Source organism: Delphinus delphis, chromosome 15, assembly GCF_949987515.2.
Source record: "Delphinus delphis chromosome 15, mDelDel1.2, whole genome shotgun sequence".
NCBI classification, from domain to species: domain Eukaryota; kingdom Metazoa; phylum Chordata; class Mammalia; order Artiodactyla; family Delphinidae; genus Delphinus; species Delphinus delphis.
Genome location: NC_082697.1, coordinates 11,369,602 through 11,576,839, shown reverse-complemented (window position 1 = coordinate 11,576,839; position 207,238 = coordinate 11,369,602). Strand labels below are relative to the sequence as shown.

At 46.2% G+C, this 207,238-nt stretch overlaps 5 protein-coding genes, 2 long non-coding RNA genes and 1 other non-coding gene across 10 annotated transcripts; 6 read left to right on the top strand and 2 right to left on the bottom strand.

Annotated features, from left to right (window-relative positions):
- Nucleotides 1–1,003: 1,003 nt before the first annotated feature.
- On the bottom strand, nucleotides 1,004–50,403 carry LOC132439017 (uncharacterized). Of its 2 annotated transcripts, XR_009522261.1 has the most exons (5): nucleotides 50,312–50,403; nucleotides 47,255–47,348; nucleotides 47,003–47,154; nucleotides 31,788–31,860; nucleotides 1,004–1,516 (listed from the first exon to the last, which is right to left on the bottom strand). It is a non-coding gene; the product is annotated as an uncharacterized lncRNA (long non-coding RNA). The 2 variants fall into 2 exon arrangements; XR_009522260.1 differs by lacking the exon at nucleotides 47,003–47,154.
- On the top strand, nucleotides 6,857–34,267 carry LOC132439018 (uncharacterized). Its single transcript, XR_009522262.1, has 3 exons — nucleotides 6,857–7,078; nucleotides 32,943–33,131; nucleotides 34,194–34,267. It is a non-coding gene; the product is annotated as an uncharacterized lncRNA (long non-coding RNA).
- A 120-nt stretch (nucleotides 50,404–50,523) lies between the features above and the next one.
- SLC9A8 (solute carrier family 9 member A8) lies at nucleotides 50,524–122,457 on the top strand. Of its 2 annotated transcripts, XM_060033423.1 has the most exons (16): nucleotides 50,524–50,575; nucleotides 52,474–52,652; nucleotides 58,906–58,986; nucleotides 74,084–74,142; nucleotides 79,698–79,781; nucleotides 84,507–84,608; nucleotides 85,724–85,758; nucleotides 91,380–91,523; nucleotides 96,828–96,966; nucleotides 98,480–98,585; nucleotides 105,365–105,481; nucleotides 107,723–107,805; nucleotides 110,672–110,783; nucleotides 113,819–114,039; nucleotides 116,121–116,267; nucleotides 117,596–122,457. In XM_060033423.1, exons 1-16 carry the CDS (start codon nucleotides 50,562–50,564, stop codon nucleotides 117,701–117,703), a joined length of 1,731 nt encoding a protein of 576 aa, XP_059889406.1. In that variant the 5' UTR covers nucleotides 50,524–50,561; the 3' UTR covers nucleotides 117,704–122,457. The 2 variants fall into 2 exon arrangements, with proteins under 2 accessions (XP_059889406.1, XP_059889407.1); XM_060033424.1 differs by lacking the exon at nucleotides 79,698–79,781.
- Nucleotides 122,458–134,995: 12,538 nt separating this feature from the next.
- On the top strand, nucleotides 134,996–135,658 carry LOC132438457 (interferon lambda-1-like). Its single transcript, XM_060032673.1, is given in 2 exon segments — nucleotides 134,996–135,419; nucleotides 135,422–135,658. Coding segments are annotated over 2 exon segments (573 nt in total). The 3' UTR covers nucleotides 135,571–135,658.
- Nucleotides 135,659–138,296: 2,638 nt separating this feature from the next.
- Nucleotides 138,297–149,332, bottom strand: SPATA2 (spermatogenesis associated 2). Its single transcript, XM_060033422.1, has 3 exons — nucleotides 149,203–149,332; nucleotides 142,602–143,049; nucleotides 138,297–141,673 (listed from the first exon to the last, which is right to left on the bottom strand). Exons 2-3 carry the CDS (start codon nucleotides 142,935–142,937, stop codon nucleotides 140,447–140,449), a joined length of 1,563 nt encoding a protein of 520 aa, XP_059889405.1. The 5' UTR covers nucleotides 142,938–143,049; nucleotides 149,203–149,332; the 3' UTR covers nucleotides 138,297–140,446.
- Nucleotides 149,333–160,224: 10,892 nt separating this feature from the next.
- RNF114 (ring finger protein 114) lies at nucleotides 160,225–175,673 on the top strand. Its single transcript, XM_060033421.1, has 6 exons — nucleotides 160,225–160,384; nucleotides 164,459–164,609; nucleotides 166,700–166,806; nucleotides 167,126–167,240; nucleotides 173,009–173,116; nucleotides 173,849–175,673. Exons 1-6 carry the CDS (start codon nucleotides 160,245–160,247, stop codon nucleotides 173,912–173,914), a joined length of 687 nt encoding a protein of 228 aa, XP_059889404.1. The 5' UTR covers nucleotides 160,225–160,244; the 3' UTR covers nucleotides 173,915–175,673.
- On the top strand, nucleotides 171,242–171,376 carry LOC132439095 (small nucleolar RNA SNORA70). The gene has a single exon (XR_009522320.1). It is a non-coding gene; the product is annotated as a small nucleolar RNA SNORA70 (small nucleolar RNA).
- An 11,871-nt stretch (nucleotides 175,674–187,544) lies between the features above and the next one.
- Nucleotides 187,545–193,998, top strand: SNAI1 (snail family transcriptional repressor 1). Its single transcript, XM_060032672.1, has 3 exons — nucleotides 187,545–187,647; nucleotides 188,392–188,919; nucleotides 192,998–193,998. Exons 1-3 carry the CDS (start codon nucleotides 187,566–187,568, stop codon nucleotides 193,180–193,182), a joined length of 795 nt encoding a protein of 264 aa, XP_059888655.1. The 5' UTR covers nucleotides 187,545–187,565; the 3' UTR covers nucleotides 193,183–193,998.
- The last annotated feature ends 13,240 nt before the right edge of the window (nucleotides 193,999–207,238 follow it).

The following is a 207,238-nucleotide window of genomic DNA, read 5'->3' as shown; positions in this document are numbered from 1 at the left end:
TCCTCAGCTCACTTCTGGCTGATTACAATCCCTTCTTCAGAGTTACCATTAAAATTGTAATCATTTGATGAATGGGCGTTCCCACTTCTCTTTTTCCCAGGCAGGTTCTCAAAAGAGAAAGGAAAAAGAACCAACAGTCACTGGGAAAGGAGTAGAAGCATGGTCATCAGAATAGAAACTCAATCCTAATCTTAGTCCAACATCTTTAGATCGTATGTAACAGAACCCACTCAAACTAGCTCAAGTGAAAAGGAGGAGCTTACTGTGTGGAGTATTAGAGAGGAGCATTTCCTTTGTAAGTGACAGAAGAAACCAACTAAAATTGGGTTAAGCAAAAAGAGAAGTCATTTGGCTCACTTAATTTAAAAGACCAGGATGAGTGCCAGCTTCAGGCACAGCTGGATCTAAGGCTTAAATGATGGTCCAGGTACATTCTCTCCACCTCAGCAGTGAGCCTCTCCTCCTGCGAACAATATGGCACCAGTGGCTCCAGCCCTCTCAGCAACCACAGGACCAATAGAGTCTGTCTTCTCACTGTCTTCTCACTCCCAGAATGGAGTCCTCATCGGTTCTAACTGGGTCATGTGTCCATTTATGAACCACTTATCACCCTCAGGGGATAAAATGCTATGACGGGGCCAGCTTAGAGTCAGGTGAAGATGGAATCAGCTTTGCTGAACACCATGGACAGGAAGTAAAAGGGGGGTAGTTCCCCTGGGAAAATCAAGGTGCTATTTCTGGAAGAAGGGGGAATATCAAGACCTGAAAAGCTAAGACAATAGGTGTCCACTACATCACCCAGCTATCCTTATGTTAGAACCACTGTTATCATATCGAACACAAGGGCAGGAAGAGCAGTAGCTTCAGACATTTCTGGAAATAGCATCTGAAAAACCACCAGGAATTGTGGGAGCAATATTCTGCATCCCTTTATCACCCTGCCCACAGATTCCTTGACCTCTGTTTCCCTTTTCCCCCTCTCTCTCTCCTCCTCTTCCCCAAGCCCATGACCAAACATGGCTGCCTCACAGCAACTGAGTGCACAACCCCTTCCTTTAAACAACTACCCACAAAAGTCACTAGGTCATAATCCCAGATTCACAGGAGAAAGGATCTGATTGGCTCATGTAATCAGGCACCCATCTTTATCCAGTCAACTCTGGCTGGAGGACAGCGTCGTGTAGTTGTAAGCATGGCTTCCTGGGGTGCCCACACCTGTTTCAAAGAGAGAGGTCACCAATGGACTGGGCAGGTACCACATGATGTGTCCATGATGCTCTGTATCCCGATGAGGTGATGTACAAAGAGATTGAAGCCAAGTTGCAGAAGCAGTGTGGAAACCAAGACTGTGTTTCCTTAGGACAGGACAAATTCTTGCCTCTGGGGAATGGATGAAGCTGCCTGGATGGACAAGTGGACCCAGCTGTTGCGGTGGAGCTCCACAGGGTCCCCAGAGGAGCATCCAATCAGAACAGGGCCAAGAGAGCCTGATCCCACCAGGAAGTCACAAGAACACCTGCAGGAAATAATAATCATGACAACAATACAAAACAGTGCTACTAGTAATCCTTCTTCGGCACCACTACCAGGCATCACTCTAGGTACTTTAAATGCCTAACTATTTTTTTTAAGATTTTCTTGATGTGGACCATTTTTAAAGTCTTTATTGAATTTGTTACAATATTGCTTCTATTTTATGTTTTGGTTTTTTGGCCACAAGGCATGTGGGATCTTAGCTCCCTGACCAGGGATCGAGCCCGCACCCCCTGCATTAGAAGGCGAAGTCTTACCCACTGAACCAGTAGGGAAGTCCCATGCAAAATGTTGTTAATCCTCACAGTGATACAATGAGGTAGGTACCTATTTTCCCCATTTACCGAACATTTGTTGACTGAATTAGCATTAACAGATCATTTGCCTCATTTATTCGTTTAGTCATTTACTCACTCTCTGAACAAATATTTAAGAATGCTGACTATATGCCAAATACGTGTGTCCTGAGTGTTGGGACCACAGTGGAGGGCAAAAATGATCCTGCCCTCAAGAAGGTTATGGTCAAATGTTGGAGGATCTGAAGGACAAATAGCCATTAATTAGGCAAAGAGGAAAGGGAAAAGCATTGCAGGCAGAGGGAACAGCATGTGCTAAGGCCCTGTAGGGGAAGGGAGTAGGTGAGGCAGGAGAGATGTAGGTGGACTAATGGTGACCCAGGTAGGCGGAGAACCATGCAATTTATAATACATCTGCTGACTCAGTGAACCCTTACAACAATCCTATGAGGTAGCTACTATTTTCAGTGTCATTTTGCAGATGAGGAAACTGAGGCACAGAGAAGATAAGTAACTTGCCCAAGGACATACAGCTCCACCAGCAGTGGTAGAACTGATGTTAGACCTCTCCAACCAGAATCCCAAGCAGCTCTAATCCTTAAGTAAAGGAAGGCAGGAGAAATTCATCCATTTGGGGAAGGTGTGTAGTCTGGGGGCCTTCCAGGATTATTTTCACTTGCATCTGTAGCCACAGGCTTTGTGGTTTCCATAAAAGAGGGGAGAAGAGAGCACAAAGCCTTTCCTGGTCACAGACAGGAATCCTCTCAGGCAGTCAGTTACTGATGTTCAACCGCAGGAGGTGCCAGAGTGAGACATACGAAGGAGCCAGCCCTGGGAGAGGCAGGTGAGAAGACCAGCATGTGTCCTGAAGCCACTCACTTCCGTTTCCATTAAGAGTGAGTCTGGACTTCCCTGGCGGTCCAGTGGTTAAGACTCCGTGCTTCCACTGCAGGGACGCAGGTTCGATCCCCGGCAGTGGAACTAAGATCCCACATGCCACGAGGCATGGCCAAAAAAACAGAGTGAGTCTGTCAGCATAGAAAGAGCTTGGACTCCAGGGACAGGCCAAGCTCATTTCAAACGGCAGCTCTGTCACCCACTTGCTGTGAGACCTCAGGCAAGTTACATCTGAGCCTCCATTACCTTGCTCAAGCAGGAGAAGTAAGTCTCTCAGCTCTCTCCCGTGTCCATCCTGCTGCCCCCAGCTTCCCCATCCCCAGAATGCATGCACTGTTCCTAGGTTCATATAACACCTTCCAGGTAAATTTGAGAGAGAGAAAGAAATAGATTGATGTATATATATTTAGATGTATATATGTATACCTATACCTAATATACATATACACACACATATATATATGCATATATTGTATCTGCTGGGATGTTTTTGGCTGCAAGTACAAAATAATAACCTACAAATGTATGATTTACTTATCAAGAAGTCTGGAGACAATAAAGGCCTGTCACATGTGTGCAACTGTTACTTATTGATGTCTAATAGAAATTTCAAACATTATACGGTCAGAATTGAACTTTTGATTTCTGACCCTCTAAAACCTACTTCTCCCTTACTGAACATCTGGTTGCTCAAGCTAAGAAGCTCATTAGAATCACTCTCAACTTTTGCCTTTCATTCACTTTTTACATCCAATCCATCACTCAGTCCTGTCTGGCTTTCCTATAAATCTAGAGGTAGCTCTACCATGAAGAGAATGAAGGAAAAGTTCAGGGTCCCTCAGCCGCACAGCCCTTTCAATGTGTCCACAGGGTCCTGTGGTTCTGTAAAATCTGCAAAGTAGGGAATTTTAACTGTAATCATCAAGACCGCTGTCTCTCCACCTCCTCCCATTTCCTGCCCTGGCATCAGGTGGCACTGGGGAAGCACAGGCACTGGGGGGGACCAGCTAAAGAGAAGCTGAACTGGGGATACATTCAGTCTGGGTTCAGTGGATGTGATCACGGAACTCACAAGCTCTTCCATGCATAGTGAAAATACTGCCTGCTGTCCTGGCATAGGAGTGGCTTCCAGAATATTCTGGCTGCCCACACTCTGACTCACCCAGTATCAAGACTCAAAGGTGCAGGGCCAGAGGTCATACTGCCAAGGCCTAAGCAGTAAGAAGGAAAGAACCTGGACCCTTGATGATATCATTGGTCCCTTAAATGAACCAACTTTAAAATGTTTCTACATCCAGACGTCTTATAAGTAAATCATATGTTTGTAGGTTGGGTGTTTTGCAGCCCAAAGCATCTCAATAGATAAAACAATATATGCTTGTGTATGTCTCAAGTTTACATGGAAGGAGATACGTAAAAGTGGTGGCAATGAATGGCTCTTGGGAAGGGGGCAGGAGGCAGTAGGAAGAGGATGAGAGGAAGACTTACTTTTTCTGGATATTTTCATTCTGCTTAAATTTTGTTTATCTCAGGTCAGCTTTTTACCATTTCAAAAACTAGAAAATAAAACTTCAAAAGCCAGTGGAACAATTGAGTTTTACATTTCTTTTAAAGGCATGAAATAAATAAATTTAATCTGGCAAGCCTGGTCCTTACCGATATAATCTGAGAGAGGCTGGTAGGACAGCCAAAACAGAAATGTTGACAAATTCAGTTGTTAAGGGGTTGGAAGGTGATCTGGGACTCAGCACTGCAGAGCTCGAGGGACGCTCGGAATTTCTCCTGCCTGCTTTCCTGCCACTGAGCAGTTCAACCAGCCCCGCCTAGTGTTTCAAAGGATTTCCAGGAGGCTGGAATGAGCTGCACCTCCTTGAAGTTCTTTTTGAATGTATACTTCAGATGCATTAGTCTGCCTCCTCTCCTTCAAAGACTGGACAAAACCCTCATCTGTTTTACAAGTCAGGAAGTAGGATTTTTTTTCAAGGTCACACACAGTCAATTGGTGACAGGGTGGGAGTAGCCGAGGATTCCCTGCTTGCCCATGTTCACTTGCTTTGGCCCCTTGATGATCCTGGTCAGCCCAGGTTCCTTATCTGCTCCGAGGGGACTCCCTCAGTGTTCTCAGTGTTAGCACTGGGAAATCCCCTGTGAAAAAGTGACCTTGACGTCTATAAGTTTGGGGATTGCCACTTTCTGTAGGCCCCTCCTGGAGATTTATAGAGCATGTTAGCAGATTAAAGCCTCTGGAAAGTCTTGCAGTAAAGGAAACTATAAAAAAAAAAAATTTCCCCCAAACAGAAGTTCTGGAGTCAGTCTGTCTGTGTTCAAATCTCACTGTTTCACCTACTAGCCAGGAGGGTTGGGCAATGCACATAATGACCCTGACCCTCAGCTTCCTCATCTGTATAATGAGGATATTGGGACTTCCCTGGTGGTTCAGCGGTTAGGACTCCGCGCTTCCACTGCAGGGGGCACGGGTTCGATCCCTGGTCAGGGAACTAAGATCCTGTAAGCCACGCTGCGCACACCACCCCCCCCAAAAATAAATAAATAAAAATAAAATAAAATAAAACAAGGATATTACTAGTACCCACCTCACAGAGTTGTCACGAGGATTGAAAGCACAAGTCTACAATCCATTATCAGAAATCAGTGTTTCAAAATTTAGAAATTTTTACATTTCAGAAAAGTAATCAAACTCATTGATATGAAACACATGAAAACTCACACTAAGTGGGTTCAACAAGCCTACACATAACCTCAGATCATCAGGGTTTGTTCCCAGATGAGCTTTGGCACCAGACTTTTGGGAAACTGTTGGTTTTCATAATTTAAAAAAATTCAGAATTGTGGATAAAAGAATGAGGATTTGTAATGAAAATAACAGCTAATATTTATTGAGCATTTTTTGAGCCAGGTCATGTTCCAAGCACTTCACATGGATTAACTTCGTTGAATCCACAGAACAACCCCATGTGGTTGATATTATCATATATCCCCATTAGGCAGATGAGCACACTGAGGCACAGAGTGGCTAAGCAACTCACTCAAGCAGCAGAGTTGGGATTAAATGAAGTGATGAATATGAATTGTTTATCACGGCGCCTGGCACATAATCCTTACTCCAAAAATGTTAGCTGTTATTATCTTGTTAATATCATCCTCATCAATGGTACGAGAATTACAACTGACTTTTGTCTTCTTTGTGCATATGTGCAATTTCTAATTTTACTATAATGAAAATAGCCTATGTGTGGGAAAAAATGTTTGTCTGAAAATGAAACTCAATTTCTGAATTGAGCCTAATCTCTCAATTGTTCTCACTTCTTCTGTAAAGGCTGACGCCGATCTGGGCAGAAATAGATTTGTCACCTCAAAGTTGACTTCCTTGGACACAGCCAGGCCAGATGCTGGGCGCCCTACCACAGTCCTGGAGGGGCACCGCTTCAAGAAAGAACTTGCTATTCTCCTGTGAAGAGTGCAGTTAGCTGACAGCCTCCAGCTGCAGCATCTTTGGGATCTGTCTAAACTTCAAGCCAAGGCCAGCCTCTTCCTGAGTAGCCCCCAGGCAATGACTGAGTATAGTGGGGAACTTGGGCCAGCCATTTCCGCCCAACATGGGGCTCCTCTAACCAACGGCCTTTGCTCTGGAGCTCCCCACATTGTTGATGAAGACTTTGTCAGATCTGTATTGAAGTCTGAAGCTCCCTTGATCAATTCTGCTTTCTCCCATGTTTTATCTTTCATAAGTATAACACTCCTCCCACCCACTATAAACCTCTTGCATTCCTAACTCCACTTTAGCATCTGCTTCACAGAGCACCCGAACGGACACACCATGCTTTGCTACCCCACAGGCATTCCCATTCCACTTCTACATCTTCCCTCACCAAAGAACCTTGATTTGGGGCTCAGCTAAGAGGCAGAAATCCCTTGATCTCTGAAAGATAGGTTGTTCTCCAACCCAGCTGATAAATCGTGATTCATCTTAAGTAAGAGCAGTAATCCTATTCCCCTTCAGCAATGATTGGTCCAGGATGGGCACATGATCCAGCTCTTCACCCCAATGGAAGGTCAGGGGAAATCTGGGGATTAACTTCATTAATAACATAGAACTTCAGGAGGTGAGAGCCTTTTGCCCCTGCCCCTTCCTTCCTGCTTTGATCAGTGTCTTGTGATCACATGATGTGGGGCACTGGAAGCAGCTGTCATGGGTGATGTGGCTGAGAACTAAAGCCAACTGCTGGAGATGACAGAGAAGAAAGATGAGAAGAGCCTGGGTCCCTGAGAACACCATCAAGCCACTGCAACATCTTTGGAGCTGCCAACCTCCAGACATTTTGTTATAAAAGGTAACAACATTTTTTCTTTGCTTAAGCCACTATGAGTCAGGCATGCTGTCACTTACAGTTGAAAATATCATAACCAATGCAGTCACCTTCCCAATGCCCTATTGCAGCGGTCCTCAACATTTCTGGTGTCAGGGACCGGTTTGGTGGAAGACAATTGTTCCACGGACCAGGGAGGGGCGGGGTGGGGAGATGGTTTCGGGATGATTCAAGCTCATTACATTTAATGTGCACTTACATTTAAATGCACATTACATTTATTGTGCATTTCTATTATTATTACATTGTAATATACAGTAAATAATTATACAACTCACCATTATGCAGAATCAGTGGGAGCCCTGAGCTTGTTTTCCTTGCCACTCACTGACAGGTTTTTTTTTTTTTTTAATTTTATTTATTTATTTTTGGCTGTGTTGGGTCTTCGTTGCTGCGCGTGGGCTTTCTCTAGTTGTGGCGAGCAGGGGCTACTGTTTGTTGCGGTGCGCGGGCTTCTCATTGCGGTGGCTTCTCTCGTTGTGGAGCACGGGCTCTAGGCACACGGGCTTTAGTAGTTGTGGCGCACAGGCTCAGTAGTTGTGGCTCACGGACTCTAGAGCACAGGCTCAGTAGTTGTGGCGCACGGGCTTAGTTGCTCCGCGGCATGTGGGATCTTCCCAGACCAGGGACTGAACCCGTGTCCCCTGCATTAGCAGGCAGATTCTCAACCGCTGCACCACCAGGGAAGTCCCGCTGATAGGGTTTAGATGAGTCTGCAAGCAGTTGATTTATTATGGTCTCGGTGCAGTCAAACCTCTCTGCTAATGATAATCTGTATTTGCATCCACTCCCCAGCACTAGCATCACCACCTCAGCTCCACCTCAGATCATCAGGCATTAGATTCTCATAAAGAGCACGTAACCTAGATCCCTTGCACGGCATGGGCAGTTCACAGTAGGGTTCGTGCTCCTATGAGAATCTAATGCCGCCACTGATCTGACTGCAGGCAGAGCTCAGGCGGTAATGCGAGCGATGGGGAGCAGCTGTAAATACAGATGAAGCTTCACTCGCCTGCCGCTCACCTCCTGCTGTGCGGCCCTGTTCCTAACAGGCCACCAACCGGTACTGGTCTACGGCCTGCTGGTTGGGGACCCCTGCCCTATTGCCCAAATTGCAAGGAAGGAAACCAAACCTAGCAAACCCTTGAAGGTACAGAGCTCAGAGTTCCAGCTGAGGTATTTGGACATTTCCTGGAACGATGTTTAGAAAATCCACCCGTCTCCAAACTGCCAACGCCTAAATATGGCACTTACTTCTCTCTTGCTTCAAATCCTCCCATGACTCACCATTGCTCTTAGGAGTTCAAAATTCTCATTGTAAGGACCTGCAATCTGGCCCCTGCTGTCCTCCTGGCATCACCCCTGACCCTCCTCACTTCATATTTAGGCCCCAGCCAGACTAAGTTACTTTTAGTTCTTTAATATCCTATCTTGGCTCTAGCCTTTTGCATGTGCTAATTCTTCTACTTTCCCCCATTTCATCTGGCCCTCTCTTTATTCTTCATGTCGCAGCTCAAATGCTGTCTCTTCCAGGAAGACTTCCTTGATTTCTAGACAGGATTCAGTAAACCCTTAGGGTACCATTGCACCTTATGCTTTCCTCTGTTAAAACACTTATCAAACTAGATTGTAATTGTCTGTTTTCATGACTGGTGGACTTGTTCTTGCTCTCCACTATGCCACTTCCAGCTCTTTTTCCTAACTGCTGGCCCTGCTGACCAAAAGCTGCCTTAGCCTCTCAATTTGATTGATGACTGTTATTTGATCCGCTGAGTTCTCTTCCAAGCCTTCACTTCCCCACTCCTCCCACAATTGTAGGGGACCTACTTCCTATAATAAATCCCTTATCCTATGGGATAGTCACTGACAGTGACTCTGCTCTGCTCCGCTGATTGATACACAGTCCAGGGCAGACACCATCTTCTGGCTTTTGGGTGGAGACATGATCCAGGCCCCCGTCCAGATAATTCTACTTTCCCATCCACAGTGATTGGTTCAGGCATGGGCACCTGACCCAGTCCTCGCCAATGACAGCCCGCCCCAGGATTTATGCTAGAACAACGGGAAAGCAGAAGCAACGTTTCCACTACTGCTACTGAGCTGGTTGTTTGCAAGCCTGGAGCTGCTGGTGATCAGCTCCCCACAATGAGGAGAGGGCCTGCCAGAGAATGAAGTCAACAGAAAAGAAAGCAGGATGAAGAAAGGGAGAGGCACAGACGCCATGTGACATCACTTGATCACCTGTACCCACCTTTATCTGAAGCTAAACCTTCCTCTGGGCTTCTTCTGTTTGTAGTTCAAGCCAGTATGAGTTAAGTTTCTGTACCTTCCAGTTGAAAGAGTCCTGGTCAATATGGGTGAACAATAACTATCTATTGAGTGAATGAATCCCAAATTGTCAGTGGCTATATACTTCTCTTATCAATTCCTTTTATTCATTTTTTCCTTTTAGAAGAAAAGAAGGAAAGAATTTACAGGGTTGGTGTCATATGAAAAATGATAGTAGAATCCTAGGAGGGGGTTCTAGTCAACCCTTTTTTATTACATTTAGGGGAACTGAGGCTCAAAGAGGAGGTATAACTTGCTTAGGATCATATGGCCAGATTTTATTAGAATCAAAATTAAAGGCCAGGTTGAGAATGCATAATCTGAGTCTGATCATGAGGAAGTATTGGACAAATCCAAAATGAGAAACATTGTTTTAAAAAAAAAAGACCAAAGTATTACTGAAAAATGTCAATGTCACAAAAGACAAAGGCTGTGAAGTGTTCCAGATTAAAGGAGACTAAATAGACATGACAACTAAATGCAATATGTCACCCTAAACTGGACCCTCCCTATACTGGAAGAGAAAAAAAACTTAAGGACATTATTGGATCAATTAATTAACAAAATTGGAACACAAATTAAAACGTTATCAATGTTAAAGGTACTGAGGTTGATAACTGCACTGGGTTTATGTAAGGTAATATTCCTATTCTTAGGAAATACTTAGTGGTGAGGGGCCATGATATATGTGACTTACAATCAAAAGGTTCAAAAAATTATGTAAACACAGAGACGGAAAGAGAGAGAACACAAATGATAAAGAAATTATAGAAATATTAACAATAAGTGCATTGGGGTAAAGGGTATCTAGATATACTTTGTTCTATTTTTATTCAACTAACTTTCCTGTAGGTTTGATATTATTAACAAATTCAAAAATTAGAAACAAAAATTAAAATGTTAGAGACCAGACTCCCAGGCCAGCCCACTCTTACTCTCTGTGTTGTGAATGCTTGTAAAGAGCTTCAGGCAACTTTGAGACTTACAAGGAAGGTACAATACTCAGTCCATGGTGGGAGAGTCCCGATGAATTAGTAATGTTTTTTTTTAAAAAAAAATTTATTTATTCATTTACTTCTGGCTGCATTGGGTCTTTGTTGCTGCGCGCGGGCTTTCTCTAGTTGCAGCGAGCGGGGGCTACTCTTCACTGTGGTATGCAGGCTTCTCATTGCGGTGTCTTCTCTTGTTGTGGAGCACGGGCTCTAGGCCCGTGGGCTTCAGTAGTTGTGGCACGCGGGCTCAGTAGTTGTGGCTCACAGGCTGTAGAGCGCAGGCTCAGTAGTTGTGGCGCGTGGGCTTTGTTGCTCTGCAGCATGTGGGATCTTCCTGGACCAGGGATCGAACCCGTGTCCCCTGCATTGGCAGGCGGATTCTTAACCACTGAGCCACGAGGGAAGCCTGAATTATTAATGTTTATCACGTGCAAGAGCTTCATAATAGAACATTCAGAGAGCAAAGTAGGAGAGGCCTGACCAGCTTTAGAACCAAATAGTCTCTGAGGAGTGGCCACCTCCTTGCCTTAAAATTTATAGGCTGAAGGTAGATCCATTGGGGTGCTTTGGGCTGAAGATAACTGTATACTCAGTTAAGAGGGCCTTAAATGATGAGGACATTTTTAATCTCAGGTAACAATAAACCAGCAGGTGGAATGTTTCAGGGTTGGATAGTTCAGCATCTCAGTATTAGAGCAGCGAGTCAGCTTCTGGAGGATTCCCTTGGTCTGGAGGAATTCCTCATGGTCTCAGAATGACTGCTCAGAATGACTGCTCAGAATGACTGCTACAGCTCCAAATGTCACAACAACACCCAAAGGCTATAACAAGATACCTGTGAAAGAAAAGGGGTTGGGGGACAAAACTTCTCTTTCTTTTAACAAGAAGGAAAATCCTTCCCAGAAGCCCTCAGCAGACTTTCCCTGCTGCCTCATTGGCCAGGACTGGGTCCCAAGCTTACCCCGGGACTAAGACAAAGGGAGACAGGATTGCTATGGCTGGCTTAGACCAATCAGAATTCATTCTCTGGACCTGGCATGTTGCTCTTCAACAACAAAATTAGGTTCTGTTGGCAAGGAAGAAGGGGAATAAAGCAATCCACAAAGTCTGCTTCGTGGTTTTGATGGTCTCCTAAGTCAGTGCCTTAGTTCTCCTTTCGTGATCTGGACAAAAGGGCAGCTTGGACCCTTCTTGGCACAAGAGTGCCAAGAAGTCCAGAGACCCTGAGCACATAGGGGAGATATATGGCCTAGAACAGGAATTCTACACAGAAAACAATTCCCCTCGCCTGTCCAGCATTCATCCCCCTATCGTTTGCTCACAGCACCCAGTATTTCTTTGGGGACCTTCCCCTCCCCCATGTCTAGTCCCTGAGGTTCAGGTGAGACTGTCCCTACCCCAAGAGACAAGTGACCAGACCTGGACAATCAAAGCATTGCCTCCCTTGAGTGACAGTGATTGGTTCTGAGATAGGCCATGACCTAAATTAGTCCAATCAGAGTGAATGTTGGAACTTCAGCAGAGTTTGTGCATGTCACTTTTGTTCACATCCCATTGGCCAGGACATAGTCACACAGACATTCCTATCTGCAAGGGGTTCTGGGAAATGCAGTCTTTGGCCACCCAGCTAAAATTCAGGGATTTTGCTACTAAAAGAAAGAGAAAGTCCAAACGTCCTGTCCTGGCAAGGCTTTGTCTTTGTTTTCCGGAAGGAAAGCCTTCCCAGTGGACTTCAGCTTACTTCTGGTTGGCCTGAACTGTGTCTCATGGTCTCCGCTGGCCAGAAGGTGGCTAGGAAAATGAAATATTTAGCTTCCTGACTTCTCTAGTAGAGGAAGGCAAGAGGGAGGAGGACTGGGAATGGGCAGCTTGAGCAGGGTGCCCAACTGTCCCAGTTTGCCTAGGACTGAGGGGGTTCTGGGGACACAGTGTTAAAACCCACTTCAGGAACTGCAGCCACCCCTATGTGACTTGAGACCTTAACCCAGTTCGCAAGGTGTATCCTCTGCACGGCCTCCTCCCCCTGACAACCTTCTCTTTCCCTTCATTGCTTCCTCTCTGGCTAAAAGGTGGCTAGGCCTCTGCCCTGCCCTGCATCTGCTTACACTAAGTCCTAACTATTGGACCTCCTTGGTCCTCAACTGTGTCCTGTGTCCTGGGAACCCCAGTGGTGCCCATCCTCCTCCCAAGTTCCCCGTGTCCCCGCCATCTTGTTTCCCTATCATCTCAGCCCCTGAGAGTCCAGGGCTTGCAGAGCTCGAAAGGAGAGACGCTCTTGCTGGTCTCACTGAAACAAAGTCAGGACTTGAACTCCCAGGCCAGGGCTCTTCCTTCTGTACCCTCAAAATCCTTAGTGCCTGTCATTCAACTGACCAGACATTTCTCCAGAGCTGAGATGAACTCTCTCTAAGATGTCCTTGTGGTCAGCAGAGGGCAGAGGACATGGCATGAAAAAGAAACACTCAAGAAGCACTCTGTGAAATACCCCCTAGGGTCCCCCTCTGGCTCCCACATGATCTCAGGAACTACCTGACCTGTCCAAACAGAATTTATCATTTCCATTCCATCACACCTGCCCTCCCCCATCCTCTGACAGCTGGGGTGGCTTTTAGACCCAAATACACAATACCAACAACATCCTGATATAACCCAGGGTTTCTCAATATCCACACTATTGACATTTGGGGCCAAATAATTCTTTGCAGGGAGGAAGGGACTGTCCTCTGTGCTGCAGGACGTTTAGCAGCATCCCTGGCTTCCGCCCACTACACGCCAGCAGCCTCCTCCACTGTTGTGACAATCAGAATTGTCTCCAGACATTGCCAAAGGCCTCCAGGAGACAAAAATCACTCCTGGTTGAGAACCACTGATATGGACCATTGATATTTTCTTAATATTATATAAAATGTAACAACAAGCAACTTCAGAAAACAGAGTCACTTTCATTGAGCTGTAGATACCATCTATGTAAAAACCTCAAACTCGCCACACAATGCAGCTTGGAGTAAAGGCCCTGGCAACCCCTGGCAGCCAGTTGGCTTCTCCCAGTGGGTCACACACAGAGATTCTGGCACCGCTGCCACTCTCCCCACCACAGCTCACACAGAACAATGGAGCTCTCTCTGGCTCTCCAACCTTATCTACACCCTGTACTTAACTCTGCTTTACTGGGCAGCTTTGTTTGTTCTAAGGCAATTAAAAAAGTCTTCTTGGCCTACACCCTCTGTAGGCCCATTAACAGACTTAACCTGGAGCTTCTCAGCCTCAGCACTGTTGACATTCGGGACCAGATAATTATCTGTAGTGGATGCTATACTGTGCACGGTAGGACGTTTAGCAGCATCCCTGGTCTCTACTCAACTAGATGCCGGTGGCACCCTCCTTTCACCAATCCAGTTATGACAACCAAAGATGTCTCTAAACAGCCACATGTCCTCTGGGGGACAAAATCACCCCCAGCTGGGAACCACTGTTAACTCTTACTACAAACCACTGAGGTTGGTTATATCATTACCATTTTACAGATGAGGAATCCAGGGCTTATGGAAATAGGATGACTTGCCCAGATGGTAAAGGGTAAGATCAGGGATTAGAATGAATCTCTAAAACCACAGTTTCCCAAATTCTTCAACTGATAAAATTCCTGTTAACAGAGGCCCCGCTGCATCTGGACCTGTAGAGAAGGGGCCAGCATTCCATATTTCCCACAGGATGGCTTTCCAGACATCAGCAATTTCCAGACACAAGTAAATCTCCATATTTCACCGCCTACATCCTCTGTCCTTAGAGATTTCTCCTCATTCACACCCCCAATGTTATGAGATCACCTTGCTCATTGAACAAAATGCGCCTTTAACATAATAATTCATACATATTCCAAGTAGGACTAGCAAATGGAGTTAATAAAGTCATCGTCACTAGCTGTCACCTATGAAAAGAACAAAAAGTCCTCAAACGGGGAATTAAGCCAACAGTGTTTGTCTAAGAACTGTTAACTCTAACTCCTGCTGGACGTTGGGCCCTTTAGCTGGCTTCTTTTTAAGGCCCACAACAAACATCGGAAAGTAAGAACTCTTCCCATTTTAAAGAAGAAACTGAGGCACAAAGAGACTAAGTGACTTGTCCAAAACCACACCGAAGGTGTTATGACATGCTAAACCCATTATTAGCAAGTGGATGTTACGGCCTTAAAATGATTCACTTGGACTATTTAAGATTCATGTGTGTGCGTGTGTGTGTGTGCGTGTGTGTGTGTGTGTGTGTACACGAAGATAAATGTGTGTGTGCACACTCACTTGGACACAGAAACATTGGGGATTGGGGACGAGGAGAGGCCCAACCTTCCCCTTAAACACATGGCAATCCAGTCCCTTCCCCCACCGCCCGCACTGAGGGTCTGTGAGCAGGAAAGAAGGCGCAGGACTGTTACTAGCTAGGCAACCACCAGTGTCCACCGCATACCTCCCTCACTTCATGGACGGGAAAGGTCCCACCACAAGTCAACTGGCAGGACTGGACCTCGGGCCCACTGTCTGGGCCGTCAGTCTCTCCACACAGCCTGTTACAACAGGGGATTGTCTACTGGGGGCTGTTTCCTAGGGAACATCACTCAGCCACTGGTCACACAGTTACTCAGGAACCCCCTGTCCTTCACCAACCCAGCCCTTGGGAAGTCTACTCAGAGCTCACCTGCTTGAAGAATAGGAGGTGACCCTCTGGTCACTAGGGGATTCTGTCCACAAAAAACCCTGTGAGTCATTCTACAAGGCTCCAGGGAAAAAGGACTCCCAGACGGGGGCCCAGTCCAGAAAGAATTAAAACCTTGGCCCAAGGCCCAGACTTTCAGGGAAACCAGCTGGCCTCTTAGGGGCTGGGCGGGGGGCGGCGACAGGGAGGTCACCTTGAATTGAGGTCTCTCTGGACGGAACTGTTTTCTTATTTAATCATTCATTCATCAACTATTTATAGTTGTGACATTTATTCCTGAATTCAACAGATATTAATTGGGACAGGCTAGGTAACTCTCACTTTTAACTATACACTTTTTTTTTTTTAACTATACACTTTTGAATTGATTGCATTCGTTATTACAAAGAGCCTGTGCCGCTTTTGTTTGTTAAGCTTCATCTTTAGTTAATTTTTAATAATGAGTGATACATAAGCACATTCACCCTGTGACCACCATGATGCGAGGTAACTTACACCATGATGCATGGGTGGTAGCTTTCCAAACTTTTTTTGTGCATTTCCATACAGACCCATAGAAAATTATAGAATCATTTTGTGTGTGTGTATATATGCTACTATGAATTAGTCTGTAATTTTTTAAAAAAGGAATGAAAATTGAATCTATTGAGGTGCTATCATGTGCTGGGTGTGGCTAGGTCCTAGAGATACCGCAGTAAACAAGGCACAACTGCTCCTTGAGTCTCGTGGGGGATACAACCGAACAAAGAGATCATTATACTACAATCTATTAAATGCAATGAAAATGGAGGAAACGGAGCTGTGGGAGAGCCCAGAAAGGGTATCCATCCCAGCTCAAGGGTGTGTATGGAATCAGGGAGTATTAGGTGTATTTATGTTGCAAGTGAGAGAATACCCACCAAACTAGTGAAATAAAAGTGGGAGAGGATGACTTACTGAGTTATAAGAAATCAAGATGTAAAACTGCCTTGAGGCATGACTCCAGGGACTGGAACAATATCAAAAAATACATGTCTCTGTCTCTCCTTTCATCTCTCTCTCCACCTTTCAGCTCTGCTTTCCTCTGTTTTGGATTTGCTTTCAGACAGGCTTTCTGCACCTGGTGCCAAAGATGGCCACAAGCAACTCCAAGCTTGCTTAATTCTTGTAACTGGCAACCCCACTGGGAAGGGAGATCCTCTCCCAAAAATTCCAACAAAACTCCAGTGAGTCTCATTGGTCTCACTGGAATGACGTGCCCATCGAGGAGCCAATCACTGTGGCCAGGGGAATGGGATATGCTCATTGGCCAGGCTCACCCGTGGAGCCAGGGGTCCATATCTGAACCCCATGGATAAAAGCTGGGGAGGCAGTGGCTCCCCAAAGGAAAATTGAGATGCTGTTTTCTGATCCAGAGGAAACAAACGTTGCATAGGCAAGATAAAAGATCCCCACTGCAGAAAGCTTCCTGGAGAAGTTGACCTCCAATCTGAAAACTCAAGGATGAACTGGACTATGATAGGTGACAGGGAGGTAAGGAGCAGAAAGGGTGCTCCTGGCAGAGGGAACAGCATGTACGAAGGTCTGGAGAGCACTGCTTGTTCCAGAAAATGTGAGGGGTTTACTCTGACTGATGGGTACTGTAGGAGGAGGGAGAGGAAGAGATGAGATCAGAGAGAAAGACCGGATGCCTTTAGGGAACTGCGATTTTATCCAGCCCCCTCCCACTCCTTCCCCCACCTCCCCACCCCCATCCCACTCCAGGGATCATGACTCAGTCATGGGGTTTTCACACTTTCCTGCTTCAAGCTTGGCAGTTTCTATATCTAAGGGGATGTGTCATTCATCAGCAGATCATGTCACCCCACTGAAACACTCTGTGGTTTCCTGAATGTCAGCCGATTATCAATGATTAGCCCACAAACCTTCCAGGGTTGCACAAGACAAAGGAATTCCAACTTGAAAATAAAGGGAGGGGCTTCCCTGGTGGCTCAGGGGTTAAGAATCCGCCTGCCAGTGCAGGGGACACGGGTTCGAGGCCTGGCCCAGGAAGATCCCACATGCCGCGGAGCAACTAAGCCCATGCACCACAACTACTGAGCCTGGGCGCCACAACTACTGAAGCCCGCATGCCTAGAGCCCGTGCTCCTCAACAAGAGAAGCCACCGCAATGAGAAGCCCGCGCACCACAACGAAGAGTAGCCCCTGCTCACTGCAACTAGAGCAAGCCCACGCACAGCAACGAAGACCCAACGCAGCCAAAAATAAAAACAAACAAACAAATTAATTAATTAATTTTTTAAAAAAGAAAGAAAATCAAGGGAGCATTGATACATATACAGTCCAGTGCATAGCACACAGATGTGCAGGAGAGATTTGCTCAACTGGAAAGAGGGAATCACATTCTAACTAGGGGTACAGCCACCTTTTATTGATTATGTCCTGTTCTCTAGCAGCTGTCTCCTTTCCTCCTCAGAAAAACCCTATGAAGGAAATGCTTTTGCTATACCCATTTCACAGATGAGAACTGAGGCTCAGAACTTAAGAGATTTGCCCTAAATCTCATATGCATGATCTCTTTTTAATCCTCACAATGGTGTGTCCCCATTTCAAATATGGAAAACTGAGGCCCAGAGAATTGAAACAACTTGCCAGAGTTACACAGCAAAAGTAAGGTGGGGTAGGGGGCCTCATACATTGCAGGTGGGAATGTTAAATGGTACAGCCATTTTCAAAAAACCAGTTTGGCAGTTCCTCAAAATGTTAAACATGTAAAAAGAAGGAAGTAATGCCATTTGCAGCAACACGGATGGACCTAGAGATTGTCATACAGAGTGAAGTAAGTCAGAAAGAGAAAGACAAATATTGTATAATATCACTTATATGTGGAATCTAGAAAAATGGCACAGATGAACTTACCTGCGAAGCAGAAATAGAGTCACAAATGTAGAAAACAAATTTATGGTTACCAAGGGGGGAAAGGGGGATGGGATAAATTGGGAAATTGGGATTGACATATATACACTACCTTATATAAAATGGATAACTAATGAGAACCTACTGTATAGCACAGGGAACTCTACTCAGTGCTCTGTGGTGACCTAAATGGGAAGGGAATCTAAAAAAGAGTGGCTATATGTACATGTATAACTGATTCTTTTTGCTGTACAGCAGAAACTAACACAACATTGTAAAGCAACTGTACTCCAATAAAAACAAATAATAATAATAATAAAGGTTAAACATAGCATTACCATATCACCCAGTCATTCCACTCCCAGGAATATACCCAAGAAAAGAAAACATACATCCACACAAAACGTGTACACATAGGTTCATAGCAGCATTATTATTATAGCCAAGAGTAGAAGCAACCCAAATGCTCAACAACTGATGAATGGATAAATAAAACGTGATATACCTTTTTCACAGAACTAGAACAAAAAATTTCACAATTTGTATGGAAACACAAAAGACCCCAAACAGCCAATGCAATCTTGAGAAAGAAAAACGGAGCTGGAGGAATCAGGCGCCCTGGCTTAAGACTATACTACAAAGCTACAGTAATCAAGACAGTATGGTACTGGCACAAAAACAAATATAGATCAATGGAAAAAGATAGAAAGCCCAGAGATAAACCCACGCACGTATGGTCAACTTATTTTTGATAAAGGAGGCAAGAATATACAATGGAGGAAAGACAGCCTCTTCAATAAGTGGTGCTGGGAAAACTGAACAGCTACATGTAAAAGAATGAAATTAGAACACTCCCTAACACCATACACAAAAATAAACTCAAAATGGATTAAAGATCTAAATGTAAGGCCAGACACTATAAAACTCTTAGAGGAAAACATAGGCAGAACGCTCTATGACATAAATCACAGCAAGGTCCTTTTAGATCCACCTCCTAGAGAAATGCAAATAAAAACAAAAATAAACAAATGGGACCTAATGAAACTTAAAAGTTTTTACACAGCAAAGGAAACCATAAACAAGACCAAAAGACAACCCTCAGAATGGGAGAAAATATTTGCAAATGAAGCAACTGACAAAGGATTAATCTCCAAAATTTACAAGTAGCTCATGCAGCTCAATATCAAAAAAACAAACAACCCAATCCAAAAATGGGCAGAAGACTTAAATAGACATTTCTCCAAAGAAGATATACAGATTGCCAACGAACACATGAAAGAATGCTCAACATCACTAATCATTAGAGAAATGCAAATCAAAACTACAATGAGATATCACCTCACACCAGTCAGAATGGCCATCATCAAAAAGTCTACAAACAGCGCTTCCCTGGTGGCGCAGTGGTTGAGAGTCCGCCTGCCGATGCAGGGGACACGGGTTCGTGCCCCGGTCTGGGAAGATCCCACATGCCGCGGAGTGGCTGGGCCCGTGAGCCATGGCCGCTGAGCCTGCGCGTCCGGAGCCTGTGCTCTGCAACGGGAGAGGCCACAACAGTGAGAGGCCCGTGTACCGCAAAAACAAAAACAAAACAAAACAAAACAAAACAAAAAAGTCTACAAACAATAAATGCTGGAGAGGGTGTGGAGAAAAGGGAACCTTCTTGCACTGTTGGTGGAAATGTAAATTGATACAGCCACTATGGAGAACAGTATGGAGGTTCCTTAAAAAACTAAAAATAGAACTACCATACAACCCAGAAATCCCACTACTGGGCATATACCCTGAGAAAACCATAATTCAAAAAGAGTCATGTACCACGATGTTCATTGCAGCTCTATTTACAATAGCCAGGACATGGAAGCAACCTAAGTGTCCATCGACAGATGAATGGATAAAGAAGATGTGGCACATATATACAATGGAATATTACTCAGCCATAAAGAGAAACGAAATTGAGTTATTTGTAGTGAGGTGGATGGACTTAGAATCTGTCATACAGAGTGAAGTAAGTCAGAAAGAGAAAAACAAATACCATATGCTAACACCTATATATGGAATCTAAAAAAAAAAAAAGGTCATGAAGAACCTAGGGGCAGCAGAGGAATAAAGACGCAGACCTATTAGAGAATGGACTTGAGGACACGGGGAGGGGGAAAGGTAAGCTGGGACGAAGTGAGAGATTGGCATGGACATATATACACTACCAAATGTAAAATAGATAGCTAGTGGGAAGCAGCTGCATAGCACAGGGAGATCAGCTCAGTGCTTTGTGACCACCTAGAGGGATGGGATTGGGAGGGAGGGAGACGCAAGAGGGAAGAGATATGGGGATATATGTATATGTATAGCTGATTCACTTCGTTATACAGCAGAAACTAACACACCATCGTAAAGCAATTATACTCCAATAAAGATGTTAAAAAAAATGTGGTATACCCTTACAAGGGAATCTTACTCAGCAATAAAAAGGAATGAAGTAATGGCACATGCTACACAATGGATGTACCCTGAAAATGTGCTAAGGGAAAGACCCAAAGGAGCACATAGTATATGATTTCGTTTATATGAAATGTCTAGAATAGGCAAATGTATAGAAACAGAAGTTAGATTACTGGTTGCCTAGGTCTGGGGTGGTGTGGGGGGATTGGAGGGAAATGGGTAGTGACTAATAATGGATACGAGATTTCTTTTTACGGTGATAAAAATATTCTAAAATTATGGAGATGGCAGCATGGCTGTGAATATATTAAACACCATTGAACTGGACACCTTAAATGGGTGAATTAAGTGGTATGTGAATTATATCTCAATAAAGCTGTTAAAGAAAGTTTTAAAAAAGAAGTAAGGGGATGGACCTGTGACTATGACAGCAACCACAACTGCTGTTTGAACATCTGCTCCTACTATGTGCTTAACTGAGCCAACAAAAGCGGGGAGGGGGACAGAATATATTAGCTCACTTCATGGAAAAGCCCACAGGCATTTCAGGTATGGCTGGATCCAGGACTCAAGCAATGTCAGTGGGGCTTTGTCATGCTCAGATTCGCCTGTACTGCCTTCCTTCTCAAGCAGGTGACAAAGAAGGTCTCAGTAGCTCTAGGCTGCTTCTCTCTTACCATCCCCACCACCCTGGGGAGTACGTTTTTCACCTAGTTTTAGTAAAGGTTTGAGGGAGGGTTCCCATTGACCTGGCTGTGGTCGCCTTTGAATTAATCACCGTGGCTAGCTTTGATGGGCCAGGACTGATGACATGACCTACCCCAGAGCCAAGGGGCATGGTCAGTTTCACCCAAACCACATGGTCCAAAGTGGAAATGGGTGAATCCCCAAAGGAAAGTTGGGATTCTGGGCGGGTATGAGCCGCAGATGCCCACAGTATTGGGCAACACTACACTGCCCAAGTTTGATTCCTGTTTCCTCCACATGCCACTGTGACCTGGGCAAAGTACGTAACCTTTCCATGCCTCAATGTCTTCGTCTGTAAAATGGAGATAATAATAGTGTGTCCCTCATAGGACTGTTCTGAGGCTTAAATGAGATGAATTCAGTAAATTCAGACTGGGGGGTGCCTAGCAGACAAGTATTCATTATATTATCTGATACTATCACACACATGCTACAGAGCCATCGCCAGTTACCCGTGTCACTTTTGAGACAGCAAGAAAGTAGATGATAAAAATATCAATTGCTGGTCAAACAGGAGTTTGGGGGCAACTGTGAGAAATGGGAAGGACAGCCTGGGCACTTCTGAGTGACTGGATCAGGGCTACTTACGGTACCTCTACTTCCCCCAGCAGTGCACCTGCCACTGTGTTGTAACTGCTCAACTCCTCCAGACTGTGAGATCCCTCTTTGATTCTTAGTGGTTATGGGTTTTGAAGTTCATGTAATTTTAGAAAAAGAACACAATCTATAAATATGAAATAGGTAAGAAAATATTTATTGACAAGGAAAAAAAATAACTCACCTCAAATTACTGGATACTTGGAGAGTCAAGACCCCTTCCTCTGGAATCTCTTTAGGCAGTTTACACAGAAATACCTCCCGATTGCACCCTGGCTGCCCCTCACTCACCCCAGAACACTCTAGAACTCCTAATACCTCCCAGTACTCGTAAATCATAGTCAATCTGCATTTGAGCCCAATAAAGATTTTTCAATAAATGTTTGTTGAATGACTAATTGGTCAAATAGCTACACCCCTTATTAATCTTCACAATGGACAATCCACACCCACACAGTAAGAGCCAGATGCTTTTTTTTCTTCCTTTAAACAATGAAGATCCTGCCAAACTCACGCCTCTGAGATGAGACTGACCTGGGTTAACTCCTGGTTCTGAGTTCTGCCTTGGGTGAATCACCTCCTTTCTTGGAGACTGAATTTTCTCCTCTGTGCAATGGGCATAGTTGAGAGGAATAAATGAGAATGGTCTGGAGCATGTAAGTAGTAACACAGTGCCTAGAACATGTGTCTAATAAATGAACTTTGGTTACTTTTCACTTTTTAGTTATTTATTTAACCAGGTAATACTTCCAAAAACTACAGAAGGGTGAAAAAGTGGGGCTGCTTCCTCCATGTTCCTTTTTCCACCCAAGACGCAACCACAATTACGGGTTGCAAGACAGTTTCAAATTTATAGAAATGCTGTAAGAATAATTCAGAGAATTCCAGTACGCCCTTTACGCAGATTCACCAATTTTTTTTTTTTTTTGCGGTACGCGGGCCTCTCACTGTTGTGGCCTCTCCTGTTGCAGAGCACAGGCTCCGGACGCGCAGGCTCAGCGGCCATGGCTCACGAGCCCAGCCGCTCCGTGGCACGTGGGATCTTCCCGGACCGGGGCACGAACCCGTGTCCCCTGCATCGGCAGGCGGACTCCCAACCACCGCACCTCCAGGGAAGCCCGGATTTGTTTATTTTTTTGTAAAAATTTATCTTGGAGTGCATTCCACCTTGATACAATCTTTTCCAAGGGTAGTTATTATTATTATTTTTTGGTAGTTATTATTTTAATAATGGTGAATCAATTTTATTTTAATAATGGTTGCTCCTGTTCAATTCCTTTGCTGGTTTTCTCCCTGTCTCTCTGACCTTGACCGTGTTGGATGTGCCCCACAGCTTAGTCCTTGGATACCTTCTCCAATCTAATCTCCTGCCTTGAAATACTATCTAAACACTGACTTCCCTGAATGGATGGCTTCAGCCCAGACCTCTGTCCTGAACCTCAGGCCCAGATCTCCATCTGCCCCTTCCACATATCCACTTAGAGATCTGACAGCCATCTCAAAATGGGTATGCCCCAAATCCAGCTCCTGACTTTCTCCCCACCCAAACTGCCCCAACATGTTTCTAACCATCTTAGTTAATGTCTCCTTCATCTCTCTATTTGCTCAGGCCAAAAATGTGAGCACCATCTTGGATTCCTTTCTGTCTCTCACTGCCTCCTACATCCAATCATCAGCAATTTTTTTGGCACTACTTTCAAAATACATCCAGAATCCATACTCCTCTGTTGATACCATCTCGGGCCAAGCTACTATCATCTCTCACCCAGATTATTGCAGCAGCCTCCTCACTGGTCTCCTTGCTTTCACCTTTTTTCTCAATAACTTACTCTGAAAACAGCAGCCAACATTACGGTAGAATCAGATCATCTCCCTTCTCTGCTCAAATCCCCCCATGGCTTCCTTCTCACTTGGAGTAAAAGTCAAAATCCTTACCCTGACCCCCAAGGCAGGGGATCTGGTTCCCTGCAATTTCTCTGACCTCAGCTCCCTACTCTCCTTTCTGGCTGGAACATTCTTTCCTTCCATCCTCACCTGGCCCACTCCCTCTTCTTCAAGTCTTTGCTTAAATGTCACCTTCTCAGGGAGGCATTCCCTGAACACTGTTAAAAATTGCAAACCCCGTCCCCAAACTTGTCTTACACTCTGTGTCTCCATCTCTGCTTAATTTTTCTCCATAGCATCCATCACCATCTAACATACTATATATTTATTTGTTTATTTATTGTCTATCTCCCTCCACTAATAAGTCAGCTCCAGGAAAACAGAGACCATGTCTGTTTTCTACACAGAGGCATCCCCAGTACCCAGCACAGTGCCTCATAGGTGCTTAATTAATATTTATTGTATGAATGAATGAAACATCTTTGTACCAACCACAAACCTTGTCAAGAGCTACATACATAGTGTCTGGATTAATGAAATGAAGATTGAACAGCTCTAATCCCAGCTGTAAGATCAATGAAATGAGGCTGCTGTTCCGGTGACTTATGGAAGTTCCCCTGTCTAAACAAGTCTCTCCCAAGGTCCAGGAGCTGATAACACGGGCAGTCAGGCTGGCTGGCACCAGACTGGACCCAGATGTGGTAATCAGGCCACATCACAGGGAAAGGGGAACTTTGTGGCCAGAGGCTCCAGTGGTAGACGCCAAGCTGAGCATTTGGAGGGGAAGCTGACGCCTGTACCTCGAGCTGAAACAGAAACTGTGGTGGCTGGCAAGGAAGGATGCCCCGACCTGTGCCTTTTGGCCCCTCAGCCACTGCTGGCTTTCTAATACACTACAACTATTTTTTAGAGGGAAACTTATATTGAAGTGTAACATACATACAGAAAAGTGCACATACACAAGTGACAGCTCAATACATTTTCACAGAGGCAACACACTAGGGTAACTAGCCTCCAGACCAAGGAACAGAAATTGTCCAGTCCCCTAGAAGCCTCCTTCCAGCCTCTATTGCCACCCTGAATGGTAACCATTACCCTGATTTCCAACACCAAGGGTTATTTTTACCTGTTTTGAACTCTGTGTGTTGGCACAATACAGCATTAATTCTTTCATGTATGACTTCTTTGCACAACATTAGGTTTGCAGCAACAGCGTTTGACCCTGCCTCTTCCTCCACAAGCTCAAACTGGGAAAGGGGACCTAATAATAACTCACCTCGCTGCTGGTTTCAATGTGCCAGCAATTCCTTGGAGCCTGAAACCCATCTAGTGGGCTGGAGCTGTTACCGCTCCCATTTCACAGATGAGAGCACTGAGGCACAGCCAGGTTAAATAGTTTGCCCAGCTAGGAAGTAGAAGAGTCTACATTTGAACCCAGGTCTGTTTGATCTCTGAGCTCATGTTCTTACCTATCATACACATTTCTTATCAATAAAATGACCCTTTACTGAGCACCCCCTTTGGGCTGGACATTGTGCATGAGCTTTATGCTCATTGATTTTCCCAGCCCCTGCATGAATAATATGCCTTTATCCCTGCTTGACTGATGAAAACAGGATTCGGAGAGATCACATAGCCATGAAAACAGAGACTTAAACCTTACTGTATTGATTCCAAAATCCAATGCAGGGTGATATCAGTATCCAGTATTTAGGTATATCTTTCAAATACACCTACTGAGTTTTTCAAAGAAGAGACAACAACAATAGCAGTTGTAGAGCCTCTCTGAGCCAGATGCTTTGGGCAAAGATTATGAATGATTCCCCCCAATATCTGTTCCTTCCCCTCTTCCCTAGTAAGAGAACACCTGACTCTTAGCTGGACACACAGCTTCCCACAGCTTTACCACATATCCCAGGCTTCTTTGCAGCAAGGTGGAGTCATGCGACTAAGTTGTAGCTAATGGAAAGCTCCTCTGCTACATATCCCCTGGACCCACTTCTGCGTCGTGACCTTCACAAGGAATGGGCAATGCTCTTCCCTTCACTGTTTCCTTCCAGCTGGCTGAAATGACAGACATGGTGTTGGGGAGCCATCTTGGACCATGTGGAAAGGATGCCTCTCTAGGGATGGAGGAGCAACAGGGTAGGAGCCTAGGCCCCACCCCATGGAGCCATCCTGGCCCTGGAGCACTCATACCCCCTCAGATCCAACATAGATTTAAAAAAGAAATTAAAAACTGCTCTCTTCACTGAAGTATACATTTTTGAGTGGTTAAAATGGTGAATTTTGCGTTATGTGTATTTTATCTGAATTACAAAAACAACTTCTCCCTTGTTAAGCCATGGTTATTTGGGGTCTCTAGTTTGTACTTTAATATAATATAGTATCTTCTGTTCATAATCTTTATTTCTTAGATCAGCATCAAGAGAGAGGGAGTATGGTCTCTCCTTCATGGTTGAGGGGCTGAGGCTCAGAGCCAAAGTGATTTGCTCTAAATCAGCACCAGAGTCCACCCTCTGGGACACCAAGTCATTTTTTTTTTTTTTTTTTTTTTTTTTTTTGCGGTACACGGGCCTCTCACCGCTGTGGTCTCTCCCGTTGCAGAGCACAGGCTCCGGATGCGCAGGCTCAGCAGCCATGGCTCGCGGGCCCAGCCGCTCTGCGGCATGTGGGATCTTCCCGGACCAGGGCACGAACCCGTGTCCCCTGCATCGGCAGGCGGACTCTCAACCACTGCGCCACCAGGGAAGCCCTGGAACAGCAAGTCTTTTGTTCTTTCATTATACTGGGAATTGGCAAACTGTGGCCTGTTGGCCCTTGCAGCTGAAAATGGTTTTAACATTTTTAAAGGGCTGAAGAAATGAGAAGGAATAGGCAGAGAAGAAAAAGGAGAAGGAGGAGGAGGAGAGGAATATGCAAAAGAGGACTTACGTGACCTACAAAGTCTAAAAGATTTACTATTTGACCCTTTACAGAAAAAGCTTGCTAACCCCTGAATTAACACCATTTTTAAAAACGCTCAGTTTCTCTGCCTGGGAAATGAGGGATTAAATATTTATTTAATAAAAGCAGGAAGATATGTGTTACAGTCACACACGGCTCTCATGGATCGAGAGAAGAAGCTAGGATGGGAGGATATAAAGGGTTTGCACTGGATAAGCCAACCCGATTTACTGAGAGGCCACGGGCTCCTGGTAGAAAGATGCTGGGTTAAGACAGGAAGCTAGGTTGCTGTTGTCTAACTGAATGACCTTGGGCAAGTCCCTTCCCCTGTCTGGGGTGCTGGTTCTCATCTACACATGGAGAGCTTGGACTACATCTGTCCTCTTGGTTTTATCTACTCGGTATCCAATTCCCCATCCTCTGGTAACAGCACGCCGATTTCCCTGGGAGCCCCCTTCCTTACTCCCTGTCCATATGAAACAGATGGAGCTAATTCCATCCTTGGCTCCAAGGGAGTGCAAATGCCCTAAAGCAGGCAATCAATACCTCATCCCTCTGCCCACAGGGACTGGTTCAGGGATAGGCATGGGCCCCAGGTGGACCAATGAGTCAACCCTCAGGTTTTTTCTGGAGTCGTTGGGAAAGCATTGCTTACTTTCTGCTGGGCTAGACCAGTATGAAGAGAGCCTGAAGCTCAAAGGTGGCCACTATTGAGAGAGTAAGAGAGAGACTGAGTCCTGATAACTTACCAGCCCCTGAATTTAGCTGTACGTGAAGCCGGCATGTCCCGGGACATGTTATTCTCCATGAGCTAAATGGTCTTTTTTTTTTTTTTTTTTTTTTTTTGGCTTAAGTCACTGTAGCAGATGATGTTGATCCTCTGCCCATACCCCCTTGGCAATCATTGTTTTGATGCTCAATGACCTTATGGCTTCCAATTCCCAGCCTCTGTGCTCTCTGTCTGAGGGCTTTGCCCCCCATGAGCATTTAGTACAAACAAACTGAGAATGCTGGGGGTGGGGGTTCACCCTCCCCAATGACTGACAGGAGTCGGTGGGTAAATACCCCGACTCCCTTGCCCACTGAGTGGGCAGTTCTGAATTGTGTTCTACTCTGTGTCCCAGAGTCCCATGATGGGGTTGAGCCTCAGCCGCCTAAAGTGACTACCTGCTCAGTGACTCCCCTTATATTGGCTTCTTTCCCTTCCCCGTCTCACTTACCACTTCCTTCATCAGCGCTTCCCAGAATCATCTCCCAAATGAACTACTTGCTCACAAATCCTTATCTCAGATCTGCTTCTGCAGGAACCCAACCAAAGCATTTCCTAAGATCGGTTTTTCTGTCACTCACAGCCAAAAGTGCTCTGGCTGACATGCAGTTTAAGCTTTCTTAGAAAATCTTTGGCTCATAACTATATTTTTCTAACGTGCTTCTCAGCTGAAAAGCAGTACATGCACTGACTTATGGTGGGCCCCAATAAGAGAACCCCTGCCCCGATGGCCCCGGGACAGCTCGGTGACCCACCCTGCCCACTCCCTCTCCCTCACACAACGTCCTTTCTCCAAGCCCAGTCATTCCGAGGCCCCAGCCAGCTCCCCTGGCAGCCCTAGGAGACAGCCCCAGTTCCTTCCTAGGACTCTCTTTCATCTACAAGGCCTGCCAGTGATAAGACTTTCCACGTCATCTTCCTGTCCCTGACCTTTGAAAGAAAGGTAACCGTCTAGGGCTTGTGATGTTACCACTTGGGGATAAAAGCAGTGGGAACAGGGAGGTTCCTAAGAGGTCATCATTCATTCACTCATTCAACTGATATTTATTGAGTGCGTGCACAAGGCATTTTAAATTGCAAACAACAGAATCAACTAGAGCTAGCTTAAGGAACAAGGGATTTATTAAAGGTATTAGGTGGTACCACAGTTGCTAAATAACCCCACTGTAGCCAGGAGCATCAAAGCCAGGAGAAATAAAAAACTTCACTGCTGAACTATTCCAACAGAAACATCTCTGCTGCCTCTGCTACGTGCTCAGGACTTAGGGAGCTAGGGGCTGGCAGCTAGAACTCCACTATTATTCCCTAGAAGGACCAGATATCTCCACCGTTGTGCTTGCCAGAAGATTCTACCACTTGGCATCCCCACAGCTTATTTTTGCCTCTAAGGCTTACCAGGGGAGACTGGACCACATGAATCACTCCTGCTTCAAAGAAGTCTGGGAAATCTAGTTTTTCATTTTCTAGCTGTTACAGTACAAGAAGCCACATTACAAGGGGATTGGGACAAGTGTTGAGTGAGCCAGACTGTAATGCCTGCCACAGGCCACCAACAGTGATAAAGTCAGAGGAGTTCCCTGCTTCCCAAGAGCTCACTGTTGAGAGAGGCAGACCAACACTAAAGAATTAATTCCAGGAGGGAGAAGCATTACTTAAGGGACATGTTTTCAAAGTTATGAGAACACAGACCAGGAGGACCTAACCCATTCCTACAGGGTCTCCTGAAAGAGGTGTCACTGTATATGACTGTGAAGGTGTTTAGAGGCTAACCAGGTAAAATAAGAGCAGGAGGAAGCAGCATTTCAGGCAAAGGGAAAGAATGTGCAAAGGCCCAGTGGGAGGGAAGGTGAGGGGTATGGGTGGAATTGAGAGAAGGAAAGTTGATTGGAGAATAGAGAACAGGGGGAAACAGGGGAATGAGATAGAGGGGTGGGAAGGGAAAAGGCCATGACCTTGTAGCCCATGTTGAGGAGTTCAAACTGTCTCCTAGGGGCAATGGTGAACCACTGAAGACTTTTGAGCAGGGCAGTGACATAAAAATAACTGTTAATGTTTACTGAGCACTTATTCAGTACTAAACCTTTTCCTAAGCTCTTAACATGTATTATTTACTATATATTTGCAATAATCCAATAGGTTAAGTTCTACGGACCATGACCATAAGTTTCTCTGCCTCTCTATGCCTCAGTTTCCATTTATACACCATGGGAGTAATAATAGAATTTACCACAAACGGTTACTATGAGGATTATAATGAGGGTTTGGCACACGGGGAACTGTGTATGTATTAGCTTTTGCAACTATTGTTCCCCTGTTGCAGATGAAAAAGCGGATGCCCAGAGAGATTAATCAACTTGCCTGACATCATACAGCTAATAAGCAATAGAATGGACGGAACAGGGGTGGGGAGGCTGGGAGGTGCTAGTGAGCATGGAGAAGCCATTTCTGGACCACCCACTGGGGCCCACATGGTCAGCCTCTGCTCTGATCAGTTGGTGCCCAGGTCATATTTCAATATCATCTCTGGTATTACTATACATATAATGTTGTTTTGTGACTTTAATATTTACATAAATGGTATCATACTAAGAGTTTACTTCTGGAAGTTTCTTTTCTCATTCAACATTATATTTTTAAGACCTCTTTAGATCTAGTTTATTCATTTTTGCTGCTCACTGATATTCCTTTCTGGGGATATGTCACAGTTTGTTATATCCACTCACCTGCTGACACCTATACTGTCGATATCACTTTTGGCCTATTATGGGTGAAGCTATCCATCCTTACAGGTGTGAGAGCTTCTCTATGGTGAATACCTGGAAGTGGGATTGCTGGTCACAGGGTGCATGCCTTTCAAATGCCAAACTGCTGTCTATGAAAGTTTCTGTTTCCCACTTCCTCACCAATAATAATACCACCATCACATATGGCGCTAAGTCTGTGCCAAGTACCTTTCTCAACATTTAACATGAAATAGCTCATGTAACCCTCCTAAGAAACTTTGAGTTAAAGACGATTCTCATCCCCATTCGACAGATAGAGAAACGGAGGCACAGAGAGGTGAAGTAACTAGTCCCAAATCACCCAGCTAGGAATGGCAGCGCATGGTACCAACCCGAGGAAGCTGGTTCCAGAGCCTGAGCTGTTAACCACTCCTCTACAGTTTGCTGGGTTTTGATTTTCAAATTGTTGCCAGTCCACAGCTGTGAAATGTCTCTAAATGTTTTAACCTGCATTGCCTGCTTTGGAGGGACCTTGAGGCTCTTGCCATCCATTTGTTGGCTAGTCAGGTGTCCTCTTTGGAAAAATGACTCTTTATAGACTTGGCTGCCCCTGAATTTCTGATCTTCAAAGCAAATGTTCCTGGAAGCCAGAACTCCAGGCAGGGCCTGGCACAGAGTAGCCACTTGGTAAAAATGTACCGACTACCTGGTAGTGTCTCTCACCTGCCCTTCCTCTTAGAAGCCGGATGCTAAGTAATAAAACTTCTGCTTGGATTACTGGCTGATCATCTGTGTTTTGGGCACATGAGCAGCTCCCTGTCCCCAAAACCATTTCCCCCTCTTGTGATCTGACTCTAGTCTACCTCCCTGACCTCATCTCCTTCGACTCCCCCTTCCCTTGTTTCTCATGAACCCCACTGGCCATCGTCCCATCCCTTCCGTCAGCCATCTTCACTCCCACCTCAGGGCCTTTGCATATGCTATTCCCTCTGCCAGGAACACTCTTCCAGTGGTGGCTCCATCTCATCCTTCTTGCCTTGGCTCAAATGCCACCACCTCAGAACGGCTTTCCTGACTCCCCAGAGGAAATAGAGGCATGAAGGGATTAAGCATAATTGTCAACAATTATACAGCTGGAGTATTGGTAAGATTTTAAAATTATGTTATCTTACTATCTGCCTATGTTTCCAATTTTTTTCTAAAGTGGTGATGTATTCCCTACATGAATTTTTTTAACCCAAATTTAAAATTAATTAAGAGCCAATCCTGAGAGGACAAATGAGTTTCTGGGGTTCTATTTCCCAATCCTCCTGGCTCAATACTTCAGCAGTGCTGAAATAAGATCCTAGCATTTTGCAACCTTCAGGATTTCCTTACTCCCCAATCCCACTCCACTTGACTATTATCTGCCCTTGGCTCTGAATCATAAACTTGAAAGGAAAGCCTCAGATCCAAAAGCCTCTCTGCTAAACAACCTCCCCTCCCTTGTGAATGTTTCTGATCTGCAAAATGGGGATAATAAAAGCACTTATTTCACAGGGTAGTTAGGAGGATCCAGCGTCATGGTGCTCAAGAAATATCTAGCAGGAGGACGGCTACTACTGTGGGGAAACCACACTGTGAGATGAGTCCGGAATCATACAAACATTGGATTAAAGCCTGGCTTGCTGTGTGACCTTGAGCAACTCACTTGATCTCTCTGAGCTTCAGTTTCCCCATCTGTGAAATAAAGATTTAAAAATCCATTCTAAGTCCATTAGCATGCCTTTTGCTAGAAAAAAGGAACCAATAAAACACAAATTGGCTTAACTAGAACAGGCTATCCTGCTTCCCTCACAGGATGTCCAGGTCAGGCCAACTGTAGGACAGAGGTAGTTCTAGCAACCTAATGATATCATCAAGGACTCAGGTTCTTTCCGTCTCTCTGTTCTTCCATCTACAGTATTGGTTTCTGCCTAAGGCTGGTTCTCCTTGTCATCGTAGGATGACTGTCAAGAGCTATCAGGGCTACAGGCATTCTCTTTCATGTCCGGTAGGAAAAGAGGGTCACTTCCAGACCCTCTCCTGAAAGTGAGGAAGAACTTTCCAAGAAGCCTCCGGCAAACGTCTCCTCACTTCTCATTGGCCAGACTTGGGTCACATGCCCATTCCCAAACCAATCTCTGGCAAGGGGATGCAATTCCCATGATTGCCTTACATTAATTGGGTCCCAGGCCTGTGGCTGAGCTGGAATGGATATCAAGGAGTCAACTACAACTGTCCATTACACCTGCCTCAAAGGGTTGCAGGGGGAATGAAATGAGACCGTGCTTGCAAAACCTAGCACTCCGTAGGTGCTCAACTAATAGTAGTTCTTATTACAATAATTATCAACATCATGATCATCATTTGGGGGCTTTGGCATTAGACAGACTTTGATTAAACATCAGTTCCTCCACGTCTTAGCTGTGTGGTCTTAAGAAAGCTGCTAAGCTTCAAATCTACTCTGTAAAATGGAAGTGGTAAGTGTTCCTATCCCGTGTCATTACTGTGTGGCAAAAAGTTAATCATGCATTGTTTTTTTTTTGGCCTTCCCAGTAGCAGCTTGGGTGGTCCTTTCCCCTCCTCAGTAGATGTGGTCCAGGTGAGGGAGACTCCCTTTTGTCTCCGGGAGCAGATGCCTTATCCTCACCTGGATTCCTGCATCCCTCAAGTCATTGTGACTGGCTCAGGGAAAGCATGTGATCCAAAGTGAACCAATGACAGGCAGCTCTAATACTCTGCTGGTGTTGCCAGGGAAAGGGGTGCTCTTCTCTCCCTAGGATCGCTGAGCTGGGAGGACAGAAGCTGAAGATGTCTTGGTCACCTCATGGGAAGAGCCTGCCTGAGAGTGAAGCCAACAGAAGGGAAAGCAGAGATGGGAGATGAAGAGAGACACAGGCCTGTTGACACTGTTGAGCTCCTGAATACAGCCAAGCCTGAACCAATTATATCGCTGGACTTTTCCTTATGTGAGCCAATAAATTCTCCTTTAAACTAGTTTGAGGTTCTGTTACTTGCAGTGATGAGTTTGGAGTCCAGCCCAGTTTGGCTTATGTGGGGAATCAGAAAAGGAGATAGTCCTCTGAGGGCTGGACCATACCTGCCTGAATCAGCTTAGTGTCTTGAGAATTTTTCCCAGGCCAATGCATAGAATAGAACTCCAGAAATATCTGGAGTTAAAAGCGGAAATATTCTGATGAGTATCTCTCTGGACTTTTCCTCTACGCTTATAGTAAACAGACATATATACACACATAGAGGAATATGTTTTACAAAAGTGGAATCACACTATGTTTTCAATTCAAACACCACCTCCATAGAGAGGCCCTCCATGACCACCCCATCTAAGTAGCTCCGCCTCCCTCCCACTCTCTTGCATTAAAACAGTGGACGTCAGATTGGGACTTGAACCCACACGCTGGGACTCGAACCCAGCCAAAACCCACAGTCTTTTAATTGAGATCACACGCCTCTTTTCAGGACTTAATGAAGCTCAGGTTCTTGATGTCTCATCACAGAAAAAATTCAGTGAGAGACAAAGTGATAGATAAGAAGTGGATTTATTTAGAGAGAAACACACTCCACAGACAGAGCGTGGGCCATCTCAGAAGGCGAGAGTGGCACCAGAGTATGGGGTTGTCAGTTTTTATAGGGGTGGGTAATTTCACAGGCTAATGAGTGGGAGGATTATTCCAGCTATTTTGGGGAAGGGGGTGGAGATTCCCAGGAATTGGGTCACTGCCCACTTTCTGACCTTTATGGTTGGCCTTGGAACTGTCATGGCGCCCGTGGGTGTATCATTTCGCTTGCTGATGTGTTGCAATGAGCATATACTGAGGCTCAAGGTCTAGTGGAAGTTGATTCATCTGCCATCTTGGACCTGTTTGGTTCTAATCAGTTTATGTCCTGTCCTCAGGCTGTTATTCTTTTAAAGGTTGTGCCCTGCCCCTTTCCCTCCTGTTTCAGCATCATAGCAATTTTCATTACCTAAATTAACTTTGTTTTCTTGTTCTCTCTTTCTCTTCTTCCAGAATTTCTGCTCTACCAGGGCAGGGGTTTTTCTCCGCTCACCACTGCTGTGTCCCTAGTGCCTTGAACAGACTGGCTAAGAATTCAATACCTACTTGTTGAATAAATATCATTCTGTAGTTGGTTTGTTTATTTTCATTGAGTGGTGTGATCACAAACATCTTTCCAGGGTAATAGATATGAATCTGTCTCGATCTTTGAGACGAACGATGGAATTCTGTTGATTGGATGGGCCATGTTTGTTTCCCAACTCTGTTGAATGACTGTGAGTGAAGTAAATGGCCAGATGAACCAGGGGTTTTGTGAGTCAGTACCTCCTCCCCTGCAACAAAGTCAGACAGGGGGAAGGAGAACCCACCCAGCCTTTAACAGGCTGATTCACAGAGAGAAAAGTTAAGCAAACAAGGGTAACTTCGTGTTCTAGCAAGAATTTCCCAGGAAAAACAGTCCTCAAACACAAAAGGCAAGGACAGGCAAATAACTCATTGATTGCCTCTGCAGTGGAGGGTGGAGTTGTTTATTAATTCCCCCACCCCCAAATGGAATTAACTTAAAATTTTTTTTTCTGGTTACAGAAGTAGTATGTAATAATAGGCTTATTATTATGAAAATTTTTTTTTCAGACAATACAGAAAAGCATGAAGAAGAGAGTGAAAAACAGTTATAATTTTAGAGCAGTTTATAAATTATCTCAGATTTTTTCAATGCATAGAAATATGTTTAAATCCTAAAGTCCATTTGTGCTTTTTTTTTTAAAATTAAACAGTAACAGCTAAGGCTTAATGAATACTTACAATGCTTGTGCTAGTTGCTCTCGGTGTATTACTTCATTTTATCCTAACAATAGTTCTCTATATGATAAGCACTATTATTAACCCTACCTTACAGATGGGGAAACTGAGACCCAGAGAGGTTAAGTGTTTTAGCCAGCATCATACAGCCATAGGTAGTCAAGCTGGGATTCAGACATAGGTGGTCTGCCTTCAAGGTCCATGACCTTAACCACTATACTACATCACCAAGGCAGAGCACAGGCCCTTTCCTAAATTAATATCCATACATGTGAGTCATTTTCAGTGTCTGCATTTACTCTTCCATTAACGAATAATTGGAATGTTTCTACTTTTCTCCTATTAGGAAACAGAGAGGAATTACCCTTTTGGTCTTTAAATGAAGTTAAAAACAAACAAACAAACAAAAAACAAAACTGTGGTTAGATGTCACAACAACCAGTATTTCCAACCCAGGAGAAGCAAAAAAAGGAGTGCAGCATCACTTGGAAGCAGTTGCCCCATTAGGAATACATATATTATCTGGGGAGGGGTTATTTTAATTTGAGAAACATCTAAATATGTACCTGGCATCATTCTAAGACTTCATGAATATTAGTTCATTTAATCTAAAAATAATACTCTGAAATACATACTGGGGAAACTGAGGCACAGGGAGGGTAACTTGCCCCAGGTGACAGAGGTAGTAAGTGGCGGTGCTGGGGTTTGGACTCTGGAAATTTGACTCCAGCATCTGGTTTCTTAACTCCTATTCTAACGGGCCTCTTGGTCTACCAGCTGGCCCAAGTGATCCAACCAGCCCTGGGGTCCTGAGAGCAAGCCTGCATTTAGTGGCGGACTGCAGGCAGCAAGGTGAATATCTTTTTTTTTTTTTTTTTTTTTTTTTGCGGTACGCGGGCCTCTCACTGTTGTGGCCTCTCCCGTTGCAGAGCACAGGCTCCAGACGCACAGGCTCAGCGGCCATGGCTCACGGGCGCAGCCGCTCTGCGGCATGTGGGATCTTCCCGGACCAGGGCACGAACCCGTGTCCCCTGCATCGGCAGGCGGACTCTCAACCACTGCGCCACCAAGGAAGCCCTTTTTTGTCTTTTAAACTACATCCAGCTCAGAGTTCTTAGGTCCTAAGTCCATGCAGGCTCTGCTGTGTTCCATGCTCAGGGTCTCACAGGCTGAAGTCTAGACAGCAGCCTATCTAAATCCTTATCTGGAGGCTCTGGGAAGGATCCACTTCCAGGCTCATTTAGGTTGTTGGCAGAATTCAGTTCCCTGTGGTTGTAGGACTGAGGTCCTGATTTCCTTGCTTTTTGGTCGTGGAGGCTATTCTCTGTGCAATTAGATGCTTCCCGTATTCCTTGTCCCATGGTCCCTTCCACTTTTTATTTAAGGTGACTATCTTAACTGTCACACAGATTTGTCTTGAATAAGAACCAAAGGGACAGGGAAACCCCTTAGTAACTGGTGCTCAGTTGGGACTTATCTTTTGTTTCAGTCTTGGTTGGGGCCTCTGTGCTGGTGTGAGGAGTCCCTTTCTGGAGAGAGCTGGATCGTGTCTGCTGGGCCAAGAATGGGGAGACTTCCCCAAACCAGCCTACTAAGTCTTGGCCCATCACCCTCCTCGGGGATGCATGAGGGAAGACTTGAAGACTACTTAGGAAAAAATAAAGATTAGAGAGAGTTTCCTTGGAGAGGATTTTTTGTGCTACTGTGTGCATAACACCTAATAGGTGCTTAATCCATATTTAATGACTTATACTGGCACTATTCTAGGTATTAGAGCTTCTGAGGGTCTAAAGGGGATGATAGATAATAAGGAAGCAAATTTTTATAAGAAACAGAATATTATGATAAGTGAAAGAAGGCAGACACAAAAAGGCCACGTATATGATTCTATTTATATGAAATGTTCAGAATAGTTAATCCATAGAGACAGAAAGTAGGTTGGTTTCTACTGCCAGGGATGGGGGCAGGGGAGAGTGACTGCTGACAGGTACAGGGTTTCTTGTTGGGGTGATGGAAACGTTTGGGAATCAGACAGTGGTGATGGTTGTACAACATAATAAATAGATTAAAAGCCATTGAATTGTATGCTTTTGAATGCTGAATTTTATGTTAAATGAATTATATCTCAACAATAATTTTAAAACATTTTAAAAAGAGAAAACCAGGATAATTTCACATGGTGATATGTGCATTGAAGACAAGAAAGTAAAATGTTGCAAGAGATAGTAGCTGGCTGGGGTAAGCGGGCAGAGTGGTTCCTGAAGGCCCCTCTGAGGAAGTGACATTTGTGATGGAACCTGAATTATGACTAGGAGGTACTATATAAATATCTAGAGGAAGGGAAATGAAGGATCAGCCTGTGCAAAGGTGCTGAGCTGGGGATGAGCTTGCCACATTCAATGAGTTGAAGCCCACTGAGTTGGGGTGCAGAGGAAAAGGTACAAGAGAAGGTCAGAGACCGCTGCAGGGGCAAGAGGCAGACCAAACTGGGCACTGTAGATAGCTAAGAGGACTTTGGGTTTTGTTCACAGTAAAATGAGGGGCCATGGGATGGTTTTGAGCAAAAGAGTAATGTGATCTGATGAATGCTTAAAAAGGATCACTTGGACTGCTATGTAAAGTAAATAGCAGGTGAGTAAAAGTAGAAGCATAAAATGTATTCGTAAGTAACACCCTTTGACACCGTGCTGTGACTAGGAACATTCAGTCATCTTTCACAAACTAGAAATATGCCAGCTTGTCATATTTATTTAAAAACAGGAAGTCAAGGCCATGGTTATTTTGATATTTCTCTCTGTGACACTGCCTCACCTCCCTATTCTGTGAGTCACCAAGCTCTGTCAATTCTTCCTTCCCTGCCCACCCCGCGTCACCTTTGTATCCTTTTCACTCTCCTCACTTTGAGACCTGGTGACAGATGGAAACACTGGTTTCCAGGCTGCCTCTGGGCAGACCTTTTTTTCTTTCTCCCTTTAAAAAATATTTTTTTTCTCACTTCATGCCATATGTTATTTGCAGACAAAAATTATTAAAATAATGACAAGTAAGAAAAAGGGGGGAAATTATCCATGGTCCACAATGCAGAGACAGCCATTATCAAAACAACATTTTAATATCTGGTATGCCTGTCCTTTTTTATTTTTTGGTTTTAGATTTTATTTTATCAAGGTTATACATGAATTGAAAAGTCAAATATTCTAAAAGCAGAAGTCCCCACTTCACTTCTTCCTCCCATTTCCCCCTCCCCAAAGGCAATGACTTCAACTACTTTAAGCTAAATTTTTTATATTTAATTCCATGTCTCTAAATAACATGCTTCTATTGATTGCCACTTCTAAATTTTTCAGTTTTCAGAACTGCTTTCCCTCTCTAGGATCTGAGGGTTCTGCTCTCTTTCCTTCCCTACACTTGGCCCCAGCACATATGTATATGCCCTTCCCACTCCCCCATCCTCTCATGATAGGTATATGGTAATTTTGGTGAGATCAATATTTACTAATTACATAATTGTGACATTCACCACTGAGCACCATGGTAAACTATGATGTCCTTTTGCTTTTCCCCACAGCGTTTTTGTTTTTTATATTGTTTGTTTGGTTTTGTTTTTTTAGTTTATTTATTTATTTTGTTTTTTGCTGCATTGGGTCTTTGCTGCTGCACGCAGGCTTTCTCCAGTTGCGGCGAGCGTGGGCTACTCTTCGTTGCAGTGTGTGGGCTTCTCATTGCGGTGGCTTCACTTGTGGAGCACGGGCTCTAGAGCGCAGGCTCAGTAGTTGTGGCACCTGGGCTTAGTTGCTCCATGACATGTGGGATCTTCCCGGACCAGGGCTCGAACCCGTGTCCCCTGCATTGGCAGGCAGATTCTTAACCACTGTGCCACCAGGGGAGTCCCACTTTTGTTTTTTTTTTTTAAAGTTGATTATTGTCTTGTTCTCTGACCCCACCCAAGCTGACCTAATTTTCTCAGTATTTGTTATCAACTCCAAACTCTTTGCCAGTGGTGCAAGTATCCTCTCAACTCCTTCTAATGCCTCAGAAACTCTATGTGTTCACCTTCTTAAAGAAATCTCCCTGGAGTCTTCAGACCTGCTGGAATCTAACCTGTTACCGACTCTGGTGCACAGCTGTCATCCTAGGATGTCCGTTCACCATCATCTGGGGATTCCACCTGCTTCTCCCCTGTGCTGTGTTTCTGTTTCCTGTGTCTTGTTCTTCCTTGTCTCACCACAAACACACGCCCTTTTTGGTGTAGCCAAAAAGTTCAGCCTCCAGTAAGTCCCTGAGAAAGGGTGTGTGGGAAGTAGAAAATTTTCAACTTCCCATATCTGAAAATGGTTTTATTCTATCTGCTCCCTTGATGATTGTTTGGCTGGGTATAGAATTCTATGTTGGAAATCATTTTCCCTCAGAATTTTGAAAGCATTAATCCACTACCTTCTTATGTCTGAATTTTGGTGGAGAAGTCCAAAGTTATTCTGCTCTTGATACTTTGAAGTGACCTATTTCTCCTTCTCTTCACAAATTAGTTCTTGGTATTTCAAAATTTCACAATGATGTGCCTTGCTATGGACCTATTTTTCTCCAGCATGCTGGGCACTCAGTAAACACTTTCAATCTGGAAACACATGTCCTTTAGTTTTGGAGAATTTTTGTGAATTATTTTATTGATGATTCCCCCACCCCACCCTGTTTCTCTTCTTTCTCGATAAAATGCCTATTTTTCAAATGTGGGATTTTTTAGACCGGTCCCTGAAACAATGTATCTTTTCTCTCCTGTTTTCTATCTTTGTCTTTTTGTCCTACTTTCTGAGACAAACTCTCACATTTATCTTCCATCTCTTTTATTAAATTTTTAAAATCTCTGCTTTTAATTTCCAAGAAGCCCTCTTTGTTCTCAAAATATTCCTATTTTTAATAGCATCTTGTTCTTGCTTCAGGGTAACTCTCTGAAAAGTTGTTTTTGATTTTTTTTTTTTAGTTTTTTTTTCCTTCCTGCATTGTCTGTTTTCTTTAGTTACTTTTCTCTATTTGCTTTGTTCTCGATTTTTCATTTAAGAGGGTACGCTCAGATGTCTGATATTTCTTGATTTTCTGCTCATATTTAAGAGTAGGGGACCAAGAAGCTGATCATTGTATATATTGGGAAGTGGGCTGTTGACACTGAACTGTCAGTGTCAGTTGGGAACCCCCCTGATATTAAAATATCTTTAGGTGATTCCTCTGAGTCTAGCCAGATTTTCTGGAGAAGATTCTTCCAGTCTCCTACCTGGAATGGAATGGCCTGGGAAAGACCACTACATACAATTTGCCTGGCCTCTGGATGTGAGCAATGGGGCCAGCCCTGCAGATGTGGCAAAGGACTGGAATAGGATATCTCAGCGTGCAGGCCCCAAAACAGCCCCCAAAAGTATATCCATGTTAAATTCCTGGAACCTGTGAATGGTATCTCATTTGTGAAAAAGGTTCTTTGTAGCTGTGATTAAGTTAAGGCTCTTGAGATGAGGAGATAGTGCTGGATTATTCAGGTGGGCCCTAAGTACCATCAAAAGTGTCCTTATAAGAGAGAGGCAATGGGAGATGAGAAGCGTGGAGGAGAAGACAATGTGAAAACAGAGCAGAAAGAGATATGTCCACAAGCCAAGGAATGCCGACAGACACCAAAAGCTGGAAGAGACAAGGGATGGATTCTCTCCCAGAGCCTCCGGAAGGAGGATGGTCCTGCTGACATTTTGATTTCAGCCTTCTGGCCTCCAGAACTATGAAAGAATACGCTTCTATTGTTTGAAGCCACACAGTTTGTGGTAATTTGTTACAGCAGTCCCGGGGAACTAAACACAAGATTTCACTTAATCCTCCTGTTTTCAATATAGTACCTCTGTCTGAAAACGTGCTGGGGTCCCCAAGCCCAGATACTCTGTTTTACTGTCCCCAAAGAATAAACCTGCAGACTTTTGCAGAGGTAGGTGGCCAGTTACCTAGAGTCGGGCGGGGGCTGGGAGGGTCTGCAAATCTGACTGCTCCTCAAACAGACTTTTAGGGAATTTCCTTTATTTCACATCCTCCTCTCTGCTGCCCACTCCTATCCCCAATTTTACTTTCAGGAATTGGTACCACCAATTCCCGAGCCTTTGGGAGGGATTTTGGGGGATAAATCAGGTTGGCTTTGACTTTCCCCTCTGCTGCCGGAGGATTGGGTTTTCTCAGTTCTGCCGATTAACCCATCTGCTTTCTGTTCTCCAAAATGCTCTCACTCTTGTCTCCTCTCCCGTTCTCCAGTCCTTAACGGTTTATGCCTTTAAAAAAAATAATAAATCCCTTTACTGTCAACCTAGTGGAGCCAAGGGGTAAAGCAAAAGTAGAAGCGTGCGCTTAGCTGGCTGTTTTCCCAAAAGACTCAATGGGCTAATCTTAAAATGACGCTCTGTACCTCTGCTGAAATCCCACTTCCTCCTTCCCCAGGGGTCCATGCCTATCTCATCTCTCCATTCCCTGTGCCAAGAATGGGGCCTGCCACATGGTAAGCACGGAGATGATTTTTTTTTAACAGGATCATCCTCAGCAGTTGTTACCAAGTGTGATTACCATAAGAAATTCTTTTTTTTTTTTTGGCCGCACTACGTGGCATGCAGGACCTTAGTTCCCTGACCAGGGATTGAACCCATGCCCCCTGCAGTGGAAGTGTGGAATCTTAACCACTGGACCGCCAGGGAAGTCCCTACCATAAAAACAATTTTCTTTTAACATCTTTATTGGAGTATAATTGCTTTACAACGGTGTGTTAGTTTCTGCTTTATAACAAAGTGAATCAGCTATACATATACACATGTCTCCATATCTCCTCCCTCTTGCGTCTCCCTCCCACCCTCCCTATCCCACCCCTCTAGGCGGTCACAAAGCACTGAGCTGATCTCCCTGTGCCATGCGGCTGCTTCCCACTAGCTATCTATTTTACATTTGGTAGTGTATATATGTCCATGCTACTCTCTCACTTCGTCCCAGCTTACCCTTCCCCCTCCCCGTGTCCTCAAGTCCATTCTCTAATAGGTCTGCGTCTTTATTCCAATCCTGCCCCTACGTTCTTCATGACCATTTTTTTTTTTTAGATTCCATATATAGGTGTTAGCATATGGTATTTGTTTTTCTTTCTGACTTACTTCACTCTGTATGACAGACTCTAGGTCCATCCACCTCACTACAAATAACTCAATTTCGTTTCTTTTTATGGCTGAGTAATATTCCATTGTATATATGTGCCACATCTTCCGTATCCATTTATCTGTCGATGGACACTTAGGTTGCTTCCATGTCCTGGCTATTGTAAATAGAGCTGCAATGAACATTGTGGTACATGACTCTTTTTGAATTATGGTTTTCTCAGGGTATATGCCCAGTAGTGGGATTGCTGAGTCGTATGGTAGTTCTATTTTTAGTTTTTTAAGGAACCTCCATACTGTTCTCCATAGTGGCTGTATCAATTTTCATTCCCACCAGCAGTGCAAGAGTGTTCCCTTTTCTCCACACCCTCTCCAGCACTTATTGTTTGTAGATTTTTTGATGATGGCCATTCTGAGTGGTGTGAGGTGATACCTCATTGTAGTTTTGATTTGCATTTCTCTAATAATTAGTGATGTTGAGCATTCTTTCATGTGTTTGTTGGCAATCTGTATATCTTCTTTGGAGAAATGTCTATTTAGGTCTTCTGCACATTTTTGGATTGGGTTGTTTGTTTTTTTGTTTTTTTCTGGTTTTTTTTTGTTGTTGTTGTTATTGACATAAAAACTCTTGAAGGGAGTGTCTTAGTTTGCCCAGATGCAGAAGTGGAGAATTAAGACAGGGAAGACAGAGAAGTCAGTGTAGGTTACGTTGTTTGTCAATTATATCTCAATATATATATATTTAAAGTCTATAGGGAGAACATAAACAATCTTAATTTCAGGACTCTGAAATTAATATGATTGTAAACTTCACAGACACAGAAAACAGACTTGTGGTTACCAAAGGGACAAGGTGGGGAGGGATATATTAGGAGTGTGGCATTAACAGATGCACACCACTATATATAAAATAGATAAGCGACGAGGATTTATTGTATAGCACAGGGAACTATATTCAATATCTTGTAATAACCTATGATGGAGAATAATCTGAAAAAAATATGTATAACTGAATCACTTTGCTGTACACCTGAAACTAACACAATATTGTATATCAACTACACGTCAATTAAAATATGATTGTAAACTTGTTCAGAGTTTCATTTATAAACTGTATTTTAAGAGTATGTATTTTTTATTAAAATACAATTAGGGGACTTCCCTGGTGGCGCAGTGGTTAAGAATCCGCCTGCCAATGCAGGGGACACAGGTTCGAGCCCTGGTTCGGGAAGATCCCACATGCCACGGAGCAACTAAGCCCCTGTGCCACAACTACTAAGCCTGAGCTCTAGAGCCCGTGAGCCACAACTACTGAGCCCACGAGCCACAACTACTAAAGTTCGTGAGCCTAGAGCCTGTGCTTTGCAACAAGAGAAGCCACCTCAACGAGAAGCCCGTGCACCACAACGAAGGGTAGCCCCCTGCTTGCCACTACTAGAGAAAGCCCGTGCTCAGCAATGAAGACCCAATGCAGCCAAAAATAAATAAATAAATAAAATACAATTAGGAAGAAAGTTATTTTTGGCATTGTTTACTATACAGAATGTTAATGTTTATCAAAGATATCCTTTCATTTCCTATGTATTCAAAGCCTTCTATAATCTAAAAAACAAATTAAATGTTTATAGAATTTAAATAATGAGTTACTAAACATCACTATACTCTAAAAATAAAAAATAAACTTTTCCAATTCTCTGTGTACTTCACAAAAATTGTTTATGAATTAGACAGTGAAGTAAGTCTCTGTGAAGTCAAAAAGCAGAAAATGTTTAGTATATACTACTAGTAAAAATATAATAAAATTGGAAATGAGTAACAAAAGTTACATTTAACACTCAATAAGTAGGAAATTCTAAAACACTCCCTAAGTAAATCTTGTCTCAAAGAAGAAACTACAATGAGAGTATCACGGGTGAAAACTCATGAGATATCCTCAAAGCAGATTTTCAAAACAAAGTTAAGCTCCTGAATGTTTATATCATCCAAGCATAACACACACACACACACACACACACACACACAAACACTGACCTCCCTTGGTATCCTTGGGGGGATTGGTTCCAGGACCCCTCATAGATACCAAAATCCATAGAGGCTCAAGTCCCTTGTATAAAATGGTGTAGCACCTGCATATAACCAGGCATATCCTCTGGTATACTTTAAATCATCTGTAGATTACTTTAATACATAACATAATGTAAATGCTATGTAAACAGTTGCCAGGGCACAGCAAATTCAAGTTTTGCTTTTTGAAACTTTCCGGAATTTTTTTTTAAATAGTTTTGATCTGCAATTGGTTGAATCCGAGGAGGCAGAACCCAAGGATATGAAGGAGGGCTGGCTGTGTGTGTGTGTGTGTGTGTGTGTGTGTGTGTGTGTGTGTATGTGTGTGTGTTCAAGTGGGTCACCATTGAGGGCAGCTGAAGCTTACTCCCACTGAGGGGTTCCAGGAAACTAGAATATGAACGCAGAATTGCCCCACGCGAGGGGCAAAGGATTGGGGGTGTTTATCCTCCAACTCTTTCGAGTTACTGGTTGAGGGGTGCTCTGACAGCATCAACTCCCCAGCACAGCTGGCTTGTACTGTGCTGAGAAGCCCTTAGGCAGCAGTAAGACCCTCCAAGACGTTATGAGCAGGCACTAGCAGAGTCTGGTAAGGGTAGGGGAGAGCCAAGAAGAAATTCAGATTCCCAGGCACCATGCCCAAGCTCCAGCAGGTCTGTAATAGGACTGGAATCTGTACTTTTTCACAAAATCTCTCAGCAGTACCTACTGCACCTGACTCCACTGAATTCTACAAGCCCAATTTTTTCATTTGTGCCTGGTAATTCTAGTGCTTATTACCTGCTAAGTGGCCAGGGCCAGATTAAAACACTAATGTCAACAGGCTTTAAAAAATTATTCCCAACTCTCCCCCATGTGTAAATGAATATGACACAATGCTAAATGGTAACAAAAAATACAGGGAAAGCCAACACAGAACTTATTTTTCCATGGCATGGGAGGCAGAGTAATACCTCCCGAAGATGTCCACATGCTAATCCCTGGACCCTGTAAATATATTACGTCACATGACAAGGGGCAATTAAGGTTGTTAATCAGTTAACCTGGAGACAGGGAGATCCTTCTGGGTGGATTCAAGGTAATCACAATGCTCCTTATAAAGGAAAGAAGGCAGGACAGTCGGAGTCAGAAATGAAGTGATGATCAAAGCAGAGGTTGGAGTGATGCCATTGCTGGCTTTGAAGATACAGGATGGGACCAAAAGCCATGGAATGTGGGTAGCCTCTAGAAGCTGGAAAAGGCAAGGAAACACATTCTCCCCTAGAGCCTCCAAAAGAATGTAGCCCTGCTGACACCCTGAGTTTAGCCCCATGACACTTCTAACCTATAGAATTATAATAAATCTGTGTTGTTTTGGGAAAATTCCTTGCAATAAATCCCTTAATAAATATCTCCTGTTGGTTCTGCTTCTCTGATTGAACCTTGACTAATAACCACTTGATGGTAACCACTTTGATTCCCTTTTTAAAAAAATATGAAATATCATATTTGTTCAAAAGTTTTCATTGGTAACCCTGTTTTGTTGACACCTGCAGCATTTTCTAAACTCTGGGAACAACGGAATGATGTTCAAGTTTCCACATGTGTGAAATTGGGCTAATCAGTGTACCTCATAGGGTTATTAAAAGGATTAAATAAATTACTGAGCATAATGCACTTGGAATAATGTCTGGTACAAAGTGTTCAAAAAATGTTGGAAGAGATAAAGGACAGAAGAAAGGAGAGAGAGGGAGACAAGCTCCCTGCTTTCAAGGAGATTATATCCTGGAGGGGGAAACGGATGATAAACACAGGAAGGAAGGAAAGGAAGGAGGGAGGGAAGAAGGGAAAAAATATCTGATAGTTATAAGTGTCTCAGAAACACTTACGTTTAAGACTAGACCAGGGGTTGGCAGCCCACGGCAGGCCAGATCCAGACTGCCACCTGTTTTCATATGACCCGTGAGCTAAGAATGGCTTCTACATTTTTAAATGGTTGAAAAAATAAATAAAAAGAACACGGTGTGCCACGTGAAAATCATAAGAAATTCAAACTTCAATATCCATAGAGTTTTACTGGAACACAGCCATGCCTATTTAAATCTTCGATGGCTGCTTTCCCACTGCAATGGCAGAGTTGAGTTGTTGCCACAGATCAGAATGCCCACAGAGCCTAAAATATTTACTGTCTGGCTCTTTACCAAAAAAGTTTGCTGACACCTGCTTTAGACTGAGTGGTCAGGGAGGGCCTCCCTGAGGAGGTGACATTTAAACTGAGACCTGAATGGCAGGAAAGAGGAAGATTAGGGGTAAGAGGGCAGAGAACAGAGAACCAAGGCAAAAGCTTTCTCTCTAATCTTACAACAGCCTTCCAAAGAGGGGCTCTGTCAAAACTATGATGGGGCCCTGAGGCTCTGAGGGTGCTGTGGTGTCCCAGGGTCAGAGCCCACAGGTCCCGAGTCGGGGTAGAGAGCCCAAACTGCCTGGCACAAGAGCCTGCCCCTTCTCAGCCTGGCATGGCACATGAACCCAGGAACTGCATGTTGAAAGACTTTGTTTGCCTTCCTGGGGACAGTGACTGGGGATTTTAGATTCGTTCCCAGGAATAGGTGAGGAGGGCTGGGATTGGCTCACGGTCCTGAGAGCAGGTGTTCTACAGCCCCCCTGTTGGCAGCAGGTCCAGGACTGGCACAAAGCCCAGATCTGGCCCTGATAGCAGGATCTGTGGCATGGCAGGGAGAACGGGGCAGCCCTCGATGAATTCAGTGCCCTGCTTTCATCCTGACTGGCCCACAGCTTGTAGCCCAATGCAAGGAAGCCTACCTCCAGCCCAGGGGGGCCCGACTCCAGCCAGGTGGGGTTTTCTGAGGCTGGAAGAAGAGTGACAGTCTCAAGCTCTCAGTTAATGAATGTGGCTCAGAGAGAACCCAGTTCTTAATCCTTTATGGGCCAGTTCATTCCTGCCAGGCTCTGTGCTAATGGAGGAAAGTAGGCTGTTAGTCCCATTTTAGAGCCAGAGAAATTAAGGCAGTGAGGAGCAACAGGGGGTACTGGTTAAAACCAAAGACTCTGTACCTGAATCCCAGACTCAGTATTTGCCAGCTGTGTGACTTCAGGCAAGTGGCTTGACTTCTCTGTGCTTCAGTTTACCACTGATGATAATCTCTTCCTGAAAGAAATGTAAGGAATTAAGGAAACAATAGCCCAGCACCACACCCACAGAGCCCATTCTCTCAGCTTTGACAACAGCCTTAAGAGGTCTTGGCGTGGCAGAGGACTCTGGCTTTGAGCCAGACAGAGCTCTTCTCCTCAAGAAGACATCATCCTTGACTCCTCTCTTTCTTTTAAGGGCCACAATCCATCAGCAAACCCTGCCTTCAATAACCACCCACAGTCCAACCATTCCTGCCATACCCGTGGTATCAACTTAATCCAAAGTGCCTTCAGCTCTTGCCCAGATTATTGCAAAGGCCTCTTAGCTGGTCTGAGATCTTCCACATCCTTGCCTCCGCCCCCAGGTCTCCACAGCACTCCTCTTTTCGAAACCCTTCTGTTTCCTAACACTTCTGGAGTTAACTAACAACTTTTTTTTTAAAATTTTTATTGGAGTATAGTTGATTTACAATGTTGTGTTAGTTTCAGGTGTACAGCAAAGTGAATCAGTTATACATATACGTATATCCACTTTTTTTTTTTAAGATTCTTTTCCCATATAGGCCATTACAGAGTATTGAGTAGAGTTCCCTGTGCTATACAGCAGGTTCTTATTAGTTATCTATTTTATATATAGTAGTGTGTATGTCAATCCCAGTCTCCCAGTTTATCCCTCCCCCTCTTATCCCCTGGTCACCATAAGTTTGTCTTCTTCATCTGTGACTCTACTTCCGTTTTGTAAATAAGTACATTTGTACCCTTTAAGATTCCACATATAAGCGATATCGTATGATATTTGTTTTTCTGTGTCTGACTTACTTCACTCAGTATGACAATCTCTAGGTCCATCATGTTTCTGCAAATGGCATTATTTTGTTCTTTTTTATGGCTGAGTAATATTCCATTGGGTATATGTACCACATCTTCTTTATATATTCCTCTGTCGATGGACATTTAGGTTGCTTCCATGTCCTGGCCACTGTAAACAGTGCTTCAGTGAACATTGGGGTGCATGTATCTTTTTGAATTATGGTTTTCTCTGGGTATACGCCCAGGAGTGGGATTGCTGGGTCATAGGGTAGTTCTATTTTTAGCTTTTTAAGGAACCTCCATACTGTTCTCCACAGTGGCTGTGCTAATTTACATTCCTACCAACAGTGTAGGAGAGTTCCCTTTTTTCCACACCCTCTCCAGCATTTACTGTTTATAGGTTTTTTTGATGATGGCCATTCTGACGGATGTGAGGCGATACCTCATTGCAGTTTTGATTGGCAATTCTCTAATAATTAGTGATATTGAGCATATTTTCATGTGCTTTTTGGCCATCTGCATGTCTTCTTTGGAGAAATGTCTATTTAGATCTTCTGCCCATTTTAAATTTTATTTTATTTGTTTACTTTTGGCTGCATTGGGTCTTCGTTGCTGCCCACAGGCTTTCTCCCGTTGCCGCGAGTGGGAGCTACTCTTGGTTATGGTGCGCGGGCCTCTCATTGCGGTGGCTTCTCTTGTTGCAGACCTTGGACTCTAGGCGCGTGGGCTTCAGTAGTTTGTGGCACGCGGGCTTAGTTGCTCCACGGCATGTGGGATCTTCCCAGACCAGGGCTCAAACCCGTGTCGCCTGCATTGGCAGGCAGATTCTCAACCACTGCGCCACCAGGGAAGCCCTTCTGTCCATTTTTTTATCTGGGTTATTTGTTTTTCTGGTATTGAGCTGCATGAGCTGCATGAGATAATCCCTTGTCGGTTGCTTCATTTGCAAATATTTTCTCCTATTCTGAGAATGAAATTAGAACACTCCCTAACACCATACACAAAAACAAACTCAAAATGGATTATTTATTCAAGGATCATTTTTTCTTGAGTACCTACTATATGCCAGATACTATTCCAGGCACTGGAGATAAAACAGAGAACAAAACTTCTGCATTCAGAAGTTTACATTCTCACGGAGAGAAGGACAATAAACGAATATATACGTAAAACGTACTATTAATATGTTCAGTGTTCTGTAGGGAAATAACAGAGGGAAGGGAAGAGGGCTTGGGCTTTAGACCCAAGGTGGTCAGAGAAGGTATAATGGACAAGAAAAGGGTAAACAAAAAGCCCAAAAGTGGGAAAGGTGGGAGTCAAGGGGCAACCTAGGAGCCGAGTATCCTTGCCTAAGGGCTCAGCAAATACATGGGTGGAAGTGTTCCTGGTGTGTTTTAGGTACCCCGAGGAAGCCACTGTGACCATCGTGGAAAGTGTGCATGAGGAGAAGAGGGGATTGACCTCACGGGGGTAAGGGGGCAGGGTTCAGTCTTGGAGATTCTCCAAGTTTTTTTTCCCTCAGATTGAGATTGGAAGCCAGTGTACATTTTGAGCAGCGGCATGACTGCAGCTCAAAAGGATCACTGAGGCCGATGTGTGGAAAAGCTTAATGAACAATAGCGGAGTCAGAAAGAGGGTTTAAGCAGCTATCACAGCTGCTGAGATACGATGGTTTCGACCGGGAAGGGAGGTAGCAGCAGAGGTGGTGTCAAACCCAAAGGCCTCATAACAGTGTACCAGCTCTCCCGATGGGGTTCTTCCTACCCCTCCAAACTCACCTTGTTCCTTCCTGTATCCCCAACCCCACAGACCACTGCTAAGCTCATATAGGCGTCTAATGAGTATTTGTTGAGACAATAAACAAATTAATGAACGATCTATCCCTAGATCATCATCACCTATTTTAACGATAGGCATATGGTCAGAACTCAATAAATGTTTGCAGACAGAATACCGCACGATTCTGCTAAACCCAGGTGGCTAGGCCTCTTCACAGCTGCGGAAAACTGAGCCTGGGGAAGTATACATCTGGGGTCCCTCTGCACAGCTTACGCTAGAAGCTTCCTTCCCAATTTCAGCACGGCGAATTCCTGGACACTGAGAAGAAAGAGCTTGCTTTCAGGGTGAGTCACAGTGACCTCACAGGAGTTTCCCCCCAAATGTCCCTACCGTGTGGAAGGGAAAAACTGGAACCTCGTGGGGCCGGAGGGTCAAAAGACTCAGGCCAGACAAATGCTCGGAACGTTCCCGGAAGACCTCCCACCCTCGGGCCATAGAGACGAAAGGACAGAAGTGCCGCCCTTGCGCAGCCGAGACCCCGCCCCCCGTTCCGCGCCTCCAGCGGAAGCCGGAAGCAAAAGCGGGCCCTGCTAGCCCCGCGGCTCGGTGGTCTCGGAGGCTCCGCAGGATTGGGGAGAAGATGGCGGAAGAGGAGTGAGTGGGATTTTCCGGGGCGGCGGAGGCGGCAGGGCTGGGCCCCATCGGGTGACTGCGAGCACCTCAGGCCGCCCTCCGGCCCCATAAGGCGGAGCTCTTTGTGCTGGTTGGCCAGGACTGACCATGCCGGCGCCTGCGAGGAGGGCTGGAGGGACGGGCCTGGGCCGTGCAGCCTCCTAGAGGTTGGACCCTCTGGCTAGGGATCGGCTGCCCAGCATAGGTCTCGAAAGCCGTCTTGCGGAAACCGCAAGCCAAATTTCACTTTCCTAGTTTTCGCATCCGCTGATTACGCAGCGCTTCGCTGCCTCCAGAAAGTCCCCCAGCTGCACCCCTTACGTAGCCAGTCACCTCCTCCATTGTAATGACTATTTTTCACATCTGTTTCCTTCAGTGAGTTTCATTTATTCGTTAACTGGTGGCCATCTACTCTATTTCAGGCCCTGGTCGCATGGTAGTGAAGGAGGGCGACCAGGAGCCGCTCTCAGGGAGCTTCCATTCTAGTGGAAAAAGAAGACCGTAAATAGACTAGATGATTTCAGTGCTCTGGAGGAAACGGAGTGGTGTTGGTGTGTGGGAGGCTTCTCGGGAAGAGGTGACGTGCCACCTGAAACCTTAGTGACCAGAAGGAGGGATAGGAGAGGAAACAAAAGGTGCAAAAGGCCAGGAGCAAGAAAGAGCCTAGTGCCTTTTTGAGGGACAGAAAGAACGGCAGGATGGCTGGAGTGTGGAGAGCAAGGGAGCTAACTGTACAAGATGAGATAAAGGGGGGTGAAGGTGCCTCTGTCCTCCTGGTGCTGCTGGGGAAGGACCACTCTTAGTCCATCTACATACCTGCCAGGCACAGTCTGTTGTGTGTTATAGGTGCCCCATCTATATTTGTGGAATGAGTATGTGAAAATGAACAAGGAACCAACCCCATGGTTGAACTTTGACTTCCTCACCTGACAACTTTTCATGCATGTCTTTTGGCCTGGTGGTCATTTCATTTAGTCACATTACTTATTGAGCATCTTCTCTGTCCCAGACACTAAATTGGGCCTCAGCAGCACAAAGCAAAAGAGGTGGTATGACTCAGTGATTTCAAGTTTGGACTTAAAGCTTGATTCTGCCACTGACTGATACTCGCCAAGTTACGCAACCTCTCTGAGCTTGTTATTCGTGGGTAAAAAAGAGAAAGTAGTAGTGTCCACCTCAGGCTTATTATGCCCATTAAATGAGACTTGGTATGTTACCTGGTTCCTGGAATTAAGCGGTACTCAAAAAACATTAGCTGTTATAATCACAGTTACGGTGATCATTATGTCAATATCGTGCTAGTTTACAGTCCCAACACAGTGTGAGGAGATAGTGTGAGGAACACAGCAGTAGTGTGGAGGAGGGGATTACAGAGGGGATTACATTTGGGCTTTTTGAACTCAGAGAAGGTTTTTGTAAAGTAGGGTAGAGCATTCTGACCACATCAACAACTGGGCAAATTCAGTGGCTTCTTCAGCTTGCAGATACCATCTAAGGAAAAGAATGTAAACTGGAGAAATAAGGCACTTAGTAAATAATGTTGGACCTTGGAATATGATGAGACTCCAGTTTGCCTCCCTTTAAATCCCCCATTAAGTGCCAAAGAGCAGGCAGCCTTTGATTCTACACCGGTCCTGATTCCCCCTTGTCCCTGTCCTCTAAGTGTTTGTGTTCAGAGTACCTGAGGCCACTGGTACCCTTGTGCTGCAGCAGGAGGGAATCTTCCTAATCAGTTTCTCTCCAAGGCCTGCCTCTTGGTTGCAAGAGTTGTGAATCCCATCAAGCTCCGTGCCGAAGTTCTCTGTCTGGTTTGTGTGTGTTGGTAATTCGGGGCCCTTTTTCCTTTGTCTAATTCCGCTGCTTTTTATGTTCTCCAACAGGTTCCCCAATACAACTCATGAAGGTTTCAATGTCACCCTTCACACCACCCTGGCGGTCACTACGAAACTGGTGCGCCCGAGCCCCGCCAAGCCCATCCTCCCGGTGCAGACGGGGCAGCAGGCTCAGCAGGAGGAGCAGTCGAGCGGCATGACCATTTTCTTCAGCCTCCTGGTGCTCGGTGAGTGCGGCCCTCGGTGAGTGCGGGCCGCGGTGAGTGCGGCCTGCGCTGAGTGCGGCCCTCGGCGAGTGAGTGCGGCCCGGGGTGAGTGCGGCCCGCGGTGAGTGCGGCCCTCGGCGAGTGAGTGCGGCCCGGGGTGAGTGCGGCCCGCGATGGGTGCGGCCCGGGGTGAGTGCGGCCCGCGGTGAGTGCGGCCCTCGGTGAGTGCGTGCGGAGACACCATCATCTGGCATTGCGAGTGTCTGTGTGTGCTGTCTGTGTGGACAACCCCGTGTCAACCACTGTTGACTTGGTCAAGTCTTCCTCCTGTTTGGTTTTCACTTCAAACGCTGAGGGTCAGTGATCAGTCTGTTCATAACATCATAACAGGGTACTCCTTTTTCTTTATAAAATCATTGAGCTGAGCAATTCTGAAGAGCCCTTTATATATCTTAGACATCCTTTGAAAGGAAGAATTAAAGAATTTTTGCTCTAGAGAGAACTTTGAACATCTAGTTGAGTGTATTTCAGACTCCGCTCCTGAGAGTCTCTGTGTGTTTCTGTGTACGTGGCGGTGGGAGCAGGGGGTGGGGTGGGGCCTGAAATGGCAGAGCATCCAGCTTTCTGACCAGAGCAGCATTTTGTCCCTCGTACCCATTAGGCCTCCACGTAAAATTTTACTTAGTTAAGAGGTTTGCTGTGAGTAAAAGATCACACACTCTTGCCCTAGCACACTGTTTTCCTTAACTTCCGTCATTCCCATTAACCATGGTCATGACTTTTGCCATATCTGTGTACCACCTGTGCTGTTATTTACCTATGTAATGTTTTTCTTTAAACAGATTCACTCTCTCAAACTGAAAATCTCATTTTATTAGACTTCCTCCTTTAACAGGTGAAGAAATTTAGGCCCAGAGAGGTTAAATTATTGACAGACCTGGTTTGGGGGAGACTAGAGGCTAATATCCAGGTTGCCAGACATTGGTCAAGAAGTTTAGATAAAAGGCAGTAACTTAGCTGCCTCCCAGAGACTATGGACAGTAGACACGTGTTTTAGACCAGAAGACCAGTTGAAACTGCACAACCACTTTGGATCAGCTAAAGAAGAAATAGCTTCAAATATGACCCTCCAAACTCTTGTTTGAAGAGTGAAGCTGGAACGTTCACATTTTCTGCTTCTCTTTAATGATACTGAGTCATATTTCTGATTAGATCTTTTCATAAGAAAGGAAGGTACAAAGAAATGGAAAAGTGCAGAGTATTTCCATAGCCATAATAGATGGCTATTAGGACTGTTTTTTTGAGGAAAAGTGTAACTTCTTTCACACTTCTAGTCAGACTCTGTTAATTAAATAATTTTAATAAGATACTAATTTTATTTAAAATCCCAGGACTCATCCTTGTCTTTCATAGTTTTTAAAACACTTCTAAGTCGTGCACTGAAAAAGTACACAAACCACAAGTGCACAATGTCCATTTAGATTTGATATGCCCAAATAATTTTTTACTCTTTCAGTGTAATTGAATTCTACTTCTAGGGGATTACTTTAACAATCAAGGAATCTTGTTTTCTTTTCTTTTTTTTTCCTTTTGTTACAGTAGTTGAATACAAAGAAGAAAAGCAGTTCTTCCCTTGATCAAGAAGTCTTTAGTACCTGAATCCTTAAACCTGAAAGAGTATTATTAGTCTGTTTACATTGTTGTCAGCATGATATGTTAGGGAATATAAAAGGCAAGCCTTGGGGAAAAAAACTTCTGTTTTGTAATCACTTTTTTCACCGAAGGGTGAAAAAGATAAAGCTTTCAAAGTAACTTTCAGGGTGTGGAGCGTCTAGGATTAGCTTGTGCCGGAGATCACAAAACAGGTTTTTATGATGTGCTTTTTAATCCAGACAAAATCCTGCCCACTTTTGGCCTCTTTGAGGCCAAAAAGGGCTGAACTGTATTTGGTAGTGCCGAATATTTCTATTGGATTGTCTTCTCTTCAAACAGATCATAAACCTATACTTTAGAGTCATACTGATGTCAGATGGTTTCAGTTTTCACCTAATCAGTTGAGTTGGTATCTCCACTTTTTATGTGTAGGTCAGCGTACATTAGAAAAGTGGAATGCTTTCTAAGTAAATTTGAAGGCATTTTTTTCCTCTGTTCTTGTATATCAACAAATTATTAAGTATCTTGTATATTTATCTGTGATTATGTGTCCAAACAGTGTAAATCTGATAAAGAAAAATAAAATGGCTGTTAATAAGTAACTTGCCAGCTCACTAAATATATAGACTAGTGAATTGCGGGAAATAGTCCATAGATTATTCTAGACTTCAGGAACTCATAACCTGGAAAAGATTTACCACTTTTGTTTATTATTTTAGTCAGGTCAAATGAAATTGTAACTTTTGTGTGGAAAGGATGCCAAAACTCTGGTTACTTTTGACTTTTAGAAGCTTGAAATCAGTTGACTTACACTTAACCCTTGCTGATCTTTGACTCCACAGAGACAATAGTGAGTCATTATTATTGACTTAGAGTTAACTATTAGCATCATTTGACACATTTTATGGGCCATTAAATTTAATGGAGTTGTTAAAATTGACATGCCTATGTTTCAATATATTTTCTGTAATTAAAACTTCAGGCATGAAAAATTGGAAACATTAATGTGTACTCATACCCTCCATATGGCACAGAAGTTTTTGTCCCTTCTTGCTCTGTTTTTTCCCAAGTGTACTTGAAAACATGCACTTGTATGTGTATATATACATGTGTACATTCGTAAGCACATACACACCAACAGGCACATATAGTTTGGAGTTTGTTTTAATATAAGTGGGGTCCTATCACTTGCCTTTTCATCTTACAGAATGTCTTGGAGATCTTTCCATGTTAGTCTTTTTGTATCTACCTCATTTTTTTTTTAAGAAAAAGGATGTGTATGTGGTAAAATAAACATAACATAAAATTTACCGTTTCAAAGTGCACAATTTAGTGGCATTTAGTACATTCACAGTACTGGGCAACCATCACCATTATCTAGTTCTAGAACATTTTCATCACCCCAAAAGGAAACCCAGTTCCTATTAAAAGCAGTCCCTCCCCATTCTGTCCCCTCAGTCTCTGGTAGACACTGTTCTGCTGTCTCTAGGAATTTGCCTACTCAGAATATCTCATACAATTGGAACCATACAATATGTGACCTTTTATGTCTGGCTGCTTTCACTTGGCATATGTTTTCAAGCTTCATCCATGTTGTGGCATGTGTCAGAATTCCCTTCCTTTTTTATGGCTGAATAATATTCCACATTATGTTTATCCATTCATCACTTGATGGGCATTTGGGTTGTTTCCACCTTTTGGCTATTGTGAATAGTGCTGCTATGAACATTTTTGTACTTTTTTTTTTTTTTCTTTTGTGGTATGCGGGCCTCTCACTGTTATGGCCTCTCCCATTGCGGAGCACAGGCTCCGGATGCGCAGGCCCAGCGGCCATGGCTTATGGGCCCAGCCGCTCCGCGGCATGTGGGATCTTCCCGGACCGGGGCACGAACCCGTGTCCCCTGCATCAGCAGGCGGACTCTCAACCACTGTGCCACCAGGGAAGCCCCTTTGTACGGGTTTTTATGTGGGCATATGTTTTTATTTCTCTTGGGTACATACTTAGAAGTGGAATTGCTGGGTTAAGTGGTTACTCTATCTATGTGTAACTTTCTCAGGAACTGCCAAACTTTTCCACAGAGGCTGCACCATTTTCCATTCCCACCAGCAATGCACAAGCGTTCCAGTTTCTCTCCATCCTTGTCAACACTTGTTATGTTAATTATAGCCTAGGATGTGAAGTTTTATCTCATTGTGTTGTTTTTTTTTGTTTCTCATTGTGGTTTTTTGTTTTTTGTTTTTTTGCGGTAGCGGTCCTCTCACTACTGTGACCTCTCCCATTGCGGAGCACAGGCTCCGGACACACAGGCTCAGCGGCCATGGCTCATGGGCCCAGCCGCTCCGCGGCATGTGCGATCCTCCCGGACCTGGGCACGAACCTGCGTCACCTGCATCGGCAGGCGGACTCTCAACCACTGCACCACCAGGGATGTCCTCATTGTGGTTTTGATTTGCATTTTTCTAATGGTTAATGCTGATGAGCACCTTTTCATGTGTTTATTGGCCATTTGCATCTCTTTAGAGAAATGTCAGTTTAAGTCTTTTGCCCATTTTAAAATTGTGTTGTCTTTTTGTTGTTGAGTTGTCAGAGTTCTTTATATACTCTGGACACTAGACCTTTATCAGACATATGACTTAAAAATATTTTCTCCGATTCTATGGGTTGTCTTTGCAGATCTCCTTTTTATAGCTGAAGACCATTCCCTGGCATTGATCATTCTTATATGTAGCTCTCTCCATTGATAGAGCTTTCTCTTTTGCTCTTAAAGCTGCAAATAGTTGTGTGATTTATGAGAAGAAACTGTAAACTTTTTTCATCCAGCTTGGTGCAAAGAAAGAGCAGAAACTGATTCCACTCCTTAGATCAATTTTCTGTCTACTTATGTGCTTACCTGCCTGCCTTTTTAGGCAATAGGCATTCTCATTGGTTACATGTACTAATGCATTGGAACTTTTTTCTTGCTGTTAGTATTTAATGTAGGATTTTTCTAACTAGGCTAAATATTTATAATAAAATAACACCACAGATTGATAGTTTAGAGCACAGAATAAAAGGAGGACAAAATTTCTGTATTTCCAGCTGTTTCCTTTCTCTGGCCACCTGGTGCTTCTTGGTGGGACTAAAGATAATCTAATTTGTCAGTGTGGGCTCTGAGGGTGGCCAGTTCACAGCCACGCAGATTGTGTAAACATTTCCTTTTACAAAAAAAAAAGGCAACACATTTATTTTTAGTACTATCAAGGTAATACTTTGATGAGATGGCATAGCACCTAGGTGCCTAGTAAGAGAAAAAGACATGCACACTAACATTTGGGTCTTGAAATTACCTTTAGGAGTTATTTATGCAAAAGTGTGCTTTTTTTTTTTTGTTCAGAAATATGTATTCCTTTCAGATAGTTTTACATCTTTCTGTTTCTTTTCTTTCATGACAACACCCCTGTGAGGAAAGTCAGACATTATTCTTATTTTGCTGGTTGAGGAATGAAGGCCACAGGGAGGGAGGTGGTGGGTGCCCAGGATTAAGGGCACAGGGTTGGAATTAAGCTCAACCCTGTGGCGTCTACCAGCAGTGGGACCTCTCTAAGCCTCCGCTTTTATCTTGAATCAAAGGAGGTAGTGGTGATAACAGCTCATTCAGAGAGGGGTGTTGAGGGTCAAATGAGACAGCGTTTGGGAAGTGCTCGGTACAGTGCCTGGCTCATGGGAAGCCCTCAACCAGTGGGAGCCCCAGTACCCGTCTGGGGAGCAAACACCCCATCTTCAGGTCTCTGATGCTCTTATCACCAAACCAATATTAACTTTGTTCTGTTTTTTAAAACACCCTTACTTCCTTCTGCGTTAAAAGAGAACAATCATGTGGTGGCAAGATACTTTGTGTCAACATATATTCTGTTGCAGCTCTAGTTGCATAAAAGTGATTGATTTCATTAACTTCCTCCTCACCATTGAGGATCATTTCTCAGAATCAGGGAAATTTGAATAATTTTTAGTGGTTGTATAAAGTTTACAGCTTAGAATAGTGGTAGATGTCTGTTGCTCTTTCAACAACTAGAAAACAAACTGGTTCAGGCATGTAAAGAAATACGGAGAAAATGTAGTGAACACCATGCAGCTACCTTCTGGTTAAGAAATAAGAAATTGAAAATACAGCTGAAGTTTACTGTGTCATTGTCAGTTGTCCATTTCCCTGGCAGCCTCCTAGAAATAACCCCTGCCTTGGACTTGGTGTTTATCATTCAAAGTTGGGCTGTTTTCTAGGGGCAGGACAGGAATAAAGACGAAGACATAGAGAATGAACTTGAGGACATGGGGAGGGGGAAGGGTAAGCTGGGGCAAAGTGAGAGTGGCATGGACATATATACACTACCAAATGTAAAATAGCTAGTGGGAAGCAGCTGCACAGCATAGGGAGATCAGCTCAGTGCTTTGTGACCACCTAGAGGGGTGGGTTAGGGAGGGTGGGAGGGAGATGCAAGAGGGAGGAGATATGGGGATATATGTATACTATAGCTGATTCACTTTGTCATAAAGCAGAAACTAACACACCATTGTTAAGCAATTATACTCCAATAAAGATGTTAAAAAAATAATTTTAAAAAAAAGTCTTATTTTTTCCCACAGCTATCTGCATCATATTGGTGCATCTACTGATCCGATACAGATTACATTTCCTGCCAGAGAGCGTTGCTGTTGTCTCTTTAGGTAAGTGCTTATTGGTGATCTTATAATAAAAGCACTAACTATACCACTTTTTGAGTGCCTCCAAAGTGCTAGGAACCACAAGACATGTGGTGTATACTGAGCTCATTTCATTGTCACTGCAAGCTGCCATGAGGGTGTTATGATCCCATTTTACAGATGAGGACACTGGGGGCTCAGGGGTGATGGCCTCCTAAAGGTCACATAGAAGCCCCTCTATCCAACTTGAGAGCCCTTTCTACTTCTAGAACCACCCTCAGGGCACATCCAAGGCTTTTATCCGCTTATTATATTGTAGTTACTTTATTTCTAGTTTCAAGTTGCCTACCAATGATATTTATTTTTTTCTTATCACCACTGCTTTTTAAGTTAATTTTATATATAAAATTATATATACTTTATAAGTTTTCTTTGCCTTGTAGATCTGGTTTAGTATATTTAGAAATTCTTTCCCAATATAGCGATGGTTTGGGTTAGCTTTGGAAATGAACATTCACACTGTTTATTCTAAGGTCTACTACTAGGCTGTGCTGTCACTCGACTAAGGTGAATAATTGATAGTTAATTCATAGAATCACTGAATTTTACAGCTGGAAGAGGCTCTCACTTTAAGGTTTAGGATGGAGGAATGGCTCACTTTAATGTCAGTCAGATCTAAGGTCTTCAGAGAGCATTCCATTCTACCTCACTTATATTTCCCTCTTTTGTTTCCTGTGGCAATTAACTGTTAAGATAATTAGCCTCTATTTAGAATGTATGAATCACTGTAATCAGAGTTGACCTCACATGTAAATCCATTGAAGTGGTTAATGAAGCAGGGACCTTACTTTTCAGTAAGTATTAAAATGAAGATGTGGGTGGGGAAGCTTAAGGGATAGTAAATAGGGTTTCACTAAGGCCAGCCAAAGCTTTCATCAGCCTATTATATTGTAGTTACTTTTACTAGTTTCCACTTGCCTACTGATGATATTTAATTTTCCTTATCACCACTGGTGCTTTATAAGTTACTTTTCTTTGCCTTAGATCTGGTTTAGTATAGTATTTAGTATTTTTCGCAATATAGCAGCAGCTTAGGTTAGCTTTAGAAATGAATGATCAGACTCTGTTCATTCTCCTTCCCCTACCAGTACCAGCATTCCTACTACTCTGTTTCAGCCCCTCCTATATTTTCCCTGGACTTCACAGTACTACTAAGTGCCAGGTTCTGGCCTATGAGCTTTCACATTGCCATCTCATTTAAGTCCCGTAACCCCCAGGTGATGCCATATTTTAAGGAAGATGTACCACTGGATAATTTTGATCTTCAGTAAAGAGTTAGAAATCAATTTTACTCAGAATTCCTGCTCTCTATTGAGCAGTCTCTTCCGCTACACATCCTGGCAGATTCTAACAAACTTAGTTAACAAGAGCCTTAGAGCTCTAAGAAGAGGAGGATCATTTGTTAGCATTCTTTTCCTGATATTAGGCACCTCGAAAATAACCTATATAGCTAATACCTATTATTCTGGGGCATTCAGTAAAGACTTAAAAAGCCACTGCAAGGAAGTTACAGTTTTGTGGTCAGTTTACATAGTTTCTTAAGAATAAGACCTATAGTTGGTGTGTATTTAGGTATTGTGCACATGGAAATTTAAATGGTGGTTCTTGTAATTTGGTTTGGAATGTCAGGTTCTTCACCGTCTCTTGAATGTTTCAGTAACTGCGGGTCACTGAACACCAGTGCTTGTACAAGGACTTACAGCGACATTGTTGTATGCCTACCTAAGGGCCACTCCCCCTCCATGAAAACAGAACCCTCGCTTTGACCCCGTGTCTTTCCACAGTGTGGTCAAGGAAGGTGGGTCCCTCCTCCAGGTCAAGATTGGTTTTCTCCATCGTGGTAATTGTTTCAAAGGGGTGGAGGCAGCCAGCAGTGTGAAACCCAGGTCTGGCCAGTGAGACCGAGGGGAAGTGTGCTGGGGTGAGGAGTTTTGGAAACATTTTTCCTCTCTGATAAAAAGAGAAATTTCCCCTTCCTTTGATGCTGTTGTATGAGGATGTGATGCCAGGAGCACTGGTAGCCATCTTGCAATCACTGTGGCTCAAAGACGAAGCCGGAATGCTGAGGCTTGCCAAGGGGACAGATGGGAAGCCCAGATTCTTGACTGCACTGTTGTTTTGTAGAATTGATAGCCCCGAAACTACCTATCTCAGAGCTGCCTGTTACATGAGATAATAAACATCCATTGTTTAAGCCATTTTTAGTCAGGTGTTCTTTTACTTGCAGAGGAAAACATCTTAACTGATATAGGACTCTTTCCATTCAATGGACAAAATCAATTCAAAATGATTCAAAGAAAACAGATATTGGTGTGGGTGGAGTTGCACACCCATTGGCTCATGGCACCAAAAAACCTACAGGCAGTGCCAGCTTCAGACTTCGCTGGATCAAGTCTCCCGGACTCCGTTTTTCTCCATTCTCAACAGTGCTTCCCTTTGTTTTGGCTTCACTCTCAGGCGGGCTCTCTTCACATGGTAAGACTTGACAGCTTCAGGCTTGCTGTCCTTACAGTAGCAGTCACGCTGGGAAAGGTGGCCTCCTCTTCCCCCTGCTTCCACCAGAAGTTGTAAGATGAAGTCTGACCAAATGGCCACCCCAGAACTGGACATGGAGTGGAGCAGTGCTGGGGGTCAGCAAAGGCTGTCCGTCCACAAGGTTTCTTTCTTTGCTGATGTTGCGCAAATAACTGTAGCCTATACAGCTAGGGCTTGGGAGTGGGTGATGGAAAGTCAGTCTTGCTTTCAGTACTTATTTGCTAACTCAGGTGATTGGAATACTAAGAGCACTTCTAGGGAGAGTACTGGGGTCCAGAAAGGACTTTTTGTTATATTAGAGGACATTTGGTTAAAATTTAGAAATGCTGACAAAGCTGTCAAAGTAGTTCTGTATTTCATAAAGCTATGTAAATGGAAGGAAAACTTTTTTCTCCTACTGGAGCAAAGTGTAACAAAATATTGAGATATCCACCGTTTCAAGAATTTCCAACTTTTGTGCCAAAAAAGAATCTAGATGAAGCTGCCAGAGAAAATGGAGTTTTCATTCTTTCAGGGGTAAGTTTTCCTAGCCTACTTTTTCTAACCAGAAGTTACTTTTTAGTCCAGTCATTTAGAGATACTGTTGGCCTTTTGTGTTAAGCATTCAGAGTTCCTAAGAAATCGTAGATATAGAAGAGGACTATCTGTACTCAAAAAGCACATTTGCGCTCTTCTATTTTATTGTATTTTCAAATGAATTGAGACTTTTTTCATTCTTTATAAAAGCATAGTATCAACATGAAGTTCTAAAGCTATTTCCTTGGCCCTTGTTCAAAGCTTTCAGATACTTTCTATACTTAGGGAATTCTGTGGTTCGGGCCTTTTAAAAATGTATATATATATTTTTTCACACTTAGCTATAAAGAAGAAAAGTCCTTTTCATTGACAACCAGCTCTTTTTATCATGCTTCCTTCTCTTCCAAACCATGTGTAGACGCACACATGCCCATCAGATGACTTGACTTGGTTTGAGCTTCAATCATTTTTTGTGTTCTTCACTTTTTACTGTTCTTTCCATGTATTAGTAAAGTTCACATATTTATTTTTATTGGCCATATAGTGCTGATTCACTGTTCATATATTTTGGGCTGAAATTGGTAAGGAGTGAAAATGAAATAGTTGTACTGCCTACTGTCCTCTGTTGTATATAGCAAAAATAGGAATAAATTTTTTTTTCATAGTCATACTTTATCGTAGAGTGAGGAAAGGCCTGCATGGGGTTAAGAATGGAATTTGACTACAAAATGCTAGGGTTTAGCCTGAATACTGCTGATAGTTAGAAAAACCGTATTTTAACTTATAACTGGATTTGATTGAATCATTGAATAAATAGGAATACACAAATGTGCTTCCTTGTCATAACCTGCTTAACTATGTTTGTGCTTTTAGTTATATTAACTCCTTGTTTTGACTAAAGGATTGAATTTTTTTTTTTTTTTTTTTAAGAGTAGGGCTCTTTTTGTCAATGGGGGTTTTGAGTGGAAGATGAAAAAAAAATCACTCAGTTCCTGAGTTGTTGACTGAAGGTAATTCTGGGAAAAAGTATATATATAGTGATTATATTCTAATTGTACTTAAGTTCTAAAAATGGTTTTTTTAGAGAAAACTTAAAGCAAGAATCCTGACTATAACTCTAACAGCTTTCCTGACTTTTTAGACTGTGAGAGTCCAATTGTGATGCAGCTTGAGCTGTCCCATGGGGAACTCTCCCTGAGTCTCAGGTACTTTGATTTTTGTTAGAGAAGAAACAGGCATTCATTTGTTGGCATTAGAGTAGCTGTCTCAGAGGTAGAGGCCAAAATTGGTTGTCACATTGACAAAATGATCACATTAGACTCTAAGGATTTTCTGGGCTGTCGCATTCCAAGGAAGAGTGCTAGCGCAGACTTTGAGCCTCTGTGTTTCTGGAAACATGGCTGAGAGGTGACAATTTATTCTTGGAACATCTTGTTGCTCGTTAGCTGCCGTTAGCTAAACGTGTGCTCTGTGTGTAATAGTGCATATGCTTTTGCCTGGAGTCTTGCTCTGATTCTCCTTAGTTTTATGGTCATCTGCTCTTGGCTCAGCATTTTTTCATCTTAAAGTTGTATTTTATACTTAAATCTTTTAGATATGTCAGAATAGTGAGGTAGTCTGAACTTTAAAGGAAGAAAGGTTGTTAAAGGATTACATTTGGAAACTTGCTACATCTGGACTGATTTCTATAAATTTCCTCTTTCGCCACATAAATGTTCTCAACAGAACAGAAAGGAACAACATTCCACTGAAAAAATAAGCTACCTTAAAAACAAAATATATAAACAGCATTTCCCCAGAAAACAGAGAGACAGCTCTGGGGTCCTGATTCTCATCTTCCTGGCAGGTCTTCTGTCTTTCAGGATACTATCTTTGGAGTATCTATTTTAGTATAGGTAGCAGCATCAAGGACTGGAATTTCAAAATCACCTTATTATAGCGTAAGTGATTCTATGATTATAGCTAACAAAATGTGCTAACAATATTTTAAAGTATTTTCAAAAAATCATTTGTGGTTAAAAACATATTACATAAGTAATTATATTCCTTTCTGCCCTATCCTGTAGTAGCAGGGCTGTCTCCTCATGGTAATCAGGGTTAGTCACCCCTGCCAATGTGGTAGCCTTGGTAGCCTGTTTCTAGGCCTGCTGGTCTGTTGGCACAAAAAGCCCAAAGTGACCAGGCAGCAGCCATTGTAACTCTTACTATGTGAACTCTGGTGGAAATGTCCCCTTCTGGGAGCCAGGTTCTTTCAACCCACCGAGCCTAAAGTTTCAGGCTAAAGAAGCAGAAATCCTCCAAGCAGGAATCCCCACTCTTAAGTGAGTCGCTGAGAGTGATGGTGAGTGGTGTACCCATTGTGTGCTGTACGCATGCTTGCCTGTTGGGGATGTACCACCCTATAATGGCCACTGGTTTCAGGAGTATACCGCACCCTGGAGGAGTGCGCCATTCCTTACAATATGTCACCTCCAAGCTGATGCCTCAGCTCCATTTTTTTTTTTTTTTTTTAAATTTTTATTATTTATTTATTTTTGGCTGCGTTGGGTCTTCGTTGCCGTGCGCGGGCTTTCTTTAGTTGTGGCGAGCGGGGGCTGCTCTTCCTTGCGGTGCGCAGGCTTCTCATTGTGGTGGCTTCTCTTATCGCAGAGCACGGTCTCTAGGGTGCACGGACTCAGTTGCTCTGCGGCATGTGGGATCTTCCCGGACCAGGGCTCAAACCTGTGTCCCCTGAATTGGCAGGCGGATTCTTAACCACTGCGCCACCGGGGAAGCCCCTCAGCTCTTTTTTAAGAGGCCATTTACCACTCTGGCTGGCTGGCAGTTTCTGGATAGGACCGTGTGGTGTCCATGTCTCATGCCCACTTCTGCACCTCCTTTGCCAAAATGTGAGTCTCTTGGTTTGACATGTTGTTGACATATTGTTATGCAGTATCCCACTTTGGTGGCTCAGACACTTAAGAACCCTGGGACGGTGGTGCTAGCATATGTGTCAGCCTCAGTCAGAATGAATTGCTGCCCTTTCCAGGATGGAAGGGGTCTGATGTAATCGAGGTGCTATCATGCAGTTGGCTGATCTTCTCAAGGGATGGTACCACACCAGGTGATGAGTGTTGATCTCTGTGGCTCTCCAGTCATACATTCAGCAGTGGCAATGGCTACAGACCAGCCTTGGTGAGAGGGAGTTCATGCCGTAGGGGCCTTGCACAGCTTCCATGTCTGCCATCATGGCTACTGTGCTCATGAGCCCATTGCACAGACGCTGAAGTGGCCAACATCAGAGGCTGGCCGAGTGTTTCATGAACTACGTGTGGGTTTTTTTTTTCTCCTCTGTCAGCTGGTCTTAAAGAGCTCCCCATGAGGCCGTACGTAGGAGCTGAGCTGAGAGAGATGTTGCTGTAACAGCTAAAGATGACATAGAGGTCTGGGCCACAAGTAAAGCATACTTGTGCCTTTTAGATCGGCACAAGTCTGATCGCTAATGTAACACTTCCATCTTAAAATGGATTGCTCCTGGGCCCACCTAGCCTGACGGCAGGTATGGCAACCCAACTTATAAAAGATGATTCTGGCCACCTGGGCACTTGACGTCCCATGCTCAGATGCTCTGTCTCTACCACGGCCCAATAGCATGCCAGGAGCTTTATCGTGTTTTTCCCTTGGGAGTTTTTTGAGTGGTATATGTGTCTCTTCTGCAAATGGCATGACCTTGCTCCAGAGTCCTAGGGATCTATGCTGAGCGACCCTCCTATTGGGGCTTGCCGGCCTCCCTTCCTACCAGATACTTCCAGTTCCATGGGGTCCGCCAGATCGTATGGCGAAAGCAGCAGAGCTGCTTGAACTGCAGCTAACTGTTTTGGCCCTCACTCAAAACCATCAGTCTCTCAAAATCCAATAAATGGGTTGAAGTGTTGAATAGTTTTCTCAAGTGTGGAATATATTGCCTCCAAAACCTGGAGAAGGCCTACCAAGCATTGTGCTTTCTTTTTTTTTCTTTTTTTTTTTGCGGTACGCGGGCCTCTAACTGTTGTGGCCTCTCCCGTTGCGGAGCACAGGCTCCGGACGCGCAGGCTCAGCGGCCATGGCTCACAGGCCTACCCGCTCCGCGGCATGTGGGATCTTCCCGGACCGGGGCACGAACCCGTGTCCCCTGCATCGGCAGGCGGACTGTCAACCACTGCGCCACCAGGGAAGCCCTGTGCTTCTTTATTACAGTAGAAGGGGCAGACCTTTTCCTTTACTTGGAGGCAATGTCTTGGTGTGCTTCAGACCACTTGACCTCTGAATTCTTCCCAGATGGGCAGGCCCCTGAAACTCTATCCTCTGAAGCATACGTGTCTTACCAAGACATCTCCTCGCCACTTCATGCTTGTCGCAGTACATTAGCATGATGTCAGTAGTGGACCAGTGTATTGTCCTGTGGAACGTCCATATGGTCTGTGTCCTTGGGGACTATATTATGCAGGAAGCAGTAGTTAACCTAAGGCACTTGCCTCATTTGGGGCATCTGTGTAATCTTGAAATAAGCTGGGAGCTCTGTATTCCAATGGGGTGGTAGGGGCCACTTCTGCAGGCCTAGAAGGTCCACGGGAACCTGAGGGTTAAAGGTGCTCATGTACATCTCCCTAGGCACCCCTATCCCATGTCTGAGCCCCACTTCTTCCTTATCAGGGACCTGCTAGGAGAAGGCATAGGAGATTTATCATCTTGAGTTCAGCCTTCTCTGAAGATCTGCCACTCTTGCAGTTAAGACCTGTGCCCAGTCTTCAGCTCTAGAGGCACTCCAGCTGCAGGAGATGAGGGTCTGTTTCAGTGCTGCCAAGGAGGCCCTCTGACTCTCACCGTTTGCTTAAAGTTGGTGATTGTTCGGGCCTTTTGTTTTCTTTTTTTCAGAGCATCGGTGGCACTCAGCAACAACCACAATTCCACTTTTCTTACAGTTATTATTTCCGTCATAACCTCTTTAACACCAGAGATACTGCATGAGCCCTTGCCTCCTCCACCAGTGTCCCGATCCAGTCTGCCACAAGTGAAGGTCTTAGCAATGGCACTGCTACCCCCGGTGAGGGACTAGTAGTATTTTACCTGCAGTGTTGGGATCCTCTTTGCCCGGAAGCTGCTGAGTGGTCCAACTCCAGAACCCCATCCTCGAGTTTGCTTCCTTTGACCACTCCACTCCTGGAACCAGTGGTCTTAGGTTGACTCCCTAAAAGCAGAATCTGAGACAGGCGTTTGGGGATAGGTAATGTATTGAGGGGTGCTCTTCACGAGCAAATCTGTAAGGGAGGGAGTCAACAAGACCAGGGAAGGAGAAAGCCAAACGGTGGGTATGATCTCAAGGTAGGCCTGGCCTAGCCTCAGCAGGAGGGCTCTGGGGCAAGAACGCCCAGCAGAGTCTGTCTCTCCTTAAACCAAGGGGGTGGGACTTGTGGACCCCCATCAGTTAGTCATTGACTATGAGCTGGTGTGGGGCGGGCACAGCTTCCATGATGAGGTGCCTCTCGGCAGCTAAGGGCAGTTTTCTGGAGAAGGGGACAGCCGTGAGCACTTAGCAGCCAACACGCACAGCAGCTCCCACAGATGGGCCCAGTGAAGGGGAGTGGGCGAGCCTCACAGCATCTACCACAGAAGGCAGCTGATGAGCTCTTTACAAACTTAAAAATGCCTGTACCCTTGACCCAGCAGGCCCTCTTTCAGGAGTTTTGTCTGTGGATACGCTCACACATGTGGAATGATGTTTTTACTCAGATGGCAGTGGCAGTGATAGCAGAAGCCTGGAGAACACCTGAGCGCTCATTACAAGGGGACATGTTAGATGGCACAGTGGAATACACTGCAGCCACTAACAAAACAAAAAGTGTGAGGAAGCTCTTTATGTGTTGATATGGAATAGTTTCTAAGAGGTAGTGGTGAGTTAAAAAAAATTCAGAATAGTGTAAATACTGTATTACCATTTGTTTTAAATTTTATTTTATATGTACATGCATATGCATGTATATAATTTTAAACGTACAGACACTCTCAGCAGAAATGTACAGTATAACCAAGAAACTGGTAACGTTTGTGGTCTATGGGAAGGAGAAAAAAACAAGAATGGAACAGAGACTTTAAGTTTTCACTGCATACTCTCTTATACCTTTCAAATTTTGTACCATAGGCATCTGTTACATAATCAAGTAAAAAATAAAGTAATTCATTTTTAAAACAATTCTGGATCTGCTATTTACTAGCTCAGTGATGCTTGTCCTTAGCCTCGGTTTCCTCACCTGTAAAATGCAGGTGACAAAGCCTTCACTTCATAGGACTGCAGATATTAAACTGGGCAATGCATAGAAATCACTTAGTATAATGCCTACCTGCTAAGTAATCAATAACTGTTAGCTGCTGCTATTAATATTATCATTTATATTATTATGGTTTATTACCTTGTAGGGTAATCGTGAGAATGAGCTTAAATAAAGTATATTGTATACAGTAGCGCAGTGCCTAGCACCACAGTGTGTGTGTGTGTTTCTTTTTAACACAATGCAAATTAATAAATGTGTGTGCATATACATATATACATATATTTTTAAGGGAACTAGAATCATGTTCTACATATTGTTTTGTAACCTGATTATTATACTTAATACATTTTAGGCACTTTCCTGTACTGTTCATATTAAGGAATACTTGTATTTTACAGCGATAATGGTAGACCAGCAGTGCACCCTGGGAGTGGGAAGGGTGTTAGCAGTTGGTAGCAGTAGTGCAGTCTCCCTGTGTCTCATCGTCCAGAGGTGGTAGAAGGCACCCAGGAGCCAGCAGTCCACTGTCACTTGCTGGCCCTGAGCTGTCAGAAGAGGCTCTCTTGAGCCTTCCTGCCTGGAGCATTCTCTTGAGGAGTAAGAATAATTTAACCTGACAGATCCTGGGAGAAGGATCTCAACAAATAATTATGAATTACTCCTGATCCTTTCACTTAATCCAGTGGCATCCATAATGAGGTGTGTGTGTATGAAGGTCCATAGGAGGCAAAAGGAAATATTAGAACTTACGTTTCTATTTAATTTGAATCTCCCTTACAATCTCTGTTTTTTGTGTTATTTATTTTATTAATTTTTGGCTGTGTCGCACAGCTTGTGGGATCTTAGTTCCCCGACCAGGGATTGAACCTGGGCCCTCGGCAGTGAAAGTGTGGAATCCTAACCACTGGACAGCCAATTCCCTGTGTTATTTTAAAATACATTAATATAGCAGCACTTTTTTTATAATAATAAAATAAAAATTTGTAACTTGAAGGTGCATGCTCATATTCTTTTAACTGATAGGAATATACAAAATTGTATCTAGGGTATTATTTCCAGGGTGTCTGGTTGTATGGTATAAATTAATTTCTCCTGGACACTAGGTTGATTTGACCTAACTTTTAACCTAATCTCAAAAGGTAAAGGAAGAGTTTGCCAATTTAATGTTGTACCATATTTCAGTCCTAGGACATTTCAAAAGGATTACTCATGTAATAGTAATAATAGTAATAGTAGTAATAATATCATATTGTATTTTACAAAGCTTTCCAGTGCCTCATTGATAATAATATAGAAACAAGCTTAGGCAATAGAATAATCACTGATACTCAAATGTAATTGCTTCATGTGTATTAATTACAAAAGCATTGATCATAGTATTAACGTTTTTGGTGTACATTTACAAAGGAAAAAGAAAGTTGAGGTTTAGTAGCACAGAAAAACACTAGCTTTAAAAATTAAATCTGAAATCATGAAAAAAGTTCCAACTTCCCTAGTAATCAGGAATGATTACTGAGTGCAGGTTGACTGTAAATGCAAATCGAAACCTTAAAGTACAATTTCTTGCCCCTCATACTGGCAGAAGTGTTAAAGTCTGATGATTTTCCAGGGTTGGTGAGGGTGCTTTGGTGCAAGGGGTGTAAATCGGCACAGCCACTTTGGAGGACAGTTTGGCAACGTTTTCAGAGATAAAAATGCTCATGCCATTCACTGTCTCTGGATCTGCCCTAGGGAGATACTCAGACACAAAGAGGCACATACAAGCATGCTCACTGCAGCTGTTAATGGCAAACAGTTGGAGACAGCCATCATTGGGGGAACATTAAAAAGATAGTGACTTAAAAAAATTAAAATGGAGGGGAGGGATAAATTAGGAGGTTGGGATTAACACTTACACACTACTATATATAAAATAGATAACCAACAAGGACCTACTATATAGCATAGGGAACTATACTCAATATTTTATAATCTGTAAGGGAAAATAATCTGAAAAAAATATATATATATATATGTTTACCTGAAACTAACATGACAGCGAAAATCAACTATACTTCAATAAAATTTTTTAAACAGTAAAGTAGAATTTATATAACATAAACTTTATAATTTTAAAGTGTAGAATTCAGTGCTTTTTAGTATATTTACAGGGTTGTGCAACCATCACCACTGTCTTAATTCCAGAACATTTTTATCACCTCAAAAAGATACTCTCTGCACATTAGTAGTCACTGCCCATTTTCCCCCTCCCCTTTCCACTGGCAACCACTAACCTACCTCCTGTCTCTAGATTTGTCTGTTCTGGACATTTCATATGAATGGAACCATACGATCTGGCCTTTCAGGGGTGAGGGTGGGGTGACCGTTTTATTGTGATATAATTCACATACCATGCAAGTTACTCGTTTTAAACGTACAGTTCAGGGTTTTAGTATATTCACAGAGTTGTGCAACCATGACAACAATTTTAGAACATTTCATCACCCCAAAAAGAAGCCCCATACCCTTTAGCTATCATCCCTGAAACTCTCCTCCCCAGCCCCAGGAAACCATTTCTGTCTCTATAGAGACAAAGGCAATCTATAGATTTGCCAATTCTGAATATTTCATATCAGTGGATCATAAAAGATGTCTTTTGTGTCTGGCTTCTTTTACTTAGCATGTTTTCAAGATTCATCCACACATTGCAATATTTGTCAGTACTTCATTCTTTTTTACCGCCGGATAACATTCCATTGTGTGGATATACCACATTTTGTTGATCCATTCATCAGTTGGTGGACATTTGCGTTGTTTCCACCTTTGGGCTAATAATGCTGTTATGAACATCCATGTACAAGTTTCTGTACGAGCATAGGTTTTCTATTCTCCTTTGTAGAATTGCTGGGTCATATGGTAATTCTGTTTTACTTTTTGAGGAATTGCCAAACGTTTCTACAGCAGTTGTGCCATTTTACTTTTCCACCATTGATGTATTAAGGGTTCCAGTTTCTCTATATCCTTGCCAACACTTATTTTCCATTTAAAAAAAGTTATAGCTGTCCTAGTGGGTATGAACTGGTGTCTCATTGTGGTTTTGATTTCCATTTCCCTAATGACTAATGATGTGGAGCGTCTTTTCTTGTGCTTATTGGCGATTTGTATATCTTCTTTGGAGAAATGTCTATTCAATCTGTGGCATCTTTATGCTGTGCTGTAGAGCTGTTAAAAAGGAATGAGGCAGATCTCTATGTAGTCACCCCTGATCATTACACTGAGCAAAATAGCAGGTAGTAGAAACTACCTGCTATAGGACTTCTCTGGCGGTCCCGTGTGCTTCCATTGCAGGGGGCACAGGTTCGATCCCAGGTCTGGGAACTAAGATCCCACGTGCCGGGCAGCCAAAAACAAGAAAAAAAAAGATGCATTATAGTACCATAAGTTTTATATAAATACACATGTGTGCCATACACACACCCCCTAGTACTGTATGGTAAATATAAATATGTAAGAGCATAGAGAAGGGTCTGGTAGAATAGTCCCCAGACTTATCAAGATGCTTGGTTACCTTGGGGCAGGGAGAGAGAGAACTAGTGGGGGTGGGATTTCATCAAAAGGGACTTTTGTCTTATTTATAACATTTTACAGAGTATTCATGAACTATCTGGTTAATAAAAAATTGTATGAAAACTCCTTAAAATATATACACAGTTTAAAAATATAAGAAAAAGAAAGCAACTGGGGAACTCTAGAGAGGGGTTAGAATCAGTGCTTTCATGCCACGTTGAAGTGAATGTACAATTACTGTTCGGAAAATGTCATTGATCATTGATTCCCTTTATGGCTCAGACCTATTTCGTCTTATATCCTTTTTATCAAAACAGTTTTGTTGGGCTTCCCTGGTGGTGCAGTGGTTGAGAGTCCGCCTGCTGATGCAGGGCACACGGGTTCGTGCCCCGGTCCGGGAAGATCCCACATGCCGCGGAGTGGGTAGGCCCGTGAGCCATGGCCGCTGAGCGTGCGCGTCCGGAGCCTGTGCTCCGCAACAGGAGAGGCCACAACAGTGAGAGGCCCGTGTACCGCAAAAAAAAAAAAAAAAAAAAAAAAACAGTTTTGTTGGTCTTTTACTAATATATAACAATACAAATAGTAGAGAGGTTTATAAAGTTAAAATTAACTGATCCTCTCTTCACCTCAAACCCCTCCTTCCCCATGACAATTAGTGTTAGTGCAGCTTCTTTTCCTAATAAACCTCTGTGTTTTTGTATGTTCTTCTCACCCCACCCAATAAGGTGTGTTTGTCAGCTTTCTGTTGTTGATGGGAAAAAGCTCCTTCCCCTCTAGGGGTAAGGGAAGTCCTTTTTTTTGGCTGCATTGGGTCTTCATTGCTGCATGCGGGCTTTTCTCTTGTTGCAGCAAGCGGGGGCTACTCTTGGTTGCGGTGAGCGGACTTGTCATTGCAGTGGCTTCTCTTGTTGCAGAGCACGGGCTCTAGGCACGTGGGCTTCAGTAGTTGTGGCTTGTGGGCTCTAGAGCACAGGCTCAGTAGTTATGCCACACGGGCTTAGTTGCTCCGTGACATATGGGATCTTCCCGGACCAGGGATCGAACCCGTGTCCCCTGCATTAGCAGGCAGATTCTTAACCACTGCGCCACCAGGGCAGTCTGAAAGGGAAGTCTATCTTTAAGCATCTGTGATAGTGGTCTTCAGCCTTGCTTTGTATCACCCCCTACCAGAGATTGTTATTTTGCAGATCCCAAGTTCTGCTCAGGTGTCTTTATTTCATAAAAAGCTCCCATGATGATTCTGATGAGGCCACAGGGTTAAGAATCATTAATCTAGTGAGTAACAGAGCAATCATAAATTGTACCCATGATGCTTCTTCGAGAATTATTTTTGGTAGGTTCTTTATGAGAGAGTAATGAGCCTGTCAGCTTTGTGGAAACATGCCTGAACTAAGATGGTCTGTTTTGTTCCAGGAATTTCACAGAATTTTCACTTTAGGTTATTTTCAGCATTGGGCCTTTAACTCTAACTAAATACTCTACATAGAGCTACCATCTGAGCCTGAGAAAGTGATCTTGGATTCCTTTTTGAAAACGGTAGGAATAAGTAGTACAGGGCAAACTTAGCTTTCTGCCATTTCAATCGAAAATGAGTGGATATAGCAAGAATGATAGATGCTTAAATCTTCCATGCCAGGCAAACTATCCCTAGGTCTTGTTTTGTAAAGTTTTTTCACCCCTCCCCCCACCCCCACCCCCACCCCCAGCCCCAGCCCCAGCCCCAGCCCCAGATTTTTGTAGACTTTTTTTTTTTTTTTTTTTTTTGTGGTACGCGGGCCTCTCACTGTTGTGGCCTCTCCCGTTGCGGAGCACAGGCTCCGGACGCGCAGGCTTAGCGGCCATGGCTTACGGGCCCAGCCACTCCGCAGCATGTGGGATCTTCCCGGACCGGGGCACGAACCCGTGTGCCCTGCATTGGCAGGCGGACTCTCAACCACTGCACCACCAGGGAAGCCCTGGACTTCTTTATAGTATGTTTGACTGAGATGCAAGTGAGAAACTCACGTGATTCATAAAACTCCCCACGAATTTCCATTCTTAATGTTTTCAGACGTAAAACGCAGAAATTCATAGATGCCATTTAGAGACGTAATAATAATCAGTTTCTTTAGAATAATAAACCTGAGTAATCTTTCTTATATCTTAAATTTTTTTAAACTTTACATTTTCTCTTCTAGGTATTCTCATGGGAGCAGTTATAAAAATTATAGAGTTTAAAAAACTGGCAAATTGGAAGGTAGGTTTACCCAATTGTTCTTTTTTTTAACATAGTTACAATTTTTATTGGTTCTTAAGTTTAGTAACACTGATTATGGTGGCTTTCTTATCATTCCTTGACGGTCAGTGAAGTTTATATTGTCCCATTAATTTTTTAACATTCTGGTAGATTAGGGTTGATATCTTTACATCTGAGTTTTCTGAAAAAGCATAAATCTCACACTTTCAAATTAACATAGGCGCATTCAATGCCATGTTTTGTTATTTACTTGCATTTTTATAATCTTAGACTAACTTGCTGTATACAGGGCTCTAATTAGCATTTAACATTAAACAATGTTTATTGCTCCTAATTCCATTCTGACAGCTGAGCCCAATAAGACGTATCTGCCCAGCACTGTAGACCTTACAGAACGCTTTATATACTGTAGCTTTTGTCATCCTCATGACAACCATGGAGGCAGATTGACCACGTATTATCCCCGTTTTTACAGATGAAGAAAGTGACCTCTGAGAGGTTGGGACATGTCTAACATCACAGAGCTAGAGAGCGGTTGGGTTGGCTCTTGTGTCCAGACCCTCTGGTCCTATGTGTTCTATATTTTCTCTGCCACACCATGCTGTCCTCACTTGTGGATGTTCCCACCCTTACGTTCACACAATGGTCATTAGAGCGTGAGGTCCAAGGACTAATTGAAACTCAAGTTTCAGCTTAAACTTTGAGCATCTATATCGAGTAGGGAGTTTAACAAGTGTGTAACAAAACTGATTTTGTGGAGGGAAATAAGGTCCATTTCAAAATATTAAAAGAATTGTATGGTTAAAATGTGTCACATTTGAGCCCTTCCTACTTTGACGCAGCTCCTAGGTGTGAGGATTAATTTACCTGTGGAACTGTAGAGTATAAATTTGCAAAACAGGGCTTCCCTGGTGGCGCAGTAGTTAAGAATCCGCCTGCCAGTGTAAGGGACATGGGTTTGAGCCCTGGTCCAGGAAGATCCCACATGCCGTGGAGCAACTAAGCCCGTGCGCCACAACTACTGAGCCTATGCTCTAGGGCCTGTGAGCCACAATTACTGAAGCCTGTGCACCTAGAGCCTGTGCTCCACAACAAGAGAAGCCCACCACAATGAGAAGCCCGCACACCGCAACGAAGAGTAGCCCCCGCTCACCACAACTAGAGAAAGCCCAAAGCCCACACACGGCAACGAAGACCCAATGCAGCCAAACATAAAGAAATAAGTAAACTAAAAAAAAAAAAATTTGCAAAACAAGCCTCATGGTCTGACGTAAAACACAATTTGAAGCTGTTATAAATAATATTCAGGATATATTTTATTAAATGAATTCTCAAAATGTACATTGAGCTTGGAATATTTCTAGAGCTACCCTCAGCTGGGGAAGGGGCTAGGCAGGCCCCATTGGAGCATGCTGTGTATGAAGCTCAACTGGTTCAGTTTAACCCCCCTCACAGTAGCTTCTGCAACTGGTTCAGTTTAACCCCCCTCACAGTGGCTCATTCTAGGGCAGGAGCAACTGACTGTACACTCTCTCTCAACTCTTAGACTAGATAGAGCCTGATGTGTAAATACCACCTGCTAACACATTTTGTTTGATTTAAAATCAATTGATCAAAATTGGAATCGATTTTAAAACAATTAAAAAATCATTAAGTTTTTTGTTTTGTTTTATTTTGTTTTTCATGGAGGAGAAAGAAAGAGTGGCTTTATTTCTTTGCCAGGCAAAGGGGGAACACAGTAGGTTAGCACCTCAAGAACTGTGCCCCCAGTTTTATTTTAAATGTTATTAATCTATACAAAATTCTAGAAATTTCACATGGATTTTTTTAAATATTTTAAACTGCTTAATTTGTAATCTTTTTAAAAAATTAATTAAAGTATTTATTTTTGGCTGCATTGGGTCTTCGTTGCTGCCCGCGGGCTTTCTCTAGTTGCAGTGAGTGGGGGCTACTCTTCGATGTCATGAGCAGGCTTCTCTTGTTGTGGAGCACGGGCTGTAGGCACGCAGGCTTCAGTAGTTATGGAATGCGGGCTCAGTAGTTGTGGCTCACGGGCTTAGTTGCCCCAAGGCGTATGGGATCTTCCCGGACCAGGGCTCAAGCCTGTGTCCCCTGCATTGGTAGGCGGATTCTTAACCACTGCGCCACCAGGGAAGTCCTCACATAAAAATTTGAACTTCTAGCTTCTCTCAAAGAAGCAGAAGCTCTCTCAACACCAGGCCCACATTCCCCACAGCAGAGATCCGAGGCACTGAGTGCAGCTGCAGCCCTGGGGAACGCTGTATGATCCCTTCTCCGAGCAGGAGGAGGAAAGGTTATCTTTTATTTTTAGTTTTATATGCTTCGGTATTATTAAATTTATTTTTCAACAGATGTTAGTTTTCAAGTTAAATAATAATAATATATTGAATAGTATAGATGAGTGAACCACAGTTGGGTGGTGAATGTAATTAAGTGCCCTGAAGAGCCATCTAGACAACCAGTGCTTGACCTCAGAAACGGGTGAGGTTTTTAGGCTAAAACCATTGGGCAGGCTTTCTGGAGGAGCAGGTGTTTGTGGAAGCCAAAGCAGGAAGTAGGAGCTGTTTGGAAACTGGGTGCTGCAGTGAACAGGGGAGGTAAGAAAAACAGTGAAGTTGCTGGGTATTTTCTTTCCATGTAGGTCTGTTTCCAGACTGTCCTGCTGGGCCTGCCTTCTACCTATATTGTCATATGCTTAATATGTTTCTTTAAGTCAACTTGCTTTTTTGTGTATATAAGTCTTTATAGCAGTTTTTTAAAAGCTTTTATTGTGGTAAAATATACGTAACATAAAATTTAGCATTTTAGCCATTTTTAAGTGTACAATTCAGTGGCATTAAATACATTTACAATGTTGTTTAATCATCACCACTATCTATTTCCAGAATTTTTTCATCATCCCAGACGGAAACTCTACCCATTAAACAATTCCCTATTCCTCTCTCCCTACTTTGTTTTCTACTTTCTATTTTTCTTAGTATTTTCTATTTTTTTAGTAGCCCCTATTCTACTTTCTGTGTTTATGAATTTACCTATTCTAGGTACCTCAAATGGGTGGAATCATATAATATTTGTCCTTTTTTATCTGGCTTATTTTATCAGTACTTAGCATGATGTGTTTTTTCTGTTTTGTTTTGTTTTGTTTTTGCGGTACGTGGGCCTCTCACTGGTGTGGCCTCTCCCGCTGTGGAGCACAGGCTCCGGACGCGCAGGCTCAGCGGCCATGGCTCACGGGCCTAGCTGCTCCGCAGCATGTGGGATCTTCCCAGACCGGGGCACAAACCCGTGTCCCCTGCATCGGCAGGTGGACTCTGAACCACTGCGCCACCAGGGAAGCCCTAGCATGCTGTTTTTAAGGTTCATCCACTTTGTAGCCTGTGTCATAACTTGTTTCCTTTTTATGGCTGAATAATATTCCATGGTCAGTATATACGACACTTTGTTTATCCATTTATCTGTTGATGGGCCCTAGGGTTGTTTCCACCTTTTGACTGTCGTGAATAATGCTGCTATGAACGTTGGTGTACTATATACATTTATTTTAAAGGAAACATTATAATACTGTTTTAAGTGGGAAACCAATATTGTTTTTATAAATAAATACGATAAAAACAAAGTGGTACATTTGCTTGCTGAAGCCTCTGAGGACAAGCCTGTCCTCTTTGTCAAAAAGGGGGATCAGCATATTGGAGAGAGGCTTAACACGGTAGCACCAAACTGACGCGTCTGACTTAATTGGGGTTGAGAAAGAATCAAAAAGGGCTGACTTTCTCAATCCGTGGGGTCAGTGGTATTCAACACACATTGCTCAAGTACCACCTAAAACCACATCAGATCACTTTAGGGGAGATACTGCCCAAAGGAACCTGGGATCTTTCTGTGACACTATTCACTGTAAGGTGGTGTGTGCATTTCCTGTGGCTTCTGTAACGAATTACCACAAATTGGGTGGCTTAAAACAGCAGAGATTTGTTCTCTCATAGTTCTAGAGGCCAGAAGTCTGAAATCAAGGTGTTGGCAGGGCCACACTCCCTCAAGGGAGTGAATCCAGGCCCTAGGGGAGAATCCTTCGCTGCCTCTTCCGGCTTCAGGTGGTCCCAGGCATTCCTTGGTGATGGCAGCCTAACTCCTGTCTCTGCTTCAGTCTGTCCTCATGTGCCTTCATCTCTGTGTCTGTGTGTCCCTTTCTGTCTCTTTTAAGGACACTGTCATTGGGTTTAGGGCCCACCCTAATCCAGTATGGTCTCAGCTGTGATTCTTCCCTTAATTCCATCTGCAAAGACCCTATTTTCAAATCAGGTCGCATTTTGAGGTTCCAGGTCACATGAATTGGGAGGAGAGGACACTGTGAACCCACTGCAGGTGGGTTCTCCTTTTTCCCAGGGGGTGTTTTGTTTCTGAAACTCCCAGAGTCTCTGCAGTGGCCCAACTGCACAGATCCTGCGAATAGCTTGCCCCACAAAGCACAGAGATCGGCCCATTTCTTTTCACATGGCCCCAGTCTGAGTCATGAGCTTGTGATACAGGCGGTTATTTTAAGACTTAATAAGGCATTTTCAGAAGTCATCATTTGCTTCTATTTTGAGCCTTTTTTGAATGTTATTTTAGTCTTTATGGTAACAGCCGTACATTTGTAAGGATACATTTATCATTCTTTTGAATAGGGATTTTGACAAGAAGTCAGACTGTCAAGATTGTGACATAGAAGTTTTCATATGAAAAGGGCCTGATTTTGCAGTATTAAATAGACTGCGTATTACCTGTAGTCATTTTGGGTTTGAGAACCAGTATGTATTTTCCCCCAATCCACCAACAACTAGAGAACTGTATTACTATAGAAGATGAAATTATTATTCCATTCCCCCCAAAGGTGGCCATATTCTAAAAATACCTTTCATAATGGTACTTAATATTTGAATCTGAAAGCATGACAAGGGGCTCGCTTTATAGCCATGTCCCAGGTTGCAAGGGCATCAGGTGAGGACTGTTTCATCACATCAGATTTAGGAAAATGGCATAGTTGTCTATGACATGCAGAGAAAAGGCAGGGCTATTTTAAACATGAGTAGGGTTTACTCTTCCTCTAAGTGGATTGTTTTAGGGCTTACCGTTAACCTTTTTCCTGGAGGAATCCAATTTGTGGACTTCTTTTTGAAAGTGTTCTATTTGAATTGAAATGTTTTCTATATTAAAATTAGTTTTCTTTCCTTAGTAAAGAATAAAAAGCATACCGCTGTATGTTTGGAAGTGGTTCATTCTGCTATTTATTTTGCTGGTCACCTTTTAAAATCATTTGTCCTACATTTTTAAATGCAGGTTTTGAGAGTTTTGTATATTTGTTTGTTTTTGTCTCTCCTTTTCTTTGTTTTTGTCGCTCCTTTTGTTTGGTTTTATTATCAGGTGGTGGTTTAAGCATTGTATTTTTCCACTGGGCCAGGTTCTAAGAGAACAGTTACTTTGGCTTTTCATTGATGGATTTATTTCTTAATTACACAGATTTCATGCCTCTGAAAATATCCATTTTATATTTACAGGAGGAAGAAATGTTTCGTCCAAATATGTTTTTCCTCCTTTTGCTTCCACCTATTATATTTGAGTCAGGATATTCATTACACAAGGTAAGACTCAGGCACACATTAGTGCTTTTGGTCCGGGTGGCTCCGTGTGTTTGTAAGGCAAGTTCCTTAAAAGCTCAGGTGTTAATTTAGCAGTGGTGGCTCTGTGTGAACACCCTGGCGTGTGTGGTAGAAGCTAGACTGTCATGCCTGACTTGTAGAGGGAGCAAACATGGTCAGTGGGCTGCTTTCATGGTTTTAGGCAGTGTGGCTTACTAGTGTTTTCCATAGAGGGGTACTTTGCCTAGAAAGAAATAGCCAAAGTGATTTTGGTGGTACACAGGTGTTACATTGACTCCTCTTGGACACAGACTGACCCATGTTAAGAGGACAGACTGTGTCCTGGGATGACAGGGACAGGTGCCCCAGGCCTACTGGTTCTCTCACGTCACCATATCGGGCCTTTCTCCTGCCTTGGGCCCATCCATCCTTCAGTGTCTCCCCTCTCAGGGCACTGCCCTGGGCCTCAGCTCCCAGCCATTATGCCCTTTAAGCCCCAGTCTCCATTCCTTCCCACCCTCTCCCTGGCCGTGCTTTTCCTCACCAGACTGGAGCCCCATCCTTCCCCCTAGTCTTCCACCTCCTTCTGGCCCAGCCACCTACTCCCACAGTTGCTCCGCTCATTCTTGGCTCCCTGACCCTGGAGAGCAGCATCACTGGCCCCTGCTCAGTTCTCTGCTTTGCTCTGGCATTTCTGGTCTCTGTCTTCCAGCTTCCAGTGGGGCTCTTTCTGCCTAGGCAGGAGCTTCTCGCTTTTAAGCCAGTTTGTGTGTGTACCTGAGTCTTTTCCTTGTCTATGAGTTCCTTTTTTTTTTTTTAATTTGTGTAGCAAACTTGTTTTTTTAAATACATTTATTTATTTATTTATTTATTTATTTATTTATTTATGGCTGCGTTGGGTCTTCGTTGCTGCCTGCGGGCTTTCTCTAGTTGCAGTGAGCGGGGCTACTCTTCATTGCGGTGCGCCGGCTTCTCATTGTGGTGGCTTCTCTTGTTGCAGAGCGTGGGCTCTAGGTGTGTGAGCTTCAGTAGTTGTGGCATGCGGGCTCAGTAGTTGTGGCGCACGGGCTCTAGAGCGCAGGCTCAGTAGTTGTAGCGCACAGGCTTAGTTGCTCTGTGGGATGTGGGATCTTCCCGGACCAGGGCTCGAACCCATGACCCCTGCATTGGCAGGCGGATTCTAAACCACTGCGTCACTAGGGAAGTCCATATGAGTTCTTTTTAAATATAAGTGTATTTAAGTTTTAAAATAAAAAGGTGATTCAACTTAAAATACTAGTAATACAACAGTTATTTTGTAAATATGATTTTAAAAAACTGTGAAGGTTGGAAAGACTAAGGATCGGCATATCTTTGGAGAGAGAGGAAAGAGCCTGGACTTTAGAGCCGGAGAGACCTAGGCCTAATCATGCGCTGCCCCCTATAGATTCCTCTTGAGTAGAGTAGAAATTAAAAACAGAGGACAAAAAGATCCCCAAAACCCTACCTCCTAGGTTGCTTTGAGATTTACATTAGATGAAAGTGTATGCAAAGCACCACTCACCACATTAAATAATTGGTAGTGCTTCTTGTTATTATCTATTATAACATGACTAGTGTTACTATTAATAATAATGTAATAAACGAGTTAAATTTGTTATGAGAGTTTTGGTAAAAACATACAAATTAAATTTTTAATTTTCCTCCTGGATATTAAAGCAAAATTATTCTAAGATGTTCAGGCCAGATTTTTTTTAAGTTATTATTTTATTGTGCATTAATCAAAAGAAAAAGTGAAAAGGAAATTTAATATTAAAAAAGTCCCATATCTTATAAACCATTACTGACATCAGATAATTGTTAAAAAGAAAACAAGCAAGAAGGATTTGAAGGTCAGTATCTCTCACTCTTTAATTTTGTGAACAAATCTTGAAAGAACTGAGCAGATTATGAAAATATTTCAAAACAGTGCTGAAGAAAATGGATTGATTTTTTTTTTCCCTTTGGCTGCCACTCGGCATGTGGGATCTTAGTTCCTCGACCAGGGATTGAACCTGGGCCCTCGGCAATGAGAGCAAGAGTCCTAATCACTGGACTGCCAGGGAACTCCCGAAAAATGATGCGATTTTGACTTAAAAACATAAGACTGGTTATTATATTAGCACATGTAAACTTTTTATTTTCTAATTTTTTGGAGGGAGGGGAAATAAACTTATTCAAAATTTGAGGAAAATAGTAGTTTCTTAAGAGAAGAAATTTTTGAAGATGGCTTTACAGCAGAAACTGTGACAATTTATGTGAAAGGGACTAGTGTGAGTTGGAATGGGAATTCAGAGACTTCTGTCCACTGCCTACCCACCTCCAAAGAAGATAGGAAGTTGACTTTATTTTAATATTGCTATATTTGCTGACGTAAATTTGGACTTGGAATAAAAATTTCAGTACAGTTATCATCAGTTGGTATGTATTAGGTAGGCAGCTATTTGGTTCTTTAAATTATTAATATAAAGAATAGAACTTTTTAAAAAATAAATTTATTTATTTATTTACTTTTGGCTGCATTGGGTCTTCGTTGCTGCGCGTCGGCTTTCTCTAGTTGGGGCGAGCGGGGGCTACTCTTCATTGAAGTGCACAGGCTTCTCATTGCGGTGGCTTCTCTTGTTGTGGAGCACGGGCTCTAGGCTCGCGGGCCTCAGAAGCTGTGGCTCACGGGCTCTAGAGCGCAGGTCCAGTAATTGTGGTGCACAGGCTTAGTTGCTCCGCGGCATGTGGGATTTTCCCGGACCAGGGCTCGAACCCATGTTTCCTGTATTGGCAGGCGGATTCTTAACCACTGCACCACCAGGGAAGCCCAAGAATAGAACATTTTTTAAATTATGTCTGAGAGAAGCAGATAAATTTGCTTTATGTAGCAAAGGGAAGTTCTTATAGTGGGGCAACTTGAATTTGGGTAACTTTCCAACATCCAGATTAATATTAGCCAACGACGTAAGTTATATCAGAATTAGATCCCTATAAACAGACCAAGGCTTAGTGTAATCTATTTTTAAATAACAAAATTAAGCAGCTCTCTGCAAAGAGAAACTCATAGATGAAAGCCTTTTGTTTAGGAAAAAACCAAATCATTGTGTTTGCTTTGAGCTATTTTAAAGTTCTTTGTGTGCTAAAGATTGAGATGCCAAACAAAGTAATTGAATGTCTGATTATGGTCAGCCAAATCAAAATTGCAAAAAATGAAGCAAAGAAACTTCCTGAAGGAGATAGGCTTAGTGGGTTGTCAGTGCTGAGCTGAGGACAGTCTTCTGAAGTGAGCTTTAACGTATCAGTTCCTGGGAATTCCCTCGTGGTCCAGTGGTTAGGACTCAGCACTTTCACTGCCGAGGGCCCGGGTTTCAATCCCTGGTCAGGGAACTAAGATCCCACAAGCTGCATGACGTGGCCAAAAAAAAAAGTATCAGTTCCTGTTGTTCATGGCTTGACAATTTCTGAGCGAAAAAATGGTTTTCCTTGTCCAGACCCACAATCACGGACCATCAAGTTACCCTGGCCTTATTCCTAAACAGAGTCCACAGGGTTCTAATAAATAGCTTAATTTTTTAAATTTTATGGAAATTTGAAAGATGTTACCATACTGCTTGGACTCAAATATTTTCTCTTAAATGCTGTATAGATGGGAATATATTTTATCTATCATATTTGATGATACTAATAGAGTGAAATAAAATTGCTTAAAAGATGTGGACTACAAAAAGGAGCTTCTGATAGTATAAACTATTATCTTGACATTCTTTGTAGCAATGTACCTTTTCTTAATTAATTGAAAAATTATAATTATATAAACTTCGGACTTTAATCAGACATGAAACACAGTTAATTCCTTTAGTACCTATTCATGGGGCATCTTGCATCTCACAGGCTGTATGCCAGTGACTGTTATACAAAAGCAGATGTGGTCTTTGCCCCCATTGAGCCTGCAACCTAGTGGGAAAGACAGATACCAAATAATTACATAAAATAAATGTAACGTTTCAGCTATGTCAAGTGCTACCAGGAGAGAGTCACTGTGCATTGACAGCATAGACTGGGATCTGACTTGGGTAAGGGATCAGAGAAGGCTTCCCTCAGGAAGAGTCAAAATGTCCTGAGATCTTGGGACGATTAAAGTTCACTAAGCGAAGGGGAAGGAAGAGTGGTCCAAGCCCAGGGAGCATGATATGTTTGAAAAACAAAAAGCTACTAGTGTGACTGGAACCCAGAGAACAAAGGGGAGGTTAGAGGCCTTCGAGGGGTCAAACCATCCAGGCTTTGGTTGGGTTTTAACTGCGTTTTGAGTGGAAGTGGGGGTCAGAATGTAGGCAGCACAGTCAGACTTATCTTTTGCAGAGATCATTCTGGAAGCACTTGGAGAGCAAGAGGGCAAGGGCCAGGGCTGGTTGAGACTTGTTAGAAGCTATTGCAGTGATCCAGGGGAGAGATGATGGCAGTTGGGCAAGGGCAGTGGGGATGGTGATGGAGAGAAGCAGGGAGATGTGAGTGACGTGGGGAACGCAAAAGCCACAGGACTTGGCTCTGCATTGCATGTGGGGGTGAGGGAAGATGCCCAGGTTTCTAGAGCTTGCCAACCAAGGTGGGTGATGGTGCCCTTTACAGAGAATCAAGCATGTGAGGAGGGCCAGCTGTGGGGTCCATGACTTCACTGAGCAGACCAGCCTTTCTAATCATTCCTCTCATTTCTGTTCTCTCAAACAGGGTAACTTCTTTCAAAATATTGGTTCCATCACCCTATTTGCTGTTTTTGGTACGGCAATTTCCGCTTTTGTAGTAGGTGGAGGAATTTACTTTCTGGGTCAGGTAAGGAAAACATCTTTGAAAACTTTGAAAACCTTAAATTCTTAGAGCTCATGCAGGGCAGTGGGGTAGTGACACCTCATGGGGGTTTTACAGTCAAGGTAAATGCTCTCCTGCAAAGAAATCCGGACTCAAACAAGGCACAGTAAAGGCATGCTGAAGTTGTCTCTCAGTGTCCTCGAGAAGCTTTGGTGTCTGGAATTGAGTGAATCTTTTCCATAATCCCCAAAAGTGTTTGATATTATTTGCAAACCAATATTGTCTTAAGTTGGAATACCTAAAAATAAAGCAGAATATATACCATCAAGATCTTCAAATTATAACAGTATCAATTCTGTTGTCCGACTGAATCAAGGTTAAACACTGTTTCTTTAATAAAAATTTGCATTTTAAAAATCAAAGATAATTCTGTATGTCTTCACTCAATTCTAAGCTGTCCTGTAGAATTACTTTCCCTGGATTTTCCACCATTGCTAAACCAATTCCCGGTGTCATCAACTGAGTGTTTTGTACTTTGAATTCAAATTAATTTGAATTAATTTAAACCAGACCTACCTAGGAAGGTAGTATCTGTAGCTTTGCATTATGCACATCTGTGCATGTCACAGTTCTCTTCCAGTATGGTCAGTTGCAGAAAGTTTCTCCGCCCTAGTTCTGCAAACGCAGTTTGAGATCCAGGCCTTGGGGTAACTGGCAGATTTCTCTTACATGTGTCAGATGTGTCTGCTGCTTTTGATGGCTGTCGGTAAAAGCCCATATATTCCATCTGATTTTCACCTTTACTGCTGCCTCAATGGCACCAGAATAAATCTGTCTGTCATGCAACCTTCTTCATTGCTCAGCTTCCAGCTTCAAATGGGAATAAACTTTAGAGAAGAAAACTCGTTAATTTGGCTTGCAAATATTAGTGTTCATTTTCATACTTCCTGTGTATGATGATTGAATGCATGCCTAAACTAAAACTTAGGAGTTTTCTGTATTTTTCAAGTGGTTTGGGGACTGAAGATTAATGTCCTTATTAGTTTGTAATAAAGCACTAATGGACATTTTAATCTTCTTGGCTGTTCTCCAGGGGGTTTTTTTTGTGTGTCTGTGTGTTTGTGTTTTTTATTTTACAGGCTGATGTAATCTCTAAACTCAACATGACAGACAGGTAAACCTTTCATACTGTAACACCCATGTGGCTACTTCTCAGACTGGGGCCAAGTTTTCTCCACATTGATTCCTGGCTGTGGTACTTCTCTATTCTGTCTTTTCGTTTTGCTGACTATTTCTGCTGTAGAATCTATTCTGAATTAATTTGTGTCTCTGAAATGAATCAAAACTATATTGAGGAATTTTGAAGATCTCCAGTCAGAGGGTTGCTGATGGAAATGATTTAGTTTCAGCTTTGAAGGGAATAACTCTTGGTTAGTTAAGTTAACTGCGACCTCACACACACCACATGCTGCACCATTGTCCTTTTATTATTAAGAATCATCTTCAGCTCATTTCTAAGGCTTTGCAATGGCCATAATGAAAAGTTGTCTTCTTGAGAGATTGGGGATGGAGTCGGGGGTGAGGTGTGAATCTTTACTCTGGGATTCCCCCCAAGGCGGTGGGGATGGGGAGGGGGAAGGAGGTGCTCTGTTGTGGGCGCCCTTCTCAGGCTGCAGCTACTCCATTGGGCACTCAGAGCTGCTGTCTAGGAGCCCAATCCAGAAATTTCCATAATTGGCTTAGCAAGAAGCAACCTAGGAAGCCGAAGTTACCAGATCTAGTGCTAAAAAAGTGCACACACACAGCGTGACCTGGTTTCCCGTCTCTGAGAAGTGCAGTGAATATGCAGCCTTGCTCTGTGTTTCTCTCCCGGGAGCACTGGATTCTGTCTTGTGTTTGGCTGGGGAGCTCGGAAGTGGGACCCAGTGCTCTGCCCCGGGGTCCCTTTCACTGGGCCAACCAGAGCTTACAGCCTTCAGCAGCAACTTGGAGATTAAAATCTTGGAGCCCTTTTCGTGAGAAATGTGCCTTTGATAGCATCAAGTCCAGCCTCATTTTCTCTCCAGGGACATAAATTTCAAAGCCTTTGTTGTAAGATAGTCTTGCTATACAAACAAGTAGCGAAAGTCACATCCCTGTTCCATAGGGAGCGTGAAGCCGAGCAGAACTGATGCCCTGCATTTTGTAGGTATTTTGCAACTGAAAAGAAATGTTCAAAACCCAGTGGATGTAAAGGAAGATGTCACAGCATTCAGTCCTTCAACCTGTTTGGGGGCAACTGCTTAGAGATACAAAAAACGCTTGATAAATCCTTGTGTAATTGAATTGAACCGGAGGTTGGGATGTTCAGGAAGAGAGGAATAAAAGAATTGGCCCTTAGACAAGCAGAGTAAGAACCAGGTGGAGTTTCTCTCTGTGTGGGCAGACACTTCCTTTCCTGTTAGAAAGTGACTGTCCCACAGATGGGGGGATGCTCTGGGGGAAATTAGCCAGCAGTCGCAAACCCACACAGCTGCAGGGCCTGACAGAACCCTTCACAGAGGGGAGCTGGCCAGGTGTGTGTCTGGAGGTGGTGACAGTGGTGAGCCGGAGAGCCCATCGTCTGAAGGGGACAGCCACCTCTTAGCTCCACCGGCTAATTACCACGTGGGAACATGGACCCAGAATTGCCAGATACTTAATTGTTTTTTTTCCAAAAGAGGCCAAGTTTCTAGATTTTAATAGGGAATTTTCCTGTTTTAAATGTTGCCAACTTGATCCATTTTTCAAAACACCATGCAGGTCAAACATGAGGCCCATGGACCTCTGCACGGTAGGAAACATAAAAATAACTTTTTTGCACAGAAGGTTTTACTTCACTGGTGTTTCCTCTGGAGAGCTAATTCACTCATAGATACACCCTAAATTATTTCACCATCCCAGTCCATTTTCTTTCTTTTTTTTTATTTTTAAATTTTATTTATTTTTGGCTGCGTTGGGTCTTCGTTGCTGCACACAGGCTTTCTCTAGTTGCGGCGAGTGGGGCTTCTCATTGCGGTGGCTTCTCTTGTTGCAGAGCACGGGCTCTAGGTGTGCGGGCTTCAGTAGTTGTGGCATGCAGGCTCAGTAGTTGCGGCTCATGGGCTCTAGAGCGCAGACTCAGTAGTTGTGGTACAGGGGCTTAGCTGCTCCACGGCATGTGGGATCTTCCCAGATCAGGGCTCCCTGCGTTGGCAGGCAGATTCTTAACCACTGTGCCACCAGGGAAGTCCCCCAGTCCATTTTCTTTTTGTTTTGTTGACGTTGCTGTCTTCTGAGATGATGGAATAAAGAAAACACATTGTTCAGTTGAACTGGCTTCTGGCCTTTTAAAAGACTGGGTCATAAGCTGTGATGTGGAACAGCTGCGGGCAAGATTCAATGCCTGCTTATATTCAGACCTCTCCATGATTCAGGCAGTTCATATTTCCGACTTTCCATGTTCACTGTCAGAAACACTGTGCCCCAATTTAGAGTCTCAGCCAAAGCTAAATGTGTTACATAATTTATGCAAAGCACTTCTCCCCCAACATTTTATTATGGAAATTTCAAACACACAGAAAAGGTGAAGCACTGTACAGTGGACACACACATGACCGCCTAGATTCTGCAGTCACTGTTTTCACTGGATTTGCTTTAACCACAGATCTTTCCATCTCTCCATCCCTCTGTCCATTCATCAATCCGTCTTCTGGTTCCTGCTGTTTGGTTTTCAGTTCAGGATGCCACAGGAACTATGACAAAGAACATCAGTCAGGCCTCTTTCAGTGCAACTGAAACCCAACACGAACTCGTTTTAGCAAAAAAGAAGTTTGTTGACTCATAGAACAGAAGTGTCCCCGGAGTGATGGCTTCCTGCATGACAGCCTCTGGGGGCCTGTGATGTCAGGAACCTCTCCTCTCTCTGTCTTAGCTGTTCCCTGGTCAACGTCATCCTCAGGTGCGCTCACCCCACGTGGCAGCACCAATGGCTTTCGTCTCACGATCACCCTCGCCATCCCCGCCAAAAGGGCCAACCTAATATCTGGTGACCTGGTAAAATGCCTGGCGATGGACCTCTGACCAGGCTTGGGTCCCCTGCCTACTCCTAGAGCCCCACGCAATACAGGGATGGAAGGTGGAGGAGGCCTGGCTCCACAAAGGGAAATTGGAGCCCAGTGGGGCTGTGGGTGCTGTCCACTGTGTGCTTGCTGAGGGATGGAGGGAGGGGCCCGCGAGCCGCACGGAGTCATCGCCCAGCACACAACCTGCGGCACACTCCCAGGCTCCCACTCTGCTTTGGGATGCACTTTTTTTCTTTTTTTTTTTTTTTACTTATTTAGGCCTCGCCGCACAGCTTGCAGGATCTCAGTTCCCTGACCAGGGATCGAACCAAGGCCTTGGCAGTGAAAGAGCAGAGTCCTAATCAATGGACCACCAGGGAAGTCCCCAAGATGTACTTTTTAGACGTTCTTCTTCCTTCGAGGCCTCTGTTATGTCGCTGTGGGTGATGAGAGTGGGAATAAAAGAAGGAGAGGGGAGAGAAGAATCTCTGTGGGTTGCAGAGCAAGGGCTTCAGGCCAGCTGCCAACAAATCGTGGCCTCCCGGGTTGGCAGCTGTTCGGTGGAGTTACCTTTTCTTCCTTCCCAGACCCCTCCCTCCTGCCTGCCTTCCCCAAATATCTCTGGGTGCTCACAGTGAGGTGAGAGGCAGGTGAAGTCACAGCTCATAATGCACGTGACAAGCTCTGTGAGGACAGGGCAAGTCTGGGAACTGAAGTCTGAGCTGAGGCCGTCTTTGAAGTGAGCAGGCTCTCCTGCATGAATTCACATTTCCCTCTGGCGCCACCACGGAAACCGGTACGCCAGATTATCGGTTTATGAAGAGAACTGTAACTGGCAGGGCAGCCACACGTCCCTTCCCACCAGCGCTCCTCTCCCTGAGCCCGGAGCCAGATGATCGTGCTGGTGACATACGGTGGACAGAGCACGCTCCAGTCCCCAGGCCAGGTAGCTCCTCATCCCTCCCAGACCGCAAGCTTGGTGCGGGCGGGAAACAGGTGGATGGGCTCTGGCTCACGTCTCCACCCGAGGCTGTCCCCTCGTGGCTCCTGGTGTTGCGGAAGGGGGCAGACCTAACCATTCTGCTGAGCTGGAAGGAAAGCAGTGCCAGGCGAGGCCTTTTGAGGGAAGCGACGAGGGCTTGCAAGAACTCTAAGGGGAAGAAGACAAATGGGCTGCGAGAATAATCTTCCTGACTCCTCAGGCGGCCCCCAAGGCCCCGCAGGGTGACCCGGCCCTGCCTCCCTCCCAGACTCCAACATTTCCAGCCACTTGCCCTCACTGCGCTGCTGCCAGGCTCACTGTTTTGTTTCTCAGGCAACCAAGCTTGCTCCACCTCAGAGGTAGCTTGCTCTGGTCAGTGCCCCCAGGTCTTGGCCTGTCCATCTGCTTCTTGTCAGGTAGGCCCTCGTTTAAATAAGCATCATTTCTTCAGAGAGGCCTTTCCTGACCCCCCCGATCTAAGTGGGCCCCACCCCCATGCCTCCACACCACCCCGCCATGTTACTCTTTCTCTCATCACCCTGACTTCCTGTGTAACACTCGCCTTTTCTAAGTTGACCTTGGCCTCCGGGTATTGCTGTATCCAGTGTAGTGGCTAAGAGCACCCACTCTGAGCCAGATGGCCTGTGTTTGGATCCGGGCTTCGCCACCTCCTAGCTGTCTGACCTTGGGCAAGTTCCTTCACCTCATTGTCCCTCAGTTTTCTCCTATGTAATCAGAGCAATACTAGTACCATTTCATACGGTTGCTTTGTGGATTATTGAGCTACTATATGTAAAGTGCTCAGAACACTGCCTGGCACGTGGTAAGTGCCACATAAATATTTGCTATTATTATAAGCCTTGGGACTTCCCTGGTGGTCCAGTGGTTAAGAATCCACCTTCCAATGCAGGGGACGCAGGTTCAGTCCCTGGTCAGGGAATGAAGATCCCACACGCCGTGGGGCAACTAAGCCCTCACCGCAACTACTGAGCTCGCATGCTCTGGAGCCCGCGCGCTGCAACGAAAGAGCCTGCATGCCGCAACTAAGACCCGACGCAGCCAAATAAATAAATAAACAAATAAATAAATGTTTTTTAAGAAAAAGCCTTAGTGCTTGAAACATCTTAGGCGGTTCATGCCCATTTGTTGGAGGTAGTTAGACCCTCGTGAGTACTGGGGTGAGAGCTGCTGGCCTGGTGGTAGGCAGCACTGGTGTCGCTGTCTGCCTCCCAGGCTGCGCAGCCCCTGAAGCAGGCTGCAGTTGCTGCTGACTTTTGGCACTTTCCTAGATGTTGCAGATCTGAGTGGAGGCTGGCGTCGGTCACAGATGGCACTCCGGTGGCCTGGTGGCAAGGGGCAGAGCAGAGGTCAGACCCAGGAGCACATGGGCCATTTAGGGGAGGCCCTCTGGGCCACCATGGTTCCAGCTGCTCTGACCAAGAAGGCTGGGATGGCTGTCATGTATTTAAGCAAAAGTCTTCCCTCTGTCATTGGTCGAAATAAAATCTTGGTATTCTCAGTGGAAAACCAGGCCATTCATAACAACAGTTTGTAGAGTGGGACTTTCACTTCTCCACCCACAATGTTAATTAGCAGGTATTTTAAGTGGAGGAAAAACCACCATCTTCTATAGTTCCTTCAGCTACAGTGTGTACTGTTGTTATACTAAATACCGTCTCTGAGTTTAATGTTTTACTATGTGGACCAGGGGTTAAGCGTTACAGAACTACCCCTTCCTTTTCTCTTTGACAGTTTTGCATTTGGCTCCCTAATATCTGCTGTTGATCCAGTGGCTACTATTGCTATTTTCAATGCACTTCATGTGGACCCGGTGCTCAACATGCTGGTTTTTGGAGAGAGCATTCTCAACGATGCGGTCTCCATTGTCCTGACCAAGTAAGTGTGCTTTCTTCAAGTGACGGGACTAAAGGGCCTTGTATCAGAGGGGCAGATACTTCCGTGCAGCTGCGCGCACAGTTGCTTATCCTCTGGGTGATTGGTTCACTGCTTCTCCATCTTTCTGGCCTGACAAGCCTTGATGTGCCCCAGGAATCTTGTCAAGGCCCAAGGTGATTAGAGGAGAATCTGCCTTTTAGGATCCACCTTTTAGCAGTGCTTTTAAATTAAACCCAGCTTGGACTTCGCTGGAGGTCCAGTGGTTAAGACTCCACGCTTCCAATGCAGGGGTGTGGGTTCGATCCCTGGTCGGGGAACTACAATCCCACATGCCATGGGGTGTGGCCTAAATAAATAAATAAAGCCCAGCTTCTCATCAGCATCACGGGGGGTGCTTATTAAATGTAGCATTCCCAGGTGCCACCCTGAGAGCTTCCGATTCAGTAGGTCTGGGGTGAGTCCCCAGATGATGATGGAGCAGCCAGTTGAGGGATCAGTATTTGGGCAGCATTGTTCCAGATGAAAGCATGTGACAGAGGCCCTGTTCTCCCACTTGTGAGCTGGTGCACGTCACCTTCCTTTTCGCAGCTGTAAGGTACGGTAGTGATATTCACGGGCATCCTGCCTTAAGATGCTATTATGTGAAAGCTACTTTGGAAATTGCAGATCTTTTTCAGTTGTTCATTGGTATACTGCCCTTGTTGATAGGATCTGAGAAATTAAAGATGAGCCATAAAATGTCAAGAAGTCATTGGGAAAAGCAAATGAGTCTAAGTTCATCTCAAATCCATTTGTCGGATGCGGGGCTGTTTCCTTGCACTCTGAGGTTTGTGGTGTTCATGTATGGACAGGAGACCCAGACAGTTTTACCAAAAAACAAGAAGGTACAGACAGTCAAAGCAGTTGGAGAAAAGAGCCCTGGACCATGTATCAGAGATGAGCTAAGAGAATTTGGGGGGCCATTATGTGTTCTGTTAAAGAATAGTTTTTCCATTTTGATTTTGAACTTGTTTCCTTTGTTGTGGGATTCCTTGCAAAGCATAACCACTCTGTGGTTTTCTTAAAAGCCTTACTATAGACTATACTCAGCATTCTTATGTTGGAATAAAAGAACATTTTATCGTGGAAAGAGCCCAGGTCTTGGGGTCAGGCTGACCTGGGTTCAAGTTCCAGTGATGGCCACTCAGCTGTGTGACACCCTGGGTCAGCTCCTGAACCTCTCTGAGCCACAGGTGTCTCAACAGTAAAGTGAGGGTGATAATGCCTCAGCCTAGAATTGGATTTGAGGATTGAGTAGTTAAATCTACTATGTGAAAAGCATCTGCTGTCGGTGAATGTGAGATCCTTTCCTCTTCTGCTCCTGTCCCCCAGCTATTGTTTGTCCTGTTTTTGTCCTGCTTTTGCAGGAAGAACTTACCAAGTGTTGCTTAATTGAAAGAGGTGCTCAGCAGACCCTTAAACAAAACAAAAACATATGTATATATTCTAAAATAATACCTATATTCTGTATATAAAATTTAGAAAACTTACAAAGAAAGAAAGAAAAGAAAAAAAATGCAAGCATTGTAACTCCCAAGAGATAATTACAGTTAACAATTTGGTAGAAGGTACATGTAATTTATTTAGATGGGTATATACTGTATTGTAACTTTTCCATTGAATGGAGTTGATAAACATCATTTATATTTATAACATCATTTAACTAGTTGCATAGTATTCTTTCTATGGGTTTACTGTGATCTATTTATGGATTTACTGTGATCTATTTGACCAGTTCCCTATTGTTGGCTTTTTCATGTTTCTCTTGGCAAAAATTTCTGTAGCTTTATTAGGAAATTATATATCATGCTGTAAGAGCTTTTAAAAAAAATCTGATATTTTTTCTTAAGATCTACTTTGAAAGTGTCTTAGTTTTCTGGTTTTTACCTTTATCTTGTGTCCTGGTTGTGCATTTGAACATTTGTGATAAGGAATTGTGCCTAAATTGAAGGTGACATCATGAGTTATTCTTATACATGAGGAGCTAAACTCAACTGCCTTGTCTCTAATTTATTTTTTTCTTAAATCTGGCAGAAGTAGGATCTTTTCTGAGCTTTCCCAGGTCTCCTTTGCCACAGAAAGGCCAAAGGTTAGGAGATACTTTGTTTTTAAAATGAGAAAGGATGCAGTCATTGTAACTAGCCATACATTCTTCCTGGAAAAGTGCTTTTGAAGGCCAAGTTCACCTATGATGACAGTTTCCAAAATTGAATCAGGGGGCCACATGCATATATGGTTTCCAGCCTTCACCTCCACTACTTACCGGTACACAGGCTGGGGTAGGAGTCACTGACCTAAGTCTCTGACTCAGATGGGTTGTCCTGTGAGTCCGTAGGCATTTTCCGGTGAAAGCGGGAGATGGGGGAGGAAGGGGATGTGGTAGGACTGCCTTGTTTTTGCAGTATAGGGGGGAGGTGTTGTCAGCTTTCCTTGGTTACAAGGAAGAATCACATCTTGTTTTTCAGAGTGATCTGATGATGATACATTTATCTTTGTAACTGAATATGTGAATGAATTACCCCCTTTTTAATGTTTTCACTTTCATAAGTGCCAGAAAGCTGAGTATCTTCTGTTTCTTCATTAACCTTAATTAAATTATTTTTAGCTTTGATTTGTTACTATGACAATCTATTCTTACAATAATTGTGGTAGAGGAAACCTTTAGTTCTCTGCAGCTGCAGCTAAAGCTCATGAAATGGATCCTGAAGCAACATTGTCTTTTATTCTTTAAGGTGTGAGGAACATGACCTGAAAAAGTAAAATGCATGACATTTCCAGGCTAGAAAGAGTCCGAATTCTACCTTCATTTATCTTGAGTTCAGAAACCATTGGCCTCGGCCCTGGGTCTGCTGTTAACCATTGGTGTGACCTCACCCAGTTAGCCACTTTCTTTAGGCCTCAGTCTCCTTTGCATGAAAAGAAAGCAGTGACACCAGCCAGTGTCCCAGCTGTGGTAATGAAATGAGGGGGCTGGATGCTATGCTCGTGGCCCACGGATCCATTTGGGACCTAGAGGTGATCTTAGCCTTCAAAAGTACTTTCCCAATAAGAACCTTATTGGTTCCCAGCTTTCCCCAAGGTGGGATGTTAACATGGGATCTGCTGGGAAAGAAAGGGAATGGGGCTATTGGGGTGAGTTTAGAAAACTTTTATGTGAAAAAAGTTGGTTTTCTTTTTTGCAGCACTTCTCAGAACCTTTATTATGTTATATTATGCTGTAAATCACCACAAAAGCCTGAGGTTATCTGAGCGAGCCACCCTTTTATCACAAATTATCCTGCTTTAAAATTATACCAGTTCATGAAACGCTAATTAATGAAGCTGAGCATTACTATTGACAATTCTTTGTTTTGTTTACTGATTCAGCAAAAATTTGTTGAATATCTTCTGTGTGCTGGGCTCTGCTTAGGCCCTGGACATATGGCAGTGAACAAGGTGGACACAGGCATGGTCCTCATGGAATGATTCACTAGTTCCACTGCTGTGGAGAAGTCAGGCACCAGGAGAGCCTGTAAATGGGCTGGCCTATGTGAAGGCAGGTGTCCCTGAGGGAGTGTCACTGACCCTGTGTGCTGAGAACAAGCCAGAGTCAGCTGGAGCCCAGGAAGAGTGACATACGACCTACCGGGAGGTGTCAGTGACAGTGGAGCCCCGCCCGAATGAGGAGGAGATGGGATGGGAGGTGTGGTGGGGAGGAGTCCGTCAGGCTCAGAAGCCTAAGCTTCCCCCTGAAAGCAGCAGGAGACTGACGAGGGGTTTTGAACAGGCCAGTAACTCCATCAGATGTGCATTTTCAAGGGATCGTTCAGGCCCCTGAGTAGAGAATGGGTTCTCCTAGGAAGAGCAGGATGTATAGAGAGAGAGATCCGTGAGGCAGAAGCCCAGAGCTGGAGGATAGTAGGGGAGGGAGGGAGAGAAGTGGATGGATTTGAGAGAAGGTGGACTCAGCAGGAGGAGGAGATTTAATGAGAATAACTCTTTTAATGGTATAATGGTTTTACCCTTGGGGGTAAAACCAACAGTTGAATTTAATGGCTGCTGACATTTTTCTTTGCTCTGTAGCAGTGAAAGGAAAGCCCTTTCAATTCTTCCTCTTGATGTCTCCTCCCAAATCCCCACTCTGGGCCTTACCCACTGATATTTCTTCTTCAGGAGGCTCCATTCTAGTCTGACTTCATGCCACAGCCTCAGTTTCGGGTTTTATCCCACAGGATCCCCACTCCCCCACGCCCACCCCGCACTGAAAACATTTCCTGTGACTCCCCAGGGCCTTCAGGATGAAACACCAACTCCTTAGCTTGGTTCATCGAAAGCCTTTCACAGGGCCTGGCCCCGCCTGCTGCTCTTGCCTTACTCTTGCCACTGTCCTCCCCGCCAGCCCCTCCCCCAGCAGCCAGTTCCTGTGTTCTGTCCACAGTTGTCTGTGTAACTTCCTGCTCCTAGATACACTGGTAGTATTTTGGGGCTCCCTACCTCCACACATGCTCTTCCCTCTGCCTTGGGTGCATTCCCTCATTTCTTCACCTGGTTAGCTCTTCTTTATCCTAAATTGAAACCCAGCCCATGTGCCATAAAGAACCTTCCTAGACCCCCACCAGTCTGAGTTTGATGCCCACCGTGTATTTCCTACAGCTCTCTGCTCTTTCCTGAGATGGTCCTAGTTTCCATCTTGTTAGTTTTTTATTTTCTTTTTGGCTGTGTTGGGTCTTCGTTGCTGCGCGTGGGCTTTCTCTAGTTGCCGTGAGCAGGGGCTACTCTTTGTTGCGGTGCGCGGGCTTCTCATTGCAGTGGCTTCTCTCGTTGCAGAGCACGGGCTCTAGGTGCGTGGGCTTCAGTAGTTGCGGCACGTGGGCTCAGTAGTTGTGACTCACGGGCTCTAGAGCACAGGCTCAGTAGTTGTGGCGCACGGGCTTAGTTGCTCCGTGGCATGTGGGATCTTCCCGGACTGGGGCTCAAACCCGTGTTCCCTGCATTGGCAGGCGGATTCTTAACCACTGCGCCACCAGGGAAGCCCTCCATCTTGTTTTTCTCCCTCATTAGACTATAGAGTTCCCTAAGGGCAGGCACCTGCTCTCATCTCTGAACCCCCAGAAACTAACACAGTGCCTGGAACAAAGTAGGTGAACAAATAAGTGTTTGACTAATGGGTTGAATGATGAATGAATGAGAGAATAAGCCAGAAATAAGTTTTGAGTTCTAAGTTAATTTCTAATAACTTTGTCTATAACATTTTAACTTCTTTCTTTTTTTTCTTTTATTTCCTAGCACAGCTGAAGGTTTAACAAGAAAAAATATGTCAGATGTCAGCGGGTGGCAAACATTTTTACAAGCCCTTGGCTACTTCCTCAAAATGTTCTTTGGCTCAGCAGCACTCGGCACTCTCACTGGCTTAATCTCTGCATTAATATCCTTTTAATATGATGAACACATGTGGCTGAGAAGATTATTCCTAATTACATCCGTCTCTCGTCATTTTCTCCAGTTCCTTAAGGGGACCAATTTTAGTCTAAAGTCGTATTTAAGGAGGACTTTTATGCTTAGTTCTGGTTTGAAGAACACTTTAATTTAAACTCAAGAATTTTAAAATTTAACATTAGAAATTTAGGATATCACTTTTCAAAGCTTAAAAAACATGTACACTGTTGAATATCAGATCTGACTTTGGGGTCTTCTCAGTTCCCAGAGTGTGATAACTGCATTCAGATGAATTTCATTTTCTGCTGTCTCACTTTTCATATTAAGAAAATCGGAAATTAATTTCCTTTGAAAATGTCAAATTGAGAAAATCTCTATGCCACTGAAAGTATTTATCTGGAAGAACCAGAAAAGAGACTTTCAAAGTGAGCTCCATCTAAGTTATTCACACTGATTTTGTGGCTTAACAACCCATAAGCTTTTCCAGCCATAGAAGCCAAGAGACTTGTTAAGGCCGCTGACACCTTTATTGCTGTAGAAAATTTGTCACATTTAAAACGGGAACAGGCACCAGACCTTTTCTGTGTGAGCGTAAGCCTGCATGCATCTTGGGGAGATGGCCACCTGGCCCTCCTCCGCCAGCAGTTTGTTTCACAGATGGCCGGCCAGGAAAGCCTCTTCTGCCTGAGACAGGCGTGTTTGTCTGCCATCCTGTTGAATTTTCCCTTCAGTTCCTATGTCCAGAAGTCTCAAGGTGCTGTTGAGTCAGCTGACAGCTTCTTATATTGTATCAATAAGCGGAATGGAAAAGAAAACTTTTTCTAGTTCAGTATTTTCCTCTGTATTTATCTCTTTATTTAAAAGAGCGGAGGGGCGGGCGGGGAGAGCATTTTCTTTAATGAAGCCCCAGTAAATGGGTGCTGTGGGCTCCAGCACAGGCATGTGAACAACATTTGAATACGTGGAAGATTCTCCTTTCACAGGAACATGAGTTTATAAATGTCCAGGAATAGGAGAGAAGGTCCTTCAATGGGGCATCGATCCCCAGGATTCTGGAAACCCCATTAGTGACCTCAGCTGATGTGGTCAGTGGAGTGGAAGAGGGACACGGCCCTGGAAGGGGCCTGGCAGTATGGGGTGTCCTCAGTCTGTCTGCAGCCCCAGCTCCCCACAGCCCGCCCCCCACCCATCCCCCGGTGGCTCCCAGCCCTCCAAGTCAGCATTTCCAAATGAAATGACTTAGGGTGACTTTAGTTTTCCCCTACCGTTTGTCTCAGGAATTTACATCTCTTAGTATTTTGTCAGATGCCCTTCCTTAAAACAAGAGTCTCCCTGCAAAGAAAAAAATCCATAATGACAAATTTTCACCTGTTACCTTGAGATGTTCCCAAATCTTTGTATCCATTGTTTACCTTCTCTATTTGGAAGGCAGCAGTTTTGTGACTTCTCTAGACCGCCCGTAAGTGTCCTTTGATTCTTTTTCCTTGACAATTGTCATTTACGTGCTAAAGCATATTGACTTGAGGAAAACGCCTTCCTTGGAGTTTGGCATGATGATCATTTTTGCTTATCTTCCATATGGGCTCGCAGAAGGAATCTCACTCTCAGGTAAGTGACAGAGAGTGTTGAAATGCTGGGGTTGATGGTCCGTGGTCCTGCCTGGTGAAAGGTTATGTCGATTGGGTCACTTTCAATCATAAGAGAGTCACGACTCAGAAGAGCTTAAGCAGTAAAGGGGACTAACTGGCTCTCTAGGGATACATCTGGATTTAGACCTGGCTGGAACTCAGTGTTGTCAGGGTCACCTTTTCTCTTTACCCGCCATCCTGTAGCAGAGATCAAAACATCTCTTCCAATGTTGCCTCTCTCTCAAAACAAGCCCTCTGAAGGGCCTTCAGACTGCCAAGGGCAGTCAATCCCTTAGCCCATCCCTGGGCCCTGGCACCCACTGACCTGCATTCTTCCACTATAGTTTTGCCTTTTCCAGAATATAAATGTCATATAAAGGGAATCATGTAGTTTTTAGTCTTTTGTGACTTGTTTCTTTCAGTTTTCATAATGTTCTTGAGAGACACCACCTTTTTGCTGTATCAGTAGTTTTACATTCTTATTGAGCCGGTTTTTCCATTCACCCTTTGAAGGACATTTGGACTTTTCCAGATTTTGGCTATTAATGTGCATATCTTCATTTATCTTGGATAAATACCGAGGAGTAAGTAAGGTTGCCGGGTCTTATGGTAGGTGTATATTTTGCTTTATCAGAAACTGCCCAGTGTTTTACAGAGTGACTGGGCCATTTGCATCCCCACCAGAATGTATGAGAGAGTGTCAGCTGCTTCACATCCTCGTCAACACTTATTTTAATTTTAAACACTAGCCATTCTGACGGGTATGTGGCAGTTTGGTTTTGATGTGCCTTGGTGTGCTTCTCTTTATCTTCCTCTCGGGATTTGTTGAACTTCATGGGTTTGTAGTTTGTGTAAGTTTATGGCTTTTATCAAATGTAGTACGTTTTTATCAGTTTCTTGAAATATTTTTTTCTGTTCCTCCTCTGCTGCTGAGCAGAATTCTCCTTCCCTCAGGTCACTGTCTGGCATCACACATGGGTCCTCTGTGAGCAGGTGTTGCCAAGGAGGAGGCAGAGAGGACTCTGGCCATTTTCCCTGGAGAACTTTGTAAACCTCAGGGTCTCGTTTGTTTTTAATCCCAAGCCAGTTCTCTTGGATAACTTCATCCCGGTATCTGTCATCCTGTTCCCTCTCTTACCTTTCCTGAATTTTGGCACTTACATAAACACCACCTGTGAGTCATTTGGCTCTAGCCTAGCTATTTTTACCTCTGTTTCTCTAGATCATTCCCCACCCCTTTGAGATGAACACTGAGTACCTGTTGGCAAAGATATATTTCTTGCATCCATTTAAAATTTGTGATTAAGACCAGGGAGTGTTTTTCTTGTCTTTTCTTCAGAGAGGCAGTGTTTTCTATTTGTAGGGGTTTCGTTTCCTTGGGGACCTCTGCCGTGCACGCTGATGGGGCCGAAAAGAGCACATGCAAGCCAAGAACACACTTGTCCGCCTCTGGGTGACGGGCTGGCTCTGCCCACACTCTGCCGGTGGGATGTTTGTCACGCAGGGTTTTCAGAGAAGGAGAGGCTCACCCTGTTAATGTAAGGGTACAAACAGGAAAGGTGGCTTTGGTGCGGTCCCCTCCTTCCTCTTTGTGCTCTGCTTTTCCTGACTGTCACAAAGGACGAAGTGGTTACCACAGCCACCAAACAGGACGTTCTCCCTAAGAATCATTTACCTAAATCTGTGTGTCTAGAACACAGCGGTTAAGGGCACCGGACAGACTCGGTTTGAATCCTACCTCCACTTCTCATTAGCTGTGTAACTGCAGAGAGCAGACTTAACCACTCTGAGCTTCCACTTCCTCACATGAAGTAGACATAATAAAAGTGCCACTCTGGGGCTTCCCTGGTGGTGCAGTGGTTGAGAATCTGCCTGCCAATGCAGGGGACACGGGTTCGATCCCTGATCCGGGAAGATCCCACATGCCACGGAGCAACTAAGCCCGTGCGCCACAACTACTGAGCCTGTGCTCTAGAGCCCGTGAGCCACAACTACTGAGCCCATGTGCCACAACTACTGAAGCCCACGCGCCTAGAGCCCGTGCTCCGCAACAAGAGAAGCCACCGCAATGAGAAACCTGTGCACCGCAATGAAGAGTAGCCCCTGCTCGCCGCAACTAGAGGAAGCCCGCACGCAGCAACGAAGACCCAACGCAGCCAAAAATTAATTAATTAATTAATTAAATTTAAAAAAGAAAAAGAAAAACCTTTCACTCATCCATTCAGTAAATATTTATTTAATGCCTACCCTGTGCGGAGAACGCTCCTTGGTTTCAGAGGTACAGTAATAAACAAGACAAGATCAGGTTTCTGCCTGGAGAAGGAAGATAATAAGCAAGTAAGCAAACACATAGGGTAATTTCAGGTAGTAAGAAGTGATGTGAAAAAAAGAAATCAGAATAATGTGATGGAGTGTCACGGGGGCAGGAACGTTATGAGGTAGGGGGTCAGGAAGGTGTCCTCAGAGGGGTGGCACTGGGGCTAAGACCTGTGTGGTGAAAAGGAGCGCCAGCGTTGGAGGCTCTGGGGAGGGAGTGATTGGCAGCGTGAGCAGCAGGTGCCGAGAGTCCCAGATAGATCTGAGGGAGCTTGGCTTGCTCCAGGAAGAGCAGGAAGATAGCGTGACTGAAACAGAAGGGCAAGGACCCCATCCCGCAGGGTTCTGTAGGCCTGGGAAGGAGTTGGCATTCTGTTACACACGCAAAGCCAAGTGTTGGAGGACTTTTTAAAAATCACTGTGCCAGTAATACGTGTCATATCTGTAGTATGCTACTGTTTATTACTTTTTAAAAATATATTATTTCTTTTTTTGGCTGCATTGGGTCTTCGCTGCTGCACGCGGCTTTCTCTACTTGCGGCAAGCGGGAGCTACCCTTCGCTGCAGTGTGCGGGCCCCTCATTGCAGTGGCCTCCCTTGCTGCGGAGCTTGGGCTCTAGGTGCGCGGGCCTCAGCAGTTGTGGCTCATGGGCTCTAGATCACAGGCTCCGTAGTTGTGGCGCATGGGCCCAGTCGCTCTGAGGCATCCCGGACCAGGGCCCGAACCTGTGTCCCCTGCACTGCGCCACCAGGGAAGACCCTGTTTATCACTTTTTTTAAAGACAGATAAACTTTATAATGGCATAGTAAAAGAGCTGGCAATCTGCATGTTGAACTGTATAGTAGTTACCTCTGGGCAGGCGGTGTGAATGGAGAGTCTTGTTTTACTCTTTACCTCTGAGTTCAGATTTTTTATAGCAAAATATGTTCCTTATTGGGTAATTAACAAACAAAACTGACTATGGCCTGACTCAGCCTTCAAGAAGTACATCATGTTTTACCCGCAGTAAAGTTCAGTGCAATAGAAATTGTACACAATACCCTTGCAACTCCTGCCTTTTGGATTTGAATCCCTTTATTCCTTAATTACATTTGAAACAATGGATTTAACTGAGACTAGAAGTGGATTTCCTCCCTTCTCCCTCCCTCTCTTCTTTTCCTGCCTGCCTTCAGAGGCTGACCGCTTGCTGCACTGCTGTCTACTTCCTTAAATGAACTTGCCTTCTGAAAGAAGTAAATGTGTCAGGATTCTTCATTCCAGGGCATGTTTTAAATCCCCAGGCCTTTTATCTCCAGGAGTGAGCCTGCTGGACCGTTTTCCCCTTCAGTGTCTTTGCAGCCTATGCCGGGGGCAGCTGCAGTGGGTGAGGGTCGTCTAAGTGGTAAAGTCACCTGGGCTTAGGGAGGGTACGTAGGGCAGACACTTGAGCTGTCCCTGCAGCTTTTGTACCCACTGCTGACCCTGACTCTTTCCTTTAGCCCCCGGGATTTGAGAGTTCCCCCGACCCCAGACTGGACTGGCATGAAGGTCGTGGCTGGCTGGTCCCTCTTGTAGTCCGGAGGGCCCGTTTCTGTATGGTCCAAATTCAGCCCCCAGATGGGATTTGTTTACCTCTACAGAAAATGTTTAAACACTTCAATTAGTTGCTGTCGTTAAAAGTCAGAAGATTTCTGGGAATTCCCTGGCGGTTCAGCGGTTAGGGCTCGCTGCTTTCACCGCCGGGGGCCCGGGGTTCAGTCCCTGGTCAGCGAACTAAGATCCAGCGAGCTGTGCGGCGCGGCCAAAAAAAAAAAAATAAGTTGGAAGATTTCCCATAAGAAACAGATTTCTGGAGTTTCTCAAAAACCGGAATGAAGACTGGCCAGCACTAGGCCTCCATCCACAGGGCTGCCATCAGCCCTTTATAGATGGGCTTATGCCTTCTCTGCCCATGTGCCAGTCACCCGCTTATTGTTTTTATCTTTATTTTTATTGTCTGGCCCCTGAGGAGTTTGGGTTTCCAACCCCTAGCCTACAGTGCACCAGACTAAAGCGGCCAGCCAGACGCCTGCTGCGTTGAGCCTGTCTCCTTGTTTCCTGTGGAGGAAAGCTTGCTGGGCCTCTGGCAGTGGCCTCTCCTGATGCTAGTCCCACGGGAAGTTCCACGTTTCACTGTCAGAGCTGACTTTCCAGAACCTTTGGCTTTCTGCAGTGGCTGTTTAATACCGTGGGCTATGATGACCTCGTTCTGTAGGCAGAATGACAACGTGGGCGGAAGGCCACTCGTGTCACAACTTAAGCGGTTGTGATTCACAGCTTAAGTGGTTCAGGCTCCTCTGGGGTTGACTTTCCCTTCAGGGTAAGAACTCCAAAGCCTCAGCTTTGCAGTGAATTGATAACCCTTCTTGAAGCAGGCTGGCGAAACAAAGCCCTTTGAGAGCCCAGAAGCCAGAGCCGTCTCTAGCATTGGACTGCACGGAAGGAAGAGAGAGGCTTAGGAGCAAGTCCATAGGAACTGAAGTGTGCTGTGCCGCATGCTCCTCCCCCAACCTCGACGGTTCTGGTCTTTCCCTCTGTTTCACCTCACATTGCCTGTGGCGTCTGTGGTCTAGATGCAGAGTCAGGAAGGAGAAGCTCTCGGGTGGTTGCCTGCAGGAACTTACTGAGAAGAGCAGATGAATTGAGGGGACAGCGGGAGGTGTTGTTATTGTGTGTTTTATCTAGCGGAGCAGAGGCTCAGAACGACTCGTAACTTCCAGAGTCTTCTCACTGCTCTGAAGTAGCAAGTAAAGAAGTCTCCTGCCCTCTCCTTTCCCTTCTCCAGGCTCATCAGGTGTGGCTCTTGGGCAGCATTGCTGGAATTTCCCTGTCTGGCCTCCTTTTTGGGAAAAATGAAAGAGCAAAGGAATTTGCTGTTTCCCAAGAGGGCTAGGAGATAACACGTTCCAGCTACTGCTATCTCTCTGGCCAGCAAATACCTGTTGGGCACCGCAAAGAGCGGGGTTTTCCTCTGTTTTGTAAGGTCTTGTTTATGCAGCAAGCTTGGCAGTTGAAATGTCTCCAACGCAATTCTGTGTTTTTCAATCATTTTGTTTTCTGCCAAAACAAACTTTATTGCACCAAAAAGAAAAAACAAAACTTCATTTATGTACAGTCAGATATAAAGACATCTCTTTGACTCCTGTGCATATTTCCTCAACTCAAGATTAGGGTGTAAAAGTCAGGCTAGTATGCCAGACATGCTCTGCCCATGGCAGGACCAAGGAGAGGATTGTCACTTGAAAGTGGGAACACTTAAATGGATGACAGGTAACACTGGACCAACAGACCAAGGGCATTCTTCCAAGCCTTGTACTAGCTCTGGGAATGGAAGAGGGAAATTGGAAGCAGGGCCCCTTTTTGAGACTTCTTTGAAGAGACCCAGCCTTCAGGTATCAAAGCTAAACTTCTGTCCCCCAAGCGCACTTCCTGTCCGGTTCCTTTGCTTCCTGCCCTCCCAAGTAGGACATTCTCCTATGCGTCACTCATTTTTAAATGGAAAGTTAGCCAGTAATCTGTTTCTACAAAATGGCATAAGTGAGTTAAATATTTGCTTATAAAGGTTGACTTGGAATTCATGTATCTTGGCAGCTTGTTTAATGGCTTTGTAAAAATCTCAGCTTCCTTACATGAAATAAAGACCTCTTTGCTGCTGCCTTGCCAGGGAGACACTGAGAGGAAACCCATGGAAGTGGCTTCAGCAGTGATTAGGGGCAGTGGACAAAAGTTGAAACTCAAATCCTGAGTACACAACAAAAGTTGTAGACTCTCTCATGGTGACCTTTAAAGAAAAGACATCACTTTTTTTTAAATAACACATCTCTCTTTTCATATTATAAGGTTAATTATAATATGATTATAGGATTATAATCATATTATAGGAAAGCGATTATAGGAAAGCGATTATAGGAAAGCGATTATAGGAAAATTCAAAATTAAAGTATGACAAAGTAAATAAAAATCCACCCATTCTCCATACCCAGATTCTTATGTTCCCTTTCTGCCCCAAGAGTGGTTCACCTGCCCCTATTATATCCATGGATGACAGTGACGGCTCACACCTGTTCTGCCCTGGTCTTGTGAAGGGCACTTGACATGGCTTCTCTGCATTACCCTAACATGTCCATGAGCGTGGGTACTATTAGTCCCACTGTACAGTTGAGAAAACTGAGGCTTGTTGAGGGGAAGAAACTTGGCCCAAGGTCACCCAGCCGGTAATGAAGCTGCCAGAGAGACGGGCCCTTAGCAGTTCTCTGCGGCCTCTGGGAAGCCTCAGGTATTATTTTCCCATCTTTTTCTTAAAACACCTAATACTATGGGCTCCAGGGACTTGCAGGAAGCGTGAGGCATTATTGCCTGTCACATGGAAGGTGCTTTTCTGTTCTGTTCATGTCTGTGCACTTTGCCCCTTTGTCCCTCTCTAGGCATTATGGCCATCCTGTTCTCAGGCATCGTGATGTCTCACTACACACACCATAACCTGTCCCCAGTCACCCAGATCCTCATGCAGCAAACCCTCCGGACTGTGGCCTTCTTGTGCGGTGAGTTCTGCCTCTGTGTGGTCCCACGTGGGCCTACCCAGAGCTACTCGTTCTTCCTCAGCCTGTTTCAGGAGTCCGTTGAGATTTTCCCTGACAGAAGAGGCAGCAGAATTCCTCAGAGCCAGATACTGCACTCCCTTATCTTTTGTTTGTTACTCTGGCTTTCACATTTCATAAAGTAAGCCTAATACCTAACAAATGGAACTTTCGATGCCTGTAATTTTAAGACCAAAAAATAATGAGAACTGCGAATAACGAACATTTGAGACTCATGTATTTGCAATATATGAAAGTGACGTTTCTAAAAAATGCGTTCCTTGGAACTGATATTGATGAGAATTAAGTGAAAAAAGACTCCATAGTCAAAAAACAGTTTGGGAAATCCTGGGGTAAATAAAGTTGAACAAGTTTCTGAACTTGTGAGACTTTTCCGCCAACGTGCATTGTGAATTTCTAAGAGAGAGACAGAGTGACAGCATTTCCCAAACTTGTCCACAGGATCCTTTGTTCACAAGAGCATCTTGAAGGATGTGTCTCAGGCAAACCCTGAATTAGAGGTGTCATCGTTGGCCTGGGCCACACCGTGATGACTGTTTCTCTTAAGCAGTTTCAGTTATGCATCACAGTCTGATGAACCCATCATGTACCTGCCCCTAGTTTACACCTGGGAGTGAAGGAACCACTCTCACACTGTCCCTTTACACCGGCCCCCAAGTGGCTGTGCTCTGCCTGTCACCGTCAGCACCTCCCCTGGCATTTCTGTGGGGTGTCTCATTTCGAAGCACCAGTTCCACACTGTCACGTGCTGGGAGTCGGGGGCAAGCTGTGCAGAGACTTCATTCCACAAACAGGGAGTCTCAGGTCACATGATCTGAGCACTGTCTCATGGCTAAGAAGTGAGTCTGGAAGCAGTCTGTCTCTTCCTGGCCCAGTGGGTATTGTTTCCACAGCACCCTTCTCAGAAAGTCATGGCGAAAGACTCTCTCACCGTAAGGAAATGTAAAGCAAAACATCCATCAAATTCTATTTTGTACCCATCAGATTTTCAGTTTGGTGATTCCCCACTTCCGGCACAAACGTATAGAAAATAGGCCCTGTTGACGGGCATATACATTGATGCCATCTTTTTTGGAGAGTCATTTGCAGCGTCAGTCTGACTTTAAAAGGCACATACTCTTTGACCCAGCGATTCTACCATCAGGGATTTAGTCTGTGCACAGGGATGTTTGTTGTTGCTTTTTCAATATCAGAAATAGAAACAGTCTAAATATCCATCAAGGATTCATTAAATTAACCATGACGTGTCCACATAATAGTATTCGTGCTGCCAGGGAAAAGCATTACATAGATCTGGATGTGTTCTAAATAAGCTGATTGCAAAAGATGACAAAAATATTTGATAAAAACATTCAAGGAGGAGAAGGGTAAGTATACTGTCCAGCTTGTGGACTTGTTCTAAGAGGATACACATTTGAAGAAAAAAAACATTGCTGAAATGTTTCAAAACAGCCTTGATGTTTTATGATGCTCAACTTTTAAAATAGTGTCTTTGTCTCCCTGGCTCTACGTTTATTCTGGTGGATGTTACAGTCTAAGCAGGGAGCCTGGTGCTAGGAATTTCTAAGGTGCTTTTTCTTAGGATACACAAGTGACTGCTTGTACAGCAAGAGTAAATGTCAGACTCTCTTTGACTTGTGGAGTGGAGCCAAGAGTTGAAATGTATTTCTTCCTGCAAATCCTGCAGGATGTAAGCCTTCTTCTAAACTTTGTGGCAACATTAAATATGTGAAGTCAGTCATTTGGCTTTGTCCACTCTGGCAAGGAAGTTAACAAAGGGCCCTTTCACACTAGTCACATGGCGTCTGCAGTCATTTGCTCTGAATTTTTGCCACTTTGCCGCAGTTGGGATCCTTGCTGATCACAGTGTTCAGCAAATGGACAGATTCATATATTTATCACCGTCCCCAGGTGGGAGAGTATTTATTTGCATGGGTATTTGACAGCTGGCTTATTAAATTAGGAGATTCTGAATAGCAAGCACTTGTTGCTTATGTGATAGAAAAGAATGAGAGAATCAAAGGACAAGTTTGCCAAGGTACTGGTTGCAGGATTTTCCAGAAAATAAGCAAAGTGGTATACTGGATTCTGATTAACTTCTGAATGTTTGCTTGCATAACAATCCCATGCTGTACTGGAAGAAAATAGTTGAGGCTGAATAATCCATTCTTTGGTTTGTTTCAGAAACATGTGTGTTTGCATTTCTTGGCCTGTCCATTTTTAGTTTCCCTCACAAGTTTGAAATTTCCTTTGTCATCTGGTGCATAGTAAGTATTTTCCTTGTTTTTTATTTAACTACTTATTTGTAGATCGATAACCACATATTCTGGATTCATTTATGTAACTGTTAACTGGTCAAAGTCAACAGCTACATAGACAACCTTCTGTTTGAAGTTTCTTTTTGTTAAAAATTCATGAACATACAATAAATGGGAAGGGATGGAATTAAGTAAATAAATATCCCTAGAAGAGAATTCTTGCTTGGTTTTAATTTTAAGTGGCCTTGAACTGTTATAGTCTTCTTTAAAAATTACCATTTTTTTCAGGACTTCCCTGGCAGTCCAGTGGTTAAGACTTCCGAGCTTCCACTGCAGGGAGCCCAGGTTTGATCCCTGGTCAGCAGGGAACTAAGATCCTGCAGGCTGCAAGGCGCAGCCATAAAAAAAAAAAAAAAAAATTTACCAGTTTGTAACGTTAGGTAGTAAAAGCAGATTTCAGAATTGAAATGTGTAATTGATCATAACCATGTAAAAACGGCATGCATAGAAAAAAGAAAATATGTAAGAAAATGCAGCCGAATGTTCACAGTGGTTGTAGAACGGGGGAAGATTTCTTTCTCTTTTCTACTTTTTCTGGATGATTATAATGAATATACCTAATTCTTGCTGTGGTTTCCTTCAAATGTGTCCATTTATAAGCATGACCTTGGACACTTGTTCAAGGTAAAGATTACGAGGCCCTTACCTCCTTTGGAGATTCATCTGGAGGAATCATCATCCCAGGTGGTTCTTATCATTGAGAAGATTTGGGAAACTGTTGTAATTGGACGAGAGACGGGTGGTGGCAGTAGGAAACAAGTTAAAATGTACCTTTAAAAAAGAAAAATAGAAGTTTAATCATTTGCATTCAAATCAGATCTTGGGAATGGAATGGGAGAAAAATAAATGTTTAAGCATTTAAAAGAAAGGTCCAGCTCCCTCAGGCATCTGATCAAAGTGATGGGAATGGCTAATATTTGGGCATTAGCCTGGTGTTCCCAGGTCCCTCGTCTGTGTCCCTCCTGTGTCTCTGTCCCGTCAGTGTGAACTCATCTCCCATAGGTCCTCCTGCTGATTTATACTCCTGTCCCTAATTTGATCTGTTTGTTGTCTTTTTAGATCCTCTGTTAATTTAAGGCACTTGCAAAGCACAGCTTGTTGAGTTACCATAATTCATCTTAACTCTTATTACCAGCTCCACTTAACAAAACACAGCTATTGAGAGGCAGGCTTTTTCTTTTAAATCACTGTCACCTACCACGTGCAAACCAGTGAGGCCTACCTATTTAGCATATGGGGAACCTGAGGCAGAGAAGATAAGGAACCCTAAAGAAAAAGATGTTTCTCCTTGCAGTCTGGGTGCCTCTACCTAAGTTGGCACAAGCTCATTGCTTTTGTCACTGTTATGTGTCCTCCAAACTCAGGTTTTAGGACAAGAAAACAGCAGCAAAAGTCTTCTATAGAAAGTATAGTAGCCTTTAATGTGGTCACTGGGTGAAAGGGGCCACATTTGGTCAACCCTGAAACACACATGTGGGAATGGAGGATTGGATTTCAGTGGGTGAAACAGGGAGGTGGCGATCTCAGCCATGAGCTGGGAGGGAAAGAAAATTGAGGCGATGCCTGGGGTGGTGACTCAGTTCCCCCTGAGCAACTGGTCAGTCTGGCCCTGGCACTCCTAGAGACGGCCTGTGCCGCTCAGATGGATTACCTTAGACTCACTCAGTGGTCAAGGGCATGGGCTCTGGGGACCGAGCCAGGTTTGGGACTTGGCTCCACCACTTCCTGCCTGCGTCAGCTTGGACCAGTTACTTAATACTTAACCTCTCGCTGTCTCAGTTTACTTGTCTCTAAAATAGAGACAGTAATACCTACCTCATGAGACCTTTGGAAGGATGTAAATTGAACAAGATAATGCATATAAAATCATTAGAGCATTGTCTGGCATATAAATGTTAGATGATTGTGGGTAATTATTAACTTGACCTTCCAAGGCACAACAGTCCAAAGCACACTCAATTCATGCTGGTTGTAAGAATAAACTTAGAGCCTTAGAATGTATGTGTGTGTGTGTGTGTGTGTGTGTGTGTGTATATGTATATATATATATATATATATATATATATACATATACACACACACACACACACACACACACACACATATTATTCTGTTCAAGTTAGTTATGGTGAGAACCAAGATGAAGAAACGAAGTAAATTAATAAGTAGTTCTAAGAAGCCACTTAGATAAGATTTAGACTTTACATAAAGCTATATTTTGTTGAAATCGACCTGCCTTTGGAGATGGCTAGGAACCAAAAGCCATGGCAAGCAACTGGCTAGACAGGGTGTATGTGACCTCCTGTTAGAACCCACCTGTGCATTCCTCTTGCGCAGGGAGCAGCATTTACGGACATAGGTAGGCGCTTTTCAGTCTTCGCTCCTTTCCCTGAGGAGTGGGGCCCCCATGGGAGAGGCAGGAATACCTTGTCTGTTCCCCCAGAGCTAGCCCATTGGGAATGATCAGTGCAGGCCCGTCCCACAGCGGAGCACATTTGGAGGAGCCAGATTACCCTTAAATTAATCTCTGGGTACTTCTGCACGGCCTCTTGGCATTACTGAAGCTGTCATTGATACCTTGTTAGTCCTCTCTTTCTGACAATGGAAACGTAACATACAAAGCTTTAATCCTTTCCTAGACACATAGAAACTGGCATCTCCTGGGTCTCTGCCTAGCACTGAGTTCATGTCTTTGATGACAAGGGGATGCTGCCTTTATAATGGGTGTGTTACCAGGTCTGTGTTAGCCTCAACAAGCTTCAACTTGAAGAACCAGAGGTTTCCATGTTAAGACTTAGTTTGTTGCTGTTAACAGGTGCTTGTGCTGTTTGGCAGAGCGGTGAACATTTTCCCTCTCTCCTACCTCCTGAATTTCTTCCGAGATCATAAAATCACACCAAAGATGATGTTCATCATGTGGTTCAGCGGTAAGCCCAATCTTGAGCGAACGGTGGAGGGAAGATGTGTGTTATAAAGGCGCAGGCCCTGCGGAGAATGCACGTGCCTGTCCCCGGAGCCCTTGCGAAACGAGCATGCCTCATCGGCCCCAAGTTGCACGTGCTCCCGTTTAAGGGCGCCTGCTATAACACAGGCCCTGAGCGAGGCCCTTCGCAGGCGGTACCCCTCCCCACAGCGCAGGAAGTGGGTGGTGCGTGTCTGCTCTACAGATGAGGAACCTCAGGCTCAAGGGTAAAGGACTTGCTCGGGACGAGGGGCCCCAGGAGGCAGAGCCAGGATTGCCCTCCTTCCCTCCACTCTTTCCTGGACAGACGGGGTAGCCCAGGGCAAGGTGTGCACGGCGCCCCTCCCACCTGAGCGCTTTCTAGGCTGAAGTAACAAGGGGCTCAGAATAAAAAGGTTAAAGTTTAAACTTTTTTGTACTATAGGTTAGATTTGGATTTTTTTTATTCAGTTACTAAGTTCTGATAGTTTATTTGACCATTTCAGTTGCTGTTCAATCCCATATTCCTCTACTTTTTAAAGGATCGAAATGATTTCATAAATCTTTGACTCCTAAAGAACCGGATCCGTAGACATCTTTAAATTTACTTAGGAGCAAATACATCCAGTTCTTTGTGCTTTCTTGTTTAAATATTATAATTAAAATATTTCTGTGTGGGTCAGGGTATAGCAACATGCTTTGTAAGCTGTTTTCTGTCCAACAGCATATCTGTAAATTTCTCGCAGATTTCCTTTTCAAAAGACCTTGTTTAAAATATATTCATAGGTGTGTGTGTGACAGATCTAGGTAGGTAGGTGTGTATATATGTGTGTACAGTGAGAGAAACTTTTTTCTTAATCTTTTTTGCCAGTGAGGGAAAAAAATCGTAAAGTAGTTGATCCAAGGTCTTGAAAATCTGAAAGAAAATCTAAGAAATGTATCAGGCATTTTACAAAGTATGTGAGCTCTTTGGGGTTGCGGGGTGTGGTGAGAGACCTCTACAGGGAAGTGGGCGGTGGTTTTAAACAGGGAGGGCTCTTGGTTCCGGGTGTCCTCAGGCTGTCCAGGCCTCTCTCCATTGATTCCCTCCCTCCTTCCTGGATCCTCACCCTGTCCCACTGGCTCCGCCATCATTCAACAGTTGAAGATTCTCCTTTTCCCCGCAAAAAACCAACGACTTCAGCCAAAACCCCTGCTCCTCGTCCCCTCCAGCTGCTTCCCCATCTCTTCCTATCGTGGCCAGACCTCTTGAGTGAGCTTTTCTTGCCCATTTTCTCCACTTCCTCCCCTCCTGTCCTCAGGGCTGGACTTGGCCTCGCCTGGGTCACCAGCAGCCTCCCCCAGGCAGACCTGGTGGGCACCGGTTAGCCCTCATCCCACCCGCCTCCTCGGCTTGGGGCTCCTTCCTCCCACCGACCTGCCCTCTGACTGGGAGGATACCCTCTCCTCTTCCCTTGGCCTCCAGGCCATGCTCTGGTTCCCCTCCTTTCCCTTGGGATCTCCTCAGGCTCCTGTCCAGGTCCCCATCTGCCTTTACCGGCACCTCAGCAAATATTGGCTTCCTCAGGACTTAGCCTCAGACCTGCTTCATCTCTTGTGCTCTCACAAGCTCACCTGTCCTGTGGCCTCAACTTCCATCTGGTTCCCACCCTCCCAAAGCTGTTTCCTCTGACCAGGCCTTCCCTCTGGGATCCAGACTCCAGTGTCTGAATCCTCCTTGGATGTTGTGGAGCCATGGCGATCTCATTGTCTAGGACGGAACTTACCTTCCTGCCCCAGCTGCTTGTTTGCCAGCATCCCCCTTCCTTCCACAGGAAACAATAACACGTGGCTCCCTCTTACGAAGTGTTTACTGTGCGCACATGCTGTCCTATGCCAAGGCATTTCATCCTCGGGCCGCCGTCATGGCAGGCCCTGTGTCTCGTTCCTCGTGCCAGCCTGGGAGGCCCCAGGGAAAGCAGGAGGCCAGGGGGTGGACCCAGGAGCCAGACTCCCGACCCCGTGCCCAGACCGTCGCGCAGCCAGCCTCCTAGGACCCGGGCATCCTCCAGGCCCTTCCCTTCCCTGGTCACCCCACTTTCCCCTCGCTCCTGTGACCTGTTGCTTCTGCTCCCCGTGTCTCTTTTAATTCCACCCCCTTCCCTCCGCCCTGCTGTGTCCCCATATAGGGTCTGGGCTGCAGCAGCCAGCCCCCCATCATGCTGTGATGCGCCAGCCTCCACGTCTGGGTCAGATCCTGTCGCTGTGTGCCCGGCCCGCCCTCCCTTCTCCTTCAGGCCCTCACCCTCACACGAGTCCTCGTTTGACATCTCTCCTCCCCGCTGCTCTGGGAGCTCCTGTCCCCCCGTATGGCACCAGACAAGCCAGGAAGTTTTTTAGAACGTGCCATTTCCCGGCTCAGTCCATACCCCTCAGTCCAGCCAGCACCCTCCCAGGGAACCAAAACAGGAAGTAAGGGAGAGGCCGTGATGCAGTCCCCTGAGCCGCTGGCCACCACGGGGGTGGCATCCTCCACTACAGTGGGCATTGGGCAAAAGGCATTCTGTGACGTTGCCAGTAAAGCGTGTGGCCCTGGGAGGACACCTCATTCTCAGTCTCGGCGCCTCATCTGTGCGCTGTGAGAATAACAGGACCAGCTCTACAGCTGTGACAATCGGATGAGGTCATGTCCGCGGAGCACGTAGCACAGGGAGGGCTCGTCTGCACCAGCTGTCGTGTTTCTAAAACATAAGAGCTGGGCTTGATAAATCCTCAACACGCACACGCCCGGCGCTTCACAGCCTGGACAGGTCACTTCACCCGCTCCGCTCTGCCGCCTTGAGAAGTGGGAGCGGAGGTGAGCCTCCGTTCCTTGCGCCTGCTTCTCTCACACCCCAGAGCCTCACAGGCTGAGTTCGCACTCTCCAGTGGGTGCATTAGGATGTCGAGCGGCCGTGGTGCCGGGCTGGGCCCAGATCCCCCGCGAACTGCTGCCCCCTCCCGCCTGCCTCCGTCCCTCTTACTCCCTTCACTGTCGCCCAGGCCTGCGGGGGGCCATCCCCTACGCCCTGAGCCTGCACCTGGACCTGGAGCCCATGGAGAAGCGGCAGCTCATCGGCACCACCACCATCAGCATCGTGCTCTTCACCATTCTGCTGCTGGGCGGCAGCACCATGCCCCTCATCCGCTTCGCGGACATCGAGGATGCCAGGGCGCGCCGCAGGAACAAGAAGGACGTCAACCTCAGCAAGACCGAGAAGATGGTGAGTGCCGGCCGGGCGGGCAGGGGCAGAGGGTGGGTCCCCACTCACCGCCAGAAAATGGGGGAACGAGACACGATCTGAGGATGATCCGTCCCTGGGCACGCACGCATAGGCGCGCAGCACATGCACACACGCACGCACCAGCTTCCCAAAGTGACAAGGAGGTTGGACTCAGGGTCTGAAGCGTGACTCTTTGGGGTGGGTTGTCTGCCGGCCTCGTGAAGCCACGGAGGCAGTGGCGTGGGAACGTGAACCTTCCAGACTCTTCCAGGAATGCTCCTCCCCTGCCAGTAACCACACCGCCCCATCAGGCCGGGACTGGAAGGAGGGTTTCAAAATCACAAAATGACAAAATTGTATCATTCCCTAGCATCTACTAAAAAGCCTCCTGTTGGGGCTAGATAAGGGGAAAGTGCTCACAGAGGCTTGGAGAGTCACAGGAGATGGCCCTCCACTGAGGACAGGCAAGGGCATGATTTGGGGGTGGAGGTGCCCAAGGCCATCTGCAGCGAGCCTGAGGCCCCCGGACCCCTGCCCACCTCTGCCTCCTCCAAGCCACCCTCCTCCCCTGAGTCACAGTGATTGTGCCTTTCCTGCCCTGTGTTCCCTCGGGCCCTGGCCTCTGGTCCTGCCTTCCTGCACCACTCCCTGCTCCACGCACATGCTTTTGCAGAAATGCATCTTTTTCTAGTTCCCTTGTTCAAGGCCATCAGTAACTTTACTCAGCCCTGGAAGGCACAGAAATCCTCAACCAGAGGTGGGGAAGGGGGATGTGGCCCACCTCTCACTCTGGAAAGTCCAGTCTGGGTGGATCTTGGCCTCCAGTCTCTGCCCGCGGCCTCTCCAGCCAGAGTTGTGCTGCTGAGAGAACCTTCAGATGACGTCAGACAGGGCTGGCTCACAGAACTTTCCTCACTCTCCGTGGCCCTTCTCCCCCCACCCCCATCCACCAGCCTTCTTGTCTGTTTTTAACCAAAGTTCAAGTATAGGTTCTCGAAGCTTTTAGTGGGTGTCAGGATTGGTGGAGGGCTCCAGGGTCTTACAGGTCTGGGGTGGGCGCCCAAAGAATTTGCATTTCTGATGAGTTGCCGGGAGGTACAGCCACACTTGGCCAAGCACAGCTCTGGTAGAACCAGGATGTGTGCTCGGGGGGAGCAGCTGCTGTTTAGGGCATGTTTTCTGTGGTGCCTGCGCTGTCCTTGGACTGTCCCTGATAACCTGCAGGAAGCAGATGGTCTCATGATCCCCATTTTGCAGATGAGAGCACTGAGGCACAGAGACCAAACCACACAGCCCTGGTCACACAGACTCTTAACCACCCCACTTTCCATCACTGGTCGTCAAGGTGGGGTTCCTGGTCCAGCAGCATCGGTGGGCGCTTGTTAGAAATGCACATTCTTGGGCCCCCTCCCAGACCTGCTGAATCAGGAACTGCAGGTGGGCCTAGTGGGCCCAGCATTTTGTGGCTCCCCAAGCTCCAGGTGATTCTGACGCCGGCCCGAGTTTAGAAGCGCCGCTCCATGGCAGGGAAATGCCCTCCCTGCCGCTCCCTCTCTCCCACCTCCTACACCCAGGGTACACCTGCGCTTGGGGGCGACTGCAAAACTGCCTATGGTCGCCCCTGCAGAGGGTGGGTGGTCCTTCCCTCCCTCCCTCTCTCCCTCTCCACATCCCTCCCTGCTGCATCCACATGACACGCAGATGTACCCAGAATGGGCCTCTGCAGGCAAAAAACGACAAAAGCCGCCTCCCTCATTCAGTTCACTGGTAAAGAGACAGCCTAGAAGAGCTCCCAGTCCTGGCCGCACAGACAGCCACCTGGAGAGCTTACAGTAGACCAAGCCCCAGCCCTGAGCTTCCAACTTCTTCACAATTCTGATTTTCCTGGATGTCCATCGTTTTCTTACACACCTTCCCGCCTCCCTACAGGCTCCCAGGAGGCCTCTTTGCTGCCACCGTTAGGGTTGGGGACACAGGGGCCGGGGTGAAGAGCTGCGGAGGAGGTAGGCTGGGTGGTGTGAGGGCTTCCAGGCAGGTGTCAGCTGACGAGCCTTCGGCTGCCTTCTCCCCACCCGCCGCAGGGCAACACCGTCGAGTCGGAGCACCTGTCAGAGCTCACCGAGGAGGAGTACGAAGCCCACTACGTCAGGCGGCAGGACCTCAAAGGCTTCCTGTGGCTGGATGCCAAGTACCTGAACCCCTTCTTCACGCGGCGGCTGACCCAGGAGGTGGGACGCAGGCCGGGGGTCCCTCGCCTTCCTCCCTCAGGGCCTGCAGTGGCCAAGAGCAGGGTGGGCAGGGAAGACCCACGTGCCGGGCTGGGTGGGGGCCTCTCCCCACTCAGCGTTCTCTCCTTCCCAGCCTCGCAGGCTGGACATGCTTGCAGCACTCTGCATCTACTGTTTTTCCTTCGCTGCCGTATTTAATGCTGGTTTGTTTATTTATTTATTTAATTCATTTATTTTTGGCTGCACTGGGTCTTCGTTGCTGCGCGTGGGCTTTCTCTAGTTGCGGCGAGCGGGGGCTACTCTGCGTTGCGGTGCGCGGGCTTCTTATTGTCATGGTTTCTCTTGTTGCAGAGCATGGGCTCTAGGTGCGTGGGCTTCAGTAGTTGTGACACGTGGGCTCAGTAGTTGTGGCTCGCGGGCTCTAGAGTGCAGGCTCGGTAGTTGTGGTAGTTGTGGCTCACGGGCTTAGTTCCTCCACAGCATGTGGGATCTTCCCGGACCAGGGCTCGAACCGTGTCCCCTGCATTGACAGGCAGATTCTTAACCACTGTGACACCAGGGAAGTCTCCAGTGCTAGTTTAATAATAGACTTGTTAACCCAGTTTGGATTTCCTGGATGATAGACTTGGGACATTGATCGGCTACTGAATCTGAGCTGAGGAATTTCAGACCTGCCAGGGCCTTGGACAGTGGCCCGAGGCTCAGGGCTCTTGCTCCATCCCTCCAGGCACCACTGGCCTGACAGTGAGTGACACACTCAGGGACCAGCTTGGGCCTGCTTTGCTGAAACCGTCATCCTGCACCGTGCAGGGTGGGGGAGGGGTTCTGGCTGCTGCCCCGCTTTGGTCCTGAGCCCCGTTTTCCCTCCCTCAGCAGTCAGGATCGCTGTCAGCACGTGAGTTCTTACTGTGAGCCAGGCGCTACACCAGACGTTTTTCACGATTGCTTCATTTCATTCTCCCAGCAACCCATGCAGTAGATGCAGCGGGTTGTCTCAGTTGATAGCCGGGGAGACTGAGGCCCAGAGAGGTCAAGTAACCCCCCGAGGTCACACAGCCAGTACCTGGCAAAGCTGGAAGCAGAGCCCAAGTGTGTCTGATTCCAGAGGCCAGGTTTTTTAACATCATGCCATCCTGCCTCCTACTCCTGTTCCAGGGTGACACCTCCCGTTATCTCCTCCCCAACAGAGAATGATCCCAGCTTGCGGTTAGTCAGTTAACACTTTGAAATTGCTTGTGGCCGCGCCCCCTGCCTCCCGTCTCCTCCCTTCCTCAGCCCTGACCCTGAGCCAGACCACTGACAAGGGCTTGCTGTGTCTCCCACCCCAGGACCTCCACCACGGGCGCATCCAGATGAAAACCCTCACCAACAAGTGGTACGAAGAGGTGCGCCAAGGCCCCTCCGGCTCCGAGGACGACGAGCAGGAGCTGCTGTGACCGACCAGGACGCGTGGCTTCCGGGCAACCGGGGCCGCAGCACTGCCATCCAGCCTCCCCGCGGCTCCCAGGACGGCCACCCAGCAAGGGCCCCCGAGGCGTGTGCATGTGGCACTTCTTTGGGGCGGATGGAAGCAGGGTGACGCACAGGCTACTGTCGTCTTAACCCAGGACCTCCCAGGCCTTTGGAGCCAGCCGGCTGCCCTGAAGCACCCTCTCCCCGCTCCCCACTGGGCTGGACCTCTGCCCTCAGGGTGGCTTCCCAGCCTGCGGATTGGAGGGACCACCTTTGCAGGTACATGTTTCCTTCTGCTTCTGTAGCCGGGGAATAGTCATCTGTCACGCCAAGGTGCCTGAGAGGAGAAATCCTGCCATGGACCCACTGTGCAGGGCGTCCCGGGAGCGTGGTGCGCCGTTGCCGCCATCCCTGGCCACTGCCTTCATTACAGGGGCCCTTCCCTGCCGGACGGGTGTCGGTAGCAGCAGGGCGAGAGGCCAGCCGCCGCTTCCCTGTGCGTCATCAAGGCACCTCGACCCTCAGCAGCGGCGGTTCTCACTTAAGCAGCAGGCTCAGAGGCCTTGGAAACCTCACACTCCCCTTCGTGATGTCGCTTGCACTCCCTGAGAAAGAGAAACTGAGTGACCTTTTTCTCTTTACCTCTGATTGGCACCTCACAGGCTGTCTCCCTGGGCAGCAGGCAGCTACTGCCCTTCTCTGGGAATACTGTGAATGTTTACACTGGAACCGAGCACGAGGGCACAGGCACCTCTCTAGAGCCCCATTGGAAGCCGTATCCCTGGGTTTTTTGGGGGTGAGTGACCCTATTCAATGTAGGGTCAGAGCACCCTCTAGAGGGAAAGTCTTCAGGGTTTATGCTGGCCAGCAGCTGCTGTCTTTGAATTCAGTTTAAATTCATGCACTTTTACAAAGTGGTGAGAGCCTAGCAGTCCCTTCCCTGACCTCGATTCCTTACTCAGTGGTCCTTGTTTGTTCAGAGGCCCCTTTTCCTGGGCTCTGCCCACCGTTTACCTGCTGCACCTTCACTGCTCATCGGCATCTTTTTTTTTTCCCCTCCCAATTCTCTACCATCTTGGGTCCCATTTGTCCCCGTGCTCCTCGTCTGCCACCCCTTCCCAGGGCTCCAGTGGCCTGCAGCCAGATGCATCTGAGTCTCACTTGCAATCCCTGAGCAGCCACTGCTCCCTCAGGACTCGCTCACAGAGCGCTTGCGCACGCGCGCGCACACACCACGCACACCCCTGCCCCGGCCACGCGCGCACACACACACACACACACACCACACACACACACACACACACCCCTGCCCCGGCCACACGTGCACACACACACACACACACACCCCTGCCCCGGCCCCATGGTCCGGGCCCCTGGGCCACCTCAAGGTGAGGAGCTGCCAATCATGTCCAGAGGACATGGAGTTTCTGACTTCCCCGCATCCACTCCCTTCACCGGCCCTTTAACAAGTCTTTACCTGCTTGCTTGTGCCCATCTACAGGCCTCTGGCAGTTTCCATATGTGGCTCAGGGTCTCAGCTGGAGCCTTGGGACTCAGCACCCCCTGGCGTGGTTTAATTCATCATGTGCATGTCGTTGGTTCTGTTTCGGACACAGTGGGCCAGCATGGACCTTGGGCTGGCAGCAAATGTTTCCATCTTCTCAGCCTCAGGCAGCGTGGCTCTGGATGTGAGGAAGGACTGACCTCGGGACCCTCCAGGACCCATGTACCCAGCCCACGAGGCCAGACCCCTGCCCTAACCCCTTCCCTTGCCCCAGAAGTGTAAGCGTAAAGCCAGTCAGGCAGGAGGGCACATGGTTTCCTTTTTATGCATGAAAAGTCAATTGGTACTTGATAGAGCTAAAATATGATTTCTTTTTGTAATCTCCCACCGTAACCCCATAATTTGAGCCAAATAGGATTACTTTACTTCACCTAATATCCCCACTGGAAGATTAATGCCATGCATAATTCCAGTCTCCGTCATTTCCTATTTCTTTTTAGTGGAAGAGAGAAGAGGTCAAAGGGAGAGGACCTTTGTCCATAAGGGGAGGGGGCAGGGATCAGAGGCCAGATTGTTCTCTCATTCTCCAATTAGTAAGTAACTGACTTTCCCCCTGAAATTCAGAGTCTGATCTCCGAGGTGTAAGTTGCATTGTAAACTCAGTAGCTTGCCGGAAAAAAATTTGGGGGGCTGTGAGTTCATAGATTAAATAATGAAAACAGGATCTTCTCAGTTCAGACTGCCCTTTGTCACCAGGTCCCACCTGTCCTTCCACTTTTAGCTGAGACCTGAGAGTGACAGTAAGTAGAGAAGCACGCGGGATCGGGGCGAGGTCCCCAAGGCTTGGCTGTGTGAAGGTGGCTGGGGGAGAGTCTTGCCTGGCCTGGAGCAGCGCCAGCCTGGGCGTCCTGTGAGCTGCTCCTGCCCTCTTCTGGCCAAGTAGTGGCTTAGCAGCGTGGGAGGGCATTTCCCCGCCAAGGAGGGCGCCCCGTGTGCCTCAGCCATCACCTTTGAACAGGCCAAAGCCCATGGAGAGAGATTTTTCTGGTGGACTTTTTTCAGATGTCTTTGCCTGAGAATCAAAAATTGCTGCTGTCTACCTTTAGCATTCCTAATAATTCTATTGTTGGGGGAATAAATGCCTAGAAGATTAAAAATATCCAGCATAACTATAACTTCACACATGTTTTCTTTTAGGTCTAGGCCATGGGACGGGAGAAGTATAGCACAGAGAGAAGGTAATACTTTAGGAGGAGGTGAAGGCTGTAAGGTCAGTGCGTGCCTTTGGGGAAGCTGGTTGGCTAGCCAGTGAACTCTGAAGACACGCCGTCTTGGGGAGCTGGGGCGTCCTGTAGCGCTAAGGCCCCACCCCAAGGCTTCCCCAGCAGCCCCTCCACAGCAGGCCCTACGATTTTGGACTTGGAATTCATCACGTGTTCTGCAGCCCTGTGGTTGTAGGACCTCTGGGACTAACCATGCTCAGAGGCTTGGAGTGAGAGGCCTCACAGGAAAAGAAGCTGGCTTTTCCTAGGTCCCCAGAGACCAAGTCGGGCTGAGCTGGAACAGAGCCAGGCAGAAGGTGGCTCAGTTCCATCATCTGGTGCTCACTCAGCCCAGGGGCAGACCCTGTCCCCCTGGCCAGCTGCCTCTTTTCACACACTGGGAATGCTTGCTGGGCCCCGGCTGACATGAGGCCAGGGGCCCAGAATGTTGGCAGCCCCTGAGTGCCCCAAGTCAACCTAGGGAGGCCCTGATTTGCCTGCAGATTCCTCTGTGTGCAGTGGAGTGTGGAAAGGCTGGTGAGTGGGGAGCCTTCTCCTTCAAGCCCTCACCTAAGGTGGCCTTCCGGGGTCTCAGGTCCACACTCCCATGGGGGTCCACACACGTGGCAAAGTCCCCAGTGGGGAGGCCACAGCCAGAATCCCTCTTCTGCTTCAGTGGGGAGAGTGAGGGTGGGGCCTGGTGGCGACCGGCTTCTCCTCAGTCAAGTCCGGGCCATCGAAGGTCCGGCAAGGTGTAGGCGTGGCTTAGGGTGGCCTTAGAACTGACCCCTGATTCTAGTGGGAGGAGGAATCTCTCAACAGCAATGATTGACTGTCAGTTAGGACTTCAAATGCCAAAAAAAGAGGAAAGATCCTTTGCTCCTTCCTCATTCCCTCCAGAATGCAGGCATGTGATTCTCCTGCCGGGTGGTGGGTAGGAAATTATCTGAAACGTTCCTGGTAGAGCAGCCAGAATCATTAAGAAGTTGTTCTACCAGGAACCCGGTCTCCAAAGCCCCAGGCAATATGTTTTAAATGAAAACACCACAGTCAGAGTGACGGCTTCGGATAATCAGCCACACTCCCTTCCACTTAGTCTCCTGTCATTTCTCACACAAATGGAGTTAGATGTTCAGGGACTTCCACCATCATTGCCCATGTTACGAAAGAAGACTTTCTAATTTCCCCCACCCCGTTTCACCCTTTCTCAACCCAGCCGACACAGTCCCTAATCCCAGAGGGAAAAAAAATTTGTGGCTTTTCCTACCCAGGAGCTGGTCTTTTCCTAGCTGCTCCGCGTTGAGCATCCTGGCTTCAGGGCGAGAGAGCTGAGTCCTTGGAGTGCAGCTGCGGGCCCCGTGGCCATGGGATCCATGGGGATTGTGCAGTTCGGTGGTCAAGAGAAAGGTCACCTGTCAGCACTATGGGCCCCTGTCCAAGGAGCTGGTCAGCCACGCGGAAGAGCCACTTCTCCAGGCCCCAGCGCTGCTCTGAGGAGCCGCGGAGGCCCATGGGCCGGGGAAGGCTCCTCGCTCGCTCGGCTGACTCGGGGTTCGTGGCTACCAAAGGCTTTAGCGTTTTCTCCAGTACAGCTCCTGCAAAGCTTGATTTATTCTCAAGATTAATCAGAATCTTGTATTCTTTTGAGTAATTTTCTTTTTAAAAATGAAGGATTTTTTTAAGTACAGCTTTTTGATATAAGGACTATTGGGAAGGTCAGGCTTGTTCTTTTGTCCTCCCCCAAGTAAGATGTGAGAGGCAGCCGTTAGTCCTGGTTCCTGAGAAATATGCTGCTCCTCTTGGTGGGGCTGTGGGTTGCAGAGGCGAAGGTGGGTCGGAGGTGGAGGGACCTGCAGCTGCTCTGCTGGAGCCTCTACCTCGTCTCACTGGACTCTTCAAAGAATTCAGAAATGGATGAAAAACAGTAATGTCACTGGATTCTTATTTAGAAATAAAAATGAATGCTGCTGAATCAGACCCACTTTCTGTGTTTGTGTTCCGTGGCTTTGCAAAGGCCTGGGTCATGCCCCCCTAGACTCGGCTCTGTCCACGCCTGCCCGGCTCTCGCGGCCAGAAGCCTGGCAGAACGCAGTGGTTAGTGGGCAGGAGTGCGGGCTTTGGGCCCCAGTTCCTGCCTCTGTCCCTGTTGGGCTGGACCCCGTGAGCCCATAAGCTTTGTAGTTGCCCAGCCTTGAGACCAGAAGAAGAGCCTAGAGACAGCAACAGAGACATGAACGGTTTGTTGGATAGAGGGATCTTAACAAACGGTCCTGGAGCAAAACCCCACGGCGTGCAGCAGCCATCGGACAGGACACCAGGACATGGCAGCAGTCCTCACCACATCAGGGAGATTGATGTCAGGTGGGCTCGGTTACCAGGAACTAATTGAGCCCTATGATTAAGAGGATTGGATAGTCACGTGAGGGAAGCAGGGGCTGATCGAGCAGGGGATGTGCAGAGAGCAGGGGACAGCCATCTTGAATGGCCTGAGCACACAGTCCCTCAGTGAGGAGGACGTGAGGCCAAGCAGGAGGGCTCAGCTCAGGCCCAGCCTCCAGCCTCCAGCCACAGCTGCTTCCTCACAGGTGCGAGGGACTTGTCCTCCCTGGGGTTCTCTGGGCTAGCCGCCCTCCTCCCTGCTGGGGTTGCAGACTGGCCCCTGGTAGGCCTTTGACTGAAACCAGGCTCTGAACCCACACGGCCGTGCGAGTCAGATGGAAGCTGGTGGCGGTATCTGTGGGGCGTCTGGAGGCTCCGTTTGTTTATACACTCTCATGCTTCCAGAAGGCATCTGAAGCTACTTACGGTAACAGGTGCAAACAAAAATTACATGTGATATAAATGAAACTAGGCAGAAGAACCTGTCCTGACCCCAGGCACGAGCCTCCTGACAGGGAGGCCAGAACCAGGGCTCTTAGTTCCTCTCCACCCTGCAATGCATCCCCACCCCCAGGCCAAAGGAGGAACGGTGGGGGGAGAATAAATCACATCCTGGACCCTTCCTCTACCTGGATTGCTAACTGCACACCCAAACCAATGCCTGCTGGCGTCAGGCAGGGAACCTGGTCAGGGAGCAGCGCTGGTAGGAGGCGCACGTGGCCCTCAGCTCCCTTCCACCTGTGACGGAGACCTGGGTTCAGAGAAGGATTCCTCCACCCTAATGAAACCATGCAGGTGGGATGACAGGTGGCACTGGAGTGATAGGCCTCTGGCAAATATAAAGCAGAATCTTCCCAGGCCACCGATGGCTGCAGAGGAGGCTAGGAAATGAGCAGAGTGTCAGCCTGGACAAAATGGAACCCTGGTAGTAAAGGTGAGCAGAGCCTGAGTGGGACTGGGTATTTTCATTCACATTTCAACCTTCTCAATGTCTAGAAAAAGCACTCAGGGTGAAGGGGAGCAAACCAGGGAAGTAGTATTTTGCTTGGAGGCCAGAAAGCTGCAGGGGAGGGTCACACACAAAGTTGAGGGCCCCGTGACCTCCACTCGACTCCCAGGGGAGCTGAGGGGAGATGAAGCCATTTATGGTCATTCCATTCCCCTCGCCTGAGAATGCTGAGGAATGGGCCTCTGGCCCAATTCCGACAGAAGAATGAAGCAACATCTTAGGGAATTTCCAGGACTGTTTCCTCATACTCAGTCACTCAAAGAAGGGAAGCACCCTCTTCCCATGGTCTGGCCTTTGCCTCCCATTATGTGGGGATGCAGTGCTCAGACCTGCTGCAGCAATTCTGAGACAAGGGAAGGCCTCACCAACCTGCTGCACAGAAAGACAGAGGCCCTGAGTTGTTAACAACACTGTCGGACCAGTGAATTAAGCAGTCCTGGAACCGACCTCCCACCGGAGCTCACTGCGGGAGACAATACGTGTTCTTGCTGCTGATGCTGTTTGGGTTGGGTTTTATGTTACAACAAAAATAATCCTAACTGAAAGAACTTCATGAAGTCAGACGAGCAGATTCCAAAACAAGATATATAGCATCAGCCTCCAAAAATTAAATTGATGTGTGTGTATATAGGAAAAAATCTGGAAGGATAGGTATGAAGTTTGAGAGAACTTTGGTCCTCTCTGAGTGGAAAGATAATGGGTAACTTTTAAGATCTCGTCTGAAGATATTTTCTATTTCTTTCACAAAGAACTTTTATTCAGACCAGAGGGCAGACAGCAGAAGCAAGAAGAACTACAATTCTGCAGCCTGTGGAACGAAAACCACATTCACAGAAAAGTAGACAAAATTTAAAGGCAGAGGACTGTGTACCAGATGAAGGAACAAGATAAAACCCCAGAAAACAACTAAATGAAGTGGAGATAGGCAAGCTTCCAGAAAAAGAATTCAGAATAATGATAGTGAAGATGATCCAGGGCCCTGGAAAAAGAATGGAGGCAAAGATCGAGAAGATGCAAGAAATGTTTAACAAAGACCTAGAAGAATTAAAGAACAAACACCTAGAAGAATTAAAGAACAAACAGAGATGAACAATACAATAACTGAAATGAAAAATACACTAGAAGGAATCAACAGCAGAATAAATGAAGCAGAAGAACAGATAAGTGACCTGGAAGACAGAATAGTGGAATTCACTGCCATGGAACAGAATAAAGAAAAAAGAATGAAAGGAAATGAAGACAGTCTAAGAGACCTCTGGGACAACATTAAACACAGCATTTGCATTATAGGGGTCCCAGAAGGAGATGAGAGAGAAAAAGGACCCGAGAAAATATGTGAACAGATTATAGTTGAAAACTTCCCTAACATGGGAAAGGAAATAGCCACCCAAATCCAGGAAGCACAGAGAGTCCCAGGCAGGATAAACCCAAGGAGAAACATGCTGAGACACACAGTAATCAAACTGACAAAAATTAAAGACAAAATATTATTGAAAGCAACAAGGGAAAAATGACAAGTAACATACAAGGGAACTCCCATAAGGTTAACAGCTGATTTCTCAGCAGAAACTCTACAAGCCAGAAGGGAGTGGCACAATATATTTAAAGTGATGAAAGGGAAGAAACTACAACCAAGATTACTCTACCCGGCAAGGATCTCATTCAGATTCGACGGAGAAATCAAAAGCTTTACAGACAAGCAAAAGCTAAGAGAATTCAGCACCACCAAACCAGCCCTACAACAAATGCTAAAGGAACTTCTGTAAGTGGGAAACGCAAAAGAAAAGGACCTACGAAAACAAACCCATAACAATTAACAAAATGGTAATAGGAACATAAGGTATCGATAATTACCTTAAACATGAATGGATTAAATGCTCCAACCAAAAGACACAGGCTCGCTGAATGGATACAAAAAGAAGACCCATATATATGCTGTTTACAAGAGACCCACTTCAGACCTAGGGACACTTACAGACTGAAAGTGAGGGGATGGAAAAAGATATTCCATGCAAACGGAAATCAAAAGAAAGCTGGAGTAGCAATACTCGTATCAGATAAAATAGACTTTAAAATAAAGAATGTTACAAGAGACAAGGACACTACATAATGATCAAGGGATCTATCCAAGAAGAAGATATAACAATTATATATGCACCCAACATAGGAGCACCTCAATACATAAGGCAACTGCTAACAGCTATAAAAGAGGAAATCGACAGTAACACAATAATAGTGGGGGACTTTAACACCTCACTTACATCAATGGACAGATCATCCAGACAGAAAATTAATAAGGAAACAGAAGGTTTAAATGACATAACAGACCAGATAGATTTAATATTTATAGGACGTTCCATCCAAAAACAGCAGATTACACTTTCTTCTCAAGTGCACATGGAACATTCTCCAGGATAGATCACATCTTGGGTCATAAATCAAGCCTCGGTAAATTTAAGAAAAATTGAAATCATATCAAGCATCTTTTCTGACCACAACGCTATGAGATTAGAAATCAATCACAGGGAAAAAAACCATAAAAAACACAAACACATGGAAGCTAAACAATACGTTACTAAATAACCAAGAGATCACTGAAGAAATCAAAGAGGAAATCGAAAAATACCTAGAGACAAATTACAATGAAAACATGACAATCTAAAACCTATGGGATGCAGCAAAAGCAGTTCTAAGAGGGAAGTTTATAGCAATACAATCCTACCTCAAGAAACAAAAAAAATCTCAAATAAACAACTACACTTACACCTAAAGGAACTAGAGAAAGAAGAACAAACAAAACCCAAAGTTAGTAGAAGGAAAGAAATCATAAAGATCAGAGCAGAAACAAATGGAATAGAAACGAAGAAAACAATAGCAAAGATCAATAAAACTAAAAGCTGGTTCTTTGAGAAGGTAAACAAATTGATAAACCTTTAGCCAGACTCATCAGGAAAAAGAGGGAGAGGACTCAAATCAATAAAATTAGAAATGAAAAAGGAGAAATTACAACGGACACCACAGAAATACAAAGCATCCTAAGAGACTACTACAAGCAACTCTATGCCAATAAAATGGACAACCTGGAAGAAATGGACAAATTCTTAGAAAGGTACAACCTTCCAAGACTGAACCAGGAAGAAATAGAAAATATGAACAGACCAATCACAGGTAATGAAACTGAAACTGTGATTAAAAATCTTCCAACAAACAAAAGTCCAGGACCAGATGGCTTCACAGGTGAATTCTATCAAACATTTACAGAAGAGCTAATACCCATCCTTCTCAAACTCTTCCAAAAAATTGCAGAGGAAGGAACACTCCCAAACTCATTCTACGAGGCCACCATCACCCTGATACCAAAACCCGACAGAGATACTACAAAAAGAGAAAATTACAGACCAATTATCACAGATGAATATAGATGCAAAAATCCTCAACAAAATACTAGCAAACAGAATCCAACAACACATTAAAAGGATCATACACCATGATCAAGTGGGATTTATCCCAGGGATGCAAGGATTCTTCAATATATGCAAATCAATCAATGTGATACACCATATTAACAAATTGAAGAAGAAAAACCATACGATCATCTCAATAGATGCAGAAAAAGCTTTTGACAAAATTCAACATCCATTTATGATAAAAACTCTCCAGAAAGTGGGCATAGAGGGAAACTACCTCAACATAATAAAGGCAATATATGACACACCCACAGCAAACATCATTCTCAATGGTGAAAAACTGAAAGCATTTCCTCTAAGATCAGGAACAAGACAAGGATGTCCACTCTCACCACTATTATTCAACATAGTTTTGGAAGTCCTAGCCACGGCAATCAGAGAAGAAAAATAAAAGGAATGCAAATTGGAAAAGAAGAAGTAAAACTGTCACTGTTTGCAGATGACATGATACTATACATAGAGAATCCTAAAGATGCCACCAGAAAACTACTAGAGCTAATCAATGAATTTGGTAAAGTTGCAGGATACAAAATTAATGCACAGAAATCTCTTGCATTCCTATACATTAACAACGAAAGACCAGAAAGTGAAATTAAGGGAACAATCCCATTCACCATTGCAACAAAAAGAATAAAATACCTAGAAATAAACCTACCTAAGGTGGTAAAAGACCTGTACTCAGAAAACTATAAGACACTGATGAAAGAAATCAAAGATGACACAAACAGATGGAGAGATACACCATGTTGTTGGATTGGAAGAATCAATATTGTGAAAATGACTATACTACCCAAAGCAATCTACAGATTCAATGCAATCCCTATCAAATTACGAATGGTATTTTTTACAGAACTAGAACAAAAAAATCTTAAAATTTGTATGGAGACAAAAGACCCCGAATAGCCAAAGCGATCTTAGGGGAAAAAACGGACCTGGAGGAATCAGACTCCCTGACTTCAGACTATACTACAGAGCTACAGTAATGAAGACAATATGGTACTGGCACAAAAACAGAAATATAGATCAATGGAACAGGATAGAAAGCCCAGAGATAAACCCATGCACCTATGGTCAACTAATCTATGACAAAGGAGGTAAGGATATACAATAGAGAAAAGACAAGTCTCTTCAGTAAGTGGTGCTGGAAAACTGGACAGCTACAGGTAAAAGAATGAAATTAGAACACTCCCTAACACCACACACAAAAATAAATTCAAGATGGATTAAAGACCTAAACATAAGACCAGACACTATAAAACTCTTAGAGGAAAACATAGGAAGAACACTCTTTGACATAAAACACAGCAAGATCTTTTTTGATCCACCTCCTAGAGTAATGGAAATAAAAACAAAAATAAACAAATGGGACCTAATGAAACTTAAAAGTTTTTGCACAGCAAAGGAAACTACAAACAAGACGAAAAGGCAACCCTCAGAATGGGAGAAAATATTTGCAAATGAATCAACGGCAAAGGATTAATCTCCAAAATATATAAACAGCTCATGCAGTTCAATATTAGAAAAACAAACAACCCAATCAAAAAATGGGCGGAAGACCTAAATAGACATTTCTCCAAAGAAGACATACAGATGGCCAAAGGCTGCTCAACATCACTAATTATTAGAGAAATACAAATCAAAGCTACAATGAGGTATCACCTCACACCTGTTAGAATGGGCATCATCAGAAAATCTACAAACAACAGATGCTGGATAGGGTGTGGAGAAAAGGGAACCCTCTTGCACTGTTGGTGGGAATGTAAATTGATACAGCCACTATGGAGAACAGTATGGAGATTCCTTAAAAAACTAAAAATAGAATTACCATATGACCCAGCAATCCCACTACTGGGCATATACCGAGGGAAAGCCATAATTCAAAAAGACACATGCACCCCAATGTTCACTGCAGCACTATTTACAACAGCCAGGTCATGGAAGCAACCTAAATGCCCATCGACAGACGAATGGATAAAGAAGATGTGGTACATATATACAATGGAATATCAGCCATAAAAAGGAACGAAACTGGGTCATTTGTAGAGACGTGGATGGATCTAGAGACTGTCATATAGAGTGAAGTAAGTCAGAAAAACAAACATCGTATATTAACACAGATATGTGGAATCCAGAAAAATGGTACAGATGAACCAGTTTGCAAGGCAGAAATAGAGACACAGATGTAGAGAACAAACGTATGGACACCAAGGGGGGAAAGTGGCAGGGGGCTCGTGGTGGTGGGATGAATTGGGAGATTGGGATTGACATATATATACTAATATGTGTAAAATGGATAACTAATAAGAACCTGCTGTATAAAAAGTAAATAAAATTCAAAAAGAACTTTCAGTAATAAGGAACATACAGTGTGCTATCTTCACTTTTCAAAATGTGATTATAAATGAAACTAGAACTAGAGGAGCAATGCATTAAATGGAGAGATCTGATGTGATTTCAAGAGGGCTAGGGATGATACAAATGAACTTATTTACAAAACAAATAGACTCACAGACATAGAAAACAAACTTATGGTTACCAAAACGGGAAAAGGGGGTGATAAATTAGGAGTTTGGGAGTAAAATATACACGCTACTATATATAAAATAGATAAGCAACAAAAACCTACTGTATAGCACACAGAACTATACTCAACATCTTCAGTACACCTATAATGGAAAAGAATCTAAAAATATATATATATATATATATACACACACACACACACACACACACACACACACACAACTGAATCACTTTGCTGGACACCTCAAACTAACACAACATTGTAAATCAATTATATTTCAATAAAATTTTTAAGAATTTAAAAATAAATTTTAAAAAGATTTTTTAAAAGTGAAGAAAAAAACGCTAGGGAAATAGGAAGTCTCCTCATGCTCTGGTGAGGGTCTAAATTGATAGAATTCACTTTGAAGAGCACCTGGCAGTGCCTAGTAAAGTTAAAGATGCCTGGGACCCTTCAATTCAGCGAGTCCTCTCCTCGGTTTAAGCCCTAGAGAGCAAGGAGAGGCAAACACTGTCTGAGGCCCAAGCCCAGCCTGTCTCCTGTTCTGTACCACCAGCGAGCTGAGCCTGGGATTTTAACGTGTTCAAATGGTTGAAAAAAAAAAATTCAAAAGAACAGTATTTCACGACATGAAAATTATATGAAATTCAAAGTTTAATGTCCATAAAGTTTTGAATGTTTTAATAAAAAATTCGTGGAAATTTGTTTTATTTGTTCTATATTATCTATATAATAATATATAAATATATATATTTGCCTCTTGTCTCCCAAAGCCAAAAATATTCACTATCACCATTTACAGAAAAAGTGTGCCCACGCCACCCTATAGAAATTCTTACATAGTCATGCATACTCAGGAGACACCTACAAGAATATCTGTAATAGCAAATTATTGGAAACGAGCTGTTTCCCACTAGGAGCATGGATTAAGCAGTGGCACAGTAATGTAAGGAACAGTATACAGCAGCAAGAACGGACGGATGGATGGATGAATGAAACTAGAATAACATATCAACATGGATAAATCTCAAAATACTGAAAGAAGGGGAGAAAGAAAGCTGCAGATGAATAAGTTACATACAAAACCAGGCAAAATGATGTTGTGAAACAGTAGTGCTTAGGGATGCAGCCAAGTGTAGCACAGTGTGAAGAGAGGCTGGAAAAGTCAACCCCAGGATCCAGGGCTCCTCTGGGGTAGGGGAAGGAAGGTGAGGAACTGCATTTGAACCACATGACACCTACCCTGGCTTCACTTGTATCCCTGATATTTCATTTCCTAACAGAGCCATGGGCAACCAGGAGTTAATCTTATGTGCAAACTTGCAAAGGCTCCTCACACTCTCTGAGCCTTAGTCCTTCTCCCCGCTCTGTGGTGAGTAACTGAGATGCTCTCCAAGGGTTGTCCCAGGTGACTCCCTCCTTTCAGGATCAGGTCTAGCTATGGTGACAAAATCAAAACTAGTAGTGGCTTCCCTGGACCCCTTGAGAACCAGGATCCTCAGCATGGGAATAAAAGAGAAATGAGGTTGAGCAAAAATCCTGTGGTCCTGAATTTTAATTTAAGTATAAGTATGAACTTACAACGTACTTTGTGTTTTTAGAGATATAAACCCATTGCTAGCTCTGCTCACTGAAAAGACCTGGAAACAATGACCAACCCAGAGGCAGTGAGCACCCTTAGCTCTCAGACTTTGGTATCCAAATGTCATTTCACAGCAAAAGGACCCAGGACTCTTTGGAGAAACATCTGAGCCCAGGAGTTGGGCAGGAAATGTACAAAGATGAACATGGAGCCCCTTGTCATACCAAACAGAGAGGAAGCAATCAGAGGTTTCAGGGTCAGGTCAGGACTCAGGAGCCAGCTTGAAGAGGTTCTGACTGAACAAAGACAGGAATTTGAGCATCAATAACAGTAATCATGTAATTGATTGAAATACTTAAAATATATGGAAATCAATGAGTTCATAATAATATACTTTTAAAAAATCAGTCACTGCTGGGGAATTCTAAGGCATCAATTCATTATTCTAAGTAAAAATAAAGGCAAAGAGGGCTTCCCTGGTGGCACAGTGGTTAAGAATGCGCCTGCCAATGCAGGGGACAAGGGTTCGAGCCCTGGTCCGGGAAGATCCAACATGCTGCAGAGCAAATAAGCCCGTGCGCCGCAGTTACTGAGCCTGCACTCTAGAGCCTGCGAGCCACAACTACTGAGCCCGTGTGCCTAGAGCCCGTGCTCTACAACAAGAGAAGCCACCAATGAGAAGCCCGCGCACTGCAACGAAGAGTGGACCCTGCTCACCACAACTAGAGAAAGCCCGTGCGTGCAGCAGCGGAGACCCAGCACAGCCATAAATAAATAAATAAATAAATAAATAAATAAATAAATAAAGGCAAAGAAGTACGCATCTATCCCCCCACCTTTTTTTGGCCGTGCAGCATGCGGGATCTTAGTACTCCGATCAGGGATCGGACCTGTGCCTCCTGCAGTGGAAGCACGGAGTCTTAACCACTGGACCACCAGGGAAGTCCCCATCCTGCTTTTCTTAAACTATATCACTGGTAGTCAAATAGTAGATGAGGGAAGTTTCTTTGTCTAACTTTTTTTTTAATTCATAGATTTATAGGAAGTTGCAAAAATAGTACAGAAAGGTCCCATGTACCCATGTTTCTCCCAGGGGTAACATCTTACACAACTATAAAGCAGTATCACAACCAGGAAACTGACATTGGCATAGACCTTGTTCAGATTACAGCAGTTTTACGTGCTGTCCTCTGTGTGTGTGTGTGTTTAGCTCCATGCAGTTTTGTCCCAGGTATAGAGTCACACCACCACAGAAAAGTTTCTTTTTATAGAAGTATTCCAGTTGCCAAACAAGACTAGAATTGGAATATCTCCATTTTGCATGCTCTGATGAAATAATGGATCTAAGTCCTGACTAACAGCCTTAACAGCTATTAATATCCCAAAGGGAGAGAACTCGACATCATGTGCCTCCTGATGAAAGAAAATAACATCTATGAAGTATTCTTACAACAACAAAAAAAATCATACCCACATCTGAGCAAGCCTCAAAAGTCAACTACCATGTGATATAGCACATTAATGGGATGAAGAACAAAGACTACAAGATCATCTCAATTAATGCATGAAAAGCGTTTGACAAAATTCAACATACTTTCATGATAAAAAACACTCAACAAACTAGGAATAGAAGGAAACTATCTCAACATAGTAAAAGCCACATATGAAAACACATACACCACAGCTAACTTCATACTCAGTGATGAAAGACAGAGTTTTTCCTTTAGAAGAGGCCACGATGCCCACTCTTGCCTCTTCTATTAAACATAGTACTGGTAGTCTTAGCCAGAGCAATTAAGCATAAATCAATCAATCAATCAATCAATAGCATCCAAACTGGAAAGAAGTGAAATTATATCTGTTCTCAGATGACATGATCTTATGTAGAAAACCCTAAAGATTACACACATACACACACCTGTTAGAACTAAGAAATGAATTCAGCCAAGTTGCAGGATACAAAATCAACACACAAAAATCAGTTGCATTTCTATACACGAATACTGAACAATCTGAAGAGAAAATTACAAAAACAATTCCACTTACAATAGCATCAAAAAGAATAAAATATTTAGAAGTAAACTTAACCAAGGAGGTGAAGGACTTGTACACCAAAAACTACAAAACATTGCTGAAAGAAATTAAAGAAGAGACAAATTAATGGAAAGACATCCTGTACTCATGAGTTAGAAGACTGAATATCATTAAAATGTCCACACTACCCAAAGCAATCTACTGACTCAATGTAATCCCTATCAAAATCCCAATGGCATATTTGCACAGATGGGAAAAAAATCCTGTAATTTATATGGGATCTCAAGGGACCCCGAATAGCCAGAACAATCTTGAAAAAGAAGAATGACGTTGGAGGCCTCACACTTCCTGATTTCAAAACACATTACATACAGGGCTTCCCTGGTGGCGCAGCAGTTGAGAATCTGCCTGCCAATGCAGGGGACACGGGTTCGAGCCCTGGTCTGGGAAGATCCCACATGCCGCAGAGCACCTAGGCCCGTGAGCCACAACTACTGAGCCTGCGCGTCTGGAGCCTGTGCTCCGCAACAAGAGAGGCCGCGACAGTGAGAGGCCCGCGCACCACGATGAAGAGTGGCCCCCGCTCGCCGCAACTAGAGAAAGCCCTCGCACAGAAACAAAGACCCAACACAGCCATAAATAAATAAATAAATAAATAAAAATAAAAACACATTACATACAAAGCTACAGTAATCAAAATAGTGTGGTACTGGCATAAAGATAGACCTATGGTCCAATGGAACAGAATAGAGGCCAGAAATAAACCCTCACGTATGTAGTCAAAAGATCTTCAACAGGGAAGCCAAGATCACTCAATGGGGAAAGGTCAGTCTCCTCAAATGGTACTGGGAAAACTGGATATCCAAATGCAAAAGAACGAAGTTAGACCCTTACCTTACACCATACACAAAACTGAAAACGGATTAAAGGTTCAAATGTAAGACCTAAAACTAAAAAGCTCCTAGAAGAAAACAGAAGTTTCATGACGTTGGATTTGGCAACAATTTCTTGGATATAACACCAAAAGCATAGGTAACAAAAGCAAAAGTAGAAAAGGGGACCACAGCAAACTTTAAAACTTCTGCACATTCAAGGGATGCCCCTTCTCGGCCACTCAGGCAGCCTCACCCACACCCGCCAGGTCCCTACCCCACTGTGAGAGTCCTCGAGCCACTTTCCCATCCCTCCACCTACCTCGGCCTCATTCGGAGGCTCCCCAAAGTCAGCGAGCTAAAGGCTGCCCCCGGGAGTCCTAACCTGGAGATTCTCCAGGCACAGGGACTTCTCAGAAGCAAAGTTCTCTCCTGTGACTGAATTTCAGTATCGCTTTCCTTCCTGGCACATGTCCGGGCTCACCTGGTTCGGCGACTGGACACCCACACTCGTGCCTTTGCCATCAAAGTGGAGATTCCTATTTCCATTTGCCTTTTCACTTTACACACATCAGCTGGGATTGCCCAGTGAACCTGGCTAAAAGCAGAGCCATGGGGCCAAACAAGCAGTTGGGATTTAGCCATGGCTGCAGCTTGGGTCCTGGTGTTGGTGACTGTGATGCTGGACTTGGCCAGAGCAGGCCCTGTCCCCACGTCCAAGCCCACCACAACCGGGAAGGGCTGCCACATGGGCCGGTTCCAATCTCTGTTGCCAAGGGAGCTGGAGGGCTTCAAGAAAGCCAAGGATGCCTTAGAAGAGTCGCTCTCGCTGAAGAACTGGAGCTGCAGCTCTCACCGCTTCCCCAGGACCCAGGACCTGAGGCAGCGGCAGGTGTGGGAGCGCCCTGTGGCCTTGGAGGCAGAGTTAGATCTGACGCTGAAGGTCCTGGGTGCTGTGGCAGACTCGTCCTCGGGGGTCATCCTGGACCAGCCGCTGCACACGCTGCGCCACATCCACTCCGAGCTTCAGGCTTGCATCCCGGCTCGGCCCACAGCAGAATCCCAGCCCCGGGCCGCCTCCACCACTGGCTGTGCCGGCTCCAGGAGGCCACAAAGGAGGAGTCCCAAGGCTGTCTCGACGCCTCTGTCACATTCAACCTCTTCTGCCTCCTCATAAGGGATCTGAGAATTGTTGCCAGTGGAGACCTGCATATCTGAAAACCTGGACCCAGATCTTACTTATGCACTAAGCCCCAACCCTGCCTTAAGTTATTTCCTCTAATCCTTTTTTTATGGAGCTGCAGAAGAAATGTTTATTTTTCTACTTTTGTACAACATGTTCAAACAAACAGTAAGAAACTGTAAAAAAAAAAAAAAAAAGAAGAGCCAGCTGCCAATTTTCAGGAGGTTGAGAGAACAGAGGAACGTGATAAACAACAGCAGAGGATGCAATCAGCAAAATGTAGACTCTGGCAAACTGAAGGACAAACAATCCGATTTCTTCAACAAATACATTTCAAGGGAAAAGAAGAGAAAGAGGAAAATGTCCTTCTATAGGGACAGCCTTTAGGATAAATGTGATTTAAAGATCTATCCATTGCAACAACATGAGACCTTATTTGGGCCCCAACGCAAACACACAGTTTTAAAAGTATGAACTTCTAAGACAACTGGACCTGCGAACAGTGATTGGGTATTTGTTACAATTAAGAAACTGTTATAAAAATTTAGATGTGATCATGGTATTGTTTTAAAAGTCCTTGTCTTTTAGATACAGGTACTGAAATGTTCACAAGTGAAACAGATGTCTGGAATTTGCTTCTAAGAAACTTAGGAGTGGGGAAAGTGGATTGACAGGTACAGAAAAAAGTCAGATTGGCCGGAAGTTGTTAACCATTGAGCCGCTGAAGTCCTGCATTCGATGTACATGAGGCATCATTAGAGTAGTCTCACTTCTTTTGTAAATAAAAAGCTTTCCAAAATGAGCAAATGGAAAAAATGTGGTTTAAGCAAGACAGAAGTTTACTTCTCACATATAAAACTCTGAAGGCAGGTGGGGCAGGCCAGGTACGATGGTGGCTTCCTAAGCATCAGGGACCCAGCCTCTTCCAGCTACCCACTGCAGCCCCCTTCACTTGGCCTCTGCCTCAGAGTCTCACATGGCTGCTCCATGCCAGCCAGCGCAGCCAGGGTGGGAAGTACAAGCTTCTTTCTTTGAAGGACATGTCTCAGAAGCCACACACAGTATCTTTCCATCCTAGGGACCAGACATAACCGTATGACCATGCCCAGCTGCAGGAGAGGCTGGGAAAGGCAGTCTTTATTCTGGATGGCTAGATGTCTAAAATTCAAGGCTTCTATTACCAAGGGAGAAAGGGTGAGCAGAGATTGGGGTCCAATTGGCAATGTCGTGTGGGGTACAGAGCTGGCAGCAATGGTGGGCCTGAGGATGTTTAAATATGCTTGTCATTTACATATACAAATTAAGCAATCTGCTCAGAGTCTCTGCTCCGCTTTAGATACAGGAGTGAGTGTCTGGCTTCCTTTGCTCTCCCAGGCTGGGTGTTCATCTCTAGGAAGCTGCTGTTCCTGGTAGCCAGGATGGCAGTGCCATTTCCTATGCTGTCACTAAAACCAAACCCAGTACCTGGGCCTTGGTCTGGTCCAAGGCCTGGAAATTTGCTCAGCCAGTGAATGAGATGGAGAAAACCGTTCAGTCTCTTCCCCGACAGCTGAGTGGCTTTGTGGGGTCCAACCCTGCAGAGTGGTCAGCATGGTGGCACAGACACCCCACCAGTGCATAAAGACAGGATGTCCCAAACCACAGCTGCGCTTATACCACTCTTAAGATTTTTGCAATACATTTTGCTTTTAAGTCAACCATGATTTATTTTTTATTTATTTTTATTGAAGTAGAGTTGACTTACAATGTTATATTAGTTTCAGGAAACTTAATTTTTAAAAACACCTTAAATTGATTTTTAAAGTAATCCCCCATTATGGCCTGCCCTAAATAGAAGGTAACTGAAAACCTAAGATTCTGCCAGAGGTTCTCAGCCTGACTCCTGCTTTCTCTTGTTAAAGACAAACTCGCATTACACTGACCAGAATCCTCCTTAGGGCATTTAAACGGATCAAAAAAATTTTAAACGGGATTAATTTTTTTCACAACGCCCTTCAATGTTATTTAATTCCTGTCAGGTCACCACCAACAATCACTTCTCCTGGGGTCTGCAGTCTCACTTCTAGGAAACACGGCTGAACTCTGAACACCTTGGTTTCCCCGTTGGTAAGATGGGGATCAGAACAGGATTTATGTTATCTTCTAGGAGGATTGAGACAATTATATGAGATCACGAACGTAAAGTCTCAGCGTATAAAATGCCTGGCTCACAGTATAAGCATTCAAATGCTGGCTGTTATTATTTGTCAGTTTAATGGAGGAAAAAATGTGAGTCCTGTCACTAAAGAACTAAACATGGCTTGAGCAAAAAAAACAAAAACAAAAAAACATCGAAAAACCCAAGCAACTGGACTTCCCTGGTGGCGCAGTGGTTAAGAATCCACCTGCCTGGTTAAGAATGCAGGGGACACGGGTTCAAGCCTTGGTCCAGGAAGATCCCACATGCCACGGAGCAGCTAGGCCCGTGTGCCACAACTACTGAGCCTGCACTCTAGAGCCCGCGCTCTGCAACAAAAAAAGCCACCGCAACAAGAAGCCTGCGCGCTGCGACGAAGAGTAGCCCTCACTCACCGCAACTAAAGAAAGCCCACGCACAGCAACGAAGACCCAACACAGCCATAAATAAATAAATAAATAAATAAATAAATAAATAAATAAATAAATAAATTTTCTTGAAGTTAAATTTTAAAACAAAAAACAAAAAACCCCAAGCAACCCAAACTTCAAAGCAGCAGGGAGGAGGGACATAAAACCCCAAACACTTCATTTAACAATGGAAGACACTTTATTTATTTTTTTAAATCATCTCTCAACATTTCAACTCTTGGTAGAAATCAAATGCAAAACATCTGCTTTTTTAAGTTAGCGTGTATTTATCTCAGTCACAGCAACCTCATACAATAAGATACACAACGAGGAGGAGCATGGTCACAGCATTTCCTATTCCAGTCCACGAACACAGTATTTCCGTGATGATACACACACTGGCCTTTCTCTTCCAGGACAAGTTAGTTATTCCTACTTTCGTCTGCTGTGTAAGTTACGTGGCATCACGGTTGGTTAAAAGAGTTAGTGTAGTGCTAGAGCAGTCTGGAAATGGAAAACTAGAAAACTCAGGACTGGGACAGGCACGGACACTTCTGAAACGTGAAAAGGAAGAACATCAGAGATGAATGCCCCAGAATGGGTGGGTCTTAGTAATAAAGTTGGTTGAAATTCAGCTTTATATACACATTGAATATCTACACGTGATCTACTAGATATATAGAAAAAGAGCCATAGAAGATTTTGAAAACCTTAAAATCACGCAACTAAGTTGGAAGAACATCAGCAAATTCACAGTGGCCTCAGGATTCAGCCAGATTTAAATCTGCTCAAGAGCTGAATACCTCCTTCTATCAGAAAACGCACTGCATGTGAATTCCTACAACGTTCTGTACATCACAAACACTTATGGCTAAAATATACTGTTAGTTCACAAGGAAGCAGTTTTATTTTCAAATTCTTGCCCCACTCCTGCTCTGCACCCCAAAAGGAAATCCGGGGTCAGCAATTCACATGAGGAGTTTAAGAGCCTTCGGGTTTAGGAGCGCTGAGGCTCGGCTAAGAACCTCAGGACACATCTGTCTGATGGGCGCACGCAGGCTCCTGCCCACTTTTAGTGCAAAAAGGTCACAAATGTTGCAGAGGAATCCTGGAAACAGGTGAAGAGAAGAGGACTGAGATAGAGGGGTGGTGGGAATCCCAAACGATTTTCCTTCTGAATTGAGACTCAAGAAGTTTGGAGTGCAAGGTTCACACTCAGCAAGCGGCAAAGACCAGGCCGGAGATCCACAGGGTGAGGTTCCTGAATGGTCACTAGGTTGTCACAGTCTGCAGGCGCACAGACCTCTCGGCCCAGACTAACCCCCTAAGTGCACACTGGAGGTAGGTGTTAGAAATTTATTGTAGGGAAGACAGTGGCTCTCCACCAACTCAGGGGACATCGTCTCTATTCCTCCTCTGCCCCTACAATCTCCACTCTACCCTCGGGCTGTGGCGAGTGGAGGATACAAGATGGAAGGGCACGAGCCCCTCCCTTGGAAGACTAAAGAACCCGGGGCATTTTTATAAATAGCTACATCGTTAATGTTTTAACCACTTTGAAACACACAGCAAGTTGAATATTTATTTAAAAATAAATCTCAAAAATATCTATTTACAGTAGAGTAAGAGAGGCATGTGCAAACAACAGAAAGGGGGGAAAAGTCAGTCCCAGTGTGGAAGGTCCACCCTTCAGAGAGCTAGAGCCAACTTCACAAACCCCAAGGCTGAACTGAGCTGTGGAGGCAATAGGATGACATTAAGCGAATCCTGGACTGGGGTCACCCTCGATACGTGGAGAGGCAGTGAAGTTGGGTGGGGGGCTGCCGCCAGGGATCCTCGTGTTTGGGAAAGGGTGGTGGAGGGATGAGCCAGTGGATGAGGCCCGGTGTGGCAGGAGGGCTCATTTCACAAGCCAACAGGCCTCTAGCTCACCACTCCAGGTGGGCGTTCGGAGGGGACCTGGAGGGCCCTTCCCAGTCCAAGTTGGCTTTGCCGTGGGAGCAGTCGGCATGGCAAGAGTCCCAGAGATAGAAATCCTCTTTGAGAGACAAAAACAAAAGAATGGAACAGGGAGTGATAGCAAAAATGAATCTGAATGCAAGTGCCACCCGTCTCTCTTGCCAGGTGGCGAAGCAGCCATCAGCTGACATATCTGAGTCGATACGGGAACTCCCACGTGGGGCAGCAGGCCACACGATCCCCCCCCACAACCACGTGGTCAAGTGCAGGCCTCTGCTTCTGGGATCAACGTGTTAACGTTTCTTCCCCATGAAACCAGAAAGGTCAGTGGTGTAGCCCTTGTAGCAGGGAGGTGCAAGGTCGAGTCTATCTGTACACGAGATGGGAGAACTGGGCGGACTTGTAGTTCAGCTGGTTGTTGGGCATGAACTTGTGCAGCTCACTCTTTTTGCAGCAGGGGTCGTAATGGTAGGTGCTGAGGCAGGCGTCGCAGGAGGCTTTCGAACATTGGGTGCAGGTGTTGGCGGCCCCGGGGCGGTCACAGAAGCCACAGCGCGTGGCGGCTGCAGAGGAGGGCTTGGATTTCGAGTGGAGGTGCGGCGGCCGGTCGAGGCCCTGCGTCTGGCCTGCATACTTCTCCCGCAGAGATGACCCGTGGGCCAGGCTGTCGTGGGCGGAGGCCTTGCTGGGGAAGCCACCGGGCTTGGAGGCCGGGGAGCAGGCGAGCAGGCTGTCGCAGCGCTGGCAGAGGGAGGAGCTGCAGGACAGACCGCAGTTTTGGCACTTGGAGAGGGCGGACTCTTTGGCGGGGGGCGAGCGCTTGTGGTAGATGGGGTGGGCGTCGTTTCTGACCAGCCAGACATCTGGCCGCAGGGCATCCTGCCTCCGGTACGTGGCCCTGGGTTCCGAGTCTGTGTACAGATCCACATCCTCCTGAGCAGAGAAGTACGTGCCACGCAGCAAGCCAAGGCCATTGTTGGGGGAGGGGGATGGCAGGTCATCCGGGCTGCCGTGGGGGGAGCTGGACATGGTCAGGAGCGAGGGGGACGGGCGGATGATCTCGTCCTTGAGGTCGTCCCCCAAGTCTGCTGCCACAGGCTCCTTCCGCAGGCTCAACGAGGTCTTCAGGGGCGGCTTCCGGCTCTCCCAGTAATTGTCATAGGTGTCCACCGACCTTGAGGGCTTGGTCACACGGGGCTTGTAGTAGTCCTTGGCTGCCCGCTCGCTGGCCGACTTCTGGAGCACCACGCGGGCCATGGAGGTTGTCAGATGCTCCCGGCCCTCGGCCCGCCGCCGCAGGGCATCTGAGCAGCCTCGCACGTCCTCCGCGCTGCTCTTGCGCTCGCTCACCACGTCCAGCTCAGAGTAGCCTTTGTCCTTGACTTGGGAGTGGATTTCCAGCATCTGTTCACACTCCACCTTGGCCAGAAAGAGTTCAAAGGAGACCATCTTCACTTGGAGGGTCTCTACCAGCTCTTTGAGCTTGTACGCAGTCCCCAACTCGGGCACATAGCCCATGTAATTCAGGATGGCTCGGATGTCCTCTTCCAGTAATGTGGACTTGACGTAATAAACAAAGGGGCCCGTGTAGGTCTAGGGGAAGGAAGGGGGGTAGAAAAAGAGAGGTGGGTGTTTCTCTCTGAGGCACACAACGAACGGAGCCTGCATCAGAGCGTATCCCATCAAGTCTGAACCGGAACACACAGGGAGAGGAAGGGGGAGTGATCTCCACGGCAGTGTCTCACTGTGGAAGGCAGAGGCTAATGCTTCCCAACAGCTCGGCGCACGGGTCTGAGGGAAATGACGCAGTGCTCCTTTTTCCAGCGTAGGGAGCAAAGCCACTAGCTTTCTACGTGGGGTGCAGCGGCTCTGCTCCTTGAGGAAGAGCAGGCACAACACCCATGAGCAATGAGAATATTCCTTTCTGGCATTTCTACAAAGGTTTGAAGCATACGTTAGGCTTAGCCTGACTTGGTGGAAACTCTCCTGAGCCATCACTGCCTTTGGAATGATTCAGAATTCTGTCTCGAGTTCATCCTCCTCCCCGCTCTCTGCTTTCCTCCGCTTGCGCGGACACCTGCAGCAGCCTCCTAACGGTCTCCCCGGCTGACTCTTGCCCCTCTACAATCTCTCTCCCGTACAGCAACCAGGAGGATTCTTTTCCAATGTAAACCTGATCCCGGCACTGCCTGCTTCCGAGCCCCCTTAGAATAAATTCCAGCCCTCTGCCCTGGGCTCCAAGGCCCTGCACAACCGGGTACTGCCCACCTTTCCAACCTCAGTTTCAGATGTGAGCTGCCAGGGGTGGGGAGCCAGTTAAGAGATGACACCAGGCAGAGGGGCCAGGTGGGGAGCCATAGGGGCAGTTCTGGTTGTTATCTCAAAGGCAGTGGAGAACCTGGGAGGGCCCGCGAGCAGAGGAAGGATGTGATTAGATGGGCACAAACCCTCTCAAGATGGACTGGAAGGGGCAAGAAGGGAGAAGGGAGACCAGTGTGGAGAGCCCGTCCCTAGACCTTACCTTGATGCTTCTGAATTCCTTCTTCCACGGGTAGAGGAAAAGGTTGACACCCACCGTTTCGAGCACACTGAAGGCACAGTGCAGAGCCCGCAGACTGGAGGAGCTCAGTGAGCGCAGAGAGCTCTCCACCACCTCATAGAACTGGATCAGCCGGAATCGATAAAAGGGATCCACCTTGTGCAGGCTGAGCAGGGTCGAGGCTGCCACCCGCAGGGACTCATCACTGCCAGGCCGCTGCTTGCTGGGGGTGGTGTCCACTTTGCCTTCATGGAACTGCACGTACTTCCGAAATAAGTCATCCTTATATTTTGCATCCATTGAACTGGGCTTCCCCATCCGATCCGATCCAGGGACGGGGGCTACCTTATTTCCTCCATGGCTTCTGAGTTAGAGGCAGGGACATTGCTAAAAGCATTGACACGTCGCCTGCCTGGACCAGCAGAGTGCTCTGCAAGAGGAAGAATAAGCAGCACATCATTCCTTGAAATGGTCCACGTCCCAGCTTGTAGCAGCTGAGGCCAAACAAAAAACAGCTGTCCTGAGCTACACTGGGCACCACCAGCCCCTGGCCCTCAACACATTTAGTGAATAGGTACACCATGTTGTAGTGGAAACAAGACAGATAAGGTCCTTGACTTTGCTGAGCTCACAAATGAAAAATATGATTGGGGCACCTAACCTGGTTTCATGGGGATAGGGGATGGTTAAAAAGCCCCTGAGAAAGTGACGGTTAGACCCAAAGGATGAGGCGTCGGCAGGGAGGAAGGCCCTGAGCTAACACTATCAGCACTTACTACCTGCCAGGTGCCTACATGGACTAACTCATTCCATCTTCTTAAACAACTCGAGGAGATAGGCACTGTTGTTATCCCCATTTTACAAGTGTGAAAACTGAGACATGAAGACATCAAGAAACTTGCCCAAAGTTACAGGACTATTAAGAAGCAAAGCTGAGATCAGAGCCCAGGCAGGCTGGCTCCCAAGTCCGTCCCCTTAACCACCACACCCCGCTTTCCTGAGGCGGGAAGGAGCCTGGCATGTGAACACAAAGAAGGCTAGTGTGGCTGAAGCAGGGAGAGGAGGGGAGTCACAGGAGATGAAGCTGCCGGCAGAAGCAGGATCCTGATCCCCAAGGTCTCAAAGAGTTGTACATTTTATTCAAAGAGCCAAGTGAAGCCCCTGAACAGTTCAAAGCAAGGGGAAGAGGGACATGATCGTATCTGCAATTTTTTTTAAAAAGACCACTTTGGGGCTTCCCTGGTGGTGCAGTGGTTGAGAGTCTGCCTGCCGATGCAGGGGACACGGGTTCGTGCCCCGGTCCGGGAAGATCCCACATGCCGTGGAGCGGCTGGGCCCGTGAGCGTGGCCACTGAGCCTGCGCGTCCGGAGCCTGTGCTCCGCAACGAGAGAGGCCACAGCAGTGAGAGGCCCGCGTACTGCGAGAGAAAAAAAAAAAAAAAAAAAAAAGACCACTTTGGCTGCTGAGCCCTGGAGAGTGCCTTTATCCATCTTTGATTTTTTTGTTTGTGTTTTTGGGCCATGCCACATGTGGGATCTTAATTCCCAGACCAGGGATCGAACCCATGCCCCCTGCAGTGCAAGCGTGGAATCCTAACCATGGACCGCCAGGGAATTCCATATCCGACTTTTACAGTCTGCTGTTGGGAGAGGAAAGGGCATTCAGAGCTGGGACACACAGGATTTATACACTCTTGCTGTCTCCTTGGCCACTTGTTAGTAGAACATGTACAGATCCACCAGAATTCTTGGTGTTACGATGCTGGGAGCAAATCTGGATTCATGGAGGGACCTGCTAGGCCAGGGGAGGCAACACAGCATCGGGGTTACAAACAGATTGCAAAGCTGGACTGCCTGGGTGTGAACCCTGGATCTGCTTTTCTAGGTTACTTGGGCAAACTACTCAACCTGGGCCTCAGTTTTCTCATCTGAAAAAGGGGGTTAATAATAGCACTTATAGTCCAGAGTTGGTGGAAGGATTATATGCAATCAGTATAGAAAGCTCTTCAGAATGCCAGCTCAAAGTAAGCCCTTGATACACACAAGCAGACATTTCTGGTGTCTGAAGGTGCTAGACCCTCCAAGCATCCTCAAGGATGCTTGTAAGATCAGAGTGATGCAAATATCTCCGACTGGGGGGTGGACATGCATTTTCACACTCGCCCGTCCTACCTTTCCTGACCACAAGCTCATGGGTGCAGGGATTGCGACCAAATGACTCAGTAGGGGTCACAGTGCCAGAGCAGGTTACATGCTTCATAAACACCTGCTGCCTGAGTGAAGGGTGGGGTCCTGCTGGCTGTGGGAAATGTTGAGGGACCAAAAAGAAGCCGCGGTGGGATGGGACGGACCTGTGGAGTCCTTTAGCAGATCTGAGTTCAGCTCAGAAGTTCTAAGGGCCTACGAGCCTGGCAACTCTCAGGAAGTCAATAAAATCACCCATGTCTCAATGAGCCACTCCTCTGGCTTCTCCACAGTTTTGGGGAGACACCCAGGGGTCTTAACTGTTGGGTGAGGGGTAAGACATGCAGGAGAATTAGGGACACAGAGAGGTCACCTTCTCCCACCCACTGCCCTGCCAAGGAAGCCCAAGGCTTCAGGAACAAATAGAACAAATAGGCCTGAGGAGCACACAAGGCAAACAAATCCATTTGGGATCAAATTCTACCTCCTGACCAACATCTCTGTGGTCCTCAGAGCAGTCTTTCCCTTCCCTCTTAAGGTCCACCCACAAGGACCCTTCTGTCTGCTCCTCAAACACATCAAGCCCATTTCTACCTCAAGACCTTTTTTTTTTTTAAAAGGCCAGGTAACCTTTTTGTTTTGTTTTGTTTTTAATTCATTTATTTATTTTTGGCTGCATTGGGTCTTCGTTGTTGGGTCTTCGTTGCTGCGCGCGAGCTTCCTCTAGTTGCAGCGAGCGGGGGCTACTCTTCGTTGCATTGCGCGGGTTTCTCATCGCGGTGGCTTCTCTTGTTGCAGAGCTCGGGCTCTAGGCACGCAGGCTTCAGTAGTTGCGGCTCGCGGGCCCTAGAGCGCAGGCTCAGTAGTTGTGGCGCACGGGCTTAGTTGCTCCGCGGCATGCGGGGTCTTCCCAGACCAGGGCTCGAACCCATGTCCCCTGCATTGGCAGGTGGATTCTCAACCACTGCACCACCAGGGAAGTCCCTACCTCAGGCCTCTGCACATGTTGTTCCTTCTGCATGTTCTTCCTTTGATTCCTCCCGTCGCTGGCTCACTCTCATCATTCAGGTCTCAGCTCAAATGTCATCCCTCCGAGGCTCTCCCTGACAACCGCAGCTCAGTAAATCCCACATGCCCTGTCCCTCGTTATTGCGTTACCCTGGGGTAATCACCATTTGAAATTACCAACTTTATTCATTTACTAGCTTCCTCTCTTTGTCTCCCACCAATACCCAGTAAGCTCCACAAAGGCAAGGACAGTGTCTGTTTTGCTCACCATGATGCCTCACACAGCTCCTGGCACACAGTAGGTGTTTGATAAAACAGGCGAAATGATGCTTTACTTTCTCATTTAGCTCTCCCCAGAATTCTGGGAGACCAGCAAGAGCGAGAAGAAACTGACATGACGTGCTATCTATAGCTCAGTGTTAGGAAAAGGTGGATCCCAGATTCCACTGGCCTTATGACATGAAACCTGTGTACCTCCCACCACCCCATGATTCCTGAGCTCAACAAGTATGCAGCACCTACCCTATGCCGGGCCCTAGGCTGGGTGCAGTGGGGGGAAGGTGGGGTGGGTAGGGGACAGTAGGGAACAGAAGCTGAGAAGATAAAGCTCTGCCCTGAATTCTACTTGAAAGGGCTTACTGCCCAGTATCAAAGTATGTATGTTCTCTTAAAAAATAAAATTGTATTACAACCTGAGAGAAGACATCACTGTCCTTGCTAAAAAAAAACCCATATACATATACCATTTTTTATTTATCCAAAAGAAGCTTTCATCCAGCCTCTGGCCCCAGGGACTTTTTTTTAGTACACCTGAGAACAATTTAAACAGAGGGACATCAAGTCTCCTAAACACTGCTGTGATTTTTCTCCAAGGAAGTCAGCCTTCAGCCAATAGAGACTGATTTTTTTTTTTAAAACAAAGTCAGCCGCCCTCAAGCTCAGCGTCTGCTGCTCTGTAATCACACCACAGTCCACACCCTTGTTTAAGGCTGGCAGATAAACAAGGAAAAGGGATCCAAATAGCCCAGTTGGTATTCAAAGTCCCAAAGTCAAGGATAGGAAACTCATCTAAGACAAATCTTGAACCAACCTAGGTAGGTGAGGAAACAGGTGAAACAAAATGAATGCTAAAAGATAATTAAGGCAAGGAGAGAAGGAAACTAACAATTATTGAAGTCCTACTATGTGCTAAACATTGGGCTTTCCACTTTAACTGCATCACCCAGTTTAATCCTCACAATTCTACGAGGAAACAGACCAAGGCTCAGCCATTAAACAACCTGCCCAACACAGCTTGAATGGGTCAGAGCTGGAATCTGAACTTGGGTTGACCGGCCCTGCAGCCTGTGCTTTTTCTCATTTATCTCACTCATTTATTGTTACCATTAGTACCATTCACCAAGGGATTAGTACATAAGGGCCCTTTGCTAAGTGCTCCGTGAAAATCAATGAAATCCACACGACAACCCCAGGGTTAAAAAAGAAAAAACTGAGGCTCAGAGGGGCCAAGTCGCTTGCCCTAAGTCACAAGGCTAGGAAGAAGTGGCTCTGAGATCTGAACCTAGGTCTGAGGCCAAAACCCTGACTCAAGCTCTGAGCTGTGCTGCTTTCAGGCAAAGCTGTCCTGCTGCTGGACAGCTCTTCTTGAAAGGGCTCAACTAAGTCAGAACGCCCTATGGCAGGGCCAGCAGAGTTGAGCTCTAAAAATTCCTGTAGTAGCAAAATTCACATCTTCTCACACAGAATGGGGTTGGAAGAGCCACAAATCTATTTATGACGTAAGCTCAAGGGCCAAGAGGAGAGGCGACCAGAGCCGGGCCAGTGGTAGAGCAGCTGACATCATCCCTCCTGAATTCATTCCTGAGAATACAGGCTGCATTGTAGCTGGTGTCTCTTCTGAGCATAGAGCCAGCAATTTATTCCTAGCACTCTGCAAAAACAACAAAAAACACGCTCTCTGCAAAAACAGCGTGGTTACAGGAGACCAAGACAGCCTGGTGACAGAAGCCATTAATTTCTCCAAGCAACCCAAGGATTGGAACGCCAAGACGTGCCAGTGTGGCGGAAAGAAAAAAAAAAAAAAATGGCACCGTGAACGTCCCTAACAGAATCAGACGGGTGCCCAGAGCCAACAGGCCTGGTCAGCACTTCCTGCACCCATAATCCGGGTCCCCTTTGAAAAGCAAAGCAATGAAGAGAGAGATGTTGCAGTCAGGGAGGTGGTGGATTTTAATTATTATTTTTTAAACATCTCAAAGGAAAGCTATATCTGTTTAAAACCTCACTAAACGGAATTGAAATGATTCTGGATAGCAAAGCATGAGCTTGGCTTTACCTCAGCTGGCCCATTCAAGCAGAAACATTCTCCAAGCAGCATTTGAAGGCGCCCCCTCCCTGCACAGACAGAAGCTATTTTGGGCCCGGCATCGCCCCAGTCCACAGGTTTATGTATCCCTGGTCTAGCTTCAAGAGCCTCAGAGTTTCCCTGGCCTCCAAACAGCAGCAAGGGGAGCGCAGAACAACCCCCTCCACCTCCGCACCCCAATCCTCTGCATTCATCCCCAGCCCAAGGCCCGTGAGACACATCCTAGGCAACCTTCCACTGACTGTGAAGCGCCAGAGGGTCCCCACACCCCAACCCAGTTCCAGAGAGATTCAGAGAGAGGATTTCCAAACCTTTGAAAATAATCTCAGCGATGCTGCAATTGGGCTTCCCCAGTGGCAGCTGCGACTCGCAGAGGGGCTCTGAAGCAAGGAGGTTCCCCTCCCTGCAGGGAACAGAAGCTGGCGACTGCTATTCCCAGCCTGATAATTCCAACAACCTCTGAGTGCGACATCAGTTGTGAAAAACACCCTAGTCCCAAACTCGGGCTCTCCCCACGGGTCTGTGAATTAATTAACAGCAGCTATCATTTATTGGACGCCTGCTGTATGCCAGAGACTGTGCTTCGCATGCATCTCACTTCATCCCCACCACGGCCCTAGTAGGCAGGTTCACTCCCCATTTAACTGATCAGGCAACTAAGGCTCAGAGACGAAGTGACTTGCCCAAGGTCACACAGTGAGTACAAACCCCAGAATGTCGCCAGAGCGTGAGCTGGGGACCACTGCGCGGTAACTGCCTCACGGTGGAATCGGGGTGTCCTCCTGCCTTGTTAGTCGCTGTAGAGGGGGGTGTTCCTCCTGAGCTGCCCTTAGCCACCCTGGGGGAGTGGGGATCCTGAGAATTAAATGGGCCCCCGGAGCGCCGAAAAGACGGGCCCGCCCGTCGCCCCCGCAGGCCGCGAAGGGACCCCGCTCCCGGGCCGGCAGAGCCCCGCCTAACCGGGGGGCCCCCTCCGCCGGGGAAAGCCCCAGAGGCCTTTTCCGCCCACGGCCGCCCCGCACTCACCCCGGCACTGCCGCCGAGGACGCCCCGGCCGAGGGGAGCAGGAAGGAGCCGCGGCCGCCGCCGGAGCCAGGCCCGGCTGGGCTCTCGCAGCTCCGGCCGGCTGCAGGGGACAGAGACCAGTAGCCCGGGGCCACGGCGACCCGGAAACACTCAACCAGGAAGTGACGTCTCTCGGAGGCGGGTCCAAAGGGAGGCCCGGCCGCGGCTACGCCCTGGGCTGGGGTGAGGCCGTTGCTCGCTGGCGGTGGAGGAAGAAGCGGGAGGCAGAAGAGTGAGCAGAGAGGCCGCGGAGTCCCGCTTTGAGGTCTAAAGGCCCACTGCCTCTGCTGGGGCTGGGACCCGGAAATAAACGTGCCGGAAGTGACGCACGCCCTCGGTCACAGGATGGCGGCTGGCCGGGTTGTCATGGGAACCGGTCTGTAGTCTGGAGATGGTAGCTCGGAGCTGCGATCTCAGACTGAGCGATCCGCGGCCTCCTCCTCCCCTTGTCGAGATGATCTGCGAGCTGAGCTCCCGACCGCGCCTGACCAGAAGCTGACAATTGGAGCCCTCACCCCCATTTTACAGGTGGAAATACCAGAGGCTTAAAAAGAGCAAGTGAGGTGCCCAGTATCACGTGAGCCTGAATCCAGACTTGAGAGGACTGTTGATGTTACAGGCTGTGTTTAGTGAGGGTTCCAGCTTTGCCTTTGCATTTTACCAGCTGCATGACCTTAGGCTAGTTACTTAACTTCTCTGAGCCTCAGTTTTTTCACCTGTAAGATGCAAGAATAATATACCACCTCCTGAGATTCATGTGAGAATGAAGTGAGTATGGAAACAGCTTATTACAGTAGTTGGCATATAGTAATAATCTAAATACACTTTGTTTTTAAAATCTGGTTAAGTTGGGAATTCCCTGGCGGCCTAGTGGTTAGGACTTGGCGCTTTCACTGCCGTCGGCAAGGGTTCAATCCCTGGTGGGGGAACTAAGATCCCGCAAGCCCTGCCGTGGGGCCAGAAATAAATAAATAAAGTAATAAAGTGATAAAATCTGGTTAAGTTAAAGGAAGTGACTTCTCTCAGCCCTCAACTTCCTTGAATGGAAACCAGGGTTGGGGAAGACCAAACCAAATATTGCCTCCTTGCTTTGTGACCTCACCAGACACCTGCAGTGTAAACTACACTGGCATAGATTCTGGTGGCTTGTCACTTCACTTCATAGATTTGCCTCCCACCCACCACATTGACCGTGAACTCTGCTTTTGTGGTTCACCACTCACTGAATCCCTAGTGCTTGCAAAGTGCCTAGCACTTACTCAAGACTTTGTTGAACATATTTACCATTGAACCACTCATTCTATCTCTCTAACTTACCCCAGACTCAGAGCCCACTCCGTGCCAAGTTCTCTTTCTCCAACATGGTCTTGGCTGTCTGTACCTACCATACTCTTCCTCCCCTCTGGCCTCTATGCCTCTATATGCTGTTTCCTGGGTTTGAATGTTCTTCCTTTCGCCTCTTCCCTTCCTTGTTTTCTTGGCTTCCAGCCCCAGCTCAGTCCTCACATCCTTTCTGAAGCTTTCTCTGATTTCTCCAGGCAAAGACCCACCTTCCTCTGGTTTCCCACCCCATAACACTGTCTTTCAATATTTTATCTCAGCTCTTACTATAAATAAGTATATATACATACATATATATATATATATATATATATATATATATATATATATATATACACTTAAACCTGACACCCCCCACAAGACCTGGAGCTTCTTATTTATCTGTGTTTCCTGTGAGCTCTGCACATGATCAGAAGGTGCCCAACAGATGTTGCTTGATTGCAGGATTCTCTCTCAGCCTTGGGGTCCCCAGCTAAAGTCAGTGGGTCTTGTCTCAGGAGTCAATGACATAATACAGGGGAGAGCATTTGGAGAACCAGCAACCAGCTATTCAAACAGCAGCAATTACTGTATTTAGCTGTTGCTGTCTGAGCATCACTTAAGGTCTTCGTATACTTCAGCTGTTATCAGCTCATGTTTAAGCTTCTCTCTTAATCACCTGTAAGGTGATGGTGTTTACAGGAATTCCAGCTGAGAAAAACTGTCCTACCCAAACCCTCTGCCTTTGCAACAACTCAAAACTGTCCTTTGGAAACTGTTATAAGACTGCATGAGGCTGCTAATAAGTCCCTTCCATCTCTGTGGTTCTGTGACAGCAAAAAAGAAAACAGATTTTTAAGAAGGCTTTACCGGTAGGAAACCCTGGCCATTGATTCTCGGTGACATTTCGTATCAGAAAAATACCAAAGTCTCTGAAGGGAGCCATGTTTCTCATCTTTTAGACAGGGCTGGAGGTCTGAGAGTTCTCTGCTTGGTGACATGGAATCACGGGAGCATCCTTTTCAGATTTTATTACATAATGATTAGCAGATTATGTAACAGTCATGTAACAATGATTAGGCACCTCTACTTTCTAAAAGCCAACAACATGAACCATCTACCTACTTCTTTCTATTTTTTAGTGGTTTTTTTTTTAATCACAAAAGTAATGCATGAATTCTAATGACACAGACGTGTAGAGCAAAAAATGAAAAAAAAAGCAATGGGGCTTCCCTGGTGGTGCAGTGGTTGAGAGTCCGCCTGCCGATACAGGGGACACGGGCTCGTGCCCCGGTCCGGGAAGATCCCACATGCTGCGGAGCGGCTGCGCCCGTGAGCCCTGGCCACTGAGCCTGCACGTCCGGAGCCTGTGCCCCGCAACAGGAGAGGCCACAACAGTGAGAGGCCCGCGTACCGCAAAAAAAATAAATAAATATATAAATAAAAGCAAGCCTATGACCCATCAATTTGATTTCTTGTAATCTACCAGAGAAAAAGCGTAAGTGCACAAGGAGACCTGTTGCATCATTGTTTGTAATGCAAAAACAAAACCCAGAAACATTCTGAATGTCCATCAAGGGAATGGTGTAGCCATACTAATGACTACTATGTATCACTTAAAAAGGGTAATGTAAACCTACATAACTCTGCAAGACATATTTTGGAAGGAAAAAAGAGAGACATACCCTGAAATGGAAAACAAAACATCAACTGATACGATATATTTTCTAAGGGTGCGTATGTACGTATGCATATGTATGAAGCCAACTGTGGACAATAATGCAAATACAGATCATGTTTTTTATATCATTCTACAAATACATATTATATGATTTTTATTAATATCTTTGTCCCCTAGAAGTCAGTTAGCTCTGTGAAGACAAAACTAGTATACCTGTTTTGCTCACAATTATATTACTACTACCTGCCATACTACACTACTACTAGTAGTACACCCATTAGAGAGCATTTGTTTCCAACTGAAATTTTCATTGAATGCCTACAATGTGCCAGGATTGATGTTCGATTTAAGGGGCAGAGACAGACACAAGCAAGACAGATACAGCCCTTGCCCTCAAGGAGCATACAGCCTCCTTATCAGAAAGAGAATATTAAGGGACTTCCCTGCTGGCACAGTGGTTAAGACTCCACACTCCCAATGCAGGGGGCCTGGGTTCAATCCCTGGTCAGGGAACTAGATCCCACATGCATGCCACAACTAAGAGTTTTCATGCCACAACTAAGGAGCCCACCTGCCACAACTAAGACCTGGCACAGCCAAATAAATAAAATAAATAACTATTTTTAAAATGAGAGAATATTAATAAATTAGGAGTAGGATGAACTAAAAACCAGTGATTCAGGATAGAAGGTGGCGAATGTTATGAGAGGGATAGAGACCTTAGAGAATGGAGAAGTGACATCTGAGATGGCAAATTGGGGACAGCCTCAAGGAGGAGGTGGCATTTGCACTGGGCTTTGAGTGACTTGGACATGTAAGCATGTCCAGCTTTCCTTCCAGCTGGAGGGAAGAAAGCAATAAAAAGTAAGGACTGGAAATTGAAACTCAACTGCCTACAAGCATATAAGGTAGGCATAACTAGTACTAGAGTACTATCATCTCATACTATATAGTACCAGAAATTAGTAGTAATGTAATACAACATAGTACCTGGCTCACAGTAGGCATTCAATAAATACTTCAGTGAGAAAACGAAAATTATTGAACCCCTACCATCCTCCAGCTGATTGTTGCCAATTTCCCAGCTGATCATGATCAGATATTCAGGTTTCTGAAGAGGAGCTAAAAGTCCAGATTTTTAAGTGAAATTTTGCAATTATAAACACTATATGTAGATACACTTCCTAGTTCTGTCTACTGAGTGAGCCTATGAGAAATGACACCGCTGTTAGAAAAAAAAAAGGGGGGGGGGAATTCCCTGGCAGTCCAGTGATTAGGACTCCCTGGTCCCACTGCAGGGGCACAGGTTCCATCCCTGGTTGGGGAGCTAAGATCCCACAAGCCATGCGATATGGCAAAAAAAAAAAAGAAAGAAAGAAAGAAATGACACCACTGTAGCAATAAGCACTGACCACCCATATCTTGCTTTCTAAATACCATTCTCCACTAAAATGAGCCAAGCCTTGGAGAAACAACTGATTGTCAGAGCTGGGACAGGGAAATTACAATGTGGGGCTGGTACATCTTATTGAGCCGGAAAGTAAGGAAGTGCCAAAAGCATGATGGGACTTGTGAAAAGAAGCCAAAAGGCCTGAGTTCAGATCCCAGTTCTGCCACTTTCCAACTATATGTGACTTTGGACAAGCTAGTTACCTCGCTGGGCCTCAGTTTCCTTATCAGCAAAATGGGGTTAATAGAACTAACTACCCCCAAGGATTGAATGAGCTAATACAGGTGCCAGTGCGGAGTGATAGTTCAACACAAGCTAGCTAGGATTATTTTTGACTCAGACTCATGGGGCTTGCTAGGCTGGGGTGTACAGTAGGCCTCAGATGTTTGGGCAACGTGGTTGTGCTTGATGTCATTCTGCTCAATCCTGGGCACCTTGCATTTATGCTGCTCAGAAGAGTAGAATTTATAATATCCAAAATATATAAAAAACTCCTACAATTCAACAACAAAAAGACAACTCAATTTAGGGACTTCCCTGGTGGTCCAGTGTTTAAGACTCCGAGCTTCCACTGCAGGGGCCACAGGTTTGATCCCTGGTTGGGGAACTAAGATCCCACATGATGCAGGGTGTGGACAAAAAAAAAGACAACCCAATTTAAAAAGTGGCCAAAAGACTGGAATAGATATTTGGGATAGATATTTCTCCAAAGAATACAGACAAATGGTGAATAAGCACATGAAAAGACACTCAACATCATTAGCCATTAGGGAATGCAAATCAAAACCACAATGAGGGGCTTCCCTGGTGGCGCAGTGGTTAAGAGTCTGCCTGCCGATGCAGGGGACACGGGTTCGTGCCCCGGTCCGGGAGGATCCCACATGCCGCGGAGCAGCTGGGCCCGTGAGCCATGGCCGCTGAGCCTGCGCGTCCGGAGCCTGTGCTCAGCAACGGGAGAGGCCACAACAGTGAGAGGCCCGCGTACTGCAAAAAAAAAAAAAAAAAAAAAAAAAAAAAACACAATAAGATACAACTTCACACCTACTAGGATGGCTATAATTTAAAAAAAAAAGAAAAGAAAAATAACAAGCGTTGGCAAGGATGTGGAGAAATTGGAAAACTTGTACCTTGCTGGTTGGAATGAAAAATGGTGCAGCTGCTGTGGAAAACAGTTTGGTAGTTCTTGAAAAGTTAAAAAGAATTACCATGTGACCTAGCAATTCTAGTCCTAGGTATATACCCAAAATAATTGAAAACATGGACTTGAGCAGAATATTGTACACCAATATTCATAGCAGTATTATTCACAATAGCCAAAAGGTGAAAACAACCCAAGTGTCCATCAACAGATGAGTGGATATACAAAATATGGTATATCCAAACAGTGGAATATTATTCAGCCATAAAAAGGAATGAAGTTTAGACGCATGCTACACCATGGATTAACCTTGAAAACATTATGCTGAGTAAAAGAAGCCAGTCACAGAAGGACAAATATTATGTGATTGCACTTACATGAAATGCCTATTGTAGGCAAATTCAAAGAGACAGGGACTTCCCTGGTGGCACAGTGGTTGAGAGTCTGCCTGACATTGCGGGGGACATGGGTTCAATCCCTGGTCTGGGAAGATCCCACATGCCGCAGAGCAACTAAGCCCATGCACCACAGCTAGTGAGCCCATGCTCTAGAGTCCGCGTGCCGCAACTACAGAGCCCATGTGCTGCAATTACTGAAGCCCGTGCACCTATAGCCCATGCTCCGCAACAAGAGAGGCCACCGCAATAAGCCTGCGCAACACAATGAAGAGTAGCCCCTGCTCGCCGCAACTAGAGAAAGCCAGCGCACAGCAACGAAGACCCAACGCAGCCAAAAAAAAACCAACCGAAGGACAGAAAGTAGATTAGACATTACCAGGAGCAACCATAATATCCATTTTTCAGGTTTAGTTCTTATCAGATCTTGCTGACCCTTGATATAATACAAATTGTAAAATGCTGTGCAAAAGCAATGAGCTGGTGGAGTGACTGATGAACTGCAATTTTCTGGAAGCAGCCTTTTTACGTGGTCATCCCCCGTGTCTTTCCTGTTTATATCCAAATCATTCTCTGCCATAATTCCAACACCTATCAGGATACCTGACACCTAGAAGTTATTGGTTAAATAGACATTTATTTATTATTAATTTACTTATTTCTTTGTTTTTGGCTGCATTGGGTCTTCGTTGCTGTGCACGGGCTTTCTCTAGTTGCGGCGAGCGGGGGCTACTCTTCGTTGTGGTGCGCGGGCTTCTCATTGCAGTGGCTTCTTTTGTTGCAGAGCACGGGTTCTAGGGGCACAGGCTTCAGTTAGTTGTGGCACGCGGGCTTAGTTGCTCCGCAGCATGTGGGATCTTCCCAGACCAAGGCTCAAACCCGTGTCCCCTGCATTGGCAGGTGGATTCTTAACCACCGCGCTACCAGGGAAGTCCCTAAATAGACATTTACATGCCAGTGTCACTCATGTTAAAACTCCTTGCAATCCGACACTATGTCCTTTTTTTCCCCAGTCTTTTTTTTTTTTTTCTTTTTGGTTTTTACTTCTATGCTAAGTACAGTAAGCCATAGAGGTAGGGGCAGTAAACATTTAAGGAACTGTAAAGAACAAGGGAAGCCATGATCACCTAGTTGAGCCAGGCAAGGTGAGCCTGTGAGATACTCCTACGCCCTCTAGTGGTGCAGATGGGAATTCCTCCTGGCTCTCTTACCAGTTTGGCGATCTTTTTTTTTTTTTTTTTAAGGTTTAATTTTAGGGCTTCCCTGGTGGCGCAGTGGTTGAGAGTCCGCCTGCCGATGCAGGGCACATGGGTTCGTACCCTGGTCCAGAAAGATCCGCAGAGCGGCTGGGCCCGTGAGCCATGGCCGCTGAGCCTCCACTTCCAGAGCCTGTGCTCCACAACGGGAGAGACCACAACAGTGAGAGGCCCGCGTATCGCAAAAAAAAAAAAAAAAAAAAAAAAAAAGTAATGCATGAACTTGATAGAAAAGTTTAGACAATACAATAGGGAAGAGAATGACAAGTAAGTCTTGCTCCAGGCCCAGAACCTAGGCCCCAGGCCCTCAGTTTCACTTCCTGATAATAGCCACTTGTACTAGATTCTCTGTAATCCTTCCAGCAGGGTAATCAACTCATCCTGCTCTGCCTGGGACTTTCCCAGCTTTAGCACTGAAAGCCTCACATCCTGGGAAACCCCTCAGCCCCAGGCAAATTGGGATAGTTGGTTACCCTACCTTCCAGAGACATCTATTCATCATACACAAACATATTCACATATTATTTGCATTACGCAGCATCCTGGTGTTATTTTAATCAAAACTATATTTCAAACACCATTCCTTATCAGCTGTATATTCATTTAACGAATACTTGTGGAGTTACCTACCATGCTCTAGGTACTGTTTTAGAAGGTGAATATACAGTAGTAAACAAAATGGGCAAAAATCCCTTTCCTCATGGAGTTAACATACCAGTAATTATATCTGTTGTATTAATCACTTTGCTATTATGACCAATGCTGTCCTGGACATTTGTGTGTACGTATCTTTCCTACATGTCAGTGTGAGTTGGTCTATAGCAGCACCGTCCACAGAACTTTCTGTGATGACGGAAATGTCCTCTATCTGCTGTGTCCAGTATATAACCACTAGCTACATGGGCTATTGAGCTCTAAAAATATCACTAGTGAGCCTGAAGAATTGAATTTTTAATTTTGTTTTTTAATTTAAATTTTTAAATGTAAATAGCCACAGTATTGGATGATGCAAGTCTGTGGGAGAAAGTCCTAAAAATAGAAAAGATAAATCAAAAGATGTGTGCTCTTGTAAATTGGATAATTATAGGCAAACCGCCCACGAAGAGGTTGTATTAGTTATTTGTTGCTGTATAACAAAAGACCACAAGCTTAGCAGCTTAAGCAACACACACTATGTCACAGTTTCTGTGGGCAAGAAGTGTGGGCATGGTGGGACTGGATCATGGCATAACAAAAGATTACAGGAGCAGATTTCCCATTGATTTTCCTTAGGATCACTATTTAGTTGAATAATTTTTTAAACCATCTGTCGCCACCCGCCTACCTCACTGCCTATTAGAGACCATGTCTTTCTCCCTCACGCCATATCCCCGGCACTGGAGGGCCCAGCACACAGTAGGTCCACAGGGATTCTTTGTTGCCTGAATGAATGAGTCTCCCTTGGCAGTAAAAATCAAGTTTGCGAAGCCTTTGAGCAGGACCCCTTCCCCACTCCAGGCTCTCATCAGAACCCCAAGAGGGTCTTAGATGATGTAGGCCATCTGAGAGAGGCTGCCAAAAACTAAAGAGGAAGAGATGATTGTGGGAAACATTTTCCTCAAGAACATTAAGGGAAAATGGGAGGAGAAAGATCCATTCATTGGACACACATTATTAGGTTGATTGTTTTTGAAAAACAGCCAGTGTGACTGTGGGGAATGAGGGAGGGCTGGCAATACATTTGCAAGCTAAGAAAGGGAGAGTGGGGACATTTTCACGGAGAATGCCCAGAAAAAACAGGAAGGGATATTGCACATTTAGTCTAGTCTCAGCATTGACCGGGGCTGGGGTTGGGGGACGGGGGTGGGGGGTGGGGGCGTATAATGTAGGTTAGTGGTTCTCAAAGTACAGTCCTGTCCAGCAGTGGCTGCATCACCTGGAAAAAATGTTAGAAATGCAAATCCTCAGGCCACACCCTAGATTTACTGACCTGCTGAATCAAGAACTCTGGGGGTCTGCCCCGGCAAATCTTGTTTTCAGAAGCCCTCCGGGTGACTCTGATGCACGTAAGAGTTTGAGAACGACTGGCACTCTGAAATGCACAGGTACCAAAGCCAGACTGCATGGGTTCAAATCCTCACTCCGGTTTTCCATCTGTGTTAAAAGGTAATTTAATCTCTCTGTGCTTCGATTTGCATAGTTGTAAAATGTGAGTGGTAGAAAGCTAAGTCACAGCTTGCTCTGAGGATTCATTCATGGAAAGTGCTTAGAATAATAAGCACACAAAAAGTTCACTATTAATATAGTATTATTTTAATCCTGTCCTCCTGTCTCTGTGACTAAGTGTACGAGCTCATGGAAAGTTCATTTCAAGAGCCCAAACTGGAGGCACTCAGTGGATTTGAAGCCCGGGTCTGGGACTCCCCTGCCCTCACCGTCCTCCCCGCTCTCAGCACAGGGTCTGGTGGCAGCTACAAAGCCAACACAAAGGCTTATAAATACCCACAACACACCTCTGCCCCCACTAAAGCACCCCCATCCCTGGAGAGGAGAAAGGGCACTTTTGGCTGGGAAGAGGTCAGATGCACAGGTGCCTGGCATAGGAACAAGAAAAAGAAATGGTAAAACATAAGGATTGGCCCTCTAGGGTTGCTGCCTACCCGCCAGGTTATTCGTTTGTGAAAAGATGCCCACATGGCAAGCTAAAAATAATCCTCCTGCTGCCAGCAGGTCAAGCAAAATCAACCCAGAGGACTGAGAATGGGACAAATGAGGCGCAAATTTGCATTCAATTAATCTGGCTTAGCAAACTGGTTTATTTGTCCTGTGCAGACTCCTTACTGTGAGGGCTTTGTGGCCTTTCAGGGTGGAGTTTAATTGATCATTGACTTTCCTGGTTAAGAAAACCACACAGACTTGTTAGCAGAGCCTGCCTTTTAAAAAGATGTAGCTTTTGTTAAGTGGGCTATATACAAGAGCCAATTTGGTGCAGTGAAAAGTGGAGAAAGTTGAGATTCAAAACATCTGGGTTTTAGGCCTGCTCCTTTCAGGATTGAGGTTTAGTCTCTCTTCAAACCCGAGGCTCCCCATCTTATACAGAGCTGGAGCTGGACCCCATGGCCAGGAGGCATGTGGACACAATTTTAAATAGTTTGACTCTAAGGGAGATAGAGATTACTTCTGCTTTCACTAGGAAGTCTCAGTGTGGTGGTAGTCTGTCTTCAGCACCTCTCTACTCATGCTTAATCTCCCTTTTCAGCGGCAACAGTATCCAGCATGAATTTATAAGATTGTATTGTTTCCATTGTATTTTTCCAGTGTCCTGTAGAAATGTGATACTGATTTTCTATTTGTAGCTTGGGAGTGATAACAGATCTCCCTTTAAAATTTGTTTGCTGAAGTTTAAAAAAAGAACAACTCGATTGAAAAGAAAGATTCAGTAATAGTGCATAAGTAAATTTTAAGTAATAGTAATAACGATTTAAATTTGGGAAACAGTGGCTGAAGCACAAAGCCTGTTCCACAAAGCCAGTCTCTGGATCTAGCTCCACATTTTCCAGATTTCCCTCCCTCCCTCCCGTCAGAGAGGCCAGGAGACGCTGCCCACCCACTAGCCCCGCCCCCAGCCCCCGACGCACGTTCCATAAGTCACGCCCCCAGCCGGACGCACGTTCCGTGAGTCACGCCCCCAGCCCGACGCACGTTTCATAAGTCCCGCCCCTAGCCCCGCCCCCGCGTGCTCCTCCTTCTCGGCCGCCGTTGCCCTGCCCTGAGCGGCGGCAAGATGGCGGCGCAACTGCAGGACCGTGATGGTGGTTCGCAGCTGGCAGGGCCGGCGGCAGAGGCCGACCCCCTGGGCCGCTTCACATGTCCCGTGTGCCTAGAGGTGTACGAGAAGCCGGTGCAGGTGCCCTGTGGACACGTGTAAGTGGAGGGTCAGGGGCCGGTCGTGGGGGCGCCTGACTGGGAGGAAAATGGAGCCGAGGAGCGAGGCCTCGGCAGGGAGGGTCTCGAGGAGGGAGCGGGAGGACACGGAGTTCCTGGAGGCCCGTGGAAGTTGGCGGGGTGTTCTTCTCTTCCGCCCTGCTTACTCCCAAGTATCCCGCTCTTCCGTTGAGCGCCTGCTGTGTTACAGGCAGCCTGCCAGGCTCCTTCCCACGCGCGATGGTGGAGTCGCACCCTGCTGGGGGTTTGGTAGGGTCTAAAGTCGGCTCTTGGGGAGTCAGTTTCCCTTAAATAGTCTGTTCGTGGCCCCTGAAGTACACTGTATATGGCGTCATGTGTTTAGCTGTGCCAAGTAATGCTAATGTTCACTACAGTTGGGGAAACGCCGGACTAGACCAAAAGAACAAAAGGGAAGTCTTGATGTAGATCTGACCAGTCTGCCCTTCGCTGTGAAAGAGGTGGGGAGTTGGCAGATAGGGATTGTTAGCATTCCTACTTGGGTACGAGGTTTGTTTCATTGTATTTGAAATTATAAAGCTTCCATATTGCTAATAGACTGCTTATGACGACTGAAGAGAATGTGTGTGAAAATGTCCAGTATAGGTTCTGGGGTAGGTGCTTTGAGGTTGGCTGGGTTTGAATCTAAGCCTTGCTCCTTACTTCAGACACACATTAGACGCTTAAGTTGAAAGAACTGTAGAAAATGTGGCTACCTACCTCTTGCTACTGGGAGTTGGAGTTTCCTCTGTGGCCTTCCCCAGTGCTCGTCACGGGCATCATCTTGGTATTGGTCTTAGGACCCCTCTGTTGGTCAGTAGGCACAATAGGCACCTACTGGACCTCATGGGCATTCTTATTTCTGCAGCACTACAGCAGGGGAAGAGGGTTGGAGGCCATCTTGCAGGTGAGGGCACTGAGGCTCACTTAGGGCAGGTTCACCATTGTCTACTCTCCCCAGATGGACTGCAGGTGTCTGTTTGCCAGTTCAGAGAACAGTTGGCACCTGGCAAGGGCTCTTCAGGCACACTGACTGCTTTTTGCTTCTTCAAGTGCACCAAGCTCTTTCTAGCTTCAGGCTGTTCCTGTTTGCAGTTCAATTAGCCTGGAACTCTTCTTGCCTCATTTGCACCTCCCCCGTCTCTATCCCAGATCCTTTCCAGACTTCAAGTCCCAGTTTAAGTTACCTCCCTTGTCACCATCCCCATTTAAATTACCTCCCTGCTTCTTTCCTGGGGCTTCTTTCTCCAGCCTTGCACAGAGCAAAACTTAGGGATCACGAGGGTAGTGATCATGTCTGTTTTGCACCTCTTTCTGTCCCAAGTGCCCAGCGTAGTGTCTGAGCAACCATCTTCCAATCTTATGTTCAACTGGCTAAAATATTTGTGTGCTCACTATGTGCCAGATTTGGGGGCACAGTAGGAAACAAGGTGATTCTGCCCTCGGAGTTCACAGTCCAGTGAATTGATGATAAATAAGTACTAATAATGCTCAAACTTTTGTCAAAACTCATTGTGCAATGGGAAGGTATTATAGAGATCAAACCTGGGATGGGGACAGGGGGAGTGATCAAGTAAGGAACGAATGAACTAAGAAATTAGTGGTGGAAGCAAACTTTGTGAAAGTTGAAGTGGAGCCTAGGTAGCTTTCTGGTTGAGTCCTCTTTTCCTTGGATCAGTCCTCATTATTATGTTTACCCAATTTTGGATTAATTCAGTGGATTTCATTTACAATTAACATTTATGAAGAGGATTGACCCAGCACAATTTGCCAACTGAAGAGAAGCAAAATTTGAGGTTTCCTTGAGCCAGATGGACCTTTCCTAGGTCAGAGGTCAGGGAGCAGTACTGGGATTCAAACCTTGGCTCTTTTCTGTACTCACCATACTAGCTCCGTGTGTTCATCAGTTCAATGTTGATTAAAGACAGATGGCTACACCTCTGTGAGGGCAGCCAAGTCTCCCTTAGCTCCAGCCGAGTGCTTTTTGCTCTGCCTGGTTGATTTTTGCTAACTTTTGTGCTTGGAGGTGAGCAGCACTGCAGCTCCGGCTGCGTGGAGCGTTGATCTTTATAAAACTTTATTTCAAGCCCTGAATTTTACATCCCCCTCCAACTTAGTGGAATACAGCTGGAGAATGGCAGGTGGCTAGGTGCCCAAGAGAAGGATTTTCTAAGTAGCAGTATAACAGGAAGTGGAGCATCTAGAAGACTGAACTAGAAAAAGGCCCATAAATAGGAAATGGAAACTAAAAGCCAGTCCAAGGTGCAGGGGCCATTTAAAAGCAGGCTTGTTCGTCGGGTATGACTCGGGCACAGAGTGGCTTGTGAACATTGATCTCTGAGCTGAATCTTGGTGTATGCTTGAAGGGAGGCTTTGAGCCGCTTTTATCTACAAGCTGGGTTTGATTTCATTATGCTCTCTGGGATCTTCTGTGCTCTCTTGGGTACTCTATTGATCTGCCTTTTGAGGTACAACAAGTGATGGCCATAAGGCCCCATCTGCCTCTTTAACCTCATCGCTTATCCTCTCCCCGTGGTCTACCACATCATGGCCTCAGAGACCTTCCTTTCTGCCTTTTGGTTCCCGCTTTGCACTTGGTGTCATCTCTGTGGAACTCTTTTCATCCACGCCTGTGCGGCTCTCCTCATAATTTTAGGTCTCAGCTCAACTGTTACCCCTTTAAAGATGCTTTCTATGACCCCCTTCCCCCGCAGCTGATCTCTTTGCCTTGTTTTATTTCCTTCATATATTTAATCACTATCTGAAGTTAACACTTGTGTTTTCCCCTACTCTGGAATATAAGCATCATGATGACAGGGGTTTTGTTTAGTTCACCACTGTGCCCTCGCTTGTGAATCATTAGACCCCCTCACTTTCTCCCATCCTGGTTTAGAATTTTGTCTAGCAGCATTTAACATCTAGCTAAATAACAAAAAGGAAGAAAATTTTTAGAGACAGTAAAAAATGGTCAGATGCACAGATTACCTTTGATTATATGTCCTGAGTTCTTCCTGGCAGATTTTGTTATCTTGTCTGTCAGGTTGAGGATGTAGCCAGGGTATTTTCATGCTTTATTATTCCTTCCTTCTCTGTACCATATCTGAGTATCACCACCTATCTAGGCTTCGGACAGAAAGTTGGTCATCTTTGACTTCTTTTCTTTTCCAAATTCAGTAAATTGCCAAGTCCTACTGATTCTACCCCTGAATCATTTCCTGAATTCTTTATTGCCTCACGGTTTCTTGCCTTTGGCCATCTGTTTGGTTTCTACATCAAGTCTTTTCTGTCTTTCCTCATCTAAAAAATTTTTTAAACCAGCAACTCTATTGTCCTTGATAACGCCAGAGTTATTTTTCTAAAACTTGAATTTGGTCTGGTTGCTACCTTGTTTTAAACACCTGGCTCCCTACTGCTTATGAGGAAAGGTGTTAAACACTCACGATGCATCTGAGGAAATAAAAGTCTGAGTCTAAGGGCCTGGAATATTCTTCCCCTCCTGTACCACTGAACTCTTTCTTTTAAGGCTCTTTCGCGGATGCTGCCTCTGAAGTCTTACCAGCTCTGTCCTTCTTGGGTCACAACTGTTGCTCTTGACTTTGTGTTTCCATAGTGCTTTGCATTCACCTCTAATGATAGCCGCGTCTGTTTGTGGTGCATTTCATATGTGCTAGACACTGTAGTAAGAGTCTGCTATGCATAATCCATCCTCCCAGCAATCCTAGAAGTACGTACGACAATCTCCACTTCACAGAGGAGAAACTGAAGTTCAGGAGATCCCGCCAAGATCCCTCAGCGGCAGGGGCTAAGGTCTGAAGACTGTGCCGTAGCACCTTCTGCCATGTCATGGGAGTTTGCATTTATTTCTGTTGCTGGACCTGTGTGTTCGTTGCAAGGAACACCCTCCCCCCCTTTTCTTGCCCAGAAGGACTCAGTATTTGAATCAAGAGCAGGGAGCAAGTTGTTTTTTATTCATTGATGTCATTTTAAAAGTTTATCCATTTTTGTTGTCTTGTCTCCACGATGCATGACGCAGGTTCTCTGTATGTCTTGTTCTAGCTTTTGCTCTGCATGCCTGCAGGAATGTCTGAAGCCGAAGAAGCCTGTCTGTGGGGTGTGTCGCAGCACTCTGGCACCTGGCGTCCGAGCCGTGGAGCTCGAGCGGCAGATTGAGAGCACAGAGACTTCTTGCCATGGCTGCCGTAAAAATGTATGTGGAAGTAAAACGGAAGAGTCAGTGTCTTTCTATAAGATGGGTAAAATGTAGATCTGTTGCCACGTCATTTCTGAAGTTAGAGCGTGACTAAGTGACTAACAGCACGTGTGCATGCTGGTTATCTGTGGCAGTGGCTGTGCTGTTGCATTTTGGTAACCTTAATTGGTTGTGGTGGGGGTTTTTTTCCTTTAAGAATTGGTTTAGTATATTACATAGTTTAGCTTTGAAAGCCATAGAAATCAGTTGTCCCAGTTTTTTCCTGCAAAAGACCCATTTTCCCAAAGCAGCATACACAGTTTTAATTAGAATATAATGAATGACATTTCTTAATTTTTTTAAATATAAAATGAAGTCAGTGACTCAAAGTTACCTGCTGCAATGAGTTTGAGGGGAAAATTTTTCTTTTTTGGGGGGGGGGGGCATGCCACCTGGCATGCAGGATCTTAGTTTCCCAACCCCAGGGATGGAACCCGTGCCCCCTGCAGTGGAAGCACGGAGTCTTAACCACTGGAACACCAGGGAAGTCCTGAGGGGAAATTTTATAATGTATATTACTAAAGATATAAAACTTGTTCAACTTTTTAGCACTTGGCGAGGAGGAATTGTAGTGCAAAGGTCAATATGAAGTCATTTGATTATAGTAGCAATATCTAACATTTGACGTGCATCCATACTCTTTTGTGTGACCATATTCGAGTCAAGAATATTTATCTTAACATCTGTTGTAACTGCACAGGTTACAACATTTTATTTTCAAAGAGATATACACAGCATTATTGGTTTTTAAATCATTATGATTTTATTAATTCCAGACAACACAAAAATATAAACTAATGTAGGCTTGTTCCCCACTCCAGAGATGACCTCTTTAAAAATGCTTCAATTTGGAAGGCTGCAAGATATTTTTCTGCCCATTGACAAACACAAGTGTGAGATTTCTACAAAATAGGATCATACTATAATATATATTTCTACAAGTTCTTTTCACTTTTGAAAACTTTTTCTAACTTAATGACTTATTTGACATCCTCGCATTTTAGTTTCATTACTTTAACACCTTAATATGGATAGCCATAAAATGGATATACCTTACCATTTCTTTCCTTTCAGAGTGATTTAGCACTAGGGGTACCCAGTGGCTGCAGTTCTGAGTAGGGCTGTTTCCCGTCCCTTTTAATTGGGAGCTCTTTGATAGACAGCTTGAGGTCAAGTTCTTTAGCTGGAGATAAGACAGAAAGAAGCATCATGGTAAGCCAGAGCTCAAATACTGAAACATATTTTTCCTTGTAGTTTCTTTTGATTTAGAAACTCAAGATACTGAAATAAAGTTTCCTGTTACCTTCATCTTTCTTTATGTATGCATGATGAGTTTTTAAAAATTTCTGTATGCTTTTGATTTTCTTCATTTTAAAGATTAGTGATTGTATTGTATTATACCTCCAGAAATGTTTATCTTCCCTTTACGTCCTCTTTCTTCATTCCTTACACTTTTTCTTTCTTTTTAGATCACCTGTGATGAAGCACTCTTCTGTGGGTTTTCTTTTCTCTTTCCATCTTGCAAAGACTAGATTTTATTAGAGAAATAGAATTCAGATTCTGGGTTTTTTTTGTAAGATCATTTATCGCAATCTGGTGATAGGATATAATTGTTTAACTAGGATTACTAGCCTTTATCCCTTTTACGTAAATCATCACTTTTCTTTGCCGCACTTATAATGGAATGTGGTTCTTGGCTTGCATAAGGAGATTAGTTTAAGTGCCAGTGTGGAAAACTTTAAAAACTTCACTGGGTTTGGAGTGTCTCTGTGAGCAGAGAGCATATCATGAATAAAGCAAACCTCCCTGCGAGTGATTTTAGAGTGGAGGCAGATAGCCTCGTTTGGTCACGTAAAACATCAGCCTTGGTATTAACAGAAACCCTGCAACAGTCAGAGTTTCAGTCCCATCAGCATAGCCAGGAGTCTGGTGAGATTGTTTGCCAGGGTGACATAGGTCTAGTTTTCATCTTGCCTTCACTTTGGGACTGTGTTGGACTGGGTACAAGTTCCTGACTAACTTGTGGGCTCTGATTCTTCCTACTTAAGTTCTTCCTATCCAAGATCCGTGCACATGTGGCTACCTGTTCCAAATACCAGAATTACATCATGGAAGGTGTGAAGGCCACCACCAAGGATGTGTCCCTTCAGCCAAGGTAAATGACTCTGTCACTCTCTTAGGTGGACGTCTTTCTTCATGAGTTTTGGAAAGTGGCGGTATAATTGTTATGCTGGCTAAAGCTGACATAAGGTTTTGTTTTGGGATGGGTGTGGAGAAGGACTCTCATGTTCACTTCAAATATTAGCTGATCTGTTATTTTCAGTCATTTGACCTGATGCATAAGTGATCATCAGAACCCCTGTCATGACACATTGAGTGAACTTTGCTCCTTTTGGGAGGGTACAGTGATTGAAATTATGTGGAAAGTTACTCACAGAGAGGTTTCTTCTTTTTTCCTGCCTTTCATCTTCCAGAAATGTCCCAAACCGTTATACTTTCCCTTGTCCTTACTGTCCGGAGAAGAATTTTGATCAAGAAGGACTTGTAGAACACTGCAGGTTGTTGCATAGCACGGACACCAAATCTGTGGTAAGAGTAACTCTTGGAGTTTTTTGTTTTGTTATGTGGGTTTTTGTTGTTGTTTTTTGAATTTTTATGAGGAAAAAAAGTCAAACTTAACAGAAAAATTACAGGGTTAGTTAAATGAACTCTATGTACCCTTTACCTAGAGTCACAGATTAATAAGATTTTACCATATTTGCTTAACTATACTCTATATACATATTTTATGCTAACCATTTGAGAATAAGTTACAGATATCGTGACCCTTTGTCCCTAAATACTTCAGCACATATCTCCTAAGAAGAAGTAAACGTCTTCTTAGAAAACCACATTTTTTTGTGAGTCTGATTTTCACATTCAGGAATTGTAACATTGATACAATCTAATACCTACTTTGGGATTCATGTTTAAATTTTAACAATTGTAGTGTCCTTCATAGCAATCTCCCCTGGCCCCAAAATCCTGGATCTGTGTGTTATATTTAGGTATCATGTCTCTTTAGTCCTCAGTTTTTCTTTGTCTTTCATGACCTTGACATTTTTAAAGAGGACAGGCCAGTTGTTTTGTAGAATGTCCCTCAGTTTGGGTTTGTCTGTTTCTTCATGATTATGAGCAGGGATGCTACATCTTCCGGGTATACATCAGGCGGGTCATGTGATGTTTGTTGTTCCCATTGTTGGTAATGTTAACTTGGATCCCCTGGTGTCTGCATAAAGCTACCGTTTTCCATTTGAGTAGCTTCTTCATAGTTGTGGGAAAAGAGAATGTAGATGAAATTATTAGGATAGTGCTTATCAGTCCTTTGATATTTAATTTATATATCAAGGCTGACATGTAGTTTTCTTTAAAAAAAAAAAAAAAGTTTGAATTTGGTCCATCTCAGCAGTGTTACCCTTCCCTCTTAATGTGATTGGCAGACTAGGTCTTAATACAACTTTCTCTATAGTTTTGTTTGTTTTCCCATTTATCTCACACTGCTTCTGTTGAACTGTGTAGCTAGTTTTATGAGCAGATCTTCAGCTCCACTGCTATAAAAGATGGTGTACAGACTTGAGAATTTGCATGAGCTTTTTGCTAGTAGAATTAGGCCTGATGGCACTCGGTGTTTTTCTGTCTTAAATCTTAAGATTCAGCTGGTCTGTTTGAGAATACCTTGAATCTTCTCTATTGAACTCCTTGCCAAGTCCAAATTCTGGTCAGTACAGCTACTTTTTACACTGGGCTCCCTGGACTCTTAATGTTGTGCTGTGACAGATTCCACAGATGAACCCCCCCCCCTGCTTTTCCCAACTCCCCAAACTAGGGAACTGGGCTGGCTTGGCCCAGCGAGCACCCTGTTTTCAGCCAGGCCCTATTGCCACTAGGCACACACACACACTGTCTGGTGGCTGTACTGGGCACTCTCTTTTCATTAAGTTCCTGGCATGAACTATCCCCATCTTTTCCACAGGTAATGGTGAGTCCTGCTTTTCACTAAGTTCCAAGTACCAGGTGTGTGTTCCTTTCTTCTCTGTTCGTTCTGTCTCAGGAGCTCTCTGATCTATCTCTGAGGTCACAGACTGGCAGCCTGTCTGGCCCATACCCATTTTCATTTCCCCAACCTTTAAAAATTAGCAGATTTCTCAATCTTGATACTCCACATTTGAGAAGTGAGAAGTTCCGGCAGAGTTGGCTGGCTCTGAGTAGTGCTGGCCCCTCTAGATGGGATGGCTCACAGACATCCTGCTTTGCTTGTTTGCCTTTCCACCGCGTTCCTGTGAGCGCTTGAGTGTGCACCCCTCCTTCTGTGTCCTTATCATTCCCTCGTGCTGAGGAAAAGGCTCCTTTGCAAGTCTGCCTCTTCTCTGCCCGCATCCTCAGATCCAGGCAGAGGACTGAGACTAGGGCCTTGCCCTGCCCCTGAGGCTTCCTCTCCCCACCATGTCTCTCCTGTCACCTTCAGCTTTTCTCTCTACCGGCTCGTAACACTTGCTTTCCTTCAGACATGCCCAGTCTTCCCTGTCTAATTGGTGGGAGGAATATTTGGTCTACTGTTTTCTCTATATAACCTGCAGTTTCTCTTTTCCTTCAGGCTTTGGTTTGTCAGCTGCTGCTGTCTCTTCCCTATTCTCTCCTTTATCCCTTTAGAGTCCAGCGTCCACTGCTGGCATCACATTCTCCATGGACCCAGCTGGTCTTCTTAAGTCCTTGTTTTCTCTCACCTCGCTGCAATTTTTAAAATTTGTTTCTTTGTATGTAGTCAGTTCCTTGTATAAGAAGTGGACTGTGGCCCCTTCCCCTAGACTCCTGGTTCCCTCTATACCATCAGTTATTCAAGTATTTTTTATATCCTTGCAATTTAGTTTATGTTTGGATGTGAGAAATGCATTATATTACCACTTGTCATTTTTGTATGATAGAAGTAAACCCAGTGTAAAAGTAGAACAACACACCATGCCTGCCGACCTTGCATGAGATCAGTCACAAAGAACTGATTATTTTCTCTCAGAAATAAACAGCCTCATCATTTGATACTAATACCCATCCTTCTGAGATCTGTATCTTTATTACATAGATGAGTGTTGAGGTTTCTGAGGCAGATGCCAATCTGGAATGGCCATCGCACCCCAGAGCCATCTGGGATGAGCCACTTCTCAGCCGCCATGTCTTCAGATTCATCTGCATTAAACTTAGTAAATCCCCAATCCTTGGAGATGCAGATTTCCTGGCGGCCAGGGCGCCTGAACTTGGCCCTGCACAGGGCCTCAGTCACATGCTCCTTGTTCTGCAGCTTGGTGTGGATGGGCCTGATGACTTCACCAATGGAAGACTCTGGCTACTGTGCCCAAGGGCCTTCCCAAGGCACCCTGTACACCTGTCTGGAGCCTAGACTGGGGATGGCCTGAGGCCAGACATTTTCTTTTCCTATGATTCCAGAATAGCTGCTCAGTGCACATTCTTTGTCTGCACTAAGCATGATATGTTCTATGAAAAACACCCCAAAGCCAGGTTTTCAGCTGCTTCTTCAAGATGTTTCAGTTATGGTTCTTAATAACTAATTACTGATTGAAAGAGCAAATGAGCTTAGACACAGACACACAAACACCACCACCTGCTCCCACTACCCATTTTCCATTTTAAAGTTAGCCAGATAAGCTCAACTATTTTAGTAATTATGAAAACTAAAACGGATGTTAAATCAAATGATAGAGCTACTCAAATTCATTTCCTACCACTGTCTCCCCTGCACTCATTTCTGGAAGTGAGTAAGAAACCAGCGTACCACCCACGCTAAGTGGATTGCCCACATTGTGAAGCTGGTTAGTGCATAACCAGTACTGGAACCCAGTGTCCTGGCACCTAAACCAGTTCTCTCTTAACAGCATCAGAGACACCTCTGTCGGGTGCTCATTGGCCTCTGAGTAGTGCTCAACTGTGTGTGTGGAAAATACACAGTTATGTCATCCAGTGACATTTCTAGCTTTCAAATGTATGATTCATGTGCGTCTTCCTTTTTTGTCCCCCTTTGGATGCAAGTGACAGCGCATTTCTACACACTGTAACCAATGTTGTTGACATCTGTCCACATCAGTACATGTAGATCTGATTCTTTTTTAATGAGCTTCTCAGTTTTCCATTACTTGTCTGTACCATGATTTAACTGGTCCCTTATTGATAAACGTCAAGGTTACTTCCAGACGGTATCAGAAAATTTGATTAAAGACTGGATATTAAATGCTACTAAAAAAAATTGATCGTTGGGTGAGATAATAAATAGTACTGTATTTGTAAAGGGAAACACATATTTTTAGGACTGTTCTGAAACAGTTAAGGGTGAATTGTTGTGTCTTATTTTTAAATGCTTCATTTTGTGCTGAAGTAAGTATGCCAAACTTAAATCTAGGTGTTGAGGATAAGGGATGGTTTATCAAACTATTATCTACTTTCCTATAGTTCTGAAGTTTTTCATAGTACATTTGTAAAGGCTGTCATAGATTTTAACATACCTTCGCCTGTATTTACGTATGTCTGAAAAATAAAGTCTTAGCCTGCAGCCAGTTAAGCCGACCGTGCTCTTTTCTCCATGGGGGCCCGGTGTGCAATGGCTGCAGAGAGCAGCCTCCTTGGTAGTGTATGCAGCCTGTTGCCTGTACAGGTTGCCCTAAGGGACCTTGGAGACAGCGCTTTCCAGTGGACATTCGTGTCTGGCCTCAGGCCGTCCCCAGTCCAGGCTCCAGACAGGTGTACAGGGTGCCTTGGGAAAACCCTTGGGCACAGTAGCCAGAGTCTTCCGTTGGCGAAGTCATCATGCCCATCCACACCAAGCTGCAGAACGAGGAGCATGTGATTGAGGCCCTGTGCAGGGACAAGTTCAAGTACCCTGGCTGCCAGGAAATCTGCGTCTCCAAGGAGTGGGGATTTACTAAGTTTAATGCAGATGAATCTGAAGACATGGCGGCTGAGAAGTGGCTCATCCCAGATAGCTCTGGGGTCAAATACATCACTAATCGTGGCTCCTGGACAGAGGCACTCATGAGACTTTGGCCCTGTCCCTTCCTCACTGAGGCCCATCAGTGAATCCCACTTCCTAACAAAAAAAAAGAATAGTAATAAAGTCTTAGATATGGATTAATTTGGTCAAAGGTTAAGTACATTCATAATTTTGATAGATATTGCTAAACTACTCTGTGGTATCTGGTACTGCAGCCTAATTTTTTGTCCTTTTTTTCACCTCCTTTGGCTTCTTGAAATCCCTCTGATTATTTTGTCTCTGTTGAAGCCTCACTTCCTTCAGCCCTTGGTCCTCTGTTCTGCCCCTCTCCTTCTGCAGAACTCCTTAAATGTCAGTGTTTCAGCCCTTCCCTTTGGAAGCCTCCTCCTCCCCAGACTCTGGTTCTGATCATGCTCTCCTCCACAGCGCCAGCCGCCTGCCTAGCTCCTTAACCATTTCATATTTATCTTATGTCAGCCCCCTTTGTCACATATCTTCCTTGTAGATGGTGGGGTTCCGTCGGCAAGCCAGACCGCTTATGCCTGCTTCTCCCCCCCTCCAACTCCTCTCTGCCCCTCGCCGTGAATTCTCCATTCTAGCCAGACTAATTGGCTTCTTGCCATGTACTCTTTGTCTTTCCAAATACCTCCCGCTCTTCAAAGCCCAAATCAACCTCTTGTATGAAGGCTCTTTAGCCTGAGCCCCCTCATCTGCGCATTTACTTTATAAAAATAGCACATAGGGCTTCCCTGGTGGCGCAGTGGTTGAGAGTCCGCCTGCCGATGCAGGGGACACGGCTTCGTGCCCCGGTCCGGGAAGATCCCACATGCCGCGGAGCGGCTCGACCCATGAGCCATGGCTGCTGAGCCTGCGCGTCCGGAGCCTGTGCTCCGCAACGGGAGAGACCACAGCAGTGAGAGGCCCGCATACCGCAAAAAAAAAAAAAAAAAAAAAATAGCACATAAGTCTGTGTTTTACTTCCTTGGGATGTCGCTCATCTGTCATTTCCTTGGTTTTCTTTGTGCTTTTAGATCATTTTGTGTGCTGGGTTGGAAGGTCGTAGTCTAGGCTCCTCCTAGGCTGACACAGTGTTCTCACCTCAGAAGGGGATCAAAAATGGGTGGTATCATGGCCTAAGCCTTTTGACTCGAGTGGGAGACTGACAGTGTCTTCTGGGATGTGAATGTGCACTTGAAGATGTGACCAGGCCCTGGACTGGTGGTCAGGAAAGCTGTCCTGGAAGAAAGGTGGCCGGACACAGGCCACAGAGGGCTAATGTCAGCTCAGACATCCAGCACCTGATACCGTGCTTCTTTATTGAAAGGTTTGTCCGATATGTGCCTCGATGCCCTGGGGAGACCCTAACTACCGCAGCGCCAACTTCATAGAGCACATCCAGCGCCGGCACCAGTTTTCTTACGACACTTTCGTGGTGAGTCTGGAGCCTGTGCTCTAACTCCTTCCCCCGGGGGGTGGCACAGCTCCCTCCCTTCTCTTAGCTGGAGAACTGTGGGCCCCCTTGGTGAGTTTTGTCACTGATGTGATGGGCTCCCTGGAATGACAGCTGTGTGGTATTTAAGATGAACTGGCCAGTCATCTAGACTGAGATATAGTAAGCTTGCTTTTATTTTATGTTTTCCAAAACTTTTGTCCACTTCAGTATGTGGTTTCTACCTGTTATGGAACCTGGTTTAGGATCCTTAAGCTCAGGTGCCCACGGGAACCAGGCAAGGAATGGAAGTGATTCTGCTAAGGAATTGCAAGCTGGGCGGTGTGTGACTCAGGTAATGCAGCCAGCAACGCCAGCTGCAATTCCCAAATAGATAGCTTTGCCTCACTGAATCAAAAAGGCTGCTTTTACTTCGGAACGCTCCAGGTCTGAATGCTTGGTCTGTGCCAGGCTTCACTCAAGTGCTCTCTGGTCCCCACCCTTCCATCTGAGGGAGCCGTCATCATGATCATCGTCAGGATGAGGCAGCCAAGGCACAGAGAGATCAAGCACTTTCCCGGAGTCATGCAGCCGGCATCGCAGACCGTGGAGCTGGCCCCTGGCCTCCGGCCCCTCTCCAGAGCCACCGCTCACATGCCCTGCTTCTCCAACTGAAAGTGAGTTCTTGCAGCTGCGCACAGTTGGCTGAGGCCGAGCGTCTTTTTTTGCCCGTAGGATTACGACGTGGATGAGGAGGACATGATGAACCAGGTGCTGCAGCGCTCCATCATCGACCAGTGAGCAGGCTCTGCTGGGGCTCGTGTTCCAGAGCTTCCATTACATGTTCCGCGGGAAACGTGTGACTCCTCCACCTAAATGTACAACAGACCTGGAAGTGAGCCGTGGTATTAGGACAGGGTCACTTCCAACGGGGAACAGGTCCCCAGATCAGAGCCCTCCTTTCCTTTGGTCTCTTCCCCTACTGTTTACCCTGCTTGTCACATGTCTGGTCTTGCTCCTCAGCCACATCCTGCAGCTTCTGCCTCCTTTTTGGAAGGGAACCCAGCTTCTCCACCTGTTCTTGTTCCACATTTGAGCCTCGTGTTCGATGTTGACCTCTCAGGTCCTCTGAGCCAGCCAGGACCTTTTCTGGGTCATGAATAGCACAGATGAGACAAGCGTCTCCTCTCCTTGTCCCCGGGGTGTGAGCTCTGGCAATAACGCATCTGATCAGTGATGGAGCTCCTTCTGTGCTGTGCAAGTTCCTGTTAGTTGGTCCTTGGCAGCAGCTGCCAGAAGCTGGAGTTACCTCATGGGAAACATTTCACACGTCCTGTTGGCCTGAATGTTCTGGACTTAACATGGTCTGGTGCTGGAAGTTTTGCTTAGTGATATTTTCCTACCATTCCTGCACACCCTTAGGATTAACTGGTTCAATCTTAAATGCCTGCATGGTGCCTTTTTAGGATAAAGGTGTAACCACGTATTTTTAGTGAAAGTAAGTGTTTCTGGCTTAGGAAAGTTAAACTCCATTTATCCATAAGTGGGGAGGAGGGTCAGCTAAGTGAGGTGGGAGGGCCATAGCTTTTTGGTTCTGATTTTCAAACTAATGAAGTATTTTCCGGTGACTTGGTTATGTTTGCTTCTCTACTGGGGAGCCTGCTTATGTTCCTGTCCTTGAAGCACAAAAAGGAGTCCTCAAATGAATAAGAAGTTTGGGGGCTCCAGTGGATACTAGTTCTTTTATTTGGTAATTTAGATTAAACTGTGTGTTGCTTTTCTGTCATGAATGGTTTCCTTATGAAACTGGTTTCAACACGTAAGTCGGTGTGTGAAGACCTGCCTTCTAAAGCAGAGGGGTTGGGGAGATCTGGTATCGCCGCTGCTGTCTCTGACAAGACACGCTGTTCAGAAGGCACAGCACACTTCCTGGGAGCAGTTGGTAATGGAAGCTGTCCACTGGAAACTTGCTTTGCTAATACCTTCGGAAGCCTGAAGTTCGACTGTTTCACGAATATTAATAAATACGAGGCTAAGGGCTGTCTACTCTGTAGGAGCAGAGCTTCTGATCCACCAAAAGGCATCTGGGTCTAGGTTCATTTTTCCTTGTTAGATCTCTTGTCTGAATATGGACATTGTTTCTGGTCAGTGGCTGAGGTTTCAGATGACAAGGGGCTCTGGGCCTGTGCACTGAGCTGTGGGCCTTGTGCTCCCTGCCAGCGAGAGCTGCATGTGCCCAGGGCCCAGCAAAGACGGGCCCTTTGGGGGCAGAGTAACTTTTTCTAATGTGCTGTTGCTTGGGAGGGCCCCGATGTTATGGTCAGATTCTTCACTAATTTCTGGAAGAAGTTCATCTCAGTCTAAGTTTAGAGGGAAATTTGACAAAACCTTCATTTGCGGGACCTGATGATGGTGGTCTCACTGGTGATACCAGGAAACTGAGTTCCTTGTATTAAGTGCACTTCATGTATTTCTAATAAGACGACTTTCCAGAAAGTGACATTTGTTATGTTCTGGCTTTTAAAAGGTGAAATATAAATAAATTTCATAATTTATCCAACTGGTAAGCTGTAATGCCTGTTTTCATTAACCACCATTTGCTGAAGTCTGGGTCTGGGGGGCTCCCGGAAGATTGTTGCTCTTTTTAAGGGGAAGTTCTTGTCTGTCATGAGTGAGTCCCATCTGGCTCTGATCTCAGCTCTGATACTTCGCCGGCTGGCTTCACCGGGCCTGTGTTGTCTGGAGAATGAACCCCCTTCCCTGCCGAACCCCCCCTCGCCCCCCATGTTGGGAGGTCCCATGAGGCAAGAAGTGGCTGTGTTCCATGAAACGACTTCAGGTGCCTTAGCGGCAGCCCTGAAACATCATAGCAGAGGGTTCCACACGTGAACATCTGAGGTCATGGGCGTGTTTCTGTTCTGCACTCTGCCGCTGGCTGTAGGATGTCTGGAAAATACTTCCCCCTCCCGATTTAAATAGGTTTTAATAGGATCTATCTCCTACATGTGGAGAAGGGACAACAGGGGGAAAGAGGGGAAGCAGAGACCAGGGAGGCTGCTGTTGGCGGTTCCGGGCAGGAGACAGCGGCTGCTTCGGGCCGTGTAGCCATAGGGGTGCTGAAGCTGTCTGATTCCGTCAGATGTATTTTTGAGGGTAAGGTGTGAAAGCAAGAGAGGAGTTGCCGTGAGAGAATGACACCAAGGTTTGGGGCTTGAATGACTGCGGGGTGGAGTTATCTTTCTGAACTGAAGGGAAGACTCCAAGAGGAGCAGCTGTGGGGGAATCAGATGTTTTAGGAATGGTTACCTAGGCCTTGGGATAAGACTTCAAGTTCTAGCATCATGCACAAGATACAGGAAGTGCCAGCCCTCGAGCAACTCAAATAGGACTAGGATGTGCCTGGGGCACTTAAATAACTAAAAGTTACTCTGATATTGTCAGTTACTCTGATGTCAAAGGTGGATGTGGATCAAACTATTTCTTAAAATGTATGACTAGACAATATATTTCTACACTTGTTTTAAATATAGTGTAATTAAAAATAAGTAGGCATTAGAAGTATTTCATCTTCAGTGCTAAAAGCTCTCACATTCAATTTGGCCAAAAAACTTGATTTCCTTATATTCAGGCATATATGGTGTTTACTAAGCACCCATTATGAGCCAGGATTGTGCTAGCCACTGGGGATTTATACACTAATCAAATGTATAATTACAGGCTGTTAAGTCCTCGTGGTAGGGGATTAATAAATGGTAGCTATTTCATAAATAGTAAATACCTCCTACTTTATAAAGAAACTAGAAGCCAGAAGTCCAAAGGCTTACAGAAGCATCTAGACCCTTTATCCCTTCTCTACCTGTGCCTTCTCCCTTTCCTATAATATTGCATGGGAGTGTAATTTGCCCAAGTTAGGAAGTGAACACCAGGAATATTCATACTAAAAAATTATTTGTTTGTTTGAAATTCATATTTAACTGGGTGTCCTGTATTTTTATCCATTGTCTGGAAACCCTAGTCAATGTATATTAGCAGAATAAATGTCCTGAACATCTGCCATATGCCAGGCAGCTCACACCTTGTCATTAAATCATCATTTGTGCAGTTACTTGTTTTAATGGCTGCCTCGCACACTAACAAGCTCTTGAGGGCAAGGACCATACCTGTCTTGTGCACCACTCTCCTCCGTACTTGACCCCGAGTATACTCAGTAAATATTCCTAGAATTGAAATGGAACTAAAGGGAGCCCTTTCACAATGATACTTCCTTTCCGTGGCGACTCTTCCAGCCCAGAATTAGGGGCCGGTACGGTGGCAAAAAGATCCTGAAAGAAGCTGGCCCCGCTGTCCAGCGCGGGGAGGCGGGTCCTCAAACCGGAAGCGCAGGAGCCAGGACTTGCCGGGCAGAGGGGCCGAGACTGGGGGCAGGTAAGATGGCTGCTGCCTGGTGGGGACCTGACCTGCCCAGGCCCTCGACGTGATCCCTGGAAGCTCTCTTGCCTTTTTCCCTCTCGCAATATCCCCTGGCCTTCCACAGTATCTGCTGAATGTCCCATATGAGGCTCAGCTGGGCGTTAATGAGTACAGGAATAACGACAATAGATAACCATTCTGATCCTGGGTTCCTGACACAGCGCCTGCCCTCAAATAATTTTTATTTAACCCTCTTTCCTGAAAGGTGACCAAAACCAGGCATTCAGGATACTCCAGAAAAGTCAATCTGATCGAATCCTTTTAACCAGCCCCACCATTACACACATGATGGAGTGGAGGAGGGAAAGGGTGAGTAATTTTCCCGAGCGGAACAGGAACAACTCGGTGGTACAGCATAGAGGTGTGAATAGATGCATGGTCTCAGGGACACTGCACAGTCCCCAGCATCTACACTACTAGTTGTGTGACCTTGGACAATTTTTTTTTGGTTTGGCTGCGCCGTGCAGCTTGTGGGATCTTAGTCCCCCGACCAGGGGGTCAGACTCGGGCCCTGGGCAGTGAAAGCGCAGAGCCCTAACCACTGGACCGCCAGGGAATTTCCTTGAACAACTTACTCTAATCTCTTTGTGCCTTGGTTTCCTCATCCGTAACATGGGGTTAATAAATGTGTCTTCCTCACAGAGTTGTGGGAAATCTAGTGAAATAGTCCACATCAAGCCTTAGAACAGGGCCTGGCACAAAATAAGTGCTTAATAAATGTGAGCTCCCAGTGCCACTACTGTTTTTCTCCATTCTTGAGACCACCCAGCAGTGCCCAGCCTCACCCAAGCAGCTAGCAGCTGTAAATGTTTGATGACTAAGTACTACTATTAAGTGAAGTGTTTCCCAAACTTGCCCTGAAGACATGAATTACCTGGGAGGCAGTTGCTCCAAAATAGATTCTCAGGCTCTTCTCTTAGAGATTCTGGTTGGCAGATGTGGGTGGGGCCTGGGAATCTGTATCTTTTAAAAAGAGCCTCAGGTAAAACGCATCCTTAGGCTAGCATAGGAAATTCTGTTCTGTACACAGGCTAGTGTTACAACATGTCTATTGCAGCTGGGGTGGGGCAGCCACTCAGTTGATGGTTAGAACCAGACGGACAAGCTCAGTTCTTACAAGACTTTAGGGATAACTCTTCTGCTTATAAAAATCATCTAGACTGTTTGGTCTCACATGATGACCCCACAAAGGGAAAATTAGTAACTTTGTAGCAGAGAAACCTAGCAGACACCTTCTTTACCAAGGGATCAGACTTAGTATCCCCGATAATGGGACAAACCGTGGGTGACATGATGGGATGCACTCGAGGACGCAGCACTTCCCAGGTTCCTGGCAGAAAAACGTTTAACCTGAGCCTAATTATAAGGAAACATCAGGCAAGTCATCCAAACTGAGGGACATTTTTCGAAACTCTTGAAAAATGTCAAGGTCAGATTAAAGAAGACTAAAGAGGCAAGCAACCGACTGCAATGCTGCATGATCCCGGGTTGGATTCTTGATGGGATAGGGGTTGCCCTAAAGGATGTTAATGGGCCAGTTGCTGACATTTGAATATGGATTATGGAACAAGTAATAGTATTTTATCAGTGTTAGATTTCCTGATTTTGATAATTACACCACAGTCACGTAGAGAATGTCCTTATTCTTAGGAGATATGCATAGAAGAGCATATCAAATTACTCTCAAACGGTTCAGAAGAAAATAATACATGCCTGTGTATAAATAGATAAATAAAACGATAAAGCAAATATGCACCATGTTAAAAATGATAAGGCTTATTGTTTTAAAAAATAACAGAAGACAGGTAAAGCAGAAAAATCTGAAAAAGAAAGTGCAAACCACTCCTCATCCCACCCCAGACAGCCAGGGATCATTTCTTCAATGAAATACTTACATGTCCTTGGATCACCATATTTTTGATTGAAACTTAAAATGGGCAAATGCTTTACTTCTGGTCTATAACCTGCATTTTTCACTCCATGATACATCTCTCAACATCCTTCCTGTCATTGTGGTGTCATTTTTAATGACTGCATGATGCTCCTGGTGAGGATGGACCATACTTTATTTATCAGTGGGTATTTAGGTTGTTTGCAGTTTGACTGTGTCAACCTAAAACAATAATACAGCCAGTTATTTTAGCAACAAAATGAGTTTATCCAGGAGCAGCAAAGAATTGCAACTCGGGACATGCAGCTATGGCAAACCACATGCGAGTCTGGTAGAACAAAGGAGAGGAAACTCTTTTATAGAGGAGAAGGGGAAGTTGGGAGGGGCTGTTATAAACAAAAAGTCCATTGGAGGAAACTGGGAGTTCAGAGTATAGTGCCTTGTCATTGGCTGCATTGTGAAAGTCTCTCAATGGCTGAGCTATTGTCAAGCAAGGAGAAAATCTTTCTTCCTCCTGCTAGTACTAGTAAAATAGTGTCACTTCCTGCCGGAGATGCAAGGTACATCCCCTATTGGGATTTGTATTGACTTCTAGTGGCATATGCATGAGAGCTCCCCCTTCTGGCCTCCCAACTCCATTTTAGTGAGGTTTCCCTTTATTAATTTTCACAACTGTTACGGACTGTGCTAGAGTGAGCATCCTTCCAAATATGTCTTGCCTGCTCATCTAAGCATTTTATATACAGAGCTGCCGGGTCAAATGGAGACAGGTTGAGAGAGGCAGAAATAGGGAGAAAGACTGAGAGAGACAGAGGCAGGCAGAGTCCAGGGAGACAGAGAGAGACATGCCCAAGGTGAGACAGTGAGAGAGAGAGAGAGTCAGAAAGAGACTCCCAGAGAGACAGAGAGGGAAAGAGACAGAGATGGAGAGAGACAAGGAGAAAGAACAAGGTGGAGGGAGAGACTGGGATAGAGAAGGGTTGCTGCTGTCCGGGGAGACTGAGAGGGAGCTGGTCTGAGGCATGGAGGCCCTGACAGCCTGGCCACAGGAATTCAGGCAGAGAATGACAAAGCGACTTTTAGGAACACACCCTCCAGATACGATTGTAGATGAGGTCAGTGTCCTTCGTGCAAGGATTATCATGGGACTATTGTTCCCGGTAAGCAGAAGATGAGAAGCAACCTCATTGCCCATCAGCAGCAGGGGACTCGTTATATAGATTGTGCTCTAAGTGCTGGTCGGAGCCAGTCTCCAAGTAGGGCTGCCAGACTTAGCAAATAAAAATACAAGAGACCCAGTTAATTTTGAATTTCAGGTAAAGAATTAATCCTGTTCCTTGCAGTCTGATACTAAAAGCTTATTTGTTGTTTATATGAAATTCTAGTTTAATAGGGTATCTGTATTTTATTTGGCAACCCTATCTCCAAGATCAGTGAGAACAGCCAGGTGAAATCAAGATAGAGGGTGTGAGTGTGTGTCTCTGTCTGTGTGTGCCTTTGTGTGTGTGTCTGTGTACATGTGCCTGCGAGGAGGGCTTCTGGGGTGGCTTGTCCAGGTTCTAGGTCCCAACCTACGTAGTAGTTGTAGTTCAAGGGAAGGGATCTATCCAGGGTCACACAACCACAGGTGGTAGGGCTAGGTGGGACCCCACCTTTGTGCTTTGCAGTAATGTGCGTGTATATGTCTTAAAAGTGTTAATGTGTTAACTAAAAATATTAAAAACAAACCATAGTTTTCTAAACTCCAGTTGAACATTTCTAATTTCAAAAAAGACTGGCAATCTCAAAAACTGCAAGGGCCATCTGTGGGGAAGATATTCTACAGAATGGGAACACGACATGCCAAGTCGCTGAGACCGGAGCATGCCTGGTGTGGTCTGTTGTGGCTGGAGCCTCATGGGGGAGGTGGGCTCAAGGGGCCCCCAGAGCCTCTGCCATCTGAACTAATTTCTCATCCTGGAACACTCGTCTGGCTTCTTAATCATGGTTGTCAGCGGTCACTGCCGCCTGGAACGTCTTCTCACTTCCATTTCTCACCTGCCCATCCTTGTGACCTCAGCCTGGAGTCTCACTCTTCTGACTCACCTGGGTCCCTCAGGGTTGGCGAATTGCCCGCTACCACTCTTCCTCCCTCACCTGTGAGCTCCTCGAGCATAGGGGCTTGTTTGTGTCTTGCTGACTTATTACAGTATCCTAGCCTGCTAGGCCAGGGACATTCCATCGCTTGCTCGCTGTGACTTGAGCCTGTTACATGTCACCTCTCTGAGCCTCGGTTTCCTTATCTATAAAAAGAGGCTGATAGTCTTGCCTACCACTCAGGGCTTGCTGTGGAGGTCATGGACCAATGTGGCGGCAGTGGGAAAGGGAGATGACATTAGCATCTGGGAGGTGATGTATGAACTGAGAACAGCTCTGGGAAGATCTAGGGAAGGCCATTTGGGCAGAGGGCACGGCAAGGGCAACGGCCCTGCTATGGGAAAGAACCTGTATGAAGAGGAAGCAGGAAGTTCACTGAGGCTGGAGCAGGTGAACAGCGGGGACAGAGGAGGAGCTGAGCCCCAGGTTAGGTAGCATCTTGTGAGCCAAGAGCAGGGTTTGGATTTTATTTTGAGTCCGAGACTTAAGGTAGCTTTGACCTAAGGAAATAGTCTGTTCTCACTTTCCCCTCCTTGTCAATATCTGCCACACTCAGTGGTCCAGAGATGCACAAAGGTCTCCAGGTGCGAAAGGTGGGCACAGGTGGGGAGAGAGGAGGCCCTGGGGCCTTACCTGGAAACAGGCTCAGCCTTCTGCCAGGAAGTGGAGATAACAGGGCGATATCAGTGCAGTACGAGGGGCGAGGCTGCCAAGGCAAATTAGTGCGCAGGAGATAGTCTGCGAGATAATGGATGTCAGCCCCTGTGGCAAACGCACGGTTAGCCAGGCAAGATGCGCTCTGCACCTTAGCGAGATCCAGGGACCTGCGTCAGGTCTAGAACATCAGTGGACCTCCAGGGGGGATGCCGGCCCAGCAGGTGTGGAGAGGTCTAGCTTCAGGGTGCCACTCAGCACCCACACATCCACCCACCACCCTCAAGGCCTTGGACACCTGCCTTTTACCCCAGGAGACCCCCTCTTCCCAGCTGCCTGGGACCATCCCAGGACTCCCTCAGTCCCGGACAAGCCAGGATGGTTGGTCACCCGACTTATTTACCCCTATTTACTAGATGAAGAAACTGGGTCTCAGCGGCAGGCAGGCAGTATTTGCCTGGGTTTTGTGGTTGGGTTTTTTTTCATGAAAAAGTATTTTATTTGAAATGGTGACACATGCATCTGAAATAAAACATTCATACCCTTCAGAAACGGTTTGGAGAAAAATCTCCTTCCCACCCCTGTCTGCTTCCGTCCTCAGAAGTAACCAGAGTCTTGGGTCTAATTGTACAGTCTGGGCCTAAACTTATAATTTATTAAGTTCTGCACAACAGGCAGCCTCTGAGATATTCTGTTCACCTGAATTTTTTTCACATAAAAGTGGGAATTCCCTGGCAGTCCAGTGGTTAGGACTAGGCGCTTCCACTGCAGGGGGCCCAGGTTCAATTACTGGTCAGGGAACTAAGATCCTGCAAGCTGCACAGCGTGGCCAAAAAAAAAAGTATATGAGTTCTTTCATCCATTCAGCTAATATTTGTATCATTTGATACATTGTAAATGTATCAACTTTTTTGTTTTTTTTTTTGGACACACCACATGGCTTTTGGGATCTTAGCTCCCGACCAGGGATTGAACCTGGGCCGTCGGCAGTGAGAACGCAGAGTCCTAACCTACTGGACCGCCAGGGAATTCCCTCAACATTTTTTGTAACATATCTTTGCACTTCAGGTCAAAGATGTGTGTACAAGACATTCATTGAAATTGCCACCTTGTTTGTAGTAGCAAAAAGTTATATTCTAATCTAAATGCCTATCACAAGTCCCCTTGTTAGATAAATTGTGTGATTATGGTATAATCCATGCAATGAAAAAGTCTGCAGCCCTGCAACAGATGAAGGGAGCTACATGTAATGATATGGAACAACTTTCAAGACCGTAGTATAGTTACTTGGGAGGAAAGCAAGTAGGCTAGCGTATACGCTCCCATTTGTGTTACATAAAAAAGGGAGGTACACATTATATTCACATATGCATATATCTCCTTGTCTCTATAAAAACCATCTCTGGAAGATCATACAAGACACTGGTAAAAATATTTAGTTACCTTTGCAGAGGGAAATGGAGATCTGGGATGGAGGGGCGCTTTCTTTTTTTGTTTGGTTGAGTTGTAAATCACATTTTTAGTTATCGTTCTTTTAGTGGGGGATGGACACCGTGGAAAATGCAGGCCTTTATTCAAATTTATCTTCTCTCAGAGGCCTTTCCTGGCCGTATTAGATATTCCCAAACTGCTCTCCAAGGCAGCTGTACCAGTTTTCATCCTCGTTGAAGGCGTGTGCATCCGGCCCCACGTGACGGCCAGCAGAGGGCGCCGTAAGGCCGCGCCCCGGGGCGAGGGCGGTGGGCAGGACCGGGCCGGCCCGGTCCGCTGCAGCCCAGCCGCAGAGCCAGTACATTTCCGGGAGGACCTGACACCACAGCATCAAAAGTGTCGCCTCGCCTTCACCTGCAAGGAGGCCGGGACCGCACCTCCAGGAGCTGGCTCGCCGTCCAGGGCCTCGCCTCGCCCAAAGCCCCCCCCCCCCTCGCTGTCTCTGCCGCCTCTTGGAGGGAGGGTTGTGAGGGTGACCCGGGAGGAGAAACCGCCGGGACAGTTCAATCGGAAGGGAGGGGACAGCCCAGATCTGAGAAAGGCCCCTCCCCCACCTTACACCTCCTCCAGGGCGCAGGTGACCGACCGAAGGAAAATGGAGAGCGGCAGGCCCAGGCAATGGTGTTTTGAGTACCAGCCTCTGGACTCTGCCCATCCCGGCATCTCTCGGAGACAGAACACCCACCTTTTACAGTTGAGGAAATTGAGGCTCAGAGAGACTGGGTAACTCGCACAGGGTGACCCAGGAGGAGGAACAGCCAGTAATCAGTCATTCACCAAATACTTGAGCCCCTACTAAGTGCTTTGAAGGTAATTGAATAGGGTAGTGGAATAAACAGTGACGTTGTGAGTGGGGCAGGGTGCTACTTTGGCTGGGATGATCAGGGAAGCCTCCCTTGAGGTGACATAAAATTTGTGTTAAATATATCATTCTTACCAAAAGTGTTTAAATTGTCTACAGTTTCAAGACTACTAATAAATAGCTTTCTGTGCTTAAAACAACATTATCAAGAACTCTCTAGGAGCACCTTCTCCCCCAGCTAACCACTCTCCAGAATTTTGTATTAAACATTTCCTTGCTTTTCTTTATAGTTTTACCGCCTCCATGTACATTCCTAGACAATAAAAGGTTTCATTTGCTTGATTTTGAACCTTATGTAAATCCAACTAACTGTATGCATTTGAGTTGGTTCTTTTTGCTTAACATTATGCTTTTGAGATTTATCCCTGTTGTTGCATGGAGTTGCAGTTTGTTTTTATTGCTGTATATGTTCCATTATGGGAATGAACCGCAGTTTATTAACCCTTTGTACTGTTGATAAACATTAGAACATTACGGTTGTTTCCACTTTTTTTGTTTTTTGTTTTTGTTTTTGTTTTTGTTTTGCTGTTAGGAACAACGGTGCAATGAATGTTCTCTTGTTTCTTCTGGGATTAGGGCTGGGCAGCAGTTTTCAACCTTGGCTGCTCACTAGAATCACCTGAGGAGTTTTTTAAAATGCTAATACCAGAGGGTCCCACCCAGGCTAATCAAATCAGGATGGCTCTGGGGGTGGGGCCCAGGCTAGGGTGTTCCCTGAGGGAATCTAATCTGCGGCCAGGGCTGAGAACCTCTGCGATGCTGTTGGCCTGGAAATAGAATTGCTAGGAGAGTCACCTGTTATTAGCTGATGCCAAACTTTTCCGAAGTGGCTTGTACCTATGACACTCTCGCCAGCATGGAACGAAAGTCCTGCTGCCCTCACACCCTCAACACTTGCTAGTGACCAAATTTTAACTTTTTATCTTTCTGATGGTGTGAAATGGTATCTCACTGTGGTTTTAATTTGCATTTCTCTCATTACTAATGAGGCTGAGCAGTTGGTGAAGTTAATGCTGAAACAAAGAAAAGGAGCCAACATGGTGAAGATCTGGGGGGAGAGATTTAGGGGGCAGGGAAGATGAACGGTAGGTGCCAAGGTCCTGTGGTAGGCAAGGGCTGGGATGTGGAGGAACAGAAAGAAGGGGGTGATCATTGTGCAGGGGGAAGGAGGAGAGTGGCTCAAGACAGGATCAGCAGAGGTCAGATCAGCAGGGTGGAGGGCCGTGGTGAAGACTTTGGTTTTTACTCTGGGTGAGATAGGAATATGGGAGGTTTTGAGCAGAGGGACACAGCCTTACTCCTCCCTCTGGGTGCATGTGGAAAATCGTGATTGAAAGTAAACAGACGTAGAAGAGGCTATATTCTTCGTAATGACTGTGCATGGCCTGTCTCCCTCACCTTACCCTCCCCTCACCAGTTAGAACATGGTAAGGATTGTCTTGTTCACAGCTGTTATCCCCAGCACCTGATGACCAAAACAGACAGTTGTCCCTGCCCTCATTCTAGGTGGTGAGTGGAGGGACTTACAGGTTTTCATCGTCCTTGCTTCACAGGTGGAAACCCGTGGGCAAGACCTGTGGATTTATTTCCGTGCCACAACCCCACTCCAGGCGGGGCATGGCCCTCAAAGTTGGTGGGCTCACAGGAGAACTGAGGATGAAGTGTCCCTCCCCTGGGCCCACCCCACAATGAACCAGTCAGTGCCTCCCTTGGAGCCCAGCCTTAGGTCCTTTAGACACAGTATTGACGACCCCAGACAAGTGAGGAGACCACCTCAGCCTCACCCTTCCCCACTTCTTTCTCCCACCTGCCCAGAGTACTCTTTCTCAACCATTCTAAACAGGTCCCTCCTCAGCTGAAAATTCTTCCTTGGCTCCCCAGTGCCCTTGGGGCAAAGTCCAAACTCCTCCAGGCCCTGGAGGCCAGGCAGATCTGACCCATCAGCCCTGCCCACCCCACCCCCAGCCCTGAGAGCTGCTCTCAGTGGCTCTGAAATAGTTACTGATTCTAACCTCAGGCCTTTCCCTTCGGTATTTCTTCACTTCCTCTGGTAAGTGCCCCCCCCGACCCCCTGTCAAGTGACCCGCCTCTCGACTGTCACAGTGCCCTGTGGTCTCCCCCCATCAAAGCACACTTCCCTTTGCATTGGAATTGTCTGTTTGCTTCGTCTGTCTCCTCCGCCGGACAGGGAGCTACCCTTCGGCAGAGACCCCGAGTGTTTTGTTCAGGGCTGTATCCCCAGCTCCGGTAACAGTGCCTGGCATGTTAGTGGTCACTCAGTAAACACTGAGGGAACGAATGCATTTTTCTAGATGATGCCCGTTTGCTTTGCAAAAAAGGCTGTGGCACTGCACAGTCAGCAACCACGTGCAGAAGTCCATTGCTCTTCCCCGTCCCCGAACTGTGTATTGTCCCTTTCATTCCCACGTTCTTTGCGAGTTACCTTCCGGGCGAAGGCACCCCCTTCCCAAACCCGAGGAGGTGGCAGTATCGGAACGTCAGGTGTCCAGACTCGCGGCGCGCGGCGCCAGGGGGCGCCAGAGGCGGGCTACCGTGCCGCGTCGAGCTGGCTGGAGCTCGGGTCCCGAAGGGGGTCCCGCCTAGTCCGGGGTTCCCGGCGCCCCGCCCCCGGCAGCCCGCAGCCGGGTGACGAGTGCAGCCCCGAGGCCCAGAGCCCGAGCGGCCCCTCCCGGCTCCCAGCGCCACGCGGCGCGAGCCCCGCCAGAGCACGGCGCACCTGCTTGGGGCGTGGCCTCCGGCGAAGGCGCGCCTCGATTGGCGCGGAGGTGACAAAGGGGCGTGGCCGTAGTCGGCCCCCGCCCACCCGCGGCTGGCGTACTTAAGGCAGTTGGCGGCCAGCCTTCACTCACAGCGCAGCTGCACGGCCTCGCGTGTGGAGGGTCTTGGTATCCCAGCACGACCCGGCTCCCCCCGCTGCTTCGGCCACCATGCCGCGCTCTTTCCTCGTCAGGAAGTCCGCCTGCTCCCGCCGGAGACCCAATTACAGTGAGCTCCACGACTCTTCTCCAGGTGAGTGGACGGGGTGCCGGACCCCAGGGAGTTTGGGGGAGGCAGGCGAAGGCTGCATGGGGGGCACTTGAGAGGCAGGGCCCTTGGGGACAAAATGGAGGGGCCAAAGTCGAGGGGCCAAAGTCGAGTCAAAAGATAACAGTCTGGGTGTGAATAGGCCGGGGCAGGTGGATCCGGGAGATTGGGAGAGGGCTTTTAGAGGCCGGTGGTCTTTAGCTGAGGGGACTAATTAGCCGCCGAGAAGCGGGGCGCCCCGAGAGCACAGAAGTGAGAGGAGGCGGCTTGTGTCTGGATAGACGCCGGCCAGGGGCTGGAAAGAGTCCGGAGTCCACAGGATTTGGGGGAGGGGGTGGGAGAAGAGATGTGTATGGAAGGGGGACAGGGGTGGTGCCTCGGCAGCTGGGGAGATTAGGGGCCAGGGAGCTGGGGGTCTCGCCTCAGGCTGGGGACTTGGGCACCGCAAGAGGAAGGAGACCTGAGAATGACCTCCTTGAGTTGGAGCTGGGGAAGGGGGTGTCCTTCCTGTAAGATCTGGAGGTTGAGGTGGGAGAACCAGGTGACCTGGCTGAGGAGGGGGCTCTGCCAGGGCAGGAACCTGTCTGTCCTGGTCATGAATCTTTTTTATTCATCTACTAAGCATTGAGTGCCAGCCCCACTCAGCCCCTGGCCCACATCAGGCTAATGTTTGCTGACTGACTGAATGATCTAATCCCTGACCTTGCGCTTTTCCCTGTCTCCTCACAGAGTTCACTTTTCAACAGCCCTATGACCAGGCCCACCTGCTGGCAGCCATCCCGCCACCCGAGGTCCTCAATCCCACGGCCTCACTGCCTACGCTCATCTGGGACTCTCTCCTGGCACCCCAAGCCCAGCCGATTGGCTGGGCCTCTCTTCTGCCCCAGGAGATCCCCAAGGCCATCGAGCTGACCTCCCTGTCTGACGAGGACAGCGGGAAAGGCTCCCAGCCCCCCAGCCCACCCTCACCGGCTCCTTCGTCCTTCTCTTCCACCTCAGCCTCCTCCCTGGAGGCCGAGGGTTATGCTGCCTTCCCAGGCTTGGGCCAGTTGCCCAAGCAGCTGGCTGGGCTCTCCGTGGCCAAGGACCCCCAGTCTCGCAAGGCCTTCAACTGCAAATACTGCAACAAGGAGTACATCAGCCTGGGTGCCCTTAAGATGCACATCAGAAGCCACACGCTGCCTTGCGTCTGTAGCACCTGCGGGAAGGCCTTCTCCAGGCCCTGGCTGCTGCAGGGCCACGTCCGGACCCACACTGGTGAGTACCCCTGCAGGCTGGCTGCCCTTCTCACTGTCCCACTGCTTTTGCTACAAGCTCTTGTAAGATGGGCTTGCTGTTACTTTCAGATTGTGGAAACTGACCCCCCCACCCAGTCTCCTGACTCCTAGCTCAAGAGTTCAGGGGCCTGGCTCCGAAAAGTTTGGCAGAAACATTCGTTCATTCACCAGCTAAGCAGATGGGCTAAGGAGATAATTTTACACGTCCCTCTGCAGGCTCAGTTCTCAGCCAAATGGGTTGGAGCTGGGTATGGGAAAGGTGTAACCAGCACCTTGCTGTTGGGGCCAGGTGTGAAGGGGCTCACCCTGCTCCACTTCCCCCACCCGCCCCCCAGCCAGACAGGATGTTTGTCAGACTCCCCACCTGCCTCTGACTCCTGCTTTGGGATCTTCCCAAACTTTGGGCTGCTGTTTCACCTCTCTAAGCCTCAGTACCCGCCTCTGTGAAATGAGCATAGAAACACCTTGTGGGGTTTTTGCTCTGGTCAAATGAAAGAAAGCGTGCAGAAATCACCTGGGACAGTGCTTGGTACATGATCAGTACACACAAACATCATAGCTGGTACTCACTGTGCTTCCATGCTGTGTGTCTTTGAGCAAGTGATTTAACGCTCTGAGCCTCTCCGATTATAATATAATCATATAGGGTGGGTTACGATAGCATTTCATACGGGGCTATCTAGATTCAGTGGCTCCTTAATCGCTTTATAATATCATCATGGTTCTCAGATCTGCTCTCCCCACCCCCATTCACACTGCTGAATAGATAATCTTAATCCTATCATGCAGACCCGGGAACACGTTTGCTGGCAGAAAACACAATTATGTCTTGGTGTTTCAAAAAATGCAATACTGAATGTGTAGAAAATTATGAAATGGAGCCTGTTCTAGTCTTTAGCTTTCTGGGAATGCAGAAAAGGTAGCCACTCCACCTTTTCAGAACATGAATGATGGAGGCCACCCTGCTTGGGGCTGCTCTTTGGAGAGTGTCTGTTGAGGGAGAAGAGGGTTCAAGGGTCATGACTGTTGGTTTTGGGGGTCAGGTTGGCCAGGTTGGAGACTCAGTTCTGGCATTTCCTCATCCGGTGGCTGACCTCTGAGTGAGCCGTGAGGGTCAGTGAGGTGGTTTGTGAAGCCTGGCATTTTGCAGGCATTACTGGTGTCATCGTTACTCCTACGGGGGTGGGGGGCATCCTCCACACCTTGCAGACTGTGGCTACTACCCATGTCTCTTATTTGGTGCACAAACAGCTCTGATTTTAACATGGAAGGGTCCAATTGCCTGGCCTCTGTCCTGGGTGCCTGCCCAGCTGATGGGGTCTCTATTTGGGGGGAGTGGAAGCCCTCAGATGCTCCCCTGGGCCCCCCAGCTTCTTTCCCTTCCCACTCGGACATTATTTTAATGTAAAGGCATGGCTCAGACACAAAAAGCCTGTTGAAATGCACCAGTGCCATCCTCATCAACTCCCATTGTGTGCCTTAATGGTGCGCCCAGGGGGCGGGGCTGGGGAGTGGAGCAGGTGCACAGGGCAGCGGTGCCCAGCACCTGTTCCAGGCCGCAGCTGCTGGCCCGCAGTGTGTCAGGCCGCGTTAATCCAGGGAGTATTGCATGTACACTGCCCCCCTCGGCGGCCTTTGTCCCGCTGGTCTGGTGCCGATTTCACACTCCAAGAGCACCATAAAGACGTGGCTGGGGTGGGGAGGGGGAATCCGCGAAGGGTGGAGATCTGCTGCCTCCTGCTGCACCCCTCACATCCCATCAAGCCTGCCCCTTTGTTCAGGTTTGTGTCTAATCATAAGAAACATAAAGATAACGTTCACTGAGCACTTGGCAGTGCGGGAGGCGGGGGAAGGCGTGATGCTCAGGGCTTCCTTCACCTGGTCAAGGCGGTAAATCCACCAACATTCCTAAGAGAGACGTGCCATCATAACCCCCTCTTACAGGGTGTGGAAACTGAGGCATAGAGAAGGAAGTCACTTTCCCAAGTCACAGCCCATGGGCTGGAGCCAGGGCTCCTTCACCTTGGCCGAGGGGGTGAGGGGGCAGTGGGGATTACAGGACTCCATCCCCTTTTCCGGACCTGCATAGCGTGGGCCCTGAGTTCACAAAGGAGTGTGTGAGTGAGGAGGAAGTTCCCTTGGACCTTGTAGACTGCGGTCATCAAACCCTTCCGGCCTGGTGTGCAGAGGCAGCTCAGTACGGCAGAGCAGGTCACTCAGGTGTCCCTTCCCCAGTCCTCTGGCCAGGTCCCCGCTCTCTGCCCCAGGAGACTGAGCCCATGAACGTGGTTCCACAGTGGGCCGCAGGCATCTGACTTCTAGACCCTGCCCTCCCTGCTCAGCTAGTGCCCCAGGCACCCAGGAGGCTGCTGGAATTCATTCATTCCCAGCTCTCAATTCCAGCACTGGGATTTAACTAGAGGGCCTTGGCCTAGGGGCATATAAGGCTGGGAATGGAAGGATAGGAGAGTGTAGTTTCTTCTGGAAAAGACTATTCAGTATTACAGAATAGTGCCGGGCCTGTGGTAGGAACCTGATTAGTATTTGTGTAATGCGTTACCCTTTTGACTTTATTTGGGAAATGCTGCAGCCCCAGGAAAAAGTGAAACACAGCATTTGACGTTTCTGGAATGTAAGTTATAGTCTCTTGATTGGGGCAGGAATTATGAAAAGTTGGTGAATGGTGTTTTCTGGTGGTGATTGAGGAGTCAGGCTCTTCTGAGACCTTTATAAAAAAAGACTTACTGTTGTACAAGCATTTATTGAGTTCTCACTGTATACCCAGCCCCGAGTGCAAGACTCTTCTCAGTACAGCCTGGCCAGGCAGGTGAATGAGGGCCACAGGTAGGGTTTTTTAAAAAACATAAGTCATAAGGTAAAAGGTTTCTGTAGCCTCATGGGGGTTCTGGGCCTTGGGCTGGAAGCTTGGAATGGATTCGGTGTCGGTGGCGGGGGGGATCCTGCCCTCATGGGGCTCAGTCTGATTGGGGGACGAACAGACTTGAAACTACCCTGAGTGTGATCCGAGTCGATGGGGAAGCAGGATAAAGGAGTGACCTGCTGGGGGATAGGGGTGGGCTGGGGCTTTAAGGCTGGCTTTTAAGCTTTGTCCCCAAGAGGAAGTAAATCCAGGGGTTAATAAGGAACATCCATTACAGCCCCCTTAACTGAGGGGCAGTCTGTGTAGTGCTTAAAATCAAGGGCGCTGGGCTTCCCTGGTGGCGCAGCAGTTGGGAGTCCGCCTGCCAATGCAGGGGACACGGGTTCGATCCCTGGTCCAGGAAGATCCCATATGCCGTGGAGCAACTAGGCCCGTGCGCCACAACTACGGAGCCTGCGCTCTAGAGCCCGCGAGCCACAACTACTGAAGCCCCTGCGCCTAGAGCCCGTGCTCCGCAACAAGACAAGCCGCCACAATGAGAAGCCCGTGCACCGCAACGAAGAGTAGCCCCCACTCGCTGCAACTAGAGAAAAGCTCACGTGCAGCAACGAAGACCCCAAAACAGCCAATAAATAAATAATAAATTCTTTAAAAAAAAAAAAATCAAGGGCGCTGGAGTCAGGCTACTTGGTCTTGCTGAGATGCTGCATATTCCCTGTGCCTCAGATTCACCATCTCTAAACTCAGGACAAAGGTGGGGTTAAATGAGATCATGTAAAATGCTTCCACTGTCCCTAGCACAAAGTGTTCAGCAAACACAGTTGCCATCACTGTCATCATTGTCGAGCACTTCCTGCTGGCAGGGCAGGAAAAGTACTTGATTCAACCTTCTCTCAATTACCAGCCTCTATGAGTGGGGGATGAACAGCTCCATTTTACAGATGAGCAAATGGAGGCTCAAGAGAAGCCAGCTGACTTGCTCAGAGCCACACGGTGGGAAGCAGCAGCGCTCCCTGCCAAATCCAGGCCTTTGGACACTGTATGGCCTGGCTTTTCTGGGTCGCGGGAGTTCCTCAAGGTTGGAGTGAGCCCGGGGTGGGTGGGGATTTCAGTAGACGTCAGCTGTTCTCCCACGTGGCTGAGTCTCACTCAGCTCCCTCCTGTCTTCTCTCCCCAGGCGAAAAGCCCTTCTCCTGCCCCCACTGCAGCCGCGCCTTCGCTGACCGCTCCAACCTGCGGGCCCATCTCCAGACCCACTCGGATGTCAAAAAGTACCAGTGCAAGACGTGCTCCAGAACCTTCTCCCGAATGTCCCTGCTCCACAAGCACCAAGAGTCAGGCTGCTCAGGGGGGCCCCGCTGACTCTAAAGGCTCCTTGCACCTCTCCGGGCCCTACCCCAACTCCAGAAGGAAGGACCCAGCATCCTTCTCGCTGCCACAGAGTTCCCTCCTGAGCTCCGCCTTCTGGCTGCGTTGGCCCCCCAGGACTCTGAGGACCACTTCCCAGTCCTCTGCTCTGAGCGCCCCACCGGGCTCTGAGGGGGGCCTTTCTTTGGACAGCTGATGGGAGGGTGGCTTGCAGCAGAGACCCCCTCCTGGCAGCCGCTGCTCCAGAGTGTTCTGGAGTTGGCCTTTCTGCGTGGGTTTGTGTATCCAGAGCTGTTTGGATACAGCTGCTTTGAGCTCCAGGACAAAAGCCAGCAGACTGATGAGAAGCTCCCACCCCACTCAGGGGACCCCAGCCTCCCCTACAGGAACCCTCAGGCCACCCCCTCCAGAAGGTGCAACTTAACTATGCAAACACCCACCCCCAGGTGCACTCGCGGGGGTGGGCCCTGACACAAGGACAGCATCTAGACCCCAGGATGCCCCAGGGCCTGGGCAGCTATTTCAGCCTCCTGTTTGTCATGGTGGCACCTGTTTCACGGGCAATTTAACAACGTCTCCAAAGGGACTGTGAATAATTGCCTTCACTTGTCCGGGGCCCAAGTGGGGTGCTTCGGCTCCACTGACGTGTCTCCCGGAACTATTTTCGGGGGCCCGACAGGTGGGCCCGGGAGGAAGATGTTTACATTTTTAAAGGTACACTGGTATTTATATTGCAAGCGACATTTTGTACTAAGGAAACGTTTTGTATAGTTATATGTACGGTTTATTGATATTCAATAAAGTGGTTAATTTATACATAAAAAAGTCTACTTGGTTTTATGTGGAGTGGGTATTTTAAAGGGCCTTTAGGGAGGGAGGAGGGGGGCAGGGATTCGTGGAGCTCGGATACTCCTGACGCAGCCTCAAATCTTGGCCTCTTAAACATCACATGGCTTTGGACCTCTGGGTTTGTCAGGGACCTTGTTTGTGCAGATGGGTTTTCCTCGGAGCCTGGATGTCCTGTCCAATACGGAGGTTGGGAAACACCTGTGGGCCAGTGAGCAGTAGAGCTGTGTGTGCGGGTTTCTACACTGCGGCCCTTACTCATTCTCTCGTGCTCCCGTTTTGAAGCCAACCAGGCCCACAGGGTGAGAAGCCAGCTCCCTGGGTCTTATCAACTAGGCCTGCTGTGGGGCCTTCCCCAGCACTGCAGGTCTTTTGGGGAGGGAGCGGCTGCTGCCCCCAGATGAGGGAGTGGAATGCGATGAGTAAGACGGGGACAGAGGACGTCCTTCCTGTTTCCAGGGGCTCCAGGCCCCGCTCCGGCCTCCCTGTCAGACCCACACCTCTGTCTGGCCTCTGGGTACCAAATGGCCTTTGATGCAAGGAAATTGGCTGGCTGGAGTCGGGAGGGTGAGAAGCCAGGCCAAAGGGTAGGGGTCATTCTGCTTCCTGCTCGAGGACAGGACAGGACAGGAAGACGGTCAGCTTGCGTCCCGTCCCGGGCTGAGCTAATTCACTCACGGCAGGCTGTCATGGTGACCTCACCTCTGGAGCCCTCCTGGGGCCAGGAGAAAATGAGTGTCCTTTTTGAACACAAAAGGTGCCGAAGGTGCCAGTTTCCTGCGGGGAGCTGAGCGGGCGTCCCAGAGCCCCAGAGTCAGGCCGGGGGCGGGGGAGCTTCGTGTTCCAAAGGAGAGATGATTCTTTCTTCTAAACAGGAAATGGTGACCCACAGGCCAGGAGCAGCCCTTAATGACTTGCAGCTTTCCTCCCAAAAGAAAAAAAAAACTTCTCTAACAATCGCCAAATTGTAGCTGGCCTCCCTGAAGGGAAGTTAGGGAGTCGGTGGGGGGCTGGGGGTTTGGGCGTCAATTTGCTGAAGGCCTACTGTGTCCCACGTCCCTGGGTGTCATACATCCACCCGTAGTAGGTGCTGACATTGATGGTGAATGTATAATTGATTGCATACACTCCCAGAGGGATGGGCCTCGTGGAAACTCCCAGCTGGCATTCAACATGGGTGCACGAGGCTCCGATCATTCTGGGAGTCAGGTACCAGGCTCATGCCCTTGGCTTGCAAGGCCTTGGAGCAAGGCTCTCCGCCTCTCGGACCCCCAGTTGCTGCCTCTAAAATAGGGTGATGACGGCGCCTTCTTCCCCGGAGACTGTAAAGGGATGTCCATCCAATCAGTTTTGATGAGCCCCGTGTGTGCCAGGCCCTGTTCTAGGCCCCGGGGTTACAGCCCTGAACAGAGAGACAGTCCCTGCACTCAGGGAACTAATGTTTTAGCGGGGGAGACAGAAAACAAACGAGTGATTAAATAAGCCGCTTTCCTACAGTGATGTGCCAAGATGGAATTAAAGAGAGCGCCTACTAGAGAGCGATGGGGTAGGGCACCCTCCGATAAGGCGGGAGAGCTGCAGCCCAGTGCCCATTCCAGTGGAGACCTGGAGGAGGAGAGAGCTCCAGCCTCTCAAGGAAGCAGCAAGTGCAAAGGCTCCAGGGCTGGAATAAGCTTATGATGCCAAAAGAGACCAGGGTGGCAGAGAGTCTGGGGGCACCAGGTGGGATTGATGAGCTGGTCCAGATCCTGCAGCACTTGTGCAGGTGGCCAGGAGTTCTATTTTGTTGAGCCCAGAGGGCAGCCACAGGGACATTTTAAGCAGGGGAGCCATGAGGTCTGCTTTACTTTTGCACTGATTCCCCCCACCCTGGTGGAGAATGGAGTTAGCCAAGTCAGAGCTGGGAGCCAGTGAAAGGCCCAAGGCAGAGGGATGACCGCTGGCCTGGCCCAGAGGGGTGGAGGCCTCGGGGGATGGTTGGATTGAAGAATCTGTGGCAGCTGCACCTCCAGCCCTGTGCCAGGCACACCTGAGCGCTGGTGGGTGTGAGTTACTAGGGATTATTTAAAGGAGATGTTGGACCCGGTAGCGGGGTGGGGATAAAAAGAAGGATGGTTCCTGTGTTCTGATGTGGACAAGCCCCCACTCAGCCACATTTAGCTAAGTGAGAAAAATAACATGCAGACCACGCTCCCTTTTGTAGGAAGAAGGGTGGAATTGAGCATGCTATTCATTCTTGTTTGTATTTGCATACAGAAACTCTGGAAGGATCTACAATAAAACAATCAAAGCCATCTCTAGGCAGGTGCAGGGGTAGAATGGGGTAGATGGAGGTGGGCAGGAGAGCAGGGAGCCAGGGTTTTTAGATTTCTTTAAAACTTTTGATTTTGCCATAGTTTCAACCTGACAGAAAAGTTGCAAGAAGAGCACAATAAACTGGAATCTTTTGATTGGCATCTTATCAAATGCAAGTCTGCATTTTCTCTCTCTGTATACGCACATACACATACCCCCTTTTTTTTTTTTTTTTTTTGTGGTACGCGGGCCTCTCACTGTTGCGGCCTCTCCCGTTGCGGAGCACAGGCTCCGGACGCGCAGGCTCAGCGGCCACGGCTCACGGGCCCAGCCGCTCCACGGCATGTGGGATCTTCCCGGACCGGGGCACGAACCCGTGTCCCCTGCATCAGCAGGCGGACTCTCAACCACTGCGCCACCAGGGAAGCCCACTTTTTTTTTGGGAACCATTTGAGAGGAAGTTGTAGGCATGATGCCCCTTTACCACGAAGTATTTCAGTGGGTATTTCTTAAAGATACGAACGTTCTTTCATATGACCACAGTTCAATGATCAAAATTGGGAAATTTAGCGTTGGTGCAATGCTATTATCCAATCCACAGTCATAATCAAGTTTCCCCAACTGCCCCAGTGATGCCCTCTACAGCACTTTAGGGGGTGGGGAGAGACCCAGATCCCACGTTACATTTACTTGTCCTCTTTAGTCTCTCTTATTCTGAAACAGCTCCTTCCTTGGTCTTTTGTGAGTCTGACTTTTTTTTTTTAAATAAATTTATTTATTTATTTTTGGCTGCATTGGATCTTCGTTGCTGTGCGCACGCTTTCGCTAGTTGTGGCGGGCAGGGGCTACTCTTCATTGCAGTGCGTGGGCTTCTTATTGCGGTGGCTTCTCTTGTTGCGGAGACCAGGCTCTGGGGCCTGCGGGCTTCAGTAGTGTGGCACGTGGGCTCAGTAGCTGTGGCTCGCGGGTTCAGTAGTTGTGGCGCATGGGTTTAGTTGCTCCGCAGCGTGTGGGATCTTCCCAGACCAGGGCTCGAACTTGTGTCCCCTGCATTGGCAGGCGGATTCTTAACCACTGTGCCACCAGGGAAGCCCCTGTGACTCTGATATTTTTGAAGAGTTCAGGCTAGGTATTTTATAGAACGTCCCCCAGTTTGGATTTTCCCAATGCTTCCTCATGATGAGATCTGAGCTGTGCACTTTTGGCAGAACCACAGCGGTGGGGCTGTATCCTTCTCAGTGCAACGTATCATGGGGCACATGACGTCAGTTTGTCCCTTTCCTGGTGACGTCAACTTTGACCACTTGGTTAAGGTGGTGTCTGCCAGGTTTCGCCTGGATAAAGTCCCTCTTTTTCCTCTTTTGTACTTAATCCGTATCTTGTGGGGAGACCTTCCAAGGCCACGTGAATATCACGTTACTCCTCAAACTTCCACCCATGAGGTTTAGCCCTCGCTGGTGTTTTCTGCCTAAATCAATTATTATTATGGTGGTTGCCAAATGGTGATTTTTCTAGCTCCATCATTCCTTCTATTTTTACTGGTTTGCTTTCTACTGTAGGGAAGAACTACCCTCCTCTGTCTGGGCAGCAGCTCAGAGCTGTGGGTTGGGAGAGATTGGGTGGGGAGGAGAAGGGTCTGGCCAGGCCCTTAGATCCTCCCCTGGGTTTTTCTTTAAAATGAGTCCAGGAAATAAACTGGCTATAAAGCTGGTCTCCGTGCAAGTGTCCAGGCAGGCAGGTCTGGGGCCAGGGCCACCTCTGGGCACATCTGGGCCCCATTAGTGATCCGGTGGCTTACTGATGGATGTCCCTTGAGCTGGGATGGGGGGGTACTCTGGCGAGCAGGGATCTGGGTCCTCCTTGCTCTTTTTTGCTTTCAAATTGTCAATTTCACAAATATTAGGAAAATTTATTCTTTCATTAAAAAAGAAAAAATGAAAAGATTAGATGTGAGGCTCAAGTGATATGTGATCAACACACCCTATCCTGATGCCTTTACTGTCTCCAGCGTGCCGTGCCACTGTGAAGGGCTTAGTTTATATCTTCTAGATTAAAACAATAAATATTTACATGCACATATGGCTCCAGTCTCACTCACAGGAAAAGCCAAAGTCCTCACCTTGGCCCACAGGGGCCTGCACGATCCGGCCCCATCACCGCTGCCTCATCCCCTTCCCTACCCCCCTCACTTCCTCCAGTCACGAGGGGTCCTCTGCCACCTCAGGGCCTTTGCACTTGCTGTTCCTCTGCCAAGAAGACTCAGCCCCCAGAGAAGCTCACGTGGCTGGTCTCCCCCACCATCCCTCTCCCAGCCCCCATGCCCTGCCCTGTTTTGTTTTGTTTTGTTTTCTCCATAGCACTTGTCATCATCCAACAATCCATATATTTCACTATCCACAGTTTCTCTGTTGACTCTCTTCCCCACTAGAATGGCAGCTCCACGCAGGTGGAAATTTTGTCTGCTTTGTTCATAGTCCAGTCTCCCGGTGCCTCAAGTCTCTCTCACAGGAGGAGCCCACTCAGTAAAACTTTGCTGAATGAATGATGAAAGAATATATGTGTGCCCCTAGGAAGTACAACGTTGTCACCATTCTTATGGGGCACTTTCTATGTGCCAGGCCCTGTGCTGAGTGCCTCGTATAGATTAACTCATTAAACCTGCACAACTGACTCAAGAAAGAGGAAACCAAGACCCAAAGAGGTTAAGTAACTTGTCCAGGGTCACACAGCAAGTAAGCGGCAGAGCTGGGATTGAAACCCTGAGTTCTTTTATTACTGTTGTCGTTTTGTTCCTCCTCCCTTTGCAGTGGGTGTAATTAAAACTTTTTAAATTGAAGTAGCGCAGAGTCTGGGTCTCTACCTACTACACTCGCCTGCCTAGACTCTCTCACATAGCGGGGCCCGTTCTGTCCTTTAACATGTCTTCTAGAAACACCACACATCCTTCTCCATCCGGGTAGGCAGCCAAAGGTGTGCGTAGATAGAGGGGTGGTGTAGGACCAGGAAAAGAGAGTTCAGTCCCCAATGGTACCCAGTGGGGTGGGGTATCCCGTGTGGTCCCTGAAGACCAGGAGAAGTTTCCAGACTAGGAGCTCCATGAGGGCAGGACCACCCACCTGGCAAGAGCTTGTTTGGTCCGACTTCCCTCTGTACCTAGGGCCTTAGACCCACTCTGGGTGCCCACAGTTGGGTGAAAAATTAGTTTCCTGTGGCTGCCATAAAAAACTACTGCAAGTTGAGTGGCTTAAAACAACAGAAATTTATTCTGTCACAGTTCTGGAGGCTAGAAGTCCAAAGTCAAGTGTCAGCTGAGCCATACCCCCTCCCAAGGCTCTAGGGGGAGACTCCTTCCTTGCCTCTTCCAGCTTCTGCCGGCTCCCGGTAGCCTCGGCTTGTAGGCGCATCACTGGTCTCTGCCTCCATGTTCACGTGGCCTTCTTCTGTGCCTTTATTTCTCTGAATGTGAGCCCATTCTTCTTATAAGGACACCAGTCACTGGATTTAAAGCCCACCCTAATCCAGTATGACCTCATCTTAGTTTGATTACATCTACAAGAGCATGATTTTCAAATAAGGTCATATTTACACATCTGGGGGTTAGGACTTGAACATATCTTTTTTTTGGTCACAGCGGGTGGTGGTGGGGCAGACCCAATTTAACCCCCTGCAGGTGTTTACAGCCAAGGGTGTGACAAGTCTTTCTCAGGGCCTGGAATGGATTTGGGAACTTTTTATTATTCACCCAACAAACACTGAGGGAGAGTTGGGAAGCTGGCCTGGAGGAGGGGGACCCTTAGGAGGAGATCTGAGGAGTTGGATTTTGTCTCTGTGGTTCTTGGAAGAGAGAAGTCTTTAGACAAATTCTCTGCCCACCCCAGATCTCAGAAGTTACTGTGTGAGAGGGGCAGGGGGATAGAAGGAGCCAGGTGAGAGAGGTCTGCTGGGATTAGGAACAGGGCCATGTAGGCCTGGGGGGCAATTTTTTCTTTTTTTAAGATTTTTATTTATTTATTTATTTAATTTTTTATTTTTGGGCTGCGTCGGGTCTTCAGTTGCAGCACGCGGGCTTCTCTCTCTTTGGGGGCGCACAGGCTCGATAGTTGTGGCGCTCGGGCTTAGTTGCCCCGCAGGATATGGGATCTTGGTTCCCCGACTAGGGATCAAACCCGTGTCCTCTGCATTGGAAGGTGGATTCTTAACCACTGGACCACCAGGGAAGTTCCTGGGGGGCAATTTTGGACTTACCCTGGGGCAGTCAGGAGGGGTGGGAGGGTTTGAGCAGGGGAGGAACATGAATGAATACATTCTTTAGGAAGATCCCACGGGCAGCTGTGTAGGGAGCAAAACCAGCAGTACAGGTTCCCTGCTCTCTTGGTGTCTGATGAGGCAGAGGAAAGGATGCAGTGGAGAGATATTTGGGAATGAGGGAGCGGGGGCAAGGACAATGCCTTGTCCGGATTTTGCAGCAACTGAGGGAAATAAAGACTCAGTGAGGCAAATAATAATAATAACAATGATAATAATAACAACAATAAACAGCTCATGACAGTTCACTATCTGTTTTGCACAGATTACCTGATTTCATCCACATCCCTAGGTCATACAGGTATAAGGCTCTGGAGCCAGACTGCCTAGGTTCACATGTCTCCTCCATGGTCTACCTGCTGTGTGATCTACAGCATGTTGCTCAACCTCTCTGTGTCCATTTCCTCATCTGAAGGACAGCCCCTTCTTCTGGGGGTTGTTGTACAGATTAAATGAATGAATATTTATAAAATTGCTTGGCCTCGTGCCCAGTGTAGAGGACAGCTTCTGTAAACATTGGCTATTATTGGGACTTCCCTGGTGGCGCAGTCGTTAAGAATATGCCTGCCAATGCAGGGGACACGGGTTCGAGCCCTGGGCTGGGAAGTTGCCACATGCCGCGGAGCAACTAAGCCCGTGCGCCACAACTACTTAGCCTGCACTCTAGAGCCCATGAGCCACAACTACTGCAGCCCGTGTGCCTAGAGCCTGTGCTCCGCAACAAGAGAAGCCACCGCAATGAGAAGGCCGCACACCACAACAAAGAGTAGCCCCCGCTCACCACAATTAGAGAAAGCCCTTGCACAGCAACGAAGACCCAACGCAGCCAAAAAATAAATAAATAAGGTATTGCAAAGTTTTTATTTATTTTTTAAAGTATATTTATTTATTGATTTGGCTGTGCCAAGTCTCAGTTGTGGCATGCAGGATCTTTAGTTGTGGCATGCAGGATCTTTAGTTGTGGCATGCAGGATCTTTAGTTGTGGCATGCAGGATCTTTAGTTGTGGCATGCAGGATCTTTAGTTGTGGCATGCAGGATCTTTAGTTGCCGCATGCAAACTCTTGGTTGCAGCATGTGGGATCCCAGTTCCCTGACCAGGGATTGAACCAGGGCCCCCTGCATTTGGAGTGCAGAGCCTTAGCCGCTGGACCACCAGGTAAATCCCTCCCCTGGAGCCTTGAGTGGCCAGATGGCAGGGCCCAGGGGAGCTGAAGATTCTCTGTGAAGTCCTATGTTCCCCATCCCTCTGTGGGTACAAGCTGGAAGGGCCTCAGGTGAGGGGAACCAGTGCTCCCAAACCCGATTCTATTTAGCTGGTGCTGTGGCCTGAGAAAACATTTTAGAGGTGCTGAAAAGGTGACAGCAAGGAGAAAGGAACGCTGTGTATCACCCAGGAGGGTGCTTAGGGTGGGAAGCCCCCAAGGAAACCCATTTTTACCTTAGGGAGATGAGCTGGGACTGGGCTAGGGATTTCCTAAGAAACTCGGTCCTTGCCTTGTGGTCCAAGTGCCACCAATACCTCACTCTGTGACCCTGGATGAGTCCCTGTCCTCTCTAGCCCTCATTTTGCACATCAGCAAAATGTGTTCAACTTTTGACCCAATCATCAAATAAAAAGTACATAAACACATTCCGCCCTGCGCTTTTCAGAATAACAGGATGCTGTAAACAGCCCAAATGCCCAGCACCAGGACGCTGAATGTGTTAACTGGGGTCCTTGCGTATCCTGAGAACTTTGCAGCTACTATAAATGTCCATACAATCTTTAAAATATATATTGTGTAGGTAGCATGTGAGTAGAGAAAGACAAATGTCTGGCACACAAAAAGCGCTTCAAATATTTCTCGAATGATGAAATGAATGAATGCATGAGTGGTTAGTCCTCACTGAATAGTTGTTGACAGGAAAAAGAGAAAGAAAAGAAAAAATAAAATAAAATAAAAAGGGCTTCCCTGGTGGCTCAGTGGTTGAGAATCCGCCTGCCAATGCAGGGGACATGGGTTCGAGCCCTGGTCCGGGAAGATCCCACATGGCGTGGAGCAACTAAGCCCGTGCACCACAACTACTGAGCCTGCGCACCTAGAGCCCGTGCTCCGCAACAAGAGAAGCCACGATGAGAAGCCCACGCTCTGCAACGAACAGTAGCCCCTGCTCGCCGCAACTAGAGAAAGCCTGCACGCAGCAACAAAGACCCAATGCAGCCAAAAATAAATAAATAAATAAACTTATTAAAAAAAAGAGAGAGAGAAAAGAAAAAGAAGGATCCATAAGAAGTGTACCCACTGCTCATCGTGATTGTCTCTGGAGGTAGGTTGAGGTGCTGGTGAAGAGGAGGGCATTTCATTCATAATTTTTTTTTTTTTTTTTTTTTGGCGGTACGCGGGCCTCTCACTGCTGTGGCCTCTCCCGTTGCGGAGCACAGGCTCCGGACGCGCAGGCTCAGCGGCCATGGCTCACGGGCCCAGCCGCTCCGCGGCATGTGGGATCTTCCCGGACCGGGGCACGAACCCGTGTCCCCTGCATCGTCAGGCGGACTCTCAACCACTGCGCCACCAGGGAAGCCCCATTCATAATTTTTAACCTTTTCCACTGCTGTGTTATTGTTGTTCCCCCCCGGTGAGCATCTCTTGATTTACAGTCAATCAATGAATATTTTCATGGATAAACCCGATGCTCACAGGTTGACTTGAAAAGGAGCCGACATGTGCAAGAAGCAGCTCACAGATCAGCCTGACGAAAAAAAAGTACGGTCCCATTTGGGTAAAAAGTTCCTCCATCTTTATCCATCTTTGCCTTCACCGAGAGGGACGTGTGTGCCCTGGGGGTCAACGGTGGTTCTGTCGGGAGGGCGGAGTTGCTGAGGTTTAATTCTCTTCTTCAGAGATCTCAGAATTTTCTATAATGAGCGTGTGTTTTTCTTTCTAAACAGAAACACACACACCCACACACAGAAGAACGACATTCAAGACTTGGCAATGTCCCCAGGTGAAGGAAGTCACGCATGGTGATCACAGCCACCCTGTCACTTTCTCGAGGGCTTTGGGGTGATGTCTGGGTGTCATCGGGTGCCTCCCCCACCCCGGGCACTGCCCGTGAGCTGAATTCATCCTCGGCCTCTGTGTCTATGGGCAGCCCATCCTCCAGCCCCGGTGGGGCCGTTATTCACCGAGAGCCTGGATGGTTACCGTGCAGGGCTGTTTACTGGCTGTGAGTTGGTCAATCCTTTGAGTGAGAGAGGCAGAGCCTGGGCTCAGAAAGCGCAGGGGACTTTCCCAAGGACACACAGCTGTGAGATAATTGGTGGCACCAGGATTTTCTTTTTGCAACGGCTTTATTGAGATATAATTCACATACTATGCAATTCATCCATTTAAAGGGTACAATTCAGTGGTTTTTTTGTACATCCACAAGGTTGTGCAACCAACCCCACCACCTAATTCCAGAACATTTCATCACCGGAAAAAGAAACCCCGTGTCTGTGAGCAGCCACTCCCCATTTCCTCCTCTCCTGGCCCCTGGCGACCATTAATCTGTTTTCTGTCTCTATGGATTGGCTTACTCTCAACATGTTATATAAGTGGATCATACAATTCAGCACGTGTCCTTTCGCAACTAGCTTTTCTCACTTAGCAGATGGTTTTTGGGGTTCATCCATGTTGTAGCATGTGTATTTCGTTCTTTTTTATGACCCCGTAATATTCCACGGATGGATATACCACATATTGTTTATCCATTCATCCGTTGACGGACATGTGGTTTGTTTCCACTTTTTGGTTCTAATGAAGAGGGCGGCTGTGAACATTCCTGTGCAGGTCTTGTGTGGACCAGAGCAACCTATGGGAGACATCAAGCTGTACTACATCCTTGCCAACGTTTTGTTATTATGGGTTCTTAGTTTTTATTTTAGCCATTTTAGTGCATAAAGGTGTGTGTGCGTGTGTATGAGTGTAAGAGTTTTCTCAAGATGAAATCGACATGCAAGCAACGGCCAGGTATAAAGTACACATTTTGACAAGTTAGTCTCTTGGGAAATAAACGAGTTTGGGGTCATGTGGTAACTCTGTTCCGGCACCGGTATTTGAACTGGTGTCTGCCCTGCCCGTAGGCCGGGGGGATTTCTGCTGGCGGGGCCCACTGCCTTGAGAAGGAGAGGCTGGGGTGCCCCCGATGGGCCTCAGCCCTGACTCTGCCATCGGGGTCTTCTCTCTGAGCAGACGGCAGGTCTACAGAAGGTCTGCGGCTCCAGACGTGAGCGCCCGCGACTGGAGCTCAGTCCTGTCTGCATTCAGCACATACACTGAGCACCTACTGTGTGCCAGGCCCCATTCCAGGCAGCGAACAGATAGTCGAGGTCTGTTCTCAGAGAGCTGACAGTCCAGGGAGGGGAGTGACTTTGCCTGGAAAGGGTGCAGGGTGCCAAGAGACAGCAGGAGGGCGCCAGCTTAATCAGGGCTGTGGAGGTATTTGGGGGGCCGTCCCAAGATGGTGAAAAAGCAGGAGCGAGCCAGGCAAAGAGAACTTGAGGGGGATGAGGAAGCTGCGGGCAGAGGGAACTGCAAGTGCAAAGGTCCTGGTGTGGGCATGTGCTTGGTGTCTTCATGATGTGACAAGGAGCTCAGTGTGGCTGGAGGGGAGAGATGGGAGAGGGGGTGGGAGACGTGGGCAGGGGCCGACCCTGCAGGGCCTTGTAGGCCAGGTGTTTGGGTTTTATTCTAAGCCATGGGAAGCTGCCAGGGGATTTTATGCGGAGGAGAGACTTCCCCCTGGCTGTGGGTGGGAAATAGACTGAGGGGACTGAAAGGAAGTGGGAGACAAGAGAGGAGGCACCTGCAGGCTGTAGCTTCCGCCTGGAGAGACGGGCCAAGAAAGAATGGGTGGGAGGTGTCTTTGTGCGTGGGTTGGGTGGGGTTGGAGAGCGACTGAATGAGGCGATGAGCAGAGGAGGGATTCCAGCGCTACTGGCTGGAAAAGAGAAGAGAGATAACATGGAGAGAAGATGGAGAAAGTCTTTAGAATTGTCTTCTTGCTGGACCCTCCCCCAGCCATCTCCGCTACAGCCCCCACCCCGCCTCGGTGTTCCTCACCCCAGTCCTGACCTGCGATGCGATGCCTCACACTAGCAACCAAACGGACAGCCCCCCGCTCTCTACGGATCTTCCCCCCTCAACTCCCTCTCCTGGTCCCACCTCCTTTCTCAGTGAGCTTCTCTCACCAGACAGCAGCTCTGAGACGGCAGGAGCAGCACCTGGTACGCTGCCTGGCACATAGCAGGCTCTCCGTAAATATGTGGTGAATTAACTAAAGAAGGCTGTGGATGCCCTTGGCGGAGAGTATGGTTCTAGGGAGCCAGAGGGGAGTTCGGAGGGAGGGAGGCTGAGTTCTCTCGCTCATTCTCTCCCTCCTCACTCAGGCCTGTAGAAGGGCAGAGGCTCTCGGGGATCTTGACCAAGGTGGAGCAGCCGGTTCTAGAGCCCAGGAAGGAGGTTATCACAACAGCCCTTGGGAGATGCAAATGCTCTTACTATCACATCCCTATTTTAAAGATGAGGAGACTTGAGTCCCAGAGGAAGGAGGCATTTGTCCAAGGTGCCCCTCAGGTGATAATGGCTGAGCAGGGATTCGAACCCAGACCCGTCTAACTGCGTAGGTCCTTATCTAATCTTTTTGTTCTCAAAAAGGCTTTTTAGAAAACTTAAAATTTAAAAGTTGGCAAAAAAAAAAAAAAAAATTGGGGCCTGGGGCGGGAAAGAATTCCTTTAAGTAGAGGTCCTTCTAGAGCCTTCCAGGCATTAATACAGACATGTGTTTGGTGGCCTCTATGGAAGAGACCTGAGGGCTGGATTACAAATAAAACTGCTACAGACATGGACAAGTCTTTGTGTGGGCGTATGTTTTCGTTTCTCTTGGGTAAACATATAGGAGTACAATTGCTGGACTGAATGATGAGTATATGCTTAACTTTTTAAGAAACTGTCAAACCACTTTCCAAAGAGGCTGCACCATTTTGCCTTCCGACCAGAAGTGCACGAGGCTTCCAGCTCCTCCGTGTCTTCACCAACACTTCGTACGGCCAGTCTTTTAGATTTTAGCCATTCTATTGGGTGTTTACTTGTTTCTCATTGTGGTTTAATTTGCATTGAACCTCTTTCCACGCACTTATTTACAATCAACAGATCTTAATTAGTGAAGATATATAATATTCAAATCTTTTGTCCGTTTTTAAATTGGCTTCTTTTCTTATTATTGAATCTTGAGAGTTTTTTATATATGCTGGATACAAGTTCTTTACCAGATATGTGTGGCAGATAGACTGAAGAGAGTTTGTAATAGATGCTGGAAACACTGGCTGGCAGTTTTATTGCTATCATTTTCATCACTGTGGTTTAGAGTACAAGTGTTAGGATTCAAATCTCAGCTCTGCCACTCCCTGGCTGCATGACCTTGGGCAAGGGACTTCTGTCTGTGTCCCAGTTTCCCCATCTGTAAGGTGGTTCATATGACGGTTGAATACTCGAATGCAGGTAAAATGGAGTAAAGGCTGGAAAAAAAAATTAGGTATTATTATTACTATTATTATTTTAATGAAAGTCAGACAAGTTCAG

Excerpts from the sequence above, each read along its gene's own strand:
- SLC9A8 (XM_060033423.1), top strand. Across the intron at positions 91,524-96,827 it reads GTCTCCATTGTCCTGACCAA|CACAGCTGAAGGTTTAACAA; the intron begins GTAAGTGTGCTT and ends TTTATTTCCTAG. Across the intron at positions 110,784-113,818 it reads GTTCATCATGTGGTTCAGCG|GCCTGCGGGGGGCCATCCCC; the intron begins GTAAGCCCAATC and ends ACTGTCGCCCAG.
- RNF114 (XM_060033421.1), top strand. The coding sequence starts at position 160,245 with ATGGCGGCGCAACTGCAGGACCGTGATGGTGGTTCGCAGCTGGCAGGG. Across the intron at positions 164,610-166,699 it reads GCCATGGCTGCCGTAAAAAT|TTCTTCCTATCCAAGATCCG; the intron begins GTATGTGGAAGT and ends TTCCTACTTAAG. Across the intron at positions 166,807-167,125 it reads GATGTGTCCCTTCAGCCAAG|AAATGTCCCAAACCGTTATA; the intron begins GTAAATGACTCT and ends TTCATCTTCCAG.
- SPATA2 (XM_060033422.1), bottom strand. The coding sequence starts at position 142,937 with ATGGGGAAGCCCAGTTCAATGGATGCAAAATATAAGGATGACTTATTT. Across the intron at positions 141,674-142,601 it reads AGGAATTCAGAAGCATCAAG|ACCTACACGGGCCCCTTTGT; the intron begins GTAAGGTCTAGG and ends TCCTTCCCCTAG.
- SNAI1 (XM_060032672.1), top strand. The coding sequence starts at position 187,566 with ATGCCGCGCTCTTTCCTCGTCAGGAAGTCCGCCTGCTCCCGCCGGAGA. Across the intron at positions 187,648-188,391 it reads GCTCCACGACTCTTCTCCAG|AGTTCACTTTTCAACAGCCC; the intron begins GTGAGTGGACGG and ends GTCTCCTCACAG. Across the intron at positions 188,920-192,997 it reads CCACGTCCGGACCCACACTG|GCGAAAAGCCCTTCTCCTGC; the intron begins GTGAGTACCCCT and ends TTCTCTCCCCAG.